Raw genomic sequence first — 286,756 nt, 5'->3', positions numbered from 1 at the left:
ATCCCCTTCTTTCAGATTCTATTCATTAGATTCAGTAAGTGCAGCCTACACTCAAACATTGGAGAATGAGGCCTTACCTTTGAAATAAGAAGGGTTAAAGAATTTATGGACATATTTTTAAATCACAACAGCAAGTTAGTCATTCTTGCTAGCCAAAGCACAATTTTTCCGTTTATAAAAATAAGGGTAACATTCAACTCATCGGGCTTCAAGGGGATTTAAGAGACAATGCATGGAAAGCACCGGACTTTATCTAAGCACTCAGCAAATGCTAACTAATATTGTCCATTCCCTGACTTCCCCTCTTCTCCCAGGCAGACATGACTTTGCTCTCCCTTGGGACTGTCAGTGACCTATGGGACAAAGATGCTTCTGCAGCACCCATCGTCAAGGTCATCAAAAGAATGTGCTCCTGAAAATCACTCGTGACTGTAAACATGTGTAATTAATGCAAGACCAATGCCACCAAAAGTGGTGATGAGCATCTCTCTTCTCCAGCTAATGTAGCACAAGTACCCAACAAGAGCATAAACACAATTTGGGGCAGCCCCGGTGGCACGGCAATTTAGCGCCGCCTGCAGCCCGGGGTGTGATCCTGGAGACCCTGGATCGAGTCCCACATCAGGCTCTCTGCATGGAGCCTGCTTCTCTCTCTGCCTCTCACTCTCTCTCTTTCTCTTACTCTCTTTCTCTGTGTCTCTATGAATAAATAAATAAAATCTTTAAAAAAAATAAAAAAATAAACACAATTTGTAGCTCAGCCCACCTGCCAGCTGGGAAATTATATGATTGATATGTGGTTGAATGGGGGTAGGGAATCTGAATCATTTCACATTTTCACATTGACTGGGAAAAGTTTTGTGTTTTTACATTGCATGTCTTCAAAATCACAGAGTTCACATCCATTTAGAATGTGATAGCGTTGTAGGTGTTTATGAATTTGTTTTTTTCACTAGATGAGTTCATTGAGGACAGAGATTGCAGGTCTCAATAAAGCAGTTCAGTTCTGGAATCTTCAGTTTTCTTTATCTGTAAAATGTGGGTGATACGACCCACTCACAGAAAGTCTGTCCTGGAGCTCAGCAAGCGCTCAAAGGAGACGAAGCCCAGGTGGCCCAACATATGAGGAGTCAAGGGCAAAGGACACAACTAAGGGGCCAAAAGAATGGAGAAACTCTTCAGATGGGGAATCAGAAACTGGGGGCTGGCAAGACCTCAACGTTGTAGCAGGTCATGGGTATGAAAGAGACCAGGAGCCGAAAGGATCCCCTAGAGACAGGGAGGGGCTGGAAATGGAGACCCCGCTTGGTTTGAGCTGGAGGCCATCCATGTCCCAGCTGTTGGCAAGATACAGAGCTGGTCTTCCAAGTCTTGTCATGGCCAAGAAGCCAGAGACCACTAGCAACTATAAAACCTCCTTTGGAACTAGCTGCCTATGCTTTTTTGAGCTTTGGGTCCAGGTGCTGGCTGTGTCTTGGACCCCTCTTACTGGAATGTTCTGCAGGTGCTTCTGTAAAACCCAGCATGTCCCAAAGGGGCCTCCTTAGCCTCACCTCTGCACAAAATTGCCCTCAGGACTGGCTTTGTCCTGTGTTATTTTCCGTAACCAGCTGTTGAACCTCATCTCCCTGCCTCTTTATCCCTCATCCAGCCAGATATCACATCCTGTCCCATCCTTTGGTGCCTTGTCCCCTGATTTGGTCCTCTTTCTGCTTTTCTGGCTGCCTCTCTGGCTCTGGCACCTCCTGCTCCTGCTGCATCCTCCAAAGGGCCCTCCTAGTGGCAGTTTGGAGCACACCCATTCCCCTGCTGTAGGCTGTGGATTTCTTTGGCACACAGCTGAAAACATGTAGAAATCTAGTAGGAAAAGCAGTTCTTGATTCACATGCCACATCATAGATTGGTCTGCACCTAAACTTGAACCATTTTGAACTCTACAGGCCAACTTCTTGGAGCTGCTCTCCTACACCCTCATTGAGCTCCATGCCCTGCCAAAGTCCAGCTGGGATTAACCTTCTCCCCAGGAATGTTCCAAAAATCCACACTCCAAATTCGCCTTCCCTTCCCAGGTCTTGGTAGCCCTTTGAGCCTCCCTAATATAGCTTATCACTACTCTACTGATAAATGGTTATTCACGTATTGATTTATTTCCACTTGACTAGAGATCAAGGACTTCAGCTTACTTAATTACATAAACAAGATAGATGTCAGGTCCAATACTGAAAATATGTAGCCATCCATAGAAATGTCCTATCTGGAGAGAAGCCCTGGTCACTGAACTAATCATCCTTCCTGGTCACACAGCAGAAACTCAATAGGCCCTTAAAAATTTTAAGAAATAATTTATGTACAACTCAATAGCAAAAAAAAAAATCCAAACAATCCCCTTAAAAAATGAGTAGAGGATCTGAATAGACATTTTTACCACTTAAATAAATGAATAAAATCTTTTTATAAAAAGATTTATTTATTTATTTACTTACTTACTAATTTATTTATTCATGAGAGACACACTAGAGAGAGGCAGAGACAGGCAGAGGGAGAAGCAGGCTCCCCCCAGGAGCCTGATGTGGGACTCAGTCCCAGGACCCCAAGATGATGACCTGAGCCAAAGGCAGATGCTCAACTACTGAGCTACCAAGCACCCTAAATAAATAAATAAATATTAAAAAAAAAAAGAAATATCTATGGGCATCCACTGTGCTGGATGATGAGGACACACCAATGATCAAAAACATGCAACATCTCTGATTTCAAGGAATTTGGAGCCACAGCACAGCTAGTAAGAATAAGAAGAGAAAAGCAGTCACAAAATTAAAATAATTAAAATCAGTGACCCGAAGGACAAGCAGGATGCTTCAGAGGGCAGTGGTGAAGATTTAGATGCAGCTGAATGAGCTGGCTGCACAGCTGAAATCTAGGGGGGACAAGGACTCATCCCTGGAAGATCGGGGACAGCATTTCAGGCAGGGAGAGGATGATAACCGAAGGTCTTCAGGTCAGAAGGAGCTGATCTGCTTGGAGGAAGTAAGAGAAGGCCCTTGAGGCGGGGCCCAGGAAGCAGGGAGAAGCATGAGATGAGCAGCAGAAGCTGCGTCTCTCGATCCTGCAAGATTGTCAGCAAGTCTGAGAAGCTACTGGAAATCAAGCTTTCTTTAATTTTTTTTTTTAGAATTTTATTTATTTATTCATGAGAGAGGCAGAGGCACAGACAGAGGGAGAAGCAGGCTCTCTGTGGGAACCCCAATGCGGAACTCGATCCCAGGACCCTGGGCTCATGCCCTGAGCAGATACTCAACCACTGAGCCACCCAGGTGCCCCACTTTAAATGTTTTTGAATAAGCACTTGCCACCCTATGTATGATCTTCCTCATTCCTTGGCTTCCATAGAAGCAACTGACAACTGTCATTTATCTTGATCTGGGCCCAGATCTCATTTAGAAGCTGCCTTAGGCTCTTGAAAATCTGCCCAAGAATTCCAAGGAGGCAGGCAGGAACCTGCTGGAAACCGGCCTGAGGCTCCCTACTGCGGTGACACCAGGCTCTGGGTCCAAACACCCCTGGGGCCACGGGGAATCTGAGGCTGCCAAACCTCCCTGTCCCTTCTTTCTCCACAGGAGGAGGGAAGCCTGATGCCTTTCCATTGTGCAGAGTCTGCCTCCGGGGCTGAAGGGTCCTGGGCTCTTCTCAGAGTGAGGTCGAACCCAGTGAGGCCCTAAGAGCCCAGGGCTCCTCCACACAGAGCCTGTCTCCAGAGAGCATCTTGCTCCACTCCTGCCTTGTTCTAGATGTCCTGCCCCTCTGCACCATGGCCTCCACCCACAGCTCCCTGTGATCTAACCCTGACGCTCCTCCCAGGCTCTCAGAGCCCCATCTCTCTGGTGGGTGATCGTCCATTGGGCCCACAGGGAGTTCTTTTTCCTCTAGACCCCACAGGACTTTGGATTAGCCTGGATGGGAAGAGAGACACTGATGATCGACAGCACCCCAGGAACTGCTGTGCTCTTACACATATTGATTTTCTGAAACTTGAAGTCTCCTTAGTGCCAATTTTTAGAGAGGAAAACTGAGGCTAGGAGAAGGGGAATGACCTACCTGTTCAGGGCCAGGTGGACAGAGCTGACCTCGCCTAAAGCTTCTCCATGCTGCCTGAGTATCATCCTCCTTAGACGTTCAGTTGGTATTTCCAGTGAGAGGTAGTTCCACTTGTCACATGTACTGGGTACCCATGGTGGGCCAGGCCTTATCCCAATCCTTCGGGACATAGGGATGAATAAAGCCATGAACCCCTCAGTGTCCTTGGAGGCCAAAGAAGGAACCTCAACTTCTAAACTCCCCTCCCCCCTCCATCTGGCAGTACAAGGTACTACTCCCAGCATTCCTCCCTGTGGTGGCATCAGGAAAACTCATGGTGTCTATGAGATCCAGAGGCTCCATAACATAATACAAAAATGTCCAGGTTTTAACCAAAAGTCCTTCGTGCCGAGGACCAGCAAGAAACAAGATCTCAAATTGATTGAAAGAAGGTAATTGGTCAATTCTGATGCCATGAAGACAGAGGTTCTAGAATTATCTGAAAAATATTTTTATTTTATTTTATTTATTTATTCATGAGAGGCAGAGAGAGAGAGGCAGAGACTTAGGCAGAGGGAGAAACAGGCTCCCTGTGGGAGTCCGATACGGGACTCCATCCCAGGACCTGGGATCATGACCTGAGCCAAAGGCAGACGCTCAACTGCTGAGCCACCCAGGTCCCCCTATCTGAAAAATATTAGAGCTGAAACCTTACATATACTTCAGCGAGCAACTAAGAACAAGCTTGGAACAAATGAAAAGCAAACTAGAAAGCCTCATCAAAGAAACAGAAAATCTCAGCAAAAAAAAAAAAAAAAGGAAGAGATAAAAGAAGAACCCACTGAAACTTTTAGAATGCAAAATACAATAAATGGAATGAAAAGCCCAGTGGGGGGGAAAAAAAAAAGAAAAGAAAAGCCCAGTGGATGGGCTCAGTAGAAGAACTGAAATATAATCCTAATTCCAGGTGTAGTCCTCCCTGCCCCCTGCAGCGTACCAAGGGCTCATGGACATCTGGGGGCTGGGATGACCATCTCCGTACCCCGAGGGCTCAGCCCTGGCTCTGGCTCAGTGGAGGGGTTCGCTTCGGTGGTTGTGGGCTCTGATTTTGGCTCTGCCCCTCAAGGGGACTTAGAAATCTCCCCCTGTCTCTCCCCTGTCCTTCCACACTCAAGGCCAGCACAGACCCATCGCCCTGGGATGGCATCATGGTCTCCAGGTCAATGCAGCCGCCCCAAGGCACCACTGGGAAGCAGCCGAATCTTGTTTTCCCTCAGTGGCCTCTGTCTCCTAGGAGATCCAGTTGGCAGGGTTGGCGAAAGCCATCGGAGGACAAGTCTAGCCCCTCATTTTCTAGGAAAACTGAGACAAAGGGAAAAAGAACTCAGCCAAGGACCCACTCAAGTGAGGGCCAGTTAGAATGTACTCTTGACCTTCCAGGAAATCTCTCCGCCAACTCACCAAAGGCTTTACATTTTGAGGCAGATTCCTACTTCCTAGAAGCCCAGCCCAGGCTTGGCAGAGGAAGCAAGGGAGGAAAAGAAGCTGCTTTGTTGTCTCTCATTCATTCAACAAATTATTTACCAAGCACCATATTGTCATTGAGGTTTGTAATGGTTTGCTGCAGCTGCGTAACAAACTGCCCTGAAATCGGTGATTGAAACGGCAAGCACTGATGATTGTTCATACGCTGATGGGTGAGCGGGTAGCAGCGATCCTCTGGTCAGGCATCAGCTGAACCTGGCCAGGCTCTCTGGCAGATTCTCTGGAGGCTGGCTGGTATTTCAAGGCCTCCCTCCTACGTCCACGTGTTGGCCTGCTGGTGTGACAGGGCCATGTGTTTTTTTCCAGTAGGCTGGTGTAGGTTCTAAGACAATGGGTGGAAGGGGTCGCGTGAGCCCCTCCTCGGCTGCAAGCTCCACAGCATCACCTCTGCCACATTTTGTTTGCTGCAGAGAGTCATAGGCTGCCCAGAGTCTGGAGGGGAGACGTGGACTCCACCTCTAGATGGTGGAGCCACCAAACCCGGGCCTACAGGGGCACGGAGGCAGAAGGCCTGGACAACGTTGACCCTTTCTGCTGTCGCCCTTGAGGCTGTTCTGAAAAGCTCTGCTTCTATTTCCTTCTGGTTCTTCAGGGCTGTGTGAGCTGCTTTGGTCAATGAAATGGAGTGAGAGGCACATCACTTTTTTTCCGGCCCGAGCCTCTGAGTGTTGCTTTAAGTCCTTGCACTCCGGGGATCTTTGTCACTGCAGCATAACCTAATTTATCCTGACTGACACACTCCTTTGCTACGTACAGAAACGACCCACGGGGTATAGATCGGCGGATTGGAAAGAACAATCGGTGCCGTCGGTGAGTTTACAGTCTTGTGGGGGGGGGGGGCAAAACACAGGAAGCAAGTGAACTCACAAACATGCACACACATGTGTGCACGTGCTTAGGACACATATGAAGGAAAACAGTGGGACTGAAGCGAGAACGGGAGACGATGGGGTTAGGAAGAGGGGAGCCCATGTAGACAACGTGGCTAAAGGGAAGCTCCTCTGGGAAGGAAACATTTCAGGCCAGACACGGAGCATGAACGAGAGGCAGCACAGGCGCGAAGGCAGGGCGCTTCAGGGGAGGGTCACAGGTGAGAGGGCGGAGAGGCCCGGGGGAAAGGGGGGCAGCGGTCAGGGGAGCGCAGGGGGCCGAGGATGAGGCCCAGGAGGCCAGGCCCACAGGGCCCAGAGCTGCTGGGGAGGCGCAGGGCCTCGACCTGGGGCAGCTGGGAGCTGGGGGGTGTGAGGGAGCGCGGGGCCGCAGCCTTTGCCCGGCTTCCTAGTTCCCCCAAGCTGAGGGAGGTCGGGGCCGGGTACAGCCCTTATCTTCGGGGCGTAAGCTCGGAGACCCCGGAGCTCAGGCCAGGCCTCTCCACAGCCCCCGCGAAGAGGAAGTGGGACTTCCTCGCAGTGACCTCAGGGTAACACATAACCTCTCCGCCTACAAGGCAAGGCCCTGGCCCAGCCTCAGGGCTGCAGAGGCAAGTGACAAGGAGCAGCGGCTCCATGCCCTGCTGCCTGGCTGGCCCGAGGGACACGGATGTCCTTGGAAGAGAGCCCAGGCCCGGCCTCTCAGAAGCAAGGTGGCGGCGGCCCCGAAGGGCTGCGAGTGACATGGGGTGGTGGCCGTGAAGACGAGGGCCGGCAAGGCTCACGGGCTGCGAGGGGGCCGGGGACTCCTGGTGTTCCTTCTCCCATCCGGGCTCTGTTTCTGCCCCTGTGACGGCCACTGACTAGTGACAGCGCCCTGGGCCCCGGGGGTGTGGGATGGGGCAGCAAGAAGCAGGGCGGGGGGAGACAGACGAGCCCAGGCGGGCGCCCTGCAGAGGCCTTTCTTCTCAGGTCTACATGGACACCATGTACCACACGTGCACACCCACGTGACATACACATAGCACACACATCCCCACGCACCACATGTGAACACACGTCACGCACAAATGTGCACCACACACATAGCACAGACAGCAAACACATACAGACACACACCACATGTGCGCACGCACACATCATACACACATGCACACCACACATACACATAACATGCAATCCACACCACATGTGAACACACATATGTCACATATGTGCACCACACATAGCACACACCAGACACATGCAGATACATACCACATGTGTGCACACACATATCATACACACATGCACAGCACACACGTGTACCACACATATACATAGCACAGACACCACACACATACCACATATGTACACATGCATGTCACACACACATATGCATCACACATACACACAGAAGACACCCCACACACATACCACATATGCACATGCATCACACACACACACCGACACATACACATAGTATGCACACCACAAAGACACATGTCACACATCACACTGCATAAACACGTACCACACTCACATACACATACTGTGTACACACACACACGTCACACACACACACCATATATACCACCACATGCACCATATATACACACACACGTCATACATATATCATGCTATAAGACACATAGTGCACTCACACCATGTCACACAAACACACTGTGTAGGGCAGCCCGGGTGGCTCAGCGGTTTAGCGCCTGCCTTCAGCCTGGGGTGTGATCCTGGAGACCCCACATCGGGCTCCCCTCATGGAGCCTGCTTCTCCCTCTGCCTGTGTCTCTGCCTCTCTCTCTCTCTCTCTCTCTGTGTCTCTCAAGAATAAATTAATAAAATCTTAAAAAAAAAAACACTGTGTACGCACATATGTCACACACACTATATATACCACATACCCCCACACACACACACACCACACGTGTTACATACATATCATACTATGTGGACACATACCACATTCACACCAAATCACACACATGCCACACACATACACACCACATATGTGGATACCGCATGCACCACACACATCATGCATACGTGTCACACACATACAGATACCATACACACATACTATAGTCTCATCACATCACACTCACACATCACAGATACACACACAACATGCAAGTCACACATAAATATCAGACTATACAGATACATGCCACACTCTCACTGTCACACACACATATACACCATACACATATCACATACACCATATATACATGCACTGCATGCACATGTCACACGTACAGATGCTACACATATAACACATCATGTCACACACACACACACCACTATATATACACACACCACACAAATACAGATGCCCCCACGCCCCATATCACAGTCTGTCTCTCTCTCTCACGCACACACCCCTTCTCTCTGACCTGGGGCTGCACAGGGTAAGTGGGGATCATGGGGCGCCTGCAAGCGTGGGCCACCGGGAGGGAGAGGGAGGTTTCTTACATCTGGTTTCCTTTGTCCTCCAAGGTATTTGCTCTTAAGAACTTTGCTGATGAACCTCCACACAGCTTTCCAGAGTGAAATAAGTCAATCGGAGAAGGACAAACATTATATGGTCTCATTCATTTGGGGACTATAAAAAATAGTAAAAGGGAATAAGGGGAAAGGAGAAAGAATGAGTGGGAAATAGCAGAAAGAGAGACAGAACATGAGAGACTCCTAACTCTGGGAAACGAACTAGGGGTGGTGGAAGGGGAGGAGGGCGGGGGTGGGGGTGACTGGGTGACGGGCACTGAGGGGGGCACTTGATGGGATGAGCACTGGGTGTTATTCTATATGCTGGCAAATTGAACACCAATAAAAAATAAATTCATATAAAAAAAAAAAAAGAACTTTACTGTTGAGCATTCTGCATCAGGTTCTGGGGCTGCCAGGACAACTCACACAACCTGGGGGCTCACAGTTCTGGAGGCCGGAAGAGTAACACAAAGAACAGGCAGGGTCGGGGCCCTCCGGAGGCTCCTGAGAGTCTCCTGGGGCTGCCGGCCACCCCTGCACCCCTTGGCTTGCAGACACATCACTCCATTGTGCGCCCCTGTCTTCACACACCTCTTCCCTGTCTGTTTCAAACCTCCCTCTTCTTCTAAGAACATCCCATATGAGATTTAGGGCCCCACCTCTCATCTAGAAATTCTTAAAGATTTTATTTATTTATTCATGAGAGACACACAGAGAGAGGCAGAGACACAGGCAGAGGGAGAAACGGGCTCCTCACAGGGAGCCCGATGTGGGACTTGATCCCAGGACCCCGGGATCACGACCTGAGCCAAAGCCAGACACCCAACCCTGGAGCCACCCAGGCGTCCCTCTCATCTAGAAATTCTTAATTACACCTATGAAGACCCGCTTCCAGACAAGGTCTCATTCACAGGTTCCTGATGGATGTACCTCTGGGGGTGGGCAACACCCAGGGTCCCCAGGTTTCCCCGACTCCTCGAGGGAGTCTCTGAACATGGGCAGCGTGACCTCGGCTCACTTCTCCAACTGCCCAGCCTTCCTTCCGACAAGAGCTGAACAGTCTGGTCTCCCGTTCACAGGGCCCCAGGGGACACCAAGCAGAAGGGAGAGACGGCCCTCAGCAAACTCAGCTGGGGTAATAGGCATCTCTTGTGCCTCCTCCCCTTGGGTGATGGGGTCCTCCTGCTGGAGGATGGAGGGGTCTGAGTTGTGGCTGCCCCCTGGGGATGGAGGAGGAAACAGAGGCCCAAGAGCAGTCACCTCTAGCCCTGCGGGGAGTCACTGACCAAGCTGAGAGCCTGTCCAGGGCCTTGAGTTCTAGATCTTTGCATCTCCACAGAGAGGGGGGGCGGGGGGACCCCGAAGTGAGGAAGGATTTGCCTGGTTGGAGAAACTGAAAGGAGGTCAGTGTGGCCAGGGGTTGGGGTGGGGCATGGGCGCCGTGGGAGTTTGCAGGCAGGCAGGGAAGTGTCTGGACCCCGCGGGAGAGGAGGAGCCCCTGTTCCAAGACAGGCTTCCTGCCCTGTGATCTGCCCCTGGGCCGACCCTGCCCACCTCCTGGATCCGAGCCCGCTCTCGGCAGAGATGCCAGCAACTTTTTTCATGTTAAGGCACCAAGGGTGGAGGGGACCGTTACGCTTGACCTCTCCAGGGGCCGGGACTTCTGAGCTGGTGTCACCTGTCGGAAACCCCTGTACCCCGTCCTGTCCCTTCTCTCCAACAGACGAGGCAGCTGGATACAGAGAAGGGACTCTGCTTGCCTGAAGTCCCAGTCCCCGGAGGGCCCTATGTGCCCGGGGCTGCCAGAGCAAGCGGTCACCTCTACCTGGAATCCTCCCCAGCCCCAAAGTTCTCCTTTCACAGATGAGCAAGCTGGCACTGCCCACTCACTGAATCTTTCTGGTTTGGAAACAAAACAGCAAAACAGCGTGTTATGTAGACTCTGGTTTTGCTCACGAGCTGCGGTCTCCCGGGACAGAGTTTGCTGGGCCCCTCACAGTTGCTGACTCTGTGCATGCAGTTCCCGTTGGGGCCCCGAGGTCACCGAAAGCCAGAGAACGGGAGAAACGTGGTCAGTCTCTGGGTCGGGGTTGGAATGAGGGTGTCTCTCTCCAGCGCCCCGGGGGAGTGGTCCTTAGCTCCTCATCCTTGATTCCAAAGCCACTTCGATTCCAAGAGTGGCTTCAGCCGGGCTGGTGGTAGGTGCTCTGGGGTCTGGACAAATTGCCTTTGTCCCAGAGTACCCGGGTCCCTGCTGTGTGGCCTCAGGCCGGCTGCCTGCCCTCTCTATTGCTCTGCGTCTTGGGCATGCTCAGCCTGCGGGGCTCAGGATGCACGGAGTGAGGTCCTATCCCTGCCCTCCATGAGAGCTAGTTCCTCCTTCTGCTCCGACCTCAGGGCAGTCCTTTCCCAGAGGTACAAACAGGAACTGAGCCGGCCCGAGTGGCTGTTTAAAAAGAACTCTCCGGCCGAGAGGGTGTGTCTTGTACAATTTGGTTCTCTGCCCCTGGGGCTCTGGGAAACGTTCCAGGCCTGAGCGAGTTTATCAGATTCCTTTCTTTACCCACCCAACCTTGAATTTCATGGAAAACAAAATAGAGAAGGAAAACACACACACACACACACACACACACACACACACACACAAAGTGGCCTAACACTGGGTTCAGTGATGGTGTGGATTTTAACGTCTTTTAAAAGCCGAGTTTCTGCACTTGATCGCCTACTGCACGGGTGCTCCTGGGCCACATGCTTTCATCTCTCTGAGCCTCAGTTTCCTCGCTTCCTGCGTTGGACAAGGGTATCGTAGCGAAGCCTCCGCTGTATGTTCAAGGACATGCGGTCAAATCTGGAGAGCAGCCCTTGACACGAGGCCCGTGACCGTAGAGTGACAGGGATGGCTGGTGTCACGCTGTGCAGCCCTTCCGGCAAAGATGTCCATATTCCCAATCCCGGATTAGCCATCCGTGTGTGATTTTAAATGGCAAAAGGGACTTGGCAGGTGTGATTAAGTTAAGGATCTTGAAACCGCTCGATAGCATCACAAGAGTCCTTGAGACGAGGAGGCAGGGGGCCCGGGCGGGTGGAAGGAGGTGATGTGACCGTGGAAGCAGAGGGAGATAAGGCAGTGAGTGAGTCGTGGGGCCGGGAGCCAAGGAATGTGGGCGGCCCCTGGACGCTGGAAGCGGCAGAGAGCAGATTTTTTTCCCCCTGGAAACTCCAGAAGAAACACAGAGCTGCTGACACCTTGATTTTAGACTTCTGACCTGTAGGACTCTGGGACAATAAACGGGAAGCGCCTTAGGATACTGGGTTAGAGGCAGTTGTTAGAGCAGCCGCAGGACCGTGGTACAAGCCCCAAGGCGACGTCCACGCTGCGTCCCCAGGGCTCCCTGGCTTCTGCCCTTGTCCCTGTTCTGCTCCTCCAGCCCTCTGGTGTATCCTGTGAGCTTCCTGACAGTCCGCGCAGCCCACGCTCTTGGCTACGAGCCGGTGCCCTGGGCTCCCCAGTGGGACGTGCTCTCTGCCACGTGTGGGGCTGTTTACTGCACCGTGGATGTTCCTTTGGCCATTTACTTCTCACATTGGTTGGCAGTTCTGACTCATAATAATAGCTGATAAAACATGCGGAGATGATGGTTTGTTGGGACTTGTCACAAACGCTCCAAGGAAGACTACTCTGCTGGCTGTAGCAAAAGCCAGCGTTCAGGTGGCTTGAGCCGCCTTCCAGAAACTGTTAAGGAGACACACGGGAGAACTGTGGATCTGGAGTCTCCCTGCAGCCTGGGAGGGTCGACGTCCAACCGCATGGGTTCTGAGAGCACGTGGATCTCAGGGGCCACCCCAATGTAGGACTTGGGCGTTTGAAGGGAGCAAAGCAGCGATCGCGGGTGTGTGTGGCACAGAGGCCACGCAGAGGCCACCTCTTCCGGCTATGATGCCATTATTGCTGCCGAGCCGTGGTGGAATTTCAAAGGCCCAAGCATCCTTGGTTACCTGTTTAATTCCCTATGTCCCCCGTTAGACCATCAGGTCCTGGAGATCAGGAGCAGGTCCACCTTCATCTCTAGTCCTCAGCTCCTGGCTGGAGTCACAGGCCTGGCACGCAGTCGGTACCCAAATGGCATCAACAGAATGCAGCTTTTCCTTCCCTGGTTTCCTCTCCTGAGACAGGCAGGGGCAATCCTTTGCATCTCCAGCACTTCACATTTACCAAAAATTGATGACGAAGGCCCAGAAGAAGGAACATTGTGTCTGAGTTCGAGATCTAGTGCAATCTATGGCTTGACCTTCCGGAATCCTCTCCTGCTCAGGCTGGTCTCAGCTGTGGGATGGGGTAATACGGCCTTCGTGGGCTGGACCAGCTTGTCTCCTCCAGGAGCGGCTCTCCACAGAAAGACCCCTTGGTGGCGACTGTACCTGTAGCACCCAACACCGGGCCCGGCACAGACTCAGCGCTGTGAGTATCTGTTGCTTGACCCTGGCAGGGTTTCTCTAGAAGCCATGGGAAAATCATCTGCCTCCTTCTGAAGTACAGTGAGATGATTTGATGAATTTTTGCAGGTAGAGCTTGGCACACATGTGACATGACGTAAGTACCATCTCAGGGGAGCCTGGCTGGCTCAGTCCATAGAGCATATGACGCTTGATATCAGGGTTAAGAGTTTGAGCTCCTCGCTGGGCATAGAGCTCACTTAAAAACACATGAAAAAGGGACCCCTGGGTGACTCAGCGGTTGGGCGCCTGCCTTTGGCTCAGGTCGTGATCCCGGAATCTGGGATCGAGTCCCGCATCAGGCTCCCTGCGAGGAGCCTGCTTCTCCCTCTGCCTTTATCTCTGCCTCTCTCTCTCTCTCAGTCTGTGTCTCTCATGAATAAATAAATAAATCTTAAAAAAAAAAACACATGAGAAAATGCTCGACATCACTGGGTATCAGGAAAACACAAATGAAAACCACAACAAGATCAGAATTGGCTAAAATTAACAACTCCGGAAACAACAGATGTTGGTGAGGATGTGGAGAAAGGGGAACCCTCTTACACTATGGGTGGGAATGCAAATGGGTACAGCCGCTCTAGAGAACAGTGTGGAAATTCCTCAAAAAGTTAGAAATAGGGCAGCCTGGGTGGCTCAGCGATTTAGTGCGGCTTTCAGCCCAGGGCCTGATCCTGGAGACCCGGGATTGAGTCCCACGTCAGGCTCCCTGCATGGAGCCTGCTTCTCCCTCTGCCTGTGTCTCTGCCTCTCTCTCTCTCTTTCTCTGTGTGTGTCTCTCATGAATAAATAAATAAAATTTAAAAAAAGTTAAAAATAGAGCTACCCTGTGGCCCAGCAATTGCACTACAAGGTGTTTATACAAAGGATACAAACATAGTGATTTGCAGGGGCGTCTGCATCCCAATGTTTATAGAAGCAATGTCCACACTAGCCAAACTATGGAAAAAGCCTAGATGTCTATGGACAGATGAGTGGATAAAGATGTGGAATATGTATACAATGGAATATTACTCAGCCCTCAGAAAGGATGACATCTTGCCATTTGCAACAACGTGGATAGTACTCGAGGGTATTAGGCTGAGTGAAATAAGTTGGTCAGATGAAGACAAATACCATAGGATCTCACTCATACATGGAATTTAAGAAACAAAACAGATGAACATAGGGATGGAAAGGAAAAATAAGATGAAAATTGAGAGGGAGGCAAACTGTAAGAGATGCTGGACTCTAGGGGAGGCGGGTGGGGACATGGGGTACCTGGGGGATGGGCATGAAGGAGGGCACGTGATGGGATGAGCACTGGGTGTTCTATACAACTGATGAATCCTTGAACTCTACTTCTGAAGGTATTTTTGTTTTTTTTTAATTAAATTTTTTTTTTAATTTGTATTTATTTATGATAGTCACAGAGAGATAGAGAGAGAGGCAGAGATACAGGCAGAGGGAGAAGCAGGCTCCATGCACCGGGAGCCCGACGTGGGATTCGATCCCGGGTCTCCAGGATCGCGCCCTGGGCCAAAGGCAGGCGCCAAACCGCTGCGCCACCCAGGGATCCCATGTTTTTTTTTAATTAAAAAGAAAAAGTAGGGACACTTGGGTGGCTCAGTCCAGGGTGTGATCCTGGAGACCCCAGATCGAGTCCCACGTCAGGCTCCCTGCATGGAGCCTGCTTTTCCCTCTGCCTGTGTCTCTGCCTCTCTCTCTGTATCTCTCACAAATAAATAAAATCTTAAAAAAAAAACTAATAATAAAATAACAGTTTAAGAAATAAACCAAAAAAAAAAAAATCAATGGATTGCCTTAAAAAAAATAAGTACCATCTCATTTCTTTAGCTTAGGGAATCTTTTCTGGTATTTCAAATCTCAGCTCCAATGGTCATCCTCCCACGGAGCTTTCTTTGGAATCTCCTACTCCTTTCATGTGGCTGTTTTTTCTTCAATTCTGTCAGTGTTTGCTTCCAATATTTAGGAACTCTGATGTTGGGTGCATCAACATTTACAGCTGCTCTATCTTCCTGGTGAATTAAACCATTCGTCATCAGTTTTTTTTTTTTTTAATATTTTATTTATTTGTTCATGAGAGACACACAGAGAGAGGCAGAGACACAGGCAGAGGGAGAAGCAGGCTCCCTGCGGGGAGCCCGATGTGGGCCTTGATCCCAGGACCCCGGGGTCATGACCTGAGCCACCCAGGTGCCCTCATTTGTCATCGGTTTTGACTTAAAGTCTCTCTTAACTGATATTAGCGTGGCCGACTCAGCCCTCCTTCGGTTCCCATTTGCACAGGATGTCTTTTTCCTTCCTTTCGTTATCAGCCCGTGTGTGTCCTCACCACCGAAGTGAGTCTCTTGTGGGCGGCGTGTCATTGGCACCTGTGTGTGTGCGTTTGCTTATTTATGTATTCAGCAAATCTCCGCCTTTTCATAGAGGTGTTAAATCTGTCATGGGCCTGCTTTGATGAGTCCTCTCCTCGAGGAGGGCTGGTGCCTCCTCCTTGGTCCCCGGGAGCCTGCCCCTCCCCAGCACAGCACTCACTGCTCACACTCACTTGGATCTCAGTACTTCGCTGATGCCTGCAGGCTCTTGGACAGCAGGGATTTTGCTCTTTTCTGCCACCTGCATGATGCCTTTAGCAAGCGTTATATACATCTTGGTGAGTGAATTATATGGCTGAGAATGGTAAAGGCGAACGTTTATTGAACACTTGCACCAAGTCAGGTGCTGTGTTAAGCTCTTTACCCATGTTTTTTTTTTTTTTTTTTTTTTTTTTTTTTTTTTAATAAACCATGAGGTAGGGACTAAGTGTATCTCCATTTTGCAGATGGGGGAGTAAAGAAAAATTTCAGACTCACCCACATGGAAATAGCAGACCAGGATTCAAGCCCCAGATGGCCAATCCCAAGCTTGGGTTATTACCCTCTGTCTCCTGCATCCATTAGCGTTAGGTCTTGCTGCATGTGCCAGAAAACCCCAAGCAACAGCGGCCTAAAGAGGAGGGAAGTTATCTCTCTCTCTTTCATGTAAAAGAAGCCCAGGGGTAGGCAGCCCGGGCCAGCAGGACAGTGGAGCAGCCTCCCCAGAAACCCAAGGTTCCGATTTCTCTGCTCCATGCTCACACACAGCTTCAATCTCAAGGCTTCACAGCCTTAGAGAGCTGCTGAAGCTCCAGCTGCAGCATCACCCAAATTCCAGGTCCCCAGTGGGAGGAGGCAGGTCACAAGAAGGCAATTTTCTGGAAATCTCATGCACATTCTTCATTACTGTATGAAAAATTGTCACCAAGTTAGCAGCTTGAAACGCTGTGCACCTGTCACATCACAGTTTCTGTGGGTCAGGACGCAAGGCATGGCTTAGCTGGGTTCTCTGCGTCAGGGTATCATGAGCCCTCAACCCAGGTATTAGCTAGGGCTACCTTCTCTTTACAGGCTCAGCTAGGGAACAACCCACTTCCAAGCTAAGGGGACTTTGTGGAGAGAATTCCAATCCTTTGGCTGTAGGATCAAGGGCCTCGGTGTCTTTCTGGCTGTTGGCTGGAAGCTTCTCTCAGCTCCTAGAAGCCACCTGCAGTTTCTTGTCATGTGGGCTTCCTTCACTGGCCTATTTATTCCACCAAATGAGCAAGGAAGGGAATCCTAGTAAGACAGGCATTACCGCCTTATGTATGCAAATATGTACACATGATCCCACATGCGTAATCAAGGACATCCTGTGGCCTGTGCTGCATTCTACATGTCTAGAAGCCAGTCGAAGTTTCTGCCCTCCTTCAGGGGAAGGGATCACACCCAGATGTGAACCTCAGGATGCAAGGGTCACGGATGCCACCACGACAGTGCATCTACTCCATCCCATACCCACTCGTACAAGCCTCCCGCGGCCTAAAACCTGGTCTCATAGTCACCGAGGTGCAAAGGGAACTGGGAATATAGTTCCTTAACTGCTCAGCAACGTGTCCATTTAAAGACCGGGGTTCTATCACCAAACGGTTGGCTTATTATAAGCATCTAGAAGTCATTTCTAACCTCTCTTCCCATTACTCAGAAGAGAACACGTGAAAGAATTATCGATAGCACATTTGCTCCTTTCCCTCAGCATGCTTTGTCCCTAATAACATGAATTAAAAAAAAAAAAAAAAAAACTAAAACGAATCAATGTGACATCCCTTGTCCTGGGGAAGTTTTTCTGGTGGACTTTGCCAGCCCCTTCTGGCTTCTCTCCCACTCTGCTTTGTTTCAGTTTTATCATACGCCCCATCACGATACTCTCATTTCTTGAGAGTCCGTGGGAGGGGTGGAGTCCTAAGGAAATAATCTGAGGTGCAACAACAGCTCCAGGCGCGAGGAGAGCCACCGGAGTGTTCGCTAGAATGCAAATATTTGCTACAGCCCTGATGACCAGCTATTACGTGCTGAGCAGACAAGATAACGATAAACCACATGTCGGCCTGAGACGCGGTCGTAAAACTCATGTTTGCAAATGTTTATCAAAGTGGGGGAAAAAAAAAAGCTGAGGATACGTTAGGTTTCCAAAGATAACCATATACATAAAACAATGACTTGAATGATCTAAAAATCACATGTTGTAACAACGATCTGAAAGATCGATTACAAAAATGTGAACAGTATTTATCCCTGGGTGATGGGATTTCAGGTGTTGTCCGTTTCCTTCTTTCCACACTTTTGTCTTCTCCAGGTGTTATTTCATGTGAACGTGTTGCTTCTAGAGTCACAGAAAAGGGAAGAGAGGTACAGGTATCCATTGCAATGGCAGGAGACACCGCTTCACCCAGGTTGAATGGCCTGGATGGGGTGTGGTTGAGGTGGTGGCCGGGTTTATGGTCCCCACTCCCTCGATCAAGCTGGAAAGGAATGTTCTTCCCAGAAAACCCTCAACAGTGGAGAAGGTGGGACTCTGAGCTCCTTAGACCAGAATTAGTCTCCCACAGCCCCCCGCGATGATCAGAAGCAGCAGCAGCAATGTCTTGGGGTGGGCGCGGGACCATAGGAGTCCCGTAGAGCCTACGCAGTTCCTCCCACTGGCAACAACACCCTGGGGGACCCCACTGTGCCTCTGCCTCAAGTGGATGCCATCAGATGTCCACCCACTTCCTCTCAGCTGCTGATGGCTTCTTTCCCCAGGACCTGCCGTATCCTAGGCAGGGAGTCCTAGGTGCCACCTGTAACCCATGGCATTATGGGACCTGGTGGGTGATGTCCTGCTCTCTCATCTCTCGGAGAGATGGTGCTGGCCACTCCCCGCAGTCTCTTGGAGAACCTCGGTTGGAGCGAGCCCTGGGTGCCCATTGTGGCAGACGGCTCACACACATACCCAACATCCATCCCCTTCCCTGCCTCAACTTCCCACTCTCTGGGGCTTCCTGAGAGCACTTCCCAAATAAAGTACCTGCAAGTAAGTCCCAACGCTACAGTCTGATTCTGGGAAACTCAACTGGCTCTGCTCTGGCATTTTGAACATCCTCTCTTCCTCCTATGTCTCACCAGATGTGAACTTCAGGATGCAAGGGTCACAGATGCCACCACGACAGTGCATCTACTCCATTCCATACCCACTTGTACAAGCCTCCCATGGCCTAAAACCGGGGTGGGGGGAGCACATCACAGGCAACCACCTTGGCCCACTACTCTTGTCCCACATCTCTGGCTTGGCCTGCCCTAGCGTCTCTGGCTCGTCACACTAGTGCCCCATTTCCCCCTTCCACACACACCCCGGCCCTCATCTTTGTGTCGAGACCTACCAGCACTGGCTTCTCTGGTTTTCCAGAATTGGTGGCCTGTCAGGCCCGGCCCCCCTGCTTGGGCCGGTTCCCTGATTCCAGACATTCTCGCCTTATGTAAGATGCTGCCCTCCACCCATCACCTGCCCCCATACACTCCCTCCAGGTCCTGAGGAGGGATGCTTGCAAGGAGTTTGCTGGAAGCATTCAAGGAGATAATGGGTGGATGAGCCAAGCCCCAGGTCATGGCCCAGCATGTGCCCAGTATGGTGACAAGTGCATGTTGGATTGAGTCTTTTTTTTTTTTTTTTCAAGATTTTTATTTATTTATTCATGAGAGACAGAGAGAGAGAGAGAGAGGCAGAGACACAGGCAGAGGGAGAAGCAGGCTCCGTGCAGGGAGCCCGATGTGGGACTCGATCTTGGGCCCCCAGGATCACTCCCTGAGCCTAAGGCAGATGCTCAACCACTGAGCCACCCAAATGTCCCAACATGTTGGATTGAGTCTTGCTGCTTGCTCAGGACCTGGGACCAGGAGTGTGGTCCCAGAAGGCAGCACAGCCTGGCTTTTGTGAGTGGAGGATTACGACCCCCCATACATTCACAGAAATCATGCCATTGGATGGATTCCCAGTGGTCCCCAAATAGGGTTAAGTTTAACTCAATGGACAGCCAACAATGGGCTTGGAGTGCTCCACGGCACAGCAGCCAGTTTGCTGACAATAACAACAAAGACAACAGTAATCATATCAGTTATTTCTTGACCTTCTAATGGCTTTCCATCTCACTCAAAGGAAAAGCCAAACACCAGTGGCCACAAAGTCATGTGCGCTGGCTTTCTTTTCTTTCCGATCCTGTCTTCTTCCCTCTTGCCTGGCTCCAGCCATGAAACATAAGGTCACGCAGGGGAGAGAGAAATGAGGAAGACAGAGGACAGCCAGCGTATCGTGATTAGGGTTTCTGAGAAAGAGAACACAAAAATGGGAGAAAAATTATTCATGCGCGCATTAGGAAAAGTTTCCTAAAATAAGTATGCAGATTTAACGGGCAAAGTCCCCCCCACCCACTCTGCCCCACCCCACCCCGCCCTCGCCTAGCCCCGCCAACACACACAAAACCTGCAAAATAATCCATGCCAAGATTGAGTTTCTGAACTTTGCTGATAAGGAAAGGACCTTGGAGACATTTAGGTAGAGAAAGCAATTAAGTCGAAGAGGGACAAAGCTAGGCTGACTCTGGATTTTTCTCCAGCACTTTTATTTTTATTTTATTTTATTTTTTCTCCAGCACTTTTAATTGCTAGGAACAATGGCAATGAAATCTGGAAGGGAGGGAGGGAGGCCCAAGCATGTAAAATGCAGCCAAGTCGACTTTCGGAGAGGAAGGCAGCAGACAGACATTTGCAGCCAAGCAAGACGGTAGGAACCAGGGTGTCCGCGAGCTCTCCGCGAGGAAAGAAAATGAGAAGGGGAGAAAACCCAGCTGATAAGGAGGTGCTCCTGTCATCCAAGAGAGACATGGGGAAATGGGCAAGCTGGTCGGGGCACACTGGGGGTGATGGACGTCGAGTCCATTTTGGTGTCAAAGTGGCACAAAGCAAACCCAAGAGTCACGGTTCTGAAATCGAATATGAGTTGTAGCAAACGTACTGGGGAAAACGAGTAAGTGTGACCACCAGCTGGTAGCCACCGAGGAGTGTCGGAAACGCACGCGAGGGCACAGGCTTCCTGTTCGTCGTGACTCATTCATCATCCCTTTATTCGACAAATATTAGTTGAGCACTTGCTATGTGTCAGACCCCATTCTGGTTTCTGGAGATAACGCACGCAGCAGGTGCCCTCGTGCACCTGACGTTCTGCTGGGCATGGAGAGACAGCGATCCCTGCTACTCGCCGAGTGTGGGGTCTTGTTCTGGATCCCTCGGGGAGCTTCAGAACCCGCCAGGTCTGTTCGTGCTTTTAAGTGTCCTCTCTGCCGGAAAGGCTTGTCCCACCTTTCTATTTTGCTTTGTTCACGGCCACTCAACTTTAAATACTCAGTTTAATGAGGAGGGCACTGGATGGGATGAGCACTGGGTGTTACACCATATGTTGGCAAATTGAATTTAAATTTTAAAAATAAGATAAGATAAGATAAGATAAAATAAAATAAAATAAAATAAAATAAAATAAAATAAAATAAAATACTCAGCTTAGGTGTTGCTTCTTCCAGGAAGTCTTTCCTGATCTCACACTCTGGCGAGATTAGGTATCTTTCTAAGGTGCCCCCTTTCAGCCACATCTCCTTCTCCCCTCCCCCGCCGAGAACTTTTGTTACCTTGATTCTTGTCACATTTATCATAATTGGCTTTTATTCAACTCCTGATTCTTCTAGAAGCTGAGCTGTTCAAGGTCCAGACTGTTTTCTATGTCTTTCCAATCTGAACACAGTGCCAGGCCGAAAAAAAATAGATACTAAGTAAGTTTAAGGGATAGAGGGATGGATAAGTGGTTGGATGGATGGGAGGAAGGATGGTGGAGGGCAAGCTGGCCCCCCTTGTGCAGTGTCACCCTCTACGGCCCACACTGCATCTAGAAGCCTAACCACGTCACACGCTCTAGATCTTTCATCTTCTCTCCACGGCCCATTCAATAAAGTCCAAACTCTTCACCAGGACGTGCATGTGCTCTATGATCTCGTGTCTTCCTTCCTCTCTACGCTCACGTCTCAGAGCCACTTGGGCCCCTGACTCGACACCGATTAGAGGTAAGTATCTATATGCTCTAAGATGGAATTACAGCAGAGCCCTTGACGTTGCCTCTTCTCAACTTTATGCTTATCCTGCTCCCCAAGATCTTTCTCTCCTCACTTGGCCCTCTGTTCCCTGGATAGCGTTACATCTTTACACCTCAAACTCTTTAATTTGGTTATGTGCTTACCTACTTGTTCCCTGCACCAGCCTATGAGTTCCTGGAGAAAACGGTTCTCAAACGTATTCAGAGCAGAGTAAGAAACTGCACCAGACAGAGAATAGGTAGGTTCTCGATAAAAGTGTGAAGATGTGATCCTGCGATGGGCACAATAATGCCCCCGAAAGATGTCCGTGTCCAAATCCCCACAGCCTATGACTATGTGACTTTCCCCAGGCAGAAGAGACTTTGCAGATGCAATTAAGTTAAGGATTAAGGATTTCAAGATAAAGAGATTATCCTGGATTATCTGAGTAGGACCAGGTAACCACAAGGGTCCTTCGCAGCTGGGAGTGGGAGCAGGCCGGACTCTGTGACAATGGGAGCAGAGGTCAGAGGGCTGAGGTTTCTGGCTCTGAGGATGGAGGAAGGACCACCCGCCAAAGGAAAGCAGGCAGCCTCCAGAAGGAACCCAGTCCCATTTAGGACCTTGGACCCCTAGAACTGTAAGATCCTACAAACTTCCCAGTCATTTGTTAGAGTGGCCATAGGACACCAATGTAAAAGCAGTGGCTGGCACTTTTGAGGGTCCCCTCTCTGTTTCCACGGTGCACAGCCTGCCATGCCTGTCTCCTGTAGGGCCTCAAGGCTGAGAGAAGTGTGAGGCGACTGTCCCGTGGGCAGCGAGTGGCAGGTGGGGATGGCAACCCAGGCAGCCCGAGCTGCTCCCCTGGACAAAAGGGAGCAAGGGACCTTCACCTCTGTGATTCAGAGATGCTCAAGTTGACTGGTTCCATGTCTAAAATGATCCTAGCTCCTTCCTAATCCCGACCCCAGGGGTGGGAGCTTCCCCTCCCCCTTCACTTCTCTTCTCTTTCCCTCCTTCCCGAGGAGGAAGCCAGGAACCTGGAGCTGTGGCCGCCTGTCCTTGCTGGGAACCAGGCGAGCCTGGAGACAGGTCGGGGAGCCAGTCGGGCTGCACCCACCCCCCCGCCCCTACTGTGGCCCCCCACCCCCATCCCAGTCCTGGCCTCCCACGGAGGAGGGGAATCCTGCGGGTGCCAAGTTGGCCTCGGGCACTGGCCAGGTGGGCTGTGGCTTTTCCCAGAAATCTTCACACTGTGCCAATCTTCTCCTGGAATCCACGCTGGCCACTGTGCCAGACAAGAGTGGAGGTTCTGCTGAGCTGCTGCCAACACCCCCTCCGCAGCCCGAGTCCGAGCCCGGCGTCCTCAGCTCCGGGGAGCACGAGCGGAGCAAGAGGAAGTGTGAAGGGCTCACAAATATGTGGAAAAATATGGTCTCCCCCCTGCCCCCCCCCCAGCTATCAAAGAAACACACCTGGGTCGCCCACCAAATTTGCAAAGTTGCAAATCCTAGTACTCGCTGCACTTGAACGTCCTGGAACACATTTTCTAGATACCAGTTTAGTATGGGTGTATGATATATGGTTTCTTAAAGGATTTGTTATGTGATACATATATATTTTTTTAAACTTCTTACTCTCTGACCCACTAATTGAACATCTCGGGAATCACTGTAAAAAGGGAAGCAAAACCAAAATAGGCACCTGCCTGAGGATTTATGTAGAAGAATCACCATCGCGGTCAAACTTAGAAGAATTGAAAAAGGAACAAAAGAAATGTCGAAAATAAAGGGATCGGTTACATAAATCTTGGTAATCTCAGGTGTCCCGGGGAATGAAGATTTTTATAGGCCTTTTCCAATTTTATTTTATTATTATTTTTATTTTTCTTAAAGAATGAGACCTCAGGAGCCGGGGACAGGGCAGACAGAAGGAGAGGGAGAGAGAGAACCTCAAGCAAGCTCCACCCCCAGTGCAGAGCCCAAGGCTCAATCTCAGGACCCTGAGATCAGGACCTGAGCTGAAATCAAGAGTGAGACTTAACAAAGTGAGCCACCCAGGTGCCCCGTTTTATATAGGATTTTAATAAGTATGAGGAATTTTTCTGATAGAGGATTACCTGAGAATAAAATACAAATGTATATAGACTGTTTAATTTAATAAGGATACACATGCGCGTACACACACACATCTGTGTGCATACAGACACACACATATTTTTAAAAGACTGCACCAGAATGATAAGTGTGGCTATCTTTGTGCTTGGGTTATGGTTTTTATTTTCTTTCTTATCATTATCTGTGTTTTTCAAAATAACATTATACCAATTTTTAAATTCTAATTTTTAATATATATATATTAAATGATATGCTTTGAGCATATATATATCTATTAAATGAAATATAATTAAATATAATATAAATTAAATATAAAATATTTAAAATATAAAAAATATAACATATAAAAATATAAAATATAAAAAATATAAATTAAATTAAATATAAATATATAATATAATATATATATTAAATTATATGCTTTGAGCATATATATATATATATATATATATATATATACTAGTAGGCCTCATGCCCAGTGCAGAGCCCAACATGGGGCTTGAACTCATGATCCTGAGATCAACACCTGAGCTGAGAGCAAGAGTTGGATGCTTAACCGACTGAGCCACCCAGTGCCCCAAAGTCTATGCTCCTTTTATTATTTTGTTAAAGATTTTATTTATTCATGAGAGACACAGCAAGAGAGGCAGAGACATAAGCAGAGGGAGAAGCAAACTCCCTGCAGGGAGCCCTATGTGGGACTCGATCTCAGGACCCCAGGATCATGACCTGAGCCGAAGGCAGATGCTCAACACTGAGCCACCCAGTGCCCCAAAGTCTATGCTACTTTTAAATCAGAATACACAGGTATTATTTTCTTAAGGCATATCAGAGATGCCCTGTCTTGTTCATTCACGACCTACTGTATGGTGAGCACCGGTCAGGTCAGGAGGACGTGAGGCCCTGGGGTGAGTCCCTTGGAGGAGCTCTCTGGTTTTTGTGGGAGGCTGCAGCCGCAAGGGGCCTGGGACACAGAACCTTTCATGAACACCTTTTTTATGATTAAAAAAAAAAAAAAAAAAAGCAGGTCTGTCCACGAGCTGTGCCAATAGCAGCCCATTAAGCAACAGACCTGGGGCGGGTCAGCAGACCTCACCTTGGAACGGGCCTCAAACGTGCCTTCCCAGGAAGGACTCCAGGCCTCTCTGGTGGGCATTTATATTTTTGGAAGCAAAATCCATCAACAACAGGCAAAAGCATTTCCTGCCTCCGCTTTTCAGGGGTCTGGTCCTGACTTTCCGAAACCCAGATCTGATCTCAAGAAACTCCGTCATAGACCCCTCCCTCTCCTACCCCTGCAGCCCTGGGTGTCCCAGCACCAAGCCCTCCTCCTGCCCCCTTTCCTGCAGTGTAGACGGCTCCCTGTTCCTGGAAGGCCTGGCCCTGCTGACGGGGAGGTTGAGAACAGAGGGTAGGAGCCAGAGACCTGAGTCTAAATCCAGCTTCACCACTTGCAAGCTGTACCACCTTTGAGCAAATCACTACCCCCTTAAATCTCTGTTTCTTTGCCTGAAAAATGGGTTAATCCAGTGTTTCTTTCAAGGAAGGGAATTTGTGAGTACTCATCAATTTGAGTAAGTATTTCCTGAGTTCTTACTGTGTGGGGCCCCCCCCCCCCCCCCAATACACAGGAGAGGTTGTGGCCATAATCACACTTGGGAAAAGAAGGAAAAAAAGCCCTGATTTGTGGCTCTTGCCAGTGTCCGTGGTGTGAATCCCCTCACCGTCATCGATCTCAAGCTACCGACAGTTGAGCTGGTTGGCAAGACCCCTGCATATTTAACAGGCCTCTTTCAGGATCTTATGTGCTTCTTCCCACCATTTGTCCCCAGAGGACAAGCTTGGTCCTGGTCTTCATGGTCTCACGGTTTAATGGGAAGAAACCAAGAGCGATTTGTATAATTATTGAATATCTATCTGTCTTACCTCTAGACTAGTGGCTTTGTGGTGGCAGGAACCACTGTTTAACTTTGGAGAAAATGTTTCCTCGCCACATATTCCTCAGTCCTGGGGGATGGTAGGTACCTAATAATACCTGTTAGATGAATGAATACATGTTTTTTTTTTTTTTTTTTTTAAGATTCATGTATTTATTCATGAGAGACACACACAGAGAGAGACAGAGCTATAGGCAGAGGGAGAAGCAGGCTCCTTGCAGGAGCCCGACGCAGGACTCGATCCTGGATCCCGGGATCACGACCTGAGCCTAAGGCAGCCACCCAACCGCTGAGCCACCCGGGCGTCCCAATAAATGTCTTTGATAAAAAACAAGATGTATGAAAGTCAGCTAAATGCACAGATGGGGAGTCATAGGGAATGAGTCTTTCTATAGGTGTCTTCTCTGAGGAAGAGATTTTGAAATTGAAAGAAACAATATATCTCAAGGACATAGCACAGTGTCCATTGCATAGAACGTACCCAACACATAGTACCTAATGTTCCCTTTCTTTGTTCTTTGCAGCCAAATATCATGAACACCACAACCCAAATGGCGCCACTTCCTGTCACAGTCACCTCTGACTTCTTGCTCCCTATTTATGCCAGAGAATGGAGACCCCCCCCACCCCCATAGGGGCTATGCCACAGCTTCCTGGAGGAGCCTGGATCTTTCTCTTACCCATGACCCTGGTAGCTAAGCTGAGGCCTCTGCACATTTTTGCATCCATGTTCTGGAATGTTCCAACATGGAGCTTGGAGTCTTCTCTCCATGAGAAGTGGCCCCGGGAGCCTGTGGACACTGGGAGGAAGGCGATAGGGTTATAGCTGGCTTGTGTGAGGTCACAGGTCTGGTCTAGGCCCAGCCCTGGTTGTGAAGACCTGGCTGGATTCCTGGCCATCACCTTGGGGAAGTCCCCACAACCTTTGGGGATTCGGTTTCCTAATCTGTAGGGGGAGGATTTGACCTAGTAGTGTCTGTGCCTCCTTCCAGCCCTAACATGTTGTGATTCTATCAGTAGACACTCTCCTAAATGTCTTTGATGTCTTCAAACTCTCTGGGCCTCAAGAACAAGCTGTGCCTTGCATGTGGCCACAAAAGAGCCTCTGGCAAGAACACACAGCCTGGATCCCTATGTCCCTGGAGACTCGGTTTGAGGACTAGGGGTGTCCTCCTGACCCTATCACCTCTCTTACTTTCCTCCCCTATTGCTCTTCTTCTTCCCAGTGATCAGCCTTCCTGGGGCACACTGCCTGCTCCAAGTGGCTCAACAGGATCTCAAGCCAACAAGCATGCCCATATACACCCACCTCTTTAAAAAAAAAAAAAAAAAGATTTATTTATTTGAGAGACAGAGAGGAGAGCGAGTGCGCGCAAGTGGGGAGTGCAGAGGGAGAGGGAGAGAGAATCTGGAGCAGACTCCCTGCTGAGTGCAGAGCCTGATGTGGGCTCCATCCCAGGACCCCGAGATCACAACCTGGGCCAAAGTCAGATACTTAATGGACTGAGCCATCCAGATGCCCCCATGCCAATCTTTTCTTACTACCCTGTGTGTAGAAGTCCCATCTCTGCTGGAAAACATCTAGCCATGGGGAGCTCCCTCCCTTTCAGAATGAGGCTTTCCATCGTTGGGATGCTCTGGGAGCGTGGGGTGAGGCAGTGGAGCTGGATAGGCAAAGCGGGGCGCCAACCCCTCCTAAGCACTTTCTGTGTGCCAGCCACTCGGACACAGCTTTCCTGACTTGGAGGCATGGCTAATTACCCTCATTTTAGACCCAAGGAAACTGATGCTCCGGGACACTGAGCCACTTGCTGGGGGACGCACAGCTGGGATGCCCCAGCTACGTCACGTGCTGCCTGGTGCTCCTGACCCCGGGAGGGTGACAGGCCCTGTGCCACGTCCACCCACACACCTCTCATGGACCCGCCAGGTCTCTGGGGACCCCCAGGACAAACTCACACCACTTGTGTTGTCCCGAGACTAAGGGGAAGGGCACCCCCCCATTTATCGGGGACTACTTAGGCACCCCAAATACTCTCAACGGCTCCTCCTTCCATTGTATCATACACCCCTCACTCATCACAGGCCGTAGAGTTAATGGTTCACAAGCATCTGTTGAACTGACAAAGGCATGTCCCCTGCAGATGCAGACACGGAGGCTCCCGGTGGCTGGGCGACCCACAGCAGGGAAGGAGAGCTGCACCCCGAACCCAAGGTCAGTGGGCCCAGGGTGCAAGAGGCAGCGTGTTCTCAAGCACTTGGGATTTGCCCCCAGCCTGAAGTCCCTGGGAGACTGGGGCCAATCAGCTGTGTTTGGAAAAGGCAGGTGCGGAGGCCCCAGGACCCCAGTTACTCATTACCTGTTATTAAATGCTGGTATCGCAAAGCCTCATAAATAGGCCAAGGGGTGCTAAGTCATCTAAAGGCCAAGCCAGACAAACAAGAGCCTTACTGATTAACCATCCCGCTTTCCAGGCCTACCAGCTGCTCCGCCGCCCTGGGGTGGGGGTTGGGGGGTGCGGGGGGGGGGGCGAGGCCAAAACTGCCACCTCCGCCAGAGTGGCCAAGCCTTAAAGGCTGGGCTTGTTTTCAGGCCTGGCTGTCAGGAATCTTGAAAACCAACAGTGGCACCCTCGACTTTGGTGCCAACTTCTGGAGCCTCCGAAAGTCCCTGTTGTGGGCGTTTGTCGGGGAAGGCACCCCTTGAGTCCTGCATCCTCTGACACCCCCACCCCCACCCCCGGGAGAGCCACTGTGGGGAAACTGGCTTTCTCCCACCCTCTCTGAGCATCTGGGGGCTTGGCTGTCTCCCATCCCTGGGGACCCAGGGCCTCGGCCACCACCTCTCCCCTGGCGTTCAGGCTGGATCAGAGTCAGGGGCGCTGGCAAACATCCTCTGGCATCCCCGAGATGAGCCCACCAGTCATCTCAGCTTCAGAGTTTCCACACATCTCATCTGCGGAGAAACAGGAAATGTGGCGGAAAACATCCAGAGAAGCAAGTGACAACTGTAAACAGTTCTGGAGTCTTTCAAAGCCCCCACAGCACTGTCCTGGCGGAGGAGGACTACCTTTGCACTGGGGGCCCCAGGAGAGAATCCCCAGCTCCTGCAGGCTGCCCACCGCCCCTTGGCTCAGGACCCCATGTCACTGTGTCGTCACACCTGTGTCTGGGACTTTGCCTCCCCCTGCCTCCCTCTTATAAGTGTCCCTGTGAAGACACTGCACCCCCTCCCCCGGGATTGCAGGATGAGCTTCACATCTCAATGTCCTTAACTTACTCATATCTGCAAAATCCCCACATAAGCTAACATATTCCCTGGTTCCTGGAGTGAGGACCCGGACATCCCTGGGGAGGAGGCCATCCTCAGCTGACGAGGTCTATGTCCTGAGGCCACCAGGCTTCCTCCCCACTGACCCACAGGGGTGGGCGTCCTGAGCTTTTACTTCCTTGGAGCCGTCCTCAGGGTGACAAGATGCACCTGTCTGTGTCCTGGTGGGAAGGGCTGGGGTGCATCCTCACCCCCTTGGAACCTGATTGAGCTTTGGCTTCTACTGTCAACCATGACTCCTCTCTAGGCCTCGACTACGCTAAGGTCACGAGTGACCTTGGGAAACCTGCCACTGCCTTTCACCATCCCTTCTTCCTCGCACAGAAGGGTCAATGCCGTTCCCTCCCCAAAGCTATCATGAGGATGGGTGGAAATGGTAAACTGTAACTCAGATAACACAGAGGCCCATAAAGGCCTCCTTGCCCTTTGGAACAAGGATAAGATCTCCGGAAAATGCAGCCCCGATTCTGGCACTGTAGGCTTTAAACCCTCCAGGGGCTTCCAGCAGCACTTCCAGGTGCCATCAAGTGCCCCCCGGAGGCCTGCAGGGACTGCACACAGTTCAGCCCCCATCACCCCTCCACCCTCGCCCCAGATTGTCCACACTGGCCGCTCCAGTTGCTTGAACCCACCAACCAGGGCCTCCCTTGTTTTCCTTTCTGTGCCGGAACATGCAACCCCAGCAGTGTGAACCTGGGGTCCCTCCTGCCCTTTAGATCACAGCCCAGGTCCCGTCTCTACAGACAAGCCTGACTCACACGGTGTGATTGGTTCCCCACTTACTCCCCGTCACCGTCACCCACCCTGTTTCTTCTCCTTCACTTGTCACCTTCCGTCTCCTGCTGGGCACCCAGCCGACCACACCTGCCCGCTTCCCTGCCCTGAGGTGTGGCCATGGGACAGCGCCCTCGATGATGGCACGGGCGGGACTGCTGCGCTCTGTTCGCAGTGCTGGCTTGTGAGAACCTCCTGCAGGGTCCTCTCTGCTCCGCCGGGCCCTGTCCGCAAGGCCCGTAGGTCCCAGCCGATGGGGAGGCATGTCACAGGATAGAGCTTGCACCCCCCACCCCCAAATCAGGGAAGACCTGATAAATACCCACGTTGGGTTTCTCTGCGAGTAAGAAATGCACTTTTATCGTGTGACGTGCTGAGATTTGAGAGTTTCCAGTCCATGCTGACACTTTTATTTGTATTTATCAGTTTACTGTCCATCTCGCCACAATGTCCACTCCGGGAGGCTGTCTGGGTCCCTGTGGACACCTCGGCTCCTGGCACCGACTCTGGCACGATGTGGGTGGACGACCAGAGCTTGTGGAACAAATGAATAGACGAGAGAAATAATAAGATTGGCCTGACCTCCCTTTCTACACTCTAGAAAGACCCAAAGTCCACCCCAAGTTTTTGCAAATCCCCAGGCACTTTGGACTCCAGGACTCAGAGTTCAGGCATTTTGTCACCCTTTCTGCCGGGGTCAGTAAGTCTAGGTGTCTTCATGCCATCTTTAGTCGCATCATGACTGGTCACAGGTGGAACCTCACCCTCCTCTGGGCGTCCATGTGTGGGAGCCCACACGCACATGTGTGCACATGCACACGCCGGCCCGGGGTCTCTGTGGGTCCCGGGCACTTGACCGTGGTCTTCGGGAGGCAGAGGACGGCATTCACGGCAATGCACACAGCTTTCATAGGAAGTCAACACCCCGGCTTCAATTTCTAGGGCCCCCCACATCTCCACCCAGACACCTCCCCTGTCATTTCAGCCACATGTTGTTCCAACCACCTGTTAGTTCCCTGGCTTGTCTTTCCTCTTCCTCCTCTTCTCTCTCCCTCCTCGCCATTGTGCTGCTCTTCTAGCCTCTTCTACTCCGTGACCTTGCCACCCCCCCATCCAGGGGAGCGCTCTGTCCCCGCCTTCTGACTCTGGTTAGGCCCACAAGTGCATCCCCCCCAGGTAGGGTGAGGAGAGAGTAATAGTTCTGAGCCCGGGTCACATAAGGCCAGGTGGCGTCTGCCTCTCCCGCCGGGACCCTCGGCTTCTGGAAGCCTAAGCTGACATCCAAGAAGTCCAGATCTCTTGAGGCCACCAGGCTGTGATGAAGCCTGGACCACACGCCGAAGCTGTGCTGGGTGCTCCGGTCACCAGCCCCAGCGGAGGCTGCCTCGGCCACCAAACTGGCCAGTGCAGAGGCCTTTGGATGTTTCCAGCAACCCGATGGTGAGACATTCCGCGGAGTCTCCCCAGCCGAGGCCCAGGCAGCGTGGAGGAGACACAAGCCACCCTTGCTGGGCTCCATCCCAATTCCTGACTCATAGGATTTCCGAGCAAAATAAAATTGGGGGTTTTCACCACCAGGTTTGGGGGTGCTTTGCTCTCCAGGGACATTAGAAACGGGAACAGCTCTTCCCTGCTGTCTCAGAGGGAAGTTTCCCCTCATTTTCTTAAGCCTGGCAGGTCAACCGTTTCTTTTGTTGTTTTCCTCTGCCTTCAGGGTCTCAGATTCCACCCCAAGTGGCTTGTTAAGGTATTTTTTCCTAAACAAAACTTCTCTCTGAGAGGTGTTCTGATGCCAGCAATTAAGATAGCAAAGTGTTTTATCTCTGCCAAGTGTTTGAGTGCTTGGCACATGCATATGCTCCATTAATGTTAGTTTTAAATTCTGTATTCTTTTCTGAACTCCCGGGGAGCTGGAAGGTGAATAAAAGGCTGGGTTAAGGGAGTAACTTTTGGATTCCAGAAATAGGCGTTTGGCTCACGCGGGCCCCAGCGTTTGTAGGAAGCAGGATCCAGCAACAAAAGAGCCCTTATCAGGAAGCTTAAATAGAGACAATTAATACAGAGAAACAGGTACAATGGTGTCTGAAGAGTTGAGAAGACTTGCATGTAGGGTTGCCAGATAAAATACAGGAAGGCTAGTTAAATTTGCATTCCAGATAAACAATGAATATAGTGTGTGTGTGTGTGTGTGTGTGTGTGTGTGTGTGTGCAAGTATATTCCATGCATATTTGGGAAAACTTACTCTTAAAAAAACGATTCGTCATTTATCTGAAATGAAAACTTAACTGGCCATCCAGTATTTTTATTGACTAATCTTGGTAAACTCTCCTCACGGGACTCTTTGCGGCATCCTGGAGCTTAGCAGCATAGAAAGCATCTCTTCCCGGTGTGGGGGACGAGGGCGGAGGGGCTGATACCAGGGTCCAGGGGCTGAGGGTGCCCCCCGCCGCCCCCCCCACCCCGGTGCTGGCACCCTGTTAGGGACCGAGGGGTTGGGGCTGGGACCAGGGAGGGGATACCCAGCCAGCAGCAGGGGCCAAGGAGCCTGGGACATGTAGTTTGCAAGGGTCAGCCCCCTGGGGCAGAGCAGACAAGGGTCCCGGGTCCACACTATAAATAGCATCGTGCTTATCAAAAATCCATCAGACCTCTTCAACCGTTTCTTGAACCCTCCCAATGTTTGTGGCACCATATTAAGCAATTCATAGGCATGTTGTCATCCAGCCCTTGACCAAACTATGAGGAAGGCGCGATTCTTTTCTACATTTTACCGATGAGGACATTGAGAGATTAAGAAATTTGCCCAAACGCCACGCAGGAAGTGTGTGTCAGGGTCAGGTCTTTCCTACATCAGCCAGAGGTGCTTCGGCCCCCTGGGCAGACAGGGAGAAAGGCGGAGGTCAGAGAGCAGCGGGCAGCACCGACGCATCCAGACTGTTGACCTCAAAGGGCCACCCTGATCCGAGGCCACGTGCTCTGGCTAAGGCCTGAACCTGAAAAGCCCTCTCACTCTCGCTCTTCCCAAGGGCATCAGCTGCGTTTGCTCTTTTCTGGCAACACCCAAAACGTACACGTTGGCAGCCACGACGGTAGAAAGCAGCAGAATGGGATAGTTCAGAGCCTGCACCCTGAAACCAGGTGACCCATCCAACTCCTGGCTCTGCCATGGCCTCGCTCCGTAACTTTGGGCAAGCTGCGGAAGCTCCGGGCCTGTTGTTCTTCAGCTATAGGGTGGGGCTGCTGCTGCTGCTGGGGATGATGATCTCAATGATGATGGTGGTGACGATGACGGTGATGCTGATGTCTACATACCCCACCACGCAGACGCGTCATTGCTCTGGACTGCTTCTATGCGTAAGGCCAGCAGCAGCCCTGCCCATTGACGTGACAGTCCAGTGCATGCATCCACGTGAAGCCCCGGTACCTGGCCTGGCCCATAGCCTGCGCCCGATTGATGCAGGCCGCTATGATGTACGTTCCAGAATCAGCTAAGGGCAGGACAGTGTTCTAAGCACCGAGGACACAAAATTAAAAGTCTCTGTGTGCCGAGAGATAGGGAGGTGAGAGGGACCGGGAAGCGCACTATTTTAGAAAGTTGGGGTCTCACGAGGACAGAGGACAGAAGGGACCAGGACTGAGGAGGAGTTGGTCCTCTAGAGATCACAGGAAAGGCACCTGAGGTGGGACGAGCCAGGACAAAAGGCATGGGGGAGAGCAGACCCCCAAGTGGGGGCAATGATGAGATGTGGGGACCACAAGCAGGTCGGAGGGAGATGGAGCAGAAGGGGTAATCGAGACACAAAAGGCTGGAGAGGGACACCTGGGTGGCTCAGCAGTTCAGTGTCTGCCTTCAGCCCAGGGCGTGATCCCAGGGGCCTGGGATCGGGTCCTGCATCGGGCTCCCCGCGGGGAGCCTGCTTCTCCCTCTGCCTGTGTCTCTGCCTCTCTGTGTGTCTCTCATGAATGAATGAATGAATGAATGAATGAATAAATAAGATCAATCTTAAAAACAAACAAGGCCTCATGAAAGACAGCAATGCTGTTTTGTTGTGGGGCCTTGGATAAGTCACCTCGTCTTCCTAGAGCGGAGCTGGTGGCCTGGGCTCTCAGCTCCATGCAAGAGTCGTAACCAGCAAATATGACGGGGGCACTGATGCGGAGGGGACAAAGGGGCTCCGGCGCAGGGCACAGTGTTTCTGGGCATGCCTGAACCCCATCCCCAAGTGCCTGCTGTTCTAGGCTGATCCTCCCACCCCCTCCACGCGAGGCCCCTGTCCGAGGCTCTGCTGACCCGAGTCCTCGGCCTTCGGGAGTCTGTTCCCTCCATCCCACCGGAGGCCCCTCACTCCAGGTCTCGTAGAAGAGCAGAGCGGGCAAGGCCGGTGGGGATCACGTCAGCCAGACTTCTTCTTTTATAAATGAATAAACTGAGGTCGGAGAAGGGACGGGGGTGGGGGGTGGGGGGGTGGGGGGGTCCTGGGGCTCTCCAGGGGGTAGCGAATGATGCGGGGAGGGTTCTCTGATGTACCTGAGCACTTGTCCCTCACATTCTGCTTCAACACGTCCCTTCACCCAAGCTGCCCATCCATCTGGCATCTTTTTAAAAAGATTTTATTTATTTATTTATTTATTTATTTATTTATTTATTTATTTATTTATGAGAGAGGGAGAGCGCGAATAGAGGTGAGGGGCAGAGGGAGGAGCAGGCTCCCCCCTGAGCAGGGACTGGGTGATCGTGACCTGAGCCAAAGGCAGATGCTGCGCCGACTGAGCCACCCAGCCACCCGCCTGCATCCAACATTTTTTATTTTTTTTCCTTTTTTTTAATAATAAATTTGTTTTTTATTGGTGTTCAATTTGCCAACATACAGAATAACACCCAGTGCTCATCCAACATTTTTTAAAGCGATGCTTTTTTCCACTTCTTAAAGCAACGGAGCACACCTGCTCGCCGCCAGGTGCGGGTAGCACAAGCGCTCACACATGTCCCATGAGCAGCTCCCCACGGACCGACGTAGGCAGAAAGGCGAAGGAATGATTCTGCTAGATGGAGCGTGGCGGCTGGGCTGGGGCTCGGGGAGCCTGATGAGGCACAGCACGGGGGTGCAGGGGGGAAGGGGTGATCCCGGGGTCCAGAGGGCTGCTCCGTCCGGCCCGGCCAGGCCAGCGAGCGCAAAAGCAAGAGAGAAGGCAATTGGTGCAGCCAGAGCAAGGCACGCAGAGCCGGGGAGGTGGAGGCAGGGGCTGGAGCTGGGAGGAGGTTTCCAGAGGGGGGTGGGGGGGTCAGATCCAAGGAGGAGCGTAACCAGGGGCGTCACCTGAGCAGCCCTGCTGCCCTGGCACTCCGGTGCAGCTATGCCTAGGTGCCCCGGGCCCCTGCTCCTCCCTGGCCACAATGAGCCCTGCATCGGTCCCCTTTAATAGGAAAGGTCAGCTGGCAAAGGGGAAGCCACGTTGCTGTAACGGGAAGTCTGATTTCCAGGACGTGCCATGCAATCACAGCCCTATTTCTGGAACAGTTCTACGGGTTCCAATGTCTTTTGAAAACTCCAGTGAAACCCCGCAGGCCAGCAGACAATGGGAGGGTTCTTCTCGGCTTTTCTCTCCCCTTGTTCTCGTTGTTCATGGTCTCTCTGTCCCAAAGGCCTGGCTATGGGGAACGTGTAGCCTGCACCCCTGAGTTCAGGGCTTCCAGAAGAATCCCCACCCAGGGGACACAGGCCTGGACGGCTGCCCGGGGACGGGGCCCGGAGGGGGGTCGTGCCTCCCTGACCTCTGGCCATGGGCCCAGAGGTGCAGACACTGACCCCTAGATTCTCGCCAAAACAGGCCAGTCAGGGAAACGGGGTCAGAGCTTCCCACTGCGGTTAAGACCCCAGAGACTCGGGAGCAAGTCTTCTATTTACCCTGACCCCTAGCTTCCACATGCATAAAAGGGATTATTGTTAACACATGTTTCACCACCTCCTAGGGCTCCTCTTGTCAACTGAGAAGATACAGGAGGAAAAAAATACATATTAGTGTTTTAATTATTTTTTTGAAATTTAGGTGACATCCATGTAACGCATAGTCAACATTTTAAAATGTACCACCCAGTGGCATTTAGTACTTTTATTGCTCTGCAACCACCACTTATTTTTTTTTTAAGATTTTATGTATTTATTCATGAGAGGCAGAGACACAGGCAGAGGGAGAAGCAGGCTCCCCATGGGGGGCCTGATGCGGGACTCGATCCCAGGACCCCGGGGTCACGGCCTGAGCCGCAGGCAGACGCTCAGGTGTCCCTGCAACCACCACTTCTATATAGTTCCAGAACCTTCACATTGACCCAGAATCTAACCCTGTGCCCACAAAGCGGAAGCTCCCATGCCCCTCTCCATACCCACCAGCCCTGGCAACTACTTCGCCGCTTTCCGTCTCTACGGATCCACAAATTCTGGCTGTTTCACATAAACAGGATCCTATAATATGGGCCCTTTGTGTGTGGCTTTGTTCACTACATATGATGTTTAAATACGAGGTGCATCCACGTCACAACACTTATCAGGGGACGCCTGGGTGGCTCAGCAGTTTAGCGCCAGCCTTCGGCCCAGGGCGTGATCCTGGGGTCCCGGGATCGAGTCCCACGTCGGGCTCCCTGCATGGAGCCTGCTTCTCCCTCTGCCTGTGTCTCTGCCTCTCTCTCTCTCTGTGTCTCTCATGAATAAATAAATACAATCTTAAAAAAAAAAAAAACACTTATCAGGACATCATTCCTTCTTACAGCTGAAGAATATTCTGTTGCATGATACATCGCAGGGTATGCATGTTCTGCCTGGAGACACCTGGCATGTTTGGACCTCTTGGCTGTCGTGAATAGTGCGGCTAAGAACATTCGCGTACATGTGTTTGAATAGCTGCTCTCAATTATTTGGGGTGTATACCTATGAGTGGGAGGTCGTGGGCCATATGGTAAGTGCATGGAGCTTTCGGAGGACCCGCCAAGCTGGGCCTCAGTCATGCCACATTCCGTTTCCACCTGCAGGGAGACAAGCTTTCCGGTTCCTTGACGTCTCTGCCCACATTTGTCATTTTTTTCTTTTTCTTTCTTTTTTTTTTTTTTTTTTTTTGATTACAGTCATCCAAGTGGGTGTGACGGCGACTCTCATCAAAGTAATGACTAATGACGTTGAGCATCTTTTCATGAGCATGTCGTCCGTTCCCATAACTTCTTTGGAGGGATATCTATTCAAAGCCTTTGATTTTTTTTTTTAATTTTATTTATTCATGAAAGACTCAGAGAGAGAGAGGGGCAGAGACACAGGCAGAGGGAGAAGCAGATTCCATGCAGGGAGCCCGACGTGGGACTCGATCCCGGGACCCCAGGATCGCGCCCTGGGCCGAAGGCAGACGCTCAACCGCTGAGCCCCCCAGACATCCCACTTTTGACTGATTTTAAGTTTTTAAGTGGACTGTTTTTAAGCGGATTACCTTTCTGTTGTTGAGGTGCAGGAGTTCTTTATATATTCTGGAAATCATCAGGGACATGATTTGGAAATAATTTCTCCCATTCTGTAGGGGTTTTTTGTTTTTTTTTTTTTTTTTTTAAAGAATTGATTTTTAGTACTGGTTAGAAATAATTTAAAAGAAAAATGTTCTGTGTTGGTAGCTTCAGCATTGCCTCATCGGCCTCGCTCTTTCCCTCTCCTTTTTTCCCTCCTGTTCATTCTTCCTCCTCCTTCTCTTCCTCGTCCTCCCCCTCCTCCCCCTCTTTCATCTTCCTCTTTTCCTTCTTTTTTTTCCTCTCTCTCTCCCTTACCCCCTCTCTCCACAGAGATAGAGAAATGACTTTAGACTTCAGTAAGAGATGCCAATCATAACTTTCAGAAGTTTTCAACTCCTTCGGGACGCCTGGATGGTTCGCAGAGGAGCATTGCAAACTGTTCCTTTGCAGAATAATGGAGCTGGTCATCCTCCGAGTGGACCTCTGAGCCTGGGGGTGCAGCAAAGCCCTGACGGAGTCTTGGCCAGGAGCAAGCCCCAGCGGTGGGGACCGGGGCCTTACCATCACAGATTCCTGCCATGCAAACCTCTCCGATTCCTCACACACACATGCATCGTGCCCCCCTGGGCCAGGCTCTGCACTCCCTTGTGGAAAGGCAGGGTGGGCCCAGTGATGAGCAGCTCGAGCCCCCGTGGGGGAGACGCCCCCTCCCGCCCAGCCCTGACAGCGGTGGGGCTGCGTGCAGAGCTGGGGCGTGCAGAGTGGCATGCCGCCGGGCTCTGCAGCCCCAAGTCCTGCCCAGTCTGTCTCTGACTCACTGGGTGTTGTGTCCCTGCCAAGTATTTTACTTTGTCAGCTCGAGTTTGCGCACCTGTTCCTGGCTGGGTTTTGCTCCACGGGAACAAGGATGTGAAACACCCTATAAAACATGCATTTTATGTAAATATATGTTTAACCATCACACCAAGTGTTCTTTGGGTGATGGCACTTTAGATTTCCCCACTCACTCTGGTCTGTAGCCTTCGGTGCTCTGCATTTTCCTGAGGATAAAGCCCAGTTCCCCACAAATTCCCAAGACAACAACACGATCCTGCAGCCCCGCTCCCCAGCTCTTGCTCTTGCCTCCCTGTCTCGGTGTCACTGGGCACCTTCCAGCTTTGTGACTGTGCTACACACTCTCTCACCTCAGGGACTTTGCACGTGCTCTTCCCCCTGCCCAGCACCCCCTCCCACCCCTTCCTTGCATGGGTCACCATCCTTGCACCCGATGTCTCATCCAAGTGGCCTTTTCCTCCGGGAAGTCTCCCTTGATCTCTCTAGACAAGCTCAGACCCTGTGCTCCATGGAACTCTGCATTTCTTCTTCTTCTTCTTCTTCTTCTTTTTTTTTTGTTTCAAAATTTAAAACTTCTTTTTTTTTAAATTAATTTAATTTATTTTATTTTTTTTATTGGAGTTCAATTTGCCAACATATAGCATAACACCCAGTGCTCATCCCATCAAGTGCCTCCCTCAGTGCCCATCACCCAGTCACCCTCACCCCCCGCCTCCCTCCCTTTCCACCACCCCTTGTTCGTTTCCCAGAGTTAGGAGTCTCTCATGTTCTGTCTCCCTCTCTGATAGTGAAAGAGAATAAAGGGGAAAAGAGAAAAAATGAGTGGAACTCTGCATTTCTGGAGCCACACGTCACACTGTCTTCTGACGGCTGGCTTGACCATCTGCACCAGAAAAACAAGACGGTTACATCAGGAAAGTAAAGGAATGTCCTCCCACGGCTGCCACGGTGCTCAACACTCAACAAATGCAGATGGATGAATAAATATGGTCCCTACCCCCAGGCTGTCTGGGGACATCTGGATCCCAGGCAGGGTCCAGACTGAAGTCTCATGCACACGGAGGCAGCTGGCGAATGCAGCGTCTGGCCCTCTTCTCAGCTGGATCCCTCCTGCCCATCCTCTGCGCTCAGGCCAGCGTGGCCCGGCCGGCTGGGGGGTCTCAGACGGGCTCAGGGTCAGGATCGCCTGAACGCTGCCCACCCCTCCCCTGATCAGGCCAGGCCACGACGGAGGCACGTAGCCCATCTCCTCTGGCCGCTCCGTGAGGCAGATTCAGTGTTTGCTAAACTCGACCGCCATCCCTTGATCCTGGGTTTCCAGGTCCTGTCGCCCGTGGGCTCCAGAAGGATGTGAGGCCGGGCTCTGAGCTGCACCAGGATGGTACCGTTGTCGTTCTCACGAGGCCGTTGGGAGAACTCAGCGAGAAAGTGCACGATCCGTGCCGGGCAAACGGAAAGGACTTAGGGAGTCTCTATCACTCGAAGCCCATTTTGCAGGTTAAGAAACTAAGGTTCCCAGATATCAGGTCCCCTCCCCACCCCCACCCCAGCTTACAAAGCTAATGAGTCCCAGAGCAGGGCCGGCCGGCCGTGGCGGGAAGGCAGCAGGAGTCCGAGACCTGGAGGGCCGCGGCACAGGCCGGCCATGCGTGCAGGGAGCTCAAGAGAGCTTCTCGGCCTCTCCACGCTCGCTGGGGGTTTTGACCTTGTCCAGCTGGGCCAAGGCTTTTCCTCTTGACCCACATCTCCTGGCTGAGTGCAGAGATACCAGTCTCCTTATCTGGGGGGTGGGGGTGGAACTGAAACGTAATGCCAAGTGGTTTTTTTGTTTTGTTTTGTTTTAAGTTCTGACCTTGTACACGGGTGTGTGTTTTCTCCTGCTGTTTTCATCTGCTCTCTGGGGCCCAACCAAACCCTGATGGAAAAAATTCTGGTGGAAGGGAAGGCAGGTCCGTTGTGCCCTCTGGTGGCCAGCGTCGCGAGGCGCCCGGTCAGCGCTCTAGGCCAAGGTCAGAATGGGTTTCCCAGGACAGGACGTGCCCCACTAGCCCTTGGGGGGTGGGGGCTCATCTTCCAAGTGCTTGAGTCTGGAGCAAAGCTGATAGTGCCTTGGCCCCACGCTCTTGTGGGAAGTCGAGGCTTCTCATTCTCAAGGACCCGGGAACTCAATACCTGGCTTTTGAGGTCCCGCGTACACCCCTTCCTTGCTGGCAAGTGACTGCACCCCCTAGAGTCTCAGCTTCCTAGTTAAATTCTCCTCCAGTGGGGGATTGTGCTTCTTGGAGGGATTGTCGCAGGACTGAATGAGATGAATGGAGGCAAAGCACTGAGCCCGTGTTGACCAGCGTGCGACGGGAAGCGTGGTCGTCGCGAACCATCGCCCACTTTTCCTGGTCTTGTCGCTCTCTGGCTACCTGCCTGTCTCCACCCGGCCCCCTGGGTCTGTGGTCTTCTGATGGCAGAGAACTTGTCTGGCCAAGCCCCAGCCCCCGGGGGCCCTTGGTGAGTATTTATCAATTGAAATGTATGTAAGCCTAAAGTATATTGGTTTTGCCCACTATCCCATGAGGCGGACCAGTTAGGAATCGTTTCCACTTTGCAGAGAAGCTCCATGTCCGGATCCAGGTCTTGGACTCTCGGGGCATGTGGGGGTCCGTGATCCAACCCAGCCCTCTTCATGGGGGTGCCGCCAGGGGGGAGAAAGCTTCCAGCCATCTGCAGGTCTACACCCACCAGACAGAGCGCTCTGTTTTGGATAAAGGTTCAGCAAAGCCAGTCCAAAGGTTAGAAAACATGGAGAGGGAGGAGTTCTCAGATGTCATGAGTAGCCACAGGACGGGGGACCTGGACCTGGGTGGCTCTGCAGACGCCCTCAGGGCACTCTGCTTTCTGCAGCAATAGTTCATACAACTGGTAGGCACCCCTTCTGGAAGGCCTGAGAAAAGATGTTCTCAGGTGATAGCACTCACAGCCCCTGGCTTTGGTCTTCTGTGCTCCAGGAAGCGAACCGGGCACAGGCGGGGAGCTCCCCGGCCCTGTCAAGAGGGAGGCTCACTGCCCTGACACGGGAGGCATGCCTGGGGGTCCTGAGGACACTGTGAGCACCCCAGCCTCTGGCTGCTTTTCTCCGGCTCCCAGCAGCAGCATCCAGGGTGAGGACCATGTCCCTAGGGGCCCACACTGATGTTTCTGGACTTTATTCCCCACCCCCTCATTGTCACCAGATCTTTCTCTAGCTGCACCTGCCATTGGGCTACACCATTGCCCTTTTGTCTGTGCCCTGGCACCTGCCTCTTGCGCCTACTTTCCCTCATTCCTGGTGGACTTCGCAAATTCGTTAAGTGTGTTTCTACCCAATTTGTGCCTCTACTCCAGTGACTTTAGTGTCCCTGTAGAGCTCATATATAGAACCTGCCCCCGTGGGCCTGGACCTCTACTCTCCCCCCACTTCCTCCCTCCACTTTCAGCCTCTCCATCACCTGGTACTGCTCCATCCTAAAGGCCACCTCATGCCTCATTTCTCCCTAAAGTCATCTTGGCCTTGGTCTCAGGGGCACTACACTGCCCCTGGGAACTGTGGCCTCTCTGCTCACTGTTTCTAACCCTCCTTGTGCTGTCCCCCCTCCTAAGACTGTGCCTGCTCACTTCCTGCAATTTCTCATCCAGACCCGCAGCTCCCATGGTCTCTAACCTGGCAGGGTCCATGTCTCTGTGTCCAAGTGGTGGGAGTCTTAGGGCCACAATCCTGCCTTTCTGTGACAAGCTCTGAGCTAACAGAGAGATTGATTTGAGAGCCTGTTGTCACTTGTACTTTGGGTCAGGCTGAATCTGAGGATGTGACTTAGAATTGCAGCAAAAGATCCGGTTGGCTCTTGCTTATCTCACCCAGTTGAACCGACTTTTCTATCCCTGGATGTGGCCTCCTGTCTGCAACAGGCAGGCCAGTCTGGAATAAGCCCCTTAGAGGCCCAGAAACTAGAGATCTTGGGGACCACTGTACTTTCCAGAGCCAACAGGGTGGTGGCATCCTGAGCTCCTTTGTTGCTGTATTCACATGGTGGTGGTGGTGATGGTGATGGTGATGGTGGTGGTGATGGTGGTGATGGCGGTGGTTGTGATGAGAGTGGTGATAGTGGTTGTGGTAGTGGTGGTGATGAAGGTGGTGGTTGTGATGAAGGTGGTGGTGATGATGAAGGTGGTGGTTGTGATGATGGTGGTGGTTGTGATGATGGTGGTGGTTGTGATGATGGTGGTGATGGTGGTGGTGGTGATGAAGGTGGTGGTTGTGATGAAGGTGGTGGTGATGATGAAGGTGGTGGTTGTGATGATGGTGGTGGTTGTGATGATGGTGGTGATGGTGGTGGTGATGAAGGTGGTGGTTGTGGTGATGGTGGTGATAGTGGTGGTGGTGGTGATGAAGATGGTTGTGATGATGGTGGTGATGGTGGTGGTGGTGGTGATGAAGGTGGTGGTGGTGGAGATGAAGGTGGTGGTTGTGATGATGCTGGTGGTGGTGGTGGTGGTGATGGAAAAGGACAATTTCTGTTGTCTTTTCTTACAAGGCCACTAATCTCTTCATGGGCCTCTATCCTCATGACCTGCTCTAAACCGGATCACCTCCCAAAGGCCCCTTGCAAGTAGAATCACACTGGGGGGTTAGGGTTTCAATATATGACTCCAGGGAACACAATTCAGTCCACAGCAGTGGGTCGGAGTTGAACACAGACAGTCTCTGAATCATTCCGTGTCTTCATAGCACGTTAGGTGTGGTGGGTGGCCAGCACTTCTGAGAAGCAGTTTCCTGGGATTCACCCACCCTGTGAGAACCCAGTGTTTCAGCTGAAGGTGACCACGAGGGCTTTACCTTGTTCTACGGGGCTCCAGGGCTTGGGCATGTCCAGGGCGGGCCTTAGAGGGAGCAGAGCCACAAGAGCACTTGAACACATTGGCATCATCCTACAGATGGATATTGTGACGTAGGGGTGTCAGGACCTGAGCCCCGGAGGTGCCTCTACTTGGTAGGTTTTGAGTCAGTGAACAAAGTAGAGGCAGAGGGACGCTTGGGTGGCTCAGTGGTTGAACATCTGCCTTCGGCTCAGGGCGTGATTCCCAGGGTCCTGGGATCTAGGTCCACATCGGGTTCCCTGCATGGAGCCTGCTTCTCTCTCTGCCTGTGTCTCTGCCTCTCTCTGTGTCTCTCATGAATAAATTAAAAAAAAAAAAAAAGTAGAGGCAGAGAGGCAGGTCCTTCCCCAGCAGCACAGAGGGACCCTTGACTCAGTCTAGGTTTCCACCAGCGCACAGGGGTCCCGGGCCTCATACAACCTCTTCTCATGGGAGGGGATGCGATCTAACAAACGGAAGGTTTCTTTAGTGACACGACCTGTAGTGAATCCTGGTGTGAAATAACTAACCGTCTAAGCCACGCCTGAGGACAGCTGGAACGGTCCCCATGGACCTCCCCAGAGGATCCGGGACACCGTCCGCCTCACTGGGTGACCCTGTGGCCTCACAGGACAGGCAGGCTTCCGTGGCACTCACTCGCGGACACGGGGGCAAAGCCACTTTTGAGGCAGACCTCCAAGCACAGGAAATTCGCAGCGATGATGATAAAGGAAGGAAAAGAAAAAAAAAAAAAGTGGCACATGTGCAAAGCATCCATGACTGTTGAATCTGGAGAACGAGCTTCTGGGGTTTGTACACTCGCCATTCGTGCATGTGTTTTAAAACCTTCATGTTTTAAAAGAAGAAGTTAGAACACTTCTTCCCAGGGGCTTCTTTTTAATTCCCTTATCTGGGGATCCTTGGGTGGCACAGCGGTTTAGCGCCTGCCTTTGGCCCAGGGCGCGATCCTGGGGTGCCGGGATCGAGTCCAATGTCGGGCTCCCTACATGGAGCCTGCTTCTCCCTCCTCCTGTGTCTCTGCCTCTCTTTCTGTCTCTCTCTCTCTACGTCTATCATGAATGAATGAATGAATGAATGAATGAATAAATAAATAAATCTTAAAAAAAATAATTCCCTTATCTCTCTGTTGAACAGTGAGGTGTGTGTTTGGAGCAGCCTGAGGGGTGCACCTGGGAGGACCTTCCCAGGGTCCCAGCCACCAAATCCTGGAGGACCTGCATTTGTGGGAGGTGTTGGGGGGATGCATAGCATGGAGGGGGCTGCAGCTCTTGCCTCTGTGTCTGGGCAGGTGCCAGGGGGGTCCTCAAGAAATGTCCTTAGGTCCTCAGGGCTCTCTGTGGAGGGTTTTGACTAATTCCCTCCCCTTCCCTGGCCCCCTTCCCACCTGGAAAGCGGGTGGGGAATGAGCTCCCGGCTGGCTGAGCAATACCGATGGGTCCTGCCTGCATGTGTCACCACCTGGTGGCTGCTTTCCCACATCGCAGCTGGAACCTGAGCTCTCCCAGGAAGGAACTTGCTAGAAGCTGTGTTTCTAATGGGGGGCGGGGGGGGGGGTGGCTGTTAACAGTATTCCCCGCTCCAGAGAGCACAGCAGCCGTGATGGGGTGAGGATAACAGAGTGATGGGGGAATAAGGAAAGGGAATGTTAAGAGTTGGAGAAGCCACTTGGAAAGCAATCAGGGGTGACCAGAGCCCCCAGCAGTGGCTGCAGGAGCCTGGGAAGAGGTGCAAGAAGGAAGGGGAGGGGGCAAAAGAAATCAGCCTGGGTGCCCAGGGAGGGGGGCTCACAGTCTGGCTGGCGTGTCCTTCTCCACGCACGAGCTTGATTTCATAACAGGAAGCATCTATCGGAGGCTTCGGGGGCACGTGTTTCTTAGCCCGCGGTGTGTAACTCATTGAATCCTCAAGCAGGTTTCTAAGGTAGGTACCCCGGCACCCCGGCTTTACCCACAAGGAGCTCAGACACAGAGAGGTTAAGGACCTTGCTCGAACTCACACAGCTAATAAGAAGGCCCTGGAGTCAGGCCACCTGCGTTCCTCTCTGTGCCCTTCTGCTCCGACGCTGCCTTCAGAGGGTCGCCGCAGACAAACTTCCCAAATGAACCTGGGAGACGTCCTCGTGGGGGGCTGCAGAGTGACAGACAGGAGCCCTGGGTCTGCTTGCTTTAGCCCACCTCTAATCCCATCTGGCTTTGCCCACGTGGAAACCCGGCAACCGCTCACCAGCCCCACAGGGCTGCTCGGAGAACTCAGGATTGTGCCCAGGGAGGCCTCGTGCCAACTGTGACGTGCTACGCAGATTGGGAGCTACTACCGCTGACGCCAGTTTTGCATTACAGAACCCCAATCCTGGATTTCTGGATCTGTTCACAACAAGACTTGGGCCGACTCTAGATCAAACTTGGATGCATCCGCAGATGTACCCATTCATCGGGAAAAGAATGAACCCTCATTCGGCCCGCATGGGGCCCTGGCCAAGGCTGTTTCACTCAGCAGGTGCTTGGAGCAGCTGGCACAGAGGTCACACGGCCATTCAACAGAGGGGGCAGCTGAGATTCAGAGAGGCGAGGTGACTCATCACAGTCACACAGCAGCGAGAGGCACAGTGGCATTTGAGAGGCTCATGCTCTGAACCCCTGGGCACTTGGTCGGGGACGACCCTAGACCAAGGAGCCCCCTCAGCAGGTGAGCCACTGGGCCTCTTGCAGGACGGAGAACAACCCCTGACCGGACGACGCAGAAACAGGACGACCATCCCCAAACGATAAAATAACTTTGTTTTAATTCACTTTGATTTGGATCATTGGAAATATTCAACAATAAATAAAACAGAGCAGAGGCCGAGGAAGGCAGGCTCTCGCAAAGGTCATTCAAAAAAGCATCCAGGTTACCGCTCGGCTACAAAACACACACAGGAGCGAGGCCAGAGGGAGAGGGAAGCAAAATTTTAAAACACCAACAATGAACCCAACATGATTGCAAAGAACAAAAAAGTGCTCGAGAAACTTTGGCTTGGACGTGAAGCCGGTGAGGGGCCGGCGCCATGGGGCAGCCGCGTTCGTCCTGGGGGCGGCCCCTCCGGACCCGGGCCCCGGGGTGAAGCGGGCGTCGGGCTCAGGGCTGTCCGCAGGTGGCCACCAAGGCCAGGCCCGTCCTTTGAGGGAAGCACAGCAATGGGGTCAAGGGCAAGGGCAGGGCAGACGTCTGCTGGGCGGAGAGGAAAAGTAGGGGCCAAGAGGATGCGAATGCCCTGAGGCTGGGACAAGAGGACTGTCGCTTCACATGTCTCTGCTCTTCCTCCCTGGTCCCCTGCTCTTCCCCGCAGGGAGGCGTCACGGGGCACCCCACAGGCTGGGACGCTGGTGTCTTCAGGACAGGCCCGAGCGAGGCAGTGGACTCGGTCTCAAACCTGTCAGCCCAGACCACAGGGGACAATGACCGGCCAGTGGCCTGTGGGCACGTTTGCTTCCAACCAGATGCCCATGGTGGACATGATGACGACCCCGAGCTCTCCAGAGGGGCATGGGCGGTGGCCGGTTCCCAATGGCACGAGGCCGGCTTTGGCCGGACGGCGGCCACTCAGGGCTTGTGCCTCCCTGGAGAAAGCGGTTTTGGTCCTACCCACGCGAGGGACGTGAGTTCTTTTCTGTTTCCCATTTTGCGTTGTGTCCAGGCTGCCTTGAAGAGGACCATTACCACAAACATCACAGTCCTAAATATTCCCCGTTGACTCCACTGTACCCTGGACCTGGAGAGGCTCGGTCCTTCTGGCCTCAGCTCTTGCAAGAATCCCACCCGGACCCCCCCCCCCCCCCGCCCCACCTTCTCGTCTGGCTTCCCCGTTTTAAGTCCCATTTTCTTGAATCTGGCTTCTCCCACTAAGCACATGCCCCTAAAAGCATCTCTTTAAGAACTTTCTTTTTTGCCTGATGGCTCTGGGAGCCAGACGCTACAAACCCGCCCTAACAAGGGGGTGAGGACAGGGGCGGAGGGGGACACATGGAACCAGGCCTTGCTTTTGCGGCAGGTGACTCCAGCTCCTGGCTCCCCAGGGCCGGGGAGGGTGCTAAAATCTCTCCCTCCCTCCTCGGCCCTGGTCTTCCTGGCTTCGGGCTCAGCACTGAGAGAGGCAGGGATGCCTCTGCTCCCTGCCCCGGGGTCCAGGACTGGCCTCCAAGGGAGCTCTGTGCTTGAGGAGCAAGCAGGGCCCTAGGCTGGGAGCCCAACACTGGGGTGGGCATTCGGGAGCCTCCTCCGAGTGGGGGGTAGGGGCGGGTGGTTCTCGTTATCCTACCCACAGCCACGAGCTCTGGGGGAAAAACTCTGGTCGGACTCTCAGCCACCCTTACCCCAGGTACGGATGCCAGGGGGCTGAAGCCCATCGGTGCATTCGGGTCAGACCCCTTTGCTAAGCCAACGAACACAAAGACAAATCTGCTGGGGCTGAGCAAAGAGCAAGGATGTCTCCCTCACTGGAGGGATGGGGGAAAGGCAGACACCGGAGCTTGCGGGGGCCACCACGGGCAGCCTGAGGAGCCCGCCTGCACCCGGTCACAGTCCTCGGGGAGGCTGGATGGAAGCCGGCTGGGAAAGCCCACCTCGAGGTGTGTTCAACATGCAGCGATCGTGCTCTATCTTTGCTCAAAGGGTCTGACTTGCGTTGTCCAGCACAACGGGTTCACTTTTGCAAGCCACTTCCCTTCTCCGGGCCTCGCTTTTCTCAAGTGTTACACGGGAAGGCAGGTGGGAAGTCCTCTCAACAGCCTGGACGGCCCAGTGGGGTGGGGAGGGAGAGAGACCCCCCTCCTTACTCTGGGGACCTGTCCTGACTCAGCACAGCCCCGACGCAGGCTGAGCGCTCTGGACCCATCAGCTCTGACTGGACTCGGCTCTTCCAGGACTCGGGGAGGAGCTCGGAGGCCGCTCCGCGCCCACTTCTCTCAGCGGATTCATCAGCCAACCCACAGATGCCTGCTATATAGTCTTTGGGGATTTATGATCAGCTTGCTGACCTCGTAGTGATTTATGAGCCTTTAGGGGTCAAGAGAGTCTAAGTGTTGGAGGATTTTAAAGCTCGAACGGGTTTTTGTTTGCTTGCTGTCGTTTCGTGTTTTTGTAAACCATTGTCTGGGTTCTGAACCTCTGACAATCGAATGAAAGCTACGGCACCGCTCCCCAGGAATATATGCCCATACACACAGGCTTGGGGTAAAACACGGGCATGGCGTGCTCTCTCTGGGGACACTTGAGAACCCCCTGAAACCACCTGTGGCCCCCTGAGCTCCCCAAATGCCTCCCTCTCCGTTTGCAGAGGCAGAGACTGAAGCCAGGGAACAGAACTTGCCGGAGTGCTGCTGCAAGGAGCACAGGAGACGGGCCCCGTGACAGCCGGGACGCCGTCACACCTCCTCGAGGTAGCAGTGGCCTGTTAGGAAATGCTCTCAATAGGAAACGTGGATTTTCTGATTCAGTGTCAGCAACCGGAGCCAACCATCGCTGCCCTGCCTGTGTGACTCCACTCCCCACCTGGCCCCAAGGCCGTCCCGCTGGGTTTTGCAGATTCTTAGCCTGAGAATGATCCCAACCCGCAATGATGGAGAAGGGAGGCAGAGCTGAAGGGAAGGAGGTACAGAGCACTCGGAGAACCTACCAACCTGAAACCCTGGCATTTGCCCACCGGCGAGCCCCCAAGCCCTAGATATGCATCCCCCTCCCAAGTCTGAGGACTCCTACAAACCTTGACTTAAGCCCCCCATGCCCCGGCTGCCAGGTGAAGCAAGAGCAAGCTTAATTAAAACATCAGGACCAGCCACGGAGCCACAAAGTGCACGCAATGTCAGCTGAATTAAAAATAATAATAATAAATCAATAAATAATCATGAGGAGGAATCAGAGCAGCCCAGAAGTGAGAGGATGAGGTATGTCTTCTCCCGCTCCGAGGGTCATGTTCCTGGGATGGCCCCACAAACCCCAGGACACTGTGCAGGTGGCCCGGAGGGACTTGGCCCGGAGGGTGGGCTCCTGGGGCAAAGTGCTGGCTGGTGGAGGTTCTGTGTGTGGCCTTGGAAGGTCACGGGCCCCGAATCCATCAGTCTGTGAACCTAAGAATGACGTGCCGCGGCTGACGCGCCTCTGGACGCCGTTGAGCATCATCCTAGCTTCGGTCCAGCTCCGGCACCGCCTCAGGAAACTAGTGAAGATGTTGCCCAGCTCCAGAGCAAGGGGGTGGCATTGCTGGGGGGGGGGAGGGGGGAGCTCCCCCTTCCCGAGTTAAGGCTTTTGCCTTATTTCAGCCAATGCGCACAGCTCTCCCCCAGACACAAAGGCACGTGGAAGTAGTCAGATCTGCTCTCAGCCATCATTTATGGCCACAAAGATCGATCACTCAAGGGAGCCTCAGCTTGCGAAGAAGACACCTGCTGGAGTCTGAAACACTTGGCCAAGCGTCTGTGAGGACCTTCGGCGCGGGGCACCTCTCCTGGCCGCCACGGAGGAGCTTCGGGAAGACCGCAGAGGCGGTGAGGGAGGGGCCGGGCATCGTGCAGAGGAAGGTGCCTCCTCACCTCCAGCGTCCACGTGGCCCGACGTGGCTCTGTCCCAAGGTCGTCCTCACCCAGCAAGCATCAGAGTCAGAGTCAGCCCCAGACCCCTCTGCCCAGGGCCAGTGTCCTTCACTTTAGAACACGGAGTCTTCGATATCTCCCCCTCTGCCCCCCAAAGCCGAAATGACTTGAGCGTTTGGAGACCGGACCTCCTCCCGCGTCTCCCCACCTGCCCCCCGCTCCAGGACAGCAGTGGCGGTGCAGGGAGGTGTAGGGTGGGGTGTCCCCATCCAAGACCAGTTCTGACACTCGCTCTGCAGACCCAGCGGGGCTCTGGGGCCTTGCTGAGTCGATGCTGCCAAATGTCGGGGTGCGAGGGGGCGCGAGGGGCACCTGAACACGCCCCCGAGGCTGGCCCTCAAAGCCCCCAGCACAGATCGGCTCCAGCCAGAGGCTGGGGCTGGCCACGGAGAGGCGGGCTCCGGTGCTCCTCGGCAGCGTCATCTCCCCTTAAATATCCGGATCTTATTGATGGACGCCAAGGTGGCCGTCACGTTGGACTCAAAGTCTCCATCGTGCACCCCGGTCTTGCGGAAAGCCCCCGCCGATGGATTGTTCTCCCAGTAGTGATGCCAGTTCCCCTTACTGTCTGCCCCGAAGCCGTACAAGTCCACCTGCGGAGGGGGGCGGGTGGGACAAAGCAAAGGTCAGAACCAGACAGCAGGGCTACAGGAAGAAGCTCGAAGAACGGGCGCCCACAGGGAACCCCCGACTGTCAACACCACCTCCAAAGAGCCGCATGAAGCCTTCTCCCCATGAACCCTTCCAGCTCCTTGCTGGGCCTCCCAGGGGCTGAAAGGAGCAAAAGCACGAGAGGTCAAAGTCAAGTCTCCGGCCCAGGGGTGGCCCACAGGGTGCTGGGCAGGAGGGCCCCTTCCCCAGGGCCCGCGGGGAGAGCAGGGTTGAGGGCAGGGCCACCTGCTGCTGGAGCCTACGAGTGCCAAACCTGCTGCTCTGAGCCTCACGTCCCCCAGCTGGCAACTGGGGCCAAGAGGGAATGAGCACATGGAGGCAGGTGGTAGGTGCTGTTCTTTTCCTTCCCTTAGACTAATGTCCATGTGGTCCGGGGGCCTCCAGGGACCAGGACCCTTGCCCACATGTGACAAGCATTTACTGAGCATTTCCTTGATGCCGGGCACTGCGCCACATACGTCAGACTTCCGGGAGGCCTTCGTCGGGGCCCCCTGGGTGGGCGCTGGGGAAATCAGGGATGCGGGAGCCTCGGGGTCTCAGACCTGGAGCTTGTGACTGGCCAGGGGCACCAGTGAGGGACAGGAGCTAACCTCAGGCCTCCCGCAGCACGGAGGGCAGGGCCCAGAAGGAATCTAGGGATCTGCGGGCGCAGGTGACATCTGAACTGGGTCTCGGGACAGGAGTGGAAGATTATCCCCGGGAGGGAATAATCAAGGGCCTTCCAGGGAGAGGAAGTGCTGTCTGGGCAGATCTGGGGGTGGGGCCCCACCCAGGGCCGGGGACAGGAACACCAGCAGGGCCACAGCAGGAGGGAAGAGGAGGGAGTAGCACTACTGAGGGAGCCAGCTGGAGAGAAGGAGGAGATGCAGCTTCTGGGAGAGACACCCAGGGTCTTGATGGCACTGCGGGGCCAGGGTGGGGATGGCTGCATGGGACCAGAAGGCGCGTCTGATCGCGCTGCTGGATGCAGGGCCCGGGAGGAAGTGGGGGGTGGGTGCTGTGGTCCCTCCCGCTCCTCTGGCCAGGGCTGCAGCGAGCACCCACAGCGTCGATGGAGACGCGGGCAGGGCCTGGCAGATGGTCAGGCCAGTCCACGAAGGAAAACACAAAGCACGCTTGGCAATCATGGGTTCTCCACCTCGGGGAAGAGCGGAACCCCTGGGTGCCTGGTCCCCACTTTGGGACATTCTGGTGAACATGGGCCTGGGCATGGTCTGGGTGCTGGGCTTTAGCTCCAGGGACGATTCTTTCTTCTTTCTTTCTTTCTCTTTTTTCTTTTTCTTTCCTCTTTAATGTTATTTACTTATTCATGACACACACAGAGAGAGGCAGAGACACAGGCAGAGGGAGAAGCAGGCTCCATGCAGGGAGCCTGCTGCGAGACTCGATCCCAGGACCCCGGGATCACGCCCTGAGCCAAAGGCAGACGCTCAACCACGGAGCCACCCAGGTGTCCTCCAGGGACAATTCTAATAAGAGGCTGAGATTCAAACCACAGGTCTCCCTATTACGATCGGCTCCGTTACTCTGCCCCCCACGTCTGAGCTTCCACCCACGGGCTCTGACTCTGCCTCGGGAGCCGGCACAGAGGGAGCCAGGACCCTTGCTCCTGAGAACGTGCTCCTCCGAGGACAGCGCTACTCCCTGAAGCCCACTGTGACAGCAGCGCTGCAAGCTCCAGCGCGGGGAGAAGGAATCGGAGCTTCTGGAAGAAGAACTACATTGGAGCCCGCGGCGAGGAAGGAGGAGAGCCTGAAGGCAGGTGCTCTCAGTGACGCTCCTGGAAAGGTGGGAGGGGGAGCCCTCGTACCTCGTCGCAGATGTGCAGCGAGAAGATGACGGAGAGGATGCCGGTGGACGGGTACCGCCCGTGGCCCTGCAGCCAGCTGTCGAAGACGTACTTGATGAAGGCCGGGTGGTAGATGAGGATCTGCGAGGGGAGGACAGAGGCCTTCGTGAGCACTGCACAGGACGCCGAGCACCCGTCAGGTGCCCCCGCTGCTGGGGCCTCGGGGGACAGAGCCGTGAACGGAACCGGGAGCCCTGCACTCGTGGGCCTTACATCTAGTGGGAAGGACGGGCAGTAGCCTAACCCCGGGGCCAAAGGATGCTAAGACACAACTACAGAAACATAGAGAGAAATTAAGCAGAGGAGACAAGAAAGCACTGGAGGGGAGGAGGCTCCCTGAGAAGGAGACTTCCGAGGAACATCTAAATCAGGCCACCGAGATTCCGGGAAATAGCATGAGGTGGGGACGGGATCGCTCCGGTCACACTGCAGGAAACACATGCACCGAGACACCTGTCCTGCCGGCGATGGGCCTGAACGGTCTCCACGCCCCGACATGGCCCCATGTGCTCGCCTTTCCTCTGCTCGTGTGACAGATGAGGAAACCGAGCTCAGAGAGGCTAAGCCGTGGGCCCGGCGTCACACAGCCAGGCTGGCCATGCCGGGAGGTGTGTGGTATCAGACCAGCTGCCGTGAGGACAGCGAAGGGCACTTCTCAAGCAGGAGAGGGTGAGCATGCACGTCTAGGAAGCCTGACCCCAGCCCCCAGGAAGAGACTGGAGCTGAGGACCATGCGGGTGTCTGGTGAACAGTTCATCGCTCAACTCGGCCTCAAGCGACTGCCGTCTGGGAGGCTCCCCCCTCCACCCACTCAGCCCTACAGGGATTCCCATGTGGCTTCTCCCCCAGGCGGTGCACTCCAGTGCGAACAGCAGGTGCTGGGGGCGCAGGGAGCGCTCCAGTTCCAGCCACACCATGAACTGCCTGTGGGGTCCTGAGCACGTTACTTGACCTCTCTGACCCTCATCTCGACATCTAAAAAAGCACAGTGTGTGCAACGGACACGTGTGGTGGACACGTCACGACTTTCATCCTCCGGCCCCTTGCCCAGGTCTTGGCCAACCCCCTTCCGGGGAGGAAGGGCCAGGGAGGCAGGAGGTGAGGTCTGGCTTTGAGAAGCTCACCCCTGTGCAGCTCTGATTCTAAATGCAGCCACATCAGCACCCCTGGAAGGCCGGTTAAAGCCCAGGTTACTGGGCCGTCCCCTCCCTGTAGAGTTTCTGATGCAGTCGAGTCGGTCTGGGGTAGGCCTGAGTATGTGTATCTGCAACAGTATATCCCGGTGACGCCGCTGGTCGGGGGCCCCCACTTGGGAGAGGCTTTGCCAGGGTTTGTCTGTCGAGCCGGGAAGCTGCATGGAGGCCTCCGCCCGCCCAGGGGCCCAAAGGCTCTCTACAGCCGAGTGCTGGCAGAGGGGAGAGGTGGTGCTCTCTGTCACCAAACTGGTGACACAGGACAGGACAAGCTCACAGGACAAGGGACCTCAGCCTCGACTTACCTTATCCTTTTTCACTTTGATCTTTGCAGGAACAGGAACATAGGTGCTGCAGGCAGAGAAAGAGCAGGTGGTTAATATGGGAGGGGGCGGAGGGGACCGAGGGGGCCAGGCCGCAGCGCTTGGGGCTGACCCTGGGGAGGGAGGTAGAGACGCCACTTCCAGCCCTGGCCTGTCCTCCTGCAGCAGTGGCTCATTAAGGACACCAGAGGGCACTCGTGGCTCACTCAAGAATTTTCTATATCTATAAAAAATATGTATATATACATAAAATGTATATACAATATACATATGTATATTGTACATATATGTATATATATAATATATATGCTTTTTTATTGAAGTTCGATTTGCCAACACATAGTATAACACCCAGTGCTCATCCTAAGAATATTTTTTTTTAAATGCCATATTTTCCCCCAGAAAGGTGAAGACCAGGGGACTGGCTCCAAGCAAGCCTGAAGGAGCCTGATGGAGCACAGCTCAAAGGATGAAGGATGAGCCCCACAAAGGCCCCCTCCCATCTGCAACGTTACGTGTGCCCCAAGGTGCAGATGTAAACGCCTTACGTGGGATCTACTGGGGCAATTCATGCTCCCGACCCTGTGGGACGAGGTGGGAGGAGAGGGCAGCTGAGCTCAGGCCTGGCCCGCTCCTCCCCTGCCTGAGCCTGCATCCCTCACTGCCCTTCTGAGGGGGTGGCCCCAGACTCCTGCACCCGAGGCCATCAGGCTTGGCCGGGCCCCGGACCAGGAGGCTGCTGGCCATCTGGACAGTGAATCCGTTTCTTTTCAGGAAGAATAAGGGACCTAGGGCTGAGACCGAGGCCCAGCCTGGCTCCCAAGCTTGGGCAGCATGGTCGGGCGGGCCTCTGTGTCCTCCCAGGGAGGAGGGAGGCGAGAGGCACAAACCGTGGAGGAATGCAAGGAGACGGCATGTGCCCAGTACCCAGTGGGGTGCCTGGAACAGAAGAACCGCTCAGGTGAGCCCCCCACTCTTGGGGCAGCTCACAAGGACTCAGGCCGGGGGCGCTGGGCCTCCCTGCCTGCTTCCAGTGCAATCTGGGGCTATTTTTAGAGCTCCCAAGGTGGAGGGCTGTCAGCCTCGGGATGCACGGCAAAAACAAAGCAGATCTGTCATGTGCAGAGTCCTTTCTGGGGAGGGGGGGTGTCCCTCGTCCCGAGGAGTTTCCAGTAAGCCCTAGAGCCTATTCTGGAGTCGTGAGGAGGGGGGGAAGGTCAAAGCTTTCAGGGTGTTAGCAGCAGAGGAAGGGACCAGGAGTCGCTGCAGGCTGGGTGGCAGCCTGCGGACTGCGGGGCTGGTGCATTCCAGAAGGAAGTCCAGCGGGGGAGGCATCCTGGTGCGGGCACTGCATGGTGGGGGCACGGAGGACCGGTGAGGGCGTGGGAGCTCTCCACCCCGGGGACTCACTGAGAGATGGTGCCTGTGGTGGTGGCACTGACCACCCACTCCAGGTCGGTGGTCTTGAAGGGCACCAGGACCATGCTGACATTCTCCGCCAGCTCCCTGAAGCTCTCGGGGTACACCAGGTGGTGGGTGGTCTTGCTCCCGACGTCCATCTCGAAGCCCGCTGTGGGGGCCTTGTTCATCCTGGGAGGGAAGGACAGCGGGACACGCATCGCATCACGTCGCAAGGGGGCGGCTTCGATGGAGACTATCAGGACACAGCTCAAATGCTCTTGCTGCTTTCCATCTCTCACGCGCTCTGGAGCGAGCCTGACCGTGGCCACTCCTGCTGACCTACTGTGCGCAAGGCCCCGTCCTGGCCAAGAGGCGCGCCTCGTTACACCCGAATGATGACTGCGCCCGGGAGGTATTCTCTGGTCCTATTATATGATGGGAGAGATCTGAACGGCAAGAATTAGTCCCAGGACACGGAGCTGGCAAGTGTGCAGCCTTGTACTCAGGTCTGTCTGACCTGGGACCCGATGCTTTCCCTCCCCCACGGATGTTCCTGCCGCACGCCGGGCACACGGAGGCTCCGAGAAGCCGGGCAAGAGCAGTCTAAGGACATAAACGCAGAGATCGCGGACAGGAGACTATTCTAGAAGGCACCTGGGGAGCAGCGGCCTCACTGCCGACTGAACAGCGTGGAGATTATAAGAAACCCAGGATACACCTCTTCCCGGGGACACTATTCTCCTTGGTGACAGGGAAATGCATTTACGTTAAAAGCACATAGTTTTATTACAGCCTAGGTTGCAAAATGGGGCTGAATTTTAAAGATCAAACAAGGGTCTGCAACTGCCTCTTGCCCTCCCTCCAGGCCTCTCTGTGCAAAGGTCCCGACCCGCTGGCTTCCTCCCGTGTATGGTCTCCCATCAGGGTCCAGAGAGGCACTGCTGGTCTACCTCCTTCCTATGATGGACAGATGGGGAAACTGAGGCCCACAGCGCCCCTGAGCCCCCAAGGTCCGAAGGGGAGTCTAGGCCTGTTAGGACTGGGTTTTGCCCTCCTGGCCCTGAGCCCAGGCGCCTCCCGCGGCTCCGAGGGGCTCCAGGCGCTCACCTGAGCACGAAGTCGTGGCTGTCGATCTGAGGCCCGTACCAGGACTCTCGGAGGTTGCCAGAGTTGCCCACGACAGCGCAGCGCCGGCAGCCCACCGACCTCTTCTCCAGCAGGGGGTCCACGTTCCCGGGCACCACCTGGAACAGCTCCCTGATGGTATCGTTCAAGTTGTTGGGTTGCTTCTCCCGCTGGAGCCTCTGCGGGCGGAGGGTGGAAGGAGAAAGGTCAGCCGGGCTGTGCTGCCTCTGGCCGGGGCCCCTGAGCCCCCTCCCTGGGCCCCCTTCCCCGGTATCTTCCTTTCTGCAAGGCGCCGGAGGCCCCAGGAGGCTCAGCCAGCCACCTCCCCGCCGGTCCAGAAGCCCAGGGCCCACTCCAGGAGATGGGAGAGAGCTCCCTCACTCATTCTGCAAAGGCTTATTGAGCACCTACTATGTGCTAGCTCCTTCATCAGCCGGAGGCAATGACATCGGGTGATAGGAGAAGGGTCAGGTGACTTATGAGCCCACCTCCCTGCTTCTGCTCCCTCCATCCTCCTGCCCCCGCCACTGCTCCCAGGGGACCACTGGGCTCCAGCAAGACCAAAAAACCAGCCCTTTGCTGGATGCACAAGGCCTCCGATGTCTGCCTGGCAAACTGTTTTCATCCTCGAAGGCCTAGCTCCGGACTTCCCACCTCCTCACTCATGGTAAAACCTGGAGACATTTCCTAAGCAGTTATCACCTCTGACCTCATTGCCGTGCCGCAGCGTCTATACCACACCACATCTGTACTGTGGACGAGGAGGATGCTCTGGGGCCCGGGCTGGCTGAACCACAGGTCCCAAATCCCAAACCAGGATTTGAACCCAGGCTTTTAGAAACCCACCTCAAAGTCTCTCCCACAATACTGCCCCCATCTCACACCCTTGGAACCTTGACCTTTCAGAAAGCCCAGTCCCTGGGGTTGGAGGGGCCGGGATGGGGATGGGGGTCAGGGGTGGGGAGGGTGGCTGTGGGGTGAGTCTTACTAGCCTCTCCCAGCCCCCTGCCCAGGGCTGAGTGGCTGAGGAAAGAAAGGAGAGCCTAGGGCCTGCTTTGACCACCGTCCAGGAGATTCGTGATGGGGTCTATGGGGAGATCCAGAAGCAGGCAGCCCCCTGCCGCCGGCCCTGAGATGGAAGGAATCAGGTCTCCGAAGGAGAGGCCCACCAGGAGTTCCAGGTGGCTCCTCTAGTTAAAACCCCCAGCATCTCCTCCGTACGTGTCATGAGAGAGCCACAGGGGACAAGAGCTGGACCACTCACCACCACCCCCCAGGAGGCTTATCATAAATTAAAAAGAGAGAGAGAGAGAAATAACGAGTGTTGGGGGAGGATGTAGAGATCCTGGAACCTCATGCATTGCTGGTGGGCACATCAGATGCTGTGGCCGCCGTGGAAAACACACACAAGTACATCCTCGGAAGGACGGAAAGCGGGGTTCTCGTACGCCCGTGTTCACAGGAGCAGGGTCCGCCGCAGCCAAGAGGCGGAAGCGACCCAGTACCTGTCTACTGGCAGGTGAATGGATAAGACAAGTGCGGAACATCATTCCATCATAAAAAAGGGAATTCCAGGGGCCCCTGGGTTGGCTCTGTCGGTAAAGCATCTGCCTTCGGCTCAGGACACGACCCCCGAGTCCTGGGATGGGGCCCTGTGTTGGGCTCCCTGCTCAGCGGGGAATCTGCTTCTCCCTCTCCCTCTGCGCCTCCCCATCCCCACCCCCAAGCTCCTGATTTCTCTCTCTCTCTCTAACAAATAAATGAATAAAATCCTTAAAAAAGGGGGGGGGGATTCTGATCCATACTACAGCATGGATGGGCCTTGGAAACATGTTTTGTGACAGCAGCCAGACACAGGAGGACAAATGTTGTAGGATTCCACTATATGGGGTCCCCTAGAGGAGTCGAATCCACAGAGGGTAGGCGGCTGCCAGGGCCCGAGGGAGGGCTAAGGGGAGGGAGTTAGGGTTTAATAGGGCAGGGTTTGGGGCGCCCGATGCTGGCTCTAGAGGGTGGTGTTGGTTACACAACCCTGTGAATATCCTTCCTGCCACCGAATCGTACACTTAACAAATGGTCAAGATGGTAAATATTAGGTTATGTACATTTTAACACAATAAAACAGAACAATCCCCAGATTAAACACCTGCTTCCGATAAGATCTCCTGGGCCGGCTCCAAGCTCCCGGGTGGGCAGTCACCCAGGACCTCGTTGACTCAAAGAGCCTGACCCCGGAGGTCTGGACTGAGCCCAAGATCCTGCGCTTCCAACGGGGTCCCTGGGGGCGATGCTGCTGCTGGTGTGGGTAGGGAGGGAGCCACGGCCACGCTGTCCTGCAGGAACCTCCGCGGAGGTCCCCACCCAGGACAGGGCCCTGTGAGCCCAGCACCGTGAGGACACACTCAGGGCTGGGGTCCTCACCCTGCGCCTTTACCTCATGGGAGTCTGGCACTGTCCCTGGGATTAAGGAGGGACACGGCATCCTCTGGCCGGTGCTCAGCAGTATTTACTGAGCACCTAGTACATCGCCGAGGCCCCGGGGTCTGAAGTCTTGAGGGGCGCCCAGGGGACGTGACTGGGGAGCGCGAGCAAAGCAGTGTCTTCGCCCGGCTATTACTGACTCACTCATCTTTAATGGCTCATTTCAGAAAAAAAAACTCAGTTCATTTTATAAGGAAATCTCCCATCCTGACCACAAGTGGAAAGTGAGGATTACTTGGCAGAAGCAAAAAAAAAAAAAAAAAAAAATGCACGAAACAATGAAAACAAGACAACGTTGCTGGGTTCCCGCTCGCGCTGTTGCTCGCCCGGGCAAGCTGTCCACTCTTTGCTGGAAGGAAGACCGGCAGGTGCGGGAGGGACGCGGAACCAAACGGGTCGGATTAAGGTCCTTGCGACTGCAAACACAGCAAGAGAATTGAGAGCGGACTCACTTCCACGCCCTGGGACGCGAGCGTCTTCTCAACGCCGGGCCCTGGCCTCCCCGAGCATGGCTTTGGATCTGCGGTCCTGCCTCGCCGGCAGGGGTGGACACGGGCCCAGCGAGTCTGGGAAGGGCTGCGCCACCGGGCGCCTTTGCATCCACACAGGAACTGGGGTGGGAAAGCCCAGCGGGGGTTCTGCAGCTCTGAATCCTCAACCCCCCACCTGCTCACTGCTGCGGCCGTGCCCCTGCGCCCGGGGAAGGGACGCTCCCATTGCCCTGACTTTTGCAAGTGATGGTAAAAGCATCACCAGGCTGCTAACTCGCGCACGCGAGAGGATGCTGAGAAGTTCAAAAACACCCTCCCCCTCCCTCCCCCTCTCACTCTTGCAGGGGAGCGTCCAAGTATCCCCCTTTGTATACAGTCGGTGCTCTGTAAGTGCCTGCCAACTGGGGGCTGGGGGCTCCATGAGGCTGTCCTGTGACTTAGGGCAGGGCGGGGAAGCAGGTGTGGGGTCCGCTCCACCGGGCTGGGGCCAGGGGGGCACACGTCGCGGGCACCCTCACTCGGGGCACAGACACTGAATGCTTCGTTCACTGCCCCTGCACTTCGCCCGACGGCACGGGGGAGCCGGCGGGTGTGAACTGCGGCACAGACCGTCCAGCCTGGAGGCACAACTTCCGGCCTCCTGACGCCCCTGGAAAGAGGTACCCTTTCCCCCCTCCTACCCTTCCTCTCTTCTCCGCCCAGGGAACCTTGCTCCTCCTTCCAAATCCAGCTTGCCCCGCGGCTCCCGTCTCGGGGGGGGGGCTTCGCAACTCCCAAGGCATCTCAGTCCCTTAGACTCCAGCTCCCCACAGCTCCGGCTCTGACCCGCACCCCCTCCCGGCCTCCCTTCTGGGGTCCAGGGGAAGGGAGGCCAGCGTGCTGGGTCCCAGGCCCGGCTCCTCACAGGTGGCTGAGTGGCCTGTCTTCCCTGGGCTGAGTGTCCCCTCGCACAGATGGCAGGAGCACCCGACTCTAGTCGTCTGGGGCAGAGTGAGTCCAGGGAGTCAGGGCCTCCCTCCCCTGTCACGAGGCACCAGCCACCTTCAGCTGGTTCTCCTCCAGCTGAGCCCCTGGCAGCCGCCCCCACCCCCCAGCCTCTGAGCATCTGAAAGGCAAGGGCTCCACGTTTGGGGTCTGGGGTCCTGGGTCCGGATCTGCCGACGAGATGGTCCCGGCTGTGAGGGGGCCTGCACGCAGCGCTGTGATGCATCCTGGAATGCACAGGGTGATGTTGACCTCACACACCCTGTGCTCCAACCAGAGAACAGGAATACTTGTCCAATACGGGGTCCTGATTCTTTCCTCCAAACACGTGGGCGGGGGGCGCCTGGGTGGCTCAGTCGGTGAAGCGTCTGCCTTCAGCTCGGGCCATGATCCCACACTCCCCAGCATCGAGCTCCACATCGGGGCTCCCGTTCAGCTTCTCCCTCTCCCTCTGCCCCTCCCCCTGCTCCTTCTCTCTCTCTCTCTTTCTCAAATTAAAAAAAAAAAAAAAAAAAAAAAACGACCTGTGGCCTCCGTGTTGTCCAGGAACTTAAGAAGCCGTACAGCCCTGCTCCTTTCTATTGATTTCTACTGGTGAGGGCTCTCTCCCCGCCACCACCCATCCCTTCCAAGTGGCCACGAAGGGCTGAGCTGCAGGGAAGAAGGGGTGCAGCTAAGGGCTGCAGGTGGGGACACGGGAGGGCAATTTGATAACATCCCAACAGTCGCTTAGAAAAACGTTCAGGGGCAGCCCGGGTGGCTCAGCGGTTTAGCACCACCTCCGGCCCAGGGCGTGATCCTGGAGACCTGGGATCGAGTCCCACGTCGGGCTCCCTGCATGGAGCCTGCTTCTCCCTCTGCCTGTGTCTCTGCCTCTGTGTGTGTGTGTGTGTGTGTGTGTGTGTGTGTGTGTGTCTCCCATGAATAAATAAATAAAATCTTTGAAAAAAAAAAGAAAAGAAAAACGTTCAGCCTTGGATAAGCACTGTTTGGGGGGGGGGTGGGCACAGGGAGAAGAAATTCATTCAGACTTGCCCATTCAGCCGGCAAAAATAAATACAAGTAAAAACTAATGCTTGCAAAAAAAAAAAAAAAAAAACTAACGCTTGCAGGGGTGCAGAGAAGCGGGTGGCTGGCGGGGCAGCTGTGACAGCCTCAATCTGAGACTCAGCCAGATGAACAGGTTCCTCAAAAGCAAGACCTAGAAAGTCAGGAGCAAAACCCAGGCACCGTGATGCACGGTGATGCCAAGTCCTAATTCCTGAGCCTTCTAAGGCACAGAGCGTGTCCTGTGAAGACGCAGGTATAGCAAGAAACGGATTTTTTTTTTTTCTTAGACCTTTTTCTCCATCCTGGGCTAAGCCAGCCTGAGAGGTTTAGGAACTGCCCTCCCCGAAGACCTTTGGGAAGGAAGCCGGTGAGTACTGTCCTGCTACCCACTCTAGAAGTTTCTCATCATCACTTCTAGGTACTGAGGGTGAGATCGGGTGGCTGCTTAGAGCAAATCACTTCTCTTAACCGAGTTTTCACTCCTCTATCCCAGTGGTTATGGAGGCAATTCCGCGACCCCTCGTCCCCCCGCCAGGGTCACCTGCCATTATCTGGAGACATTTTGGTTCTTACAGCTGGGAGGTGAGGGGAGGGTGCCAGCGTTTGAGGGGTAGAGACCAGGGATGCTGCTAATACACATCCTACAACGTGCAGGACAGCCCCACACACAGAAGATGACTCCGAGGGTCAAGAGCGCGAGGTTGAAACCCTGCCCTAATCCTGGTCAAGCATGGGCCACTTCAGCAGACACTGGAATCTTCCAGGGGCTGAAGGCCTGGCCTGTTGTGGCCCGTCACCCCAGGAATCGCACCCTGAGGTGCTGCTCAGCACGGCCCTAGTGAACCAAGACTCAGCCCGGGCATTCCGGTTCACTTCTCCTGAGTCACTGTAGACTCTTCTCAGCTGTTCCAAGGACCGTAAGCTCCCAGAGCACAAGAGATGCTTAGAGAATCGTGGACTGGGAAAGCCGGCCTCTTGCAGGAAGGCCCCCCTGGTTTTCTCAGCCTACAGGCAACTCTCTGTACTTCTTAACATGATATATGAAGAACTTCATGAGCCACGACAACGGCCTCATGGCTCGCACCCCACTCCTCGCTCCCATTCCCCTCGCTCCCAGGACGCCCTACCTCTCCAGCAACCACGCAGGCCTTTCTCATGCCTCCAGGCCGATACACAAACCAGCCCTTCTGCCTGGAGACCCCCCGTCTACTCCCCACCTGGACCACCTCTCTGAGTCCCTTATGATGAGCTATGCCACTATCTCCCCCGGGAAGCCCTCTCCGAGAGCCCCGGCCCCAGCCCCAGGGTTGGGTTCTGGGCCTCTGCACCTGCTGTGCCGCTTCCCCAGCAGCACCTATCACCCTGGCGTGTGGCTGTCTGTCTCCTCCCCTCTCACTGCCCCCTGCAACCCCCAAGAAAGGGAAGGTTGCCTTTTCGGTCTCAGTCTATTGGTGTTTGGCATATAGTAGGTGCTCAATAAATCTGAGAGGCATAAATTATGTCTTACTCCCCTCCGCTCCCTTTTGGGGTTCAGCAACCAGAATAACCTCTCAAACCACTAGATCAGATCACAGGACTCCCTTCAGATTCACAGTGGCTTGCTGTCGCACACAGAACAGACCCAATGCCCCACCATGGGTGCTGCCCACTGCCAGGCCCACTGCTCCTCCAATACACCCCAGCAGGGGCCACCCCGGGGCTCCTAGGCTGGGTGCCACCATGACCTGTAGCACATTCTCCGGATCCTCCCACCGCCGATGCCTCCTCTACCTCTGGGTTTTAGTTCAAGTCTTGTCTCCTCAGAGACCTTCCCTGATGGCCCCATGTTCAGAGGTCCCTGACCCCAGCTTCTCTCTATCACAAACCTCATCTGACCTTCCCCAAGGCATTTCCACCTGAGCCTGTCTTCTTGGTTTCTTAACTCTCTCTCTCTGCCGGTTCCATGAGGGTAAGGACCTTGTCTCTTTTTTGCATCTCAACATCTGCAGTGAGTGGAGCCAGTAGCCTCCACAAAGGTAGGTCCAAGCCCCAACTCCCGGAACCTGTGAATGGGACCTTGTGGGAAAGGCACTTTACAGAGACTGTTGAGTTAAGGATCTGAAGATGGGGGGACCTCAGTGACTCAGTGGTTGAGCATCTGTCTGCTTTGGCTCGAGGAGTGATCTCGGGGTCCTGGGATGGAGTCCTGCATCAGGCTCCCTGCAGGGAGCCTGCTTCTCCCTCTGCCTGTGTCTCTGCCTCTTTCTGTGTCCTCATGAATAAATAAATAAAATCTTAAAAAAAAAAAAAAAAGGATCTCGAGATGAGATCACCTAGAATTTAGGGCGCCCTGAACGAAGTAACTGGTGGCCTTGCACAGAAAGGCAGAGAGAGACCAGAGACGCAGAGAGACCCAGAAGAGAGGGTCAGGTGGGGATGGAGGCAGAGCCTGGCGTGATGCGTCTGTTGTTTCAAGGCACCCAGTCTGCGGCAGTCGGCTCCAGCAGACCCCACAAACGAACACGGAGCGCTCTGCACTGATTTACATGTAGCAGATCCTCGATAAATCATTGTTGAACGAATGAATGCAGGCCAATATCCCAAATCTGGCTAAGCGCCCGGCAGGGCCCCAGGTGCAACCCTCCCCGCACTCCGCACGCCCGCCCCGCTGGGCCCCAGCCCCACACCCAGCCCCGGCTCTCACCAGCCACCAGCTGTAGGTGTCCTCCTCCAAGAGCGCGTTCTGGGCGGTCAGCAGCGGCTGCATGGACCGGTTGAACCTCTCATCGAACCAGGCCGAGACCCTCTGCTGCCCGATGCAGTGGGCACAGGTGCAAGGCCTGTGAGTGTATTTCATGAACTTCTTAAAGTTCTCCGAGAGCTCGACAACCATCTGCTTGGGAAACCAGGTGGTGGTCACCATGGTGTGGGAGTAATTCAGGAAGAAGGAGGTGAGGAAGATGAAGAGGACGAGGAGGGTGAGCACTTTGAGAGTCCTCTTTCTCATGGTCACCATCTCTGCTCTCTGGATGGGCGCCTCCCGGGGCTGGCGGGGCTGGAGGAAATCACGCCTGGTAGATGGGGAATTTGGAACAAAATTCCCAGAGACGAAAGGCTTGGTCACAGGGTGAGGCAGGGACTCGCAGGGGGACCTCCAGACCTGCTACAGCCGACCTCACTCCCGCCAGGTGATGGCCACACCGGTACACTGGACATCACCCTGTGGTGGTCAGAGGCTAAGTGGACCCCTCGGGGAGGGGGGCTGACGCTTCTCGCATATAATTGGTCTTTTCAGGAAACAAGCAGGCTGCTTTGTGAGCAGTCCTGAAACATCGGGCAATGTCTCTTGAAGCTTTAATCAAACTTAATAAAATGACTGCCTTTGCCATCCAAAGGGGTTGAGGGGTAATTAATCTTGGTGACAGGGCAAGGACTCTCGGGGGTGAGGGGAGGACCTCGGAGGAAGGGTCACAGTGCAGGATAGAGGGGAGCTGTCTTTGCCACTCTTCCTCCGGAAAAGGGTGATGTGTGATGACGCTTAATTAGAAGCGGTCTTTCCCATGCTGTCACCAGGGATGTGCAGGTAAGCAGCCCGCCCGATGAAGGCACTGAGGGTTGTCTGTCTGCACAGAAAAGGAGGAGGAAAACAGGATGAAATTCTATTAGTTTGCTCTAAAACACCATTTCCCTCTCACCACCTCCTCCAGGATGAGCTCCGTCAGCTTCTGCTCTGGGGTCAGGCCAATGCGGTGGGTGGCAATGGACCATCTCTTTACCCTCTTGGGCCTTGGTGTGTGCGTGTCTATACTGGGATGTCAACACCCATTCTGCAAGGTTGCTAAGGGACAGAGGAGTCGCCCCACCGTCTCTCCCCAGACCAAAACCTGGTACATTTAAGCGTTCAACCGAAGTCTGTGGAATGAGTCAAGCGTGCACGTAGGGTGCAATGCACAGAGATGGCTCAGCACAGGCCAAGGACATGCTACTTTCTTTCTCCGTCACTCCCTTTTGGGGTTTGAATTCCATCAAGGACTGTACGCTTCTGCCCACCTCAGCCCTCAAACTCTGCCAATTAGCCTCGGGCCTCCGGAGTAGGCTTGAGATGGCGCAGGTGCAGGTTCCGGTTTACCAGATGTATGGTCTTGGGAAGTCGGGTCAATCTTCCTCTGTAAAATGGGAAAACAACACCTCCACTTACAAATGGTTATAAAGATAAGACAAGATGCTACATGCCGAGCTTCTGGGATCTATTGGGCAATTGCTAAGCTTTTCCTCTATCAATGCATGAATAAATATTCTTGGGTGATCCACTAAAAACCAGATGTGATGGTAAAAACCATCCATGTACAGCGACTTCCCGCAGCCGTCCTCCCTGCATACTGCCAGCCTGATTGGGGTTCCCTGTTTTGTGCTCAGAATAAACTGAGATTCAAGGAGGTGAAATGACTTGCCCAAGGTCATGGGGAAAGGGGGAAGCAGGACCTGAATCCCAATCCACGGGCCTCTGATTCCCTGTGCCTGGAGGGGCTCTGCTCTGGAAGCGACACCCTGTCTGTCACGGGTCTACAGTAAGAAGAAGATAGAGAAGGGGGGGGTGGGAGGGTATATTTCCATCAAAGAAAGCAAACAGGGACTCCTCAGATGCCTGCCACATGAGCCCCCCGCCCCCCCAGACTGCACTGGCTTTGTGGTGGTCACATCTCTTCACATGAGCATGACGACTCTGGTCTTTGCTCGGAATGTGTCTCTCATCCCCGACCTAATCACTGCCCTGTCAATTCGTTCCCATCCTTGATATGTAGATGTCCATGAGCAGGATCCATTTTTTTTTTTTTCTAGGAAAGTGACAGTTGAAGGGTTATTGATTGCCTTTTGGTAGGAAAGCGGGAGGAGGGGGCAGGGCGCGGGGAGGGGATGCTTAAAAATCACATTAACGTGGCTGGCAGAGATTCCCCGCCCTCTCGGACCTGGGACGGGTATGTGCACTGATTCATCCAATCACACTTCTGAAACCCCTGACTTGCGGGGAGGGCAGAGACTTTATTCTGCTCTGGCTGTTTGGTCTGACATACAAAAGTCAGGCCATTTCAGCAGCTCATGTGGAAGAGGGGACAGCTGAACAGAGCTGAGACAAGTGGTGCTGAATCCCTGATCTAGCCATACCTGCAGCCCACGCGACACCTCAACTTTTCAATAACATGAGATACTAATACATCTCTTTTATTGTGTAAAGCAGATTACTCATAACTGAAAGCAATGTGACTGACCCCAGGCTGACCCCACTGTGCAGAAAGCCCATCCCACCCTGCTAGACTCTTACTCATTCTTCAGGGATCAGCAGGTGCTCCCGTCTGGAGGAAGGCCTGCCCACTCCTGGCAGGAGCAGGGCCCCCTCCTGGCTTCCACAGTATCATGGTTCTGCTCCACCTGCACTGTTTACACTTATCTATCTCCTCCCTGGGCTGGGAGCTCCGTGGGCATAGGAACTCCATCTCAGTCATGGTTGGGCCCCTGTCCCCTGGCGCACGGATGGCATGAAGGAATGAGGAAAGGCAAGGACCAACAGGTCAGAGGAGCGATCTGAGCAGAAAAGCAAAGCCCAAGAGTCAGAAGACTCTGATTCTCAGGCTGTCCCACCCATTCTCTGTGTGACTGTGAACAAGTCACCTGCTCTCTTTGAACCATTTCTTCACCTGGAAAATGGGGGTGATAACACAGGTTTTGTCCACTTTTCTGGGCCATCAACCAGGCAAAGTCTGTCGGATCATCTGGTTCACTCACTACGTTATTTCCTAGGGCCTGGCGATGTGCCAGGCTCTGGGACAGGGGGTTGGGACACATCGTGAAAGAGTCTAAGGTGGGAGCTTCCTAGGCACCTGCAACGCCCTGGTGGCTTTGGGAGAAAGGAGGCCGGTACCCCTGGATCGACGTGAAGGAGAGAAGCAGGCATGTGTGGGGTGGGGTGGAAGCCGTTGACAAGACTAAGTTTGCTCTGAATGACATGGGGACCCGCTGCAGGGTCTGAGCAGAGGAGCGACACATTCTCACTGCATTTGTCTTGGTGACGAGCACGGCCCAGGATGCTCTCACTGACTCTGTACCCTGGTGCCAAGGGCAGAGCCAAGGTCGCTTAAATAGAGCTGCTGAACCACGCGGACCAAATAAAATCCTGAACGAGAGGTCAGGTGCCCGGCGACGCCTGGCTCCATGAGGGAGGTCCTCGTGGTCTACGCTGATGCTGGGGTGGGCTGAGAGGGCAAGGCTGGGCTGCAGAAGCAGGGGAACCCCAACACCCTCCTCCCGTCCACGCAGCACGTCCCAGCAGCCACGTCTCGGAGGCCAGAGCACGTGTTTGGATCCCACCTCCCGGCAGGGGCTTCCGTGCTGGTATCAATTAGTGCTTTCCGAAGCCCTGGCATAAGCTGCAGTGGAAAAGCGAGAACACCCTTCCACCCCCTTCCCTGGCCCCGGGGAAGAAACGAGGAATGCGTGACCTTGCTGTGCTCCAGTAAGCGACGCAGCCTGCGACACACGGGGGAGTGCCAGCCCGGCTCCCGGACATGGGACCTAAAGCCAAGATGCCAAGTGTGCAGTGAGGGAGGCCGGCCACCCCCCCTCCCTGAAAAAAAAAAAACAGGGTGTGGGGAGAACACAGCTCCCCGTCCCACCTGCAGAGTGGCTGTCCTCTGCAGCCACACACTGGGGACAAACCATTCCCTGTTTCTCGTGCTCTGCGGACACTGCACTTGTTACAGATGGAAGGTTCACGGCCAGCCTGCGTGGTGCAAGTCTATGGGTGCCAGTGCCAACGGCACTTGCTCACTTCGCATCTCCGTGCGACACTTTGGTGATTCTCCCAATACTTTTGACTTTTTCATTACTACATTTGCTAAGACGATCTGCGACCGGTGATTATGATGGGCTGAAAGCTCAGATGATGGTTAGCACTCTTCCACAAAGAGGTATTTTCAAATTAAGGTATCTATCTTGATTCTTTTTTTTTTTTTTTAAGATTTCATTCATTTATTCATGAGAGACACAGAGAGAGAGGCAGAGACACAGGCAGAGGGAGAAGCAGGCTCCTTGCAGGGAGCCCGATGTGCGACTCGATCCCGGGACCCCGGGGTCATGCCCTGAGCCGAAGGCAGACACTCAACCACTGAGCCACCCAGGCATCCCTCTATCTTGATTCTTAAAGATATAAAATGCTATTGCACATTGAATAGACTCCTATGGTATACATGCAACTCTTGTCGGCACTGGGAAACCAGGAAATTCATTTGACTCACTGCGTTACCACCGCCACCTTCACCGCGGCGGTCTGGGACCCGGCCCACGCTATCTCCAAGGTACGCCTCTCCTGGAGGAGGCACCAGAGAATGCCAGTGACACACTAGCGGGGTGACCCGCACGGTGTCAAAGCACGTTCGTGCCCTTTCAAGGACCCAGAACGTCAAGATTTCTCTAAAAGTGGGTCCCTAACAAAGATAAACCCGCCTGGCAATGGGGAGACGCTGCTAATGACCAGCCACTGACAGATGAGACGTTTGAAAGGCTTGGAACACCAGGTGGGTGAACAGTACGGGTTTCTGAACGTGTAGTTCACGCCTGTCCGAGTGCACGCTTCTCCCCAGGCTGGGATGCCCTCCTCGGCCTCTGCACGAGGGTTGCTGGTAACATCAGCGCGTCTAATGAAGAGGGGCTGCAACCGTCCTCCGTGTGATCCTCACACCGACGGGGCAAAATGGATAATTATGCTTATTTCTCTGACGTAGGAAACTGCGGCTCAGAGAAGGCAAGTGACTTCTCTAAGGTCACACAGCAAGATGGTGACAGAGCCAGCACTCTGACCCAGGCTTCTGATTCCCTCTTCCAGATCTTTTTTTTTTTTTTTTTTAAGGATTTTATTTATTTGAGACAGAGAGCAAGAGAGAGAGAGAGAGCACAAGCAACAGGGGGAGGGGCACAGGGAGAGGGAGAAGCAGGCTCCCCACTGAGCAGGGAGCCCAATGTGGGATCCCGAGACCATGACCTGAGTCAAAGACAGACAGACACCCAACCGACTGAGCCACCCAGGCTGTCTCTCCTGGATCCTTCTAGGTGCCAATACCTAACATGCTATTTCATTAATAGCTGCTCTCATCTTCATTATCTTGTCATTTTCCTGTCATTCCTTTGGGCTTGAAATCTGTCATCTTAACAATTTCTTGAGGTGGATACTACCCTGTTCACATCCTCCTTCGCTGTGCATTAAGGTATTACATTCATTTGAATTATTGCATTTTTCAGTTCTAGAATTTCCATCTGAGCAAAATTTTTATAAGCGCTAGGTCATTGCAGCTGACATTCCCCATCTTGTCCATCTTCCTGCAAGTATTCATCACAGTTAAAGACGATGTCTGCACTTTGTGACGTTTGGATAACCTGTGGGTCTATTTCTATTGTCTATTTTCTCTCTTTATCTCTCTTGGATCACTTGGTTCTGTCTCCTGGCACGCCTGGTAATGGTGCATACTGTGTGTGCCAAAAGCGCAGAGGCTCCGGAGCGGGCCGTCCTTACTCAGAGGGGAACGCGTGCCTCCTGGCGGGCAGGCAGGGCACAGGCATGTTACTTTGATCCAGGTGGTGACCGGAATGACTGGGGCCACGCTTCAGTGTTCAGTGACTGGTTCTTTCTGGCTTGCCCCCACTTACAGCCCTTCTCAAAGGGTAGCTGGGATGCCCACCAAGGCGCCTCCTCCTTGCATGCTCTCAGCTCCGATTCCTGCCTCCCCTGCACCGTGAGGTTATCAAAAGCTGGGTCTGGCCTCTTCGTCTCTCAGCTGCTATTCGCAGCTCGGTTTCTCAGGCTCTGCTCCCAAGCAGCTGGAATACTGGCAGATGCTTCGGAAGGAAGAAGGGGTGCAGAATCATCCCTTGTTTTCTCTGTGGTTCCCTTTGCTCTAGGTTCTTGGTTGCTTAGATTTGGGCTGACCCTGAGTTCTATTTTTTTTTTTTTAAGATTTTATTTATTTATTTGAGAGAGAGAGACAGAGCACAAGCATGGAGAGGAGCAGAAGGAGAGGGAGAAGCAGACTCTTCGCTGAGCAGGGAGCTGGACACAGGGCTCAATCCCAGGACCCTGAGATCATGACATGAGCTGAAGGCAGATGCTTAACCACCTGAGCCACCTAGCTGCCCCCTGAGTTCTATTTTTAATTTTTATTTAATTTGCTTTATTCCCAGCCATGTGAGATGGCCCCACACCAAGCTGCTGCTCTCTGCTTGCTTCTGGAGCCTCCTACGAGTCAGCACATCCTTCAAGCAGGAAGGCAGCAGGAGTAGCGGGGTCAGCCCATCCATCTCCCTCCTCCCAGGGATCTTCACCTCTCAAGTGCTAGCTGCCTTGGCTGTTCTCTTAATGCCTCCAAAGAGCTGGATTTCTAGCTCATTCAGCTTTAATAGTCCTTGCTAGGAGAAATGGTCCACAAGCCTCTGCCACTGCTGGAAGTGGAGGCCACAGTGCATTTCCTCTGCCTCTCTAGATGCCTGGTGCCTGGCACAGAGTCCTGGGTGTGTTAGGAGCTTGGAAAAATCTGGAGAAGAGGGCGGGGCCCAGAGAAGCCCCAGAGGTGCCATGCAAATCAAATCTCTTCACACCAAGCCAAACGAGCAGATGGTGGGAGGGAAGGCAGCAAATCAACAGGCAGAGGGCCGCAGCTGCAGCCCTTGGTCTGCCACCAGCTCCCCGCCCCCGGCTCCATCTGCTTTCACTTTGCCTCAACACACACATCAGCTTCAGGACACACAGCGAGGACGACTTCCCAGCTCAACCCACCCCGAGAACACGATGAGTAGTTACGGGGATTTAGCATCCATGAGCCTTCCTTCCGATCATTGAAAACCGGGTCCCACTATGTCCTGGCTGCTTCACATGGTGGCCCAGGGTGGCACGGAGTCAGAACAGACTGGTCAAGGGCTCCAGGCTTTCTAGCAAAGAAGATCCATTCTTCCCTGAACTGCTCTCCAGCCCTGGCCTGTTCACCGGACACCTGGAACCCACCTAATCTGCTTCTATGAGGCACCTGCTAGTGGGTCATGGTCAACAGTTGTCGGAAGAGAAAATGGCACAGAGGGACCCGGGTTCAAGTCCCAATTCCTCCCATTTCTGGCTCTGTGCTCATGGGAAAGGTGCTTCATTGCTCTGATACTGGCTCCTGAATCCAAGAAGTGGGACTACTAGGGTCCACATGGAGGGTTGTGGTGGGTTAAAAAGATCTGCACAGAAGCGACCAGCCAATCTTTGGCACAGAGTTGGCCCATTATAATGTCAATTCTCTGTCCTCCCCAAGGTCCAGGCCCTCATTAAAAAAAAAAAAAATCCAACAGAACCCCTGACTTGCCTTCCTAGCAATTATTTAAAAGAACAAATGAGGGGCGTCTAGGTGGTTCTGTCGGTTTAGGGTCTGCCTTCAACTTGGGTCACCATCCCACAGTCCTTGGATGGAGTCCCACATCGGGCTCCCTGCTCAGCGGGGAGTCTGCTTCTCCCTCTGCTTCTGTCCCCCCACCCCCTACCACCTGTGCTCTCCCTCTAGCTCTGCTTTCTCTCAAATACATAAATAAAATTAAAAAAAAAAAAAGAACACATGAAATCAGACATGAAAGAACCACCGAGGGGTGTTATGAAAATGATGATCCCAACTTGCTCCATTACCTGCTTCCATCCCTTGAGGGACTGGACTGCTTCTGGTACTACTGGCCATGACCTCTGAGAGCCTGCAGGTCAAGTGGCCCAAATTCTCTGTGCAAAGGTTAGTGCTCAGCGTATCAACCTTGCCTGCACATGAGCGCATTAGGGCATCCTCCTGTTTCTTGCTGCTTCCAAGGCCTCCTGGGCTGGATAGTTTACTGGAGCGAGGACTCTTCCCTGCCTCCTCTGTGTCCTCTCCTCTACGTTAGGGTCTGAAAGTCTGGAATCCACATTTCCCAGCTTCCCCTGCCCTTAGGGCTCTGGAGCCAATAATCGATGGACAGCCAAAAGGGAGGCAGGGCTGTCCTCTCTCTCACGGCGGTGGAGGCGGTGGCATGGTCAGAGCATCAGACCCAGAACCACCTGCCTCCCTCACCTTCGGGCTGGCTTTTGCACTGGCTTCCTGTAATTTCCTGGCCTCTGGACCTCGGCCTCCAGCAGTAGGACAAGGACTCCCCTCTTGCCACCTTTCCAACAACTTTGCAAGCACCAGATCCCCTGAATCAAATCCTGCTGCTTAAAGTTTCTGCCTCAGTTTCTTTGTCCACAGCATGGGGATAAGAAGGGGACCTACCTCCCTGGGTTGGAGCAAGAAGAACGTGAGGCCGTGGAAGTCAAGTGTGTGGAGCAGAATTCGGCACATCCCAAGTGCTCCCTAAGCATTATTACTGCAGTGGGTTCTGTTTTCTCACATGGAGCCCAACACCTTCACCCTTACCTTTCAGCCCTATTTCTTTTTCTTTCTTTCTTTTTTTTTTTTTCTTAGAATTTATTTATTTATTCATGAGAGACCCAGAAAGAGAAGCAGAGACATAGGCAGAGGGAGAAGCAGGCTCCATGCAGGGAGCCTGATGTGGGACCCAGGACCCCAGAATCACAACCTGAGCCAAAGGTGGACACTCAATCCCTGAGCCACCCAGGGGCCCCTCAGCCCCATTTCTTCTGGCAGATGTAGAGGTTGAGCTCAGAGAGGGGAAATGACTTGTTCACTGACAAGAGATGGGGCGCCAGCGTTGAGAGGAGGCCCAGGCCTCAGATTCCAAGACGTGCCTGGCTCTGTTCACGCAGCTGCCCCTGGCGTGGCTATTTGCACGCTCGCTTCCCATGGAAGGAGTTCAGGAGGCGTCTGAGCCTACACAGAGCAAGAGCCAGCAGAGGCAGAGGTGGAGAGGTCTGGGAGCTGGTCCAGCTGCTGCAGCCAGGGGTGAGGCCCTGCAGAACAATCCGAAGGCCGGGAGTCCCTGGCAGTGTGATCCTGGGGATGGTACGTGGGCCGCCTGAGCCTCGAGTCCCTGGTCTATATAAATACGGGGTCGAAACCACCCTTGCCCCTGAGGTGGCTGTAGGGCTGTAGGTACTCCATTGACAGTAAGTAGGGTGTTCTCTCTGGCAGGCCCTATTCTAAGCAGTAGATCCAGTTGCTGGAGCCCCATGACAGGTACCGGGGATCACCTCCATCTTTCAGAGGCAGGAACAGAGGCCCCATGGAGTTCCCTGCCCGAGACCCTCCGCTGGCAGGTGATGAAGAGGGGTTGCAGGTGAGACAGAGGCCAGAGGGTGGTGTCCAGGGGCCCTCCCTGCTCTGAGCCTGGCATCTGAGCTGCAGGAGAGGTGAGGAGCCCCACTGGCCAGTACTGATGGGACCAGCAGGGGCCCCAGCTCAGGCCCTCCCTGCTTGTCTGGCTCGGTCCCCGGTGGGCTCCCTCCAGCTCAGCTCCACCCACTCTGAGTCAGCCACAAAGCTGGCAGCCGTAACCCCACGCCCCAGCCCAGACCTGGACGCCCTCAGTGCCTCGCTGCTCCCCAGGAGTGGGGGAGGGGGGACAGGCCAGCCATGCTGCAATCGGACCCTGTTCCCAGCCCAAAACATCACCGAAGAGAAACCCAGCCACGGTGAGGTGAGGCCTGAGAGGAGTTCCCCAGGCCGCAGGGTAAATAGGGGTGACAGGCTCCCCTGACACTGCAGAGTGGGGAGCAGCTTCTCTCCTTCCAGAGTAAAAATTGGGTTTCTGATTAACCCAGCCAGCGGGTGTGCTGACCCTGGGGCCTCTCTCCTTCCTGAGCCTCCCAGGGGACAGGGGACGAAGGACACAGCCCCCACACTGGGGTGGCAACCCCGCAATTGGCAGTGACACGGAGCCACCTCAGGACTTTAGGTCAGTCCGCATCTCTGGGCCTCCTCTACAATGAGATGACAATGCCAGCCCGTGCTCACCCCAGACTCAGTTACGAGGAAAAAATTTGGGACGCCCGGGTGGCTCAGCAGCTGAGCGTCTGCCTTTGGCTCAGGGCGTGACCCCCGGTCCTGAGATTGAGTCCCACATCGGGCTCCCTGCAAGGAGCCTGTTTCTCCCTCTGCCTGTGTCTCTACCTCTCTATGTGTCTCTTGTTAATAAATAAATAAAAACTTTAAAAAAGAGAGAGAGAGAGAGAGAGAAATTAATGCATACGTGGTTAGCACGGACGGTCACTTTCCAAACAGACTATAACATGTAGCCTCCATGTTATAAAAATGTCACCTAGAACACTGAATATATATAATATGCATGAGAATCAGTGCTGAGGGTGTGTGGATATACAAAGTGTCCAGAACGATCCTGACCTTCAGGAAACGAGAGCTGTTATCGACATTAATATTGGGGACATCTCACCTCGCCCCGGCATCAGCGTACATCTGAGAAACTAGGAAGCGGGTGTACGCACTGGGGGGTAGGGGCAGGGTTCAGAATGAAGGCGAGGCCTGTGCGAAGCAGAACACTCGTCACGCGCAGTTGCCGTGCACCAGGTGGACACCTCACTGATTTGCACCCCGCCACTCCCTCCACGGATTCCCTCTCCCTTTGATTCTCTTACACGACGATTACGGGGCACCTGCTGTGCAGCAGCCGCTCTGTCAAGCGCTGCACAAAACAACAGTTAGAGAAAGTAGATGACCTTCATCCTTGCCCTCAGGAAACTTAACCTAACAGAGTCGGGGCAGAGGCTGAGATGATTCAGGAATCACACGAAGAATTAAGAAAGGCTGAGACGGATCACATCCATGAGTCAACTCGGCTAGGCCATGGCACCCGGATGCTTGGTCAAACGCTAGTCTAGGTGTGGCCGTGAAGGCATTTTTATAGATGTGGTTGCCATGAAGTAAAGAAGATTATCGGGGATCCCTGGGTGGCGCAGCGGTTTAGTGCCTGCCTTTGGCCCAGGGTGTGATCCTGGAGACCAGGGATCGAGTCCCGCATCCGGCTCCTGGCATGGAGCCTGCTTATCCCCCTGCCTGCGTCTCTGCCTCCCTCTCTCTTTCTATGTCTATCATGAATAAATAAATAAAAATCTTAAAAAAAAAAAAAAAAAGATTATCCTCCAAAATGTGGGTGGGCCTCATCTAATTAGTTGAAGGCCCTAGGTGCAAAGGAAACAGGCTTCCAGGCTTCCTTCCAGGAGAGGGAATTGTGTCTCAGCACCGTAACAGAGAACTCGAATCCTGCCTGAGTCTACAGCCTGCCATCCAGCCCTATGGATTTTGAAGTTGCCAGTCCCACAACACTTAAGCCAATTCCTGAATATGTGTACGCCTATTCTGTAGGGTCCGTTTCCCTCGAGAACCCTGACTGATAACGGCCACCTGCAGTGCCACAGGGAAGTGGGCATGGGCCGCAGCTGGCAAGTGTCCCCAGGAAGTGGTAATGGCCTGAGGTCTGCACGACGGATGGGTCACGGGGCAGAAAAGACGAGCCTCCGGGCCGGCTGCTGGTGCAAAAACGGCAAAAACGGGTGAAGAGTGGGTGAGTCCGAAGGAACTGAAAGACAGAAGGCCAAGCCCAGCAGAACCCCAGAGAGAAAGATGCAAAATGGAGCTGGAGGGCGGGCTGGGCCACACCCTGGGGGCCACAGCAAGCCCCTGGCAGGGTGTGACACGGTGAGGTTTCCAAGTCAGGCTCAGGGAGGTCATGGCCTGCCTGGGCCACGCTGCTGGGACGCAAAGTCAGGGCCCCCAGAAGGGCACCTCCCACGGCACCACCTCTCCTGGCCCTGCTGTCGAGGAGCCCTGAACGTGTGCACCGGAGCCTTCCTGGGGCAGCGGGGGTGTTCAGGTGGGGAGCTGGGCATCTGGGCTTTCCCTCCGTCTTTCCCGCCTTGCTCCGTGTCCCGGGCTGACCTTAGGGCCTGCATCAATGGGCTCCCACCCTGGGGGGCTTGCGGTGGGTGTGGCCCATGGGAACGCAGGTGGGAGACTGGAGAGAAAGGGGACAGAGGCTGGGGGCTCCCGCCCGTCCCTACATACACTGGTCAGTCCCAGGGTCTTAGTGACATCTCTGACCTCATCCTCTCACCTAATTAGCCCTAGGGCTAGAGACACTCACAATTTCCATCCTCAGGGATGGGCTGGTCCCCGTGGTTTCTCTACCCCCCTGCTCAGGCCCACATGGAGCGCACCACCTGCATCCTGCCGAGGAGCACAGGTGGCCCGTGGGCCCCTCCTGTTGCAGGCAGCAGGCCTGGAGGTGTGCCCTGTACCTCTAGGAACAGCCCTGGCAGGCTCCGGCGATTCCCATGAAGAGCTGGTCCGGGCCAGCTGGATGCCCAGAGCCCTGGCTCCCCTCCCACCTCGGGGAGCTGATCTTTCTGGAATCTTCCCAACTGCTGCCCAGGAACTCACCCCTCAGGAGGTTTTCCACTGGGATGGTCTATGGCAGGGACAGAGCCAGAGGCTCCCCCCCTGGGCTCCCCTGGGGGTCCGGGCTCACCACCTTCCAGGTCCCAATAGGAGGCACTCTAATGAGCCCGAGCCCCAGACTCCCCGGGTGACAACCTCCAGCCGCCTCCCTGGCGCTGCCTCCTACGGGCCGTGCAGCTCATGCAGGCGAGCCACCGGGCAAGACCCCTGCAGCCCGTGGCTGCTCCAGGGGGTGACTGTGGCTGACCCCCCACCCACTCCGGAGCCCCTCTCTGCCACGGATTCACCTGCCTCTCCCGTTACTGGCCCTCTGACTCCTGCTAGGCTTCGATATCAAGCTGTCAGAGACAATCCTCGTCGTTTTGCCAGCAGACAAAGGCCCATAGAGTATCTCTAACCAGCTCTGTGGCCACAGGTGGGGGCCCTTCCGTATCTGGGGATGGCTTTGCAGCCTCAACCGCCTCCCCATCTTATCCGTGCAGAGTTGGCCAATCCGGCAGTGTCAGTATCTGGCACGTTCTTGTGCAAGGTGCCCAGGGGATCTTTGGGGCAGGTACCCTTCATTCTGCTCTGAGGGGGGCGAGGTAGCTGGGCTCTGAGAGGAGGCTACACGGCTTCTTAGGGACTAGCCAGGGCGTGCAAGAGGCGGTTCCAGGTCCTATGGGGAAGGTAATACTACCTGTCCCATTCTATAGATGAGGCCCTAGGATACCTTCTCTAGGTCCCCACACCCAGGTGGTACTGAGAGATCGAGAGCCCCCTCCTTGCGCTCGACAATCCTCCTCTCCTTACCCGGGTACCTCTTGCCTGCTTGCTTGCTTGCTGGAGGAGAAAACAAAGATCCCCTGCAGCACCAGTAGTGAGGTTCAGAACATGCAGCTTGGAGAAGTGCCGACAAACATGATTAACCAGGATTAGGGTCATATGAGAAGCAGTGGATATATTTTCATATTTTGAGCCTCACAAAAGGAATTTTAATCCGCAAATCTTCTTATGTGTGTAGATTGAGCAGTGCTAGATGCTAGATTCAGAGTCTGAAGACAACCACCCGACACTCAAGGCATGCAATGTGGTCAGGACTGCATATGCACGTCCAGGCTGACACCTGCTCCCACCTTCCCCCACCAGAAAATAAAGGGGGACATTTCCCCAATTTGGGTGGTGCCGACATCCTGGCAAAGGAAAGACTGTTCAGAGATCTGAGGCCCCACCTCAGCCCTGCCTTAGGGGTCTGTGGCTGGTTCTAAAGGGCTCCCGGGGAAGCGACAGGCTAGAGTCCTGGCTGGTCTGGAGTGAAGGTTTAGAAAGTTGGGGTAAGGTCCTCCCAGCCCCCCGACTTCCAAGGAGAGACTTTTTTTTAACCCTAACCATTTATAGGGGCATCCAGAGACTCCTGAAGGCTCCCTGGTGACATCCAGAATGGGAATTCAGATTGCAGGATAAATGCAGAGGATGACCCGGCGGCAGGAGCCCGGCAACCCCTGGCGTTTGGAGATGGGAAGGAGCCCCAGGCGACAAGCGCGAATCTAGCACAAATGATCCCAGAAACCAAGGGTTGAAGGGGTGTCGTGATGTCCAGTGGGTGACTGGGGTACGGCTGTCCTGGCCTTGCCCCCGGGAACCCCCTCTCGGGAGAAGCAGAGGGCAGCTATCATCAGAAAGAGCCACCTGTTTACCTCCCAGCATGCCTGAGCTCACCCTGGGGAGAGGAGGGACATCGTGCCTCATTGACAAGGGACTTCCGAGCAGCTCACTGGGAGGACCGGGAATGTAGGTGCCTGAAGCAGATGGGCAAGACTCATGTCACAGGCTGGGCTGCTTCAGAGCAGTCGAAACTGGGCAGCCCTGTGTGGCTCAGGGCAGGAAACACAAAAGCCCAGGGCAACTCGGGACAGTGGGGGGCCCAGCGAGGAGGGGCCAGAGGCCAGTGGTGACCCAACACGTGGGGCAAGGGCATGGGAAGTGTCCCCAGAGCTGGGAACAGCCAAGGGGACAGAATGAGATTCTAGTCTTGGCATCCAGAGCTGGGGAGTCCTGGAGAAATCCATGCCCAAGCGTGCGGGGAGAGGGCAGGGACACCTGTCCCCTAACATCCACAGCTGTGTGTCAGCACCCGGCGGGACGCTGCTTCTCCCGGGGGCTCATTCAATCATCACATCAGCTTTGCGAGGGGATGACACTTCATCTTGCACAGCAGCGGCCAAGGGCATGCGCTCAAGGGCGCACAGCGAGGGATCCGGATTCCACCTCGGGTCAAAGCCTGTGCTGCGTGTGCTGTACCTTAAGTGGCGCCGATCCCCTGCGCCGTCGGTATTTGAAAGCAAATAGGGAGATGCTGGGACCTGGGAACGGCCAGCCAGCTCTGTCCCCTCGGCATCACTTCCTGCCCCATGTCGTTAGCCATAATGAAGACAGGCTCATCGTCTAGCACCTACTGGCCATATGGGCTCAGACAGGTTAGAGGACTTGCTCAGGGTCACTCACCTGGTTAACAGCAGACGAATGCATAGTCACCTCAGGCCTAGAGGCCATATGGTAAAGTGCAGAGCCACCGGGGGGTGGGGGTGGGGGGCAGCTCCAAAGGAGCATCAGCTCTGTGACCCTGGACAAGCCCCCTGACCACACTGAGCCATCCCCGGCCCCTTGTGCAAAACCGGAAAAGTCACAGCACTTAGGAGATCCGAGAGGGCAGCAGCAGGGAAGAGCTCTGGCCTCTGCAGGGGTCATCAGCCCATCCGATCCTCCTCTGTATTTTTTTTTTTAAGATTTTATTTATTTATTCATGAGAGACACACAGAGAGAGAGAGAGAGAGAGAGAGAGAGAGGCAGAGACACAGGCAGAGGGAGAAGCAGGCTCCATGCAGGGAGCCTGATGTGGGACTCGATCCCGGGTCCCCAGGATCAGGCCCTGGGCTGAAGGCTACGCTAAACCACTGAGCCACCCGGGCTGTCCCTTCTCTAGCAGGCATTTCCCGTCACTGGCTTCACGCCCAGTCAGCTCTATTCCTGTTAACTTGCTGAATCCATTAATCTGCCCATGTTACGGATGGGAAAATGGAGGCCCGGGGAGGTTAAGCCACTTGGCCCAGGGTCTTACATTTTACAAGTGTAAAGCTCAAAGGTGATCCACACAAGCGCACCCACAAAACCAGAGCATTTCATGCCAAGTATCTGCCCTTCAGGTGGTGGAGCCCATGGTCTCCCCTGGGGGTACGTCCACACCAGCAGGGGGACTATCCCCACTCAACCCCACTCCCCCTGACCCCTGCAAGGTGCACACAATGGCTACTCACCCTCTATCCATGGAGAGGGCAGGGAGAGCTGGAGAGAGCGAAGGAGTGAGCCTTGCTGACCTGCAGGACAGGTGAATGCTCTGGAGGCTGGGGCACCCCTGCTCCAACAGAGCTGGTCCCCCAGTCGACAGTCAACACTGGGAGGCTTCCGCCCACCCCCACCTGCATCTCTGCTGAGCCCTGGGGGCGGGGGACTGCACGGCTTGTCCCTTGTCCCCGGCTCCCCATCAAAGGGCCTCCCACGTGGGGCCCATAGCGCCTTTAGGGCACTTTCTTGTTCTGCCCACTTTGCTTTAAAACAGGTGCCCTTTTACCTCCTACAGCATGGCATGGCGGGGAGGGGTGGGCTTTGGAGAGGCCGGCTGCTATCCCTGGGGTCGCAGAGAGACCAAGGCTAGACAGGGTGGCCTCGGGATGATGCTGGGTGGAGCACAGCATACTCAGGGACCGCGATCCGAGTGCCAGCCCTTACATTTTGCCCACTGGGGGACCTCGCCGAGGCTTCCCTGTCTCTGAGCGTTGTGGGCTGACGCCGGGACCTCCCGAGCATGTGTGCGAGGGATGCTGAGAGGAGCCACTGCTCCCTCCAGCTGTATGGCCCTGGGTGGGACGAGGGACCAGATCTGGAGAGGGGATGTCCCACATGCTTCCTTTCACTGTTTTCTTGGGCCTTCTGGGGTCCTGACCCTTTGCGCCTTCTCCTCCCCTGCCCCAGTGAGTGACCAACAGCGTCCTTTACCAGGGGAGATGCTGGCGGGTAAATTCTGCATCGGTGGCTGTGCGTGTGCATTGTGCACCAGAGCTACGTATCAAACATTGCTATGTCCTGTGAGGAAAAGGAATAATCAAAAACCTAGAACGATGACCCATCGGGATGAGTTCGCCTCCTCTAGGCTGTGCGTTGCTTTGTTACGATTTCAACTGCACTTCTTTAGGATTTTGGCGGAGTTGTTTTGACCTCGGGGTGAGCTGGCTTCCCTCGAGGAGGCTGTGTCGGGATGGGTCAGGATGTCGCCATCGACATCTGTCATCCAGAAGCACTCGGACCCCAGCGGCTGGTGGGGGTCCCGCGTGCTGGGGACGTGGCGGTAAGAGCCTAAGGAGCAGCGGCTACGACACTGTGGACATTTGAACTTTAAATACCAAGAATGGTGAGGAGTCACTGGAAGTTTTGTCCAGGCAGGTCTCCCCTATGCTGACCTAAATCACTCTCCAGAAATCTTGAGACCCTCGCTCCGGCCTTGGCCAGGCCGTTCCCGGGTGGCAGTGGCATTAAACCCCTCAGCAGTCTCCGGTGGAGAAGGACACCTGTTTCGGCCTTGGCGAGGCTCGACCCCGTGGGCAGTGGTACAGGTCGCGTGACAGTCCCCAGGGCACTAACCTTCGGAGCAGCCCGCCTCACTTGGCAACACCCACTGGCTAGGCAGGTGCCCCAGCATCCAGGGACCCAAGCCGGCAGCTTCTACTTAGAAAGGACCAACCAAAAAAAAAACAAAAAAACAAAAAAATGGACCAAATCTGCAGATAAGCAGCTCATAGAAAGGTACACAGACCTTGACTACATTTGGGCTTTCCTCCTTTCATCACCTTCTACCTGGAAGCGTAATCGATCATCGGCTCGGAGCACGTCATTCCTTTACTGGCTTATTAAAAGACATTATTCTATAGACTACTGGGTTGCGAAATATTACTATTATAAATTATCATTCCCGCCGTGAACCTGTGCTAAATTATTGGCAAAGACCATCTCAGTCTCTGAGCGTAATTTGCCTCGAATAAAATGTTCTTGCTAATGCAGATAAGAAGCACACGGTCTTCAGATTCAACTTCCATTCACGAGGCTCACAGAGGACGCCCGGCTGCTCATTTTCTCCCCATCTGACAGGTAGGCCGAGAGAGAGATGAGGCCTTCAGATAAGCCATGACCTGACCCGGCCCCAGGAACCTTCCCTCCTTGCTGTTTCCGGAGCTCAGGATCTGCAACTGTCGTCTTGCTCCAAATTTAGAAGGGGTCGTCACCCTGAGCCCCCTTCACTACGGTCCCTTGTCTACACCCAGGAGCCTCACTGAGTCAGCCGGGATCCTCAAAACAGGCTAGCTTCTCAGTTAGCAAGAGGGGGACTGGATAAACTCAAAGCCCGGACCGTACATGCCCTCCAGACCCTCCACGCCCCTCTCTGCTCATGCCTCTCACTGCCCAACAGTCTCCACCGAGCATAAAATCCGAGGCTCCTGCAGCCTGCAGGATCCTACTAGAGCTGGTCCTTGCCTACTTTGACTCCACTCTCCATGCCTTTTGTTCGCTCACTTGACCTACCAGCCCGTGCCCTCCCGCAAGATGGCAAGCACGGGACCAGTGCCCAGGCTGTGTGCCCTGCCCAGGTGCTCCTCATCACTTAAGTCAGGATGCTGGGTCCCATGTCAGCTCCCAGGAGGGACTATCCCTCCACCCTCTGCATCCCTGAATCACGATGTCTATCACACTCAGCATTTCACCTGCCTGTTTCCCAACGTTATATCCTTATAGACAGCTGAAAAGATTCTCCATGCACCTAGGTCCCTTGAGCTCAGACTCTATTTTGTTCCCTACCGTGTTTCTAGAACAGTGATCTTACATAATCTCGAATAATCACCTGAAAGGTGGGTACTAACCCACCTTACAGGTAGTAAAACTGAAGCTAAATGCCGTTGAGCAATTGCAATTTGCCTGATCTCACGATTCACAGGTGACAGACCTAGGATTCAAATCTAGACATTTTTAGTGCCTCCCTATTGTCGAGAGACACCATTCCATGGGTCTCTTGCATTCCTACGTGTCTTATTTGGCACTAAGAAAGCTGAGACCTTGACTGTATTTTATCTCGATCATTCTCTTTTTTTTTTAAGATTTTATTTATTTATTCATGAGAGACACACACACACACAGAGAGAGAGAGAGAGAGAGAGAGAGAGGCAGAGACACAGGCAGAGGGAGAAGCAGGCTCCACGCAGGGAGCCCGACGTGGGACTTGATCCCGGGACTCCAGGATCACTCCCTAGGCCGAAGGCAGGCGCAAACCACTGAGCAACCCAGGGATCCCAGTCTGGATCATTCTTCAGAGCTGCATCTACAGCCACCGGTTGCAAGGCACGAGGTCACGTCTTCCTCTGGGTCTAAAAGAGGGCTCGTTTACTGTTTGCTACCAAAGGCTGAATTTTATCATCAGCAAAATGCCCTTGCTGATGGAGCGACGTTCTGGTTCCCGCGTCCCCCAGCTGGTGAAGTCCAAGTCTCCAGTGCCACCTGCCCAGGAACACTTCCCTGGTTCCCTCCCCTTCCTGCTCCCCCACCCCCGCCACCCAAATTCATGTGAGACAAGGATGTACTAGAAGGAAGGCAGTAAAAGAAAATTCGATTGGATCAAAGAAGGCCAAGCCAATGACCCTGGGGCAGACATCGCCGAAAGGAGAAAACACGAGAGAGGCGAAACGTTTCTGAACGTCTGCATTTTGGCGACCTTGAGAGTCCGCTCGGCCGTGAACTCTCTGGAGTTCGAGCCAATGAAGCAAGTGGTCAGACTGAACCTGACCTGCCACTGGGAGCACAGACCGCGTCTCGTTTAGTTCAAGGTCTCTGGGACTGTGCCCGCATGGGGACCCGCCTGGTGGGCAGACGGACGGAGGCTGAGCCTGAGCCGATGATGCTGACTCACGGTGGGCCTGCTGGTCGACCCCCACACTACTCACTGGGGGGGTGGCAGGAGGGCCCGGGCTGCCTCCTCCAGGGGGGCTCTTCGGAGTGTTCCTTTTGGGAAACATTCAAGGGGTTCACAGGCCAGTGACCAAGCAGAACTGCTTTCTGATTATTCTTTTTCCAGCTGAATGAGATTCAGTTCATGGAACCCTTCTGGGCCCCAAGGAAAGGGAGACATTCCTCCGCTCCTGGAAATGAATTGCTGGCTCCACCGCCACAAGAACCCAGATCAGGGAGGAGAGGCTGAGAGAGGAGGACTGCTGGAGGCTCTTAACTGAGAGCCTGAGGCAGGACCGTGGAGGTCGCGCCCCCCCCCATCCCTCTGCTGAGAGACCCCCGGGCCTACAAAATCAAAGGGGAGCTGCCTGAAGGCTCTGTCCCAGCGCCTGGCTGCTGCCTGCCTCGGAGACAGAGGCTGGTGGCATTTCAGGATCACAGAGGAACGCAGGGAGGACCATACGTCTCTGCTTTCTCTTCCAGGCAGGGAAACCAAGGCTCAGGGAGGGGATGCGACCCACCCAAGGTTGTGCATGAGTCTGTGGGGGCGCGCAAGCCTAGAACTTGGGGTCCGGAACTCTCCAGACACGTCCCTTCCAGCACACCTTCCAGCACACCTGGCCCATGAATGGCCCCAGCAGGTGCCAGACAGGCATCAGTATCAACACAGAGGGCACAAGTGTCTCCCCCTCACCCCGCCGCCCCCCAGGGCAGGACGAGTGACTACCTCTGCCCCTCCCCCACCTCCACCCCTACCTCCAGCAGGTGCTACTTGCTGGACTTCCCCTTCCCGAGGTCAGTGCAAGGTCAGTGGTACAGCGCCAGCCCCAGTTCTTGCTCTATTTCTGTAGTTCTGGAATCCAGGCTCTGCCCGGCTTGGAAGGACAAGCCTGAAGTAATGGACCAGAGTCCTGGCTTGAGAAAAAAATACAAAGCAAGAATAGGGAACTACTTCGAATGCAGAGGATTAAGGAACAAGACAAGTAGCTTCCTATTCGACACACACCTGCCTTCTGCCCCATTCAGTTCTGTTCCATTTTCCTTGCCACACAGCCAAGACCGCCTGTCTCACCCCTGCAGACACTGGGAGGGTGACAGATGGAGGAGGCAGCAGACTGGTAGCTATGCCGGCCCCAGGGCCTTTGCACATGCCGTGCCCCCTGCCTAGAATGTTCTTACCCTAGAATCCGCATGGCGTGCTCCCTGGCTGTATTCAGGGTTCTGCCCAAATGCCCTCCTTGGAGGGGCCTTCCCCGATCACCCTAAAATAGCGTCACTGCCCCCTTTGCCCAGCTGCATTTCCCACGACAGACTTAATCGCGATTTTGACACTTCACCATGTACAGAACTCCTTTGCTTGTCTGTCTCCCCGCACCAGGTGAGCAGGGACTTTTCACCCGGGTCCCTTACTGCCATGTGCCCCGTGCTGGGAACAACAGTGGTTCTCAACAACATGTGCGGGCCAGAGGCAGGGTGAAAAGTGCTCAGAGCTCAGAAAGCAGAGGTTCGTCTGGGTTTGTGCCTTGTGTGTCTGCGGGGGCGGGGGGAGGTCCTTGGTCGTTCCTGGGCCTCAATGTCCTCATATGGAAAATGGGAGGGTGACAGTGACCACCTCAAAGCAGCCCTGTCCACGGGCGGCCCAGGGCAGTGTCCAGCTCCGGGCAGGTGCCCTCCCAACCCGGGGCCGTGTGCTGGAGGCCTGCCTGCCCCTGAGCGAGCACACCCTCTGGAAGGGAAGACAGGGCTCGGCCTACAGACTTCCTTTGGCTTTTGCAAAAACGACAAAACCAAAAATACTACAAAACCACACGGTGCATTTGTGCAGCCACGGAGGGCGGTGGTGAGGAAGCAGAGTCCTGCCTCCTGGGGTCCTCTGTGGCTGAGGCAGGATGTGGGGCCCACAGCACGTGACGGGGGCACCTGGCTCTGCTGTGGGGCCCACAGGCCCGCTTCCCAGAGGACCAGGAGCCTCGGAGTGACCTCTAGGGAATCGTGGAATGTCAGCCATGGGGGCAGAGGGGCTCATCCCTCACCCCCCATCCACACCCCCCGGAGGTGTGTGTGTGTGGCTCTGGGTTTGTCCTGACCAGACCAGCGTGGAATTGTTTTTATCAAATACCACCCTTCTCGGTTCCCCACCCTGATGGCTTTTCTTTGTCAACTCAGGAGCAGGAGCAACTGTATGACATTTGTTAAGTCATCAAAATCTCACTGCTGCTCTGGTCTGGAAACCACAGCCGAGGATCCCACTGTATGTATGGATGGACAAACTGAGGCTCAGCAAGGGAAGACACTTACCTCCCCCCACCAAAAAAAAAAAAAAAAAAAAAAAATCACACACTAGAGTCTTCCCCCAAGCAGAAATTAGCTAGTTAAACAGCTTTTCCAGGTGAGTGGGGGTGGGAACCCCCTAGCCCAGCTGCTGGATCCCCTCACCCCCTCAAAGACGGTTTGCAAATCAAAGTCACGCCCACTTCCACCCCCACTCCAGAGTTTTCTCTGAGGACTCAGGAGACCAAATCAGGCAGTTCATCTGCGGTCATGTTACTAAGTGGGGCTTGTTCATTCTCAAAGCTTTTTCAGAAACAGGTTCTAGGAAATCTTCTAAAAACAAGAGAGTGGGTTTCAAGGAAGAGAGGAGGAGACGGGCACCCCTAGTGATGGGAGGGAGGGGACGTGAGAAGCAGAGGGACCAGGAGAGAACAGATCCGGTCAGAGCCACAGTGAGGACCTGGAAAAGGCTTGGGGGGGAGAGGGAGAGCCCCTGGCGGGGCCCTAACAGGATGTGGGAGGAGGGCATCGGGGGCCTGCTTGGTGTCAGCACCAGGCTGGACGCCCCCTCCACCCCCCACCCCCCACGCCTTCCTTCCCACCACGAAGTCCAGTGTCGTACATTCTGAATCACAAAGACACAACCACCGTCGAAATAATCTATCTGTACGGTCTGCACAGAAGCGGAATGTTAGACGTGCTTTAGGGTCAGGCACAGAACGCACTCCCCGTGCTGTCTGTGCCGGTGACCTGTTGATGCCCTTGAATATAGCAAAAAGGGAAAAACACTGAGCTAACCAGAACTTTCTGATGATTAGAGGAAACTCTCATTTCCTGAACACTGCCCGGCAGCATGGGGTTTAGAAAGGACAGCCCTCAGGACACCTGGGTGGCTCAGTAGGTTAAGCATCTGCGTTTGGCTCAGGTCATGATGGCAGGGTCCTGGGATCGAGTTCCGAGTCGGGCCCCCTGCTCCGTGGGGAGTCTGCTTCTCCCTCTGTCCCTCCCCCCACTCATGCTCTCTCTCTCTAATAAATAGATAAAATCTAAAAAAAAAAAAAAAAAGGACCACCTTGGAAACATCCTGTATGTCTGGAAAGCCCACTGTGTCCTGGGTCCTGCAGGAGGCACAGCGAGAGACACAATAACCGGGTCACAGGCCTCCCACACTGGGGCGGTGGAGGGACAACCATTCCGATACAGCTGAAGGCAGAGAGAGCAAGCAATTAAAAGCACAGGTTCCGGAGTCACAGAGAGCAGGGTTCAAATCCCAGCTCCGCCACTTACCAGCGGTGCAACCTCGGGGGAGTTCCTTAACCTCTCTGAGACTCAGTTTCTTCATCTGAAAAATTAAAAAAAAAATAATAACTCAGACTCACCGCAGGGAAAAGGCATGAAGGTCTCTCCAGAGAGTGCTGGCAACGTCCTCAGCTCACAGGCACAGAGTGAACGTGAAGTGCTATTTTGATGGCAGAGCCCTGTTGGGCCCCCGGCGTCGGGAGAGGATAGCGGTCGCCTTCAGAGCGCGGGGCCGGCGGCAGGGGAACCCAGTGGCAGGGCTCAGTGCTCCAAACCGTTAAGTGAAAGCATGCACCGCCCTGCCTCCTCTCTGAGACCACTTCCTGCCTCAGATCAAGGCATGGCACGGGGGTTGGCGTGCACTCATCCAGGTGACCTCTTGGGCACCTGGCAGGGTTAGTCACTCTACACACACACCGTTGACGGCAGCCCCAGCCTCCCATTGCAACAGGAAGGAAACTGAGGCTCATGCAGGGTGGCCTGGTGGGGCCACAGGAGTGGTGGGCACAGAACAGAGCTGGAAACCATCCTTCCCCCACAACGGAGGACAGAGGACTTTTCGGGTGCTCCTGCAACGGGCCTGGTGGCGAGTCCCAGATCACATGGAGGTGGGGGTCTGATTCTGGAATATTCTAACTGGCAGGAATCTGACAGCTGGGCATTTTGGGAAGGGAGAGGTGACTTGAATCTGAGATTTAGGGAGGTGTTATTATTGTTTGAGCTTTTTTTTTTTTCTAGATGCTGACACAGGGGCGGGCCCTTCCTAAACAGTCATAGGGATGGAAGAAAACACCCCCACTCTGTCGTGGGATGAATAATAACCCCCCGCTTGCAGCCGATGCAGCCACATGCCTGCCGTCTTGGCTCTTGTCACCTGTGAGGCATGCAAAATGCTTTCCCTCTGGGAGTGGGGACGAAGAGAACTTTCTGTAGCGTTCCAATTTTAGTATGTGCGCTGCCAAGGCAAGCAAGAAGAGAACTTTCTGAATAGTCGAGACCACCTGGGCTCCTTTCTCTCCCCCTCACCTGAGCGCACCTGCTCCCATGGACCTGAGCCCGCTGACCTCTGCACGTCAATAATGGATGACCCAGAGGCCCATGGATGTTAATATTACATAGCGGCCGCCCCAGCCAGCAGGAGGGAGTGGGTGCCTAGGACAGGCTGGCCTGCCTCTTACTCTCCATGGAAGTAACACGAAAGGAGAAATTTTTAAGAAGTATAAGAAGGTTTAATTAAAAGTAATTACTCTCCAGAATAAGCGGCTTGTGTTGCTGGCACCCTCTGTCCCACCACACGCAGGGGAGCTTTGAGGGGAACGTGGTCCTGTGTAACTAATACTGGGTGAGCCTCAAGGCCATTGAGGCAATGGCTGGGGACCACCAGCCTGTCACTCCTGGCTGTGTATCCTTCAGTGAGCAACTTACTGCACCCTGCCTCAGTTTCCTCATCTGTAAAGTAGGGAGAATGATAGTGCCTAGCTCCCCGGTTGCTGAGAAGATTAAGAAGGCCAACATATATGAAGTGTTGAAGGCATGCCTGGCAGGTACTAAGTGCTCTCTAAGGGCTAAGGTGCCATCATCACCATCACTACCACCACCACCAGCAGCTTCAGAATCATCTCCATCTCCATCATCACCATCCTTACCATCCCCATCATCATCATCATCATCCCATCATCACCATCATCATTTATCACCATCACCATCACCACCATCATATCATCATCTCCATTACCATCATCATCACATCACCATCACAATCATTACCATCATCATCGTCATTATCACCATCATCATGTCTTCATCATCATCATCATCATCCCATCATCACCTTCTCCACCACCATCATCATTTCCATCACCATCACCATCATCATCACCATCTCCATCAACATCATCATCATATCATCACCATAATCATCACATCACCATCATTATCATCTATCATCATCATCACCATCACTGTCATCATCACCATCATCATTGTCTGCTCTGGGCCAAGTACCACACATCTTATGGAAAGTCTCATTGCTCCCATTTCCTGGATGAGGAAATCGAGCCTGTGAGAGTCAAAATGCACTTAATTATTTATCATGCCAATAATTAATTATCAGTGACCTGGGAGGAGGCTCAGAACTTGCACATGGTGCCATCCACCCTGACGCTGCTGAGCTTAGCTGAGTTGAGCCACATTAGACTTCAAAAGGAGGGCTGTCCCCATGTCCCTTGATCTTTTTCTCCTTAGTTAGTAGATCCTAAGCAAGGCCAGATGCAAATTAGGAAGAAGAAACGTAGAGTTTGGGGTGTCACCACTGAATCCCAAGAGGTAGCTCTGAGCCTGGTGGTTCTGTCTCTGGCTATTCGAGATAAATACCCAGACTCATGAATAAGTCCCAAAAACGTTCCTGGACATAGGGCAGTAAGAGCAAGTTCTCCTAATGTCCTTCCACACCCAGCCCTGTCATGCAGGGTCATTGTGGTGCTTTATTGGTGGGAGACAGTATTTCTGGGAGGGGATTCGGAGAATCACAACTGCCACTTTGAAGTTTACAACAGCATCTTTGTAAAAAAGAATCTGAGTCTCTTTTGGTCCTGAAGATCGCCCAGTTACCCTGGTGTAGCCACAAAAGGCTGCACGAAAATGAAATCTGCTGAGATTTTGCTGGCAAAATCTTTGGCCTTTTTCTTTAAAAAAAAAAAAAATTCAGTGTAGTTAAGATACAGTGTTACATTAGTTTCAGGTGCACAATGTAGTAATTCAAGAATTCTATAGGTTACCTAGTGCAGCATTATTGACAATAGCCAAATTATGGAAGCAGTCCAAATTGTCCATCAATAAATGAATGGAGAAAGAAGATGTGGGTATAGAAATACAATGGAATACTATTCAGCCATAAAAAGAATGAAATCTTGCCATTTGCAAAACCCTTGTCTTGCAAGGTGGAGCCTGGAGACAGTGACATGCCTTAAGTCTCGGCAGATTAGCAATGCCCAGGGCTCCCCAAATCTGGTTGGCTCCCATTAACTGCCTCCTGGTTCACTGTAGGATTCCAAAAATGTGTTTTCTGAGCACCTGGTCTGTGCCAAGGGATAAGTGCCAAGGACATAAAGATAGATGGAATTGAGGAATCACTGCTGCAGGGAAATGCCCAATCAGTATAATGTGGGACAAGCCCCAGCCAAGCGCTAATAGCGACCTAGCTTTTGTTCAGCACCTCAATGTGACTGTATTTTGGAGATCGGGCCTATGGGGAGGTAACTGAGGTTCGATGAGGTCATAAGGGTAGGGCCCTAATCATCCTTGTAAGAAAAGGAAGAGACACCGAAGAGCCCTCGCAGTGCACCCAGACAAGAAGGGCCCGTGAGGATGCAGCAGAAAGGTGCCTGTCTGCACGCCAGGAAGAGAAGTCTCACGAGACACCAATTTTGATGGCACCCTGATCTTGACTCTAGAATTACAAAAAAATACGCTTCTGTTGTTTAAGTCACCCAGTTGTAGAACTTTGTGGTGGCAGCCCCAAGAGATTCATGCAGGGCTGTAATCATCATCCCCATTTTACAGATGAAGAAGCTGAGCATAAGAAGAAGTACCTTCCGGAAGGCCACACAAATAGTAATAGTCGAGCCCAGTGGTCAGACATAGGCATCTGGCTGCAGGGCCCAGCATTTGATGGCCAATTGTATATGCAAATATTTATTCCCCCACCCGCCCCCTCCCTGTCACTGTGAGAGGATGATTCCTCCCCACTCCATTGATGTTGGCCTTGGCCACGTCTCTTGTTTTTGCCCAGTGAGATGTGAACAGTTAACATGTGTACCATCTCCAAGCAGGAGATGTAAATTGGATAATGTGGTTTTTACATTTATTTATTTATTTATTTATGTATTTATTTATTTATTTATTTATTGTTGTGGAGTCTTCAGTTCTGGCATGAGCATGGCATGTCCTAGATAATGACTACCTGTAGCCCAGGCCTTAGAAAGACCTCAAGGAACATCGCTGGGTTGCAATTGATCCTCAGTCAACTTGTAACGTGAACGGGAAACAAACATTGGTTGTAAGTCACTGAGATTTGGGGATTGTTTGTTATGCAGCAAAGCTGACATATGTAGGGCTCCTTTTGTAATTATCCTACTTCCAACCAATCGTCAATGTGTAAGGATGTCCTGAGTAGGTGCTTGGGACATCTGATGTCTAGCACAAGCTCTGTTATGCACCAGCTGTGTGGCTTTCACTTCTCTGTGCCTCAGTTTCTTCTCTGCAAAATAAGGGTAAAATGACACCTGTACCTTGGAGTTCTTGCAAGAATTCTGCAAGAGATGATATGAAGTTCTCAGCATCGTGCCTAACATAGTAAAGACCCACTGGGACTGGGGTTGCCAAATGGGATGATGGGGTGATGTGTCAAAGTCAAATAAACATGCCTGGGTCAAATCAAGTGCTCCCTTTTCAGCACATCTAAAGGCCAGTGCTCCCCTGGCCAGCCAGTGTGCAGGTCTACGTCCTTACAGGAGGAAGACCAGAGGCTGGTCGTGTTCAGGGAAGCAGCAGGGAGTAGATGAGGGAGGAGGAGGGGGGAGGCACTTGGTCCTGGTGACATGGAAGATGGGCTCTCTGAGGCCCAGAGATGGGAAAGAAGGGTGGTCCCACTTCACAGATGAGACACTGAGGCCCAGGAAGGGGAGTGTCTTCCCCAAGGTCACACAGCTGGTGAACATCAGAACTTGGACCAGAACCTTGGTCTCCAGAGACCAGCTCAGGCATCATTCAGCTGCCTCCCGCTCAGTTAGGAAGAAATGAGACTCATGCTTCATGTTGGCTTGGAAGGCAAATGTCAAGTTTCTCTATCCTCGTGGGCGGATTTACCAAAACTCCACAATTCTACAAAAGCTTTCCTTTGAGTCACTTCAAAACACTCCCTTCCCTTTCCGGGAAACTCAGTCCTATTCACACACGCTGGCTCCTGGACTGGGCAGTGGGCTAATCCGCTGTGAATACAGTTCAGAGCATAAAATAGGAGTTGGCGGTTGCTAGATGTTTGGTTTTTTCTGTTCTGGGGGGGGGGGGTCCCCGCTTGTTGGTCTGCTTCCCCCCAAGCCTTGGAGCAGGCACTATGCAGGGAAAGGCTGCACAGGAAGGAAGGCACTGCTCTCCAGAGCTGCCAGTCAAGAGAATGAGACTGGATGCCTTATGTTAGAGAAGAAACAGACCAGTGCTGGACAGGGAGGGCTTCAGGGAGGAGGCAAGCCTGGCCCTGGATCTAGAAAAGATGGGAAGAACTTGACAAGACAGAAGAAAAAAAGAATTCCAGGGGGACGCCTGGGTGGCTCAGCGGTGGAGCATCTGCCTTCAGCCCAGGGCATGATCCTGGAGTCCCGGGATCGAGTCCCACATTGGGCTCCCTGTATGGAGTCTGCTTCTCCCTCTGCCTGTGTGCCTCTCTCTGTGTCTCTCATGAATAAATAAAAATAAAACCTTAAAAAAATAAGAAAAGGAATTCCAGAGTCTTGTAGGGTAAAGCTTTGAAAGGGAGCAAGGAGGACAGAGGCCTCGAGCTTTTGTGTTCGTTTTTATCTTGCAGGGAGCGGGGCGGAGTTGACAATGAGTCATAGGTAGAGGAGTCCACGGTTTCAACTTTCAGGGAGCGTAACTGAAGCGAGCTTCATGTTTATTCATCTAAAAACTGGGGGAAACTGAGGCCCACCCCACAGACTCCTGGAGGGTAGCAAATGGTGGAAGACACGTGGAGCATCTCTGAGTGGGCACCACAGATGGCCCAGAGCTGCCACGGCCCAACACAGCAGCCACCGTTGGGAGACAACTCCTCCTGGTCTCTTGCACGTCCAGGTGTCTTATGAGCAGAAGCACTGGAAGCTTCTGTTCTGGGCTATCTCTTCAAGGATGTCTGGAGAACGGCAGGAAGAGGTAACGGGTTCCTCTGGAGCAGAGCTCAGATTTGCTTATCGTCCAGTATCATAATGTCTCCCTCCAGGGGGCAAGTTGAGGAGGTTTGCTTGCAGCCCATTATAAAAGCTCACGCATGGTCCCTCATCTGTGAAGCAAAGCCACTGGACTTGGGGAACAAGTGGAAATGATGCAAACATGAAGCTCAGGCTGCCCTGCTGTGCTGTGAGCGAGAAAGCCCTTTGTCTCGGATCCGGGGAACTCGTGTCTTCCTCCAGCATCTGCCATCAGGCTCATGTCTTAGCGAGCGAGTAGAGCAACACCTCAAGATTTCCACAGGTCTCGGACGCCTCGATGGCTCAGTGGTTGAGCATCTGCCCTTGGCCCAGGTCATGATCCCAGGATCCTGGGATCGAGTCCCACATCAGGCTCCCTGCATGGAGCCTGCTTCTCCCTCTGCCTGTGTCTCTGCCTCTCTCTCTCTCTCTCTACTAAATAAATAAAATCTTAAAAAGTCTTAAATAAATAAAAAATAAATAAAATCTTAAAAAAAAAAAAAGGATTTTCACAGGTCTGCACAGCCACTGGTCACACGTGGCAACTTTTTATTAATGTTCAATAAAATGTAGGGATCCCTGGGTGGCGCAGCGGTTTGGCGCCTGCCTTTGGCCCGGGGCGCGATCCTGGAGACCCGGGATCGAATCCCACGTCAGGCTCCCGGTGCATGGAGCCTGCTTCTCCCTCTGCCTGTGTCTCTGCCTCTCTCTCTCTCTGTGTGACTATCATAAATTAAAAAAAAATTTAAAAAATAAGGTTTTAAATGTTCAATAAAATGTAAAATCTAGTTCCTCCACTACCTTAACAAAATTTCTAGTACTTAATGGCCATATGTGGCTGGTGGCTCCTGGACTGGACGGACAGTGCAAACATGGACCATTCCCATCACTGGGAAAGTCGTCTTGGTGAGCCCTGGACTGGTAGGTAAGGGCACAGGGGTTGGGGTTTGATCCTTCCTCCTCCTCCTTACTGGCTGTGAGAATGTGAGCATGTTACTTCCCCTCTTTGAATCCCTCTTTCTCATCTCAAAGACCAGAACAATAGGGCTGGCCACGTGGGTTCTTGTGAGGTTTCCCCAAGATAACGCACACAAAGTATACCTCGCCTGGACCTACGGTGAGGGCTCCCCACGCAAGAGCTGATGTTCTGAGGCATTGAGCAAATGCTAGTTCCCCCTTCGCACCACAGGGAGGGTGGCGGCAGGCAACACGAAGGATGCAACAGAGCAGGAAGGAAGGTGGCATAACACAGAGGGGCCTGGGAAGCCAGGCCCAGAGCTTTGGCCTTATCCCAAAGGCAAGTAGGAGCCCTCGAAGACTGTAGGCAGAGGGAGGCCTCTGCTCCCCCTACCCGAGCTCAGTGTGGTGAGATCGATCACAGCCTTCGGCCCAGAAGACGTGGATGAGATTTTCCCACTGTCGCCCTCGAGACGTGAGGCCCTGAGCCAGAGGTGTCGGACCTCAAAGGCCAGGGCTTACGCCTGGCAGACCGTCCGGCATCCATCAGAGCCACCTCGCGGGGTTATTGAGAGGGTTAAAGTGAGGCAACACATGCAAAGCTCCCAGAACAGTTGCTGGCACATAGTAGGGACACTACGAAAAGAAAATTTGCTACATTTTTCCTCTCCGGAAAGGAAGGCTGGCCTACGGGACAAGCAGGAAACCTGAGTGGCCCAGTAGGGCAAGGGGTTGGTAACCAAGAGCGCCGGGCTTTCCTGAGGTAGCAGATTACTCCCTGTGACCTCTGCAGTCCCTTCACCTGGCAAGGCAGGTTTCAGGTTTTCATTTTCTTAGCTGGGGTCAGGCTACTTGGAAGGCTCCAGGTCCCCGCGGAGCAGATGCTGTTGGCGCCCAGCCTGAACGGCCATCCCCCCTTAGCTGCTGTGGCCGGTGGCTCCAGAGGATCGCCCCGGCTGGACAGGAGCACCTGCCTGGGAGGTGCCCTTGGCATGGCCCCCTTCACCCTGGGCAGCCCCCAGGATGACTGAGGTGCCTGGGATTACACGACACTGGCATCCTTGGCCTGTGTGTGGAGCCAACCCTGTCGTGGGCACGCTTTGTTCTCAGGGTTCCCTTGGGCTCAGCTGAGGCTTGTCCTTGCTCGGCATCTCTCCCCCTGCCCTCCCCTGTCTCCCTCACCCCCTCGCCCCCAGTCCTGGAGCACCTCATTAGTAATCCCCACACACCCGAATGCCTGCCTCAGGCTCTGCTAGGAGGGAACTCAGATCCCTGCAGGAGGCTGGTCTGAGCAGTGACTGCCAGTAAGAGGGAGCCTCGGGCCCAAAATGCTTTCAAGTTCAGAGAATATTTCGAAAGCAAGGAATCTCCCCAGCAACCATCTGGTCCAAACCCTTGGCTTTATAATGAGCAACTGGGAGTCGTCAGTCAGCAAGGACTCGTCGGGGCCCAGAACGTGCCAGGCCCCAGTCTGGATACTGCTGATACACTGGTGAACGAGGCAAAGCCCCTGTCCTCTTGAAGCTTATGCATCAAATCAAACAGCAGACCCTAGTGAATGCTTCTGCGGAGAATGAAAGCGGGAGGCATGACGGTGGACGACAGGACAGGAGCCCTGCGGTGAATACTCGGCTGGGCCTCCGAATGAGTCGGCCTGTCAAGGCAGGGGTGAGGGAAGCAGAGCCCAGGCAGAGGGGAGGGGGGGAGGGAGATCACAGGGCAGAAGCAAGCTGGTCGTCCTCAGTGTCGAGGCCAGTGCAGCACGAGCGTGCCCGGGGTGGGGGTGGGGACAGGTGATTCTACAGGACAAGCTCAGATGGGGAAGTGGGACCCGATCACATCAGCCCAGGAGCACAGTGACCTGTCACCCAACAGATGGGCCAAGGTGACTCCTCCTAGCTCCCCTTCCTCTGGGTTGGCTCTGTCCTTGGGAAACCAGGCGATGCACCTGTTCCCACTGGACCTCTCAGGCCAGGACCATCTCTCACGTCGAGTGTTTCGATACCAGAGGTTAAGCCTCGTGGATAAACCAATTAGAGGACTTTGAGCACCAGCTCCACTTTCCAAACTGCTTCTCTCCATGCCAAGGCGCCCGTCAGTCGCGAGGCCGATCAATATTTCATCGTCCCTCATTTCATCCCACATCAAACGAGACCCGGCTGCAGGAGGCGCAGGGGAGACCTGCCGCAGGTAACCAGAGACGGGCTGAGGCCGAGCGTGGGCTTTCGGAGGGGCTCGCTGCTCTCGGAAGGCAGCTGCACGTCCTGCTGCTTGCTTGCCAGGCAACCCGAAACCACTGCCTGGGAAGCATCAGAGCCTCAGTCTCCTCATCTGGAAAACGGGCACAGCAGTAGCCGTGACACAGTGGAGTGAAGGTGGCTCACGGACCCGGCACGCAGGGCACAGGTGTCTGGCCTTGTCACCGCTGACGGCGTCACGTGCCTGGGCCTGGCTGTCCTCCTCCGCCCAGGGGCACCCACCGTGACTGGGAGCAGCCTGGGGACCCAAGGCGAAATCCCTCATGAGGGAGGAGCAGGGAGTCTGAGGAGGCCTGCCCCCAGCTCTCCCCTCCTAGGTCCTCACTCCACAGTTCTCAATTATAACCGGTGACTTCTTCAAAGAGGATTTTAAGTGATCAACAGAGGTGCTCGTGGCCACAGCAGAGAGAAGGCAAAGGGGGACGTTCTTGCCATCCTCCCTCCTCTGGTCTCCAGCATTACTGTCCCGTGCCCGGATTAAATCCTTTTGAGAGACTTGTACCTTTTGGCAGTGAATACTCATCTCGGGTTTTTGTTTTTGTTTTTTTTTAAGATGTTATTTATTTATGAAAGACACAGTGAGAGAGGCAGAGACACAGGCAAGGGAGAAGCAGGCTCCATGCAGGGAGCCCAATGCAGTACTCGATCACGGGTCTCCAGGATCAGGCCCTGGGCCAAAGACAGACGCTCAACCGCCGAGCCACCCAGGCCTCCCAATCTCGGGGGTTTTAAAAGATCAGCAAACGCATTGTGGGAATTCTCATCAAGCCAAAGCCGGCTAAGGACGGGGAAGCAAGGTTATCCAGGCTCGGGGCTGTCATTAGTGGTACAAGGGGAGGTTAGATAAGCCGGGGATCTCCAAGTCCTGGGGGAAGTGGGGGAGATGCATATAATGGAAACATTGTGGTGCATCGATTAAGGGAGAAGGGTGTCTTAGTGAACAGCTACTACGTGCCCAGCACTTCAGCTGACCTCACACCAGCAGGTTACAAACACTTCATGCAGATTAAGCCACTTCATCTTCCAAACAACCCAGGGGCACTAGCGGCCCAGGGACCACTCGTTTTAGGGACCTAGTGGCACTCCGTATTTAGGCAAGCACAGAGAGGTGAGGTCACCGGTCCAAAGTCACACGGCCAGTAGGTGGCAGCCTCAGTAGCTTGAATCCAGATCCCCAAGCCCTGGGGCTGCTGCTGATGTGACAGGTCAGGGAGTCTCCCCCTTGGCTACAGACCTGGAGAGTTCCACAGGATCACTTCCATTCCTAAGGAGCGCGCCCACTGAGGTGCAGAAAGGTGAGAGGTCCCTCTGCGAGCGGACTCGGAGACTGGACCCCAAGCCTCAGGTCTGCAGGACCCCTGAGGCTGACCAAGCCAAGGAGGGGGTGGGGGTGGAAGAGAAGGAGGGAGAAAAGCCACTGGCCCCGCAAATCCAGAGAAGCAGGTCCATCTCCCCATTCGCCCTTTGCCAAACCAGGTGGGGTATTTGCGTTTTTAATTAAAATTTTCAACGGGCAGGCCGCATCCTACATGCAGCACTGGGTGTAAGAACACCTGCTAAAAAGGATCAGAAGAGAAGGCTGGAGGAGTCTCCTCTGGCTTGGTGTGAAATTCACGTGCGATTCTTGAATATCGGTCTGACGACCAGTGCATAGAAGGGTCCCGATTTGGGGGGAAGAGAAGGGTACAGGGGACTGGTGGCTTCTGTGGAAGTTGGGGGTCTTCACTTGGGGTCCCATTGGGGCTGCCCAGGTCGAGCTGATTGGCTGGACAGGGCTCGCAAATCTCCCCTGAGAGCACACTTTCCAGGGTCAGTGGCAAGAGCAAAGGTCAGAGGGGTGCTTGGGTCCCAATGCCTCTGGCCTTGACCCAGTCCTGGGCCTCTCCCTCCAGCAGTGCCCTCCCTTTCCCCCCAAGCAGCAGCAGCCCTCCCCTCCCCCACAGTGGGGGGCCCACCCCTCCCTCCCCTCTCCTGCTGGGGACTTACACAAAGGAACAGATAGAATGGGCACTGAGGGGGGCACTTGACACTTGGGATGAGCACCGGGTGTTATACTATATGTAGGCAAATCGAACTTCAATAAAAACAAAATATTTATGAAATATAAAATATGAAAATTTATACAAAATATAAATATAAAAAACATATTTATAAAATATAAAATATTTATAAAATATATAAAATATTTTATATTTTATATAAAATATAAAATAATATATATAAAATACATATATAAAATATTATATATAAATATATATTTATATATAAAATATTTTATTTTATATAAAATAAAAACGAGGACACCTGGGTGGCTCAGCGGTTGAGCATCTGCCCTCGGCTCAGGGCGTGACCCCGGGTCCCAGGATCGTGTCCCATATCGGACTCCTTGTGGGGAGCCTGCTTCTCTCTCTGCCTGTGTCTCTGCCTCTCTCTGTGTCTCTCATGAATAAATAAATTGAAAGAAAGAAAGAAAGAAAGAAAGAAAGAAAGAAAGAAAGAAAGAAAGAAAGATAGATTAGGTCCTTGATGACTGCAGCTAAAAAAAAGAAAACGTTAACTTTTCCAAGGTAAGAGCTGGGAAAGCACAGTCTGGCCCTCTATTTTTTTTTTAAGTTTTATTGGAATACAGTGACGCACATTTCTTTCTGTATTGCTTGTGGTGGCTTCTGTGCTACGAGGACAGGCAAGTAGCAGTGACAGAAACGTATGGCTCTCGAAGCCTAAACTACCTACAGTCTGGCCCTCTAAAGAAAAAGGTGTCTGGCTCCCGCTCTAGGGGATCAAATGCCCGGAGCGACAGTGGAAAATAAGGGCGAAGCAGGAAGCGCATGCCAGCCCCCCCCCGCCGCCCGGGCTAATGTTCATAATATGTAAAGAGTGCTCACAAAATAAGGACACACACACGCACATGCTTCATTTCTAAATATGAGGAAAAGCCAAAAAAAGGCAAGCGGACTCAGGAGAAATGCAAGTGACTGATAGACTATAGTGGATCCACTCCACTAATAGTCCAAGTGATACACACGGCAGAGTGATGTCGTTTCTCATATACTGGAATCTCTGGGATTCCAGAACGAACCGCAGGACTGAGTAATCGCTGCTTCTGTGTCTCTCCCAGTGACAACATGCTCCCAGGCAATGGGGCGGGGGGGTGCTTCGTGGTGGTTTCAGGGTCATCGAGCAGCACGGAGTGCCCCAGAGCCACACAGGCTGGCTCTGTCGTGTCGCCAGCATGGTGCACAGAGGGGACACGCCTGCCATGCTGTGGAAGGGAGGCAAATGGCCTGGGGTCAGCAAAGGGGGGGCTGCCTGTGGCTGCCCTGCTCCTTCTGGCGACCTCTCCCTTCCCCTGCGTGTCCCTCCCCTCCCACCCCTGCGTCCCCACTCTGTGGGACAGTCACTACATAGGCAGAAAGGGTGGGGGAGAGTGTCCCAGGAGGCTCCTCAGAAGTCTGCGTTCTCAGGCTGTGACTTTGCAGCAAATGAGTGAGGCTGGAAGGGATGGGGCGGGGGGAGTCCTGCATTCTCGGGGTGCAGGTAGACATGCAGGGTCCAGGCGTGACACGGGTGTGCCTGCTAAGATCCTCGAGGACCCCTGGGTTCCTGGTCACTGTCCTTTCCATCCTGGCGCCGCAGCTAACCCCAGGCCCTGCCTGGGAAGCCCATCTACCTCTCACCATCCAGGCAAACCCTGCTCATGCCTCACAGCCCAGGTGATCCACCTCCCTTCCCCTTCCTCAATGTCTTTTGGGGTGACCCCCCTTCCTCACCCTACCATCTTCTCCAATTTTTGGACCTCTCTATTCTCCTGTCCCACAGGCCTCAGAACAAAAGGTGGGCCTCAGGAGGTGAGCTCCTCACTGCCGTCTTGGAGGGACAACAGCATCCCATGAGATGTGGGCCAGCCAGCCGGCCCTCCCTCCAGAGACCGCACCCTGCACCCTGCCACCTATTTCCGCTTTTGCATCTCACGTTCTTCATTGTCCTCTCTCTTCCAGTCCTGCTCGCTCTGTGTCCATTCTTAAATTCTCCACACTCATTCCTGCCCCGGGGCCTTTGCACCTGCTGAATGCTCGGACTTTTCCCTGTCATTCCCACCCCAGTTTGGAAGGAACCTAAGGCCAAAAATAACCTCCGTTTCTCTAGCATGTTCTTTGGCAATCTGGATCCACCCGCCAGACCACAGTCTCACAATAAATAGCTCTGTGATGTCAGCAGGGCAACAATTACTGAAACGGCCAGCCAGTGTCACAGCTAGGACATCCTGAACTGGCACTGCCTCATAACTCTCGTAATTCCAGGCCCAGGTTCATGTTCGTAGGCCATGAGGCTGACCACAAAGAAGAATGAACATCCCCCACTCAGTCTGGGATGTCCCCGGCAGGCTCTTTTAAGAATGTCGGCTCAAGGGCAAGGACACGTCCTTTCATCAGACTCTGAAGCACTGGGTTGGAGGGACCCTGCAGAAAGAGGCCACAGGTGATCTCGGTACTGTCAGGGCTGACACGGTGAGCTCAGCGAGCCTACAAGCTGCCCACCAACTGCTCTCCCGGCGGCAGCAGGGCCTGGCCAGGACTGCCCACTGGTGGGCCGGCCGCTTCCTGTTGACGGGCAGCCGCTCAGAATGTGCCCTGTGCCAGGCTCCCGGCCAGGCGTTTGCTGAAACCCTTCCAGGGCCATTTCTGGCAGCACAGTGGCTGGCTGGTCCCATGCAGGAGGCTCCGAAACCCCAGCCCGACTCCGGACCCTGCCATCACAAAGCCGTGCGACTTGGAGAGACAGTCCTTACCCCTCTCTGGGGACCCCTCCCCCATCCCTTCAGCTCCGGCCTTGGAGAAAGGTAGCACTGAGGGCCCATGAGGCTGGTGGGCAACAGGCCTCCACGAAGCCACAGAGGATTGTGATCTACATCCCTTGGGTCACCCCTCCCCGGGGTGGGGGGTTGGGAGACCTTTGGCAAGTTCCCAAACTCCGAGCCTCCGTTTCCCAATCTGCTAAATCTTGTGCTACGTCAGAGGGTATGGAGACTGCTGCCTCAGGGGCATGTTTTATCTGTGCCATATGGCAACAGACAAAACTTTAAATTAGCTAAAGCTTTTAAAATATCAGAAAACTGGGATGCCTGGGTGGTTCAGCGATCGAGACCTCCCTTCGGCCCAGGGCGTGATCCTGGGGTCCCGGGAGCCCCATAGGGAGCCTGCTTCTTCCTCTGCCTGTGTCTCTGCCTCTCTCTGTGTCTCTCAGGAATAAATAAATAAGATCTTAAAAAAAAATCAGGAAACTTCCAATAAAAAAAAAAATGTAAGCCTTCGACTTCCTTGGCTAAAGGAGGAGAAGATCTGGGAGCCCGGAGGCTCACATTCCCCCAAGGGCTAAGCAAGAGCCAAAGGGGAACCTGGTCCGCCGGCCAGTCCGTCACAGACCCCACTACTCCCTACTGCTCACCCAGGCCCCCTTACCCGTCTGTACTCCCCACACAGCCCCTGTGGGCCCAGGAGACTGCGGACCCCTGAACCCCTGTGCCCTGGCTTCCCGTGACTTTCCTGGCATCCACCCGCCACTAGATGCTGCCCTGCCATCCCCTGGGGTAGCGAGCCGAGGGGAGGGCTGGCAGCTTGAGGACGGCTCTGTGAAGGGAGAGGCCCTGTGTGTGCCAGGATCCCGATCCCCGGGGCCGCAGAAAGATGAGAGCTCCTGAAATGTAGGGAGCAGCCGCCGGGCCATGCGGAGCTCCTGCCGCCGCCTCGGCCTCTGTAATGACCTGCAGCCTGTAATCAAGCCCCATGAGAAACCTTAGGAAGGAGGGTTTTTTTTCCCCGGGGCAATTTCCTGATCATAGAATTTGAGGGTTGGAAGGGACTTTAAAATGGCATCTAGACCAACCCATCATTACTGTCTTGCTGTCTGCCCAGCACTGCTGGGAGCTGAAAAATATAAGATGCAGCAAAAGCAGCCCCACCCCGGAGTCCTCCCCAGCTGCAGAGGCCCGGAAAGTAAACAGGTAATGACAACGCAGGATTACCAGGGCTCCGGTCCCCAACAGCTATCGGGTACTCGGCTCTGGCGGCTGGGGGGGGGGGGGGGGGGGGGGGGGGGGGTGGGGGGGGACAAGCACTGCCACGTAAGTAATCTCTCCTAATTCTCAAGAAAACTCTCCCAGGAGGTGCTGGTTTGCAAGTGAGGACTCATAGGCTCAGAGAGGCTGAGGCCCTTGGGGGAGGTTGCACAGCCCGTAGGGTGCTCGAGCAGACTTTGATCCCAGCGATGTCAGACTCCAGAACCTGATTTGTAAGCGGCACCTTATCCTGCTCTTCTGGAAGGGCAGCATGGGGAGCAGAAAGGGGAGGCCTGGGACCAGAGCCTGCGGAAGGGGCAAATGTCTACACTTCTCTTGAAGGACAAGCAGAAGAGAGAGCAAGGCTGGGGTGAGTGAGCGGCCAGGTTGAGGGCAGGGCAGGCACAGAAGTCCGGGGCCTCGTTAGCAATCCAAGAAATGCAAATGCAAACAGGATGAAGCATCACTTGATACCTATTAGCCCGGCAAAAAATAGCAGGTCGCCGCGATGCCAAGTGTCTGTGGGGCGTGTGTAGACACAGAACCTCCTGCTGGGCTAACGGGAAGGTAGACTTGTCCGCCGTTCTAGGGACCAGTGGCAGTACCGGGGCACGTTACACATAGGCAGCCTCTGTGCCTCAGCAGTAATGGACTAGGGTGAACATCAGAGCTGCCCAAAGTATCCAGGAGAGTATGAAGCACATTCCAGAATGTTCTTATCTACGTGAGAGGAAGAAAAATTCTGGTTCACAGATATTAAAAAAAAAATGAGGGAAATGTTTCTGTTATAATGTCAAGGTGGCAGGAGCCAGGATACACCTAGGATGATCACAGAGCCACCTTGTAGGATGGCCTTGGGGGGTGTCCGGGATTGGATGCTGGGCACACATTACGAACTCGATAGATGATGACAGGCAGGGACTGTTATGTCTAACAATCATGCTTTGGGACCTGCGAGGAGGTCCCCCATTCACCACCCCCCCATTCAATACACATCACCTGCTATGTGCCAGGGAAGGAACGAGCCGGGTGTTAGGGCTGCAGCAGGGAGCGAACAGATGAAGCAGCTTACATCTCCTAGGGGCTGCAGAGAGTCAGCAAAGAAGGAAATGCATTCCTGGTCCGACGTGCAGAGGTCAGCGCCAAGAAGAACGAAGAATGAAGAGGAGGGCCCAGCAGGGGCACCGGGCACAGGGCTGGGGGCAGGGAGAGGTGTCATTCTGTGCATTATACTTCGGTGCACTCCATCTCGCTGGAGGCAGACCTCTTCCAGCATCACAGAACCTTCAGTATCCTGACCCTTTTGTCTTCCCAGTGCTGCCGGTCGTCCCAGCTTCAAGAGGGCACTGACCCTAGACCACTAAGGTGCCTTCCCTGGGAATCGGGAGCTCACAGATTCAGATCCCACTTCACGGACAACACGAACCCCCCACTCCCCAAGGACGAGGCCTTGCTCCCGTCGGCTCTGCTGGACCACAGCCTTTCTGTCTAGAACCAAAGTGCCTTCGTGTGGGGCATCGAAGACCTCAAACGTTCTCTTGCTTCCCATCTTCCCCTCCAAAATCCAGACCCCCCCCCCCCAGGGATCTCTATTCCAGGAAAAGGTTTGACCTGCAGGCCTGTGCCCAAAGGGGTCAATCACCATGTTACTGTTAAGAGCCAGAGAGCTCCTAGGAGCCCCACCTTAAGGAGAGCATTAAGAGCAGCCTGGTAGGTTCAAATACCCTTTCTGTGATGGAAAAGTCTCCATCGTTAACAAGGCTCATGAAGAATTCAAAACGACAGGAGGAAACATCTGCTATACTGCTGAATTGGGGAGGAGGGGCGGGGAAACACAAAAGAAACAATACCAGGACCAGAATCACAGTCTTAACAAAACAGGGTACAAAGGTGCAGAGAAAGGAAATACCCTAAAAAACGCTAAAAAGGGTACATTCTGGGACGGTTTTGTTTGTTTTGATTTGTTTTGTTTCTTCCTCCGGGGCCGTTAAACTTTTCCCCAAGTCCAGGATTTTCTTCAGGAGTCATGGCTACTCTCCCTGGTTGTAAAACAAGACTACCGAAACCCAAAACAGAACAAACCCACCCCTAGACAAATCATGGCACGTTTAAGATCGTCTCTAGCGACCCCAGTGCTGGGCTGGTGTCTCCCCAGGACCTTGCCCTAGCCAGCTCCCAAGGGAAAGCCTCCCAGGATTTGGGATTTCATTTCCAGAGGCTCAGGCCCAAAGCAAAGAAGGAAAAAGAGGCAGCAATAAAGAATACCTGCCGGGGCAGGAGGTAAGGGATGTGTGACCAGGCAGATCCAGCAACATTTTACAAATTAAAAAAATAGAAACTACCAACGGCTCCGGGGAATGAGGGCTTGGAAGGACCGCCCTGGACCCCAGGCTCCCGGGGGGCCCCCCTCAGCCCCAGAGTCGCCGACTGTGAAGTCTGTGGGGTGGAAGCACTGTCGGGAACGCAGACAGGCTCTCCCTGGACTTTGAAAACTCACTGTGGTTGCATCTCCTCCCACCCTCCCGCTGGAGACGTATCACAATGTCACGGATTGTATGTCACAGCTCAGAGAGGTCATCCCACCTGCCAGGGCCACACAGCTGGTCAGGGACAGAGCAGGAAACGGGACTCTGGCCTCCTGATGCGACCCTGCAGTGCTCCACCCCCTGGCACAGCTGGCCCAGGAGCCACATGCTGGCATCCCGAAGCCTGGGTTCAAGTCCGCCCCGGAGACCCTGGGTCTTGCCAGTTAGCCTCTCAGGAGATCAGGTTTGCTTTGCAAATTGGGGGCTCCGCCGGGACCAGCATAGACGCCCTGCCGGGGAAAATGGGCCTTAGAGCATAGACACCAGGATGGAATCTCAGGAGGAGAGCTGGCCCTGCTGAGACACTTGGCAAAATGTTTCCACGCTGCTTTTTGGCCTAATAGAGCCGGTTTCTGGCCAACTGTGCTCAATGCCTAATTCCAAACAGATGGGTCTGTGCCCTGCCCCCACTGGTCTGCTGTGGCCTCCTTGCTCCAGGGGCCTCGGGTGAGATGGGGTGTGGGGGAGCAGCTTTCTGAGGACCTGCTGGGTCTTCCCAACCCCACGGAGGCAGAGACTGGGAGTCTAGACCTGCATTAGCCAAGGGATTAACAAACTCCATCCTCCTCTGTCACAGCACTAGGTAGGGCCAAGGTGCCTGAGTCTGATTCTGGCTCCGCCAAATCGTTGCTGGGACCACGGGGCAAGTATCTTCCCATCTCTGTGCCTTTGCCTCCTCTGAGAAGCAGGCACGGTTGTGCTGAAATAAAGCTGCGTTTGCAGGGCACTTGACGGGATGAGCACTGGGTGTTATGCTAAATGTTGGCAAATTGAACTCCAATAATGAATAAATAAATAAATACATACATACATAAATATAAAAGCAAAAAATGAAATGAAATGAAATGAAATGAAATAAATGAAATGAAATAAAATAATAAAATAAAATAAATAAATAAATAAAATAAAATAAAATAAAATAAAATAAAATAAAATAAAATAAAATAAAATAAATAAAAAATAAAGCTGCATTTCAATCAGCCAGAGTGTATGCCAAGCGCTCAGAAGAGGCGTCCCACAGGGCCAGGGGGATCGGCCCAGCCAGTCACATCTCCTGCCCTGTGTGCGAAGCGCAGGCCACTCTCATGGGATTCCCACGACCCCCCGCCCCAGGCCTGCAGTGGGGTCAGCACTCTCCCCACGTAACGGATTTCAGATCGCTCGCTCCCAAAATACCTGTGTTTAACGAGGGCTGGACAAGTTGTCATCATCCCAGTTGCTGAGGTGAAAATCGGAAACACAAAGAAATTAAGACCTGGTCCAAGGTCACCCAGCCTGGAAGCGGTGCAGCCAGGACACAAACCCCGGCGGACCCCCTGGCACAGAGCACCTAACCACCACGCAACACCACCTCCTGCAGTGGACATCACCTTCTGCAGGGGAGTGCATCCTGCTGCTTCTCTCAAAGGTAGTGCTGAGCCGAAGGCCGGCTGCACCCCGGGCTGTCTGCACTCTGGCAAAGCCCCTGAGCTGAGGATCCTTTCTTGCTGCAGACAGAACAACTCTCCCCAGCCCTGGAGTCTCCCAGACCCCGAACACCCTCACCCCTGCTGCTCACTCTCCCATCATCCCCTCGCCAGCCAGCACCCCAGCGTCTGGGCTCCTGTGGATTATTCTCTTTCAGGAGGAAGATGACAGAGGCACCTGGGTGGCTCAGTGGTTGAGCATCTGCCTTCGGCTCAAGGCGTGATCCCCGGGTCCTGGGATTGAGTCCTGCATCGGGCTCCCCGAAGGGAGCCTGCTTCTCCCTCCCCCTGTGTCTCTCATGAATAAATAAATAAATAAAATCTTAAAAAAAAAAAAAGGAGGAAGAAGACAGAGACGATGAAGACTTTAAGGGTTCCCACACCCAGAGCCAGCTAATCCATGTGGCCTTCTTTTTTTTTTTTTTTAATTCATCTATTTATTCATGAGAGACACACAGAGAGGGAGGCAGAGACACAGGCAGAGGGAGAAGCAGGCTCCATGCACGGAGCCGGATGTGGGACTCGATCCCGGATCCTGGGATCACGCCCTGAGCCAAAGGCAGACGCTCAACCACTGAGCCACCCAAGTGCCCCTCCACATGGCCTTCTCATTCAAGGGTCATCTCTAATCATAGAGTTTGCTTCAACCAGCTAATCTCTTCCCTTTTCACCCAGACATCTGTCTCCATAGAAAAAGGCCTCCACGGAGGGGCCAGGGCCTCACTGCTGTGGGTTCCCGAGATAGGATTACATGGCAGAGAGAAACGGAGAGAGAGCACCGGGACTTTGGGGCAACAGGGAAACCACTATAAACCCTGCCAATTATAGGGCTGAACAATAAAACGGAGCTGCCGCGGCCTCCAGGGTGGAAAGCCCGACGTGGTGTCTTGGACTTGCACCACTGCCCGGGATGAGGTCAGAGTGGTGGCTCACGGGGGGGTCACTCTGCAGCTGAGTGTCCTGGGTGGGACGTGCTGCAGCTGCCTGGTGCAGAGCAGGGGAGGCAGCTTCAGGAAGCAGGGACAAGAGGCCACATTTGCTGAGAACCAAGGGCGGGGTGACGGCTGGACACGCAGGTACATCGCTGTACTCGATTCTCAGGACACCTCAGGCAAGGCGGGCCTTGCAGCCCCAGGAGCCAGATGAGAAAACAGAGGGTCAGAGAGGCAAGTGGACCTGCCCCAGCCCCCCGAGTACTGATTCTTGAACCCAGATGGGGCTGATCCCAGGACACCCCCCAAGCCATGCCGACTAAGTGCATGTGTGCACCGTCACCCTGAGAAGACGGGGCTCTTTATTTTTTTAGCAAAGGAGGAGGTGAGAGGTTGTTTTACTCTAGATGGAAGGAGGGACCTGGCTTCTGTTTATTGATAGGTCAAAAGTCAAAGAAAGGATTTGAGTCTGTAGGTAAAGCACTGGATGAGGAAGTCAATCACCCTGCTTTTTTTTTTTTTTTAAGATTTTTATTTATTTATTCATGAGAGACACAGAGAGAGAGGCAGAGACACAGGCAGAGGGAGAAGCAGGCTACACGCAGGGAGCCCGATGTGGGACTCGATCCCAGGACCCCAGGATCACGGCCTGAGCCAAAGGCAGACACTCAACCACTGACCCACCCAGGTGTCCCATATCTTGCCTCTACTACGAGGGGCGCCTGGGTGGCTCAGTTGGTTAATAAAAGCATCTGCCTTCGGCTCAGGTCATGATCTCAGAGTCCTGGGATCGAGCCCCAAGGTCAGACTCCCTGCTCAGCTGGGGCCCTGCTTCTCCCTCTGCCTCTGCCCCTCGCTCGTGCACGCTCTCTCTCTCTCGCTCCCCTCTCTTAAATGAATTAAATCTTTAAGAAAAAATCTTGCCTCTACTGTGGCAAATGCTGTGTGATCTCGAGTGGATGACTCCGGTTCTCTGTGCTGGAGAAAGGGGGTTGGAGTGGTAGCTTGCTTGATCCACATGCTTCCCTCAGCTCCGGATCCTATCTATTGCACATCAGCTTGGTGCGGGGGTGGGGGGTGGGGGTGGGGTTACCAGCAAAGACCCCGGCGTCGGATTGCTAGGTTCAAGTCCTGATTCTGCCTCCCCACCCCCACACCCCTGCATTACGGAGCTCAGGCAAGTCACTTTTCTGTGACTCAGTCTGCCCTGTATCAAATGAGGGTAATGACACCCAGGGCAGAGGCTGCTAGGCCAATTAGGTGAGATAATGTGAGCGGAGCACAGGGGGCTGTGCCTCTGTGTGTGTCAGGACTCAAGCCAGGGCCACACAGAGCTCAGCACAATCTGATGTAGGAAGGAAACCGCTAGCCTACTGCGGCGGGGGTGGGGTGGGGTGGTGGTGGTCTCACATTGTAATGGCTTCTTCTGGGGGACCCACAGCAAACAGGACCCTCACCCCAGCTCCGGGGACAGGTCAATCCAGGTCGGCCCTGGTCAAGGCTGGGTGCTTAGAAATCTGGGTTTGTCCACTGGCTTCCAGAAGGGAGGCATTCCCAGGATGTCAGCGTCTAGAGGGCCGAGCCACACCCTCCCAGGGTGACCTCCAGGGGACTGCACCCATCCCCACTTAGAGCTCTTTAAACTCACTCCAGAAATGGTATACCTGGAGGAGGTGATTTAGTCTCTTGCCCCGGGGTGGGGGTGGCCCAGCTTAGGTGTCTGCAAGGAAGGGACGGGTCTAGCCCAGATGACCAGGCTCAGGAGCTGTGGAAAGGTCATTCCCAGGTCCCCTGACCCGTTCCCATACCCTGGCTGCCTGCCTGTGCCCTATGCCCCAGGCCGGGCACCGTGCCGGTCACCCCGGGCTCAAAGCTGAGTGCAGCACTACCTGTAGTCCCCAGGAGGCCCTGCCTAGTGAGGGGTCATGTGAATTAGCAGATGGTGCATGAAAGGGCTAATCCAGCTCTTTCCCTCTACACCTACATGGAGTCAGGACCAAAGGTCAGGAAAGCACAGCCCATGGCTCAGACCTGGCCTGCCTCCTATTTTTGTAAACAAAGATTTAGGGGAACACACCTCGGCCAATTCACTTAAGCATTGCCTGTGGCTGTGTGTGCATCCGGCCTGCCAAGACCAAAAATGTTTAGGCTCAAGTTTGCGGCCCCGCAAGCAGGCAGCCACCTGAGTCCTGCTAGCGCATAAGGCCTTCTCAGTCCACTGTGGTGAGATGAGAACATTCCACCGGGACAGGGGAAGTGGCGGGGGCCTGGACTACAGCAGATGGGGCGTCAGCGACAGCTGCCCAAGGAGGTGGCCCTACTGCTGAGGTGGTAAGGGCTGGGCAGACAGACGCACCTGCTGGGTGAAGAATTAGGGGTGGGCCCTCTGGGCAGAGGGACGGCACGCATCAGGACACAAGGACTGTGCAAGTGCTGAGCTGGTCCTTCCTACGGTGCAGGCGGGCAGGCGGTGCAGGACAGCTGATGCTCAGGAACCAGGTGCCAAGGCCTGTGGGGCAAATCCGGTCCCCATCCTGACAGCAGAGCAGCCACTGAAGGACCTGCTGGCCCTGTAGCCGTAATGCAGGTGACACACACAGAGTTCAGGCCACTGTTTCAGAGGTGTACCCAGTGCTTGCACCTCGCAATTTAGCATCTAGCAGAGGAATCTGACAGGCCAATGCCAGGCAGGATGTGCTGAAGGCCTGGGAGGGGTACAGAGAGAATGTGAGCAGGGATCTGAGGGAGAAGGACACGGGGTCCATTTGGGAAGAGGACGAAAAGGGTCCCAGAGGAGAGCCAGCATTTGTGGAGGGACCTAGGAGCTCAGATGTGGGGGGTGGGGGTTGTTTAGAAAAAAGGTAAGAGGTCATGAAACTCTGGACCAGCAGGCTGTCCCACTTGGCGGGTAGAAAACTGAAAGGCCAAGCTAACAGGGAGACAGAGGGGCAGGCTGATTAACTTGCATCTGAAGTTGGGGACAGGAGGCTAGAGAGGCCTATGAGGGATGTCATGGGGCACCCAGAGGAGGGGGCCAGGCCCAGTGATGGGTGCAGGCATGGTTTCCTAGAGGAGGTGGTGTTATGACTTGAGGAGCTTTAGGGAATTAGCTGTAGGATGTCACTGGGGTCCATTGAGAGGCACAGTGTCACTCTTGGCGATGCCGGTCACCCAAAGGCCAAGGAGGCCACTGCAATGCCAGGCCTTTCTCCTTCCCCCCTGACCATCTGCCAGCTCCTCACTTGCTCTGCAGGGGCCCCCCGGGGGTCTGCTGCTCAGATTCCCCAGGTACGCTCCTGCCCCCTTAGGGTTTGGTGATGGCCGTCCCCCAGGTACCACGTGGACAGGGCTCTCACCTCCTCCATGCCTCCTGAGAGTTGCCAGCCCTAGCCACCCTCCACTGGCAGCTCTGACCCTCTCCCAGCATGTCTCACTCTCCTACAAATGCTAGACTCCATTTGCTAACTTTGGAGTTTATCAGAAGACCCCCCCACAGGATGTACATTTCACAAGGGATTGCTTGTTAGTTTGCTGAGGCATCCCCAGCTCTCCGAAGCCCTCCTGGCACGAAGAAGTATTCCGTCAATACTTGTTAACTGAATTAATGAATAAGCCAGAGTGGGGAGCCACAGTCTGCACCAGATGCAGGTGGAAGAGGAGCCAGCGCTTGAGTGTGAAATCTCCCAGATTCCTTCACGCAGGCCCCATGCTATGATATAATCTGAGCCAAACTTTTATCTTTTTGTTTTTTTTTTTTTTTAACTTCTGTGTATTTTCAAAGGCTGAGAGGATGCATGTGCCTCTGTTAAGCTCAGACTACGAGCTTCCAGACAAAAGTATTTCAGGACAAGACTCCCAGCGTGAGATGTGCCCCTGATGGAGCACAGCACTGCCCATCAGGTGCAGCTGGGAGTTTAAGGAAATCCCTGGGACCAGGCACTGTGGGCTCCTTCTTTGATTTTGGCTCTGCCCAATGGCCAGATGTTCTCAATCGGGTGGCTAAATGAAGATGGTCACGTCACCAGCAAACAGAGGAAGAGAAAAGGAGGAGCGGAGTCAAAAGTTGGGACCAAGGCTTTGATCTGGTTTCTAGGGAAGCAAAGAGGAGGGAAGCAGTCTGTTGGCCCCCCGGGACCTGCACAGCTGACCTCTCATCTGGGTCTCACACTTTCGGTTCTGCTCTATAAACCACTCCCTGCACATGACCTTGGCTGTATTCAGAGGGTCCCTCGCCCTGGTAAGGGGACAGAAATGCTGCCTTAAGAAATGGCTGCGTTAGAAATTCAGATTGTTAGAAATGATGTGAAATGGGTGACTTTTACTGTCATGACCTTAAAAAGTACTTTATTGGCATTAGTCTACGTACAGTATGTTATATATAGGACATATACACACAATTGTATGCATATTTGCATGTAATATATATACATATACACACATATAGAGCGTGCATACGCACACGTGTGCACAGATATATAGCACGCAGAGCATTTAATATGCGCCCGGCACTGTTCTAAGTGTGCTATATGTATCCACTCTTTTAATCCCCACAGTAATCCTATGATGTGGATCCCATTATCCCATTTTATAGACGATGGAAGGGAGGCACAGAACAGTTAAATACCTTGTCTCAGGTCCCTCAATTAGTTGCAGGTGGACCTGGGACGTGAGCCCCTGTCCCCCGAGGCAGCCTGCTCGAAAAGCCAATTCTCAACCACTGCACCTACACTTCTGAAATTATGTTCCCGGGACTCCTGAGGGTCACGGAGGCCCTTGCAAGGAGTTCATGATGCAAACCATTTTCATACTAATACTAAGACATCATTTCCTTTGCCCCTGTCTTACAAATGTCCAGGGGAGCCTCCCAGAGGCAAGCGACAAGGGATTTCAGCACAGATTGAATGCAGAAGCAGACAGGAGAACCCAGCTGTTTTCGTTTAAGCCAGACATTGGAGAGATTTGTAAAAACGGTACCAGTCTTTTCACTAATGTTCTCTTTAGGCATGAAGTTGTTTCTCGTTATACGTATGTCACCATGTCATTGGTTTATTATTATTATTTTCCAAGGAAGGAACAAATCTGAAAAGCACTTCTCAATTTTAATAATTGACAAGACACATGTTAACAGGAGAGGGCCCCCATAAGGAAAAGCTACTTGGGATCATCAGTAATGTTTAAGACTGAACATAAGCAGCTCGAGAACCACTGCAGGACACCAGCTATGCTGCTCCACGCCACGTCCCGCAGGGTCTTGGGAAGGGCACACTTGGCAATTTGGACAGGACTCCATCTCCTGCCCGTGCAGGACTGACCATACTGCAGTATGCAGAGCATCCCGGGCCCCTGCCTGCAAAATGCCTGAAGACTCCCCAGGTGCATGACAGCTGATAGGATTCTCCCCACTGTGCATGTGTGTTCATTTGTGTTCGTGTGTGTGTGTGTGTGTGTGTGTGTGTGTGGCCGAGAAGCACAGCTCTGAGAGGGTATCTTCCCTTCACTCCCTCCCTCATTCCCCTATCCATTCACCCAAACCACCTAGGAACTAATTAGGAGCTGGGTAGGAGCTGGCGCAGCTGCTGTAAATTAATTTGTCGTTCTTGACTATTTTTATTTCGGAGGGATGACTTCAGAGCCCTAGCTCTCTGGGTTCCCACGGGATGTTGGAATTCTGGGAGCCCCCGAGTTTCCACAGAAGGTGGGTGTTCTGCGCCTCTCATGGTCCAATGGCACCGAGTTCCAAGGAGACCCATGGAGCCTTCGAACTCCAGAGTTCTGCAAAGTCCCTGAAACCTATCGGGTCCAGGACCCAGAGCAAAGGATCCCCAGATGTTGCAGCCACCCAGCATGTCAGCATCCCTGTTCATGCTGCAGGAGTGCATTTTTCCCTGTGAATTACCAACAGTGCAGTTTTACAGATGAACATGAGGGGCACCTCTGGCTCCAGTCCCACCTGCACAATCCCAGAGAATCCTCCCTCCCCCATCACGGCACACGCTGCTCCCAAGAAAGGAAGGGCCTGAGGACCAACTCCCTCTCCCGACAGAAGCAGGTTTCTCTGTGCCAAATTCTCGTCCCTTCACGAGCGTCCCTATCTCTCCCCCATTCCTCGTGGACCTGGACGCAGGGCCCAGCTGAACACAGACCCCCTTGTCAACACCAGACCGCACTGCTGGGTCTCTCCCCCAGTCCCAGCAGGGATGGTCTTGCAGCTCTCGTGTCCAGTCTGCCTTCCTCTCTCTGTTCCAGAACAAAGTCACAACTAGTAACAGGGCAGCAAGCACATCTTCGGGAATCTCTCTCCTGCAAACTTATCTCAAGAACACAGTTCAAATGAAGGAAAATGCTAAAAGGATAAATATGTTCAACGAAGTGCTGTTTATGACGATGATGCTATATCTATGCAACACAGGCTATAACATGCCCAGTGACACAAACGGTGAGGTCACTCGGGTACTACCACTCGGTGAAGCATTACACAGCCACAGAATGCGACGATCTTTCATGTCACCGCCAGAAGCACTCTCTGAGAGACCCCAAGTCCATCCAGGTACTGAGGACACAAATGGGGAAGGACATGGCTCCTGCCTTCAGGGAGGTTCCAGTTGAGTGACTGTCCATCTGCTGTTCCTTTAAAGTGCAGAGAGCCAATTCCATTCTATTCAACCAACAGAAAACAAATCCATGCCTCCTGCCCCAAAAGCCTTCCCTCCCTTCTCTTTTTCTGCTGGCTGATCCCTCGACACAGAGGGTATTTTCAGCACCTATGAGGAAGTGTTCACATGGAGGCCATTGAGCAATATGGTGACATGGCCCTGGGACGGTACTATGCAAGACAGAGCTTCCCAAGTGGATTTGAGACAGGCAGGCTCTGGTTCCCTTCCACTTCCTTCTTCCTCCTCCCCGTTATCCAGATCAGAAAGGGCACCTGGCCATTTGGGCAGGTGTGCTGGCTTGACCTAACCTGAGGCAGGCATGTCATCAACGGCAGCTATTCCAGCAAGCATAGAGGCAGAGCTATGAGCAACACAGAAATAGTGGCTAGTCCCAAAGTTATATAGGACCATGAGCTCCCAGATGTGGGATTCCCCCATTTCCAGTTCTCCAGAAGCTGGAGGCAGATCACAAGAAGCGACTGACTGGTCAATGCCCCCAGGGAACAGAAGAAGAGGGAAATAATCCCCCAGGGGGCCCAGGCCTGCAAATAGCTGGACGTCATGCTTATCAACCCAGCCGCCACCGGGGCTGGGTCTGTGTGGCCGAGACAAGGAGTCAACTGTGCCCGCCTGCATATACCCATTCTCGGCCCTGCAGATGCAGATGTACCTGGCACAGGCAGGTGACCCAGGTGAAGAGTGAATCACACTCCTGCTCCCCAAGGAGCTGCCAGTCTAACGGGGAAAACACACACAGGCACTGCACGACAGGCAGTGCGGTCGAGACACACACAGGGGTGCCCTGGGGTCTGGGGGGAGGTCAGCAGACAAGTTGCAGGGAAGGATTCCCAGAAGAGGCGACACTTGAGCTGAGTGTTGGAGAGGGAGGATTTCAACAGGAAGGTACAATGAGAAGGGTGTTCTGGGTGGAGGGATGAGCACGTGCAAACCACACGCTCCGTGTCCCGGAGACATGAAAGTTCCTTCGTTTAGAATGAATGTTCTCTGTGGTAAGCACAGGCTAGATCTAGACCTACAGCTGCACCTCTACAGCCACATCTGTAGCTCAAGTACCTGACAATGAGCTTTTTTGGCTGTGATAGAAGTAAGCCCCTGACATTAAACTTTGGATTGCCAAAACATTCACTTTAAAGACATCTATCTCGCTCTCTCTGGCTAGATGGGTGCTGGGGATTAAGGAGGACACCTGTTGTGCTGAGCACCGGGTGTTGAACGTAAGTGATGAATCACTGAGTTCGACTCCAGAAACCAATATGGTGCTAAGTAAAACTTAGGAATTTAAATTAAATTAAAACTTTAAATAAATAAATACACAAATAAGTAAAAATAAAGACATCTATCTCAAAGACCTGCATCGCCCGCTACACAACTAGATGAACAAGCAGGTCGCCCCACCCACCTAGATCCCCTCTTGGAAAGCCAATGGTGACTCTAACGGACAGTTTGAGTGACCCCGCTTTTCCCTTCCCACCCCCTCACTCCTGCTTTTAGGTTTTGAATTCACCAATCGAGAGTAAACCTGCAAAAACCTGGCACCCCAGCCCTCGACCCCAACAAAGGCAGTACCCCAGTCCCCTCATGGGCAATGCCCCGGGGGCTGACCACAAAGAGGAGGCCCAGGGGAGTGTCTCTGGCAGTCAGAGGGTTAGGACATCCCCCCCACCCCCGCCAGAACAGTACCTGATGCACAGCGTCCAGAAGGGCCCCAAGCATTTTTACATATATTAACACATTTGATCCTCACAACACCGCTATGGGGCTACACTACTGTCTCATCTATTGGGTCCATTTTGCAGATGAAGAAACGCAGATCAAGAAAGGTTCAGTGGCTGGCCCAACGTGGTACCGCAGGCCACAGAAGTGTGATTTGAACTCAGGCCTTCTGTCTTAACAGTTTACACGCTTGACACTACTCTTAAAATTACTGTGTGGTTCGCAGAAGGTGAGGTGAGGCTGGAGAACGGAGATAAGGCCGGGGTCCTGGGTGGGGGCCCAGGTCAAAGCGAAGCTTGTCCGTCCTATTGTGGAATTTGGACTCTGTCCCAGGGCTGGAGGGGACATGGACACCGAAAAGAGGAAGGACATGACTGGATGCCCTTTGAGAACAAAGGTTATTGGTACATATCCAAGTGCTTATCATCCAGGCATGACTGGAATAAAAATAAGTCATTCACAGCCGACTCAATCTGTGGGCTTGGCCTCCAGAAGCACAAAGGAAATTTCCATGCTTCTGGTGTCTGGTGGTACCACTGCACCCCCCAACTTCTTGTGGCACAAGTGGTGTCAAGGCCTCCAAGGCCTGGCCACCGTGGTTACCCCAGAGTGTCCGTCCTCCCATGAAAGGTGTGTCTCGGCTGCAGCCAAGACACCTGCCCTGAGCCGAGCCGGTGGAGAGGGAAGCTGCGTGCACAATAGCTCACCCATGGCCCAGCAGCGTGGGTCAGCTACGAATAACACGGGTGACATGTCGGCACTGATGACAGGCCAGGCACCAGGCCGGCTTGGTGCACAGCGTCTCACCCCGCCAGGCCCTCACCGGGAGCTGGGGCTATCTTCCTTACAGATGGGGATCCGGGTGACAGAGCTGGAAAGACACAGGTGGAGGAGCCTCCAGGCCCGTCTCAGGCCTAGATTTCTTCGGGTGAACCCTCAGAACTTGCACATCCCTGTGGGGTCCATGTCACCAACAGGTGGGACCGGCCCCATCTTACCAGGGGAACGAGGCTCAGCAGGTTAAGGACCCACGGGGACAAGTGGAGTCACAGTGAGCTTGTGGTGAGGCTTGTTGCTTGTTGCCTTTCCCCCTTCCAGCCCTGGCTGTCCACCAGGGCTGGATCTTTGAGCCCCCAGGGAGGGCACTCACTGCTGCCACCTGCCCCGGTCTCAGGTGTGGGTGCTAATGATGCAACATGCCTGCAAAGCCTTCTGGGACCACGGTGGAGAGCATGTGCTCTGAAATCCAGAGAGTCTGTAGGTCCCCAGCTCTGTTTTACAAATGAGCTGACAGGTCCAGGAGTGGGTAGGGATCAATGAGACCTGCTGGTGGTGGGAGAAGGCCAACCACATGGCTTGAAGGCCCACCGCCGCCACTTACTGACAGCTGTGCATCTGTGGCTAAGGTACTTAACCAGTCTGGGCTGATTTCCATCACCGGTGAAACAAGCAGAATGACAGCGGCCAGCTCCCAGGATGGCTGTGGGGGGTTAAATGTGTCAATGCTTGGGGCTCTTAGAAGAGCAAGTGACCCACGGGGAGACCTTCTGAGGGTTGGCAAACACTCTGCCAGCACTTACACCCCGGGAAGTTCAGGTGATTCCTCTGAACACAGTCCCAGAAGTGGGATCGTAAGTTAGATCCCTTGCATAATGGCCAGGAAAGTGCCTTTCTGCACTTAAGTGCCGGCATCACTTAAGAAGAAAAAAAGTCGGGATGCCTGGGTGGCTCAGCGGTTGAGTGCCTCCCTTTGGCCCAGGGCATGATCCTGGGGTCCCAGGATCGAGTCCCACATTGGGCTCCCTGCATGGACCCTGCTTCTCCCTCTGCCTGTGTCTCTGCCTCTCTGTGTGTCCCTCATGAATAAATAAATAAAATGTTTAAAAAAAAAAAAAAAGGAAGAAAAAAGTCTTTAGCTCTAATTGATTAGCCCAAGAACAAGGGCCTGAAGCATCTAGAAGGTAAGTCCCCCCTACCACAGCCCCCAGGATCCCCACCATCAGCCTTTCTGCTAAGTCTCCATCCAGCCTCCTGCTGCAAGGAGCCCCTCGTGCCCCGTGACCCCTGCGGCCCAGGTACCCCAGGAGAGAGAGCATTCTCGCCCACCCCCAGGAGGCCTGGCCCACCCCTGGCTGCACCCCCCCTTAGCTCGGGCTTGCCTTCCATTCTCAATTCATACCTGGTATCCTGACTTCTTCAAGAGAACTCCCAAATTGTATTAGCCTCAGGCCTCCCCAAACTCAGAACTGCAGCTGTGCCTATCACTGTGCTGTTAATGTGCCTATTTCTCCCACTGAATCCTTAATATCTCGAGGACAGAGCTCTGAGGTCTTACTGTTTTATCCCGGGTGCTTGGCACAGGGCCCGTGACCCACGGGTGTCTGCTGCCCGAACGAACAAACGAATGGATGGATGAGAAGGACAGAAAGAAAAACGGCCTCCCTGCCCGCAACAGTTGCTCTTTTCTTAAAGGTTATCAGCAACAGAATCCCACCCACATCTCGCTGCTGCCCATTTTCATATCCGTGACCACCAAGCTTGCCTCTTATCTGGTCAGAATGCCTTGGCCTCTGGTTCGCCTCTGGACCAGCTGATAACATTTAATTTTTTTTTTCTTTTTGGAGGAAATACTTGAGTTCTGAGAGAGAGTGCCCATGTGTGTGACTCTCCAGGCCTGAAAAGATGCACCAGAGACGCCAGTCCTGGCTTTCCAGGGTGAAGGCCCGCGGCCCCTCGGGGAGAGTAATGAGTCCCCCACCTGTCCTCTGATCACCAGCCGGGGCTCCTCGTCGTCGTTGTCACTGTGTGCTCTCTCCCCCGGCACACTACACTGTGCTCTAACCCGCCACCCCCCACCCAGTCCCGCCTGTCCCCACCCTACCGCACCTCTACTTACATCCCTGCTTACCATTGATCTTTCCCTCTTCCCCGTCCCTCAGCTGGCACCTGAGCTCCCTGGGTCTCTGTCGGCCCGGGACAGTGCCTGGCACATAGAATGAGCTCGGAAATAGTTGTTGATGCACGAAGACACTGGCATTTATCAAGTTCACATCCTACAAACACTCCGCTGGGAGCCAGGGATCCAAATGTGTTTTAAGTTAAAGCCTCTGCGCAGAAGCAGCTCAGCTGGAGATAACACCCCGCTCCAAGGGAGGAAATGCCCTCTCCCTGGGGGGAGGCCCACTTCTGCATTCATGCCCTCAACCTGATCAAGAGCTTTGCAATCAGGACGCCTGGGGGGGGGGGGGGGGCTCAGTGGTTGAGCGTCTGCCTTCAGCTCAGGGCCTGATCCTGGGGTCCTGGGATCGAGTCCCGCATCAGGTTCCCTGCAGGGAGCCTGCTTCTCCCTCTGCCTGTGTCTCTGCCTCTCTCTCTGTGTCTCTCATAAATAAACTAGATTTTTAAAAAAAGGGAGGGGGCTTTGCAAGCACAGGACAGCAGCCACCACCATCCCTCCCCTCCATGGTAATGCTCATGCACACACGTGGCCCTGCACAGATGTGCGGCCCTGCAATGCCACATGCATCTCTGCACAGCCTCGGACTCCATCAGACATGCAGACTGTAAGCACCTCCCAGGAGTGAAGGAACGGGGTGTCCACCAACACACCGTCGCCTTCCTCAGTGGTCTCAGGTCCATGGGGACAAACACTTCCCTCACCCTCCCCTCAGTTCAGGTTTTCTGGCCCAGGAGTGTCACCCCAGCCAATCCAATCAAATGCCAACAGACAAACAGGCACTCATTGTAACCTTGCCACATTTACTAGTTGCACAACTTTGCACAAGTTATTTATCTCTTCAGAGTCTTGTTTCCTCATGTGTTCTTGGGCCACCAAGTTGTTAGGAGCTGCAACAATAAGCGAAGGGTCTGGAACAGGGCCTGGACCATAGTTTAATAAATGTGTTGGCCTGCTGTATTGGCAGTGGGCCTGGGGGACTGGTCAGCATCTCTGAGACAGACGTGGGTTTCAAGAATGCTGTAGCCTCACCCAGGTGCACTCGTGGTGGTTTTAACATATACATAGTTTGATTTAGAAATGATCTAGATGACGTGCCCATATATGCACATTCACACACATGTATGATGTGTATGCACATATATGTGGATGCGTACACACAGGTCTATGACTATGCATGAGTATATGTGCACACACGTGTGCACATGCACACAAACACACACACCCTGCCTCCCGGGTCTATGTGCTCGGAGGGCCTAGAGGCCACGCTATCTCAGTAGCAACAGACATACCCTATGACCAGATGGTATTTCTAGATACCACTCTCCACTGAAAAGAGCCAGAGCTCCTTGACAAACTGCTGACTCCGTCATTAACCAAGTGATAAAGCCAACATCGCAGTCAAGGGACAGAGCAGCCCTCACCCTCCAAACACGAGGCACGGGAGACACGATGTGAGTGCTGCGGGATGCCTGGCAGGAGCATCCGATCTAAATCTACTCACCAGGGAGCATCAGACAAACGGCGACTATGGGACACTCTGAAAAGTAATTGGCTTAAACGCGTCAAAACCATTAATGTCACGAAACACAAGACTAAGGAAGTTTTCCAAGAAGGCCGCGTGCCAAATGGATTTTCTTTTGCGAGGAAGGACTTCATGGGGGAGCGGGGGAGGAGCACTTGGTAAAATCAGAACAAGGTCTGAGGCTCAGGTCGGTAGCAAATCAATGCTAAGTTTCTGACCTGGTTGCACTGAGGTTATAAGAATCCTCTGATTTCAGGAACAAACAGAGAGAGGAAAGGATAGAACGAATCCAGTAAAATGTTACCCCTTCAGGAATCCGAAGGAAAGGTATCCAGGAATTTTTTTGGCTCGTCTTGCAACTTATCTGTAAATTTGCAATTATATCAAAATCAAGCAATTGGGGGAAAAATGTAATTGGGAAGCATACTCTGGGTTCATGTGCTGAGAGAATGTGACTTTAGCACTTAGCACGATAATTTAAAGCTATTATGATAATTGTTATTATGACCAGACAGTGCACGTAGCACATCATCAGCTTGAGATGGACAGAGGATGTTATCACTGTTAATGTCACCATCACCACCACCACTGTGGTGCCTGATGGGCTTGATACTAAGTACTAAAAAAAAATACCTTTTCTTATTATTACTTCTAATTACTTCATATCGGCATTAAGCTCCACTGTTTGAAGTCCAGTTATGGAAACACCTGTTTCAAGTGCTTCCAGCACTCACCTGCAACCATGAAGAGCTTAAAAACCAACCAAGAGAAGAGAGGAGGGGCCCATTTCAGATCCAGATGTATAGATACGCATTGATTCAATCCTTTTCCGTCATCTGAATCTCTTTGTTCTTGCTACTTCCTGGGTAACCCAAAGTCGGGAAAGTCCAGCTCTTAAAGACAGAACCTGGGGTCTTTGCCTATAGGCCTCCCGGCCACCTAGGGATCCTTCTCTGCTCCCTCTTGGAACTCACCCATAAATGCTGTGCAGCTCAGCGACTGGCCCTCTTATTCTGCACCGCACACCACCTTATTCAACAAATAGAACCTCCTATTATGCCCCAAGTCCTGACCCATCCAAGATGGCGGCACTATTGCCAAATCCAAGCTTCTCCCCATGGGTCTGTGGTATAGAACTGGCTGTGCTCAGCTCGGTTCTGAGACGCGATAAGGTCCCAATCATCATTACTTTGTCTAACACGTTCTTTGAAGGTAAATCCATGGTCCCATCCCTATCATCTTCTGTCTCCATCATTGCTCATTCTTCCAAGACTCACAGGCACCATATCTTTAGCTCATTTTCTTCCTCTCTTGGTTTCTTATCTCTCTTCAACCCCTGTGGACACTATAGTCATTGCTTCTTCCCCTTTCATCTGACCTTCCTACGACCATGGAAAAGCTCATATTTGTATCAACCTATTTGTATACGTAAAACTGATAAATCCTAATGTCCAAGTGGTTTAGTGTTTACATGGACTCATACACAGTGACCACAGGTTGGCTGTCCAAAGACATTTTAGAAGCAATTCTGGTTTTACAGGTAAGAAGGTAGATAAATAGATAGATGTCCTCACCAACAGTCATATATAACAGCTACACACACACACACACACACATACATGTACCAACCTTCCTTCTTCCACGGTGGTTGCAATTATATCCAAGCTCAGTTAGACACCGGCGGAGCAAAGGGAGACATCCCCGAGTGACCACAGTTTTCCCAAGCCAGCTTTCCTCGCTGATGGAAGCATTCTCAGTGTGCACTGTCCACAATGGTAGCCACGAGTCACACGTGGCTATTGAGCACTTGAAACGTGGTGAGTGTGATTGAGGGCTGAATTCTTAATTTTGATTAATCTTAATGAATTAAAATTTAAATAGCCACACTTGCAGGGGCTCCGCATGTGGACAGCTTCTCTCTAGACCAGGGGCTGGCACCCTTTTTCCATGAAGGACCAGACCGTAAATATTTTAGACTCTCAGGCCACACGGCCTCTGTCACCACTGCTATTGTCATGTGACAGCACCACAGACATATCTGAAGGAAGGAATGGGACTGGGTACCGAGAAAGCTTAATTTATAAGAAATGACCAGGCTAGTTTTGTCCTATGGGCCCTAGTTGTTTGCTGACACGCACACCAGTACAGGTCACTCCAGACCTTGGGGATGGCAGGTACTGGCCATATGAGGCCGTTCCTAATCCAGTTTACACAGAAGGCTTTCCTTTTAGGAAAAAAAGGCTGCTTTATATTCTAATGGTTCTGCATTTTTCCCTAAAGGTAGAAAGCTTTACCTCTTAATGGAATATCCCCAGGAGAACAGGCCAAACGACAAAGAGACCACAAGACACAGGGAAACATCTCTCCTCCCCTACTCAAGTTAATCTATGGAAGAAACCAGAAGAGACAATACCTCTTACTGGTGCAGGGGTGGGGGTGGGGTGGGGGGGTGGCAAGGGTAGGCATTTACCTCAGTAGGCTGAGGGACTGTCCATCTCCGGTCCTCAAATGAAACTGCCCTGGCCACAGAGCTCCAAGCATTTGCTCGCCACAGCCCCTGGCAATGATGATTACTCCTATTGGCATTTCCAGGTCAGAAAGGTTGAGTCTGAAAATGGTCCCGGCTGCAAGGGAAGAGGAGAAAAGCTCAAGTCAGTTTTGACATTTAGCTCCTCCACCGTCTTTTGAAGATGACTCGAGACAATTCAAAGGCATTTCCCCATCGCTCCACTCTCTCACCCAATGATTTATACAAATGGTTTTGTTTTGTTTTGTTTTGTTTTAAATAGAACTTATCCTGTGCCATGCACACAGCCAAGTGCCAGAGACAGAAAGGTGAGGAGACCGTTGTTCAAACCCCTGGGAAGCTCAGCTGGTGGAGAAAGCAGACAGATACACAAATAACTCAGGGCAATGCGGTACAAGCATGTGAGGGATGTATTTGGGGAGCTAAGGGAGAAATGACCAACTCAGTATGAGAAAAGCAGGTGGGTTGTTAGTTGGTCTTTGCTCAAGTGAGATGCTGTTTGGCAAAGAAAAAAGGGAAGGGAAGGGAAGGGGAGGGGAGGGGAGGGGAGGGGAGGGAAGGGAAGGGAAGGGAAGGGAAGGGAAGGGAAGGGAAGGGAAGGGAGAGAGACAGAAAGAAAAAATAAAAGAGAAGAAGAAAGAAAGAAAGAAAGAAAGAAAGAAAGAAAGAAAGAAAGAAAGAAAGAAAGAAAGAAAGAAAAAGGAAGGAAGGGAGGGAGGAAGGGAGGGAGGGAGGGAGGGAGGGAGGGAGGGAGGGAGGGAGGAAGAAGATGTGGGGAAAGTGTCTCTGAGGAAGCAGATCTGGGAAAAATGAATGTGTGAGGTCGGGGTGAGGATGCACCAGGCTGAGGCCCGGTGGGAGGCTTGGGAAGGCCTCCCCTGAGAGTAAGAACCCTCAGTCTTGACTTCTGTGTCTCAAGCACCGAGAGATGAACAGGCCACACATTTTCTCACTGAGTCCCTGATGAAGGGGGGTCCTCTATGATTATCCCCATTTTATGGATGGGCAGCGGGGCCTGGAGAGCTATGAGCTCTTTGACTTGATGACAAAGGCAGTAAGTGGTAGAGCACAGTCCCCAACAGGACGCCCCATGATGCGTGAGAACTCCAGTGGCACAGTCCTCATCTTTGCCACTGGGACAGGTGCGCTGAGCAACGGCCCCCACCTGCCCGGGCCCCCCGGTACACATGCTCCTTGGGGGCAGCTCTGCTCCTCCTCCCCACATAAATTGAGGTCCATTTCGCCACACTCTGGATCTGCACTTGGCCATGTAACCTTGCTTTGGCCAATGGGCCAGTAACAAAAGACACAAATAAAAGCTTAAACGGTGCTTATGCACAGAACACATCCCTTTCTGGCCGCGGCGAGGCCACATTACCCCACCTGAGCTGGTCACTAGAGGCCCCAGGCATCCCAGCTCAGCCGGGCCCCCAAGTCCATGGACCACCCCAGTGAGTCCCAGCCACGCTGCCCAAACCACAAGAAATGGCCAATCAACCCACAGAATCAGGAGAAATGACCGTTTGTTGTTTAAGGCACTAAGGCTTGGAGCTGTTCCTTATGCAGAGAAAGCTCACTGCTACAATCACCAGGTCACCTTTACGCTGCCAGCAATGGCGATGACACATAATAAACTTGCAGCTTGGAAAGAAAGATCCCGGGTCAGTGACGTGGAGGGCCAGACGTGCGGCGGGCGGCGGTGGCACCGAGAGAGATGGAAGATCACGAGCTACGCTAGACGTAAAGTCAACAGGATCCAGTTACACAATGACCCAAGATTGGTCTAGAGGCGCCCGGTGCTGACAATAAATAGATTCTATTTGGGGTGCGCTGAGGGGGAGGGATGTTTGCACGGAAGACACACGCAGTGGCCTGAGCCAGGGCACTCAGGGTTTAGCGTCACAGAAAATACGAGCTCCCAGAATGAAACTTTCTGGTCTCAGCCATTAGAAACAACAAATACCCACCATTTGCTTCGACGTGGATGGAACTGGAGGGTATTATGCTGAGTGAAGTAAGTCAACCGGACAAGGACAAACATGATATGGTCTCATTCGTTTGGGGAATATGAAAAATAGTGAAAGGGAATAAAGGGGAAAGGAGAAAAAATAAGTGGGAAATAGCAGAAAGGGAGACAGAACATGAAAGACTCCTAACTCTGGGAAACGAACTAGGGGTGGTGGAAGGGGAGGAGGGCAGGGGGTGGGGGTGACTGGGTGACGGGCACTGAGGGGGGCACTTGACGGGATGAGCACTGGGTGTTATTCTGTATGTTGGCAAATTGAACACCAATAAAAAATAAATTTATTTAAAAAAAAAGAAACTTTCTAGTCCTTGTTGTTTGAAAGGAGAGCTGAGATGGGGGGGTTCATTGCCCCGGCCTCCTGACGAGACCTGCCACCGCCACCTCCTCTGATGCCTGTCCCTGCCCGCAGCAGCCCGCAGAGGGACCTTCCTCCCTCGTGTCACCAGCTCACACCTCCCGCCGTGTACTGCTACTCACTGCTATTTCACCACCAATGGCCCTTCCCGGGGAAGGGGCAGCTGACCATCTGGACAAGGCCAGGCACTGGCACCGCCCAGGGCTCCCCGCACTCCCAGAGAGCATGTGCCCCAGCCTGATTAACGCCACGGGGGTGCCAGGGGTGCCCGTCCCACACGCCACTCTTGCCACGCGGGAGAAAGTGAGTTCCCGTTCCTTGAGTGAGAGAATGAACAAAACCATTCATTCCTGGGTCACACGTCCAAGATGTTTTTTTTTTGTTTTTTGTTTTTTGTTTTTAACATACTCCCGCACTCAAAGCTGGGTTAGCCACCTTACATCCGGGTACCTGTGGCTTCCCATGCTTATCTTCACCCCTTTGCACTGGATTCCCAACCCCGACTGGCACGTTGGCAACTGTGGCACTTTTATAAACTAGAACCGTTCCCCAGGTGTCCCCCACCTTCCAGGCCCTCGGTGTCTCAGCTCCTAACACAGCACAGGGATGCTACGTACACAGAGAAGGTCACTATCCCACTCTGAACCTGTTCATCCCCAGGTGCAACCTAAATATCTACTGAGACTCTCTTTGCCTTCTGCTTTTTTTTTTTATTTGTTTTTTATCGAAGTTCGATTTGCCAACATGTAGTGTAACACCCAGTGCTCATCCCATCAAGCGCCCTCCTCAGTGCTTGTCGCCCAGTTACCCCAACCCCACCCACCTGCCCTTCTGCAGCCCTTTGTTCATCTCCCAGAGTTAGGAGTCTCTCGCGGTTTGTCTCCCTCTCTAATTGTTCCCACTCAGTTCCCTCCTTTCCCTTATAATCCCTTTCACTATCTCTTATATTCCCCATATGAGTGAAACCATATGATGATTGTCCTTCTCCGTGCCTTTTGCTTTTCTTAACACGCAGCCCCGAAACCTCTTCTGGAATGCCACGTCGTGGCTCTCTTCCCATGCTTTGCCACCCTGCATCTCCCCATGCCCACCTGCCTCCCTACCCCTCCTCTCCCAGGCCATTTGCTCCTTTGCTTCTATCCATACAACCTGCAACCACCAGGTACTGGCCCAGGCCCTTGGTTGCCAACCGCTGGGCTCAACCCGGGACACTCAGGAGCGAGAAACATATCCTCCAACATCTATCTGCCACATAGGAGATGAGGGCCCATAAATCATTCCTTCTTTGGCCCTAATAGAACATCACCATGGGCCGGCCCCCACCCTATAGCACCATCACGCACTAGACCATGATCGATCTCATGAGAGATTCTGTTCTCCGATTTTTGTTTCTTTGGGGAGCAGAGCAGGGGACCAGAAGTGAAATTCTACATCACTCCCAGAGGAGGACAGCCAGTTGGCTTAATAAATCACAGCTTTTTCCTCCACGTGAAAAATGATAATCTGGATAATTGTGAACGCTGAGCCCAGCTGAACAACAGCTTTCAGATGCCCGTGGTCATGTCATATTCCAAAACGGGGTGCCCTGCCGCCAGGTGTGCCGACCCGGGGAGGCTGGTCAGGCCAGGCTGCGTGACTACACACAAATGGCCCTTCTCGGCGTCTTAGTTTGCTCCTTGGTAACACGGACGCGGTTCCTGCTTCAACTACTTCGCAAGACTATACTGAAAAGCAAGTGGATAAAAACCAACGTGAAATAGTAAAGTGAAACTAGTAGTAGGAATTGTGGCAGATACACTTTGAAGGGCTTAAGGGCACTTTCCCAAACCAAGCCCCGTGTTCTCAAAAGCTCTGCTAGTCTCCACGGTGATGTGACATCAACTGTTATGTGTGTCATTTTGCGGACGAGTAAGTGGAGGCCAGAAGAGGGTAAGCAACTCTCCAAAAGTCAGAGCCGTGGCCAGAGCCCGAATGATACACCGAGGCCCACGTGGACGAGCACGGCGCTCGCGGAGCCTCTGTGCACCCTGCAAGTTCCCTGCTCCTCCCTGGCAGGGGCCACAGCACACTGTCGGGCTCTGCAGGTGAGGAGGGGTGGGGGGCACACAAGCCAGCAGCAGCCTCGCCACCCTGCACCCCAGGGGCAGCCGGTCAGCACACAAGTGGGCGGTTTTTCAGTCTGAACTCCTGTCCAGAACACACTGACCACGGAGACAGAGGTCAACATGGAGACTGTCTGGCCGATCCGTCTGCAGAGGGACAGGTGCCCCAGATGTAGGCAGGTGCAGGGGCAGATCAGAAGCCGACGGGGAGGCAACCCAGAAACGCCTGGAGTAGGAGCTGGGATGCCCGGAGCAGGGGTGCTGGCTGGGCTCCCTGATGGGAGCAGGGTGCAGGGCGGGGGAGCCAGGGGGGCCAGGGGCTGACTCGAGGGTGGAGGAGCTGGCCGGCCCCTTCCTGATGCTGCTGCACCTCCCTGCTCGTGGCCCCGGAGCGCTGATATGAGACGCTCGGAACCAGGCGGGAAGCACATGTACTTGTTGGCGGGAAAGCTGCCTCCCATGTGTACCCTACCGCTCTGGAAGGGCTTCACCTGGGGGCAGTCCTCAGAGTAAGCGGGTTTCTGAACCCAGACGCTAGGTGCTTCTCCAGGGGAGGCGTTATCACTGCCAAGAGCGAATGGACGAGTGTGGACAATGAGGCCGGCACCGGGCTCAGCATCTCGTGGGCATGAGTTCACTCAGTCTTCACAGCCGTCCCTGGGGAAAGCGGGGGGAGCAAGCTGACCTCCATTTCACAGGTGTGCAAGCTGAGGCTCTGAAAGGCCGCGAGGCGGGAAACCAGCAGAGGCGCAGCTCAAAGCCAGGGCCTCCTCCTACACAGGCCCTTCTCACCTTCTAGCCCATCAGGGCTCTAGAGGGTTGTCCCCCCCACTTCACTCTAGAAGGTTGTCCCCCCCCCCCCCTTCACACCCCACCAATCCTCGAGCAGGGGGGCGGTGCGGCTCGCTGGCTCACCCCTGCTCTGGGTTCCATAACATCATCTGTGGCTCCCAGCTCTCTCCAAGACGCTTCAACTTTGGGTTGCCCACAAGGAGCACAATCAGCTCGAAGATCCTAGAGAGATGAAGGCACAGGTGCTCCTCCCAGCACCAACACGGCGGTGATCACTCCCACGTGCACCAGCTGGGGGGCTCAGGCTGTTCCCTGCCTGCCTCTACCTGCCGGGGCTCCCCAAGTGCACCAGCCCGGGGGCTCAGGCCACTCCCTCCCTGCCTCCACCTGCCGGGGTTCCTCCAACGTGGGGCTGCTTGAACCTCTCCAAAGTGCAGGAAAGCAAACCTTGTCCACACCTCATTACTGAAAGAATGCAGGTCACTCAGGACCCCCAAACGTCTCTTACAGCCCCTTCCTGCAAGCACATGACAGGGAGATGCCCCAGTTCCCTCTTGGGGTTCCTCTGTGGGGTCCCACGGGCACTGGCCCTCTCTACCCTCACCGCCACTGTTACCAGGTCCCACTGTCTTCGAGCTGGTCTGCTCTCTGGGGCTCTCCTCCATCCTCTCCTGTTATTTCTCTCAACCACGGGCCAGAAAGCTGGGCGGTGCTACCGCAGGGCACAGGTGGGGAGACTGAGGCTGGGACACGGAAGCCCCACAGCTGCCCCAGAACCCCCAGGGTTCTCCAGGTGTTGGCTGTCCATCCCCTGTCTCCTGCCCCCAGGCCTCTTGGACAGGAGACGCCTCCTCCCTCCCCTCCCCTGCTGGGACCACTGAACCTGGGGACAGGCTTCCTCTGTGCCACCCAGAGCCACAACACCTGTGTCTGTTTTGCAGGCCGGCACAGCCTCAGTCGGGAGGCCTAACTCCAGATTTTGGAACACAATTTTGTGAGTGCAGGGGAAGAAGGAAGGGAAGAGAACTTGCTGACCATGGACACCTTGAGCCGGAGGACGGGCCTGGCCATCACATAAAGCCTGTCCGTGTGGAAGGTGACCCGGAGTGCCACCAATTACCGTCCTATTTATATCCTTTTGAAATATGGCTAGGGAAGTGGGGGGAGGGGGGGCTTTGTTCTTTTGGCCTCTTATCTGATTCTCGGGAACAAAGTGAAGGGAGGTGGAAGGAGGCTGGTGGAGGGGCCCCTGGTGTGGGCGGTAAGAAGACCAGACCCACTGGCCCCAGGAACCTTCTGGCACATGGGCACGTTGGAGCGAGCCCTGCTGGTGCAGGATGAGGGTTACAGCTCCCCTGCTCCCCGACTCGACCCAGGAGTCTGGGGGGACCTGGGGTCAAACACCCAATTCAACAAACTTCAGTTTTCCCAACTGTCAAAACACCGATAAGCAGAATGACCACGGAGGCGTGTTCACGAGGTTGCAGGAGTTCAACCCGTCCAGAACATGGTATTTCCTGGGCAGGAACTCAGGAAGGATAACAGGGCAGACAGCCGCCAGACTCACAAAACCCAACCCCGACGTGTGTGCTCGGAGGGAGGTCCCCAGGAGCCCACGGGCGCGGGTGGTCTGGGAGGCCGTGGCGTGCGGGGTGAGGGGGACACCCGGAGCCGGGCGACCTGGCTGCTGGCCCCCGGGAGGGCAGGGGACGCCCACTCTCTAGGACACCCTGAGCGTCCCAGGTCGGGCAGCAACCCAGCGGGCAGGGCAGGACTTGGCAGCTGCCAACTGCGGGCTGGCTGCTGGCCCTGGCTCCGGCGGCCGGCAGGCCGAGGAGCTGCACGGGGCGGGCTTCGAGCTGAGCCGGCTGCTGGAGCTGTGACACAGGGGACAGAGAATATCCAAAACGTGTCGTCTGACCCATCCTCACCTGCCGCTAGGGCCCAGCGGCCACACCACAGCCCCAACCACTCTCTCGGCCTCGAGTTCAGAGTGGCACCCTCCCACCTCCTCCGGGAAGCCCTCCAGGGAAGCAGCTCTCCGGGCCTTCCTCATCCACGGAGGCGTCCGGAGGACAAAGGGCCGCTGTGTGGGCCACGGAGCTCGCGATCACCGGCAGCGCGCCAGCGGACACAGAGTAACCGCGTGGGAGGGTGGACGCGAGGAACCAGTTCCTGGGAGCCTGGGCCAGGCGTTTCTGAACTTGAACGATGACGACGGTGACGATGGGTTGGTCCCAAGGACCAACTCGTGTAGGGCTTCCTGAGTATACCCGGCGGGAGCTTAGGAATTCTTTCTCACATTCTACAGATAAGGAAAATTGGGGGCACAGAGAGGTACAGCGACTTGCTCAAGGTCACACAGCCAAGAAGCAGCAGAGCTGGTATTTTTTTATTGAGCCAATCAATGAATGACTCAGGAGATGAATAATTGAAATCTTGGACTCGGAAAGGTTGAACAAGGGCATCGCTAAGCCTCTGTGCAAACGCTCGGATTTTACGATTCTCGTTTCGTGCTCTGTAAACGTGCAACCCCTGTCATTTGTTATCATTCAATCTACTCACACACACCACCACCCCCCATACCCCTCCGGTAACGGTGACAGCTTATGACACCACCGCTCAGGCTCAGAGAGAAGAGAGGCCTCCTTTACGTCAATCCCAGGGGCAGAGTCCCAGTGACGCACACATATTCCAGTATCCAAAACGGGTGTCTGGCACAGTGTAGACATCGGTTCAGGTTTTCTAATCCCGGAGGGCGAGGATCGGTGTTGCATCGTTCGCTTTGCTCCCAGTCACAGGCAGAGACAGGAAAACAACGGCAGATCTGTGGGAACCAGTGCTTCCAACCACCACCCCAAAAGGCGCGTCTTTCTTTTAAAATTTCTAGTAGGTGGTGGTGTGTGATCTCGCCGGCCTCTAAACTCCCCCGTTTTGGGATCCCTGGGTGATGCAGCAGTTTAGCGCCTGCCTTTGGCCCAGGGCGCGATCCTGGAGACCCAGGATCGAATCCCACATCGGGCTCCCGGTGCATGGAGCCTGCTTCTCCCTCTGCCTATGTCTCTGCCTCTCTCTCTCTCTCTCTGTGTGACTATCATAAATAAATAAAAAAATTTAAAAAAAAATAAACTCCCCCCTTTTTTCTTTCCTTTTTTTTTTTTTTTTTTTTTTTGCCAGACAGCTGAGGTTTGAAATTTCAGATTTTGCTTTAGGAACAACCAGGGATGCCCCCACCCCCCTTCCCAGCAAGAACGTTCTTGTTTGCGCAGCTCACAGGTCTCCCAAGCAACCGGGTCTTTCTTCATCACACTCTCCACCAGGTGGTAGGATTAACAGTGTTTTCGAGGCAGGAGAACAACAAACAGACCTTTCTCGCCATTGTGAAGATGTCATTAAAAGGCAATTTTCCAATGTTGCAAGAGCAACTTTTATTAATCATTTTACTCGGGCCAGGGCGGCTCGAGAGGCACCTGCCTTGGGAGCTGGGTGGGTTCACGCACCTGGTGATGAACTTTTTACTGAGCTTTTCTGCTCGGGGTCCTGCCTCCTCGGTGGGCTCCCAGTCCTTCCTGGGCCCTCAGAGACTACCACGATTACCTGCTCAGTAAACCCCTCCAAGCAGCCCCAACTGGGGAATCAGGGAAAAGGCCTGGAGCACCCTCCCCACCCCCATCCATTGGGAAAGAGCATGTGGAGAAAACTCAGGGCCTCCCCCCAAAGACCAGGCCACAGAGCCAGAGCCGGGTCCATTTGCCAGGCCCTCTGAGTGAGACAGCACGCAGCGCGCCCTGGGCTTGGGGACAGGTAGCTGCTGTGATGTGTTCCCCACGTGCACCTCTTAGGGAGGCTGCCCCGCCCTCCCCGGTCCCCCTGATGCAGGCAAATGGGATGATCCCGGGAATGACCCAGCATGGTGCCTGAGATTTGGGGCTTTGGGCAGAAACCGAGGCAGTCTGCAATTCTGGCTCTGCCACTCTCTGGCTCTGTGACTTTGGGCAACTGGCTTAACTTCTCTGAGACTCAGTTTCCACATCTGTAAAACGAGAACAGGGAACATGTACAAGCGGTGACTATAGGGCTGTTACAGACACTAGGAGAGTAATACTAAGGGAAGGGTCAAGGCTGCCGACAGCACGTGCATCCTGGCCCCACCGACGGGAGCGACATCCTTTGACCCCCTTCTCAGGGACACAGGGCACATGACAGTCTCTCTGCGCTCTGACGGCGAATCAGCCACTGCCCCTCCCCAGGTGTGGTCCTGGAGGCCCAGGATCGAGTCCCACGTCGGGCTCCCTGCAGGGAACCTGCTTCTCCCTCTGCTTGTCTGCCTCTCTCTCTCTCTCTGTCTCTCATGAACAAATAAAATCTTAAAAAAAAACATCCTGTTCATGCCTTTGTCCTTGGACTTAGACTCCGTGTACCAGCTGCCTTCCTCCCCTTGACCACCAGATTATTTATGTGCACAATAACAGCATGGTGGGGAAATCACCCAACTAAATGTCCCAGTTATTTGTCGACAGCTTCCTTCTGGGGGGTCCACTGGGATCTGGCTCCCTGGACCCCGCCCGCAGAACCTTACCTGGGCCCCTCTCCCAGGAACCACTCACACCCTAACCCCACCCCGGGGATGGAGCACCCTGGCTTCCTAAACCCCAAGCTGGTTCTCAGCCAGGTTGGCTTCTGGCTCCGGTTCACCGGTCCCTACCCTACACGATCGATCTCTAAGTGGTAGCCGTGGCTGTTGTCTTATATCCTGTGCTGTGATGCCGTCTTGCGCTGTGTTGCATTATCACCACGACAAAGCCTGGGCTCCTTAAGTTGACTCTCGAAGATCTCATTAGGATCTCAGTGTGGGTTCCCTTGCCACCGTTTTCAGACTCCCCCAACCAGTTGTGGGGGAGCAGAGGGTGAGGTGAAGACAGCTAGACCCTCGCAGGGTGAGGATGGAGGGTCAGAGGCCTGGATCTGCCTTCTCCACAAGCACAGGCCCTTGTGTGGACCAGTTCACCCCACTCAACTGGACAGCTCGAGCTGGAGAGGTGGGTGCTGGGAGGGGTGAGCTGAGGGAGATGTGCGGCGGGGCAGCTAGGCCATGGGAAGCATGGCAATGTCGGGTGCGCGGAAGGAAGATCCGCGTGCAGAGACCGTGTGGCCTTGGATAAGTCACTTCCTCTGCAACGTGGGGCTGGACCCTCCTCCCGGGACGACACCTCCTACAGCTGGAGCAGAGTCCAAACAGGGTCAGGGCTGCAGACGCCAATGGCTGTGGGCGCAGAGGTCGGGAGGCTTGAGCAGGGGTTTGAGCTCTCAGACCGCTGGCGCTGGTGGCTCTCGGAGGCAATTATAGCAACAGCGCAGTAAAGAAAGGGAGGGGGGATCGCAGCCCTCGTTACTGGGCCAAGCGAATCGGGGGGTTTATTTTGGGCTCCCGTCTAGTCTTCCAAGGAAAGAGGTTTTCTTTTCTTTCCCTTTTCTTCTCTTTCTGCTGAGCCTTTTATTTCTGAAAAGGTAAATGCCCAATTAGATGGATTTTCGTCTTTCATGTGGAGTTGTTTTAGGCTCTTTGAGCATGAAACAATATTTTGGAGTCATTTCACCCTCTCAGAGAAGAAGCTGGGTTTGCTTTGGTTGTGGTTTTTCTTTTTTCTTTTTTTTTCTTCTTTTTGTTTTTGTTTTTTGTTTTTTTGTGGGTTTTTTTTTTTTTTTTTGGTTGGGTTTTTCTCAAGAGCCCTCTGCTAAGTAAATATTCATGAAGGGGATTTTTAGCCACTCTGCTCCGTTAGTTCAACGTGGATTCAAATGGATTTTCTTTCTTTCTTTTTTTTTAATGTAGCAAAGTTGATGACAATGATATCTATTTGGGTTTCAATTCTTTGAAGGTAGCTGGTGAAGGACGGAATTTCTTTGCATACCCACAGGTGGACCTATACCAAAAGTCATCTGCAACGCCCCCCGCCCCACTTTTTAATTCCACCAATAATGTAGAATGAATGTTCTTTCCTTCAACTTCCCTGAATTACTGCAATTTTTAATTTGTATTTTATATTCTCTCAAGGGCTCCAGAGTCAGACCTGGTTAGATAAATTTTCCATATTTTAGAGGAGGAAAAAATATACAGACACATACGTACACACACACAGACACACACAGAGTCAGAAGAAATGGTCCAAACATCCCCAGATGTTTTTGGAAGAAAACAACTTTTAAGACAAAAATATTGGAACAGGGGCACCTGGGTGGCTCAGTCGGTGAAGCATCTGCCTTTGGCTCAGGTCATGATCTCAGGATCCTGGGATCGAGTCCTGCTTCAGGCTCCCTGTTCAGCAGGGAGTCTGCTTCTCCATCTGTCCCTCCCCCCGTTTATATGCTCACTCTCTCTCTCTCTCTCTCATAAATAAGTAAATAAATAAAAGCTTAAAAATATTGAACAGAATTATCTGAGTATGGAAGAGGCTCTAAGGACACAGGGAAGCACAACCACCCCTAGCAGCACACATCTGAGCCTTGGTCCTCTTGGGAATAAAAGCTGATATCTGTTGAAGGACTTGTTTATTTTTCACATCAGCTGTACTGAGTATCATCCCCATGACAAAAGAGGAAACTGAGACCCAGGAAAGGTAAATAATGTGATCCCTGAGGAACAAGGGAAAGCCTCAGACCCTCGAAGCCTTAATACTGAGGCTGTTCTGTTTCTCAAAGACGCTATTGAAAACATAAACGTCTTTTTTTTTTTTTTTTTAAGATTTTTAGGGATGCCTGGGTGGCTCAGCGGTTGAGCATCTGCCTTCGGCTCGGGGCACGATCCTAGAGTCCTGGGGTGGAGTCCTACATCGGGCTTCCCACAGAAATCTGCTTCTCCCTCTGCCTATGCTTCTGCCTCTCTCTCATGAAAATAAATAAATTAAATCTTTTAAAAATAAAGATTTTAAAATTTTTATTTGAGAAAGAGCAAATGCACTATGGGGTGGGGGTGGGGCAGAGGGAGAAGCAGACTCCCTGCTGAGCAGGAACCCTAACACGAGGCTGGATCCCAAGACCCTGAGATCATGACCTGAGCCAAAGGCAGATGCTTCACCGACTGAGCCACCCAGGCATCCCGAAAACATAAAGTTCTTAGTAATATCTTACTCTTGATTCTTGTGTCTTACTAGGACAACCGAGCACAATGGTTAAAACTTGGGCTGCCACCAGCGACAGGGACATGGCTCCCTTCCTGCCTCCAGGTCTGTCCTTTGTGGATCCTGTGACCTCACAGGCCCCTGGCTGCTGCAACATCAAAGGAGATGACAAGTGAGTGCAAGATCACCCTCCCGGTCTGTCCAGGCCCTGAGAGGCTCCGACAAGGAACTCCCTGACCTCTGGCCGCTGGGCGAGCTCAGCTCTCAGGGACACCAGGGTCGTGAAAAGCAGGCAGGACGGGGCATTATCCTTCTGGTTCTTTCCTGTCCCTATTGCCACACTCCTGGGTTCCCTCACCCATCCGTCCATCTGCCTCTTGGGGGGCAGGGATAGGAGGGGGATGGTGGGGGGTGGTAACTGGGCTCAGGTCCTCTTCATCCCTGCTGGACTTCTCTAAACACCGCTCCCCACTCTATACACATTCCCTTTATTAAACTCTCTGCTCCGTTCGCGAGGGCATGTTTCCTACTGGCACCCGGATGGATCTGATGTTTAAAACACTTGCCACTGTTCTGGGCATACCCTAAATGCTTATTAAAAAGTAGAAACTACCGTATTTATTATCAATAAGGCAGGTTCATGGCCTCATCCTGCACAAAACGCTCCCGGGCAGAGTGGGAGTTCCAAAGTGCCATCCACCTGCTGAAGGGATGGGAGACTCTTAAGAAGCTCAGTGATGCACCCAAGGTCCTCGGCCAGGAGCCGGTGAAATAGGATGGGGACCAGGAGCGGGGAGTTCTGAGTCCCGGGCCAGTGGTTGCCCTGCCTGGACCCACCTGACTCAGTAGGAATTACCCTGACGCCAGAGGCCTGTCTCTGACACTCGTCCCACGGTAAACCGTGACAGACCCAGTCTCCTCCGGGTGCCTTTGACATTGACACAGGTCACACCGGTTGCTGAGCCAGTCCGGCCACACCTGGGAGGGGCTCAGGGCCAGCAGCACCTTCACGGTACACTCCCTCCTCCCCCAGCGATCCCTGCTCCTGGTAATTCCCAGTGTCGTGCCCTAGGGATAGAGAAATTCAGTTTTACGCAATCCGCAGGAATGAGAAAAGCAAGCTGTTGCTCTCACCCGCTGATTCGGCCTCCCTCCTTCCAGTGGGAGTTACTAACAGACCATTTAACATTAACACCAGCCTTGCACATCAAGTGTTTTTCCGTGAGCTTTCTAGAACTTTCTGCCTTTCAGTCAACTCTTCCGTTTCCCACATGCTCTGTTTGGATACCTTGCCTCCAGCCATCAGCACTTCCCGATCTAACCCTCCTGCTCAGGTTCTTACTTGCAGCCCCCCCCCCCCACCACACAGTCTTGTGCAGGTGCAAGGACCGCAACCCCTCACCTTGCGTCCAGAGATAATCACCCACCTGCCCTTCAGCCCAGCCCCCCAAGTGCAGGCAGGGCTTGCCCGAGCTCACACCATCCTGTGCCTGAAAACCTGGGCGCGGTGCGCACCCCCCTCCCACACCCCAAGCTGCCTGCCAGGCTTTTAACCCCGTCTCCCTGTCTCCCCACGGAGGCAGCCATTCAAATCTGAGATCAAGTAGAAGGACAAGGACTAAAGATAAAGCACTGAGTTTTATTTTCCTAAAGGGAAAGCAAAGCAGCTACCCTATCTCACATGCTATCACTGCAACGCCCGTAACCCTTGGAAGATCACAATTCTGGAGCCCGCGCTCGGGCTGAGCAGCAATAAATCCCCCCAGAGCAAGCCAGGGATCGGCACATGCCACAGGACTGGGGCCAAATCCCTGACACCACCCCTCCCCAGATCCCAGTTTCCTCGCTCCTGCACCATGCAGAACAGAGCTACGCCTGGGCTCTTACTTTACTTTCTTTTTCTTGGGCGCGCAGGGTGCACAGCACACTAGCACCAGCTCTCTGCATTCTAGAATATACCTTTGCTTCCCCGCAGCCTGATCCCCCTAGTTATTCAGGCCTGGTCTCCTCAGTGACTCCTTCGGTGGGTCTCACAAGGCAGAGGAATCCATTCCCTTCTCGGTTCCGGCCCTCCCGCAGCACACGCGTGTGTCCCTGTGCAACCCACACCGCAACTCTTCATGCACCCAGGCACCCCCGCACCACACTGTGACCTCTGGGGGTGGGTGGGAGCAGGGAAAGGAAGCAGGATCGATCTCATGTTCTTCCAACCCTATTATTTCCAGCATCTTGCGTGGTGACTAGAACATAGTTGAGTTCCTAATAAATGTTGGTGCAGCCGAAATCAAAACAACGCGACCCACAACAAGACCCCAGAAACAATAAAGCCCCAGGCTTCCCGAGGAACGCTGGTTTCAAATAAGGAAATGGAGACTTCGGTGTATGGCAAAGAACACAGATGTGGGGAAGGGCAAACAGAGGACTCACCTATTTGGAGTTTAGGAGAGCAGGGAGTGTTCTAGGTCAGCTCTGTCACCCAGCCTTCTGTGATTTCCATCCCCCCTCCCTAGGCCTCAGTTTTGTTTTTTTTTTTTCATTAATATGAAAGATTGAACAAAATGATTTCTATGAATATTCTCAGCTTCTGGAGTGGGAGCAGAATTGGTTCTGGTGAAGTCACCACGGTTCTTACTGGCCATACTGGGAGTCTCCACAAATGTCACCTGGGCTCTGCCCACCTTCAGACCCAGCGCCTGAGACTTCTGGGGTCTGAAACCTCTCAATGTCCAGTGCGGAGAATTGCTGGCGAATGACTTCACCAAGTGGGCGTGGGCTCTGAGAGTCTGGAGCAGGCTCTATGAGTAAGGGAAGGGGCGGGGGTGGGGGGGCGTCACTGCCCGGATGGCCCTGTCATCTGACATGCCAGGACTTTCTGGAAGGTTCTGAGGATTGACCTGGAGCAAAAGCAGGAAGGGTGCAGGCTGTCTTCATGAAGAAGGGTTTTAACGGCCCCAAGGCCATGTCAGCGGAACTCCGAGCCTCTCATTTTGCAGAGAGTGAAACTGAGACCAGAGCCTGGAACAGTGTGGGTGCCAAGTTACCAAGCAATTGAGCGCTGGCCCTGGGAGAAGAACAGGCTTCCTCTGGGGCCCAAGGTTGGGCGCGTGTGCCCAAATTAGAGCAGAGAGCTCTCAGATCCTCTGGTCTGTAAGGAGGGGGGTGTATGAAGTTTCCACGTGTTCCACAACTGAACAAAGTGCCTGTGAGCCTTATTCTAGACTTTTCTGTGACCTGGCCAGCAATTCCACTGGCCAGTGGTGTTCGTCCTTGGTGCATACAGGCTTTACTGGGAAGCAGGATAAGGAGATGACTGGTGGATATATATATATGTATCTGAGACCTGCCTGGCACAAAGCCACACACACACCCGGGGCTCCAGGAAAGGATTGCTCACCGCCAGGCCCACAGATGGATCCCCCCCACCATACCTAGGGGACAGCTCCAGACAGCCAATATGTGCAGGTCCCCACCTTCAGCAGGGGTGCTGGTAAGCCCGGCTGGGGGGGGTGGGGGATGCCCAGCCTGTGCCGTGAAGTGCCAACACAGCCCTGAGGTCAGCAAGAAGGCTGCTCAGAAGGCAGCTTCCGCAACTGGGGCAGAGCCTGGAGGAGCAGAATCCACGCCCCCTAAAGAAACCCTCTGCCATCACTTCTGGCAACACTTCCTGTTTTTGTTCTCAGGGCAGCGTTCAAGAGGAGGCCTGGGGCCTGCTAACCCCAGGAGGTGAGGGGAAGACCCTGCTTCTGCCCAGGCCCTGGCCGTGTCCCCACCCTACAGCCTGCACAGCAAACACTGGGGTAGCAGAACGCAGGGGCCGCACAGTCCCAGGCTTGCGGGGCTATTCAAAGGCGGAAGAGGAAGGAGCCCCCTCCCCTTTCTGTTATTTATCTATTCCGCAAAAATATTTTTCTTTCTAAGATTCCTTCTCCCGGCTCCGAAGTCACAGGTGGTCACAGGTGAACGCGTATATCCCCACGTGCACGCACATTCGCACAATCATACGTGATGCTCCGCGCAGCACATCTGTAAGGGAACAGTCATGACCCCATTTCACAGACAGAGAAACTGAGATTCGGGGAGTTCAAGGCTCACGCCTGAACCTCACAGAAAGAGGGGATGGAAGACCTCCGGGCCCCCTGGGCGAGCGCGGGGGAGGCGGGAATGGGGAACTCCAATGGGTCTTTTCAGCCAACCACGGGATTTCAGAAACAGGCCGCGCCAGGGTGTTTGGGGCAGGAAGGGGAGGTGCAGGGGGCACCTTGAGGGAGCCGCCCCACCCCCACCCCCACCCCCACCCTGTGGCCCGGGCCCCTTCCCCACCTCGGGGCCGGGCGGCAGGTCCCAGCGCGGCCGGCAGGGGGCAGTGCACCTTGCCTTTTGCGAGCGTCCCGCGCGCCCTTACGCAGCTCGGGGGAAAGAACACCAGGCGGCTCCGCCCTCGGCTTCTAAGAACAGCTCCGCTTCGAACCCGGCACGTAGTAGGTGCTCAAGGCACGGCCGGGAGCCTAAAGGGCCGGACTGGGTGGATGAACGCGGATCGTGTAGTGGAAATGGGGAGGAGGAGGAGGGGGAGGCAAGGGGCCTCCCCGGCCCCGCCAGCGCATTTCCACCGGGGGGTGGGGGGGGGCTTTGCAAACAGCCTTTCCCCCTACTGTGTGTTAGGCTCGGGGACAAGCTCGCTCCCTGCGCATCTCCTTCTCCCCGCGCCCGTCCCCAGCACACACACTCGGCCTCAGAGCGCGCGGGGGGGGGGGCGCTCGCTGTGTCCCCTGGGGACCATCTGGGCCCAAATCCGCGGGGCCTCCTGGAGGTGGGCACGCGAACGCCGGGCGGGACGCCTGCAGCCCTCCTGCGCCCCGAGGCCGTCTCCCGCTGCGGGACACGCAGCCCCCCTCCCCGCGCGCCCCGGAGACGCAGTGACCCGCCCAGCCCCCACGGCTCGCGCACTTTGGGGCGCGCACGTGTCCACCCGCCGCGCTCCCCGGCGAGCCCCGCGATGGCCGGCTGGTGGGACCCGGGGCCCCAGCGGCGGAGCGCACCCCGGCGCCGCCGGGACGCCCTGCACCCCTCCCTGCACCCCCCGGGGCGGCGGGCCGCGCGGGGCATGGAGCAGCCGGCCCCGGCGCAGCCTCAACCCCCATCTCAAGTTGAGCCGCGCTGCCTCCCGCAAGGTCACGCTCAAACACACTCGCGCGGCGAAAGGAGGAGCTCAAAGTTGCGCCGCGGTCCCGACTCGGAACGCAGCCGTGGCCCCTGCGCGCGCCGCCCGCCGCCGCTGCGCCCCCCAGGGAGCGGCCCGTGCCCGCGCGGGTCACACACCCCGGCGACGCGGGCAAGTTGCTAACTTTTGTCCGATCGCCCCGCTGCGGGCGGCGCCTAACGGGCTCGGGCGGGCTCCGGGGTTCCGCCACCCGCGCCGCGCTCCCGGCGCCCGCCCCATCCCTCCCTGCCCACCGCGCCGCGTCCCGGGCGCCAACTTCTGCGCCGTCCCCGGGGGCGCCGCCACCTCCCGGAGGTGCTCCTCGCGCTCGCTGGGGCGGGAGGGGCTCGAGGCAACCCCGTCCCGCCGCCGCCGGACCGGATCGCGGGCAGCCCGGGCGCGCGCCCCCCGCGCCCCCCGCGGCCCCCCGCGCCCCCCGCGCCCCCCGCGCCCCCGCGCCCCCCGCGCCCCCCGCGCCCCCGCGCCCCCCGCGCCCCCCGCGCCCCCCGCGCCCCCCGCGCCCCCCGCGCCCCCCGCGCCCCCCGCGCCCCCGCGCCCCCGCGCCCCCCGCGCCCCCCGCGCCCCCGCCAGCCGCCCCGAGCGGGGACCCCTCCTACCGCGGCCCCGCCGGCCGCTTCGCCCTCTGGCGGCCCCGACCCGGGAGGCTCCAGCCTGGCGCCGGTGCAATGTCACTGGGGCCACTCCGGGGAGCGCTGCCCCGGCCCCGCCGCGGGTCTTGGGATCACAGCCTCCTCCTGCACCTCCGCCCTCTCCGGCGACCCGGGTGACGCCGTGGCCGGGGCCGGGCCGGGCCGGGTCTCCCTGCGGGTGTCTTCCTGCAGGCGCCCGGGGAGGAGGGCGGGGGGGGGGCTTCGGTCCCACTTGCGCCGTCCCCCGTTCCTAGACCCCTCCCGACCGCTTCCGCCCCCGGCCGCGGGCAGGTCCCCGCTGGGCTCGGGGGACTCACTCGCAAACTGCCCGAGCCCCAACTCCGCGCACCGGGCTGCGCGCTCGCTCACCGCATCTGGAGTTTCCGCGGCTCGCGGCACCGGCAGGGGGGCGGCTCCGAGGAGAACGGGCGGGGGGTCCCGGGCACTCGCCCCCTCCCCGGCTCGCATCGCCGCGTCCTCCCCCCTCCTCCTCCTCCTCGTCCTCCCCTACCTCCGCCCTCCGGTCTTTGTCTTTGCAAAGTGTCGAAACTGTCTGGCATAGTGGAGCTCCGCCGGCGCAGGCTGGGGCCGGGGAGGCGGGGAGGCGGGGTGAGGATGGGAGCGGCCTCGGGAGCACCTTCCCCCGGGGGGAGCGGGAGGGGCCGCTTCCCTGGCCGGCCGGGGCCCGGAGCGGGGCGCGCCGGAGCGGGGCGGGCGCCTCGGCGGCGCGCGGCCCTCCCCTTCCTCCGCCCAGCGCCCGCCCCCCGCGCGCGCTCCCCACCCCGCGCCCCCCGCGCCCCCGCCGCCCGCTCCCGGCTCGGCTTTCCGCTCGCTCGGGGCTTCCTGCGGGCTCCGGAGCCACGTGCACGGGAGGCCGAGCCGGGGAGCCGCGGGAGGCGCCGCGGGGACCGGGTCGCCGCCCACGAGCCCGCAGGACCGGAGCAGGCCCCCAGCCCCACCCCGAGCCCGCAGGACCGGCGCGCGCCCCCCCGTCCCCGTCCCCACCCCGAGAAGCCGCGGGGATGCCCCGAGGAGCCCGAGGTGGGCGCGCGCCGCAGCGAGAAGGGGCCGATCCCTGCGGGTGACCGGGCAGAGCCATCGACCTCCTCCTGAGGGCGCGGGACTCGAGGTGGGACTCGGGGAGGAGCGCGGCGGGGCCGGGGCCCCCGGGAGGCCCGACCCCGCCCTGGGTCGCCTGCGGCCGCCGGTTCTTTTCCTCCCAGATGCGGAGGCTGCGCCGCGGTGCCGAGCAGGGCCAGCGCCAGGCGGCGGGACTCCACGCAGGGCCCGCGCCCTGGGCGGCCTGGGGCGGGGGGCCTCGGGGACCGGCTCCCTTTGGGGCTCAGGTTTGCGGGGGGGGGGGGTGGGGAGGGGAAGGTTGCCCTTTCTCCTTTATGGGGAAGTGGAGGCATGGAAGACAGAATGCCAGGCTTGGAGGCCAAAATGCTGGGCACAAGGTTTAAGAGGCATTAGCAAAACGGGACTGCACAGCTTTTATCCCCTTGCGGGGACTGCACCCTCTTTTGAAACTTCTTTGAGCTGATGCTAACAAGGAGGAGGCACAGTGTGGCCTAGGGGGCACGTAATTCTTGTAGCTTCCACCGCTTCCCTTGGAGAGGGTCAGCCTTTTGCGGTGGAAAAGGGGGTAGCTCCCAGCACATCGTTCATTAGAGGGAGGCTGTGGTGTGTGCTCCAGACCAGGGCCCTCTGGATGGGACTTCCTGCTTCGGATCCTGCCTTGCCCTCATTGGATGTGTGACCTCAGGCTGGTTAGAGAATCCAGGCTTAGGTAGCCCCGTGCCTCAGTTTCCTCTTCCGTGGAAATGGGCCTAAAAACTGTCTAGCCCATCGGGTTTTGTAATAATCAAGTATATTCGTACATGTTGAACCCTTAAAACTATGCTGGCCATATAGGAGGTGCCCAGTGAAAGTCCTGTTTAGATGATGGGCCTCCACCTGCAGAAAGGAGGTGGCCTGCCCCAGGGATTGGGTGAAGGCTGGTCCAGGAGACTTCGCAGCCTTTGGGAGAGGAAACGGGAGCTTTTCAGAGCAGAGAGAGGTAGAGAAGGAGCAGACTGGAAAAGAGGAGGAGAGAGTGAGAGAATGCACCACTAGAAAATAAACTACTTAGGGATTAGAACTGTACCGTCGTATCCTAGCAGAGCCTGGAGAGAAGACCAGACTGGGCAAGTAAGTGGCCCCCGATCATCCAGCTGTTTGTTCCACTTTGCAGCCAAGAACCAAAGTCAGCTCTTAATTTCAGCCTCGGGTTCTTGGCAGTTCCCCCAGGTGACTCCACAGTGAGATGGGAATTCCTAATTAAGTGACTCTGTGGTGAAACATGCATAAATCATCACCTTATCTATAAAAAGATGTGCATCAGATGCACCTTTTCCTAGTCTCGCTGGGTTAACCTGGCAAGGCCTTTTCTGGCCCACATACTTTTTGTTTCGGTGTATTTCTTACCAGGTAACAGAGAGGGCCTCTCCCACCCCCCACCCCACCCCCACCCCTCGCTCCTGTTTGTTCTAGTTGTTCTAGTTGTTCTAGTGTTGTGATATGCCGCACAGACAGCACTTCTGAGGCCCCTGGACCTTTCCCAGGAGCCCACATCCGGGCCTGTGTGTCAGGGGTGTGTGTGAGGGCATCCCTCATTGTCACCCTGAGTGTGTCTCCCGGCGGCGTGCCCTGCCCAGGAATAGCAGCCACAGTCATTACTGGGAGTGTCTGCACAGTAAATCCCCCCAGGGAGCCCTGACATTGATTTAATGCTCACACCCCCCCACCCCCACCCCCACGTGTTCAGAGCTACTGCAAAGCTCTGGGTAATAATGGTGAAGGTAATTGATTTCGTCCTCCCCCCACCCCCTTTCTTCACACAACAGAATGGAAGGAGCCTAATGGGCCCTGATGCCATCTGGGTGATTGGGCAGAAAAGGCTGCCTGGCTCGTCAGTGGGGAGTTCAGAGCTGCTGCGCGCGTGGCAGTTGGTTTGGAGCAGTGCTTTACTTACCATGGTTTGGGGGACCCGGCTTTCCCTAGAGAAAGAGAAGTAACCGAGGGGTGTAATGACAGAAGCTGGAGGAGAGAGACAGCCAGTCTTTCTGGCTCTGGCTCCAGCCCCGTGTCTCTCCTTCCCTGAGAGAGAAGCCCGCCCTTCCTCTCCCTCCTCTTGCCCCGTCTCTGCTCTGTTCTCTCCCTGCCCACAGTCTTCTTCTGTTAAGTCCTGGGGGCTGCCGTCTGATTTTCCTGGTATTCGCAGCCTCGGCCCCTCTATGTCCCGACAACTGTCAAAACACTCCCTCCAGTTTCACTTTCCACTACTCATCTATTCTGGGTTTTAGTTTTTCCAGAAAGAGGAATCGGATTGGCAGGCCTGGCTGGGTCACGGGTCAGCAATCCAACCGTGAATGGGCTGCCCGGGCAGCATGTACCCACCCCAAGAGTGAACATGTGGAAGGAGAGCTGTACACTTTGCATCACAGGGAATGCAGGATGCATGACCCTTCAACCCCCTTCCAACCCTGGGAGTCTTCGGGGCCTTTGAGCCAGCAGACCTAACACAGAATCACACACTCTACACTAACATATGTTACACCCAATATCCATGTGAAGGCAGCTGCTTAATCTTGTCCAATCATGACCATCCTAATCTCTTTGCCAGATTTTGGCTCGGGAAACTGTAGGTTTAATCTCTGTTTGGGTCAACAAGATAAAGAGAGAAAGATACTTGTGTCTATTAGGAAAGGAGGCCTCAAGAGTCCTGGGAAGCTTCTCTTTATTTCCAACTGTACGTGAACATGAAAGTATTTTGATCTCAGTTACTCAGTTCCCTCTGAAAGACATCTTATGCCCATGAGGGGAGCCAAATTGAAGCTTAGAAGACCCAGAGCCTTGATCACACCATCCCTGAAAGCTTAATTCTAGACTTTCTGTTGTATTCATCAGTGCAGTTCTTTTGTTTAAGCCACGTTAGGTCATGGTGCTGTTACTTGCCGCAGATGCAAGTAACTGATAGACCTATAGCCAGATTAGTTTTTTTTCCAAAGCTGCAAGGCATTCCCAAGCTCAAAATCCTTAAAATAGCAGCGGTTCCCATTGTCTAAGGATACAAGTCCAAACTTCTGAGTCTAGCAGTGGAGGTCCTTCTTGATGTGGTCCCAACGTGGATTTCTCCTTCATTTTCTCCCATTATTTCTCTTAATGAGCCCTGTGTACCGGATACGATTCAGTCCAGAAGCTCTGGTTAAATGACATGTTGTTATGTCCTTGGAATCAATATGGGTCTCCATCTTCCTGGGCCGGTGAAGATGTCACTAACAGCCATCATGGGGCTCCCCAACCCCTGCAGTAAATAAAGATCTTGAGATCTCGTGTGAGGCCTGGTGTGCAAGAACTCTGATTCCTAGCAGTCCTCACTGTTTCCGCAGAGCCTTTGCTGTTCTAGGCTGCAGGATGGACCCATAAAGGACGACTGTTGCTCCTAAGCTTTTGTCCTTGGATCCAGCCCTCCTGGATGTGTTCGTTTCCTGGTGCTGCTGTAACAAATCACCACAAACTGGGTGGCCCCTCAAAACAGCAGAACTTCATTTTTCCGCAACGCAGGAGGCCAGAAGTCTGAAATCACGGTGCCACCAGGTTTAGCTCCCTTGGGGAGCCCTGAGAGAGGATCCGTCCCGTACCTCTCTCCCAGCCTCTGGTGGCTCCTGGCAGTCCTTGGCCTTCTTCGGCTTGTAGAGGATCCCTTGGGTCTCTGCTGCTTCTTCACGTGGCTGTCTGTGTGTGTATACGTGTCTGTGTGTGTTCTCCTCCTCTGCCCAGAACAACAGTCATTGGATACTTAGGGCCGACCCTGATCCACCAGACACTGTGCTAAGTACTGGGGTCATGGAGGTGGACACAACACAGTCCCCACCCTCCAGGAGCCCACAGGTTGGCAGCGGGGACTGAAGTCCCGGTCATTTCAGCACACTGGGGCAGTGTTGTGATAGGCCAGCAGCTGGGCACTTAGAGGGTGTTGGTTTGCAGGCTCAGGAGCATTTGGGGTAAAATCCAAAACTGGCCCAACTCACAGAAGACAGGGAGAGACGGACAAAAGAGATGGTGAGTGGCAGGTTTAATAAGCGAGAGAACTTATAAGTCTTATCTTGGGTGCCTCAAGATGAGTAGATCTCTGAACCTGCCTTCTAGACTCTTAAAAGTTTATAGAGAGGCCTTAATGAGATCCCGTCCTATACACTGTCCAGGAGGTCTCAGCGACCCTTGGCTTTTTCAAGGCTGTGTCCCTGAAAACGGCTCCCACTGTGGGAACAGGGTGCGGGAGAGGTGGTGTGTGTATTCCAAGGACAAGGGAGGGGGTGAAGATCCTCCACCTGCCCCGGGCCAGCTCTCCTTTCAGCTGGCGGTCACGTCCTCTCGATGACCTCCTCCACCAGGGGTAGCTCCTGGGGACAGGTGGCCCGGGATCTCAGGATGAGCTAGGTGAGAGCAGGGGGGCGTGTGCGGTGTGTGCAGGACGCATGAGCTCATCCAGTTCACCCACAGCCTCGCAAGTCTGGGCTTCGCTCTGAGAGCTGTTAGGAGCTCGGGGACTTCACGTTTGAGCAGAGGCGATGGGGGGACATGTGGACCCTCACATGCTGGCCAGGCCACTCAGGCACCCTTGTGAGGCAGCGGGGGAAGGGGGGTGTCCAGACTGGAGGCAGTGATCCTAACAATAATTCAGGTGTCAGGGGTCTGACCTGAGGAAGGCGCAGAAGCCTGGGCAGAGGCAGATGCGTTTCAGAGGAGAAGAAACCAGCAGAACCCACCCACGTGGGTCAGGGGTGGTGAGAGGAGGGGAACACCCCGATCCCCATCTCCTCCTCCTTCCTCGCCCAGAGCTACAAGTTTAACACCCACAGACACACCCGGATGGGCACGAGGCATCTGAAGAGGCAACAGCCATCTCTCATGGCAAGACGAGCGTTGGCACGATTGGGTTAAAAGCTAGAAAAATCTCGGATCCCCGAAGGCAGCTCTGAGCAGTGGATTCAGCACTTGGCAGCATCTTCCCCTCGGATCCCTGGCTTTGTGGGACGAAACATGCAGCAATACTCAGTCCTCTTTCTTGAAGGTACCAAAGTGAGATTTGTTTTACGTGGAACCCCAGGGCGATGGCAACGAACGCTGGGTGGATGGTGGCCATCTCCAAACACAGAACCTCAGGAAGGAGAAAGTACCCTTGGCCCACATCACATTTCACTTTTTTTTTTTTTTTTTTGCGGGACATTTGGTTGCAGTTTGTTCTAGTTCCTGATCCTTGCACAACAATACATCCCCCAGGGGTCCCAGGGGCACCTGAGTGGCCCAGTTGGTTAAGCATCTGCCTTAGGCTCAGGTCATGATCCTGGGGTCCTGGGATTGGGCTCCCTGCTCGGTGGGGAGTCTGCTTCCCATTCACCCTCTGCCCCTCCCCCTTACTTGTGTTCTCTTTCGCTTTCTCTCTCTCTAATAAATAAGTACATATTTTTTTTTTTAATCCCCAAAAACGAGAGGCATGAGACAGTAGCTGTTGCATATGATCAAGGATTCTGGGGCTCAGGAATTTGGATAGAACCTCCCAGGGCTTATCTTCTGGCCCACATGTCAGGGAAGCTGCAGTTAAGTTCAGTGGCCGAGGCTGGGGTCCTATGAGGCTTCTTCCCTCCTAGGTGTAGGGATGGGGATGGGTTGACTTGAAGACTACACTCCCCGGGCTCTGTCCACCGGAGCATGTCCAGGTGGCTTAGGCTGCTTGAGGCAGAGGCTGGATTTTGAGATGGCGCATCCCACCCAGGAGGACCAAGTGGAAGCCACATGCCCTTCATGACCTGGCTCCTAAAGTGACGTAGCGTCGTCCTCATGTTCTATTCTGTGAGCACTCACAAGTCTGTCCAGACAAGGGAGTGGATGGAGTGACCGAAGAGTGTCAGGCCACAGGTAGTTGTGTGTTTAGGACTGGGCTACAGGACTAGATTCCCAGGAAAGCGTGGTGGTGGAGACCAAGCGTGAGTGAGAGATCACGTGGGGATTTTTTTTTTTTAAGATTTTATTTATGCATTCATGAAAGAAGCAGAGAGAGAGGCAGAGACGGAGGAGCAGGCTCCCTGCGGGGAGCCCAATGCAGAACTCGATCCCGGGACCCCCAGATCACGACCTGAGCCAAAGGCAGACGCTCAACCGCTGAGCCACCCAGGCATTCCTACATGAGGATGTCGTGGAAAATGAAGAGGAACAAGGTTGGAACCCTGAGGACGTGGTAATTGTCAGTAAATGGTTATAGAAGAAATCAGTCAAGAACATGACCTTCTACATAGCCTGCCAGGTAGGCCTGTGGCTCTTCATTCTGGCCCCAAGCAGAAGAAGGAACGCAGCGACGTCGCCAGTTACCTCCTGGGGCCAGACTAGGAACCCTTGGAGTCCACTTCTCCAACTTCAGCGTGTGCAAGGATGACTCCAGGAGGCTTATTCTAAGCACAGAGTCCTGCATCCCACTGCCAAGGGAGTCACAATTCACTAGCCCCGCATCAGGGTCCAGGACTCTGCGGTTTTGAACAACTTCCTTTTGTAACACAGCTGCAGGGGCTGGGTGGACACATCCTACTCGGCCCTTCAACCATAAATCCCGACAGGGCCATGGTCAAAGTCTCTCTGATAAGGTGTTCTAACCCCAAGGCCTGGCTCTGCCACTGTGTAGCCGCCTGACTTGTCAGTGGCTGTGAGCATCCTTTTTCTGACCTCTGCTTTCTTGTCTTGAGGAGGTTGAGTTAGAGCGAGGTTTTCAAACTATGCTCCGTCAGACCCGAGGGGACTGCACATGGGTACCCACGTCCATTAATCCATTTGGCAAGTATGTATTGAGTGCGTGGATCCTGGAGATATTCTAGTCTCCATGATTAATTATCATTATGGAAGTTACTTGCAAAGAGAACCACACGAAGGGGTGAGAGAGGGAGCTGACAAAGTCGGCTTCAGTTGTGCGTGCGCTTCCACTTGAGTTGACGTTTGGACAGAGTGTTCCCAGGATGGAAACCACGGGCTTAGATAATCTTAAGGGTCCTTGCAACCGAAGCCTTTCACTCTACGAAGTCTTCCAAGGATTTCGCTTCTGAGCGAAGTCGAAACAAGCAGAATGCAATTGCTGCATTTGAGATATGTCAAGGAGCCCAAGGTTAACACTTTGCTTCTTGAAAAGAAATTGCGGGCTCTTTAGGGATGGAAGATGGTCTGTATCATGGTTTTCTGACATTTAAGAACCAGCGCCTTCACCTGGGGAATTAAAGGAAAGAGCACAGGCGGCGAAGCCCAAGGGCAGCCCCACCTGCTTGCTGGAGGGAGGCCTAGGGCTCCGGACCCATGTGCCTGCCCATGACTTAGACTTTCTGAGCCTTCCAGGTTTTGTTTTGTTTTGTTTTTTTGAATAAAGATTTTATTTATTTATTCATGAGAGACACAGAAAGAGGCAGAGACACAGGCAGAGGGAGGAGAAGCAGGCTCCATGGATCAGGCCCTGAGCCAAAGGTAGACACTCAACCACTGATCCTCCCAGGCGTCCCCTTTCCAGGTTTTGTCTGCAGAATGGGCCGATGGTACCTACCTCTCAGAGTCGTTTTAAGGGGGAAAGATTACATATGAAAAGTTATTAGCTCAGTGCCAGGTACTTAGTAAGCATTCAATAAATGATGGCCATTATTAATTTAAGTATCTTTCTTATGCATGGTATACTTGTCGACATTCCTGCAAATGTTTTATAGATGAGAATGGAAAAGTACTCCGTGTGGGAGTTGCCAAATATCAGGGCTCCGCCAGGCCAAGGGCATCTCTCTGAGGAAAGAAAGCCTTATAATTGCCTCTTTTTGAAACTACGTGCCCATGGTGCTGGTCTTACAATTTTCCGATTGCCTCCGCCCCTCCCCTCTCCACCCCCAACCCCCCCCACACACAAAGGAGAACAAGTTACTTTTGCTCAGCAGAAACCAAGCCTATATCCAAATTCGGGGTAGGGTTAGAAGGTTTCCATATTTAAAAGGAATAAAGATGACGGCCTTATATGGTGCTGAGAAATGGCAAAGAAACCCTGAAATAATTTCTTTTTTTTTTTTACTCGAATAGGCTAACATCCCTTGAGATGGAACCTGCAAGCATCTTTTTGTTTTCTTCTCCCTTGATCATTAAAATCGTGAGGAGGACAGCCCGGGTGGCTCAACCAGTTTAGCGCCGCCTTCAGCCCAGGGCCTGATCCTGGAGACCTGGGATCGAGTCCCACATCGGACTCCCTGCATGGAACCTGTTTCTCCCTTTGCCTATGTCTCTGCCTCTCTCTGTCTCTGTCTCTGTGTCTCTCATGAATAAATAAATAAAAATCTTAAAAAAAAAAAAAAAAGCTTAAAACCGTGGGGAGACCGCACACAGGCAGGAGTACCTCTAACACTTCGTGCTGTTTGTGGGGTGCGGCTGCACGTCTGAGCTTGGGCTGAACCCGTGGCTGCGGCTTCCTTACATCTAAAATGAGGATAAAGACACACTTCACTCACTAGGATGTTGGAAAGGTTAAAGACAGTGGCTCACAAAGCCACGCACGTAGTAAGCGCACAGTTAGCTATTACTGTTTTCGTGTGTATTGATTTACTAGACATTCTGGTGTTAAGCTATATATTTTGAACTGCAGACTCATAAAATATGAATTAATGTTAGATGCTTGCATTTAATGATCTGCCTTTAATGATTCTGGAGGCAGCTGAATCTATCTCGATGTCGTGTTGGGAGCTCTAGCCTCAGTTTTAAGAGATGTGACATCTGCTACTGATTTGGGGTGTCAGGCAAAATCCTGTAAGTCGTCGGGGTGCCTTAGGACTGTCATCTATGACCAGACACGGAAGAAGGCGGAATTGCATCAGGCCACAAAATAGCCTACTGGCAAAGAATCCTGTTGTCGGGGGAAGAATTTGGGATTTCACCTATGTAAGTCAGGCGGTAGTGTCGGTAGCAGTTAGGATGAGATTTGACAGCAGAAAACCCAACATCGCACTGGCTTAATCAGGCAGGAGCCAATCTTTCCTTTCTCTGAGTCCTGGTACACAAGGTTGGCGTGGCATTCTACAGGGTTAGGGACCCAGGCTCCATCCAGACAGTTGTTTCACAGTAGGGCGCACCATCCATCCCCAAGTGACTCCCTGGTCTGGGTTGGCTGCTTGGGCTCCAGCCATCAACTCTTCATCCCAGTCATTCAGAAGGAGATAAGAACATGCCCTTTACCTTTAAGGACATTCTCCTACAGATTTGCCCACACCACTTCCTCTTACATCTCATTCCCAAGGCCACTCCCAGCCACCTAGCTGCAAGGGACACTGGTAAGGGTAGTCCTTATCCCAGGAATATGGGATACGGGCTGTGGGAAATGGGTATCTGGGGGCAAGTAGCAATCCTTGCTGCCAGGTTAAGAAGGGGTTAGATCACTGGGCCTAGATGCAGAGGCAGGAGTGCAGAAGCTGATCCCAGGTGCACAGTGTGGCCTTGGAGCTGCGTGTTGCCATAGTAACAAGAAAAAGCCTGAATCAGGGCCAACTGTCTTGAAGGAAAAAAAAAATTGTCCTTGCCCCTCAGACCTTGTGTTCTGGCCAGAAATCTCTGGTCGATAAGTTCGTGAGGTTAGGTCGGTACTTGCTTGTGAAGTTGAAACAACTTGTTTATTCTCCTAGCCTGACCCCTCTCCACCCAGCAGGCAAAGTTTAGAATGGGTTTTACCGAGTGAAGGGAAAGTAAATCCCAAAAGTAACGTCGGTGGGGAAGTCGGCATATGTTTGGTATTTGAAATATGGGGTGTAAGAAAAAGAAAAAGAAAATGTTTTGATAGCGTCCGATTAGCCTGATGACGCCCATTTGAAACGTCACTGAGAGGTGGTGTAATCCAGACTTGTGAATTTTCATTGGAAAAGACTTAAAAAAAAAATGAGAAAGTTAACCACGTTTGATTGTTTAGAAGAACCCACAAGTCTTCAAACTTGGTTGTAAGTGGAGTGATCCGGTCAGTCGGTATTTTAAACACCTTTTGTCACAGCCCTTTAAACAAGGGAGGGGATTTAATGAATCCAGCTGTTAGCTGGACCAGTTGTTTGAAGTTATTTAGGGTCCTTTAAACACTGAACAAGAGACTCCTTGAAAGTAATTGCTAAACGATAGTCTAGGTTAAAAGAGATTTGTAAGTTGAATTCAGAGACCTCAGGAAAAGTGTGTGTGTGTTTTTTTGTTTTTTTTTTTTTTTAGTTTATTTAAGTAATCTCTACACCCAACATGGGGCTGGAACTCATGACCTCGAGATCGAGAGCCACGTATTCTTCTGACTGAGCCAGCCAGGTGCCCCAAAAGTAGATTTTTTTTTTTAGTGATTTTCGTATTAAAACATTTTTCAATGTGCAAAAGCCTCACGACATAAATAATATAAAAGTAAAAATTCACAATGCCAATCTTAGCTTTTTCCCTATTTTTACTTATTCATATACAAAATAAGAGGACTCTGGGGATACTTTTTTTTTTCCCCCTTTTGTAGTGGAACCCTTTTCTGTTTGTTTATTGCTTCACAGTAAATCTTGTGCGGAACCCCCTATTGGCCTTTGCTTTGAGAAATGGCTCTTCCCCATTCCAAGTACTTTAGGAGACTCCCAGCCACGGGACCCCTGCTTCCTCACTTACAAGGTGGCAGGGGTCCCACCCTGGGGCCCACCATGCAGGCCACTTCCTGAAGCGACCATTCTTTATTCCTTTCCCCCTAGAGCACTGCACTAGACCTTACCTTCCTGCTTCTGGCTTTTCAGTATAGTGGTAAAAAACATTGATTCAGAAACCAGATTGTGTGTGTTCACATCAAGGCTCCGATGCTACCTAGCTGTGTGACCTTGGGTTTGTTATGTAACCTCTCTGAATCTCAGTTTTTCTGAGCTATAAAATCAGCACCATCATAGTGTCCACTTTAGTATTTAGTATTTTTATAAATATTAAGTACGTTAATACGCGTAAAGTTCTTGAATAGTGACAGACAGTAGATACTCAATACATGTTTATTATTAGTAGTAGCTAGTTGTTGAGTTTTCCTTGCATTTACGTAGAAGGAACCCATTCTTTTCCACCAAATGCCTTTTGCCCTCCTTATTTTTTAACTGTGGACTATTTCTGTTCCTGACAAGCAACATTTTCCGGTGGAGACAACCCTGGTATAAAAAATAAATATAACCCCAGTGCAGGGGAAGGGGGCCCTTGGACCTCCTTTACCTGCTACAGCAGCGTTAAGATCCCCTCCGTGGATCGTGGACACAGCTTGAGATCCACCAGCTCCAGTCGCATCAAGGGCTCCTCGGTCTGTGTGCTCTGGTGTTTTTTTCTCAGGTTACACCTGCAGTGCTGGCCCTAAGGGTTATGTGCAGAGTAATGACCTCAAACTCTGGACAGGTGTGCAAACAAGGTCTGTGATGTTTACGAGAGGCTCTTCTTGGTAAGACAAAGGAATAAACTCGTGATTTTATACTATATTCAATAAGGGTCCATTGAGAAAGGAGAAAGGGTGAGGAGCAGGGAAGAGGAGGAGGAAGGACAGGAGGGGGAGGAGAGGGAAGAGCAGAAGGGGGGGAGGAGGAGGAGGAGAAGGGAGGAATAGGAGTAGGGGAGGAGAGAAGAGCAGGAGAGGAAGAAAGGGAGAGGGAAGAGCAGAAAGGGGGAGGAGGAGGAGGAAGAGAGGGAGGAGGAGAGGGAGGAGCAGGAGAGAGGAGGAGGGGAAGGAGAACACCAACACCACCATGGGGTCAGGACTACCTGGACACCCCACTGACCCATTCACTGTGCTGTTGTGTGATCTCCTCCGTCATCTGCAAGATGTGACAGCTCATCGGCAGGGCACGCAGATCTCCTGCACTGCCCGTGGCTGCCTGTCTGTCCCCAGTCCTGCTCCTTCTCCCCTCCTCGTCGTAATTTGTTTCCTACGTACCAGAGCCCTGTTGTGTCCTGTGTATCTTATGCTCTCTCTTGCCTCCGCATTTTTGCCTACTGCTTCCTGGCATCTTGTCCAGCCGGCGCTGACTGCTTGGCCCGCAGCCTCAGGTGGTGCACTGTCTGCCCAGACACAGCCCCTGGCTCTCCCAGGCGTGTTCTTGAACCCCTTCCCCTAGTGTCCAGGGTACCTTACACATAACCTCACTCTTGCACTCAACAGGCCTGTGTCTTCTTGCAGGCCGGGTGCGTGTCACTCCATCGTTCTGTGCTCCCCTCACCTAGTCGCTGACCCAGAGCTGGTGAACTTGAACATTTACTAAATGTGGTCTTCCCCAGACCACGCTCTCCTTCTCGGATGCCCCCTCTCCAGTGCCTGGCTGTTAGGGCGTAATCCCAGCTGGAAGTTGGTTGTTGGGCGGGAGAGGGGGCCCTAGTTCACTTTGTGCATTTTATTTATTTATTTATTTATTTATTTATTTATTTATTTATTTATTCATGAGAGCCACAGAGAGAGGCAGAGACACAGGCAGAGGGAGAAGCAGGCTCCATGCAGGCAGCCTGATGCGAGACTCGACCCCAGGACCCCAGGATCACACCCTGAGCTGAAGGCAGATCCTTAACCCCTGAGCCACCCAGGCGTCTGAATTAAACAGAACGATAAACCTATCCTCTTTCTATCTGCATCCCTCTCGATCCAAGACTATGCCCTTAAACGATGCGATCTCCACCGAACAGCGGGGTTGTCGCCATCCCATACGAGGCCATCTGAGCTTCCCCAGGAAGCAGAAATGCATTCCTCGGAATCTGTAGGTGCCAGGGTTGGGTGTCAAAATGATGTCATTCCAATACACATGAGCAACAAGTCTGGTCCTGTGATACCAGGACGAAAGAAAACATGTCAGTGCCACTCTCTGGGGACAGGGTGACAACGTCCAAATAAACTTACAGCAAATGCTGTAAGTTTTAGCTCGGACTAAAGGAAGAATATTAGGACTTCTGTAGAAACGAGACCCTGGGCAGGGAGAGGGTGCACGGGTGCCTGGCTCGCATCCTCACCCCCCTGCCACCTGACACCCTGATTATGTCTCAGCCTGACCGCCCTCCCCCCCCCACACTCCACCGGGAACCCACGGAGGACGGCAGAAGCTCTGAGTTTCTCCCACTTCCGTTCTTCTAGGAAGATGACAAAAGAAATCTTACCTTGTTCGTTTATGTGATGGTTTAATACGATGTGAAGTGTTTTATGGTCAGGTGACTGGCAATGTCTCGAGAAAGAATTTTAAAAACCCAGACTAGGGACGCCTGGGTGGCTCAGCAGTTGAGCGTCTGCCTTTGGCTCACGGCGTAATCCCAGGGTCCTGGGATCAAGTCCTGCATCCGTCTCCCCGCAGGGAGCCTGCTTCTCCCTCTGCCCTATGTCTCTGCCTCTCTCTGTGTCTCTCCAGCATAAATAAATAAAATATATTAAAAAAAAAAAAAACCCAGACTGAACACGCATGTATCCAGAATTTTCTGGGGAAGTTGAGGTGGCTGCGTGCAAACGTCTGCTGGGCACCCACCATGTGCCCAATCCACTGTGGCCCAGCAGACAGCCAAGCAAACACAGGAGCTCCCATCCAGATGTGCTCGTTTCCTCCGGGAGCCTAGGTGTTACGGCATCCAGCCCTCCCACAGCGGCCCAGACAACTGGGCAGCTGCCGCCCTACAATCCGGGAGCCACCAAGCCCTCAGGAGGACCCCCTATAAGTTGCCAGGGATGCATCCAGCCCCGCAGTCCCATCCTGAGCCCCGGAGCTGGGGTGTCTGCAGGAATACCTTGTCCCCAGGACTGGGCTGCATCGTGGGGCGACCAGTGAACCAGATTCCAGTCTGTGCTCTGATCCCATAGCTGACTCTGCAACCCTGTACAAGTCACTGAACCTCTCTGAGCTTCCCTTTCTCTTCCGTAAAATACAGGGAACTCACCACAACCACACAGGCCTCTTGTGAAGATTAATTAGGGCCTGGTTTATGTAAATCTTAAGGCCATTTATATATGATCTATGACCATCCCTGACCCGCAACGGTGCTGGATTCACATTAGCGCCCGGGAGGCATCAGGGGGGGGCGGTCAGGGGTCTCTTTAGAAAACAGGGGCTCAAAAAAAAAAAAAAAGAAAAGAAAACAGGGGCTCAGAACTGGTCAAGTCCTTTATTAATTCAAACCTTTCATTTTGTTGCTAAAGAAACTGTGGCCCAGAGAAGCTCACTAACTTCCTCAGAGTCCTGCAAACAGGCAAAGTCCAGGGAGAGTCCTGCGTTGACTTGTATGTTTAACAAGCGAATAAATAATACCTACGAGGTATCAGACACTGTGCTAGGCGTTTGAGAAATGATCAGTACACTTGATATTTGCAGAAACCCCATGACAGAGGAATCATTGTCGTCTGCCCTTTCCAGATGAGGAAACAGAAAGTTCAATGCTTTGCCCAGTGACAGGCTTGTAACTAAGCGAAGAGGGATGCAAACCCGGGCCGTCGGCCGCAGTCGGCCGTCCAGTCTGTGCACTGAACCACCACTGCACTGCTGTCAGTTGCTGAAATGCTCAGGATGCTTCTTTACTATCCACCTATGGCCAGTGGCACCCCCTCTCTCCCTCTCTGTCCTGCTCTGACTCCTCCTTCCTCCTGCCTTTTAGCTATCCTAATTAATAATAATGAGAGGGAAATTACTTCCTCTTAGAATCCCACTGAGCAAAAGCTGAGGAAAAGCTTCCTTGCGGATCCCTGGGTGGTGCAGCTGTTTGGCGCCTGCCTTTGGCCCAGGGCGGATCCTGGAGACCTGGGATCAAATCCCACGTCGGGCTCCCTGCATGGAGCCTGCTTCTCCCTCTGCCTGTGTCTCTCCCTCTCTCTCTCTCTCCCTGTGTGACTATCATAAATAAATAAAAATTTAAAAAATTTAAAAAAAAAAAAAGCTTCTTTGCTATTATTGTACCAGAGAGAAGGATTCCAAAGAAGCTGGAGAGAGAAAGGGCGAGGCAGGCGGGACGGGTAGGGGAACACACTGGAGGGTGTGAACCCCAGGGGCTCTACTTGGTATCGCCCTATCACAGCAAGGGTCCCCAAGAGGCACATAAAGTACTGCACCGGGGACTAGGGGGTAGTAGGTGGGAAGGGAGAAGGGAGGGAGCAGGTTCCTGGGCTCCTACTCCCCACCCATCCTAGATCTGTCCTCCTGGGTCCTTCACTCTCCAGCACATCCCAGGCCCCAGATGCTGGTCATGCCCAGGCTCCAGGAATCACACCTGAGGAGCAGCAGAACCATCTCCCTTCCCCCCGGGGGTGGGAGTGGGAGGAGCCTGTCAGGGTGGGAGGGGCTGGAGCCCTGCAGATGGGGTGAGAGGAAGTCACCAAGGTCAAGGTGGGACCACCCCGGGAGGGGGTTGCCCAGCAGAGCTGTTGAGTCATCTTGAAGTCCAGATCCCCCCGCCTCCTCCCCGGGAGCTCCCACCTTATCTCGTTTTCCTCGTTCCTAGTTTATCCTTGGGCTAATTGTCTCTGTAATTTGGGGGCAGGTCTCTTTCTATCGCCTTTCCATTTATTAAATGGGATATTATGAAGATCAGATCAGCTAATGACCAGGGAGGGAACGCGTCCAAGATTACACAATGGGCTGGTGGTAAGGCCAAAAGAAATATCCAGCTTTTGCGGTGACATCGGGGTCCTTTTCAAGCAAGGCTCTCGGGGAAGAAAGGCTTAACCCCCTCCAGGCCAGCCAAGGAGAGGTAGCCTCGGGCAGGCTTCAGAGGAGTGGGCTGCCAAGGGCTGTGTGTCCCCTCACTCAGGGCCACGCAGCCCCGGAAATGGAAACTCTTGCAGAGACAAGAAAGTGGATGGGGTGACGGGGTGACGGGCACTGAGGGGGGCACTTGGGATGAGCACTGGGTGTTATACTATATATTGGCAAATTGAACTCCAATAAAAAAATTTACCAAAAAAAAAAAAAGAGAGAGAGAGAAGACAAAAAAGAACCTTATTAGGAATGAAAAGAGAAGCAATGGACAGATCTGCAGATTTTTTAAGCCATAAAACACCATGCCATACTGGGGGGAAAAAAAAAAAGAGAGAAAGTGAATTCTTATTCCCTGACTTCTCAGTAGTCAAAAAAAAAAAAAAAAAGACTTTATTCTCAATTTATAAGCAATGCCCCTGCCTCAAGATGGCATCAGTAGCTGACAAATACTCTCTTCTTTACCTGATCCTGACACAGGTCCATGAGGCACTGAAGGTATTGGATAATTTTGATAAAACATGAGATAAAAATAATGATCATGGAGCACCTGGGGGGCTCAGTCGGTGAAGCATCTGCCTTCAGCTCAGGTCATGATCCTGGAGTCCGGGGATGGAGCCCTGCATCGGGCTCCCTGCTGGGCCGGGAGCCTGCTTCTCCCTCTGCTCCATCTCTCTCTCTCTCTCTCTCTCTCTCTCTCATTCTCTTTCTCTTTTGCTCACTCTCTTTCTCAAATAAAGACATAAAATTTAAAAAAAAAAAAAAACACCATCGTTTATGAAGCACCTCTTAGGTACCAGAAACTGCGCTAGATGCTGTATACCCAGTAGAATTGCTCACATATGTTATGTGTTCCTTGCCATTCTGGGCACTGCTCAAGGCAGGGGAAGGTGTGTGCAACTCACGCAGCCCCTGGGGCGGCCCTGGGAGACCGGTACTGGTGTGAATCTTCTCTGTTTCACAGATGAGAAAAACGAGGCTCGGAGAAGTTAAGTAACTCACCGCATGGCACACAGCTGTGACGGGATTGAGATCAGGGTCCAGGCCTAGCGTGCATGCTGCACACTTCTGCTCGCTACTAGTTAACACTCAGCACGACTCATATTTGCCTCCCCAACCCCCAACCCAGCAGCTGCCAAACTGCAAACTTGCCCACGGGACAAAGTGCCAAGTCTTGGTGGAAAGTGCATGCCAGCCGACCTCCCCACACCCTACAGACCCCTTCCCACCCTATGCCCCTCTGCAGGTGCAGGGGGAAATTGCCCTGCAAACCCTGATCGACATTTCTAGTTCTGTGACCTTGACCACGTGCCCTTCACCTCTGGATGTCCGTGTCCTTATCCACAGACTGAGGGAAAGAAGTTCTTCCTCCGTGAGGGTCTTATGAAGAATGCTAATCATTGTGTGGGACACACGTCCGTGCCAGAACATAGAGGAGCCAGGGATGGCCCACCCTCTTCCCTTCCGCCTTCTGCACTTCTGAACCTCAGCCCAGATTAGTTTGCAACATGAGCAGGTGCCTCCCAGCCCCTGTGTCCCTCCCACACTTTGCAGGAGCCTCTGGAGTGAGCACGCTGTGTTATATTTATCACAGTATGTGTCTCTCCTCCTCCGGGGTCATGGGAGGGGGAAGCTTCTGGGCTCACCTCTTCCTAACTGCCCCAGCGCCGCTCAGGGTGGCTGATGAGTACCGGTGGCTAAATGGCCTGTTGCGTAAGCGAGCAAACAAGGCAAGTGTATTTTGGGGTGCAGAACAGGTGTGCCATAGTGACTCGTCAACTTGGGATCTGACTTGCTTAGACCTGTGTGTGCCTGGCCGGGTCTCCAGGCGAACGCGAGGGACAGGGATGATCCTTTTGCTTTTCTGGGTTCAGCTCAGTCCAGCCGGCCTTTCGCTAGCACCCACAAGGAGCCCCAAGCGGGGAGAGGCAACGGCCTGCCTCTCAGGAGGAGTGCACAGCTCTGCCCTAATTTCTGGGCTCATCAGGCCAGTTCTGTCAAAGCCCCGCACAAATCAGCCACTCGAGAAGCATTTTTAATGAGCACACGTTTGTCCGCATCCTTTGCCCAGGCTCACAACACAGGAGAAAAAGGAAGCAGGCGGGCTCCAAGAGAAAAGACATTTGAGGTGCTTATGTTCTCTATTCCCTCTCTCTCTCTCTCCCCCTCTCTCTCTTTCTCTCTCTCTTTTTCTCTCTCTCTCTATCTCTCTCATCCACACATGCACATACACTCATGCTACATTTTCCAGGTTTAAGAGGAAGCAATCTCAAGTAGCATGGAAACAGTGGGCCTGCCCCTCCTTCCAGCAGGGGTTTAAAATAGTTTTATGACTGCTTCACCCGGGTTTGCAATGGAACATTTCACACCACTGGGAGGGACAAGCCCAAGCTCCCCCCACAACCGCCCCCCCGCCCTGCCGAGGAGGCGGCCAGCAGAGGACGAGCAGGGCCCTGGGGCTCTCCAGATGGAGTCCACGCTGCCGTGTCCCCACAGCGGGCCTGTGGTTCTATTCATCAGCCTACAGAGGCATCCACCTCAATTAGCGTTATGCGCAGGCTAAGCAGGGCCAGGCCCCAACGGGAGGTGTCACGCCACCTCCACGGTGACCCAGGGTTCACAGCCCATCCCATGTAACCTGATTTAGCACAAACCCTTCACCCCTCACAGGTGAAGAAGGACACATCCTTCAAGTGTGAATTTGTGCTGCCAAGTGGCAGAGTGGAGCCCCCTGCCCATAATCACCCTTCACAGGAGGAGCAGGAGGGTGAAGCCAGACGAGGCCTGTGGATGGCCCATGGTGGAGAGACACGGCAAAGGGACATTTGCCCTTTCTGCAGGGAACGACTTTTGCAGAGTGCACTGACCTTCAGGGTAATGCTCGGTGACCTTGTACGCGCCGGGCACCTGCACACACTTCTGTGCCCCCACCACCCATTCTCGGCATTCTTGTAAACATCTCGTTCCCCTCCACCAGGACATACGTTACCCCTAGTTCCCAATTGACACGGATGAAAAAGGACCCTTGAAATGGAGCACGCCCTTGGAAAAGAGACATTACCTAGGAAATCGCCCCAATTTATTACTACATTTGCTGCGATTTTTTTTCCACCAGGCATGTACTGAATATCGTCATCAATAACACGATGACCACTATAAAGAATTTGAGAACCGCCTTACCACGGGAAATTGCTTTGCCAAGCAGTTATAAAGACGTGGCACCATCCTGTAGCCCCCTCCCCAGCTACCCTTGTCCTAATTTTCGCTTTTTGAGAGACTCCCCCAGAGATCGCCAAACCGGTGGGTCGGTTCTACTCCAAATCATGCCGCTAACAAGTCACCCGGCGCTGGGCAAGTCGGTCTGCCTCCTGGAGCCTGAGACTCCGCATCTGTGATGTTTGCTTTTTCTTTGTGCTTTAAAGATGAAGACTCTTCTATCCCCAAGACCACTTGGGCCTGGCTCCCACCAAATCCTCAGATACATCTAGGATGTTGCTCACCTACATGGAGTCTCTATGCAATTAGGGAGAGGTGCACCTGCTGGGCGGGTGCAGCCCCATAGCTCAGGGAACAAGGGTGATCTCTCGGTGAAATGAAAATTCCCACTTGCTTTGGACAGATGCAGTCTTGCCCCAAGGAACTCACTTGGCCAAACGAGGGTGGGTTGGATTTCAGCCTCTGCTCATCTCCTTTGTGCAGTGCACAATCTGCAGAACTGTATGTGGTGGCAGCCTAACAGGTCTCTGCTATGTCCACCCAGGCCTTTTTCACTCCTGACCTAGTTGACTTCAGCCTCACTGATGGGGCCTCCAGCATGGATCTCCCCCACTCTGAGCCGTTGAGTGGATCCTTGGCATTTGAGGATTTTCCTTTCTTCATTTTGACTCTTGTCAGATCAATTTGGAAGGTTCACAGTAAAATGATTAGTTTAGAGCAGTGGCACTCAACTCAGCCATAGCCACTCATTAGCCTTGTGACCCTGGTCCAGTTCTTTGTATTTTCCAAGCCTCCATTTTTTTCATTTGTAAAACAGGACAATGATGGGTGTCTCATTGGGTTTATTCATTGGGAAGAGTCAACAGGGTGACTTGGGAAGGCCACTGGACATATAGTATACACTCAAGGGGGTTGTGTCCCAGGACTGTTCTCTGATCCAGGTCACCATACTTTTCTCAGATTCTTTTCAAAATATATAAAATTTAAAAATATAAAATTTATCCTTGTTCTGTGGGCCATAAAACATTGGCCAATTGGTAGATTTGGCCCGTAGGTCACTAACTGTTGCATTAAGTGTATGAAGAGTCATTTATCTTTTCATTTTTTTAGTTATACTTCTTTGAATTTTATGCAGAAAAGTATGATTGTGTGTGTGTGTGTGTGTTTTAAAAATTGGAAGATCCATGACATTTTTGGGGAGATCCATCCTTCAATGACTTACTTTGCAAAATAGAAGCCCCCTTTCATGAAGTGTCTGCAAGTGGCAGGCCTGCCATCCAATATTTACATATATTTAATTTAATCTCCAGAGGTTGGGATCATCTCCATTTTATACATGAGGCCAAGGAAATTCAGAGTGAGTAAGTAATTGACCCAAAGTCACCCAGCAAATAAGAAGCAGTCAGATCCTCTCTTGGCTCTGGCTGCCCCAAGAGCCCAGGGTTTCCAGCACTGTCCTCTCATGACCTCTACCTTCCCATCTGACCTCTTGGGTCCCGTCCTGGGCCCTGAGCTGCCAGCTTTCTCCAGCCCTAACCCCATCATAGACAGGGGAGGAAGCTCTGCTTAGTACTACTTGCATGTATTCTGAGCCAGGTGCCTCTTGTCTCCTAGCAGTCTCTAAGTCCAGCAAAGTCAGAAAAGAAGGTCTGAAAAGGAACTTTGTTAAGTCTGGAAAATCCTCAAAGAACAGAAGACAGTAAGGACTCAGCCAGTGTTGGATCCTGGAATCGCCTAGAGAACTGGAGGTGGAGCCCTGCTGTCTTATCTCTGAGAGAGGCCAGGAGCCAAGGCCACCATGGGGGGGCCCTGGAGACCTGGAGGGAGAGACATCTGGGTGGCTGTGTAAACGTCAGTGTGCACTAGGATCAAGGCACGTCAGAAATTCAAATAAACCAATGACAATGGAAGCAAGAGGAGCAGTTTTACATAATATATGTCAGAAACGGTAACGAGATAAGTACATCACCAGAAATGTAATACTGATCTCATTGGGGGAGTGGAACATTTTGTCTTGCCAAAGGTTCTGAGGTCAGCCGTTGGCTGATAAGCAAAGCAGTTACGAGCTTTTCTGATCAGATGATGTGTTTTGAAAAGTTTGGAGCTAGCTGTCTGTGGTCAGATCAGGAGGCTGAGCCTCATTGTGACGACTCCAGTTAGCCTTATTGCTAGTAGTTAAAAATTCTTCTTGAGCATCTGAAATGATCCCCCCAGACAGATGTTTCCCAAACTGTTACATGCACACAGATCCCCCGAGGGGCTTGTGAAAAATGTAGATTCTAATCCAGCAGGTCTGGGGTGGGGCCTGAGACTCTGCATTTCTAACCAGCTCTCAGGGGCTGCATCTCCAAGTAGCAAGGCTCCATGCCCCACATCCTACATGCACAGCTGGCCCTGACTTTGAGGGACCTCCACGACTCACGGAGAGTCCCTTGGTGAATTTGTAGCTGAATCATAACAGGAAGAGCCACCACACTAGGGATCAGGACACAGAAGTCCAAATTCGGTCGATACCTTGTCTGTAATGGGGTCTTTGGCAAAGTACTCTAGCTCTGAGAATCCTATTTCATCACCTATGAAGTCAAGAAAATAAATATCCCACAGACAGGCTGGAAGCAGTAAACGAGATAATGTATGTAAAGCCACTCAGCACACGCGTACATGTATCTGAGTCTGAGGTTATTTGCACGTTCAGCCCTCCCTCCAGGATCCCTCGGGGCACCTCTGGAGGCCACAGGCCAGGGCCCTGAGTGTGCCTGTGATGGAGTGTCAGCTCCATGCATCAGAGTTCGGAAAAGCAGATTTTTTTCCAGCATCTGTTCTCACGCTGTCCCCAGCCTGGATGGTCCTCTTTTCCCTTCTTCCTCTCATGACCCTCCCCATCCTCCTTGCTGTCACCAACTCCCTACTTGTTTGCCCCGCCCCTGCTCTGTTTGAAGGTCCCCACCTGTCAATGTGGGACCTTTCTATGACCCTCCTGCTGCCCATCCCCTCGGGGAGCTAGAACTAAGACCCACCAGCCAACCAGGCCCCTGGGGTAGACAGAGAGGAAACTGCCATGGGATTCTTACCCCTGACCTTGAATGGTCCTTCACACAGCTTGGCTCACTTGTGCTTTCCCACTGCCTCCTGACCCGGTTCATCTTACCTCAAGTACAAGCTCCTCTCACTGTCCCCCCAAAAGCTGCCATGTGTAGCAGGAGAGACCTTGACCATTTGCTAGGAGATCAGGGCTAAGTTATCAGTCTTGATGACACCACAAGCACCAGCCACAAAAGAAAGCAGAGACATTGGACCTCTTCCAAATGCAAAACTTCTGTGCATGGGAGGAAATTATTCACAAAGTGAAAAGACATCACACAGGATGGGGGAGATATTTACAACCACATATCTGATAAGGGTCTAACATCCAAAATACGGAAAGAGTTTTTACAATGCAAAACACAAAAGAAGACAAACAACTCAATTAGAAAATAAGCAAAGGATATGAATAGTGCATGAAAAGGTGCTCAGTGTTATCAGGCAAGTCAAAATCACAGTGGAGGGATGCCTGGGTGGCTTAGCAGTTGAGCATCTGCCTTTGGCTCAAGTGGTGATCCCAGGGTCCCAGGATCGAGTCCCTGGGCTCCCTGAATAACTAAATAAAATCTTTAAAAAACCCAAAAACAATAAACAAAATCACAGTGGAATACCACTTCATACCTGATGGAATACCTACCACTCAGGATGATGATAAAAATGTAGGAAGAGGAAAGTAGCAGGTGTTGGCATGGATGTGAAGAATCTGGAACCCTCAGACATTGCTGCTGGGAATGGAAGATGGCTTGGCCGTTGTGGAAAACAGTTTGGGAGATCCTCAAAGAGTTAAATGTGGAATTGGTATAGGACCCAGCAATTCCGCTCTCAGGCATATGCCCCAAACCAATTCTCCTACATGAATATGGATAGTAGCCTTATTACAAGAACCAAATGGTAGAAACCACTCAGATATCTGCCAGCGGATGAATGGATAACACATATTGGCTGAGGCACACAATGGAGTATCAGTCGGCCACCTGCTACAACATGGATGAATCTTAAAACCAGTAAGTGAAAGTTTGATTCCATTTATAAGACACACCTAGAACAGGTAAATCCATACCTACAGAACCCAGACTGGTAGTTGCCAGGAACAAGGGAAGGTATAAGTAACCGCTTACTGGGTAAGAGATTTTAGTTTGGATGATAAAGATGTTTTGGGGCTAGTCAGAGGTGGTGGTTGTGTAACGTTGTGAATATAGTAAATGTCACTGAATTGTACATTTTAAGTAAAATTGTTACTTTTTATATTATGCGAATTTCACCTCAATGGAAAAAAAGTATTAGAAGAACTAAAATAAACTAATAAATGTTCTGTCTTCCAAAAAAAAAAAAAAAAACACAAAAAAACAAAACCTAGATCGTCTACGTGACTCTTGGAAAGTCCCCTGTACCTGAAAGTACCGGAGCTCTCTGTTCTGTAGAATGGGAAGGATGTTGGCTTCCCAAGTGAACTACTTTGACAATCAGATGAGAATGCATCTAATATTAATGAATGTGGGATTTTAAAATTATTTTTATTTTTTAAAAAAGATTTTATTTGTTTATTCATGAGAGACACAGAGAGAGAGGCAGAGACATAGGAGGAGGGAGAAGCAGGCTCCCCTCAGGGGGAGGATGCAGGACTCGATCCCAGGATCTCGGGATCACGCCCTGAGCCGAAGACAGATGCTCAACCCCTGAGCAACGCAGGTGCCCTGAATGTGAGATGTTTTAAAATAAGAAAATGAAAAGATGTCCCATGCATGTCTCATTTCAGTCTGAAGTCCACCCTTGACTTTTCCTCCTTTTCCTCTCTTATACAATCTGTCCTGCTGGCCACCTCACATGAAGCCACTCAGTCACTCCTTCCCTGACATCTGTTCATTCAGTCCTCCCCAACTGGATGTCTTATCTCTTTATCATAAACCCCAAGAAGGAGGAGCCCATGTCCATATTTACCCCTCTCGGCTCCTCAGTGCCTGGCCCGTCCCCAACCAGCTGCCACTGTGCAGTGCTTCTAGGAAGCTGGCTTGTAGGCTAAGCACTTTACCCACTTGGTATTTTATTAAATGCTTGCGGCAGTTCTACGAGGTAAGTATGACATACCCATTTTGCAGACGAGAAGGCAGGTGCAGGAGGAGGGTGGCATCTCCATGGGGACACAGCTGGTGGGTGACAGGGCAGGGATGTGTGTGAAGATCTGTTCTGACTGGACCAGGGTGCTTGGTCCCTAGACCACATCCCATTGAAAAGACTTGCTGGACTGAGTTGGATTTGCTTCACGATTGGGTGTCAACTTTGAGAGAATGTTGGTAGGAAAGGAACATGGTGGGCTGGCCGTCAAAAGGCATTCCTCTGATGGCCCGGAGACTCGTCCTCTGTCCACACCTTGCTATTTTTCTCCCTGGGCCTTGGTTTTCCCATCTGTTCAGTGGGAGGGCTGGATTGGCCCTTCAGTTACCGTAATGCTCTGAGCTCCCCTGAAAGACTCATGACCCCAGAATGAGAACCTCAGGCTTCCCTGGTTTCCCTAGGAGCACCTCCTATTTTCCTCCAAGGAGGAGCTGTTAGAGTAGAGTGTCATTTCACTGTTGGAGAAATGAGATCTTCCTTGGGTTGACTTACAGGACTAACAGGTTATCAGACAGGAAGAGTACGACAAGATCTCCTCTATGGAAAGTGGAGGGGGGGGTTGCAGTGTGTCTGCCTCCATGCTCTGCCCCACACACCCCAGAGCACTGGATGGGGCACTCTGTTGCCAGCTTTCCAGGACTTCTCTTGGAGACACTCATCACTCAGCTCATGGCTAAATCCTTCCCCAGGAACTGCCCTTGCTTGAAGGGCTCTGACTCCCCCAAGGTCACATTCCTACCTCCAGGTTGCCTGCACCCAATGCCCAGCCTGTGTGGGGACACAAAGCCAGACCCCTGCACCCTGACTCTGCTTCCCACCTCGGGGCCACCCAGTGTGGAGCTCCCAGAGGAGAGGGCTCAGCCAAGGCCTCTGCTGGGACCACGCTACAGTCCACCTCCTCCACCTGCCCCATCCTGCTTCCTTCCTATCCATCCAGTGGACGGGGCCTCTTCCTGGTGTACCTCCTGCACCCCATCCATTCCCAGGGACCCTGAATTGGGACAGTGGAATTATGGTTGTTTGTTTTTTCAGAGGAGAAACAGAGGGGCCGAGGGGACTTGCTCCAAGTCCCAGCCTGTGAGGCCACTGTCCATGAGGGGCAGGGCTGCCGGCTAATTTAGGGGAGAAGGGGGTCTGAGGTCTGTCTGCATGGCTGCCTGTCCCTCCATAGGCAGCCTGGTTTACTCTCCTGGTGCAGCAGCCCTGCTCTTACCGGTGCTCAAGCCTAATATCCTTGACTCTCTTCTTTCCTGCTTTTTCCATCTGTCCTGCCTGCAGAAACAGTGTCAAGTTCTGGTGCATGGAGATGCTAGTCCAGGGGGCTGACCTGGCGCGGCCTCAAATGTCACCAAAGCCCCCTCTACCTCCCTCGGCCTCCAGGAGGCTGACAGCAAGGGTTGGTATTCGCTGCTATTATAACCGAGTATGGACAGGGGAGGCCTCTGGCATGTCCTGAGCACCTGCCACATGACACACGTCAGGGCACGTGAGCTGGGCCATCATCCCGGGGGGCGGGGACTATGTGTTCATGTGACAGCTGAGACAGCTGTGGCTCAGAGGGGTGAGGTGACCCTCCCAAACTAACTTTTAAGAAGACCCAGATTTTGCAGAATCCCTTATCCGTGGCAGTTTGCGGCAGCACCAGCTGCATGATGGTGCTGGGGTGGGGGTGGGGCAGGGGCACAATGGGGAGACATGGCTCTAGAGTGGGTTGTCGGGGGTGCAGGAGGGCTTCCTTGTCCCCACCTCCTTCTGCTGACCCCCTGTAACGAGTCTCCTCCCAGGCTGCCCTCGGCTGCAGCCAGGAAGTGGGGATGAGGGGAGAGGGCTAATCCCTCCTGGGCTCATGGGCATTTTTGCTGAGACACAACCCCTGCAGTTGTGACCATTGGGTGACAGAGCAATTGGAACACAGGGGAAAATGTGGCATGCGGGCGATCCGAAAGTTGAGAAGCAGAGGAAACCAGGAAATCAGCAGGAGAGTGTTTGACCCCATGCAGGGGACATGATGTGATGGGACAGGAAGTCGGCCTTGTGCCTTTCCAAACAAACTGGGTAAACATAACTTTGTTTTTTATCAAAAAGTGACAAAAGACAGAGAAGAAATGCGTGCCAACTTGTAGAGACGTGTACCACCCCAGGGATGGCTGGCATGTGTCCCCTCCCCTCGTCCACTCACATTCTGACTCTGTCTACACTGCACTGGACACGGGACTGGGAGGGCTCGCTTTTGCACATTATTTAGTTGGTGGCTTTCAAAGGTCTCTGTCCACTGAAATCATCTGGGGGCTGACCCCCAGGCCCTACCCTGGACCAACTCAGCCTGCATCTGAGCGCTGGTGTTTTGTTTGCTCCCCACGGGGGGTCTGCAGTGCAGCCGGACTTCGAGACCCGCTGGTTTCGTATCAGTTGACTTTGACAAAAGCTTCCAAGGACAGATTTTCTTCTTCTCATTTTGAGACGTCTGTCTGCATCAAGCGCTGATGCTCTCGAGGCCTGGCTTGCCTGTGGAGGTGGGTTCAGGGCGTGTGGAGGACACTGGGAGGCACAGTGGCCGAGTGGCTGGAGAGGCGGAGTCACCTCGGGGCCAGCAGCCAGCTGGGCAAGGTCACGGCAAGCACCAGGCAGGCCCAGAGCTCCTGCACGAGCCCCCAGCGGGCAACCTGCTAGCTGCCGGGGACAGGGAGAGGGATGCAAGCTTGGCTTCTGCTTGAGGAGACCTTGGGTCACTTGCTTCACATCCTCGCTCCTGGATTGTACTGGGGAATTGGCTAGAAGTACAAATTGCTGCCCCCCTCCCCCCGGCCCCAAGCTACTGACTCAGAATCCTGGGCTGGAGGGTGCAGCAAGCTGTGATTTGACAGGCTTCGGGGGGGATGCTGAGGCCTACTCCAGTCTGAGAGCTACTAGGCGAGGTCTTTGACCTGGGTTGTAGGACACGAGCCTCCAGAGCATCAGTTTCTTTATCCATAGGATGAGGTGACGAATCCATATTCCATAGGATGAAAGAAGAGCATGGGTATAGGCTTGCAGAATTACCTGGACAGCAGTAACTACAACAACAACACATTTAGTATGTTTTTTTGTTTTTTTGTTTTTGCCACCTGCCTCCTTGCTACCTGCTTTATCTAGATAATCTGAGTTAATGCCCGCATGAGGGCTACTGTTGGCCTCCTTGTGCAGGTGAGGAAGTGAGGTACAGAGGCCCAAGGGCACCGCCCAGAGCACTCCAGGGCCGGGGCTCTGCACTGACCCCCTCCCTCCCACCGCAGCACCTGGGTCCACTGGAGAAAGGCGAGACTGAGCCATAAGCACAACCCACGAGAGGGTAAGGTACTGAATCTCCCAGACGACCACCTCCCCTCTCCTGGTAAGACGGAGAAAGAGGGAACAGGATTTCTATCCCATCTACAGGACCCCTTTATCTGGAAGACCAGAGTCTTGGAACAAGACCAAGTGAGAGAGGGAAATGCGAGAAGCGGCCTGGAAGGGGGAGCTGAAGGTCTGGCGCATCTCCATCCCTGGACGAAAAATGTGGAAGATTTATGTAAAAATATATCAGTGCTGTGCCCCGACAGCAACCAGAACAAACAAGCTGATGAAAGGCTCCTCAGAGCATGGGAACTGCACCAGCAGAGAGGCAGCTGAGACCTGAGGATGAGCTGGGGTGCGGAGATAGACAGATGGGGGTGGGGTGGGGCGGGGACTTCCCCTCTGCCCCTTGCTGCTGTGCAACCCTGCGCCGGTGCCCTGGCCTCTCTGAGCCTCAGGGCCTCAACTCCGCAGTGTGTGAAGTGTTTTTCAGCTGTTGTCGTACTGAATTCTTATAATTACTGGGATACAAGCTCCACTTGCAACCACAGCCTGGCTCAACCATCACTGGGGTATGTACATGCATGCGTGTGTGTGTGTGTGCCCATGTGTACGTGCGTGCGCTCGCATGTGCATCCTATGTGCGTGTGTTCCAATTGGCGCAGCCGGTGGTGGCATTTGGGAGGGAGAATTAGAGGTAATGCATCCTCACCACCCCAGTTTCTATATGGGGGAATGACATGCAGAGGAAACATTTTGTAGCATCTCCATGAGCAGGACAAGAATGCAGACTTTGTGCTATTTTTTTTTTTTGCCCAAGTTAAGGGCAAGAGAAAAGGAGCCAGACAGGTTCAGATCTCATGCTTCCACGTCCTAGCTGTGGGATCGTGGGCAAACGACTGACCTTCTCTGTGCTTCACCTAGTTAGCAGAGCATAGCAGTGCCTAACGAGTGTGGTGGTTGCCAGTCTAACCGCTGCATTTACACACCCAGGGACAGACACTGCCAATGCGTAGGGACATGTAGAATGCATCTGCCGACCCAAGCACATGAGGATGGCGCACCATGGCCACGGACTTGTTAAAGCAGAGTTTTTGGAGTCAGGCTGACGCAGGTTCAAGGTCCAGTTGTGCAATCTTGGTCTAGACCTCTGTCTGACCCCCCAGTTCCCTCACCTGTGAGCCTCCCTGATTTATGAGCGCTTGAGATGAGCAAAAGGCAAGCTACCTGTCAAGCCCCGACGCAGTTAATTAGCCAGTGCTTCTTGCTGCTACTTGGCTCATTGCAGAGAAGTCCGTGGCTTGTCATGGCCATTCTGATGGATGCATGTGGCTTTCCTGCAGGCAAGGGCACCTTAGCATCATTTTTGTTCCTTTTGTGTGTGCATGTATGTGTGTTGCTTTTCGATTTGACGTATATATTTAAAACCCATAAAGCATAACAATGATTGCTTTGTGTGGTCCTCATTCACTTCTGTTTGCCCTCATCAGTGTCCTCACACCTCCGTGTTTCTCCCCGGGACCTTTTGCCTCTTGTCCCCACTTGTCCAAAGAACGGTCATTGTTTGGTGTTTCTTTCTCTTCTGGCTTGCCTGAAAAAATATCACTTTTATTTTTCAAAAGTGATTTCAGGGGCTCCCGAGTGGCACAGTCGGTTAAGCATCCACTCTTGGTTTCAGCTCACATCATGATTTCAGGGTCTGGAGATTGAGTTCCATGTGGGGCTCTGTGCTCAGCATGGAGTCTGCTTGAGAGTCTCTCTCCCTCTGCCCCTCCTCCCTGTTCATTCTCTCTCTCTCTTTCAAATAAATAAATAAATAAATAAATAAATAAATAAATAAGAAAAAGTTCATTTCCACTGCCTATGTAGAATTCTAGTTGGCATTTTCTTCTGCAATTTGAGGATGTCATTCCATTTTCTCCTGGCTTGCGTCATTTTTGTTGAAAAGTCAGCTGTCAGCCATACTGCTGTTCCTTTGAAAGAAATGTTTGTCCTTCCTTCCTTGCTTCCTTCCTTGCTTGCTTCCTTCCTTCTTTCCATTCATTCTTCTATTTTCCCTCCCTTCTTCCCTTCCTTCTTTTTTTAAATAATAAAGTATCACAAACATACAGAAAATGCATTCAACATGTGTATGTCCATAGGACTCAATGAACTCTCGCAGATTGCATGAACCCTCACACCTCCACAGAATCTGCAAACAGGTAAAGAGGAAGAGTGTAGTCAGCTCATGGTTACTTACTTCTCCCAGAAGATTTCCTGTCATGTCATTTCCACTAACGATGGCCCAACACCCACTTCTAATGGCACCGCTGCAGATTAGTCTTTCCTATTTCTGGATTTCATAGAGATGCAATCACACATGCTAATGCCTGCCCTTGTCTCTGGCTTCCTTCTCAACACGATGTTGGTGAGATTCATTCATGCCGTCATGTGTAGTCATAGAGGCTGTATTCTCAGTGTTGTGTAATATTGCATGGGGGTGGGGGGAGATGCCACAGTTAATTTACTTGTTCATTCTATAGTGGTTGAGATCTGAGTGATTCTCATCCATGAACAGTGTTTCTCCAGGTATTCTGGGACATATCTGGGCAAACACATCCAGGGGCGGAATTGCTAGTCAGAGGGTAGGCATGTATTCAGTTTTTGTAGATCTTGCCCCACAGACTTAGTGGTCCAGCTGTTCCATAACACCTGGACACTTAGTAACTTTGCCTTTTGTACTGTAGCTATTCTGGAGGGTGCTGCACCTTGTTTTGAGCTCAGCATTGGTGCACTTAGTGAACTGCTAACAGACTATTATAGAGAGGTGAGGACATAAACAGAGGCAGAAAGGAAGCACCTAATAGTTCTCAATCTTGAGGTCAGATTGAGCAGTATTATCATTTCCATTTTACAGATGAATAAAATGAGGCCCAGAATGCTGAAGTGACTTGCTGCAGGTCACAGAGCTAGTCGAAGGCAGAAATTGTATTTGACGGAGATTTATCTGACTTCTAGTTCCTGGACATACAAGGATGGACACCTGGCTTTTCCCTTCTGCTTCTGGGGCACCTGAATTCTCCTGCCTGCTTTCACGATCTTGTCTCCAGACCTCCCTTTTCCACATAACATTATCAGGGAAAGTGAGAAAGTAACTGGAATGTGGGCTTCTATTTCTTCTTATTCTGATTCGAAGACCAGTAGACTAAGGCTTAGAGAGGTGAAGTGACTTCCCTGGGTTCTGGAAGCTAACAGGTGGCCGAGTAGACCCCTGGCCTGACAAGCTGCCTGCCACCCCACCTCATTGCCTCTGTGACCTCCAGGGCAGTGCTGAAAAAAGAAGACACATTTCTATTTTGTTTTCTTGGCATGAAACTGTGTTTGTGTCATGTCATAAGGTGAAAACTGTTTCCAAATGGTGTATGTGTGCACATGAGTACATGCATATGCACACGTGTGCTCATACAGGCTCACGGGAAAGGGCTTCAATGCCCCTGTCCTGAGGGTAAATAGCGTAAATATCGAAGAATAAAAGTTTTCTTTGCTCAGGGTGCTGCCTGAATTCTGGGAATATGAGGAAATGTGTTTTATAGTTTAGTCTTGGATCCTGGATAGGACCCAGAGGCAGAGGCACCTGGCTTGGGATGGGTCACATCTGTTCAGCAAACATTTATTGAGCACCTAATATTCACCAGACATTGAGCTGGGTGCAGGGGTGTGAAACATCAATAATTGTACTGACCATTCTTCATGAAGAGTGCTCCAATTGTACACACACAAGGTGGAGACACTGTGAGGACAGGGTCTTGCCTTTCCTGTCCCCATTGTGTCCCTTGTACCTGGTACAGTTTCAGGCCAGTAGGTCCTCCTGGACACATCATATCATGAGCGTGAGGGTGGGACTGACTCTACTCAGGAAATCACGGGGGTAGAAGTGTAGCTAATATTAGAAGCTGGGTACCTATGCACTTACTCATTCATTGTTTTTCATTCTTCATCTCAAGTGTTAACTGAGCCATTTGCTCTTGTGATGGTCATAGTACAGGAGGAAGGAAGGAAGGATGAGTAACAGCTAACTTGCAACATACTTGGAACGTGGTGCACCAGGGTCAAAACTGGGCTCCAGAAGAGGAAGGGCCAGATAGAGCAAGGGAGGACACAGGGTTTCCCAGAGATGGTAGCACTTGAACTGGCCTTTAAGGGCAAATGGAAATTTCCAGAAGTTCAAGGGGGATGGAGTGAGGATGTTAGCAAGACTGTGGGGCCATTACAAGGCAACTTCCCAAATCTTGAAGACCCGGATCGTAGTAGAACTGACACTACTTTACAGTGCAGCCATGTGTATGAATGTGCTTTACAAACTGTGAAGCACCCTGTGAATGATGCCTGGGAAGACTAAGCAAAGGAGCAGTAACTTGTATGTTGGTACATTTTGGCACTATAAGTCCATGGGAGGTGTTGGCTTTGGGTGGACACATTAATACTTTTGATGCCATTGTTGTACACAGAATGGTCAATCATACTTTCAACTAGTGTACTTGGGAGCAAGGAGGCCTTCGAGACTCCATAATAATTGGGTTTTATACTCATTCTTTTACTGACTTATTCATTCATTCATAAGTAGCAGTGGATCTCTTTCTTCATAAGAACTTCATGGAGACTTCATACTTAGGCCAACCAAAGTAGAGTTACTTTGGTGGAAGTTAGAAGGGGAAACCTGGCCAGGACCCCACCTACTTTATCTACCTGGAGTCTCACGGCAGCCTCCTTGGTTCTTCAGGAATTCCAAGGAGTACAGTTGGAAAATGTCCCCTGGAATGTAGATCTAAAGAGAGCAAGTGATTTGTCTATTAAATGAGCGAGACTCTTTCCATGAAAGCCCTCAGGAAACCAAGCCTCACAACAGGCAAGGATAGAAACTGTAGGCTTGAGAGGCCAATGGAGGCCCTCCACTCCTCACTGAGGATGGCAGACTGCCCTGGACGCTTGCTCCTTGACCCCTGCCCCACTCAGATACAGTTGGCGGAAAGGGTGCAGCCACAGGGAGCAGGGCAATGAGACTTTTAAACCTTTAACCTTGCTCTTGATCTGTAATAATCACAAAATCTTGAGAAGAAGCATATTTGCCTCTCTGAGGCTCAATGTTCTCATCTGGAAAATGGAAGTATATTGAGAGGATTCAATAAAACAATGAGTGTCAAGCACAGATCCCATGGCTGGTGCAGAGCTGGTATTTGATGAAGTGGGTCTTTGGTAAATGTGATTTCTTTCCTACTTATCACACCACAATTTTCACTGGAGATATTTTCACTTGACCCTGCAGTTTCGGACTGGTCAAAAAAAAAAAAAAAGTAGTCATAGGCATCTCTGTGGCCACAGAGCAACATTCTTCTTTCTCAAATCATCAAACTCTAAAACAAACCAAAATGACTCTGGCTGCTGTCCTTCTCTCCTGCCTCCAGATACTGTGAGGGGAGGGTTCCAAAGCACCTGAAACAAGAATAAGAAGATGGGCCAGGAACAAGCATTAGGAAGGCTGCCAGCAAACCCATTGCCCTTTCAGCTGGAACTGTGTTCTGGAACAACGAGTGGGCCTAGAGAACAATGCATACCATTTTTTTACTGGTAAAGAACTAGTAGAGCAGGAGCGGAAGGTTTTAGAAATTCTAGAGAGACTCTGGGTTAACAATTTGGTTTTGTCCTGCTCGTGACCTATAGCTGAGAACCTCCTCTGAGCTAGCGCTGGTCTTGACTTGGGGACTCTGAGCTAGATTTAGAACCATGTTGTCCAAAGGAAGCAGGGATTGCCTGCTAAAGATGTTGGCACCGCAGCCCAGAAGCCCTGGTGGCAAGGTCTGAGGACATTTAGAAAAGCTGTGTGGAATTTAGAGTCACTTCTGATGGGTGAGACAGACGGGGAGGGACCTCCCAGGCCTCAGGGAAGCTCCCTGTGGAGTGATGCCAAGCTGAGTCTTGAAGGTCAGAGAGGAGCTGGCAAGTGAAGTGTGAGCCTGTGCCGAGTGTGGGCAGGGAGTTGAGAAGAGGAAGAGCAGAGGTGGAGACAGGCAGTTCAGCATCGCCTTGCGCAGGGGTGGTGGGGAGATGGGTCCGGAAGTGGAGGGGCAGCCACATCACAGCAGGTCTTGGAAGCTCTAGTGGCCCTTTATTTTTTGGCTCTTGGGAGCCGTGGGAAGGCTTTGGCAGGGGCATGATGACACCTGACATGCATTTTGGAATGAACACCATGGAGATCGTGGAGAATGTGCTTCCAAGGGCAAACCAGGGGCAAGGCATTTGCTGAGGGGATGTCAGGAAGAGGCTGAGAGAGAGGAGAGGGGGAGTTGGGTCCTCCCAGGAGCAGTAGGAATGGACCCATAGAGCTGGGCAAGAGTGGGAGGGTTCATTTCATTTGGGCGGAATGAGGGAGGCATGGGGCAGACACTGGCAGGTCTCTGCCTGCGTGGTCCAGGGAACACAGGGCCATTCTTTGAAGGACACAGAAGGTGGGAGCAGGTGCATGGTGATGTGTCCTATCTGGTCTTCAAACCCCTCTTGACTTGGATGGAAGCACTGAAATGAAATCCCAGAGGGTTGGCTTCACCCAGCATGTGTTTCAGACTGTTTAGAAACATCAACTCCCAGTGTGTCAGACTTGACCCTCAGAGACCATCGTAACGAAAGAATCAAGAAGAGGGTCTTCACATGTTCAGAAGTTGCACCTCATAGACTAGCCCCCAGAGTCATGTCTGTCGCTTCATTCCTTGTGACAATGGGCTTGCTACTCAACAAACCCTCCTGTTTCATCATTTGTAAAATTAGGAGGCTCCCCCGAGTCAGCAGGCTGGTCATGAAGATTAGACAAGATGGCGAACGCAACGTGTTTAAGGCTGTGGTGGGCTCCTCTGAGCTCAAGAAAGATTTCTTTTTCTAATTAACTCTTGTGTGATTAGATGTCTCCCCCACTTCTCACTGGGGAAACCCAGAGGGAAAAGGAAGTGGCTTTTTCAAAGTCAAATAGCCACTCTGTGGAAGAGTGAGCTCTCACTCTTAGGCTATCCTGCTCCCAATGCTAGTTCCTACCCCTTGGTGTGGGGCCCCTTTGTCTACCCTTCCTGGCACCAGGTTCCTTCTTCCTGACCTTAAGTGTTGAAAGGGCCCCAGAGCAGCTCAGTGGACCGAGGAAAATCCTCAGGTGGCTTCCAGGATTTGTGCAGTCAAGTTTCTTCATGGAAATTCAGAGCAATGACTGCAAGCCAACAACACACACAACTGGCCTGGCCAAGAGGCTGTTGAGGTGGTGTAGGGCCTGGCTTTACAAGACCCTTCTACAAACATGGCCACTCAATGAAAGAAGAAGCTGTGTTTAATTGCTTGTCTTATCCACACAGTGGTAATGACCACTTCCGTCCATGTTCCCTCATTAGTCAACACACTTCAGGGGTTTGGTTCTGATTCAGCCAGTTTAGCTAGTGTTTCTTGAGCATCTACCTTGAGTGGAAGGAGCATTAGGTGCTTTCCCATGTTTGTCCTCACTGAGACCTCACGACGGGGTGATGGCCATTTTAGAGTTGAGGGACTTGGAGCTGCAGAATAGTTTTAGAGCTGAGAGAACACGTGGCATGGCCAGGATGGGAAAGCAACTGCTTTGGTTCTGTGTCTGGTGTCCTTTCCACCACCAGAAAGGTCCCTTCACAGCAGAACTGACCATTCAAGCTCGGTTCATTTTACCCCAAGCAGGCAAACCTTTCAGCACAGTGACACGATTGACACATTGAATTGGGGTCCGACTGGTTGTGCCTGGGCAAACACAGAAATGTTGATGACCTCATTTGTCCCAGGACCCGTAGGGAACTGCATCTCGAGGCAAGGGCCAAAACGCCCCCTGCCTGCATCCAAACCTTCAGGGATGTGCCAGTTGGGGTCTCCAGGAGGGCAAGAGAAGAAGACAAGGGCGAGACGAATTAGGATATATTATGGTGAGTCGTTAGCAGATGCCAAGTCCTGTGGGGCAACAACGTTCAGTGGGTTCCATGGGCCTGAGCTGGATTTGGATCCCACTTCTGACACCTTCTAAGTGAGTGAGTTCTGACACCTGTGTTAGCTTACTATCACCCAGCCTCTGCTTTCACTTCTTTTTTTTTTTTTTAAAGATTTTATTTATATATTCATGAGACACACACAGAGAGAGAAGCAGAGACACAGGAAGAGGGAGAAGCAGGCTCCATGCAGGGAGCCCGATGTGGAACTCGATTCCTGAACTCCAGCATCACGCCCTGGGCTGAAGGCAGATGCTCAACCACTGAGCCACCCAGGTGTCCCTCTGCTTCCACTTCTGAACAAACCTTTCAGAGATCATGGTGAGGATTAGAAATAACACCTCCACTGGAAACCATATTCATGCTCAACTCCCAACCTCAGACACCAGGCACAGAGCTCTGTGGGTTGAAAGCATGGATTACTGAGCCAGACTGCTTGGGGTCAGGTCGAGGCAGTAACCTTGAAGCGCTTCATTTGATGGAAGTCTCACTGTTTGTTTGTTTGTGTGTTTGTTTATTTATTTATTTATAAAATTTAATTTACTTATTAAAGAGAAAGAGAGAGAATGAATGGAGGGGGGAGGGAGAAACAGGCTCCACGCTCATAGGCTCAATCCCAGGACCCTGGGATCATGACCTGAGCCAAAGGCAGATGCTTCACCGACTGAGCCACCTGGTGTCCTTCTAAATCTCAGGGTTTTTACCTAAAGATAGAGAGAGTAACACACATGCTCAGTAACCAAGAATTAAATGCAAAATGCAGCTCAGCCTGAGAGCAGAAGCTGAGACACCTGGTAGAAGGAGGTGCAGTATGAGGTGGTTCAGAATTTTAAGACTGGAATGGAGTCCTATTCACCAAAACACCAGCGTCACAGAGATCTGGCTTAATTCCTGGTGCACAAGGGGTTGCTGTGAAAGCAAGAATTTGTGCACGAGGGGCACCTGGGTGGCTCAGTCGGTGAAGCATCTGCCTTTGGCTCGGGTCATGGTCCTGGGGTCCTGGGATCGAGCCCCACGTCAGGCTCTCTGCTCAGCAGAGCGTCTTCTCCTTCTTCCTCTTCCTCTGTCCATCCCTTCACTTGTGCTCCTTCTCTCTCTCTCTCTCTCTCTCTCTCTCTTTCTCTCTGTCAAATAAACAAATAAAACCTTAAAAAAATAAAGAATTTGTGAAAGAGAAAACACTTCAACTGTGGGAAGCTCAATGCACGTGAGGTAAGGTCAGAGCTCATGGTCGCGACCCTGGGCACTGCTGCGTATCCTGCAGCACTGTGTCGGTGTCTCCTGGTCTCGAAGACCGTCCTGGCCCATAGGGAAGCCACGTTACCCCGGAGCTGGGCTCAGCGTGTGGCACACAGATGGGGTTCCTGGGTGTTTGTGGAGTTGCGTTAAGTGTCTGGCAGGGGGGCTGATTTCCTAAGACTCTGGGCCCTGCACACTTGACGCAGAGTGCGACTCTAGTGCATTGTAGCTGCTGCTGCTTGTGCTAATGATATGCACACGTAGATGCTGCCTTGACAACTGTAGCACTTCTCCAATGTTCACCAATATTATTATCTGCCAAGGGAACCCCCAGTGCCATCTACCCTGTCCTGGGACAGCAAAGAAAAAAACGTTATCTGTTTATAATATATTTAATCTGGATTTTTTTTTTTTTTTTTTTTTTTTATGATAGTCACAGAGAGAGAGAGAGAGAGGCAGAGACACAGGCGGAGGGAGAAGCAGGCTCCATGCACCGGGAGCCTGATATGGGATTCGATCCCGGGTCTCCAGGATCGCGCCCTGGGCCAAAGGCAGGTGCCAAACCACTGCGCCACCCAGGGATCCCCTTAATCTGGATTTTAAAAAATATTTCATTTTTCTACTCATGAGAGACACACAGAGAGAGGCAAAGACACAGGCAGAGGGAGAAGAAGGTCCCCCACAGGGAGCCCAATGTGGACTCGATCCCAGGACCCCGAGATCGCGCCCTGAACTGAAGGCAGATGCTCAACCGCTGAGCCACCCAGGTGTCCCTCATCTAGAACTTTTAATATGCAGCTTTCCATGCTTTTAAGAAGATGTGGAAATTAAACCATCTCCACAAAATTTTTTTCCTCTGACTCTCTGATTTTTTCCCTTTTTTTCTGCATTGGCAGGACACCCTTCAGGGCAACCTGAAAGCAAACTATGTTCCCCTTGAGTGGTCATTTTGAGATCAGCACCTTTCCTGGGAGAAAAGATGAGAAGGAGGGGTTGGTTCTGCAAGACTTTCACCCCCACAGAGACGCCCTTGACCATCAACAGCGTCGGGTCTGGGGCCTGGCGTACAGCCTCGGCCACACTCGGCCCCTGTCCTGTGCCCTCTTCGTGGTGGCTCTGACCCAGACCAAGTCTCTTCCTCTAAATATTCTAGCTTTGAAGGTGCAGGTCCCTGGGGCATGCTGCCCTTGGCTATCTGATCTTGTTCTAGGCCATTCCTTCTGTCAGAGACTTTCTCTCCCACAGGTCCACTCACACACCGACGCAGACACTGAGCAGGGCATGTCTTATCCTGGCTCCCAGGGACCCACCCTCTGGTCCCCGATCAGAGCATCTGACCCCCCAGCACACTGTGTCCCCCTATGGTGGTCCCTTGGGCTGCTGTCACCCTCGGCATCAAATCCACGTCCTCGCTGTGGTTTCCAAGGTGCTGAGTGCTCTCCCCTCCACCTCCTCTAAGGGGCTCTTCTCCCTCTCTTGCCTAGGTCAAGGGGACCTCTGCTGCCCCTCAGGGCTGCCAAGCCCCTTCCAGCCTCAGAGGCTCGGAGACACTCTTCCCTCCAACCCCAGACACTCCCTTGTCTCAACTTTCAGCCACTTCAGCTTCTGTAGTGTCATCTCCTCCCCTGGGGACCTTCCCCGACAACCCCTTAAATGTGGCCCCTGGAGCCCTTCGCCCAGCCACCCCACCCAAGCCTTGGTTTATTTGGCTCCCGGAGCATCTTACTTTCTGCACCTGCCCTTTGTGTTTTATCTGTTTGCGAGCTTACCGGGGGCAGGAAGGCCTGCCCCTTGTGTCCTCATGCTGCCTCAGTTGGCAGGGCAGGGCCGGGCTCCCCATGCTCTTTTAGGGACATGGTTTGGAGAGGGCCCGTGTGCCCCACTCCGTGTTCCCCTTGTGCCAGGGATGGCATGCTTCCTCCGCCCGCCCAGCCTGCACCTCTACCCCGCTGGAAGCAGGGACTGGCCGAGGGAGTCAGCCAGCCCGGGTGCTGTGGGGAGGAAGCTCTGCTTTTCTCCAGAGTTGCTGAACGGATAACCCATAGGATCTCCTTACCATTACTTAGGGGGATGTGCCCAAGGAGGGGCTCCCGAGAGCAAAGCCAAGCCAAGAGGTGGTGAGAATCTTGCCCCAGGGCCTTTGAACTGGCTTTTCTCTCAGCTAACTCTCCTGGGTCCCCCGAACCTGGATCTCTACCTTAGGGCCAGGGAACTCCCTCTTTGTTTTAGGCCAGTGGGAGTTGGGACGAGGTCCCCTGCAGCGGGGAGGGTGCTGAGTAGCTTCAGCTCAAATGCTTCCTCCTGGGGCAGCCCTCCTGCTCCTCCTGGAGGGCCAGCTTCGCTGTTCCTCCTCTCTTGTCCTGCGCACTGCGTTTCTCTCCACGAGGGCCCTCGTGTCGTGTTGTCATGGATTATCCGCCTCTCCGATTCCCCCACCAATTTGGCCATTCCTTGAGGGCAGGACCCTAGGCGAGTTCTTAGACACTCTGTACTGAAACAAACAGGTGAGCATTTGTTGAATAAACTGTTGGATGAACAAAACAGCTTGCGTGGCCTTCGCCTGGGCGACGTTCACGTAGGTGTTCACGTGTTTCCAGACGCATCTGACCTGGGTGCCTTTGGCCTCTGCAGACCCCTCGGATGCTGACGTCTTGACGTCTTTCCATGTGCATGTGTGACTTCTCGAATGGCCCACCCAGGGCGGGCCGAAGGGGGTCCGGGGGCTGCTTTAGCCTGTATCTGACACCCGCCTGTGTCGCTCAGGGAAGTGGCATCTCAGATTGAGTGCAGCAAACTGAACCCGGCAGCGAATTAGAAATGCCTTTGGATTAAAAAACAATACCTTTTATTTCAAACACAGAGAGGCAAAGAGTTTATGCCTTTTAAAAAAAAATTTATTAAAAATGATAAATGAAAATTTCTTTTTTTTAAAAAAAAAGAAAATTTCCTTTTTTTTATAAATTTATTTTTTACTGGTGTTCAATTTGCCAACATATAGGATAACACCCAGTGCTCATCCTGTCAAGAGTTTATGCTTTTAACCACTGTTTCATATGCTGAATCGGATTTGATTTTCTCAGTGTGGAATGGAAGGAAAACGAGGTGGGGAAGGACGTAGTGCTATTTGCCCACCTGGTCAAAGTGCTCATGGGTGAAGGGTGTTTGGGGGTGGGTGGGTGGGAGGAGAATAGTACCAACTGGAGATTCAGGAGGTGCTTCAAGCCCCTAAGTCACAGGTCAGGGAGCAAGCAGAGCAACGGGAGAGGCGCTCTGGGTTTGACGGCAGAGTGATGGGCAGCTTCTGGCATGGAAGCCGCCGGGGCAGGTGCATTTTCCCAGGGATCTGTGTGCAGAGACCCGCATCTCCGGGACCAGACATCTCAGTGCCTGGCCCGGCCCAGCAGGGGCACGAGAACATCAACAGCCTCCAGCAGAGCTTGAAATTCAGTCTTGCCCCACTAGCAGCTCTCAGAGTGGGGGCGTCCTGTACTCCCTGCCGAATTGTGCCTCAGAGGGAGGAAGGTGAGAAGCACCATCATCTGTCCCTTCTCTCCTGGGGAGGGAGCGTCGCCCTCCGCCCCCGGGCCTCCATCCCCAGTGGCCCTGTGCCTAGAAAATCTAAAGCGTGGTTTCTAAGACTCCCAGACAGACCACGGGTGCAGGGGCTGGTGGAAAGGCTCTAGGACCCCCGCACTGGGATCTGAAGACTGGGACCCCTGTGGGCTCTGTCGCCTGCCTTATGCGTTCTTGGAAAAGTCATGAGACCCTTTGACCCTGGTCAGTGAAAGGTGCACTGGCGACTTGGGTGACCTCCAAGACCCCTCCCAGGACTTATCCCTCCACATCCTGATGTCATCCTGCCCTGTGGGATTTCTCTCTATCCTGAACGACCTGTATAAAAAAATTAAAAGTGTTTGTCAGCCATCGGGAGATGCAACTCCCGATTAGCTAAACTTGTAGCAAGAGGAACTGGCTGGTCCGGCCTGTCTCTGGGGGCACCTCTGACCTGTTCAACTATAAACATGGTGAGCACTGGCCTGGGTCTGTCCCCAGTCCCAGGGACTGTGGCCTGACTCACCCACATTAGCTCCCAGACCTGCTAACCTAACTGGTTCCTTAGCAGCCACCAATTGCTTGTTCCAAATCCTTACTGGCCACTGCGGTTGTGGGCTGGAGCCCCGGTGGACTGGACTTACCAACACCTCCGTAGCTGGTGGAATCCCGCCTCCAACCCTGCTTCATCGCTAGCCACAGTCTCCACATCCTTTTCCAGCACACATCATGCTCATTCAAGCATCTGACCTTGCACCCACTGGTCTCTTGGCTTGGGACACACTTTCTCCTCTTCTGTGGTCGACGAACTCCTACTCATCCCTCAAGGGCCAACTCAAATATCCCCTTCTCTCAGAGGCCCTTTCTGATTTTTCCAGGCACAGTGAATACGATTGACTTATATTTTTTCCAGCACCCTTGCCGATAGCCATCCCTCTCTCTCACCTGCCACCCCGTTGAACCTCTCCCCATCTCCAGATGATCCCTAATCTCTGGCAGTATTTACTGAAAAGAGCTCGACATTGAGGTAAAAATAGGCTCAAAAAAAAAAAAAAAAAACAATTGGTCACCTCCCCCTTCAAGAGCAATAAGCAAAATAGGTGGTCGCAACACGGTACAGCCATGGCTTTGGTAGAGGAAATTTCCAGAGTCAGCAGGAGCGCAGAACACCGGACTCACCAGCTGCAAATGCATGCTTAAACATCCCCAGTCTCCCCACTGGACTTGAGCTCCCGAGCCGAGGGGCCTGGCTAATCCTCTTAGCACCCCAGGTCTTGTCAGCCGGTGAGGACACTCAGGCTCTCAAGTGTTCTACAAGACGGAGTTGCCAAAGACCACACACAGCAGCCCAGGCAATCAGTCAAAGGAAATGGTTTCTCTTCATAACTACGGGGCTCCAAATTCAATTACCAAAGATTAGTGTTACAGGTATTTGATATCTCTTTTTTTTTAAGGTTTTATTTATTTATTCATTAGAGACACAGAGGGAGAGAGGCAGAGACACAGGCAGAGGGAGAAGCAGGCTCCACGCAGGGAGCCCGACGTGGGACTCGATCCTGGGACTCCAGGATCACGCCCTGGGCCGAAGGCAGGCATCAAACGGCTGAGTCACCCAGGGATCCCCTGATATTTGACTCTTGATACAGTTTTGTCGCTGTGCTTGTTGAGTTATTATGGTTGGTGATGTACACTTCTTATGCAATCGGTTGGTTGGTGTCACTCCTCCTCACCAATGGGACTGAGGCGCGTCGTTTTACTGTTCGAGTTTCTCCCCTGTGTCTGTCCCAGTGCTCGTCACAGAACCTTGCACGTAGCAGGTCTTCCCAAGCACTTGCCAGGTGACAGATGGAAGGAAAGGGGTGCTCAGGGTTGGGGCACCGGTTGCCTGCACCTACCTGCCTTGTGCTCCGCTCACGTGTTCCGCTCACGCACAGCAGCCACGGACTGGAACAAGCTGATGGCGGTGACACAGACTTCTTCAGCTTCTTGACAAACACTCAAGCCATGGGCCATGAGGGCAAAAGTAGGGGTAGGGTTGAGGTAGGGGTAGGGTCCCCACTGAGGCTAATTTTCACCTTACTTGAGGCGATGCCACTCGTGCGCAGGGTTTAGAGTCAAATCGTTTGTATCCAGGTGCTCTCAGTATATACATAGAAACAATGCACCGATGCATGTTTCTGTAATTTATTTCTACTAACTAGACATAGAGGATTTGCATCTGCTGGAAAAAATATGAATTATCTGTTTTCTTAAATTATAGATGGTGTATTTATAACAAGCACATGTAAATCGTCAGTGCACGCCATAAATATATAATTTTGTCTGCTAACATCGAGGGCTGTGTGCTGTGTGCCGAGCTCTGTGCCAGGCACTTTATGTTCCTTATTTCATTTCATCTCCATAGTTACCCACGAAGCAGGTACGATGCAGTGGTTTTTAACTTGCTCTTTTTTTAAACAGAGCCCTTAAAATGCAAAACAAAAAAAAATTTCTTTATTTGAGAAAGTGTGTGTGTGTGCAAGACAGAGGGAGCATGAGAAGGAGGGCAAGAAGGGGGAGGGTCAGAGAGGAGAGGGAGAAGCAGACTCCTCGCTGAGCAGGGAGCCTGATGTGGGGCTGGATCCCAGGACCCCGAGATCATGACCTGAGCCAAAGGCAGGTGCTTCACTGACTGAGCCACCCAGGTCTCTAAACAGAACCTTTCTTTTTATTTTTTTATTTTTTTTTTTTTTTTTTAATTTTTATTTATTTATTATAGTCACACACACACACACAGAGAGAGAGAGGCAGAGACACAGGCAGAGGGAAAAGCAGGCTCCATGCACCGGGAACCCGATGTGGGACTTGATCCTGGGTCCCCAGGATCAGGCCCTGGGCCAAAGGCAGGCGCCAAACCGCTGGGCCACCCAGGGATCCCGACCCTTTCTTTTTTTAAAAAAATAAAGTAGTGCATGAAAACTCCAAAACACAGAACAGATGGAGGTTTGCTCCACAGTTGTCGCGGACCTGGTGACCTTCTCAGCCTTCCTACCGGCCTGAGCACACCCCCTCCGTGTGCAAGAGGCAGACACAAGGGTACTGGCCTTGTGTAAGCTCCCCACTTACCAGCTGCATGATTTGGGGTCAGTGGCTTAGATCTCAGAGTCCCAGCTTCCTTACCTCTAATATCTCCAGAAAGTTCCTTGTAAGAATTAAGTGAGATAATATATTTAAAAAAAAAAAAAAAACAAAAAACCCAACCCCAACTCATTGCCTGGCATAGAGTAGGTGCTAATCTTGGGTTGAGGGTTTCTAGAAGTAGACCCTGGCATAGTTCACATGGAAGCGGTGTCTTTGGAAGTGTTTGCACCAAATCACTGGTGTGGTTGTAAGGAGGAAGGTTTGGGGAGAGGAAGAGGTCAAGCAAGGCTGTGAGCTTATAAGGCAAAATCCCACAGAGGGTGACCTTTGCTCAACCCCACTGGGGAGTTGTGGGGACAGGGCAGGTCAGAACTTCAGAGTTGTCCTATCCAGGGGCCAAGCAAGCTGGGGCTATTGAAATTCCTGCGTCAATCAACTGGAGGCTGCTCTTAGGCCACCACCCCCTCCCTGCACTCATGGCAAAGTGGGCTCCTGCTGCCTAAGGGCGGCCCTTTAATGACTGACAAAGGGGCGGTTGGGAGCAAAAATGCCTAGAGGCCAGACTCTTTGAAATGGCAAAGCTTCCCCAGGGGTGTGGGCGGGGAACCCTCGGGTGAGCAGTGGTGGCTGCAGACTCCTAATCTGTGGTGGTCGGTAAGAGACCCTGGCGCAGGTCAGAAGAGGGTTTCTTTCATCACCTGTTCCTTGGCTGGACCAAGTCAAAGGGCACAGTCCAATCAGCCCATGCAGCCCTCGGGCCTTCCCCTTAGTGCCTGGAATTTCTCTTCTTTTTTTTCTTCTTTTTTTTTTAAGATTTTATTTATTTATTCATGAAAGACACAGAGAGAGAGGTAGAGACATAGGCAGAGGGAGAGGCAGCACTCGATCCCAGGAACCCGGGATCATGACCTGAGCCGAAGGCAGATGGTCAACCAGTGAGCCCCCCAGGTGCCCTGGTGTCTGGAATTTCTTTCCCAGACAGCCTCCCCCTGCGCAGAGATGGAAAGCCTTGTGTTCCTGCAGAACCGAGCTCCTCAGGGTACTGGAGACACACCTGTGCCTTCAGCTCCAGCTTAGAACCAGGAGGGGGCACATTTTTAAAGCAGGTGCACCCAGAGGACAGCGCTGGAACCACCCTGGAGAGCCATGCCCCCCGAGACAAGGCCTCCCCGAGGACTACTCCGCGCTGGGTCCTTATGTAACTCCCAGCACCATGGGACAACTTGCCCTTCTTGTTCCCATTGTCTACGCGGAGACCTTGAGGCTCAGAGAGGTTTTGTAACTTACCCGAAGTCTCAGAGCCTCTCAGAGCCAGAACAGGAGTTCCAGGGCTGATCCTTCGGACTTCGCTTCACCGTTCTGCCCTTCAATTAACCTAAGAGATCCGGGAGCCCGGAGGGAGACTTTAACACTGCTAATTGGAAGGAGGCTGCAGCGCTATTGCCCAACCTGGAGAATGCACTCTGGGATCTCCAGGTGCTGCCCTGGACCTTGTCCAGCTGCCACGCCTGGAAGCAAATGAAACTTCAGGGAGGGACAGTCTCCTTTGTCCACTGAATTAACTTATGTCAACGTATTTCCCACTAAATTCCAAGCTGTGGTATAGAAACTCTAATTAACACTCAGAAGCAAGGACGAGTCCAATGGGAATGTTCCAAGAACATGTGCAGATAAGCTTGTCCTCCAAACCCATCCCTAATACTAATGAGCCCCTCACATTCTCCAAGGGGCTCGTCTGCTAATTTGGACCCCGGTGACGAGCTCTGTCTCTGCCTAGGCTCAGCGATCAAGGACACGCATCTTTTCATCTCCATCATTAGTGTCACGCCAATGGCCAAAGGGGACCTCACAACCGTCAGTGGCTCCCTGTGCACCAGGTGCAAGTCCTTCACAAAGTGACTCTGCTAGCTCCCTCCTGCTCGACTCCGACGTGATGGGATTAGTTCTGGGGGCCGCCAGCCCCCCTCCCCGCCCCCGTGGATGGCACTGCCACAGTCTAGGCAGTGCCCTTGACCTCAGATGGAAATGCACATTCTGGAGGCTGGTGCACAGCGACGGGGACTCACTTCACGGGCATTTGGGGTTGGCAGTGGGGAAGCCAAAGATCTCTTTCCAGCCGTACGTCAGTTTTCGCTGTGGGATTTGTTGCTGGTTCTCTGTACCTCAGTTTCCATAGCTGTAAAATGGGGACTTAATCCTCACAATGACCTTTTCTCATGGATGAACTAAATGAGTTAAGGCCTATAAAATGCTTAGGAGAGGGCCTGACACATGTAAGTGTGAAAAAAATAAAGATAATATCACCGTTGTTGTTGAGATTTCCCCACCTCTGCCTGTGATTCCATCTCCCCCTGAGCCTCCTGCAGGGACTGTGCCCCCTACACCTACACACCCGGGCGTATGAAGAGTCTCAGCTCTCGGGCCATGGTGGTCACCTCAGTGGTCTCCGGTGTCATCTGTTGCCTATTTTATAATGCACTCTTGCCCTCTGGCCACTGCGATATCTTTAAAAAATAAATCTAATAATGTCACTCCTGTTACTTAGAGTTTCATCCCAGGTCCTCACCTGCTGGTTAGACCTACCTCCGACTACCTCTCCCCCGCTCATTTGTAACCGTATTTCCTTTGGTTCATGATTCTGCAGTAATCCGTGCCCCTTGCCGACCCTAGACACACACAAGCATGCCGCTGTCTCGGGATCTTTGCATTTGTCTCCCCCTCCTCCTAGAACCTTCTTCACTCAGTTTGTTCAGCTCTCAGTTGAAAGCTTACTTCATGAGAGAGGCCTAATGACCTGTGACCACAGGAGGGGGCAGGGTGACGAGGAGATTCAAAACCATGGCTTAAGGGAGCAGCGAAAGAGCCGGGACAATTTAACCCAGGGAACAGGCAACTGGGGGTGGCGAGAGGGACGAAAATGGAATCGTTCAGCTTTTTGGTGGCTGTCATGTGGAAAAAGAGCAGATTGGCTTTGGATGAAGGATGAAGGATGAAGGACTGAAAGCCACAGGGGGACACACCTTTCAGCGGCACCTCAGGAAGAACAGTCTTCTGCCTCAGTTTATAAATTGATGTCATAACCTGAGGACACGGAGAAATAGGGAAAGGGGTAGGCCACTCCAGATGGGTAGGTGGCAGGTTTAATAAAACAAATGAGGCTCATGTTGGGCAGCTACTAGATGAAGAGGTCTCCCCACCCACCTCCCAGAGTCGTCTTAAAAGTTTATAGAGAGACCTTAACAGGTTTCAGCCACGTGTACCATCCAGATGGTGTCCACAACACCTCATGTCTTATGGCCGTGTCCTTGGAACAGAGCCCACTGTGGGAACAGAGGGCAGAGCGGACCTTCCAATGACAGGGAAGAGGGAGGAGCCTCTGATTGCCCAGGGCCAGTGTGCAGGTCAGCCTTCTCAAGGACTTCCCGACACCCCTTCAGAACTGTCCAGAGCTGGGTGAGCAATCTCAGGAGCTTTGCATATGGAGACTAAAGGGCCCCTAGGCAAGAGAATCCAGTCATTTCAACTGGAGCGGGGTGGTAGTGTTGACTTCAGAAAAATTCTAAATGGGAGCTTCTAATTTTCCTGTCCTTGTTCCTGGCTGTTATGTCTCTAGAAGCCCCGGGTGAGAACATAAATGACTTTGGAGGGGAGCAGGTTCATTAGCCCACGATCAGACATCTCATCTTTGCTCGCTACTGAGACCAGGGGAGTGTGAATGCAGACTCCTTTGTTGTCTAAAACACTCGGTCCTTCTACACTCATTAAACTGAAGTAGAAAAATTTGGCTTCAGGGTTTTGGGAACATTTCATGACACAGAAAAAATTCTGATGTAGGGTGTCATGTTGACCAGTCCTCCTCTGCCATGAGCTCCCTGGTGTTTTGCACAGAGGTTTATCCTGGCACAAGAAATTGTGTGGATGTGCTTGGCTTCTCCAATAAATGAGTTTCTTACATATAGAGTTCAGGTCTTATTTATTTCTGTATCTCTAGCTGAGTTTAGTATGCACAGGGTGGGGGTAGGGAGAAGCTGGGGTAAAAGGAACCACCCAGCCCAGGTCAACAGGACATGGACTCTCATGGACTCAAATCACTCTTGCCAAAATAGGTTCTTAACCAATCTTTTCTTATCTTCCACTGGACCTTGAATCCTTCCAAATGCAGAATTCAGAGTAGTGGGACAGGTTTTTCTTCATTTCTCTTACAAATTCTGCAGATGCATGTCTTTGTGTGAGCTTTTTGTATCCTTGCTTTGGTGTCCTGTTCAAGATATCCAGTATCTTCCTGGAACAGCGTTCAAACTAAAGCAAGAAGAAACTCATTGCGACAGCCTCCTGAGTATAGGGTATGGCATGTGCTAGGTGCTGGATATGGAGCAGGGCTGGAAAGGGGAATGAGGCAAGAGTTATGCTCTGAAGTTGTGCCTAGTAGTCTGGTGGGACAGAGAGAGAGAGGGAAAAGGAGAGGTTTAGTCAGTCAACATTAACTGGGTGTCTGCAAGATGTCAGGCATGATGCTAGGTTTTCTGCATGCTCAGGTGATGAAAACTGTGTCAGGGACACATTCCCTGACATTAGGGATAACATCTTGGGGACCAGGAGTGTGGGGGAGAGTAGGCAAGCTGAGGTCAGAAAGGTAATGTGGGAGTGGGGAGCAGATCATTTATCCTCCCATAAATGATTGTTAGGACTTTGGGGTACCCGGTGGTTTAGTGGTTGGGTGTTTGCCTTTGGCTCAGGTCATGATCCCAGGGTCCTGGGATTGGGTCCGGCATCAGGCTCCCCACAGGCATCCTGCTTCTCCCTTTGCCTATGTCTCTGTCTCTCTGTATGTGTCTCTCATGAATAAATAAATTTAAAAAATTTTTTAAAAAAGGACTTTGGCTTTAACTTTCATAGAGAGCTATTGGAGGTTTAAAGGTATAACATGATCTGATTTGTATTTCAAAAACATCAGTGGCAGCTGTCCTGAGGGAGAATAGGACAGAAACAGTGATGTCAGTCTGGTGGCTACTGAAATAATGCAGTGGAGCAGTAGGCAAGCAATAGAGATGGTGGGAAGTGGTTAGCTTCAGGAGGGATTTGCAGGTAGAGACAATGTTTGGTGATGGATTCAATGTGGAGGATGACTTCAGGACTTTGGGCTGAGATCCCAAAAGAACTCAAATTACTATTAACTGAGATGGGGACAAGTATGAGAGGAGAAAGTTTGGAAAGGGGCTGGGAATTAGGAACTGGTTGATAAGTAGAGTTTGAGATGCCTATAAGACCTTCCAGTGGAGATGTATGAGTTCAGGATGGAAGTCAGGGTTCTGTACAGTAAAGCATGGGGAGTCATCAAGGCATAGGTGGTATTTAAGCCATGAGTCTTGGGATGCTGACTTAACAAGTGCATGTTGAAAGGGAAGAGATCTGAGGAGTAGACTCGAAGTCACCCTGTTGTTGGTTGTTGGTCAGCATGGGGACAGATGAGCAAAGGAGAAGCAGAGGTCAACGGGAACATAGCAACCCAAAGTGGTGCTGTGGTCCAGATATTTGTGTCCCCCACTCAAGCTTACATGTTGAAATCCTAACCTCAATGTAATGGCAATAGGAGATAGTCCTTTGGGAGGTGTTTAGGTCATAAGAGTGGAGATCTCATGAATGGGATTCATGTTCTAACAAAATGCACTCCAGAGATCCTAGCTCCCTCCACCATGAGAGGCCGCTGTGAGAAGGCACTGGCAGCTCTGAATCAGGGCGAGGGCCCTCTACCCAATGCGACCATGTTGACACCTTGCTCTTGGACTTCTCAGCTTCTGGAACTGTGAGACATAAATGTCTGTTGTTTAAAAGCTACCCTGTCTGTGGTATTTTGTCATAAGAGCCCAGATTGACTAAGACCAGTGGTTCCTAGAAGCCAACTGAATAGAGAGAGTGTCACCAAGGAAGCAGTGATTAGCATCCAATGAGGTTGTTAGATTGAAATAGAACAAGACTGCGGAACGGCAGTTGGGTAGAGCAATGTGCAGGCCACCGATGCCATGACAATGGTTCTTTGGTGAATTGGTGGAGAGGAAATTCTGACAGATTGGAGGTAAGTAGAGAATGGGAAACAGGTGAATATAGATAATTATTTGCAAGTGAGGGGAGGGAAATGTGTGGTTAAGGGAGAATATTTGAAAGATAAAATACAATAGGTCATAGTTGCCTGCTAGTTAAATGCTTCCATAGAAAGGGAAAAATTGATAATGCAAGAAAGATAAGAATGGTGGTGAGCATGAATGAGATGGGGCAGGAAGAATGGCCTTGGATAAGGAAATAGACAATCTCAGTAGTAATAGGACAGAAGTACAGGAGGAGGTGGGTAGGTAGATACGGAGATGAGATGATGTGACGTTTCTCTTCTTTTTTTTTTAAATTTATTTATGATAGTCACAGAGAGAGAGAGAGAGAGAGGCAGAGACACAGGCGGAGGGAGAAGCAGGCTCCATGCACTGGGAGCCCGACGCGGGATTCAATCCCGGGTCTCCAGGATCGCGCCCTGGGCCAAAGGCAGGCGCCAAACCGCTGCACCACCCAGGGATCCCTGACGTTTCTCTTCTAATTGCTTCATTTTCTCAGCAAAGTAGCACGACGAGGGTAAGAGTGGAGAGGATGTTTGGAAGTTTGAGGAATTGACATGATCTAGGAAACTGGGAGATGAATTGATGGGGGATTTCTACACAGTCATAATGACTCACCTGAGAATCACCTTTGGGTTTTCCTCCAGTGAAAGACAGCTGCCTGGGTTCAGGGGGACAGTGGAAGTGATGAGGGTTTAACCAGGACTGGGGTTATTCCAGGTAAGTTACAGTGATAGGAAAAAAAGGTTGAGAAGATAGGGGTTAATGAAAGAGAGAACTACAATGACGTTTTGTGAAGTGCCGGTTCGGTTGGAGGGAAGTAGGAGCATGAAAGGGGTGAGGGGCAATAAAGTATTGGTAGAATCAGTGGGTTGCAGGTTGTGTTGGGGCCAAAGAACTGTTGGAGTTAGTGTACTATAGAGAATGAACTGGAAATAAAAAGTGGTGCATGAGAGTGGGATGCTGATGGGCCATAGTCATGGGTGATGACAATGTCTAGGAGTTTGTTGCTGAGATGGGAGAGGAAGTCGCATTCAGAGGCGTGGCCACTGCCCAGGGAGAGGTGATAGTGGCTTGGATTGAAATGGTGAAGAAAAGATGGGGAGACGCATATGGTAATGCACAGGCCGATGTGATCATGATGGTCCGTGTTGCATAGGGGTTACCGGACCGTGACTCTGGAGTAGATCACCTGGGGTGATCCACTCTTGACTCCATTATTTACCAGCTCAGCAATCTTAGGTAAAGGATTTCCAAATGCGGTGTAGGTTAGTATAGCACCTACACTCTGCCCTTGATACAAGGATTACACGAATTTATACCAGTAAAGCACATGGCATTTCGTAAAATGTCAATAACTGTTAATATTATATAACTCCTTGGACCCCAGCAGAGATTGTACACAGAGGTACTTGCTCTAAGAGCCTCTGGAGGATTTTAAGTAAGAAAATAGCATGATAGATTTAGGTTTTATAAAGGTCATTCCTTTAACTACGGGGAGAAGGCTTTATTTTGAATTTTTAATAACATTAAGGAAAGGCTCAAGATTTTGATATTTATGAAGTGGGGCAAGCATTGTAAAGTATACAGAAACAAAGACCTGTAGGAAGGTCCTCGCCGTGGTACTGAGGAGTCTTCAGGATTTACCCCTCTTCCTGGAAGCTGAGGCTCTAACTCCCGCAGGTTCTCAGCTTTAGGCATAGAATTTCTGGAGCTAAACCTCACATCTTGCCTCAGAGGATGCCTTTCCTCAGAGATGTGTCCCCCACTCCCATCTCAACCCTTTCCTTGGCGATACCCCTATTCATCCTTTAAAAGTCACAACTCACCTGTGAAGATTTCTCTGGTGTCCAAAGCCTGAGTGATTGCCGACTGCCCCTCTTTGTTAGGACCTCTGACCTGGTCATATGACCCTAATGTCTATAGAAGAATATCCCATAAGATTTAAGATTTGTTTCTTTCAGTGATAAAGTTGACCTTTAAAAACTCACTGGCTAGGGATCCCTGGGTGGTGCAGCGGTTTGGTGCCTGCCTTTGGCCCAGGGCGCAATCCTGGAGACCCGGGATCGAATCCCACGTCGGGCTCCCGGGGCATGGAGCCTGCTTCTCCCTCTGCCTGTGTCTCTGCCTCTCTCTCTCTCCCTCTCTCTCTGTGTGACTATCATAAAAAAATAAAAATTTATTAAAAAAAAATACTCACTGGCTATTCTACTCTCTAGACTTGGAGGAGTCAAGTCACCATCTTTGTTCAGGGGCCAAGCCATTACTTTGGTTTCTTTGGGTGCATCTGCCTGATGGTCTTTTGGAGATCACGGGAGGAAAGAGCATGGGGATCTTCTGGGAGAATGACTTTGTTCAGTCCCTGGAGGATGGAGGACAGTCAGTGGTACAATGACAGGGCCCCTCCCTCTAGAAACCTCTATCATTTTCCTCACAGAGGCCTGAGGTTCTGTTTCACAGATGGATGTCTTGATGTTTTCCTCTCATGAGTAAAGTTGGAAATAGTTCATGGTGATTGCTGGCTCTTGCTCTCAATATCTGTGGGCATCTTTTCTCAAAAAGGAAAAAAAAGCGCATCACATTATTTCAACAAAATAAAGGGAACATGCAGCGTTGATGAAGATTTTGAGACTTTCAGTAAAATCTTGTGTCAACTTGCTGCCTGTGTCTCCTAGAGAGGAAGAAGGGTGCCACGCGCTGCCTCCTCAGTGGAATGCAGTGATTGGGATTGGGCTTCCCTAGGTCCGCGCTCCAAAAACCACTTGCAAGCAGATGCCCACTGTAGGCAAGACTCTTGGGGTCTTTCCTCCTTAAAGCAGAGGTGTTGGGACATGTCGGGGGCTCCGTGGTTGAGCATCTGCCTTTGGCTCAGGTTGTGACCCCAGCGTCCTGGGATCTAGTCCCACATGCAACACCTCTCAGGGAGCCTGCTTCTCCCTCTGCCTGTGTCTCTGCCTCTCTCTCTCTCTCTCTGTGTCTCATGAATAAATGAACAAAATCTTTTAAAAATATTTTTTAAAAAACCCAGAGACCTTGATGGCTTTAGATTTACTAGAACTTTTGAAACCAAAGGACCTTCCTTAAGCAGAGGACTGAACCAGTAGGGACATGGAGCGCTGTTCTGAGAGAGGATAAAAGGCTTCTGGGGGACAAGCTTCAGGGGGACCCTGAGGCACTTCCTCCTTCATTCTTTCTTTTTTCCCCATTCTCATAAATAATTTGATTCATAGTAAAAGACACACAACATCAAGGTTGCCATCCTCACTATTCTTAAGTGCACAGCTCAGTGGCTTTATGTGCATTCACATGGCTGGGCAGCTATCCCCGGTGGCCACCTCCAGGACTCTTGTCATCTTGCAGAACCAAAACTCTGTCCGGATGCACTGTGCATCCCCCCCATCCCCTGCCCCTGGCCGCCACCATCCTAGTTTCTTTCTGAATCTGACCACTCATGAAGTGGAATCATAGAGTCCTTTCGGGCCTGGCTTATTTCAGCTGGCCGAATGTCCTCAGGGTCATTGCTTACCATGTGTCAGAGCTCCTCTCCTCTTTGGGGCTGAATAATGCTCCACCATACGTGAGCCCCACATTCTGTCCTCCTGCGCAGCTGTCCACGGACACTTGCATTGCTTCCACCTTTTGGTGACTATGCAGCTCTTGCTGCTGCTGTAAATATGGGTGTTCTTCACTCTTATTTTAAAAGAAGAAAAAAGAGGCCTTGCTTCTAGAGAGGGACACTGACTTTGGCAAGTGTCTGAACTGTCCCCAGAGAATGACTCCCCGTGCAGGGATGGGTGGCTCTGAATGGCCTGCAGGTGATTCTGGGGGCTTGCTGCCTCAGGGGGCCTGTGTGTGTTTGGGGTGAGGAGTTCTGGAGAGCAGGACCTCCCCAAAAGCTATAATAATACTGTGATTTTCCCATAACAAAGCATGACATCCTGCAAAAAGGGAACTTCTCCCCCTGCATGTGGAGGAGCTGCTGCCCCCGCCCCCCACCAGGGCGTCAGTGGGCGTCCTGGGGCATCACACTCTGTGCCAAGTGGCAGAGAAGGGTGCCCGCGGTGGCTCGAGCAGGATCCAGATTGAAGATGGTGGGTGAGCCAGACAACACCACACAAGTGTTGGTGTCCTGGCTCCAGGGCAGCTTACTCCTTGTCTGGCCGTCAGAGACCTTACCTGTAGAACAGGGATGAGGATGGCAGGAGCCAGCTCACCGGTGGTTGCCGGGAGGACTGTGACCACCTACCCAAAGCTTGGATATCACCTCACAAAAGATTTACCGTCATTATTATTAGGATTATTTCTTGCTTTTTTTGAGAGACTATAGAAACCACACCTGACTGTGTCCTTTCGACAGGTTATTAGACATATTCTAGGAGGTGAGCAGAAAAGTGTGTTGGTTTTTCATGAAAGACTTAGAATTATGGGATGGCTACATAAACCCTAAGCAGAGGACTGAACCAGTAGGGACATGGAACGCTGTTCCAGGCAGTAAACCTACTGCAAGGCCATGAAGGGGGGACATTTTCTACTCATCTATAAGCTCATCTCTCCTCCTTGGCAATGGCCCCTTGAAGCTGGGAGCTGGGTCTTATTCACCCTGCACCCTTCCTGCCCAGTACAGATCTGCCGCAGAATGGATCCCAGCCACGCCAAAGGGCGTCTGGGCCTGGGCCCTCCCCTAAATGCTGATCCTAAATGATTTTGACCTTGCTATAAAGCAGCAAGCCCTGCAGTAACCAGCAGGGATTTTTCCTGAGAGAAGCTTCCCAGATGCAGGCACTCGGAGGGCTGAACAAATACACCTCCATTGAAGGCTGGAGATTTGGGGCCACAGGGAGAATTTGGTAAAGTTGCTGGGGATTTTGAAGCTTTCTGGGGATCAAATCATCCAATGGGGATTCTTGGCGACCAGCGTATCTGGAGCGGGGCCTAGATCCCGAACATCCTATCAGGAAGGAGCTTTGCAAACACCTGTCCCATTCATTCCGAGCTCAGGGATTTCTGTGTCTCCACTTAGAGAATCAGGGCTGCTTTCCAGCCAGGTTGCTCCTGACACCTGTGTGTTTCCCCAGCAGTGAGGATGGGCAGTTTTTGTTCTGGCAAGCCAAGGGGCGTGGGTGCCCTGTGTGGAAAGTCAGATTTTCCCGAGGCCTGGCTCACTATCCGGCACCATGTGCCCCCTCTGCCCACCATGCATAGCATGCTGGGAAGCACACAGGTCTTAAGGTTTCCGATACCAGCTTTGCTATCATCACAAGTCAATTAACCTCTCTAAACCTTATTCCTCATCTGAAAGGAATGGACCCCAAGTGGACCAAGGACCCAGGCAGCGCCATTCCCATCTTTTTCTCACCACCCAGGACTGCAAGACGGGCCCCACCACATCAGCAGCTCTTTTACCCTCTTCCTTGACTCGACCTGCTCCTGAGGCTTGCACACTTTTCCATCTCCCCTCAGAGAAATCTTCCTGAGACTTGAAGTCCCAACCCCTTTGTGAAGCCTTCATACCCGCCCAGCTTGAGCAGAATCATGGCTCCCTTCTTTGTGGCCCTAGGTTCCGTTGCGAATCCCACAGGAGGGCATTTTTCCTGGAGTGCCCAGCACCTGGCATTGTCTGTGTTGCTAGCATTTCTCGAGTTGAGGCATTTTTGACTACAATCCAGCCCAGTGGTACGACAGGGTTCTCTAGCTCATTAGATTTTTGCACACCCATGTAGGTGCACAAATGCAATTTAACATTTAATTTAATTCGACATTTCCATTATTACCAAAACAGATCTTATAAATGTCAAACACTCACCATTCCTGCTGATGAGAGGCCATCGCTATCATCTGTAGGAATTGCAGACACCGAGCCTGTGACATCATGGACCTTTGTTGGTGGCTTAGCAGAACACACCATCATTATGTGCCCCTCGTCAAAGCAAATTTCCTGTCTGTTTTGTTCCCTGATATCACAGAAATGTGATTTATAACAAAAGAGGCTCTTTTCAGAATTTGGATGCAACCCCAGAATTGAGGACAAAGGATAAGCCTGACCCCTCACATTCAAAAGAGAAGTGTGAGTCCATCCATGGGGGGAAGAAGGACCCGTCCAGCAACCTAGCGATTTATGGGGGAGGGTCAGTGGGTGAGAGAGCTGGGCTCCAGGAAACCATGTGTAGAGACAAGGGAGGCGTGTGTTAAGGACAGGAGGGAGGCAGCTGACCATCCAGACAGATGCTTGGGAAGCTCAGTGGCTTGCAGAGTACAAGAACTCACAAGTTCCATTTTCTTACTTCTGGTGTCCAAGTCAGCCCTGATGGATGGCACTGGTGTGGGATGGACGTTTAACTATTATCTGAGACCATAATTATTCCTGAAAGTGACCTTAGAGCTACTGGCTCTACCTGAGATGGAATTCAGGGGTGGGGAAAGGAGGGATGATAGACTATGTCTGAGGCAGGCTATATGGTAATTGTACCCTACCAAATTTAGCTGTTCAATAAGCAGAGTAATTACCCAAAAAGGTGACCATCTGAGACCATGCCCCCAGAGTGGTTCTCTCTATACTTCCAACCTTAGACTCTGGGTTACTCAATCTTCCAGCGTATTTCTATATGGCGTGCATCATTTTGCAAAGTATGCGAAGTTTTTGGCTCTATCCTAAACTATGACTACAGTGCCCACTGTTGCTACCGGCCGCCTTAGGCTCCGAGGATGCCCAGATGAAATGGATTGTCCCAGTGAGCTCAGGCCAGCATGGGAGAAATATGATCCAACAGTGGCAGAAGCACCTGGGCAACAGAGTGTTTTGAGACAAGTCCTGAACCAAACCTAGAACCGGCAGGAAAAGTATTTTTCTAAGCTGATTCCCCTTCAACAAGTAGGAATTGTCAGGGAAGAGAACAGAGTGCATGCGCTGACTTGGAGGCAGGGAAGTCGCAGAGTTTTGGGGGGAAGAGGAACTGCGCCATATGGCTGGGACCGGAAGTGCAAGGGGAAGAAATGAGAAGGTATAGGATGGTGGGTTGTCCCTAGATGCCATGTCTTCCCTTAGGGCTTGCTCCAGATCGCCTTCTGGTGGAGGTTTGGAGGTCGGTTAGTCCCACCTACTCTAGACAGGACTAGGGAGGTGCTTGGCATGCGAGATGGCTTTGCTGATCAAGTGCTAGCAGCCCCGTGGAGACCAGCTGGTGTGGGCTGGGGAGAAGAGCAAGGATGCTAACCTAGAGCTTGGGAAAGTAGACGGGCTGCAGCTGCGTCCATCCCAAGGGAGACAGGACTGAGCTACTCATGGCATGGGATGGATGGGGTCCACAAGCAGGCACTACTGATCCCATTCAGAGGACAAGAGGGGTTTTTCAGAGTATAGGAAATGTATTCATGGGCTCAAAATTAAGTAAAATCATTTAATTCTTACTCCTGTGGCCTTTGAACAGGAGCAGGTGAGGAAGTGGTCCAAAGAGGCAGAAGAGCATAGGACTGGAAGGAAAACTAAATATAATTTCATCCGCATGAGCAGGAGCTGATTCGTCAGTGAACCCACACATTTAACTGAGAAACTTCCTTGTGTTTAAGAATAAAGTAGAGGAGACTTGTGCATGTGAAACTGGACCCCGTCTTTGGTTATTTCCATTGGTGACTCAACCTTTCCAATTCTCTATGATTTGACGATTATTTTCCTGTTATCAGATTTCTATCCTAATAAAGAATGGCAATATGGCCTGTGCAGTCCTAGTGTGAATGTGTTACCTGCACACATCGGTCATCTCTCTCCCTGATAGTCTTCAAATGATCCTGAATTGTAAAATCTCAATGATACTCCCTTGACCCCACAAAAAAGTTTTTTTTTTTTTTCCCCTTCTTCTTCTAGAAAGTTGCGCATTCAGAAATGAGCTTCGATAGCAGCCAGCCGGGTGTCAAGAGGGGAAAATCCACTGTTCATTTTGCTATTCATTACTTTTTAATCTCAGTATACTTGCACCTCTAATTGGCATCATAAAATGTCTCTGGAGAGAGAGAAGCCCAAAACACTTAATAGCTATAATGGTCCTGGATAAAAATAATGAGCTGAAAAAAAAAAAAAAAGCCCCGAGTTTAAAAAATATGTTTTTCCTTAAATGGTAAAATCCATTAGAAATAAATGGAAAGGAGCTCACATTCAATGCACACTTTTTCTGGGCCAGATGAATTGCATGGTTCACTCTCAAAATAATTGTCAAAGCAGGATTCTAAAGCAGATAATATTTGTAAAAGGGCCAAATCGAAGCTTGAGACATTTTAGTGGCATGCCCAGGGTTAAGCTGCTGTAATGCAGACCTGTGTGTCTCCATGGCAAATGCTCTTTCCATGACCTGGATTGATTCCAGGCAGGGCCGTGGTGACATGGCAGGTTTCTGGTTTGTGGGTTTAGCTGCAGTGGAAAAATTTAGGATGAATGCAAGGAAGAACTTCCTGATTATTAAATGGTGGGATGGATACAAAAACCATAGGTGGCTTTTCTTATGATTTTGGTTATGTCTGTAGGGGCTTTTGCTAGAGCCAGTTCCTTATACCATGGTTTGTGCCCTTACAGTGTGGTACCAGGGGAACCATATTATACTAGTTACTAATTATGGGTTAGGCATCGTCATATTAGATATTTTCCGAGATGACTCTGTTCTTACAGACTCTATGAAGTAGGTGTTATAATTTCCATTTACATAATAAGGAGCTTGAATCTCAGAGACACCAGCAGACTTGCTCAAGATCAGCTCATTTGAATACCCACTGCCTGCCCTGAGAATTTGTATCCTTTGTAGTCAGGAGGGTCTGACTATGCACTTTTCTCCCACGATGACAGAAGGACGAATGGAATGAGCTCACCAGTTGTCCCTCAGACCTTTGCTTTCTAAGACCAAGATGGCATCAGTTCAATGACAGTTTCCAAATACTAAGACGATGTCAGGAGATGAGACGTAGACCTATTTACCAAGGCAGACCTGGGTGAGATGCTGGTGTTGGGAATGAGGGTTCAAGGAAGGACCTTCTGATTTGTTTGCATCCAAGGATGACACCTACAGCCTTCTCATGGGACGTGTCCTCTTCAGTAGGTCAGAAGGGTGTTCATTACCTTGGTGCTGGCCCAAGGTGGGTGTACAACAGAAGCCTCCCTTCCCACCTCCTGGACTCACCAGTCCTATCGGGTCCTAGTTAATCATTTCTCTTTTCCCTAGTCCTCTGCCACCAGGATCTCTCTACTGGAATTCGTCCTCCATTCTGCTGCCAGGCTAATCTCTCTCTCTATATATATATAAAAGAATAAGAAATATATGCATATTTCTTATTTAATAAGTGCATCCTCATTCTGGAAAAGCTGGAAGATACAAAAAAATTATCTCAGAGGAAAACCAAAATTAGATTTTAGTCTACCTCCTTCTAATGTTCATGATGTGAACATTTTCTATGATATCTGGAATTAAATATCAGTTGTTACTAGGGCTGCTGGTGTCCAATGAGATAAACACCAGAGGACAGAGCCAACATTTTTCCTCCCACGTCCCCTACCCAGAGGGAATTGGGACCTGAGACATTAAAGTTAAGTGTCTTCCCACATGTCCTGCCTGAGAGTCCCTAAATCAGGTGGAGAAAGACTATTATTTGTTCAAACTATTTTCTTGAATTCATCCATGCAAGAAAATTGTATTTCCCTCTGATAGAAGATTTAGCAATCTAGTTTGTTTTGGCCAATAAAAATGTAAGTAGAAGTGGTGTGCACCAACTCTATGGAATGGTGTAAGATGTTTGCCTCTTATCAGTGGGGTTTGTCCTGAATAGGGGCTTCATTCCTTAGTTCTGGAATGAAGATGTGTGGAGCACAGGTGTACTCCATTTGCAGCTTGACGTGAACATAACTCGTGAGCAGGAAATAAATCTTTGCTGTTGTACTCCACCAAAATTTGGGGAGAGTGATTGTTCCCTTAGCCCAAGCCTACGCTGATTGCTGCACTTCTGTTGTGTCATGCAAGATGGACACACATGCTCTGGGCAGCACATGTGGCTCAAGGAGACATGGTAGTTGCGAGGATGCAATGGTTGGGCGTGTTCTTGTTAAAGTGGAAATCAGGGGACAACCAAGAGGATGAGATACATTATTGACAATGTGAGCTATCATTTATCTAGGGCTTGTTGTGGGCCAGGAACCCTGCTGAATGAGATTTCAGGCATGAAGTCATCAGATCTCTCCTCAAGTTCTAGAAGGCAGATGTCCATTCTTTGCCACATTTTTGATGAGGACCCTGAGGGTAGGGAAGTTAGTAACTTCCACACTCACTAGAGAGTGACAGACAGAGTAGAGGTGTGATTCAGACACAGGCTTCTCACACCGGCTCTGCCCATGCCAACTCATAGGGTGGACTCCTGACCAGGTTACCCCCATAGCTGCCCATTCAAAGGTGGCTCCCAACTGAGACTGACTGGGGAAGGACGTGATGGTGGCGAGGTTTGTTACAGCACATGGCTCCACTGGTAGACCAGAAAGCACTGACCTTCCTTCTTTCATTCTAAGGGAAATCCCTCTAAGAAATGTATAGTGGGTTTGTGACAGCTGCGTAAGTGCAGATCTGTTCGAGGTGAGGCTGGAACATGCAGAAATTTGAATTATATATAATCATATCCTCGAGATTTTTTCCTGAATTTAAAAGGAAAGCAACTCTTATTAATTCTAATTAGCTGGAGTGCAGCTGGAAGGAATCCAACTGGATCTAGCGTAGGCAAGAGGGACAATTACTGAGATGATCCTGGGGTAGTTCCCGGAACCAGGAGACGGGAACACGGTGGGGCCTCACGAATGTTGGACGCCAGAGCCTGAAACACAGCAGGAATCTTTCTAGCCTGCTCCTGGCTCTGTTTCTCTTTGGGAAATTGTTCTTTCTTCTCTCTTTCAACCTCCTCCAGCTGCCGTCAGTTCTCAAGCTCCCATACCTTCTGTTTCAGCCACCTGGAGAGAGACGGCTTAGTTTCATTTCCAAAACGCTGGGGAAGGACTTTGATTTGGTGCATTTTACCCAAGTGTCCACATCGATCAACTGTAGCCTGGACTGTGGTCATGCTACCCTGACAAAGGAGCTTTTGTGCTACTGGATCGATTACATGGGAGGTTCCAGAAGAAGGTCTCAGGGGCAGAGGAGGCAACCCCAGAAAGTCGCGGTACACATGCGAGCTAGAAGAAATGTGGACAGAACACAAAATTGTAATGAACGTGGAGAACATAAAGGATCCTGCCTCTCAGAGGCAACCAGCTGAACTATCCTAAGTATAGTTCTCTTTTATATTTTTTCAAATTTTTGTCAAATACGTGTTCTACTACCTCGCTGAAACCGGTCACATAGACTAAGTGAGAGCAAAGTTAAGAGAAACAGATTCTAGGTCTTAGGTGGAAGATGATACAAAGAGATGTTTAAGGTCAAATAATACTCAGCTTCTATGAGTTCATGGGTTTTTCCAATTAAAGCCCCAAGCCCAAAGCAAAACTCAGAAATTCAGAACCTTGTGCATGAATTTAAAAGTTGTGATGCATATACTTACACCAAAGAATCTCTTTAACACGCTAAACTTAACATACCACCCCCCTGGTCAACATTTTGTGACCTCTGGAATAAAACCCAAACCCTGACACAGCACACACGGTCTTCTAACAGCTGGCCTCTGCCCTTTGCCCTGCCTCCATCTGAAACTTCGAGGTGGATTCTTCACTGGTTCATTTATTTACTTACTCATTCATCACACATTTACTAAGACACACACTGGAGGTACAGAAATGAGCAACACACCCTCTTTTTGCTCCGGGAGCTTACAACCTAGCAGCACAGGAGAATGAGTAATCCAGAAAGATCTACAGGACGGTAAAAGCTATGATAAAGAGAAACCCCAAATGCCTGCAGTACAACCTTTTACAACCTTGTGGACTTTTTTTTTTTAAAGATTTTGTTTATTTATTCATGATAGACAGAGAGAGAGAAGAGAGAGAGAGAGAGACAGAGACAGAGACAGAGACAAGACAGAGACACAGGCAGAGGGAGAAGCAGGCTCCATGCCGGGAGCCCGACATGGGACTCGATCCCAGGACTCCAGGATCACACCCTGAGCCGAAGGCAGATGCTTAACTGCTCAGCCACCGAGGCATCGCCTTGTAGGTTTTTATAGGGCAAAAGTGGGGAAAGCCAGGTTGCAACTCAATTTGGGTCACAGAACCAAGAGCGGCTAAACTCCAGCCTCTTCCTATTCCATTTTTTTTTTCTAGGAAATCAGCACCTGAGACGTTATACCACCTCCACTGGGGCTCTTGGCTCCTCTTTGCTGCTCGTTACTTTAGACTCCTCTGGCTCCAGAAGAGAAAGTGGCATAGAAGGAGTAGAGCCTCCGTCTCATGGCCCCTTCCGCCCTCCTACCCTCCTGCACCTGTTCCAGCTCATGCTGGCCATGGCATGGCGCCCACTCCCCATTTCTTCCGACCCTTCTGCTCCGTGTTCCTCGCCCACTAAACATCACTAGGTTTAACGAGATGGGCCTGTCTGCAAATGCTTCTGGGCCATTATGCGATTGTCAAACTGACATTTCACTTTTCCAGCTGTTGAGTTACCTTCTGCGGGTGTAATTGCAAAAAGGATCTTTTTTTTTTTCCTTTTGGGTCCACTGCTTATTTAATAATGGAGCCACAATAGGAAAATGGGTCTAGTCAGTGAAATTAATTCTGGAGAGCGCTTAATACCTCTGTCGAGAGGTGTCTGCACCCAGGCCGCCCTGACTGTGGCAGAGAAAAGAGGCTCCTGATCCTCAGGACGGGCTGGGCAATCAGGTCGGGAGTCGGGCGGGTCCCTGGCATCTGGCATCGGGTGTGAGTGTATCTGTGTGTGTGTGTGCACATGTGCATGCCTGTCTGGATGTGTGCTCTTCTGCGTATCCGTGTGCGTGTGCAGATATGTTTACATAGATACTCGTGGGACTGAGGATGTGCGTGCGTGGAGGTAGTTGTGCATCACAGATGCTTTAGGCTGAGAAGAATTCATTCATCCATACGTTTATTCATCAACAGCAAAGCATATTGGATTCTGATGCTGTGCCAGGTTCTGAGCTACCCCTGGGGATTTCAAAACAAGTAAGGTAGAGATTTCTACCCTCAAGCGGTACGCAGAGTCAAGAGCAAGGTTTCTCAACCTTGTCACGATTGGCATTTTGGACGAGTTAATTCTTTGTTGGGGGGTGGGGGTGTTTTGAGCATGTATCAGATGTTTAGTAGCCTTCTTGGCCTCACCCAGTAGGTGCTCGTTATCAACCCCCAACTCCCAGCTGAGACCATGAAAAATGTCCCCTGGCCAATGTCAAATGTCAGCTAGGAGGCACAATCACCCCCGGCTGAGAAGCCCTGTTCTAAAAAATGTTGAAGCAGGTGCTTTTGCCAGCGTAAAGGGAGTGCTAGGATTGAGTTTACGCTGATGCTTTGGAGCAGAGGAGAGCATGAGGTGCTCTGTTCTTGTCCATGAGGGGGTGAGGAAGCATGAGGGGGAGCATAGGCAGGTGATCCCCGGTGACTTTGACTTCCTGGCATGCCATGCTCAGCACTCAGACTCTTCCCAGAAGGCTGCGCTGGGTGCTCAGGGTGCGGAGAGCCTGCGTACAAACCCAGATCCCAGTTAGCTCACTACTTGGTGCAAAGTGCGGGGACGATCTCATGAATGAGTGGAAGAACCACCTCTGGGGGGGAGTCTAGGGTGGGGGTACAGAGCACAGGGGATACAGAGCCCACCGCAACATCACTGGGGTCCTGGGAGAGGGAAAAAGGGAGTAAGATCGGGGAGGGGATCCTGAAATGGATTCGGATATGGATGACTTCTTGGGAAGGCGAGGGCTGCTTGGGACCATCCTCTGGGCAGTTTTTTTCCAGAAAGCCGACTCTCCAAACACACCCTCCCATTTGTCACAGACAAGTGGACAACACATGGTTCCTAGCAGGTGGCCGTGAACTCGAAGGAGGGCTGCGTAAATCCCAGCCCTCCCATCCAGCCCAGGTCTGGTGGGGAATCTCCACTTCCTGACGAGCCCTGAGATAAACTCGCACAGCGACGGCCCCCTGGGGAGCCACCACACCTGCCCTCCATCCTGTTTCAGGCTCTCTGTCTGCTTCACAACCTGTTTCTGCCATTAGGGCTGAGAGAGCCTTTCCCCTTTGCTTTGGTGACTCCTCTTTCTGAATGCTCTGGCGATGATGTCACTCCACGAAAGGTTGGTTCTCAGGGCCTGCGAGCAGCAAGGCCACCAATGGAGGGCAGGGGGCAAGTGTGACCCTTGAGTCCTGGAAGGGGGATGGATGGGTCCTCATGAAGGAACTTCTTAGGGAGAATGGACTAGACTTTCTCTGTTTTCGCCCTCATTTTTATGACATAGAGATGTCAAGTTCCCAAAAGAAGATGGAGTAAGGATCACTCCCTGTGCCCCTTATTGCGAATGGGTTCCTGTCTAACTCAAGTATAGCACTTAGGTTTTATATATGGTAGGTGGATAGGGTGGGTGACAGTGGATTGCTCAAGGAGATCCTTGGCCTGGATGAGAGGTTCCCATTTCCCCTGTGGGGGCGCCATGGACACTGTCAGCCCGTCCCCTGGTGGGGGCGGAACTGCCCCCTTTGGAGCTTCTGAGAGCCATACAGCTCACTTGGGCCTGAGCAAGGATGGGGAGACCCCACAGGCCTGAGAGAGCTGAGCTACGCATGGGGAGACCACATGGCTTCATGTCTGTGCCTCCCCCCAGGGACCAACACCATCGGGCATACCCCGGGTGCTCAGATAACACTGCCCTAAACGGAACAAGCTCCTCTAGTCCAACCCACGCCACTAACTCCCTCTGTGATTTGGGGAACACCCCACCGCTCCCATCTGTGAAGTGGGGACCTTAATATCGACCTTGGAGTATTTTAAAGATTCAAACTTTAAAAGGACACACAGACGAAAGAAGGAAAGGGTAGGAAGCTGCCTCTCTGTTGCCACTTCTCGAATATTCCAAATGTGAATTTAGAGGCTCAAAGTGCCAGTTTTCCCACGGGCATTGTTCAATTCTAATAGTGAGCTGTGCTGTACAAACATACATTATCCCTCTGGGGCTCAGCAAAGCTATTTGCATCTTGAGTGAAAAAAAGAAAATGTAGCTTGTAAATATTTTAATTTTTCCTAAACTGGCTTTTGTGTCAATAAAGTTTGTTCAGAACTTCCCGGGATGACGGGACTCAGAGACAATGCTTGGAGAGAGGGCAAGAGGTCATGGAGCAGAACTTTGTCCTCTTCAGGTCAGAGGTTGCCGACCTCTGGTTCTCCATCCCTGGCCTCCCTGCCTCTGGGGATCTTTCTCAGGGACCAGGTCCCTCTCTTTTCACCCACCTGGGCAGAGGTAAGGCACAGGCCATGGGATGAACCCTCTGAGGTCTCTAATTTAGAATCTTGGGACTGGCTGCTCTCATTCTCCATCCCTACCAGGCCCTTGGCAGTTCCCCATTTACTCATTTATTCATATATTTAGTTAATGAATTTTTTTTAGGTGCCTATTCTGTACCAGGCTTTGTTCTAGTAGGTAGGGTCCATTAGTGAACAGAACAGTTGAATAATAAATGTCTGTGCAACAAAAGCACATATTGGTGACAGGCCATCCTGGAGAGTCCTTCATTCTCCATTATTTCTTTGCAGCTGGGGCCATGTATCCTCTCCTGTGCAAACCCAGCTCCCTCCCTTCTAGTCCCCCCACAGAACCAGCGGAAAGCTCCTTCTCAAAACACTGATCTGACCCCACCAGGCCTTGCAGCCCATATTCCAACAGCGCCCTGTGGAGGCTGGTACAGAGTCTGCATTCCTGGCTTGCCATTCAAGGTCAACCGTCACTGGATCTCCGGGTCTGTCCTGGTGTCTCCTCAGTCCTGGTTCCCTCCTCTACATTCCCATGACACCTTGATGTGTCTCTGTTACTGGGTCCCTCTTCCTGCAGCGACACAAGGACTCCCAACCGCTGATCTCTAAAGGGGGCTTCAGGACTGATACCAGTATCTTTGGTGACTCCTGGAGGCAGAGATCTACTAACCCAGCTGCTGGGCTGCGGGAGGGTCGCTGGGGTCCTGGTACTACATCAAGGGCCAGGTTTGCTAGTAGGAAATAACTAATACAGTGGGGTCAGGAGGCAGCATGACCTAATATGTAGACCAGATCCCACTGCTAACTAGCTCTGGAGTGACTGTGAATAAGCCACTTCAATCCCTTCATCTGGGAAGAGGGACTGATGATCCCCACCTGGAATGGATTTCAGGGACATGGAATCCAGTGACTTTTCCAGAGGGTGGGCAAAAGGGCTCAGTTTCTTCCTCTCCACGATGGAAAACTCAGTAGAGTTTTGGGGATGAATAGAGCTAATATGTAGTCTTTAGCTCATGGAAGGTGCTCTATGAACAAGAATTACTATTGCATAATTTTGTGTGTTGGCTTGGTGAGCATTTCACATTTTGCCATTTGTCTGAGCCTCCATAAGCCACAGGATCCTTTAGGAGAGTCCTTAGCACTTCTTTTGGGGTCTCCCCAACGGGTTCGGCATTCACAAGAGCTACCCTGATTGTGTCTGAAGTAACAGGACAAGTCTTGTTACTTATTTACTACAAGCCACCCTGGGTCTGAGCTAGGACTAGTTCTATTCATGCCTATCTTCTTCCATTCTGCAAATTTTGGGTGGAGGGATGGATTTCTTTTCCTGGCTGCGTCTAAACCACCACTTGGCACCTAGAATTTGCTCCATCCGAGCTCATTAGGTCAACACACTCATTCTCAAGTTCCATTTCCATCTGAATTCGGCTGTGACTCACACCCGCCAGGGCTCTCTGGTAGACTTTGCATGCCCGTGTGTGGGTTTGGCGGTCACGACCACCCGCAGGTCAGATGTTCTTAGCCCTCATCTGATGGAGGAGGAAATGCATCTGAGGAGAAAGGCTCCTTCCACCAGGCCCTGCTCTTCCAGAGAGGAGGCAGGGCAGACAGGAGTGGTGGCAACCTGTGGGACAGGGCATCTCTGGTGCCTGCATCTCTACCCCGGCCCCTGCCCTTGGTCTGCAAGCCAGGAACACACAGGAGGCTGGATCAGGAGCCAAGTTGAGTATATTTTCTGGGTAGGAATGATTTGGGTCTCTTCATTTCTGTAACCGAATAAATTGCATTGGTTTTCTCACCCTGGTGATCACGGTTTTCATTTTTTCTTTGAAAATGCTTCTGGAGCAGTAGCCACTTGAGAAGATTTATTGCTAAAACGAAAACTCCAAGAAGGTGAAATTAGAAACAGTCTGTTGGGGTGGAATGTCATTTCTTGTTGGGGAGCAGGTCTGCTGCTGGGGAATGCCGTGGCTTGGGGGTGGAAATGAGGGAAGGGGTGAGGGGGAGACCCCAGCTCCAATGACCAGTGACTGGCAGAGTTGTGAGGCTTTCTCGGCATCCCCCCCTCCCCTGCACACACACACAAGAAGGTTACATGTTGTCCTACCCCTGTCCTCAGGCTTTTGTCTTGAGAGAGAATGGAAGACTCGTACAAAGCCAGCAGCTGTCTGGAAATAGATATGTGATATGATCCCGAAAAGAGAGACACTGGTTGGCCTTTAGGAGAAAGGGAGGAGGCATGAGCAGAGAGGAGCTTCTGGAAAGTGGACAGGTGGATTGGTAAGTAGGAGACAAGGATGGGCGATAGGCTCTGGAACCAAGCTGTCCTCTGGGAGTGCTCTCCACTCCTGCCCAGAGGCATGGCCTCAGGAATGTCACTTGCTTGGTCAAGCCTCTGTTGACACACCTATAAAATGGGGAGCCCATATGGCACCAAATCACCAAGTTATTATGAGGACTCAGGAAGATTCTGTTATGGCAAGTGTTCAAAAAATATTCACTGTTCTTTTAAGTGAACTAAGATATCTAAGAAAGGTTGACGAGATTTAAGAATGTTCTAGTCCAGAATGGCTTGTCATCTGCATGTAGTCCCATGATGACTATTTTAAGGAAAGTTTACTATGTATCTCAAATTCTGGGAGGTCATAGGAGGATGTTAGGAGGAAAGACTTATGTCTGCTTGAAAGGTGGGAGGATGTAGTATTATATTTTTGAAAAGTACTCTGAATGGACACAAAATAGGGCCCAAATCATGCCATTTAGTAAGAGTGTCATTGAAATGTGGCCAGAAGCGGCCTTTGCCAGCCTTTAATCCAACCTGTGTCTTGCTTTCTGGCTACAGTTGAGGAAACTTCCCCAGAGATGCTGTGTGGACACAAAGCCAGCGAGTGGTCAGCTCAGGACCAGGCCCTTGGCGTCTACCCCTCCCGGAGTTTGGAGAGTGGGGAAGCTCTTCTAACCCCCTAATTACAAACATCAGGGAAATGAAAGGATACTACTGGCTGGAAACCACAAGTGAATCTGGCTCCTGGTGTCTGTCGCCCCTGGGTAATTAGTGACATGCATTCAGGTACCGAACAAGAGAAAGACAAACAGAAATCTTTTTTTTTTTCTTTTTATGTGAAGGTCTTTCCTGCTCCAACTCTTGAATTTGGTCCTGAGTCATCCGCAGGGGGCTTCTGAGGGGAGACGTTTCAGTGGTCACACTGGAGAGAGATGGGGCAGGGGGTGGGGAGGTGATGCTGTCCTGCCCCCATGAGAGGGCCAGTGTCTGGGGTGGGTTCCAGGGAGGCATCCTGGGGTGGAGCCCCCCACCCCCTACATAAGCAGAGCCCCATATTTCACCCCCACTTCCCCACAGGGAACTTGGTGGCCCTGCCATCAGTGTGTGCAGAGGGCGGTCCACCTGAGCCCTGAGGCCCACGTTCCCGGGCACCAGCTGGGGAAGGTAAGGACAGTTGCACCGGGGACAGCTCTGCGGCTCCCAGCAAAGTGTTCTCTTGGCCACCCTTCCCTCTCCCTGGTCTGGATGAGGCCCTACTTTCCTATTTAATTTCCTATTCTCACCCCCTCTGAGCCTTTGTTTTGCCTTTAGAAGTGACACTTGTCACAACAGCAGGCCTGTGGCTTTGGGCTCCTGTGACGGAAAACACAGTGGTCCTTTCCAAACACCAAGGTAGCAGTCACAAAGTCACTCAAAAGGGACAAATGTGTGATTAGAGCATGTGAGGCTTTATAGGAAGAAAACCCAGAGCAACAAAGCAAGGATGGCTGGAGTCCTTGAGTAAAAAGATGAGTGCTTTGATATGTAAATTAAATTAACCAAATGAAAATAAATTTAAAAAATATATACACACACATCTATAAAATATTACCAAGTACATCAAAGCACCCACACGTAGCATGTGTGAACCAGATAAGATGGGCCAGATCATAAATAACCGAAATGTTGATGGTATTTATTATACCTGAAAATCCAAAAAAAAAAAAAAAAAAAAATCAGTCACACAATTACTATCCATTTAGCGCCCCCTGTCTCCTGGGGATAGCTGGGGAGCTTCCTTTTCTGAGGCCTGGAGGAGACGTGCTTAAGTGTTGTTTTGTGGAAATTTGCATTCTTTTTTGTTGGTGGTGGTGGTGAACATCTATCTTTTATTTATTTATTTATTTTTTATTTATTTAAAAAATTTTTTATTGGAGTTCGATTTGCCAACATATAGCATAACACCCAGTGCTCATCCCGCCACGTGCCCCCCTCAGTGCCCATCACTCAGTCACCCCAACCCCCCACCCACCTCCCCTTCCACAAACATCATATGGTCTCATTCATTTGGAGAATATAAAAATTAGTGAAAGGGAATAAAGGGAAAGGAGAGAAACTGAGTGAAAATATCAGTGAGGGTGACAAAACATGAGAGACGCCTAACTCTGGGAAAGGAAATTTGCATTCTTGACGGGTTTTTTTTTTCCAGCTCTCCAGCAAGGCTGCATTCCTAACTTCTTTGATGCAATTGTGGGACTGGCCTTGGTCAAGGACATGTGAGCAGGGGGCGCTGCGCCCCAACTGGGTGGAAGGATCCCGTGCAAGGCGTCATGTTTCCTTCCCACGGCCAGTCCTGGGTGACAGTGGCTGCTCCACGCGCCTGGCCCTGGTGTGGAGACGGGGTGGAGCTCCAGGCCCACCCTCGAGGGACATGTGGCATAAGAGAGAAGCAAAGCGTGGGAGTTTTGAACTACCAAGGCTGTGCATTGTTACACAACACCATCTCGTCTGTTCTGAGGGACACACGGGTACCAGTCTGCTGGGTTGTGTGTCTGGCTCTTGATCACGTCTTTATTGGCCTTGAGGATTGTCTCTCTCCTTCCCTCTCTCCCAGGAACAATCCCAGTGGGCCTTAAGGCACTTCTGCTACTTTTCCCCCCTGTCCCCATCCTAGAAGCTGAGGGGAAGGCTGACCCTAAGCCCGGGGTGTGTCATTTCCTTACCAAAGTCATTGCAAATATCTCTACTCTGATCCTGCCAGCCCAGACCTCAATCCCTGCATTGTCCCCGTTGCCAGTTTTATAGGTATTGTAAGCGTTGCAAGGGTATCCGTGGCAATACACTTGACCTCCAGCATTGTTGAAAACAGAGAAAGGGCCTAGATTATAATTTCCTCGCATAGGAGGTTGAGTTTGTAAAGGGATTTCTGTGGTTTCTTCGTGGAGACATGAATTTTCCAGGGACGTGTTGTGTTTCCATAGTCAAGTGTATTCATGCATCTTTTTCACCTTTAAGGTTGCTCTGGTTGAGTCTGGGACCCAGAGAGTTAGCACCACCAGCTCCAGAAGGGTTAGGCCAACACTGGGGACTTTTTATTTTTTTTAAAGGTTTTATTTATTTCTTTCATGAGAGACACACACAGAGAGGCAGAGACACAGAGGGAGAAGCAGGCTCCTGCAGGGAGCCTAATGTGGGACTCGATCCCAGGACCCCAGGATCACGATCTGAGCCGAAGGCAGATGCTCAACTGCTAAGCCACCCAGGCGTCCCAACACTGGGCACATTTAATGTGAGGGCACCATTGGTTCCAGAGACACTGTCCTGGTTAGGATCCCCCTGAAAGCAGAAGGAGCTGGGACAGGGACATATATTTATGGGGTTTATTTGGAAGGTGATCACAAGGAGCCCTCAAGGAGTGAGGACCCAGGGAGAAGGAGACAGGTCAGAAGGAAAAGCCACTGTGAGAAGTGTCAGGAGGTTGCAGCTGTGGGAAAAGGGGCTTCATTCCTCCAGGACCTTTTGAGAAGCAAAAGAATCATCAGTGGGGAGGGCAGGACGCTCTTGGCTGCCACCCAGCCCCTTCCTTGATGGGCCTCTCAGGGCTACTCACATGTCCTGCACACTGGCCAGGCGAGTGTCCGCAGAGGAGGGGCTGCAGCTACCAAGTGGGGACTCTGTGCATGGGCCAGGTGACTGTCCCCGGAGGAGGGGTGCAGCTCCCAAGTGGGGACTCCCTGTGTAAGCTCAAGGCCAGATTCTGTTACACGGAGTGAACCGTCGGCAAGGCTGGGCTTGACAGTTGGGGTGACAGCCGCATCTGCCACAAGCTGGGTCACGATTTGCAACAAAAACGTATATGCCCAGTATTTATTTCAACACCATCTTCCCCGAAAGGCGGGCTCCCTGCCAGCCTTGCCACTGCCGTGGGTGAATGTGCATGAAGCCGTGGTGCCTGTCCTCTAGAAGGTGGCAAGTCATCAGATCCCCACGGCTCTCCACGCCAGGGACCTGGGGACCACGCCATGTGGCAGGCTCATGGTGCACCGTTTCCCTGGCATCGTGGTCCCTCTGCGCTGCAGCCCCCTGGGCCCCACGCCAGCTCCCCGTTTCATCTGGGCCTGGGTGGCCTTACTCCCGCACGACCCCTGCAGGGCGCGCCCTGCCCCACACAGGCCCCGAGCGCCCGGCTGGCGAGGGATGCGGTGTCCCCTCTGCTCCGGAGCCCAGGCCCCCGGGCGCCCCCAAATGGCACGCGATCGCCCCGCGTGCGCTTGAGCCGCGCAGAGGAGTGATGGGGATTGCCGCCGGCGGGGCTGCTGCTGTGCTCTCGTTTCTCTTTGCAATATGCCATCTGCAGGAGAGAAATTGATTTTTAAAATAAACAGGTTTTGTGTAAAATGTATACATATGGATGGTGCCGTTATTAGGCTTTGCAAATGGCTTTCTCCCCCCTGAGAGCGGTCTCTGCTGCTGAGATGCGGAGGCTCATGACCGGGGTTCCACATGAGGGGTGCCAAGCCCCCTTCAAACTTCCTGGGCTCCTCCACCTCAGGGAGGGCAGAGCTCTGGATGACCGGCCTCCTGGAGAGCCATCGAATGGGGCTTTTCTAGGAAGGGAGAGGGCTGCGGGTGCTTTTCTGCCCTGGGGTGAAGGCGGGAGTAACGTCAGATGTGCCTCTGGGGGTGTGCACTTGTGCTGCAAATAGCAGACAGTGCCCGGAACCCACCTGGTTGACCTGATCACAACTGCAACGTGGTCATCAGTGTGTCAGCCGCTCGCAAAAGTGGAGTGGATGGAGCTCTAAGTCACCCCCCGTGATGTTAGTTTTATGTGTCCTCTCGGCGAGGCCATAGGCCCCGGGTATGTAGCTGAACCCGTCTAGGTGTTGCTGTCAAGGTATTTTGCATGTGAGGTTAACACCTCCAATCAGTTGACCTGAAGTGAAAGACAACACTGTGGATAGTGTGGGTGGGCCTCATCCAATCAGTCGAAGGCTGTAAGGGCAAAACCAGGTTTCCCAAGGAGAAACACATCTGCCTCAAGACTGCAGGCAACTCAACCCTTGGCTGAGTTTCCAGCCTGCAGGCCTGTCCTGCAGATCTCAGACGTGCCAGCCTCTGCAACTGGGAGCCACTTTCTTTTTTTTTTTTAATATAAATTTATTTTTTATTGATGTTCAATTTGCCAACATACAGAATAACACCCAGTGCTCATCCCGTCAAGTGCCCCCCTCAGTGCCCGTCACCCAGTCACCTCCCCTTCCACACCCCCTAGTTCATTTCCCAGAGTCAGGAGTCTCTCATGTCCTGTCTGAGAGCCATTTTCTTTACAAAATCTTTACATTTATATATGTATATACATATGTGCATACATCTAGGTATATCTCAGTCTCCATGTATATTCGTACCGTTCTCTATCACATCTCTATCATTCATATCAATCTCCCTCTATTCTCTTTCTCTGGAGAACTTTGATTGATACGACACAAGAACCCTTGCCCTTGTATATTCTCCTACTCCTTGAATTTGGGTGGTGCCTGGGGCCAGGATGATACATCACTCTTAGGATTATGGCACACGGCTTTTGCAGACGTAATTAGGGCTCCAGATTAGATGACTTCATCATAGGGAGATTACTGGGTGGGCCTGACTTAACCCCACGAGCTCTTTAGATCTTAGTCTGAAGGTCAGACACAGGAAGTCTGAGATTTGAGAAGGATTTGGTGTACCATTGCTGGCTTGAAGAAGGAAGGGAGTCACATGGCGAGGGCGGGGGGTGGCCTCTTGAAGATGAGAACAACCCCTGGCTGACAGCTGGCAAGAGAGTGGGACCTTAGTCCTACAAATGTGAGGTTCTGGGTTCCACCTCCAAGACGGAATTTAGAAGCAGATTTTCCCCCAGGTCCCCTAGATAAGCATTCAGTCTGACCGACACCCTCACCTTAGCCTTGTGATGCCCTGAGCAGAGAACCCAGGCGCACTGGGCCTATTGTGACCTACAGAACTGTGACCTCATTCATGGGCGTTGGTCTAAGCTCCGAGGTTGTGGTTATTCATCACACAGCAACAGAAAGCTAATACCAGAGCCGATGCCATCTTGGGCTGCCTCAGTAGAAGCAGGCACCAAATCCAGAGTGATGAGAGCCACCTGGGAATGTGGTTTCAGCTCCTGGGGCCACGGTTTTGGAGGGTCACGTCCAGATTAGAGAGTGAAGAGGAAGGGCACGGTTGGAAAGCATGTTCTGGGACAGACCGGCTGGGGCATGGTGACCGTTAATGGTTGAGAGGGAGGTACTCAGGGGCACGTCCACTGGCTCTCTACATACGTACACATGCGGAATGATGAAGTGCAGGAGCCACTCCAGCTTGTGTGTCTGGACAAACAGCAGCCAGGAGGAAGATATCTCTGGGCCAGAGCATAATATAGCAAGTTTCTTCACGCCTGACCCAAAGGCAACCCTTGATTACGCAGGACCGTAGCCCTTATAAAGTGGCCCCACGTACTTCTGGAAGCTTCTGGGAATCTCACAAACCATTCTGTTGCCCATATGTTGCCATTGTTTGGGAGTCTCTAGACAAATGTCCTCTGACTGTGGAATCTATGCCCACGAGGCACTGCCATTTCTGGGGTGCCAACATTCTCACTGTGGTGGAGTGGACCGAGGGATGGACGGATCTTCATGCCCCCTTCCTCTCTGAATCTCCTCTCTCCTCGCATCCTTCCCCCTCTTCATCTCCTTCTTTCATGGGTAGGCGGCACTGCAGTATGTTGTCTCCTTACCCTCCAACCTTGTACAATGTCTGCCTTAAACAATTAAGCTCAAATCAATACAGACGCTGAGCCCCGGCCACCATTGTTGAGTCTCACATGTATCGGGCATGTGCTAAGCAGGTGACCTGCATCGTTGGATCAAATCCACAGTACTCCTTTGAAGTGGGCATTATCATTTACAGATGAGCAAATGAGTCATGTGCAATTCAGTGTGTGCAAGGCAGTGTGGAGGAAGAGAAGAAAAGATTTAATGCATGGTTGACTGCTCTCGAAGACACATAACCCAAAGAGAGTTAAAAAAAATCCCAATGTGGCAAGGGAGGCTCTAAGGACAGGGACCACATGCCTTCAGCACATCTCCTGCTGTTCCCTCTCCATCCTACCTCCTCTCTGTTTTCTCCTTACAGACCCTATGGGTCTTGAAACTTTGACTGCTAGAGCCCGAAGAAACCTCCAGCACCCACCCCGCCCCCTGCAGATACTTTTGGGAACACAATTGGCTTTCTATCCAGTTTTATTTAGTCCCCATAAAGCTTTTGGAAAGAGGGGGCCAACAGAAATTACCAAATGATTGAAACAGTCATTCTGGCATCCAGTGGCCAAGCATGACACCCGACCCATTAAGAAGTGCTCTGAGGCAGAGGAAAAGGCTGGGCCAGAGGCCGGAGGTCCATGCCTAATGCTTCCCAAGGTGGAAGCATGACAGGTCATTTCATGTTTATAAAAGGGGCCTGGTACTCTGTTTCCGTGGGCTGGCTGGAGGATTGGAGACATGGTATTGGTATGTGGTTAGTTTTCACATAACCAGTGTCCCTGTCACGGTCATTGTGTTACTAGTTTTCACTGAGTCTTGCTCTTCTGGAAAATCTCAGGGAACCAAAGCTCAATGGTAAGTTAAGGAAACCATGATCATGGTGTAACATTTCCCCCCATTTCCAGCAAACACCCCATTGAGGGTGAACTGACTCTGAGCAGAAAGAAAAAGCAGCCTTCGTCCTTGCCTGGTGGGTTCTTTTTCCACACAGCAGACAGACAAACGAAATTAGTAATTAGCATCGGACACCTCCGCGCTGCCGAGGATGGCTTTCAATTAGCAGGCAGCTGCTACACCCCTCATTGGCTAATGTCACTGTTTCTGCATTTTGCTGAGTGATAATTGCAGTATGTACTGATGCATATTTTTAACTATCCCCCCTCTTTTTTTTTTCAAATGGAAAGAATGTCATTCTCTTTCTACAATAGCTCAGCTGCAGTATTGTTGCCCCTATAAAGAAAAAAAAAAAAACAACCTGGGACAATTCTACTCTAACAGGTGGCTGCATGAAACCCCAGGCTCTCAGTAATGCTGTTGTGTGTTTGGAACCAGTTTTAGCAGCGTGCGGCGTGTGTGTGTGTGTGTGTGTGTGTGTGTGTAGGGGATGGTATTTGCGAGGGCACAAATATTCCAGGGGTAGCAGTTGTAAATTGTTCACAGTGAAGCGTTCCCCAAATATTCTTCTAGGCTCCTCTTATTGTGGAGATCATAAGCTATAAGGGAATGTCCACAAAGTAGGCAGCTTGGACTTAGGAAACCTACCTATTTTTGTTTTTATTGTATTTTATGTTTTAAAAACATACTTTATATTTTTATTTTATTTTATAAACATTTTGTTTATGTTTTATTTATATTTTATATTTTATATTTTATTTTAAACTATTTACCTGGGGATATTTTGAGTTTGCAAAAACGTTGCAAATATACTGAAGTGTGCTCCCTTGTGCTCTTCACCCAGCTGTCCCTAAGGTACATACGCCTATGGTACCTGCTACGGAGGTATATGTAACTATAGTGCAATTATCAGAACTAACAAATTAATACAGGTGCAGTGAAAATGACTGAAAATGTCATTCAGATGTTACCTGTTTTTCCACTCATGTCCTTTTGCTGCTCTGGGAGCCAATGCAGAAGCCTGCATAGTGTTTAGTTGTCTTAGCTCTTTAGGCCCTTCTGATCTGAGACAGGTTCCTAAGTTTTTCCTTTCGTGTCCTGGACAGTTCTGAAGAATTCGAAGGGGGCATTCTGTAGAATGTCCCTCCATTTAAATTCCTCTGATTACCTTGGGGTTGTAGATTTTGAGGAAGCTATCACAGAGGGGAAGTGTCCTTCAGGCTGCACGGTATCAGGGGAATGTGATATCGACATTCGCACCGGCGATGGGGACTTTGGTCGGAATGCTGTCTGCCAGTTTTTTCCAACATCAAGATATGATACCCCCTTCCCATATCTTACTCTTTGGAAATACATCACTCAATAAAGCCCTGAATCAAGGGGAGAGGAACTAAGTCAGGAAGGGGCAGGTGATACATCATTTGGAATTCTTCTGGAGCAAAAATTTGGGGAGCACGGGTTTTTTCTTTTTAAGATTTTATTTATTCATTCATGAGAGACACAGAGAGAGAGAGAGAGGCAGAGACACAGGCAGAGGGAGAAGCAGGCTCCATGCAAGGAGCCTGATGTGGGGCTCGATCCCTGGTCTCCAGGATCACGCCCTGGGCTGAAGGCGGTGCTAAACCGCTGAGCCACCCAGGCTGCCGGGGAGTGTGGGTTTAAGGGCAGATCTGTCACTGTGTGATCTTGGTCCACCGACTCAAGCTCTCCTAGCCTCAGATTTGCCTTCCATGAAAGGAGAGGCTGCGCAAGGCCCTCTGAAGGGTTAGCTCCAGCTCCACCACTGGCTACCAATAAGGCCTTAGAACAATTTCTTCAACTCCATAACCTTCAGCTGTCCTGTCTATAAAATGGAGTGGTCGGGACACTGAGAGAACAGCCGGAAGGTATTTAGCACAGAGCTTGTGTGTGGGGACACGCAATGAATTTCAGCTATTATTTTGAGCAGATGGAGGCTCAGTAACAGGCTAGTCAAATTTACTCAATAATGGTATCAAAAGGGTTCATAGAATTATTTCCCTGCCACATGCCTGAAAAACTGTTTCCCATCCTTTCCAGCTTTGTTGAAACATGAGACCTATAGGAGCAGCTTGAGCACTTTGCACACATCCAGCCTTGCCATTTAGTCGTTCACGATTATAGTTTTGGTGAAGAAAATAGAGCCCACATTGAATGTCGGGTGGAAAACAGCTCTGGCTCAGCTCTCCCACTATGTAGTGAGCCATCTAACAATTGTGCCTCAGTTTCCCTGTTAAAATAAGCATGACCACTGCATCTCCTAGCACCATGATCACCATATGGCAAACAGCCAGTTCCTCAGCTATGTGGCTGGCTTACCCGCCATAAATTGCTGGTTGTAAAAGAATAGATGGGCATACTTAACTCTTAAGGTGCTAACCACTAAGTTAAGCGATTACCTCTTAAGAGGCATAAAGTGTCATGACATCCAAAGTGAGTAGCAGAGATTATAGTAGTGGTTTGATTTCAGGTGATAGAATCAGTGTCCATACTAGCAATAACAAATGGAGGTTTTAAAAGGTGATTAGCATTTCCTTGTAAAAATTAAATAAATGTACAAGGGTGGAGATGGGTAAGGAAGCTCATTATGTAGGTATATATTATGTAGGTATATCATTTGGTATTGGTAAAGTGGTGGTAAAACTGGTGTATTCTTTTTTTAAAATTTTAATTCCAGGGCAACCCTGGTGGCTTAGCGGTTTAGCACCGCTTGTAGCCCGGGGTGTGATCCTGGGGACTCGGGATCGAGTCCCATGTTGGGCTCCCTGCGTGGAGCCTGCTTCTCCCTCTGCCTGTGTCTCTGCCTCTCTCTCTCTGTCTCTGTGAGTAAATAAATAAAATCTTTTAAAAAAATGAAAAAATAAAAATTTTAATTCTTCGTTAACGTACAGTGTTCTATTAGATTCAGGTGTACACCGTAGTGATTCAACTCTTCCCTACATTCATTCTATGCATGCTCATCACGACAAGTGCACTCCTTAATCTCCATCACCTATTTTCTCCATCCCCCACACACCTCCGCTCTGGTGACCATCAATTTGTTCTCTACAGTTAAGAGTTTTTTTTTTTTTTTTGGTTATCTCTCTCCTTTTTTTCTTTGTTCACTATTTTATTTCTTGGATCTCATATATGAGTGAAATCATATGGTATTTGTCTTTCTCTGACTGACTTATTTCACATAGCGTTATACTCTCTGGATCCATACGTGTTGCTGCAAATGACAAGATTTTATTCTTTTTTCATGGCCGAATAATATTTCATTACTATTTCAATATTATTTCATAATATTTCATTATATATATATCGCATCTTCTTTGTCCATTCATCTATTGATGGGCATTTGGGTTGCTTCCATAGTTTGACTACTGTAAGAAAAGATGCTGCAATAAACATAGGATGCATATATCCCTTCAAATTAATATTTTCAAATTCTTTGGGTAAATATCCAGTAGTGAGATTACTGGATCTTAGGGTAGTTCTATTTTTAATTTTTTGAGGAATATCCATGCTGTCTTCCACTGGCTAAAACTGGTGCACTCTTACACAACAGTGTGTTGTATGACTGAGCTCTGTTTAGAAAAAAAAATGCACACATACAGAAGTCAAGAGACTGTTCATAGACTTTGATCTGGTGAGTCTGTTCATGGGGCTCAAATCTGAAATAGTTTAACTGGAGAAAATAGCAACATGTATGGAAACTTTTATTGTTGCCTTCTAGATAGCTATGAGAAAAAAAGGACATAATCTAGTGGGAATGGGTAAAAACTGCTATTCCATAAATCACTCAGTAACAAGATGCTAATTACAAGAAGTGGAGCGACATATGAAGTACTTAAGATACATTGTTTAGTGAAAATAATAGTAAGAACGTGACACACACGACACATTGGAACTATGGAAATACAGGAGCACGTGGACAGATTCTAGAAAGAAAGGTGCAAAAGTGAAAACATGCTCCTGTGACAAGAAAAAAGTAATTAGGTAAGAGTTAAACAAACATTCTTTGATTTTAGGTGTTCAAGCAAATCTTTCAAGTTAAGAAAAACAGACAGAGGTGCTCAAATTTCTCAAAGGTTTGAAATAAGTATCCAAGGGTTCCCATGAACACCTTCTGTTGCACGTAAATACTCTCCTAGCCTCTCTTTTCCTTTATGTGCCCCTTAAAGCTCCTAAATAAAATTAATATAGTCAACAGAACCATTTTTAAAGGATGATGAGAAACAATCTCAGGACTCTATATAAGGAGGGAAAGAAAGAGCTTTTTTCTCTTCATTCTTCAGTGGCTTGTTAGAGTCTTTCTGAGCTTGCGTTATTGAAACCCGAGGGTGACAGGCATTAAGGTGAATCTATTGCTGAGCCTGGGTCTTTAATGAGTGCATTGATCAGAGAAGAGACGCAAGAAAGCACAGTCCGGTGGCACCTGAATGAATATAAATTTAGCCCCGACTGAAGATCTTCCACAGTCGGCCTGTTCCCTGCTGACAGTGTGAGCAGGAGGAGAGAAAAGCAATTTTGGTCTTCAGTCTTGATTCTCTTCACGCAGTTGGCAGTTTTTAAGAAGAACAAGTTATGACTATTTTACCTCTAAAAGCAACGGGAACTTGTCAAAGATTCCCTCCCTGGAAGTGACAATCGAGAATGACTCTACTCCGTACCAAATCAATCCGTTTGCCTGGAGGACGAAGTACTTTTAAGCCATTAGATTCGTCCAGAAATTGGATGGGCTGCCTCAGCAGTGAATGAGTGCCCCGTCACCTGAAGAATGCCAAAGAGGGGGCTGGCAAGATGCTTCAGAGGGGCTCGGGCACGGAAGGAAGACGTGGGGAGTGGAGAAGGGCTTGATACTGGGTCACCTTTTGGATTAATCAAGCCTTGGCCTCCTATCCTTCTAGAAAACCAGCCAGTGGAATGATAAGGATCACAGGGTTTGGGAACCAGACAGATGGAGTTTTGGACTCTGGCTTTGCTATTTATTGTACAACGTTGGACTATTCCTTGTTCTGGTTTGTATATTCCTCAGTCTCTGTGTTAGTCAAGTGGGGATTCGAACGTGACCTACCTCACAGGTTTGTCATGAGTTGTTAGATAATGCGTGAATATAAACGTGTTCACCACAGTGGCCAGAGTGTAATATGTTCTCAATAAATGTTATCATGATTATGATTATTCAGTGATTTTGCAATGCATTCAGTGATCGTACAGCGAACCTTTCTTAGCAGTTTGGTCTTTTTGCCCATGTAATCTCACCTAAACTTCTGATACGGGGTGAATTATGTCCCCCAAATTCCTGAGTTGAAGGCCTAACCTCCAGGACCTCAAGATGTGACTGTGTCTGGAGACCGAGCCTTTCAAGAGAAAAATTAAAGTAAAATGAGGTCTTGAGGGTGAGATGTAATCCAAGGTGAGTGATGTCCTCATAAGAAGAGATTAGGGGTCATCAAGACAGTGTGGTACTGGCACAAAAAACAGGCACAGAGATCAATGGAACAGAATAGAGAGAATCCAGAAGCAGACCCTCAACTTTATGGTCAACTAATATTCGACAAAGCAGGAAAGACTATCCACTGGAGAAAAGACAGTCTCTTCAATAAAAGGTGCTGGGAAAATTGGACATCCACATGCAGAAGAATGAAACTAGACCACTCTCTTACACCGTACACAAAGATAAACTCAAAATGGATGAAAGATCTAAATGTGAGACAAGAGTCCATCAAAATTTTAGAGGAGAACACAGGCAACACCCTTTTTGAACTTGGCCACAGCAGCTTCTTGCAAGATACATCCATGAAGGCAAGATAAAACAAAAAATGAACTATTGGGACTTCATCAAGATCAGAAGCTTCTGTACAGCAAAAGAAACAGTCAACAAAACTAAAAGACAACCTACAGAATGGGAGAGGATATTTGCAATGAGATAAAGGGCTAGTATCCAAGATCTATAAAGAATTTATTAAACTCAACAGCAAAGAAACAAACAATCCAATCTTGAAATGGGCCAAAGAGTGGGTGGTGGGCACTTAGGGGGGCACTTGATGGAATGAGCACTGGGTGTTGTTCTGTATGTTGGCAAATTGAACACCAATAAAAAATAAATTTATTATTAAAAAAAAAAGAAATGGGCCAAAGACATGAACAGAAATCTCACAGAGGAAGACATAGACATGGCCAACATGCACATGAGAAAATGCTCTGCATCACTGGCCATCAGGGAAATACAAATCAAAACCACAATGAGATACCACCTCACACCAGTGAGAATGGGGAAAATTAACAAAGCAGGAAACCACAAATGTTGGAGAGGATATGGAGAAAGGGGAACCCTCTTACACTGTTGGTGGGAATGTGAACTGGTGCAGCCACTCTGGAAAACTGTGTGGAGGTTCCTCAAAGAGTTAAAAATAGACCTGCCCTACGACCCAGCAATTGCACTGCTGGGGATTTACCCCAAAGATACAGATGCAGTGAAACGCCGGGACACCTGCACCCCGATGTTTCTAGCAGCAATGGCCACAATAGCCAAACTGTGGAAGGAGCCTCGGTGTCCATCGAAAGATGAATGGATAGAGAAGATGTGGTCTATGTGTACAATGGAATATTACTCAGCCATTAGAAACGACAAATACCCACCATTTGCTTCGACGTGGATGGAACTGGAGGGTATTATGCTGAGTGAAATAAGTCAATCGGAAAAGGACAAACATTATATGGTCTCATTCATTTGGGGAATATAAAAATTAGTGAAAGGGAATAAAGGGAAAGGAGAGAAAACGAGTGAAAATAATCAGTGAGGGTGACAGAACACGAGAGACACCTAACTCTGGGAAATGAACAGGGGTAATGGAAAGGGAGGTGGGCGGGGGATTTGGGTGACTGGGTGATGGGCACTGAGGGGGACACTTGGCGGGATGAGCACTGGGTGTTATGCTCTATGTTGGCAAATAGAACTCCAATAAAAAAAAAAAAAATCCCAAGATTCCGGGATCATGACCTGAGCTGAAGGCAGACATTTAGCCGACGGAGCCACTCAGGCACCTGGAAAATTGAATTTAAACTTAAAACATAAATAAAAAAACTAAATAAATAAATAAATAAATAAATAAATAAAGTAAACAATAAACAAAAAATATTTTGTTACAGTTAAAAAAAAAAAAAGAAGAGATTAGGGGGCAGCCCCGGTGGTTCATGGTTTAGCGCTGCCTTCAGCCCAGGACCTGATCCTGGAGACCTGGGATCAAGTCCCACATCAGGCTCCCTGCATGGAGCCTGCTTCTTCTCCCTCTGCCCTGTGTCTCTGCCTCTCTCTCCTTCTGTATCTTTCATGAATAAATAAATAAAATCTTTTTTTAAAAAAAGAAGAGATTAGGACACAGACACACGTGGCGGGTAGAGCTTGTGAAGATGGAAGGGGAAGACGGCCATCTACAAGCTAAGGAGAGAGACCCCAGGAGAAACCAACATGCATGACACCTTGCTCTTGGACTTCTACCCTCTAGAATTGTGGTAAAATTAATGTCTATTGTTGAAGCCACCCACCCTCTGGCACTCTGTCATGGCACACGTGGCAAATAAATACACTCTCCACCACCCTGGAAGGTATGGATGATTACCTTCATTTTCCAGAAGACAGTGAGGTTCACAGAGGGGCAGTGACATCTTCAAGGTTACACAGCTCCTTGAGCAGCTGTTGTTTTTAGAGTGTCACATGTGAGGTGATGAGTCCGGTATGTAGCACATACTAGAAGCTCAATAAAAGTGAAGGCCTCCCTCATGACTGAGCGGAGACTCACGCTGCCTCCATGACTCCCCTTCTTCCTGCCATCACCCCGTCTTCCATCCTGCTCTGAAGTGCTCTCTTGCTCACCTGCTGCCCCGACGTGTTAAGACTACCGACTTCTCTATCTCCCCTTTCTCTCCCTCTAGACTTTGGCACATCAGCACCTTTTTGATTTCTGCAGCCTCTTCAGAAGTATTTTTGACACAAACAATAGTCCTGGTTTTTGCCTTTTCAAGAGGCATCAGCACAATCGGAGCAGACACTGGTGACTCATTTTGATCATTGCCTTAAAGCAATTCTCTCTGTGAGCCCGGACCTGACAGGCCTCACTGTGCTGTGAAATCTTATACTATTTTTATGCCTTTTAATCTATCTTTTAACAGCCTCCTTGTTTAGAACTCCAGGCCCTGGATTCACAGAAAGCACGTTTTCCAGGGCAGGGAGAACAAACTTGGCCTGTCTTAATCAAAGGCTCAGGGAGCCCCAGTCTGGGGTCCTTATCCAATCCTCAGCTTTTCTAGTATGTTCCCCCACAGCTTCCTTTAAAATGGCCTCAGCGGGGACTCCCTGCCTGCTTGGTTGGGCTGCTGGCTGCCTTCTTCTATCTTAATAACTGCTAAGATTCTCTAAGGCAGGAGGACGTCAAAATGTTTCTAAAGAGCTTGAGTTGCTCAACTGAGTCACTGTGATTGAAAGGTCATCATGAAAGTGGTATGTCAGGGCAAATTTCAGGAATGGGGTCAGTCATTCCCTTTGGGAGGCCTCCCAGATACCTTTAGGCCAGGGAGAGCTGTGGGATTTTCCCTGGGTTTCTTGCAAACTTGGTACATCTCTTTGTTTTGTGTTCCACTTAATGTAACAAGTACTTGTGCAGGATTGATGGATGCGTGCCATTGTATTCACATTGATGTCTTTCTATCGGACTATAGAGTGAGTCCCTGTGTCTTATTAGGAGTTTGAGGTGGGGACACAGTACTCTGACCCTAAGTCTCTCTTCTGCCCTCTGAAGATCCACACCAAGAGAATTGCATATGGAAGAATAATAGCCTAGTGGAAGATAGATCAATTTTATTCTTAGAATAGGTGTGCAAGCAATTTGTATCCTTTATTGCCAGATCACTGGGAGAATTGAGCTGAAGAAAGGGATGGGGACCCCCTAGTACTCTACTCTAGAAACAAAATGCTTTATCCAGGCCTCAAGATGGGCCCTGAGACCTTAACACCACCAGCAGAATGGATGAAGGTTCAACAAGACCCCACAGGACAATCCTATCCAAAATGGCTACTACATAGGAGAGAATATGAAGAAGAGACAAGTCTTGGATCTGGGACCTGATGGACTTGTGATTGTGGCCTATCAGCTGAGAATTAATGTCTCCCAGTGATTTGAGAGGTTGTCAGGAAAAGGAGGAAAACCTCCTTTTCCATATGGGAAGAGTGGGAAGAGTTAGTTCTTCTTCCCAAATATAGTAGGAATAGGAAAAAATTAGGCCAAGAATATACAAGGGCTCAAAACCCATCACAGACACCACAGCTGGATGGATCCTCCAAGGGCATCAGGTCCCTTAATAGGATGTACCCACAATTTTTGGTTAAACCAATAAACAATGTTGATAGACTTATGATTATCAGTCCTCACCAGGCAGAGTAGTATACAATAAGGTAGACTACAACTTTTTTTTTAAACCTGGAGTTAGTAATTGCCTTGGTTTTCCATTTTTTATTTTCTGTGTACTTATTGCTTTCTTTTTCACTGTTCTCACCTTCTGTCATAAGCCTGACAGTAGTTCTCCAAAAACTTAAATATAGTTATACACTCTTAATTTTGTTTTTTTATTTACTGGAAACCCATTTCCTATATCACTACAGCTTTTTCTTTCAATCTGAATGGATCACTTTCTCAAGCTGGCACACAATGACCATTCTGGGACTTCCATTTGATGGTTTTACTCTCCTGAGTTGAATTCTCTGTCCCTTGGATTCTGGTCTTCTTTTTCTATTTTTTAAATTTTATCTTACTGAGTGCCTCTTCCAGTATTATTTCTAGGAAAGGACATGTAGAGGGACATTTTAACTTAATAATAATAATAATAATAATAATTTTTTGTCTTGGTGAAAAATTTGTCTTGGCAAGCCTGAAGTTGTTTTCATTTTATTTCAAAGTTGATTGATAATATTTTCTAGGTTGGGAAACATACTGTGGGCTGACTCAACCAACAGCCATTTCATCCTCCTTTTGCTATGCTTTCCCTATAAATCAGTATGTGGAAAATTAAAAATACATTGCACAAATTTCCAGCCATGATGCAATAACTGGTATTGGATTATCTCTCCTGCTGCAAACAAGCATAAACATGGAAAAGATATAAAATAACTGCTCTCAGGCAGTGGGTAATCAGCAATGCAACCCCTGAGAGAAAAGAAATTCACAAGGTGCATCCCATGATCATCCAGCTTTATGCCTTGAACATTCTCTTGACTGTGCCACAATGAAATGGAATCTAACTCTAGAGTATGTGGCTCTACTGAGTTAAAGAAATAGAGATCAGAGTCCAGAGCTTGAGGCAGATGGAAGCCCTAGGGTGGGGTTTTGGAGTGGAGAAGCCTGTGTAGGAAAGGAGCCTGTAAGTTGATGTAGGAGACTCCAAGACCTGTGGCTGAGGTTTGGCTGTATGTATGCTGGGCAAGCCCCCCAAGCCTTATCACCAAGCAGCTGTTATGGCATTGAGAACAGAGCAGAGCTACTAGAGGTCAAGCAATGCTAGAGAAATTGGAGTTCTTGCCTGCAGAGCAGAGAAATCCCCTTAAGCCCCCTAGCATCTAGCTGAGACATCAGAAGGATCATGCTTTAAGAGTTAGGACCATGCCATGGACCTGCCATGTTTGAGTCCCACCAAGTTAGACAGGCTTGGAAAATAACTTGAGCTTTCCACAGATCTGAATGAACAAGTCTTTGCCAGTTCAAATGATCAATCAAGAATTGAATGGTTTGCCATTTTAGAGGGTGACAACTGAAGCCAGGCTTTCTACAATGTCCTTTTCACAATGTTCACTATTCAATAAAGTTTTCACTTAGACATACAGAAAAACAGGAAAATGTAAGCATAGCAAAAAAAAAAAAAAAAGAAGAAGAAGAAGGAAGGCAGTTCATAGAGTCCAAATCCAAGACAGTGCACCTGTTACACTTGGCAAAGACTTTAAAATGATCCTAGTAAATATGTTCACATAGAGGAAAATTTGATTTTAATGAGTGAGAAGGCAAAAAGTTTTACCAGAAAAATGTAAACTATGAAGAACTGAATGGCAATTCTAGACCTGAAAAGAATTCATTGAAGCGAAAAGTTCACTGAATAGATTTAATAGCAGATCAGGGCAGGGGAAAGAATCCGTGAACTTGAAGATAGATTAATTTTGACTCACCCAGTGGAAGGACACAGAGAAAGAGAGTGAATGCTTAGGGCTCTGGTCGTCTGCGTGTGGGCAAGTGTGCAGGCACCTGCATGACTATGTGGAAGCAGATGGGGCACATGGGGCATCAGGCAGGTGGAGCCCATCTCTGTATACAGACCCCACTCCAAGCCCAACCTCCAGCCTTGTTCTTATTTCACAGGTACACGGTGCTTCATGTGCGGCACCTTTTGGGGGTTCTACGGGGTAATTTGACTCATTTCTTGGTGTTCTACTCCACTGCTGGCATATCTGTTTTTCTGCTATTCATCTCAATTTCTCCTCTATAACCTGAAGTTAGCAATAATCTTCCTTCACAGGAGCCCTGGAAGGATTAAGTGAGGTGGAGCTGGTAAGGGGCCTGGCAGGTGGCATAGTGCTCGGCACACAGATCACTGGTGCTAAATGGTGTCTACTTGTGCTCTCTCCCACCTTCCCACCCTGTCTTTCTCTTCCTTCTCTCTTCTCCTCCTGAGCATTATGCATTCCTATGTTTCAGCCACCTCAGGCTGCTTTGGGGACAGCGGTTTTGTAATTACTGCAGCATGGTGTATAATGTCTGTGGCAAATTTATTTCCTCTCATCTTTCTTGTAAGTGTTACTGATGCAGAATGAATGCCTCAAATCACTTGGAGGCAGACAGAGACAGAATGAGACAGAAAACCCGCCAGTGATAAGGCTGCATCGGGAGGCCTGTATATATATTTTTTGAAGGATTCTCTACTTTGTCTTAAACTGTGTGGCCACTGAGAGTCACACCTGGGGAGATGACTCTCTGGCCCTCTCCTGGAGGCTGCTTTCTGGCCAATAGGCCTGGCTCTAAGCTCAGAGGGAAGATGGGGGGCAGGGGGGTTACAGCCTGACCTTAGTCAGCACAATGGTCTTTGTGCCCGTAGTGCGTCAGAGGTGAAGAGGACTTAGGATGATCTAGGCCAGCCCTTCCCAGGGATGGAAGCTACGATCCAGACCAGGGTGTGCAGCTGATTTCTGGGACTGGTCCCGGAAATCTTCTTCTTCTTTCCAGTCCACCAGGTTCAAAAAAACATCCATTCCTCTTCCCTCTCCTTCCTGCTTCCGTCCATGACAGTCTTGAGCACACAGCCAGTTGGTGCTGATTCTGTTTTTATTTTTAATTAACTAACACAACAAATATGTGTAGTACACTTCCTGGTCCCTGGAATGGGACCAGGCACTAGAGACACAGAGTCCCTCCCTGCAAAGTGTCCCTAGGTAGCCAGGAAGATAGACACTGAACGGGCTCTTTCCATTCTGTGTGGCTGGTGGTGGAACACAGGGCAGTTTGCGGACAGCAGAGAAAATGGCCCTCAAGCCTGCTTGGGGGTGAGGATGGGGGTCTTTGTGAGTTTCTGGGTGAAGAGCTGCTCGAACTGAATTTTCAAAAGAGGAGGATACAGAACTCATCAAAGAAGAATCAAAGATGAGGAGATAGAAGGAGCTGATCCAGGTGGGGAAAGAACCTGGGGTTGATGGTGGAACTCAGATTTGAACTCAAGTCGGCTTGGGTCCAAGTGGTGAGCTAGTGTTTTACTTGGTGCAAGATACAGCCGGACAGCTCACACTTCAAGTCCCAAGCCCCTTGCCCCTTACGAGTGCACACGTGCAAAGACCAGACACAAGCACAAAACCAGATGACTCTCCCAGCAGCAACGTGGGCTGTGTCATAGGTTGTTCACGCAGAGCCCAGGGTCCACGCTTCCTGCCTCCCCATTGCTGGGTTTCCTCAGGGAGATCATGCCGGGGTGATGACCGGGGCAGTGGCATCCAGAGCGCAGGGCTTCCAGAGCTTGCAAAGTACTTACACACACCTGACATCCTCTCCAGGAAATCACACACAGGCCAATCACAGCCTCTTGGGTGGACACGCACCCGGAGCCAGGCGATGGGCAAAGCTCTTTATAGCTCATGTTCCCATTGACCGAATCCTCGGGGCATGCTCCAAACCAGTGGGTTTTTGCCACTTATTTTTACTCATTTTTAAGATGAGGAAATTGAGGCTCAGGAAGTCTCAGAAATCTTCCTGAGGTCACACAGCTGGCAAACTGCAACCAAGATGTAAAGCCAGCTCTGTCTGACTCCAGAGTCCTGATCCTGCAGAGTCCTGACTCATGCACCATCACGGGGGCGTGGGCATTCTCTTTAGAAATCCCAAACCAGTTCTCCAGCTTTGATCTATGACCCCAAAGAAAAGAAAACAAACTTTTTGTCCCCAGGATTTCATAGGGATGAGTGGAAAACCCCAGAGGCAGGCTTAAAAAATATATCTTCTTCATAATAGCCCGGAGATACCTGGCTCCGAGGCGAATCAGATGGTCACTATCTGAGGCTTTGTTTGCCACCGGAGGCTGTGACACAAGCCACTGCGGCCATACTTGGAGCCATCGGTGAAGGGGTGCCCATCGAGCCAATGGGAATTGCACTGAGCTGGGCTCTGCTCAGTCCCTATCCATGGAGACTGCTGCTTTAGAGATCTCTGATGATGGAACAGACTGATGATGGAACAGACTGAGCAAGCGAGTCCCCCGTCGCCGGGTGTGTTCAAGCATCGGCAAAGGGAGTTTTCTAGGGAAACTGTGCAGGAAGTGGCTGGGCGGGTAAAGCGAAGCCCAGGGGGAGGAAGAGACTGTCCAAAGGGCTTGCAGTGCTTTGAGGTCAGGGCCAGGGTTAGGTGTCTATGTGCAGAGTCCTAGCGGCATCAGGATCGTGGAGAGAGAGGTAGATGCGAGGATGCTTAGGGCCTGAAGGGCGCCAGGAAGAGCCACCAAGAACCCTCACTGTTGTACCCGGTATGATCCAGCCCAGGGTTTAGGGTGCGTAGGGTGGACATGGCTAGGCCGCAGGCCCTGAGATGCCCTTCTGCAGGCTGGGCTGCAGAAGCTTCAAGCATTTGCCTTAGAAAACCTGCATCTGGGGACAACAAACCCTGAGCCTAGAAGCGCATGGACACAAGGACCCCAGCTCCCTCTGTCTGCTTCTCCTCTGGGATTGCACAAGATTCTGGAATCTGCCACTGGGGTTGGCCTTGACTGTTGGACAGGGCAGCGATAAGAGGTGCATTCCTGGGGGGGAGGAACACGCACGGCCTGTCCGGCCTGGGTGGAGGGCACTGCCAGACAGGGGACTCAGATATGAACCAGGCCTTGCACGCACAGCAAGGCTCAGCAGGTAAGTGGATAAAGACACCTCCGCATCCATGTGGAGTGGGGGCGAAGATTGGCCGGACTAAACTCCAGGGAAGGAAGGGCCGTTCTGAAGGGTCAGGAGTTGTAACCAGATTTCTCCACTTTGTTGCAGTGATATACATATATATATTTTTTTTAACAGTCACTTTGGCTAACAGCAAATAGGATTCCTTTTTGGAAAACATTTCCCTACCCGGGGAGGGGGTGGAGTTGGAGACCATACATTATGATGCTTCCCCTACCCCTGCAGAGGGTGGGCTCATACCTGAAGCTAGCCCTATGGGGTCATGACTCAGGGCCACATCTTAGAGAGTCAGACGGCATCCAAGTCAGCCAACAAGGAGCAGATCAGCAATAGTCAGTCACATTCAGTCTCGAAGCATTCGCCTGCCACCCCTGAGCTGGTCTGGGCTGCACGAAACAGAAAATGCACCTCCCAGCTGGCTTGAAAAGTAGGAAGTGTATTGGCTCAAAATCACTGAAGAGTCCAGGCATAGATCATGATTATTGGGGTTTGGCTTGTGGCAAGCTTGACTCATATTAATTAAGAATATGGGATTTTAATCTTTTATACGAATAACCACTGTTTCATTCATAGATAGTCTCTGATTCCGAGTTCTCCTTCTCACAGCTCTCCATCTGCCTTGCACGTGAACACACACACACTCACACACACACACCCGTGTGCCTGCACATTCTTCATTTATGTGGCATCCAGTGAAGCAGAAGGTAGCTTCTTGCTGTTCAGTCCATAAACACTCATCAAGTGCCAGATACGTGGTGGTCATTGTTCCAAACCCCAGGGAATGGAGGTGGACAAAGTAGACAAAAGCAGTACCCACGGGGGCTCATTTTCTAGTCTAGCACCTTTCTCTCCTTGGTACTATTCTGCTCATCTTTGGAGACCCACCTTGGAAACCGCATCATTAGTGCATGCAGCGTGCACACAGTCATCCATTCCACCAGCATTTCTCGAATATCTAGCGTGCGAGCCACCCAACTTTGAGGAGGCACGAGAAAGGATCCTTTACCCCAAGGAGCTCACAGTGTGGACAAGAAGAGGTGATCGGTAAACAGGCTGTGATCATGGTGCAGGGCAGAGGGTTCAGGAGCACAGAAAGGCTCCTCATGTGGATTGAGGGTGAGGGGGCCTGCAGAGGGGGGCTCCCTGGGAGAGGAATGGTGGAGAGGCGTCCGGGCCTGGGCGATGGTGCATCTCTGCTCCCATTCCACGGCAGCCCTCTCCAGCCTTGTCCGGCTCCTCTTCCCAACTGTGAGCTGCGAGCTCTTGAGACCGTGTCTCTATTGTGATGCCTGGAACAGGTAGGAGCTCTCCATGTATTTGTTCCACGACTTTAAGTGAAGGATGAGGATGCAAACACGCCTCGCAGAGACCTTCTCTGGTGCTACTAGCTACAGTCTCGTCCGGGAAAGGACAGGGCAGGGTTGTCTCTGGGACTCTGGCCCTTGCTTCAGGGCTTCAACTCAACTAGGAACTCAATGTAGACCTTTGCATTATGGAATCAGTGGGCAATCAATGACTAAATTAAAGAGGGATAAATATATGAATGGATTTTGTTCCCCTCCCGCTTGCAATTGCCGATCTGATCCTCCTCCGCAGCTTTCACCCTCCTCTTTGTGGGGAAAACTCTTCAACCCAGGGCTGCCATGTACAGTGGTTCAATCTGCACATTGTACAAGGCTGTCAGTTCCCAAGGGGGCACCACTCACATTGGAGACATGCAGGAATTTCTATGAGGGTATATGCAGGGGTAGAGCTTGTAGGTCTCACCATGGAGTCCTAGAGCAATGGAGAGGGGACTCTGTATACTCAGCCGGATACATGCTTGGGCCACATCCTGTTGTTGTTGTTGTTGTTTTTAAGATTTTGTTTATTTATGCATGAGAAATAGAGAGAGAGAGAGAGAGAGAGAGAGAGAGAGAGAGAGGCAGAGACACAGGCAGAGGGAGAAGCAGGCTCCATGCAGGGAGCCAGATGTGGGACTCGATCTAGGGACTCCAGGATCACTCCCTGGGCCGAAGGCAGGTGCCAAACTGTCGAGCCACCCAGGGATCCCCACATCCTGTTTTGACCACATTCTGGGATTCCCTTGAGGTCCCTGCTCTCACCGAGGCCCAGATCTCACCCTTGTCTATCACTGGTGCTGACAGGGTGACCTCATCAGGGAGGCAGTGGGAGATGCTGCAAGTAGGGCTGCAGTGGGTGTGATCTGATGTGTCTGCTACAGCCTTGTCAGCTGCCTCCAATGCCCTTCGGGTCTCCTCCTCCCCTCCCAGAGCTGGGCTGAAGCCAGAGAGGGTCTTTTCTACTGATAAGAACCCTGGGCAAACACGGTCCCAGCCCTTGCAGCTTTACACGTGAATCATGTTTGGGGTTACCCGCTATGGCCCGAAAGGGCATCTACTCACATTCCCGCTTTGCCCCAAGGCCAGCGTGTGCCATCATATGCTAACTTCCCAAAACGTATTTTAAAAAACGGCTGCCTTGAAAACACATTTAGTGCCAACCAGTGAAGATCTGTGTCAGTCTCAAGGAGCTGATCTGAGAGGGAGACAAAACATGAGAGACTCCTAACTCTGGGAAACGAACAAGGGGTAGTGGAAGGGGAGGTGGGTGGGAGGATGGGGTGACTGGGTGATGGGCACTGAGGGGGCACTTGACAGGATGAGCACTGGGTGTCATGCTATATGTTGGCAAATTGAATTCATATATATATATATATTTTTTTTTTATTAAAAAAAGGAGCTGATCTCAAGGAACTAACCATCTGCAGCCCCTTTCTGGGATCCTGCATGGAATTAAGAAAGATCACACAGAGCACCTGTTGGGGCCAGTGGCATTGCCAAGGTCACCCCAGCTTTATCCCCCATGGTGGCTCCTGGTGTGTGTGTGTGCGTGTGTGTGTGTGTGACCCTGTTCTATACAAGACCACGCAGTTAGAAAGTGGTCGAGTGGGAACCAGGGGATCAAGGGGTGATGGCTGAGGTCAGTGACAAGCTGCCTGCCACAGTTACCCTCATAAGGACAATGGTCACGGTTTCACCACAGAAAAGTCCCCACCAACCCCCACTTATCCCAGGAAGAGCTGCTCAGGAACCTGCTACCTCCGACATTCAGCAATCCTGCCTCACCTGGAATCACCCCAACTGCTTGCTGGCTGCTTGCAGGTAGGGGCTGCCAACTCTACCTGCAGACCCCCCAGAAAGCCTCCCACATCCGGGACCCGGCTGGAAGGGAGTGCTTGTCGATCTGAGAGTGGCTCCATATTTCCAGTGCTTCCTCTGTAAAACGACTCCGTTTCCAGCACGTTATCCCCGATGAAATAGAAATGCAAACAGGTGGGTTCCCCTCTGCAGGTTTATGAATAAACAGCCTGCATTCAGTAGGATTTTATATGTACTTACTGATTTCATTCACAAAAAAAAACTCCTAGGAAGTAGGACTATGATGCAGGTCTGATCATCTTCATCATCACCATCTGATACGTATATGAACTAAGATACAGACGGGCTGATGAACTTGCCCCGAATCACACAGCTGGGATGTGAATCCAGGCAGTCTGGCCCCAAATTCTGTACTTTTACCATCCCTGCAACGCGCTTCTAACGTCGAGGAGGGGTCTTTGTTCACATTTCTGAGATCAAGGGGGACTGGTGGCATTTTTTTGAGTAGGCAAATAAGTGATGTGAGAAAAAAAATCAGGCTCCGATGGTTTGCTGGGCATTCCCGAGGTGGTCAAGGTGGGGACCATGGGGAGGGGCGGCCTGCACACTGAGCCCAGGCAGGTGTCTCTGGACCAGACAGTGGTGGTTGGAATGGAAACAAGTGTTAGCTTCGACAGACCTCACGAGGTCACCTCTCCAGGCCTGAGCCTTTTATTCCAGCCCTAGTTCTTACAGGCCGGTTGGGGAGACACCTTGCATAGGAGGCGGAGATGCTGGGTGCCAGGTGGAGGGAGGGAATGTCACTTCCCTGGAGGCTCTCAACAACCAGAGACAGAGCCAGGTCTCAGGAAGGCTGGATGGCACTCGCTTGTGGACACGGAGGGGTGGTAGGTGGATGTCACCCCAGCATGAAGCTGGGATCCCAGGAGCCCGCCCCCCTGCCTGAAGTGTTAGAACAGCCCGTATTTTGTGCCACCCGTGGTTCATCCTGCTAGATCCCGAAAGGGACACGCTCATTAGAGTCTGAGAGGCACATGCGTGCACTGCATCCCTTTGTCCTCAGGACACAGTGAGCCAGAGTTGTCATCTCCATTTTGCAGCCGTGGTTCAGGATGTTAGGTGATTCGCCCAAGGTGACGCAGCAGGTGGGTTGACAAGCCGGCTCGTGGCCCGCAAGGCTACAGTAGAAAGCCAGCACAAGCCGCCTCCATCACCCCAGCACCTCGCAGGAATCTAAGCAAGACAATGGAACCCTATGCACCTGTCTGTTGTCTTAAAAAAGAAATTAAGGGATAAGCGTGGAGGATCAGAATGTTCTGGAACATGGAGGCAAACCCTAACACGGCCTTCCCGCTCTTCCGAGAGGTCACATTAAAGCTTGTCTGTCCTGCTTCCAGGCTCTTTGAGGCACCGGCTCGTGCTGACCAGCTGCCCTCGAGTTTTTGATGACGACAGGATTATGAGCATCCAAAGTCTGTCGTTGGCCATTGATGGGTAGAGTGGAATCTGAAATGTGTGGAAAATGACTTTTCTCCTGGGTGAAGGTGATGTCTCTCTTCTGAGTGTCTCGGGGCCCCGCGGGATGTTATCTGCAGAGAACAGAAGAAATAGCACTGGCCAGGTCATCAGTCTTCAGCTAATTTATTTCAAAGAGTGTCCCCACCCTTGATGACCTCCGATGGGGGTCACTCCGCGGAAAAGGCTGGGGAGTCCACTTTACCAAAGATACAGAAGTGCAGGGAAATGCACTGTTATTCAATGCGTGTTTGTGTGTTTGCACCGTCTGTGTGCACGTTTGCGTGTGTGTGCACACGTGTATTTGCACGCGTGCATGGATGTACGCCCGTGTGCTGGTCCAGCACTCCTGGGGTCTAAAGGAGAAGCAGATCAAGACAATTCCTTAGAAACAGCCACTCCCAAGGACTTAGAGAAGCGGCCCTGCTTTGGGAAGCCCTGAGCATCAGACTGTGGAGCAAAATGTTATATTATGGTCTTAGAAAGAGATGGGAAAGAAAGAATTATTGTAAGGAAGCAGGGAACGTAACCCCGGCTCTGTCCCCAGCCTGCTGTGTGATACCAGAAAACCCACTGCCCTCTCTGAGCTTTATTTTCCACACGCAGAAAGCTGTGAGACCCAAACTCCTTACTGAGGCCTGAGCGGATGCTGGGGTGTCTGGCCCTTCTTCGGAACCAGGCTACTTGTCTCCCAGCTGCTGGGAGGGCCGGCAGCTTGCGGCTCTCCGGAAATTAACGGAGTCCCGTCAGCCGTGGTCACGCTCCCTGCCCTGGGATCAGCTGGCCGCTGGTAACTGCTCGACGCAGGGTATCAGCCCTGGCCCCCGTGGCCTTGAGACACGACCACTTTGCAGGTGCATCCCAGCTCCAGACCCCCCTAGGGGCCAGTTGTGGCCTCTTGTGATTTAGGCCTCGCTCCTAAAATCCTGTTTCCCTGGCAGCTGTGATCCCAGTAATCCTCCTGCGTGCTAATCCCCATCTCAGCGTTTGTCTCTCAGCGAATGCAGACTAGGGCCCAGGGATCTGCCCCTCTGTGATGTATCCCCTCCCTCTCCCCTCGCTCTCCACTCCAGCCATGCAGGCTTCTACTCGTGACACTTACCAAGCCTGTCCCAGCCTCAGGGCCTTTGCATGTTCTTTCGGTAGGAAAACGCTTCCTTCCACTGTTGTTGTTGGTTTCTTACCATTCACATCTCAGCTAAATGGTCATCTTCTCAGCGAGGCCTCCCGGACCACCCAGGCTAGAGCATCTCCTGCAGTTACTCCCTCATACATCACTCTGTTTTATTTTTTTCAAGGCCTTTATACTCGCTGACATTATGTTTATTAAATATTCAATTGTGCCACAGTAACTTCTTGCAAGATACATCCATGAAGGCAAGAGAAACAAAAGCAAAAATGAACTATTGGGACTTCCTCAAGATAAGAAGCTTCTGCACAGCGAAGGATACAGTCAACAAAACTAAAAGACAACCTACAGAATGGGAGAAGATATTTGCAGATGACCTATCAGATAAAGGGCTAGTTTCCAAGATCTATAAAGAACTTATTAAACTCAGCAGCAAAGAAACAAACAATCCAATCACGAAATGGGCAAAAGACATGAACAGAAATTTCACCAAAGAAGACACGGACATGGCCAACACGCACATGAGAAAATGCTCTACATCACTTGCCATCAGGGAAATACAAATCAAAACCACAATGAGATCCCACCTCACACCAGTGAGAATGGGGAAAATTAACAAGGCAGGAAGCCACAAAATGGAGAGGATGTGGAGAAAAAGGGAACCCTCTTACACTGTTGGTGGGAATGTGAACTGGTGCAGCCACTCTGGAAAACTGTGTGGAGGTTCCTCAAAGAGTTAAAAACAGACCTGCCCTACGACCCAGCAATTGCACTGCTGGGGATTTACCCCAAAGATACAGATGCAGTGAAACGCTGGGACCCCTGCACCCCGATGTTTCTAGCAGCAATGTCCACAATAGCCAAACTGTGGAAGGAGCCTCGGTGTCCATCGAAAGATGATGGATGAAGAAGCTGTGGTCTATGTATACAATGGAATATTCCTCAGCCATTAGAAACGACAAATACCCCCCATTTGCTTCGACATGGATGGAACTGGAGGGTATTATGCTGAGTGAAGTAAGTCAATCGGAGAAGGACAAACATTATATGGTCTCATTCATTTGGGGAATATAAAAATTAGTGAAAGGGAATAAAGGGAAAGGAGAGAAAATTAGTGAAAATATCAGTGAGGGTGACAGAACATGAGAGACACCTAACTCTGGGCTTGTGTCTCTGCCTCTCTGTGTGTGTCTCTCATGAATAAATATTTTTTAAGAAAGAGGTGGTCCTTCCCAGACCCCCTTGTTACAGAATGTGCTGACGGAGGAGCCCACCTGTTAGTATTTTACCAACTTGCTATTTTGATACACGTATTGCAATATAATTGGCATCTCCCTAATCCTGCACATTTTATCCTATGGGAAAGGGTCTACAAGGGGTTCCAGACAGTGGAGGGGGTCCGTGGCACACAAAGAGGCCTCAAGCCTCTGGATGAAATGGTTTCTGAGGTGTCTTTTATCTTTGACCTTTACAGGTTGGCTGTAGTTTTTGGTCATGAGTGTGACAGCATCAGAGGCAAGAAAATGAGCTCCTCGGAGGTTCTGGGACCCAAGAACAGAGAGCAGAGCTTGCAAAAAAAAAAAAAAATACCCAGGCCATGCTTTGCATTTCTCCGTCACTGCATGGTCTTGGTGGAGGGGAGGGCAAAGGCTGGCGTGGGGAGGGCTCAGGACTTTGACATCCTCCAGAGGAGGACCATTGAATTCTATATTAGAGCCCTGAGTGCACAGCTGGCCAGTGAATGTCCACAACACGAGTGGACACGTCAAGGATGGTCCATTTGATGGGCCGACGTTGGCAGAGCTCCAGTTCAGGAAAAACCCCACAGTGGACAACTTGTCTGCTCTCTGAAAAGCTTCTGCACATATTCCAGGTGCAAGTCAAGGCTCTTCAGACACAGAATTACTCTCTATGGAGCCTAATCACTGTGGGCCATTCCGGGGTCCTGGGGTTCCCTGGACCCAGCAGCTGTGGTTCATTCAAGCCAGAGATGAATAATCTGTCCTCCGAGCTGGAGGGAGCCATTGGCTCATGCTTGATCCCCCAGCTTCCCTGCAGCAGGGATGGGTCTCTCCATGGACACATTAATGCAAATTTTGTTGGGACACCTGGGTGGCTCAGCAGTTGAGCATCTGCCTTTGGCTCAGGCCATGATCCCGGGGTCCTGGGATTGAGTCCCACATCGGGCACCCTGCAAGGAGCCTGCTCCTCCCTCTGCCTGTGTCTCTGCCTCTCTCTGTATGTCTCTCATGAATAAACAAATAAAATCTTAAAAAAAAAAAAGAATGGAGATTATGTCAAAGCCACCTAGACCAAGCTGGCATTATTATCCTGCTACAGAACAGATTAGATGAGTCTCAAGACCTATGCCCATCTCCCCAGAGCTCATCGTTCACCCTGAGATCGTTTGAGGACAATTGATGTTAAGCTTCAAAGTGGAGCTGAGCAGTTTTGAATAAGAGTCAGACACCGTTGCCCTTGGGGATGCACATGAACCCACCTTGCAAGGCCTTGTGTCCTGAGTGTGCCTGCGTGGCTGACGCTGCCCCCATAGAGCTTCCCGCTGGGCTTGCAGCGAGCTGCCTCCAGCTGGTTAGGACCCCACTACCGTCTCCCTGCGCTCAGCTTCGTCATGTGAGATGGGCAGAAAGAATCCCTGGTTCTTTCCTCCTCACAGGGTCCTGAGGGGCTGGAAGGGGACCGTGACCGTGACCTCCCACGTGAAGTTAAAGAGCTGCGGATGTGGAGCGATGATTTCATCAGCGCTTCTCAAGGATCTGGGCTCATGAGCTCTGGAGTAACAGGAGAGCAGCATTGCGGTTTCCGCAGCAGCCACCACCGCCCTGGGCAGAGCCAGTTGGATGGTGTCCTCGGGCCGCGGCTGTCACCATGCCCATTTTACAGAAAGTGAACCCAAGGTTCCGAAAATTAGTTCGGGTGCCCAAATGCCCACATTCTGATTGGAAATCGGCAAAGGCAGGGCTTAACCTCTGGAATTCTCCTGGTCTAACTGCTCCAAAAGGAGTCGTGCAGATGGGGACAACTATTTGGGGTTTGCTCCAGTTCTTGGATTATTCTGGTGTAAGAAAGAAACATCAACCCTGATGTCAAGGGCCTGGGATTGAGTCCCCAGGTGAGGGCAGGAGGGCTGTCATGGCTCTGGAGGATTCTCTTCTCTCATTCTGGTTTTCTTTTTCTTCCGTCTTTTCTTCTTTCTTTCTTTCTTTCTTTCTTTCTTTCTTTCTTTCTTCTTTCTTTCTTCTTTCTTTCTTTCTTTCTTTCTTTCTTCTTTCTTTCTTCTTTCTTTCTTTCTTCTTTCTTTCTTTCTTTCTTCTTTCTTTCTTTCTTTCTTCTTTCTTTCTTTCTTTCTTTCTTCTTTCTTTCTTTCTTTCTTCTTTCTTCTTTCTTTCTTTCTTTCTTTCTTTCTTTCTTTCTTTCTTCTTTCTTTCTTTCTTTGTTTCTTCTTTCTTTCTTTCTTCTTTCTTTCTTTCTTTTTCTTTCTTTCTTCTTTCTTTCTTTCTTCTTTCTTTTTCTTCTTTCTTTCTTTCTTTCTTTCTTCTTCTTTCTTCCGTTCGTTCTTTCTTCTCTTTCTTCTTTTTCTTTCTCTTTCTGTTTTTTTTTTTTTATCTCTAAAAAGGATAATAGTACATGACCTTCATGCAACTGATTATCAAGGGACATAACAAATGTGAAATTGCTCGGGTCATAGGAGATGCCCAATAATTATTTTTGACTTGCTCAGTGGTACCTGGCTGGCAAGTGTTGGTACTGGAAATCAATCCTGTGGAATCAGACTGCTCGCCCTGACGCCGTCCTGAGGCCTCCCCTCCGACTGGACGAAGCCAGTGTAAGGTGCGGACAGTAGTGTGGCGGGTTGGAGAACCAGCACCCCATCAATGTCCATTTACCTTCTAGGGGGAGAGCGCAGCGATCACAGAAACAGTCCCCAGGGCCGGGTTCCCTGGGTCCTACCTCAGCTCCATTGCTACCTCGTGCAAAATCTTGGACAAGAGCCTCATTTCCCTGAGCAGTGAGAGAAGGACAATAAGAACATTCTCCATCTGAGGGCTTCTGCAAGTGGATGCAAGGTAAAGTGGTGGAACAGGAATTGGATTATTTTAAGTGCATGACAAGCATCGGCTTTTATGATAAAACCTTTCCACCGCTTTCTACCCGTGTCCTCGTTATGAGTACACACGTTCCAGATCTTCGACCACACTGTGATCCGGGAGGATAGAGGAGATGTTTTATTCACCAGTGCCTCCCTGCAGCCCACAGCCTGACACTCAGCACAGTTGGCTTGGGGTGTTCGTTAGAAATAGGTTAATTTGAATATATGCATGGCCAGGGATGCTCTGGGTGGTGTTATCTCCGTGGTACAAGAAGTTCAGAGGACCTATGCATTAATAACAGCCTGTCTAAGCAACTCACTTACACAACAGGCTCCGGTGCAACAGACACATGCCAAGCTGCTGGGTGTGAGCAGGCACGGGGGCTCGGTGGAGAAGCTGACCCAGTGCCCTTTTCAATCATTTTTAGCTCTGACACAGAAGCATTTGTTATTCGTCCTTCCATTCATTCGATCACCCACAGTGGGGTGCGTCCATTTCTATTTCTTTCCTCGAGAGAGAGAGGCAAAGCTGCACATCTAATTACTCCTTCCTTTCTTCCTCTCCCAAAGCAGAGAACCTCAGTCTGGTGGGCATGGAACGCAGGAGCATCCGCCTCCAGGAGAAGCAAAACTGCACACCATGTCCCCTCTCCACTTTTCAGTAGCTTCTTGCACTTTAACCCCCAAGTGTTTCTCTAAAGCACCGCTGAACCTCCTGCACCCGTGCTGCCTAAGTGAGCACGCACACTGCCTTCACGGAGGCACTTCCTCTCCCTGCCCCATCACCTGCACTCTGGCCTCTTCTAATCCACCCTCCATCCTGTGGACAGACCCACTTTCCAAAATGTGACCAGTTCTCTTTCCTGCTGCAGATGCTTCGGTGGCTTCTCCCGGCTGCGTGCCAGGCCTTGTAAAGAAAGCACCGAGCACACGATTGTGACCATTGCCACCAGGCGTCTGCGAGACTTTGAGCGTGGACACAGGGAGGGGAGGCGGGAAAGCAGGCCGCCTCGGGCATTGGCATGTGAGATGAGTGCTGGCGATGAATTCCCAGGCTCTGCGGGCACACCAGGGAGTGGAAAGAGCATGCGCTGCGAGGGGATGGGCATATCGTCGCCCTGGAAGATGGTCTCTTGCTTATTTGTGGCATCTGTCTCCCCACTGTTTCCAGAGCTCCCGGGGGGCAGAGGCCTTGTCTTACTTTCTGCATCCCCAGTGTTTAGTTCATGCGATGAATATTGTTGGGAGCAGCTAACTAAATGAACAAACAGACTGCCTCTTGCTCTTTCACATCTTTGCGATGTACATGCAACTCTCCTCCCTCCCTGGGTGGTGCCTTCCCTGCTCAGAGATAAGCTGAGCCCCTTCTTCTTCTCCCCTGGTCCACGACCCATTTGTTCTGAGGCAGCTACCAGAATTCAGGGGGAGAGCATCTGTGGGTGAGTACAGAGGCCTGCAAATGCCGCTGCTTGAACACGAGATGCTCACCCTCCCTGTCCCACCTGCCTCGCAAAGAGAACGTGAGAGTGTTCCGTGAAGCAGCAGGTGTGTGTGTGTGCAAATGTGTGTGTGCACGGTGTGTGCCTCTGTGATGTGTGGCATGTGTGGTGTGGTGTGATGTGTGTGGGGTGTGTGCTTGTGATGTGTGGTGTGTACGCGTATGTACTGTATGGTGTGGATGCGTATGTATTGTATGGTGTGTGGTATGTGTGTGTGCATGTTATATTGTGTGTGTGGTTATATTGCACCCACTGGATTGAGGCTGGGGGTTCTAATTATCCACATTGTCATTTATTGCTGTGGGGTCACTTGACCTCTCAGATCCTCAGATCCTTTATCAATAAAATGGCCACGAATGTCCTCTTAGAAAGGTTGTAAGGATCAGAGATACTGCATTTAAAGCACCTGGAATCAAAGGTTCTGATAAATTCTGAGCTCACTTGCTGCAATTCTCAGGGATCCACCCCATCCCGAAGAAGGGTGCTGCAGGCATCATGGTCGAGCCCGTCGGTCAGACCTGTCCAGGGAATTTTCGAGCCAACACAAGGGACCAGAGCTAAGGGCTATCGATCCAGCAACGTCCTAGCAAAGATAGATTATCCATCCTGATTTCTTCGTTGCAGGCCTTGGGGAGGGCCTAGCAGAATTTGGCCTTAATAGTAAGTCACAGTGAGTCGTTGAATCCACTTGTCTTCACTGGGTCCTGTGTCTGGAGTCATCCGTCTAGCGCTGAGGTTTCTATAGCTGAAGACGTGAAGGAGCCCACAGAGGCCTGGAAGGTCCTCTCTGTTTAAACACACACTTCCCTCCAGCCCGACTAGCATCCTGGGGAAGAATAAAAGTCAAAATAGCCTGCTCTCTATTGTGTGTCTATTATGTCCCAGATGTTGGAGCAGACATGGGCCATGGGCTGCTTGGAGGCACTGGTTCTCAGCAGAGGGTGATTTCCACCCCATCTCCCTGGGGAAATTTGTCAACATCTGGAGACTTTTTATTGACATAAACCACATAACCTGGGTGGCTCAGTCATCTAAGCATCTGCCTTTGGCTCAGGTCGTGATCTCAGAATCCTGGGATAGGGTCTCTCATCGGGGCCTCCTGCTCAGTGGGGAGCCTGCTTCTTCCTTTCCCTCCACCCCTCCTCCCCTCTCAACCTCTCTCTTTCTCAAATAAATAGGATCTTTAAAGCAACAACAACACATAATCATCTTAATAAATACAGAACAAAAGTATTTAACCAAATCCCAAAACCTTTCATTATAAAAACACTCAACAAACTAGAAATAGAGCTTTTTCAACCTGATAAAAGATATCTACAAAAACCCCACAGCTAATATCATACTTAATGGTGAAAGGTTGAGAGCTTTCCCCTTAAGATCAGAACAAGACAAGGATGTCTGTTTGCACCACTTCTATTCAACATAGTATTAGAGGTTCTAGTAAGGATAATGAAAGAAAGAAAGAAAGAAAGAAAGAAAGAAAGAAAGAAAGAAGAGAGGAAGGAAGGAAAGAAAGAAAGAATATCTACATTATAAAGGAAGATAGAAAACCATCTCTATTGACAGATGGCATGATCTTGTATATAAAAGTCCTAATTAATCTACTAAAAAACTGTAAGCACTAATAAATGACTTTAGATTTGTATAATAGATTAATATTAAAGATTCATTGTACAGGTATCCCTCGCTTTTCAAAAGTTCGCATTACACCACTTTGTTTTTATGGAAGACCTACATTGGCACTGGTTTTGGTAATGGGGAGAAACCTGAAGAGGATTTTTACTTTTGCACAAAGGTCCCAAGCCATTATGGAGGCCCCATCCCCCTAACAGTAAGAGCTGCGCCCCCAGCGCCTTCCCCAGGAAGTACACTCAGCATCTCAGGGTCAAGCCCCAAGCTTCTACCTGTGTCTGTGAGCATCTGTGCTTCAGCTTCATTTACTTTGTGTATCCATTAGCAAGAGGTGGCCTAAGGGATCAGAAAAACCCAAGAGAGGTTATTTTTTCAGTCTGGGAATGCTCAAAAGGTTTTCTGTATAAATTAATGGTAATCGCTTCTCTGCTTTACACCATTTCAGCTTACTGAAGGTTTTCATGGGAACCCTCTGTTTTCAAATAGTGAGGAAAACTGCATTTCTCTGCACTAGTGATGAGCATTCCAGAAACGAAATTAAGAAAGTAATATCACTTACAATAGCACCAAAAAAGAATAAACGACCTAGGGATAAATTTGACAAAAGCAGCATAAAACTTATGCCCTGAAAACTACAAAACATTCTTGAAAGGAGTTAAAGAAAATCTTAATAAATGAAAAGGTGATCTATGTTCATGAATCAGAAGACTTAATACCGTAAACATGGCTGTACACCTCAGATCGATCTATACGTTCAGCACAATCCCAGCTGACTTTACTGCAGAAATTGATAATCTAAAGCTAAAATTTATATGGAAATTAGAAGGGTCCAATACAGCCCAAGTAAAGTAGAAAAAAGAGAAGCTAAAAGACAACCTACAGAATGGGAGAAGATATTTGCAAATGACCTATCAGATAAAGGGCTAGTATCCAAGATCTATAAATAACTTAGTAAACTCAACAGCAAAGAAACAAACAATCCAATCATGAAATGGGCAAAAGACATGAAGAGAAATCTCACAGAGGAAGACATAGACATGGCCAACACGCACATGAGAAAATGCTCTGCATCACTCGCCATCAAGGAAATACAAATCAAAACCACAATGAGATCCCACCTCACACCAGTGAGAATGGGGAAAATTAACAAGGCAGGAAACCACAAATGTTGGAGAGGATGCGGAGAAAGGGGAACCCTCTTGCACTGTTGGTGGGAATGTGAACTGGTGCAGCCACTCTGGAAAACTGTGTGGAGGTTCCTCAAAGAGTTAAAAATAGACCTGCCCTACGACCCAGCAATTGCACTGCTGGGGATTTACCCCAGAGATACAGATGCAGTGAAACGCCGGGACACCTGCACCCCGATGTTTCTAGCAGCAATGGCCACAATAGCCAAACTGTGGAAGGAGCCTCGGTGTCCATCGAAAGATGAATGGGGATCCCTGGGTGGCGCAGCGGTTTGGCGCCTGCCTTTGGCCCAGGGCGCGATCCTGGAGACCCGGATCGAATCCCACGTCGGGCTCCTGGTGCATGGAGCCTGCTTCTCCCTCTGCCTGTGTCTCTGCCTCTCTCTCTCTCTCTCTGTGACTATCATAAGTAAATAAAAATTAAAAAAAAAAGAAAGATGAATGGACAAAGAAGATGTGGTCTATGTATACAATGGAATATTCCTCAGCCATTAGAAACGACAAATACCCCCCATTTGCTTCGACGTGGATGGAACTGGAGGGTATTATGCTGAGTGAAATAAGTCAATCGGAGAAGAACAAACGTTATATGGTCTCATTCATTTGGGGAATATACATAATAGTGAAAGGGAATAAAGGGGAAAGGAGAAAAAATGAGTGGGAAATATCAGAAAGGGAGACAGAACATGGAAGACTCCAAACTATGGGAAATGAACTAGGGGTGGTGGAAGGGGAGGAGGGCGGGGGGTGGGGGTGACTGGGTGGCGGGCACTGAGGGGGGCACTTGACAGGATGAGCACTGGGTGTTATTCTGTATGTTGGCAAATTGAACATCAATAAAAATAAATTTATTATTTAAAAAAAGATTCAAAAATAATTAAAAAATAGAAAAAATAATCTAAAATAATTAGGTTTTATAAAACCTATTTAAAAAAAAGAGAGAGAGAGAAGCAAAGTTAGATAATTCACATTTCCGGATTTCAAATGTTGCTGCTCTTGAAAGATATATTGGGGTTCATGAAAATTTTCAAGAGTTTCTTTGAGCAAACACTGATTCAGATTGGGTGGCACCAAACCAAAGGTGGTTGGATGGGAGGTAGGGGAGAGGTTTTGTTTTGTTTTGTTTTGTTTTGTTTTGTTTTGCTTTGTTTTGTTTTGTTTTGTTTTTTAGAGGGAGAGGTTTTTATAGACGAGACATGGAAGAAAAGAAAGCAAATTAGTTTACTGGCAATAGCTTGAGCACCTGCCTGGCTTGGGAAAGCCTAGTTGAGAGTGATTGCTTGTTCTTCAGTTACATTGTCTTGATCTTAAGTGCACTGGTTCTGGCATAGGTTTGGGTTTGCATATGTAGGCCACCAAGGCATTCGAGACACCTCAGCCTACTGGGCTTCCTCTTGTCTAATCAACACAACAGACCTGCAGAATTTAAGACAGTGAGGTAACTGGCCAAAGGATAGACATGGAAAACCATGGATAGAAGTGAGAGTCTACAGTTAAATCTCACGTTTGCGGTCAACTGATTTTCAACAAGGGTTCTAAGACCATTCAGTGAAGAAAGAATATTCTTTTCAACAAGAGATGCTGGGGTGAGTGGCTGTTCACATGCAAATGGAGGAAGCTGTACCCCTTCTTCACATCCTATACAAGAATTGTCTCAAAATAGATGATAGGCTTAAATGTAAGTGGTGGAACTCTAAAAGTCTTAGACTGAAATATAGGAGTAAATCTTCATGACCTGAACTTAGGTACAGCTTTCTTAGGTATGAAACCAAAAGCATTTTGACTTCCTCAAAATTAAAAACGTTGGTGATTGTAGAATATAATTAAGAAAGTGAAGACATCCTATGGAATGGAAGAACAGATTTGCAAGTTGTGTATCTTCTAAAGTACTTAGTATCTAGAATATATAAAGAACTCTTACAAGTCAATAATAAAAAGACAACTGCCTATTGGAAATGGGCAAAGGATCTGAATAGATATTTCTCCAAACGAGATATGCAAATGGCCAAGAAGCACATGAAAAGATGTCGACATCCTTCATCACTAGGGAAATATAAGGCAAGACCTCTATGAGATACTTTTTCACATCCACTCAGATCAAGATAATAGAGAATGCGTACAATGACAGATGTTGGCCAAGATAAGGAGAAATTGGAATCGTTGTACTTGGCTGGTGCATGCAGCCACTGTGGAAAACAGTGTGGTAGTTCCTCAAAAGGTAAAACAGAGTTACCACAGGACTCAGCAATCCCACTCCCAGTATACACTTCAGAGGAATGAATTTTGTGTCCACATGAAACCCTGTTCTCGAATGTTTATAACAGCCTTCTTCATAATAGTCAAAATGTAAAAGTCTCTTAAATGTCCATCAACTGGTGATGGGTCAATAAAATACGGTGCATCCATGCTATGGAATTTATTTAGATATGAAAAGGAATGGGGTGCTGACCCGTCCTACAACTGTGTGCATCGTACGTGCATGGAGGACCCTTGAAGACACTGCTGGGTGACAAAGCCAGTCACCAAGGACCACATAGTATATGAGTCAATTCTTGTGAATTGTCCAGAATGGGCAAATAAATAAGGACAGGAAATAGACCAGCAGTTGCCTAGGGTGTGTGTGTGTGTGTGGCAGGGGAGAGGGGGAAGGGTGGGTGGGGGGTGCAGTGATAGCTTAGAGCATACCAGGTTACTTTTAGGGGTGACAAAAATGTTCTAAATTTGATCGTGGTGATGATTGCACAACTCCTAATACACTAAATTCTGCTGCATCATATACTTCACATGGATCACGTGTATGATATAAAAATTGTCTCAGTAAAGCTGTCAAAACTAAAATTCAGCATCTCGATTTTAGGGCACATCCAGGGTGGGCATCTGGGGACCGGGGCTCTGGGTTAAGGGCCACTGTGGCAATGACATCTCTGGGTTGTCCTTGTGTGTCCTGTCTCACTGAGATCAGCCTCCTGAATTCATTTATGGTCAAATTCAGGTTTTTTTCTGAAAGGCTGGGGCTTCAATACTTATTCTGTGTGCAAAGCATGGCGTTTTGCACCCAGTGATGGGGTTTGGAGCAACATAAAATTGCAGCTTTGAGTTCAGCTCAGCTCTGTGGAAGCTCATGTCATTGGCTTCTATGGGATTTGATCACTTCTTCTGGAAGTCAGGAGAAAAAAGTTACAGTTTCCAGCAAGTTTGAGAGGGTTCAATAGGTGGGGCTTTCTAGATGGAGTCCGTTGCTTCTATAAATATTGGGGTGCAGGTGTTCCTTCATTTCACTACATCTGTATCTTTGGGGTAAATACCCACTAGTGCAATTGCTGGGTCATAGGGGAGCTTTATTTTTAACTTTCTGAGGAATTTCTATACTGTTTTCCAGAGTGGCTGCACCAGTTTGCATCCTCACCAATGGTGTAAGAGGGTTCCCCTTTCTCTGCCTCCTCACCAACATCTATCATTTCCTTGACTTGTAAAACTATGGAAAGAGCCCAGATTCTCAGGTATTCATTGACAGACCAATAGATAAAGAAGATGTGGTCTATATACATAATGGAATATTACTCAGCCATCAAAAAATTGAAATCTTACCATTTGCAATGATGTGGATGGAACTAGATGGTATTACAGTAAGCAAAATTAGTCAATCAAAGAAAGACATTCATCATATCATCTCACTCTTATGTGGAATTTAAGAAACAAAACAGAGGATCACAAGGGAAGGGAGGGAAAAACAAAGTAAGATGAAATCAGAGAAGGAAACAAACCATAAGAGACTCTTACTTATAGGAAACAAACTGAGGGTCACTGAGGGGTGGTGGGTGGGGGATGGGGTAACTAGGGGATGGGTATGAAGGAGGTCACGTGATGTAATGATGCAACTGATGAATCCCTGGACCCTACCTCTGACACTAATAATACACTATATGTTAATTAATTGAATTTATTTTATTTTATTTTATTTTTAAATATTTTATTTATTTATTCATGAGAGACAGAGAGAGGCAGAGACACAGGCAGAGGGAGAAGCAGGCTCCATGCAGGGAGCTCGATGTGGGACTCGATCCTGGGACTCCAAGATCACGCCCTGGGCCAAAGGCAGGAGCTAATCCACTGAGCCACCCAGGGATCCCAATTAATTGAATTTAAATAAAATTTAAAAGATAGAGTCTGGTGTCTGGTCCAGAGTGAGCGCCTAGTACTTTTCTCCTCATCCTTCTCCAAAATAGTGGAAATGCTGGCACAAATCTGGAGAGATCATATTGAACACTGAAACAAGCTCATCTATTCTCTTATAATAGTGATAATAATGAAAAAAAAAACAGCCTCTTTTCGAGGTCTTTCTTGTTTTCCAGAAGGTTTGCACGTCTAACTCACTCAGCACTGGCTCAGTCCCTTGCCAGGAGCCTGAGATGAGAAGGCAGGAGGTGGCAGGGGCCTTTGGAGGACTTTCGCGACAGCTGAGCAGGCCTGAGCCAGCCCAAGGCCTTGGTGCTGGCTGGACTTAGCCCAGGCGGAGCTCCACGTCCTCATTTTGCTCCCCGACCTCCCGCTAAGTCCAGGCTGCCTCCCCGTCTTCCTTGGCATATCCTTCTGGCTGGAATACACAGCTCTGGTAAGTCCAATTGATGCTCAGTGTCCTTGGGAGGTCAAGGAACCTAGGGCCCAAGTGTCATCTGTCCAGTGATGGAAGCCAGATGCTGTGGAGGAGGCAGGCCAAAGGGAAGGCAAGTTCAGGGGAAGGGCCAGGAGCCCAGATCCCTCCTCCATCCCTGGGTGGCAGGCGGAGGAAATGCTCTCAGCCCTGTTTGGACCCGCTGCATCTCCATCACTTCCTTTAGGTCTGCATTCTGAGGGGGACCCTCAGTTAGTGCTAAGCACCTACTGCATGCATCCCAGCTGTGCCCCGGAAGGGGCAGGCAGAGGGAAAGGACTAGGGGATCTACATATCCCCTATCTTGTTGCCCCTTATCTTGCTGCAGTTTGGGGGTCAGTGGTGGTCCATGGGCCCCACTGAGGAATACTTTTCTCAGCCATCACTGCCCCCATACACGAAGCAGCAGGATGTTGTGGTGACAGCTTATGGCACCTCTCATGTATTAGGTTCTGCTACATGTCAGATACTGACCTAGTGTTTTCTATACATGATCTTATTTATTCCTCCAGCCAAAGAAATATTTTTGTTTGTTTGTTTGTTTGTTTGTTTTGCAAAGAGGAAATTGAGGTTCTATGGGGCAAGTGACCTGTTAGCTAGCCACACATCAAGTCGGTGTGATCACATAGCTTATGATCCTTATTTTGTCTTTTGCCCATGGTAGCTGCTAATTGTCTCATGGTGACGAGGACAGGTCCTCTGCGTGGAGTAGGGTCGAAGGGTCAGCTTAGTAGCTCAAGTCCTGGAGGCTGAACTCAGGCCCTCAGGGTTAACCAGGGCAGGGAGAAGGGAGCGGTGGGCAGTCATAGGAGTCAGTGTAGCTGGGGACCCAGGGCCTGTTCTGCGAGGTCTGTGCCAGCCTTCCCTTTGTCCAGCATCTGGTGTGGCATGAGCGAGCTGAGGGTCGCTCTGAAGGTCATTAAAGGAGAGCAAGAGCAGGTGTAGGGGCTGCCCATGATGGAAGCATGAATAAGGAAGGGTTCTTGGGGGGAGAAGGCAAGTAAGAGGAACCTAAATATTCATGTTTGTTTACCAGGAAGACAGAGATAAATAAGGTGTGGAAATTATTATAGTTGTTCATTCAAATATTGCTGGATCTCTGCTCTCTGGCTGCATTCCCAGACTTCCTTTGGCCAATGGGATGTAAGCTGAATGGAAAGTTTCAGAGCTTGAGTTGGTCTCACAACAGCTTCAGGTGTCTGTTTCCTCATCTGTAAAGTAGGGCATTCATATTGCATTTGAAGGGGTCCAACATAAGAAAAATTCAGCACCTCTTTCAGACACACACACATTTTGTGTGCATGCATATGTGTGTGTGTGTGTGTGTGTGTACACATGTGAACGCTGATTATTCCTGGTCTGCATGTGCTCTTCCTCCTGCTGCTATGCTTGTGGAAGCACAACCTGAGAGGAAGCTTCTATCGGCTTAGGCTGCAGACCGATGACAATGAGCAGGTGTTCCCCACCCCGCTTCCTGAGATAACTGTGAATATGCAGAACGAGACTTAGGGGATGTTTGTTGCTGCAGCAAAACCTCGCTCACCCTGACTGATATATACAGGCATCATTCACCACCAGCGGCAAGAACAGCACAAGCAGGTGCTATTTCTCAAGCTGCTTGAGAAATAGCATCTTGTATCGGGTGAACCCTAAGAGTTGAGTATGGCTGCTATATAAAGTATGATACAGAAGCTAAGAGAGGATGGGCAAGCTAAATCCTGAAGGCTCTCCTGAGCTTTATACAGGAGCCACTAAGAGTTGCTTTTTTTTAAATAATAAATTTATTTTTTATTAGTGTTCAATTTACCAACATACAGAATAACACCCAGTGCTCATCCTGTCAAAAAAAGAATACTAACTGTAATGTGGAGAATGGGTTGGAGGGAGATCCATTTTGATGCTGTGACACCAGGAAGGAGCCTGTTTGACTAGTACAGGTGAAAGATGAGGTGGGCCTAGGTAGACCATGGCATGGGGTGGGGAGAGAGAATTCATCCCAGAGGAATCTGTAAAATGTGATGGTGGCTGAGCCTGGGATGAGGGAAGAGAGGGCAGTCTCATCCCAGAGCTCTGCTCTTCCCTCCTCTTGGCTCATTGCCTTTTGATCAACGTTTTTGTATTTGTCATCTGTTTTGATCCTCAAAATTGTCTTCAAAATTCAGCTGGGCAAATAATATTTCCACTTGACAGATGAAGAAACTGAGTCTCGGAGAAGTGGTGAGATGGCTGCTTAAAAATCCAAGGGTTTGAACTCAGGTCTCCTGCTAGCCGATCTGGTCTCCTTTCTCCAAATCTCCATGACCCCACTTGCTTGGATGTTTCAAGGGTGGAAGTATCTGTATGGGGGCAGGGGTGGGGAGCACTTAGGTAAGAGGAAACTAATAGTAGGTGGAGCTGTTGCTTTCCAGCCATACTTACCCAGCTGATTTATCTGTGAGTGTTCAAGCATATGCTACATACATAAAAAGCAATATGCTCGAAGGAAACCCCATATACCCAGTCTGGATTTATAAGACTCAAATGAGTGATTTTTATTCCATTGTTAAGGGCTTTTTTTTTCTTCTTGCTCTATCAAACTATTCCTTATAGGGTTTCTTAAAAGAGCAATCTCAGTCTCCCACGATGCTTTTAAAATGCAATTTATTGCACATATTTTATTAGCATTCCACTGCTTAGGAATGCAGCCCATGATCAAAATGACACACATCCACTCCTAGAGTTATGCCCGCTTGGGATGTCATTAGTTTGGTATTTCCAGTTGTGTTCATGGTTGTTTCGGACAGGGTTACAGGAAGCCCAGTCAATTGTGTGTTTTAAAATGGCTTAATTTCTCCAAGTCAGACTCTGGGTAAAATATTCTGTGGAACTTCATGGGCAGAGAGAAAGGGTGGGCTTTTGAGAGATGGCAGCCGGGAGCAGCAGCTCCTGCTACTGTTCTTGACATCAAGCACGAAGCCAACACTGAGACCCAGGCCTTCTCTGAATCTCACTCTCCTCTTCTGTGAGGTGAGAAGGATGGGAGAGGCCAGTGGCTTGGCAGTTCAGTATTGATTCCTTTAATTATTGGTTTGTTTGCTTAATCTTTTTCAGCTGCTGACAAATCTCCCCAAAACAAAGTATTATGCAGAAGCCCAAAATGTAAATCAAATAAAAGCAAGCAGCTCTTGGAGTCCTGCCTCCTGGTCATTGTATTCCCATCGGAGACCTTGTGAAAGTGAGCTATGGGGGATTTTTAGGGTGAGATGATCACTCAGGTAGGTTCTAGTTTGGGGTATGCCTGGAAGGTTCTCCAATCTACTTCAGCTACTCACTAGCTCTGAGAGCTTGAGTTGGTCTCACAACAGCTTCAGGTGTCTGTCTCCTCATCTGTAAAGTAGGGCATTCATATTGCATTTGAAGGGGTCCAACATAAGAAAAATTCAGCACCTCGTTCAGACACACACACATTTTGTGTGCATGCATATGTGTGTGTGTGTGTGTGTGTGTGTGTGTGTGTGTACATGTGAATGCTGATTATTCCTGAGCACTAAATCCATGCTTGGACTCACAAAAGCATTTTCATTATATTAACTCATTTCATTCTTTCAACACTATGAACAAGGTACTTCTATTCCCCCTCAGTTTACAGATGCAGAAACTGCAATCTCAGACAAAGTGAGTAACTTGCTCAAGGTCAAAAAGCTAGTAAGTGGTAGAGAAGGACCTGGAAGTTTTGTACATATATTTGGTGCAGATCTTGTCTGAAAACCCAGTCCAATCTTTTACTAACCAGGAAATTCAATCTTACACTTGCTGTTCCTAAAGTCTGACACGGTGGCTGGCTAATGTAGTGGGCAGGTTTTAGAGTGGCCCCTGGGACCCCTGCCTGCTGATTTTTCACTCCCAGGTGGCCAGGACTCATGGCTTCCTTCGAATGATGGAAAGGTGACAGGATGCATGTGATTACATGACACAAGATTTTAGCTCCTGTCCTGCTGGAGTCTCCCTCTCACTGGCTTGATGAAGCAAGCAACTCTATGGGATGCCCACAAGGCAAGGAACTGAGGGCATCTGAGGGTGGTCTTGGGTTCCAGCTGACAGCTAGGGAGAAACTGAGGGCTGTGTCCCACCGCTGCTAAGAGCCTAAAGCCAATAACCATGTGAGCTTGGATGTTGGTCCTTCCCCAGTTTGGTCTCCAGATGAGAACACAGTCCTGACCAACCCCTTGTTGACAAAGGATCCAGGTAAGCTGCATCTGGACTCCTGATCTGCAGATGCCGTGAAAGAATAAGGATGTGCTGTGTTAAGCTGATCAGTTTGCGGTGATCTTATTACATAGCAATAGATAATGAACACAGTTAAGTTTTTTGTGTTTTGCCTTTTTGTTTTCATAATAGTAGCTATTATCCAAAACATCCTTCTATCAAGCTAGCTGTTTTTCTAGGCAATGATTAAAGATGCAAAACATTAAGAAAAAATTAGAGACAATGGATTTTCAGAAGGGATATTACTTGATGTCCTGAATTCAGGTGGGGCATGCCCAGTGCCTTCAGACCTCTCTTGCAAGCATTGGCTTCCCGCTATCTCATGGACGCAGCCTCTTCCCAGCCCCTCGCTGCCTATGTCCAGCTGAAAAGGCTGTGACAGAGGAGAATGCACGCTCTACAGCATGGGTGCTTTCCTGCTGGTCCATAATCGTCCCTCTCCTGTGGGCTGTGGCACTAATTTCTTTGAGGACCACCCCCATTCTCTGCTCCTGTAAATTACGTGGGTTCTAGGAGGAGTCAGCACAAAATCCTCATCATGCTGCATGTCCTATTTTCCCAGCCAAAGGACAGGTTCAGTGATGAACACATGATGTGAGCATGCCATGGGATTCATTTCCAGAACTCCCACAGGGCCTTCTAGGAAAGTGACATCTGCTCTTTCCAGAAGGACCACTGGCCTCTGTGAGGTTCCTGTCAGTGTAGGTAGGGTCTTGGCATTTCCCCCCAACTTTGCAGATGAGGACATTAAAACATACAGAGAAATTTAGTAATTTACTTCAAGTTTCCAGCTGGTAGTTACGGAGCTGACATTTGAGCTCAGGTCTCTTTGGTTCTAAAGCCAGCTCGGAGCTACTGCTGGCAACACTGACGGTAACAAAACTGTCTAGTCATTGCTGGGATTACTCAGCAGAAGACATAAATAGTACCTACTGGGCACCGCTAAGTGTTCACGATGGCGGAGGTAGAGGGCTGAGACAGCACAGGCTCCCTGGGGGCCTCCTGTCTAGTGGCGAAGATGCAGAGTCACATGGAAAAAAATTAGTGTTAAATAGGGACCTTTGGAGTTACCTAGAGGCCCACCTCCTCATTCTACAGGAAACTGAGGCTCTGAAGGAGCTGCCTAAGACCTGCAGATGGTGGGCCCCAGAAGGGTCACGTTATAACCGGCTGGGTTAAGACTCAGGCTACCAAGTGTAAGAAGACTTTCAAAGTCGGGGCACCTGGGTGGCTCAGTCGGTTAAGTGCCTTCAGCTCAGGTCATGATCTTGAGGTCCTGAGATCAAGCCTTGCGCTGGGCTCCCTGCTCAGCAAGGAGTCTGCTTCTCCTACCCCCTCCTCCTGCTCATACTCTCTGTCTTTCTCAAACAAATAAATCTTTAAGAATGAATGAATGAATGAAGGCTTTCAAACTCAGATGCAGCTGTGCCCCTTCCTGTTTTCTCCCCTAGGCCTCTCACTCCTGCCTCATGCCAGTCCTGGCCTGCCTACCAGCCAGGCCTCTGACCTCAGGATTATTCCACCAGAAAGCCTGTCTTGGTGCCTTCCTACAGCATGTTGGACTTGTCCGCTGTTTATTCCTTTTTATAATTTTTCCCCAATAAGCTTTTATAGGAATTTTATCAGGGGAGCTACCTTCTGCCTTCTGAGGTTTTAAAATCAGCTCCCCACCAGCTCAGAAGCTCTAGGACAGGGGGCTCTACCTACCTGATTGTCTGGGGCATAGCTTCTTGCAGATCATATTTTAATCTATCTGAGACCAGGGATTTTAAGACTTAACCTATTTTCGGAGACATTAAACTGCTTGTGTTCTTTAAAGCCTGTCATAGACTCAGTGAACTAGAGTAAGGATGAGGGGCTCAATGCCTCAAATGAGCCCCTTTTGCAGATGGGACAACTGAGCACAGACCATGAAACACAGCCTTCTGCCTCCCAACCTGTTCTTCTCTCCTGGATCCTACTCAACCCTAGAATCATGACCCTTCCCCATTGTGCTTTATACCATAAGCAAATCCCTTTCTGTTGGGTCAATCGGGAATCCTCTGTGTGGTGGGATTGGAGTAAGGGCAGGATGGATAGATTTATTCTGCACACAGCCACTTCTATGAAACAAAGTTTATGCTCACCTTCCATTTTGACAACCTTGGAGCTTTATAAGAAAGAAGGGGCACAGAAATACATAAATGACTCTACTTTTTTTTTTTTTTTTTTTGGACTCTGTCTTGCTTTCATTATTTTCCTTCCCTTGGGGACTGTGTGGTTTTGTGTCACCAGGGGGTCTGAGCCTGCGGAAGAAAGCACAGCCAGGACCCTTTCAGATCCTCAGGCCCAGCCACACAACGGTGCCTGGGCAGGGCACAGGCCGCTTTGCTCTCAGCCGTGCCTCAGTGGCCCCTACCTTAGATTTGTAGGATGACTCCAAAATAAACAAAGGGAAGCATTACATGTGTTCTTAGGAGATACATTTTCATAAGTCAGGAAAATCAAATAATTTGTACAAATATTTGGTGAAGGACTCATTCCTATCTTTAGAAGTGAAAGAAGTAAAAAATCAGAGATGTTTGGTGATTTTTACTCTAAACTATCCAAATATTATCTATGTACTCCAGTTGAGAAGGGGAGAGGTACATAGATGTCCCTTCCTCTAGCTTCATGATTACCATGTAGGGTGCAATGGGTGTTAGAAGTAAGAACAGTCTCTCCCAATGGAACGTTCTGGTTGATGTGGTAACAAGTGAAGGAGAGGGAATTCAAAGCCAAGAAAGCAGAGATGAGAGCATTTGTCCATAGAGAGACATGCAATTTCTAGAACATTCATGTCAATTAATTGTTTACTAAGAAATGTCACATGTCCTCCATCTGGTCATCCTTAAACAGAAATTAGCATTGCTGTCTCCCTATATTGCAGATGAGAAACCCGAGGCTCATGTGAGTGTGGGAGCTCCCATAGCTAGCAAGTAGTGGAGTGAGCCTGCAGACATGCACCACAGAACCGAACAGAGCTCAACCTTCCCAATAAGGGATGTGAGCTCCCCTTCGGTATCCATTTCCTTCCTCTCTGCTTATCAAACCTCGATTTTGTTCAGCGTGGCAAGGTACCCAGCTTCAGGCACTGAATCCTGATTGACTGAAACTAATTATGATCATTCTATTAATCATACTTGGTGTTCCCCTTTTTCTAACCTCCCTTTCAGATGGAAGGGCTCTTTGGTAATGGATGCAATAGCTGGACTGACAGCAGCCATTTTGTAAGCATGAAGCAACTGGTGAGAATGGCAGAGAAAACAACTAGCAAGAGTTTTGGTCTCTCCTATCACGGCCAAGAAGCTCTCTACCTCCAGGCCTCTCATGCCCACCCCCTGAAAAAAAAACCCTATTTTAAAAAAAGATTTATTTCTTTATTTTAGAGAGAGAGAGAAAAAAAAAAGAGAGAGAGAGAAAGAGGGAGCACTAGGAGGGGGAAGGGCAGAGGGAGAGGGAGAGAGTCTCAAGCAGACTTTGCACTGACATGGAGCTTGATGTGGGGCTCCATCCCACGAACCTAGATCACACCAAAGTCAAAACGAAGAGTTGGACATTCAACAAATTGCACCTCCCAGGTGCCTCCAAACCTCTATATTTTCAAGCCACCATTAGCCTAGTTTTCTACTATTTGTCTGTGAACATATTCCTAACTAACACAACCTTCTAAAAATGAGGATGGTGGTTGTATGGATTCAACAGTGTCTATGTGAGAAGAGCGTAGAGCTCGCACTCAGCACTCAACAATGGTGGCCATTATTATCTTACTGTGTGGCTCTGACTGAAGTCTGAGAAGCTTTTCCCACTTCTTGGGCATATGACATTCTCCATGAGTCTCTTCCAGTCAGTTTATCCCAAGCCAATTGGCTCTCAGCATTTTTATTTATTTATTTGGAAAGAGAGAGTGCCCATGTGCATGAGTAGGGTAGGGGGAAGAGAGAAAGACAGAGAGAGATAGAGAGAATCTCAAGCAGACTTCATGCCCAGTACAGAGCCCATGACAGGGGTTCCATCCCATGACACTGAGATCATGGCTTGAGTCGAAATCAAGAGTCGGATGTTTAACCAACTGAGTCACCCAGACACCCCAGCCCTCAGCGTTTGAACTCATCTCTTTCTTTTTATTTTTATTTTTTTATTGGAGTTCAATTTTCCAACACATAGTATAACACCCAGTGCTCATCCCATCAAGTGCCAAAGGAGGAAAGACTATCCACTGGAAAAAGGACAGTCTCTTCAATAAATGGTGCTGGGAAAATTGGACAGCCACATGCAGAAGAATGAAACTGGACCATTCCCTTACACCATACACAAAGATAAACTCAAAATGGATTAATGAGCTCATCTCTTTCTTGTCTGACATGTGCCATCTTGTCAGCCATCCCAAAGGCCCTGCCAGATGAGGGTGGGAATGTTCTAGAGAGTTTCCCAGAGAATGTATAATGGATGCCTCCTTCTTTCACAGCCCACCCTGGTGCCTCTGAAAGGGCTGCTCCTGGTGAATCTCAGACCCAGGATCCATTTCTAGAGTGAAATGGATGTCAACCCAGGCTTTGTCCTTTGGGTGTGGAGGAGAAGTAAGGAAGCAGGGCCTCACGTGGGCAGATCTAGACAGAGCTCTCCACTTTGGTACCACCAGCTAGAACACTAGTTGGTAATTTGTTCCTCCAAATGTCTGATAACTGCTTGTTTCTGAAACCTCATTTGTACTCCAGACGTGTTTACTGTATGATTGAGGAAATGAAGGAATGAATCTTTGACTGCTTTTTCAATTATCCATAAAAATCTCCCCACAGAACCTTCAGAATCTTTTCACACACACCGTGCCCAGATTCCACCTCATTATCCTCTTCCTTAAACTGCAGGCATTGGAAGAGAATGTTCTTCCTGGGGCTATAACATTGCACAGGTTAGTACAGTGGCCAATTAGGAACAGGAGTGGTAACCGTAAGTGTAACAGCTTCATTAACGGGCCCCGCTGCACTAAAATTTCTAAATATTGAGCCATTGTGAACAAATAGAAACAGCTATCTCTGCCACGTACATATCACCCCTTATATGAAGAAATCAACTAGTCCTTCGAGGATCTTTGGGGTGTATAAAAGCACAAAAAATAGCAGAGAATCAGAAAGGTAAAAAGAGAAAAAGAAGCCAGACTAGAGAGAGACCGAACAGTTTCTACAGTTGTACCTGACTAATGGTGTCACTGCCTCCCTAATGAGAAGAGATTTGGGTGAAGAAAAATAAAATTGCAAAAGACATTACGTGCTAAATTATGCTACAGGATTCAAGTTAACTATGTATGCTTTATTTTTTGGTACAGCTAATTCAATCTCAACTCGCCTTTTGATGTCTTTATAAAACCCTGTGTAAAGGGAGCCTCTAGGTGGTAGATATGAATTGATTAATCTGACACTGAATGATGCCTTCAACATTTTACTGCCTGTCTTGGGAGAACCAGCTAATAAATCCATGCTACCCAAAAGTGCCTGAGCAAGGTGTCTTCAGGCAGGGGTATACTGCACTATGCCGACCGTCTCCACTTTTTCTGTTGGGCCACATGCAGAGCACAGTGGTTGGGAAGTGGGATAAAGCTCAATCCTTGTTTTCAATGAGATTACAATTTGGGAGGGTGAGGCAGACAGGCATCCTAGCATTAGCCGCATGACATTAATATTAGGGAAACTTTGTGCCTGACTCTGGGTCAAGCAGGAGATGATGACAGTTTCGAAAATCCCCATAGAGAGTGGGAAATATCAGAAAGGGAGACAGAACATGAAAGACTCCTAACTCTGGGAAACGAACTAGGGGTGGTGGAAGGGGAGGTGGGCGGGGGGTGACTGGGTGATGGGCACTGAGGTGGACACTTGACAGGATGAGCACTGGGTGTTACTCTATATGTTGGCAAATTGAACACCAATAAAAAATAAATTTAAATCAAAAAAAAAAAAGAAAAAAGAAAATCCCCATAGAGTTGGGGCCTTTTCAATGGAGTCTGGAAGGAACGCTAGTGGAATGACAGTGGGGCATAGTGGGGGCCGCTCTGTAGTCTTTGAGGGAGAATGAGCCTGTCAAGGTAGTAGTTTACCAGGGTGTCAAGTGCATGGAACATCATAGGTGGGACGTTAGAGGTTGTGCCCTTGGAGAGTTGAGTTTTCTTGGAGTGCAGGAGAATGATAGAAGGTGGTGGCTGATGAGGTTAGAAGTGGGGGTTTATACTGGCTCCTGAAAGGTCCTGTATGGCTCACCAAGGGACCTTCCCTTGCTTCTAAAGGCTGTCAGTTATGACAGCAACATGGCAAGATTTATATTTGGATCATGGGGGTTGGAGTGGAATGAGAAGACCGGGGAGGCAGTGACTCTCTGATTGCCTCAGGGTTGAAGAGCTTGTGGTCTGTGACATGGGGCTCTGATTCTCTAGGGTTGCCAATCTGGTAGGTGGGATCAAGAAGATCTTTTCTGTTTTAGCCTTATGGGAAAGGTTGGGCAACAGCCTCTACTGCAGGGTGCTGTTCAGCTGGTCACTCTTCGACAACGTGTACAATGTGAGTGCAGCTCTGTGCCAGGAGCCTCAGTTCGGATCCTTGAGAAAGGGCAAGGGAAAACCAAAGCTCAGGGGTCACAGGTGGGAATAAAGAGCCATGGCATAAATCAGGGCTTCTGACCTTGATGCTCCATGCTCTTTCCATAGATAGACATGGCTTGTTAAGTTTTTCTTTCCTTCTTTCTCTCTTTCTCCTTCCCTCCCTCTCCCCCTCCATTTTTTTTTCATTCATTCATCACACATTTCCTTTTTTTTTAATAATAAATTTATTTTTAATTGGTGTTCAATTTACCAACATACAGAATAACACCCAGGGCTCATCCCGTCAAGTGCCCCCCTCAGTGCCCATCACCCAGTCACCCCCACCCCCCCGCCCTCCTCCCCTTCCACCACCCCTAGTTCATTTCCCAGAGTTAGCACACATTTCCTGAACAACATGAGCCCCTACTTCAGTCCCCTAGGGTATCAAATACCTGATGTAAATCTTCTAGGCTCTGAGTTGAGTTCAGCAAACATTTCTTGGGCAGCTTCTATGTACCTGGCACTGTATAAGCCCTGGGGATCCCATGATTGATGAGGTTTTGGTCCTGCTCCCCGGATCTCTGTCTAATGCAAGAAATAGATGTACAAACCAGAAATTACAGTACACTGAGATGTGTGTTAAAATGAGCTGTGCGCATACCCCCTGGGGACTTCGTTTCCCCCATATAGTAAAGTAGATCATTTATTTCCACACTATTTCCAGCTCTGACACCCCCTATGTGCTGTGCTGTCAGAACAAAGCGTCAGAACAAGCTGGGCCAGGTTGGCTAGCCTGCATTAATGCCCAGGTCGGGCACTCCCATTCTTCACCATCTGCCTTTCAGAATTTCTCATTAAATAAGGGGGAAAAACTGTGAAAAGTCTATATTTTAGGTCTCGAAGCCATATGAAATAGTAATGGACCCCGCACAGAAAATTTCATTTGGAATTATGGAGTTCTCTGTATCCACGTATCAAAGGATGCTCGGTACCTCACAGGAGTGAAAAATAAAACATTTCAGGAGAGGTGGTGAATATTTACATGAGATAGTAAAAGTTTGATTCGCTCATAAAGGAATTTGAGGAAGAGGAAATTTAAAAGTATTGACATATGCACAGGAAAAAATAAAATAAACATTAAGGACATGATATGGAATGATGTAGCGGGTGTCTCTGGGAGGGGGAGTTGTACCTGGTATTTATTTCCTTTTCCATATTTTTATGTATCTTGCAAAAATTCTGCAATGAACATGCATTGCCTATATTTTTAGAAGGTACAAATTACTTTTTAAAAAAACTCTTGGTGATTTGAGGATTGAATTCTGTTACTGGGCTTCCATCTGCCCAGACCTTTCCTGGAGGGGATTCTGAATTACCTACGTGTGAAGCTCTTTTGTTTCTATAGTGAATCTTAAATAGGTTTGAAATAAATTTATGAGCTGCTCTCCGAAGTAGGCAGAGATACTCTTACCTGTGCCAGGTGAGCGGAGGGGCTGAAATGCCAGGCTTCTGTAGAAGAGCCTGTACCTAGGCTAGTGGTGTGACCCTTCATGGGGACTCTGCATCTGCTTGAACAAAATAGGCCGGAAGTCCACCCACACCTGCTATCACAGATCATAACAATGAACAACTACAAACGTCTATTCCTTCCCAGTGCTTTCTCCACGCCCCCCTCTCTTCTGTGACCCTCACGTGTTAACTTATTTTGATGATGGTCAGCAGAACGCACCAAGGGATCAGGTTAGGTCTAGTCATTTCAATTCTCTGGGCTCAGTTCTTTATTCTGTAAAAGACACACACTGCTTGTGCTCTGTGATGAGTTCATCAGAGGCTAAAGCTTAATGTGGGTGAACCGAACTCATTCACAGACTCATTCGTTCACACCTAAAACATTGCCCTATATTTAATCTAATCCTCATTTTAAAGAGCATCTGATACTCTTTTTCGGGGGTGGTGGTGACCTGCAGTTCCCCATTTCATGGTGATCCTGCAGATTCCCCTGACAGATGTCTCCCAAGCCCAATCCATCAGAAACTTCTGGAAAGATCTGCAGATGAGGGTCTCTTCGTCTGGGACCTCAGATGTATGTATGTGGCTTGCCAATCCAGTGTCTGAGAAGCAGGCACAGAAGGCTGGCGATGCTGAGCTAGGGAAAGAGGAGCCGGGGCCTTGGCACTGGGGGGCCAGGAGGGCTTGCACGTCCGTCCTCCATCCCTGGAGCCCTCGGGGCATTTGGTTTTGAGTTCTGACCCCTGTAACCACAAAGAACTATTTTATGATGTGAAATGAAAGCTGGAAGGAAAGACATCAAAGTAGTAGTATTGAAGACAAGGTGATTTTTATTTCCTCCTCCTCCTCCTTCTCCTCCTCCTCCTTCTTTTATTTTCTTCTTTCTTTGCATTTTAAAAGGTGTTTAATAAAGATCATGTTCTGCTTTTATGGTCAGAAGAAATAAAATGTCAATGCTTTCAGGAAGGCATTATGAGCGCTGCCTTAGGCACTACCATGCCTTGGTACTGCCAGCACCAAAGGAGAGGAAATCGGGTCTTTGCTCCCTGGTTGGGTGCTGCCCTGGCTTTGGGACGCTGGTATGGCTCTTTCTCCCTCCCAGTCCCACTTAGAGACTTGAGCTCTGCCCATTGCGTTCTCAAACCCCACTTGACTGTCTTCCACAGCCACGTCTATACTGCCCTCCCACTTAGAACTAATCGGGTGCCTTGTGTTTGACCTGTTTGTGCCTCTCTTGCCTGAAAGCTCCCGGGGTCCCCAGCCCAGGGCCTGGGCCATCAGAAGCCATCAGCCCCCTGTTTATTGAATGTAGGAGGGGCAGACGCCGCAGTCTGGCTCACATGCCACCCTTCCAACCACCTTTCCACGTGCCTTCTCTTGTACAGGCTGGAAAGTTAACTCTTTTTTTCCCAGCTTCCTGTGAAGCTAGGAGGGACCAGGCAACACAGCTCTCACCAGTCAGATGTCGGCAAAGCTGCTGGGAAAGTTTGCATTCCCAGGTAAAAAGAGCAAAACCTTAAGAGGAGGAAAAATAAAACATTTCAAGAGAGGTGGTGAATATTGACATGAGATAGTAAAAGTTTGATTCACTCATAAAAGAATTTGAGGAAGAGGAAATTTGCCCCTCTGCTCTGCCCTTGCCTCTCTGCCAGTGTAGCTGACATTCGCCTGCAGTGCACCTGCGGCTGTCATCTTGCATCCATGAGACCCCCAGTACAAGGAGGAGAGCCAGCACACTGGGATGGCAGGGCACTCATGGAGGAGACTGGGTCCCAGCTGGCCTCACCGAGAGCTCATCCTGGCCTCTGCTGCCTACCACTGGGCTTCTGGTGTTGGGAGAGACAGAAATCCTATTTGTTTTCACCACTGTGGTCAGATTTCTGTTAGCAGGCAGCACATCTCCTATCTGATGCTGTGAATGGATGAGGGACCCTAAGTGAACAGATGGAGTTGCAGACAGGGCATTGCGAGGGCATCAGCACTGAGTCTGGTCCAATGTCCCAGGTCAAAGCCAACATTCCTGGTGTCCCTGGACTCACTCCATGACAAGACCAGCTGGGGCTTCCTGTCAGTTCAGTATCTGACCTTTGGTCTACAAGAAGTTTCTGTTTCCATGTCAGCAAAAAGGATGCTAAGGGTAAATTTTGATATCACCCTTATTGATGAATGAAACGTTGGTACCCCGAATTGTAGAAAGGAGTCACATTCACTTGATCAAGATCATCCTGACTGTAGCAGTGAGGAACCTGTAACCCAGAGGGGGAACACTTACTTGGGGTCACACAGCAACTCCTAGTGGAGAGAAGCAGGGGTCCTGATGTTCCAACACCAAAGGCCCTCTGTCCCCAACCCTGCTGTAACGGTCCACTAGTAGTCAAGAGGGGCCGAGAATGAATTAAGGAAATGAAGAGCTTACCAACAAGATAATCTTTAGCTTTACCAAAGACGAGTCTTTGTACCTCTGTCAGTCCCTCTAGGGATGGGAGGAAAGAAAGATAGTCGCAAAGGATCTTGAGGGTTTCCTAAGTGCTGCCCTACTGCATATTTCACTTGGTCCTCATGCGGTCAGGTGCACGGCTGAAGTGAATTAGCTCTCCTCCCTCACAGGTGGAGAAATCAGCGCTCGGAAGGCCACTGATCCAGGATCCCTTGTCACTGAGCCATCCTGCTGGGAAGAGCCCTGAGAAAGGTGTCATAAGTCCTAGGATCTAACACAGGAATGACGGGCAGACCAAATGGCTTTTGAATGATGGTATATTCTGAAAAGTGCATGGCCAGAGGTGGACCTGGGTGGCTCAGTTGTTTGAGTGTCCAATTTTGGTTTAGGCTCAGGTCATGATCTCAGGGTCATGGTATCCAGCCCCGTGTCGGGCTCCGTGCTAGATGCAGCATCTGCTTGAGATTCTCTCCCCTCCCTCTGCCCTTCAAGCTCTGCCTCTCTCAATCTCTTTCTCTCTCTCAAAAAAAGTGTATGATTAGATGTTTTTAAATCAAAATCTTCAGGGCACCTGGGTGGCTCAGTGGTTGGGTGTCTGCCTTTGGCTTAGGTCATGATTCTGGATCCTGGGATCGAGTCCCACATGGGGTTCCCCACAGGGAACCTGTTTCTCCCTCTGCCTATGTCTCTGCCTCTCTCTCTCTGTCTCATGAATACATAAATAAAACCTTAAAAAATTAAAATCAAAATCTTACCGTCTTCAGTCATGGTTTATTTCAGAGTGGCTCTGTCTTCATCTCCAGTTGAACCTGCTGGACTTGAGCTCTGCTCTTCTGTTGTTCCTGATATTTGTCCACCTCCTCCTTCTTTCCTCTCTCACCAAGGATAATATACTAACAGCCACTTGTTTAAGGGAAACTACAAAAACTCGAATCCTTTTGCTAAAATGCACAGAACGTTTTATGAACTCCTCAAAGGCCAGGCCAAGGTGTGCTTGTGTCTAAATCTGAAGCTACAGAGGCTGAAGAGGGAGAAACAGATGATGTCAATTGGGTGCTGGCGACACCCATAGGGGTTCACCACGATTTGCCACGACATCTCCATGATGTTATGAATCTGCCACAATGTGCTGGGCACGTAGCACGTATTCACTTCCTTCCCTGCTTAAATAATTAGTGCGGAAATAAAATAAGCATTGCTCTATTGGGAAGTTGCCTTTCTTTTTCTCCAGATGGCCACCACATGATCCAGCATACCCCGAGACACTTGATACAGATGCAACATATTCCCTTTCTTGTCTGTCTAATCCTCACATTTCCTGGACATCGCCAGGGTTATTGATTCTCGGACCGGTGCAAATGTTGATGAGATGTGTCATACTCTAAGGAAATGTCATTTGGAGGAAACAAATCAATATGGCTGATTAATCACATTACAGAGAAACCCAGGATAGCGTGCTGGGATAACTGGGTGTCGAGAATGGGTGACCACAGGGAGGCGATGCCGTGGGGAGAGTCCCAGGCTTCTTCTTTCTGTGCCACTATTTGCGGGGACCTCTCCACTCTCTTCAGGTGATAGAAACAGGAGTAGTAGGTATGGCAACAGGACAAGTAACAATGACGACGACGATGATGATGATGATGTCAATTGAACCTTATAGAGGTGACTTGTGAACTATTCGAAATGAGGTTTTTTGTTTTGTTTTGTTTTGTTCTTAAAGCCCTACACACAGGGCACTGCTAGACCACTCTTGCATGGAAATGAATGTTAGCTCTTATGACTCTGGTTATGGAAAACTCTCCAACAAGAGGAAAGAGCAGGTGCTTTGAAGAATAGTTCAATGTGATATGGGAACACTTTTGTCCCTGGAGCATGAGCAAGGCAGCACTTGGCAAAGAGCACTGGGCTTGGAAACTTCTTGTCTATAAAGCCAGACCTAGGCTCTGTTCACCTTTGCTCCCTTGGGCTGTCTCCTTAGTACTTGTGTGTTGCCTTTGAGTTGTCCTCTTATGGTCAGGGGAAGCTCTTCTTTTCTCCAAGGACATGCAGAAGACATGTTGACATTACAGTTATCTAAAGGCCCGGGAGCCAAGGAGTATTTTGTATCGAATGGACAGAGGGCAAATAGCATTGAAATATACCTTCATTCCACCCTTGGTCAAGAGGCCACTGAGAGCAATGACAATTTGACTGTCACTGCCACAGGGGCAGGAACCATGCAAGAAAGGCTCCATAAATATTTATGGAAGAAGTGAAGGGAGGAAGGAGCCATGGAGTGAAGGAACCTCAGGTGGTTGGGACAGGACATGACTGAGACCCCCAGTCCCTTTAATTAACTATGTGACCTTGGCCAAGTCTCCTCCCTACTCAGAATGCTGCCACTTTGGAATTGGCTCTGAGCCATAAAAATAACCAAAGTAGATGTGATGAATAAGCTCATTTTCTGTTCCAGGTACAAATGTCCCCAATGTGATCTCACAATAATATCTACATTTTTCACCTTACGTGGCCTCCAGTATTGACAAAACTTGATGTGGGGAGAGGGACCACACCAGTACTGACAAAAGTTGATGTGGCAAAAGGGCCTTTTTTCTTTTTCTTTTCAAGAAACATTCTAGGCCTAGGGGTGTCCCAATCTTCCCTGATTATCTTCCTCTGTAAGGAACATCAGTGAAAGGCCTCAGACCAAAGCTATTCCAGTTTGGGGAAGCAGAACGTAAATAAGAGTGGGACACAAGCGTGGGGTCCCTCGAGCTGAGTGCCCTGGGAATGTGAGGAAATCCCACTTGGTCTAAGGATCTGAGAGTAGATCATGAGAAGTCAGGGCCTGGTCTGATCCAGATCCTTCTGGCTCTGGAGCCCCTAGTATGTGCCCAGTCTGGAAACCCAAAAGGCGCACACATTTTCGGGGAGGTGGAGGGTGAGCTGCCCCCTGCAGCCAGAGAGCACCCAGCATCCTGGTTGCAGGATGGAAGCGAAGCTGCCTGGGCTTTGGCTAGGACACATCCAAGGTCCAATCCTAGCCCTCAGCCCCTTAATGACTCAGAGATCCTGAGCACCCCATGTGGCCCATGTGAGCCTCTGCTCTCTCCTTTGTGAAGCGGGATTTAAAAAAAAAAAAAAAAGTGCTTAACCAGAGCAGCTGTAGGCTTGGGCAGGATAAAGTGGGAACGGTTCTTGGCAAGACCACCTGCAAAGAGTCAGAACTAACAGTCGCTCCTCTTCTAATGAAGCCCCCTGCCTGTGCTAGAAGTTAGGGTTAGGCGGTCGGATGCCAGAGGAGCGACGTGGGAGCTGGACGTCACCTCGTCTGTTAGCAGATGAGAGGACCGAAGTCCAGCAGGGGTGCCACTCGCTCTAGCTCACATTGCTCCTTAGGGCCGGAGTCTGGACGGCACCACCTCGCTGCTGGCTCAGCCCGCTGCCCCTCCCGCCTCTCCTGCTAGTACTGCCCAGTGTCCCCACCTGCTCCTCAGGACCTGCCTGCACCTTCCTGAAGGACCCAGCCCCCTCCCAGGGCTGTGATGTCCCTCTATTTAGAGTTTTTCTATCCCACCTGAGGGCAAGCTCTGTGGGGTGAGGGACCACACCTGCTGATGCCTGCTGCGCCCCCAGAGCCCAGCGCAGTGCCTGGTGCACAGTGAGGGCTTTTTGCTTTTTTTTTTTTTTTGTATATACACGTGAGTGTGCATATGCGTGCATAAAGGCCTGTGTGCGTGAATGAATAAATAACACTTTGGGGCATGCTTCAGGCCAGCAAGAAAGGTAAGATTAGGAAGCAGGGAGGATCAGGAAATAAGGAAGAGCGGAACGGAGACGGAGGAAGGATAGGGAAGCTTCCTTGGGACTGGCGTGCCTGGCCGAGGAGGCTGCGGTTGGTACTGAAGAGAGCAGGGTCCCGGGCAGGGGCCCAGCCAAAGCAGAGGATATCATCTTGACAACGTCTTTGCTTCGCTGTTGAGAAACCCTTTACGTTGCTCCAGCATGATGTCTGTGGGCCAGAGTCCAGGAACTGCCGAGTGGGACAGAGAAGTACATCCAGTTGTGGTGGGATCGGCAGGGAGACGGAGCGAAGCCCAGGGTGTGGCCAGACCAGCAGTGGGACCCCCGACCCACCGGCGCAAAGGTCAGGGAAGCGCGTCAGAAGAGGGACACTGAGCTCAGTGTGGAAGGGGGCTGGAATCCTCTTTTTTTTTTTTTTTAAGATTTTATTTATTCATGAGAGACACAGAGAGAGAGAGAGGCCGAGATGCAAGCAGAGGGGAGCCCGACGTGGGCCTCGATCCTGGGACTACAGGATCACGCCCTGGGCTGAAGGCAGATGTTCAACCGCTGAGCCACCCAGGCTGCCCTGGAACCCTCTTTATACAGAAGAAGGGACCCAGACTCAGGCTGGCTCAGGGCACAGAGCGGCCAGCGTGCTGCTCATGCCGCGGTCACCCCACGGAGCCCAAGTGGCCCGGGCTGTGCTGTTTCTGCTCCGTCCCAGGAAGCCCACCCTGCTTTCCCCGCACGGCATGAGCGCTCCGAGCGAGCGTGGTGGGGTACTGGTCTTTCGAGCCTTGGGAGCCGGACAGCTCCTGGATGCAATCTTGCCTACGCAAGCACCAGCTGTATACCTGCACATGACTTTGGCTCTCTGCACTCGGTGTTTTCATTTGCTTGCAAAAACACAAGTCCTGGCAGGTTTTTTCATGTGCAATGAGCTAACACACGGGAGTGCTATCATTGTGGCTGTTGTTGTTATTTTGGCTTTATTATAATTTTATACTCTCTGTGCTTATGCCTCAGGCAAGTGTTGGACGCTTCTCCGTGCGCGGTGCGTACTTGCAGCTTTTTATTTCTCAGTTTGCAGAGCAGAACCTGAACAGATGAGGTTCCCTCTCTGTGAGGCCTCAGTGAGGCCGTCTGAGTTGCCATCCTCGCCAGCTTTGTGCCTGGGAGGCACCAGCTTCCAGCAGGACGGTGTCGTGGGGCCCCGGGCCCCGTGAATCCACACCAGCTGGTGATTATCAGCAGGAAGCATGTCCTCATTTTCAGCAGGAAGCCTGAAGCAGGACCCAGGCCTGGCCTGTCGGCTTGTGCATTGATATGGCAGGTCGCATCTTCCACCTCCTAGCCACCCCACTGCACCCGGAAGCCTCCCGGACACGTGCTCTGGCCAGGGGCCAGAGTACCTGGAGTCTGAGGCTGGAGGAAGAGGAGCTGGGGAACTGGGGGTGTCTGGGCAGCCTATGCAAACTCAGATGGGCCTCAGCGGAAGGGGAACTGGCAGGGAATGGGGTAAGGAGTGCTGAAAACCTGTGGAGTTTTCTCTCACACGCTTTATTGGAAGCCAAGGTACTGCCACCTGGGCGCAAAGCTGTGCAGGTCCCGTTTCTTCCCCGAGTCGTGGCTTTTTATCTATGAAAAGGAAACTCCGCCAGAGCTGTTGCAATGTACGTGCTTGCAAATGATGTTCATGAGTGCAATTCGTGAGCTCCCGGGTCCAGTGCAACAGGGGTGGGCAGTGAACAGGAGTGACACTCATCATGTCCCATCCCAGCCTCCTGAATCCATGTCGGCAAAGATAACCACAGGGCAACAATTCTCTGTGCCTCGGTTTATCCATCTACAAAACAGGGGGAGTGACATCCCCTTCCACAGGCCCTGAAGAATGCCACAGCATGCACAATCCTTCTAGCACATTCTCTGATGTCTGAAAGGTACTTAGTTACTGCTTCTCTCACTCTGCGTCTCTAACTAAGCCTTGGTTTTCCTCATTTATCAAATAGTGAAATTGAATTATAAGGCAAATGGAATAAAGAAAGTCACTTTTTCTTACACCTGATTTTATCAAGATGGTGAAGTCCGGAAGAGCTCTCGTTTGGCTTCTGCAAGGTTCCCTGGGGGCTGATCTCCAATGGGGACTGGGATGATGTGAGTGATAGCTAACACTCCTGGAGCACTTTCTAGAATCCAGGCCTCATGCTCTCAGTGTGATACCCAACTTGCTTCTATAAAGGTGAGGCAAGGTAGGTGTTTGATCCATCCATCCATCCATCCATCCATCCATCCATCCATCCATCCATCCATCCATCCATCCATCCATCCATCCATCCATCCATCCATCCATCCATCCATCCATCCATCCATCCATCCATCCATCCATCCATCCATCCATCCATCCATCCATCCATCCATCCATCCATCCATCCATCCATCCATCCATCCATCCATCCATCCATCCATCCATCCATCCATCCATCCATCCATCCATCCATCCATCCATCCATCCATCCATCCATCCATCCATCCATCCATCCATCCATCCATCCATCCATCCATCCATCCATCCATCCATCCATCCATCCATCCATCCATCCATCCATCCATCCATCCATCCATCCATCCATCCATCCATCCATCCATCCATCCATCCATCCATCCATCCATCCATCCATCCATCCATCCATCCATCCATCCATCCATCCATCCATCCATCCATCCATCCATCCATCCATCCATCCATCCATCCATCCATCCATCCTCCTTCATCTTGAACCTAGTCTCTGGGGCATCAAATAAAGAGAGGAATTCCGTGAATGCCAAGCAAAGGAGCTTCTGTGAGAAATGTTGAAGGTGGCAGCATTTTATTTCATGGAGGTAGCAAATGCATGCAAAGAGAAGGCTCAGTTCTGTTTCTCTTTTTATCTAATTTTTCTATCTATCTATCTATCTATCTATCTATCTATCTATCTATCTATCATCTATCATCTTCATCATCATCATCATCTACCTACCCATCCACATCCATCCATCCATCCATCCATCCATCTATCCATCCACATTTCTAGTCTGCCATCTCTCTTAAAATTTAATTTCAGGAATGAGATGGTTAACAGAGCATTAACATATCTATTTGAATTTTAAAATAAAGTCAGACTTTCCCGTCAGATAGTAAGTCGGATGTGGCTGATAGGTTTGACAATGAGGACTAGCTTTGCCAATTAGGCTACATGGCAGGTATTTTCCATAAATTAAATGAGTTAAATCAGAACCCCTAAGGTTTTGACAGGTTAGATTTAACGCACTTGTATGATATTCTGGAATTTACACTGTCCAATTTGGTAGCCACTAGCCTCATGTGGTTACGGAGCACCTGAAATACAGGTAGTCCCAAGTTGAGATGTACTTGAGTATAAAATACACACCGAATTTCAAGACTTGGTGTAGAAAAAGGAATGTAAAGCATTTCATTAATGTTCTTTCTACTGACTACATGTTTACATGACAATATTTTGAACATACTGAGTTAAAGAAAATATATTGTTAAGATTAATTTCACCTGCTTCTCTTTTAATCGTAGGACCCAGAAAATCTTAAATGGCATATGAGGTTTTTCTTACATTTCTATTGGGGGCAGAGCTGCTTCAGAAAATACATGCCTTGGAATTATGTTAATATAAAACAAAATTTTAGATGTCTATCTAAAATGTCAAAATAGTACATGGTTTTCAAATTCTCTTAGAATGTACACAAGTTAAAAACTTAAAAAAAAATTTTTTTTAGCAAGTGGGCACATTTTGACCGAGAGAAAGAAGTCAGTTTCTTGCCCAATTTGGGGACTGTGTGAGAATTCCGTAATGGCCACAGAAGATTCACTTGCAACCTATAGAGTCTTGATTAACACGGGGATATTGACCATAACAAAGTTACTGCAAAGGTGAGGAGAAGGCTTTTCCTTGGAGAGCACCTCTTCCAGGTGTGTTCTGGGACCCTCCAGCATTTGCCGACTGGTACCATTTCCAATTCCTAACTTGCTGAGCGGCCTTGAAAAGTCCCTTCCCCTCTAAATCAGTTAGTTGATCTGTAGAAGGGTAACATTAAGCCCCACCAATCGACAGGACCCCCTAAGGACCCTCCCAGTAGTGACCGTCCTGGGGCTTTTGGGAGGGTTGATTTGTCCACACACCATTTGCCTAGAACAGAATGTGGCACATGGCATTGAACCATGTTGCTCTTTCATGAGATCCTATCAAGTCTGTGAAGGTACAACTGTCCCATTTTACAGACAATGGTGTTGAGCTCAGCGTCAGGGAGATGCACATCCACCCAGCATGTTAATCCCCAAACCAGTCAAACTTCAAGCCCAGGACCAAAGATTCCACCCCTACACGATCTTTTTCATATTATTATTAATATAGTAAAATACACACAACATAAAATTTGCCATTTTTACCATTTCTAATGTGCAGTTCAGTGGCAGTAAGTACACTTGTACTGCTGTGCAACCATCGCCGCCATCCATCTCCAGAACTTTCTGTCCTGTTCAACTAAAACTTTGCCCCCATTAAACAATAAAGCCCCATATACCTTCTCCCCCAGCCTCTGGCAACCACCATTCTACTCTGTCTCTGTGAGCCTGGCAACTCCAAGTACCTCATGTAAGTGAAATTTATAATGTGTCTTTTTGTGTTTGCTTCCTTCACTTAGCATTCTGTCTTCAAGCTTCATCCACGGTGTAGCAGGTGTCAGAATTTCCTTCCTTCTAAGGCTGATTAATATTCCACTGTATGGATGGACCACATTTTGTTTATCCATTTATTTGTTGATGGACACTCGGGTTGTTTCCACCTTCTGGCTACTGTGAATAATGCTGCTATGAACATGGGTGTGCAGATATCTGTTTAAGTCCTTGCTTTTGGCTCTTTTGTATATAAGCCCAGAAATGGAATTTCTGGATCATAAGGCAATTCTCTGTTTAAGTCTTTGAGGAACTGCCACAGTATTTTCCACAAGAGCTATGCCATTTTACTTTGCCATAATATTTTCCACAAGAGCTGTGCCATTTTGCTTTCCTACCAGGAACACACAAGGGTTCTCATTTCTTCCCATCCTCAACAACACTTGTTCACAGACTCCTTTTAAAACTCAGCCAAGGGCCTATCTATGAGTGCAGAGTAGAAGCTCAACAAACTGGCTGCCCAGCAAGTGATGGATCATTATGGCCACCGAAAGAGCCTGTCAGCCCCTGTGGTGGCCCATCTAGGCCACTGGGATAACTGGAATCCGTGTGTAACCATCAAGACAGCAAAGTCCTGAATTTTCAGACCCATTTATGAGGTCAAATAAATACCTGCCTCTTTGGTTCACATATAGAGGCTTTGGTCCTTCCTCCAGAAAGCCTTAGAAGCAGAGAATCATAGCTTCAAAGGCAACTTGGAAATTCATGACCCTTCCCCAAAGCCTTCCCTTTGTGCTATGGCATCTTTACTTATCCAGGAGACCAGGGCAAAAGTTTTTAGAGTCACCATGTCTATTTTGCTTACCTTCTGCACCCAATCCATTGACAACCCATCATTTCCATCTTAAGGGGCTCCCAAGGGTGGTGTGGTTTCTAACCTCCTCCCCTGGCTGCCTGACCCAGGCCACCTTTATTCCTCACCAGCTTTTAGCAACCACTCATAACTGTCTCCCTAATTCAGCCCTTCCCCTACCAAGCTAGAGGCTAGAGATTCCCCTAAATTCTTGGGCAGCTTACAGCAGCTGTCTACTCAGACCCTCCTCAGCTGCCCATGGCATTGAGGTAAATGCCAGAGGAAGCCCTTACCGTGGCCCACAGGCATATAGGGTCTTGTCTTGACCTGACAACTTCCCATAAATCAGCTTCCAATGCTCTCTCTCTTGCCCTCCTCTAGGACCTTTGCAGTGGCTGTTCCCCCCTACAGGAATGGCCTTTTCTGGTTTGGCTCCTCTAGCAATTCTGCTTGAATGTCCCTGGTGGTGAGGACTTCCCAACCTCCCTCTATAAACTAGCACCCCCCTGCCCTGTTCTCTAGCTCTGGTCACCTTACCCTTGAGCTCGGTTCCTGGAGCCCTTGTAACAACCACGAGCTAGGTGACTTAAGAGGAAAGACATTTATTCTCTCAGAGTTCTGGAGGCTAGAAGTCCAAAATAAAGGTGTCAGCAGGGGGTTTTCCTACAAAGGGGAGGATCCTTGCTCTCCTCTCCCAGCCTCTGGTGGCCTCTGACATTCCTTGGTTTGTGGCCGCACCACCGTAGGCTTTGCCTCCCTGTCCATGTGGCCTCCTCCTCTGTGCCACCGTGTGTCCTCTTCTGTTTCACATAAGGATATGCTCCTTAGAATTGGGGTTCACTTTAATAGAGTAAGACTTCATCTTGACTCTTACCTTAATAACATCTCTAAAGACCCTATTTCCAAATAAGGTTACACCACAGGTTCCGAGTGGATATGGATTTTGGGGGCACATTTGCAACCACCACATTTTTTTTACTTACACTTTAGGGTTATCTAATAGACTCTCCTATTTCAGCATTTGTTTTCTGATTCCCTCTATAAGAATACAAGCTCCAGGGCTGCCTGGGTGGCTCAGTCGATTAAGCATCTGCCTTCAGCTCGGGTTGTGATCTCAGAGTCCTGGGATCAAGCCCTGCATCGGGCTTCTTGCTCAATGGAGAGTCTGCTTCTCCCTCTCCCTCTGCTCCTCCCTCTTCTTGTTCTCTCTCTCAAATAAATAAAATCTTATATTTAAAAAAAGAATGTAAGCTCCCGAACTACAGGGATTTGAATCTGGTTGTCACTGCTACTGCTCCCAGTGGGTCATGGCACATTATTGGGGCTCGGTAATCATGCGCAGGCTGGAAGATGGAGTGCCAGTGCCCCTCAGGGGCTGCCTCTGTGTCTGTGAGGGTCTCACTGGTGTCATCAGTGCCCTGTCAGCCTGAGGATTTCCTCAGGCCCTGGAGACAGAGCCCCTGTCCCTGTGGGCATGGTCCCTGGAGAGCAGCTGAGAGAGAACCCCCCGGGGCCACTCCCCCAGCCAGCCCAGCCCAGCTGACTCAGCTTCAGGCAGCACTCCTTCTGCACAGCAGTTTTCAAATGAATGATTTTCTCTATGTTTGTTTGTTCTGATTAAAAAGGGAAAGCATGGGGTGGATGGACCAGGTGGGTGGACAATTATTAATGCCTTTTGCTGTATTATAGGATTTGTTACTTGTTTTTACATCATTTTTGGAGTTGAAAGGAGCAAAACAAATCACATGAAAAAGTAATGCATGCTTATCGAGAAGAAGAAGCCAAAGACTAAATAGTGAAATATGAAAAAGGAAAAAAAAAGTCATCTATTATCCCACGACCCACAGACAACCATCCTTGGCTTATTCTCTAACAGCTTTCTATGCAGTAGGAGTCCTGGTGGAAATCCTACCCTATATTCAATTTTAAATTATGTCCTCTTTCCCTTGAAATTAGACCAGGACCGTTTTCCATATCATTAGAAACTAGCAACACTTACATGGTCGTGTGTAGGGCTTCTACTGCTGCGGGGCCAGGCCAAGTGTTTGACCCGATTCACTCCCATTGTCACAGCCGCACGCCGTGGGGTAGAGAGTGGGGTGTGGAGGGATGGGCTCTGGGCCAGCAGGACCTGGGTGTCCATCCCTGAGCTATGTGATTTGGGGCAAGGTAGGTGTGTTCCTGGGGCTGCAGTAACAAGAGAGCACAAACGGTGGCTTAGGACCACAGGCTCATTCTCCTAGCTCTGGCCAGAAGTCCAAAATCGAGGTGTGGGCAGGGCCATGTGTCTTAGCAGGCTCTCAGGGGAGAATCCTTCCTCATCCCTTCCAACGTCTAGTGGCAGCTGGCAATCCCTGGTTTCTAGTTGCAGTGGCCCACTGGATGCCCCCATCTTCACACAGAAGATGTGTTTGTGTCTCTGGGCCTTCACCTGGCCTCTTGTAGGACACCAGTCACTGAGTGTAGGGCTCACCTAATGAGATCATCTTAATCACAGTAATCTATCATTTCAACTAATCATATCTGCAAATACTTTCTTAATTAAGTCGCGTTTTGAGGTTCTGGCTGGACATGAATTTTGGGGGGACGCTATTTAACCCCCCTCTCATGGCTCTCCCTCCTCATCTGTCAGCAGCAGGGACTAGTGCGATATTAGATGAGGATATACATGAGTACCCAAGGCTTAGAATAGTGCCAACATGCTGCATCTTCTGGGGCTGTGGTTGCCATCACAATGGAGCTGTTCCTCCATCATTCGACCAGTCCAACAAGGAAGTCGTGCCTCAGAAATGCTACAGGATGCTTGGCACCCTTCAACCCAGGATGACACAGCTGGCAAAGCTGGGGTTGCTGCAGAAACTCTGGGAAGGCTGTCGTGGGTTGTGTCCCCCTGAAACCCCCAACAGAGTTACATCTGCAGAGAGGCACATGGCCCAGAGTTAAAGATTATTGGGGAAAACCCCAGGAGGGAAATCAGGATAAGGTGATGAAAATGTAGCCCAGGGAAAAGAATCGAGAGAGCTCCTTGGTCATCATAGCCAAAAGGTGTATGACCTCTGTCCTCGCTAACAAAGATAAGCATCACTACACACGTTGCTAAAATGTTCTGCAGACCTGGATTGGGGAAGGAAGTGACCACCCAACCACAATCTTGATGAAACCAGACGAACCGGCGCCAGAAACAAGTCAATCCTGAAGTTTTCCCAATCCCTGACTAATCAGAAGAACTCATGGCCCTGAACCCTTTACCCTTGATTTCTGCCCTTAAAAACTCTTACTTGCAAGCCATTAGGGAGTTCAGGACTTTGAGCGTTAGTTCCCTGTTCTCTTGGGTGGCTCCACACTGAAAAACACCTTGTCTTTCTTTACTGCAAAAGCCCTGTATCAGCTTTTTATTGGCTTAGAGTGGATGAATGTTTGATTACACCCCTACAAATTGATATGTTGAAATCTAACCCCGAATGTGTTGGTGCTAGATGGTGGGGCCTTTGGGAGGTGGTCAGGTCATGAAGGTGGAGCCCTCGTTAATGAGATTGGAGCCCTTATAAAAGAGACCCCAGAGAGCCCCCTGTTTCATCTGTCCTGTGAGGACACAGTGAGAAGACAGCTGTCTATGCACCAGGAAGGGGGCGTCGCGAGACAGAGTCTGCTGGCACAGTGATCTTGGATTTTCAGCCTCTCAGACCATGAGAAACAATTTTCTGTTGTTTATGAGCCACTCGGTGTAAGTCAGAGGCATTGCCTTTTTAGGAGATAGTATCAGAGAGCAATCAAGAGGAAAGACTTTCGTGCCAGTCAGGGCTTAAGACGCTTGACTGTAGCCACCAGCTGTGTGGCCCTGAGTGAGTCACTGAAAGTCTCTCAGGTTCCCTTTCAAGCTCTGACACCAGGCCTGGCCATGTCCACCTCACAGGGCAGTTGTGATGCCAAAGCAGATTGACGCAGAGTTCCTAGCCCACTAGGAAGCCCCTAGAAAGCCCACAGAAGATGACAGCTGTTTCTCTGCTGAAGTCAAATCCCATCTCCTGATTTGACGTGTCCATTTGTCTGCTTAAAAAATACCCCTCATTGGTTTTCTTTTTACGGAAGTCATATATGTTCGTTATAGAATAGTTAAGAGCATATAGATAAGCAAGGAAGGGGTGTTAGTCATCTGTAAAGTCATCATCCAGAAATAAAACCTACTAACTACCCTTGGAGTATTGCATATGTATGTATGTAAATATATACACACATAAAACATACATTTTAATGGGATATTGCTGTCTTATATTCTGTGAACACTGTTTTCATGGGAATATATATTTTTTTCACCGCATGAAGCAGTTGTATGGTAGGCTACTGACCACATTCTTATTTCTTTTTTTTAAATAATAAATTTATTTTTTATTGGTGTTCAATTTGGCAACATACAGAATAACACCCAGTGCTCATCCCGCCAAGTGCCCCCCTCAGTGCCGTCACCCATTCACCCCCACCCCCCGCCCTCCTCCCCTTCCACCACCCCTAGTTCATTTCCCAGAGTTAAGAGTCTTTATGTTCTGTCTCCCTTTCTGATATTTCCTACCTATTTCTTCTCCCTTCCCTTCTATTCCCTTTCACTATTATTTATATTCCCCAAATGAATGAGAACATATAATGTTTGTCTCCGATTGACTTACTTCACTCAGCATAATACCCTCCAGTTCCATCCACGTTGAAGCAGATGGGGGGTATTTGTCATTTCTAACGGCTGAGTAATATTCCATTGTATACATAAACCACATCTTCTTTATCCATTCATCTTTCGATGGACACCAAGGCTCCTTCCACAGTTTGGCTATTGTGGACATTGCTGCTAGAAACATCGGGGTGCAGGTGTCCCAGCATTTCATTGCATCTGTATCTTTGGGGTAAATCCCCAACAGTGCAATTGCTGGGTCATAGAGCAGATCCTTATTTCAACAGCACCTGGTTTAGTATCTCATGCATGGTTCATTTCCATTAATGTGCCCATCTCCACATTAGTGGCCTGGGTCTGTGATACAGCGTGAGGAGGCCTCTTCTCCATCCAGCCTAGTGGCCACACAGGAGAACAGGAATGTCGTCAAGGATATGCTTGTAAAGGTTGTCATGGTTCCTGGAGCATCTCCATGTGGGTCCTCATCCCTGTGGGTCCTTGCTCTGCCCATTTGGGGTTCCCTTTCATAGGTCAGGGAACTGAAGTCTCTTTTTTTTTGAGTTCACATAGGTAGCATTTTTATTAAAATAATTATATTTTCTGAAACAAAAGATGAGAAGCGTAGCATTATTATATATTTCTGCAAATCTTTTTAATGTCCAACTTAATGAAGATAGTTGAATCTGTTTTACTGAAGCATATGAAAAATAGCCTGCTTCAGAGACATTATTGGAAAGGGAGAAGTGTTTTCATATTGGAAAACGAGAAACTGGGAAACTGAAGTTTCTGAGAAGCCAAAAAAGCACCCAAGAAAGTTGATGTCAATGGCTGGATCTGAATTCAGAGCTTCAGTTTCCCAGTAGAGTCCTACCTTATGGGTATGGGGGCCAAGTGATAGTGTGCCTCTCTTAATTCTCTTTCTCTTCTTGAATATTTTTTTTATTTATTTGAAAGAGAAAAAGAGAAAGAGAGAGAGAATAGGAGCAGAAGGAGAGGGGTAGAAAGAGAAGCAGACTTCTGTTGAGCAGGGAGCCTGACGCAGGGCTCCATCCCAGGACCCTGGAATCATGACCTGAGCTGAAGGCAGATGCTCAACCAACTGAGCCACCCAGGCGCCCCCTCTCTTAACTCTTAACTGCGGCTGGCTCCTCTGTCCCTACATCCATCCAAGGGAATAAAGGCATGAAGCCTCATCGTGCTTTTGGGGATCCCATCATCTTCCACTCATAGGAGAATATGAACGTTTGGAGCAATACCTAGAGAAGATTCTTCTTAACCCTCCTGGGGGCCACAACATGCAGATTTCAATTACAATAGTTATTTTTTTAAATTTTCATATTATTGTTTACTTTCATGTCTTACTTCTTAAAAAGCAAGAATTTTTTCTTACATATGTTTTTACTGAAGTTCTATTTGTCAGCATCTAGTATAACACCCGTGCTCATCCCATCAAGTGCCCTCCTCAGTGGCCGTCACCCAATTACCCTGTCCCCCCCACCCATCGCCCCTTCCCCAACCCTTTGTTTCCCAGAGTTAGGAGTCTCTCATGGTTTGCGTCCCTCTCTAATTTCTCCCCCAATCATCATATGGTTTCACTCATAGGTGGAATATAAGAAATAGTGAAAGGGATTTTAAGGGGAAGGAGGGGAACTCAGTGGGAACAATTACAATAGTTCTTTTGCTGTCTGTCCCCTTTGTTAATCTCTTGAGTTTCCAAGGTGGGACTTTTGTTTTCTTGCACCCTAAATGTGCCTACCACAGAGGGATACAGTAAGAGCCAGACTTGTTGAATCTAGTGAATGGGGGCGGATGAATGGTGGGATCTTGGGCAATAGCTGCCTGCCTGACTAGCACCTTGTAGCCATTGGATATCAAAGATACGTGATACTTATAGGACAGTCTACAGATTACAAAGGGTTTGCTTGAATCCATCATCCCGTAAGGCAAGTTGAGTTTCAATTCCAAAGATGTGGTCTCTCAATAAGAATGATTTTTTTTCTCTGTATTCACTTTCTCCTCAATTTTATACATGACTGGTGGCATCCTAGGTCGTACTGTGAATTCTTATTTTTAAATACGAATTTGATGGGAGCACCTTGGTGCTTCTTCACATTAGTTGTTTTTTTTTGGCAAGTTTCAAGAGTTTTGGAAAGTGCTTATTTCTGTTCTTTGCTCGTTTATATTTTGTGGTCTCAATATACTACTATTTTTCTTACCAGTTTTCATAAGCACAGTGCAGAGTAAAAAATGTAGTCACTGTAGGCCATAGTTGTGACAATTTTTCCTCCAAACTCACTGCTGTTTTAATTGTAGCTCAGGGTTTATTTTCATAAAGTATAGCATTTTTACATGGCCTTTTCCACTTATATCTCTTGAATATTTTCATTTGAGAGATTTCTTCAAACACTTTAAAGTGTCTTCCCTGTTAAAGAGACTTGGTAAAAAGGTAATCTAATTTAGCACACATACGTTGTTATGTTTTAAATTCTCACAGTTTACTTTTTATCCGGAGATTGTTTTGATGCTGGTTATGAAGTGAGGTTCCAAGCTCATTTTTCCTCCCAAATATTATCCATCTTTCAATTACACTTACTGGTTTATCTTTGCCATCTGTGTACACACACACACACACACACACACACACACACACACACACACACACACATAGAATCCTTTGTTTCATTTTACAGATAAGAACATTGGGACATAGAGAAGTAAATTAACAATTTTGAAGTCAACCGGTTAGTTAGTGGAAGATCTAAGAGGAAAGTTCATTTCTGTGGATTCCCAATTCAGGGCTGTTGCATCTGTCTTACAATGCACCATCCTTATTTCCTTAGACACCATGATTTATGAGATCACTTATTTCCACCATCCCTAGAGCTGCATTATCCAATTGGGTAACTACCAATTACATGTAGCTATTGTGGCTAGTCCCAAATGAGATACATGGCAAACATCAAACACACTGGATTTTATTCTTACTTTACTTTACTTTTAAACATGCCAGATTATAAAGACTCGGTGCAAAAAACAAGAATGTAAATATCCCAATACTCTTTATATTGATTACCCATTGAAATGATATTAGATATTTTGGATTGAACAAAATGTAGCACTGACATGAATTCACCTACTTTAAGTCTAATGTGACTATTAAGACAATAAAAATCACATACACATAGGCTTGTAAATATGTTCCTACTAGGCAGTGTTGGAAACTAGATTCTCAATTCTATGTGGGATTGTGGTTGTTTTGTTTTGCTTTCTCAGCATTTGATCTTAGCAATTAATGCTGTTCCCAGTAATAATAGATGCTCACTAAACATTGGTTAAATGAATGAATGTGAATATGTGAAGGCACAATGACAACCACGCTCCCTTTTGAAAGGATCTGGCTTTCAAACATCATGTTGGCCAAGTTGCTTTTTCTCCTTCAAGCTTGAAGGGATTGGTTAGGCCACATGATAACCATCAAAAAGAGTCCCTTAGTCACTAGGAATGGATAGGGAACAGTCCAGGAGGGGACATGAATTGAAGCCACATGGGCCATCTCTTTGAGAACCCTAAAGTTTCAAGAGCAAAATAAGCCTGTAGTTCAAATGGCACCTTGACTGATCACAGACAAATCTTAGGTTTCCACTTAGGTCAATGCCTCTCCTTCTCTCTCTCTCTCTCTCTCTCTCTCTCTCTCTCTCTCTCCTCTCTTTCTCTCACTCCAAAGCTGGTATCACTCTGCATTCCAGCCCTTCTCCTCAGCTTCTCTCCCTCTCTCTTTTTTTAAAAAAGATTTTATTTATTTATTCACAGAGACACAGGCAGAGGGAGAAGCAGGCTCCCTGTGGGAATCCCGATGCAGGACTCAATCCCAGGACCCCAGGATCATGCCCTGAGCCAAAGGCAGCTCAACCACTTAGCCACCCAGATGCCCCTCCTCAGCCTCTCTTTAAGCAAGTCCTGTACAACTGCATGTTCTTCTTCAGCCCCCCACCACACATGAAGGCTGACAGTACGGTGTTTGGGGTGCAGGCTCAGGAGATGGAGGACCCAGATGAATCTTATAATTTATTTGAATGAATCTTATCCTTTATCAGCTTTTCAATCATGAGAAAGTTTCTCTACCTCTCTCTGCCTCTTCTTCATATATGGAATCAGCACTCTGCATAGTAATTCTATAGTGTTTAGGACACTCTTGGACACAGCCCGTACTTCATAGATATTAGTTAACTCTTCCTGTTAGAAGATAGTAGAGCCACCTAGAACACATTCTAATCTATAAGCCACACTCACCTTTTTGTTTATCTTTTATCTTCTCTGGGTCCCTTGAGCCACAACAGAGCATTTCATTTTCTGTAGATCCCCCTAAATTCCCGGTTGGCACCAGGAAAGTCTAGTGAAGATAAGAAGCACATGACCACATGTCACCAGACAGGAAGCAGAGTTTGGCTGTGTGGGGGTGACTGAAAAGGCCCATAGGGGAGGAGCAGACTTGAGATGTTGCTAAAGCTCTGCTGCTAACTCACCTACCTGGCATTTCCTCTCTGGAAATCGGTTTCCTTATCTCTAAAAAGAAAGGTGTTGAACCTGGTAAGTGTTTCTCAAAGTGTTTTCTGTAAAACTTGGGTCCAATCAGATGGTCCTTGAAAAATGACTTGTTTTAGTTTGGGTACCCCCCTCAAAGCTCTGAGAAAAGGTTTTGGTGACAAGAGGATTAATCAGGAGTTGATCCCAAGAAGGACAACAAGGGCGAAGAAGTTGGATGAAGGAAATGGGAAAGCCACAGATGATGAACTATGGAGTGAACTTCCAGTGTAAGGAAGAGGGGCTCCATCTTCCTGGGATCCCTTGAAAGGCCAAAGACAACACCCCATGGATTGTCCTACCAAGGCATGAAGAATCTGGGATATTTAACATCCGACTCTTGCACATTATTGTTTGAGGATTGTTCCCAGAAGTGTTGACTCTGCTCAGCTGAGAAAAGTCTCAAGCAAAGAGAAAGAAGCTTCTTGAGGTCAGAAGCTTGTGGATCATACACAGATTGTCCATTGAGGCCCAGGTCACTCCAGGGGGACCACAGGGACATGCCCTTTCCATCTCCCTCATGGAGAGGTGGATATGCAGCTTTGGGGGGGAGTCAAGGAGAGGGATAAAGACCTTGAAGTTGGTCAAAACCTTGTTACTCTGTGGCCATGTGACTCAGAGCAAGTTTCTGTTGTGTTAAACATCAGCTCCATAAGCATAAGAGGGTGGAAGTAAGGACTAAAAAGGACAAAAAACATACAGAACCCTCTTCCCAGTGCCCCACATGAGTTAAACACTCAATAAATATTACATATTTTATTTTATCATTATTTTACCAAAGACTGTGCATTATTCCACAGGAAAGAAATTGGCATAACTGGGTTGAACACCACGTCCCCAATGTGCTTATCCACAGATACTTTCTTTTTAAAAAAGATTGATGGATTGATTGATTGATGAGAGAGAGAGAGAGAGCCTGAGTTCAGGGAGGGGCAGAGGGAGAGGGAGAAACAGAGTTCTTGCTTAGCAGGTAGCCCAGCTCTGGGCTTGATCCCAAGACCCTGGGATCATGGCCTGAGCCAAAGGCAGATGCTTAACCAACTGAGCCACCCAGGAACCCTCCACAGGTCCTTTTTTATGCTGCATGAGATGAGGCCTCAATTTCTTCCTGGTCTCTAAAGTATGGAGAGGATCCCTCCACCCCTGACAGGATACTAACCCAGCAATAAACCCAGAAATGGTGTTGGCTGGAAATTTGCTAATTTCTGGGGGAATCTCTCTGATGCCTTTTCATGAGAACACAGTCGTGCAGAGAACCCTAAGTGGGCATACCTCTCTGGCCATGCCAGCAGCTACACCTGGTTTGGCCAAGGCACATTGAGTCACGCTGTGCCATCATTGAGAGAGAAGCCTGTCCTTCTACCTGAATTTCTCTGTTTTGTTTTTGTTTTTTCTTTTCTTTTCCAAGGGCATAGATTAAAATCAGGCAGTTTGGGTTTGTTTGTTGGTTTATGGTTATAATTAGAGAACACCTACCTGTAATGAGACTCGCTCTTACGTGTGTCAGTAAAGGCTCTAAATCCATCAGTGTGGCCAACATATACTAATTGCAGGACCGAAGGTAAGTCTCCTAATTTTGTGAGTCTTGCTGAATGAGAGCAATACCATGTACCTCTCTGAAGTCATTTGAGAGCCAAATAAGACAATAAGGCTCAAACACTTCAATCCTCCATTGTAAACTCTAAAGTTCCAAAGTAAATAAATAATTAAAATACTGGATCCACAAACAGTTTGCCCACGTGTCCAGAAAAACATGAAAGAGGTTGGCAGGAGAATGTGAGAGAGAGCCTTTTGAAGTCTTCTGGGTATATTGTTAGTTTTATTTGTGCTTTTTTAAAAGATTTATTTATTTATTTTAGAGACAGAGAGGGAGCAGCACGAGGGGCAGAGGGAGAAGGAGTCTCAAGCAGACTCCCCGCTGAGTGCAGAGCCCAACATAGAGCTCGATTTCACAACCTTGAGATTACGATCTGAGCCAAAGACAAGGGTCAGATGCTCAACCACCTGTGCCACTCAGACACTGAATATTGTGACCTTAAAAATGTATAGTGTGGAATGGGGGTTGCCAGAGGCATGGACTGAGGAAGAACAGGATGTTAGTGGTCAACGGGTATGGAGTGTCGGGGGTTCCAGTTTGGGAGGATGAAAGGGTTCTGGAGATAGATGGTGGTGATGGTTGCAACAACCTGAAAGTACTTAATGCCACTGAACTTCACATTGAAAAGTGGTTAAAATGGTATATTATGTTATGTATGTTTTATCACAATTTTAAAAATACAATTTGCATTTCAAAAAAGAAGCACATACAGTGTGGAATATCTACTATGTCCCTCCAGAGGGTAGGGAGTCAATAGCGACCCAAGACCCACAGGACCCCTGGTGGGGCTAGGCTCACCTTCTAGTGGGAAAGACAGGCCCTTGGAGGGAGCTTTATGATCCAGAAGAGAGGTGTTTAAATCCCAGACTCCTGGGGCTGTGGATGCAAGGAGAAGGGATTCTGGGAAGGATGTTTGTCTGGAAATGCTTCCTGGGCAGCGGCAGGGTCAGAGGGATGGATCTGGTTCTGACAGAGGGCAAAGCAGGTGTGGAAGCCAAGGCAGGACAGGGACCCCAGGGCACAGGCCTGAGCCAGAGACAGGTCCAGGGTGGTGGGCAGTGTGGAGGGCAGATGGTGACAAATAAGGGGTGAGGATCTGGAGGATGGGGCTGGAAAGACAGAAGCTCCAAGATGAGGAGGCCCATGAATCATTTCCCCCAGAGGCACTGGGAAGCTTGGGTAGGATTGAGGAAAGGGAATGACACATTCAAATGAGCCTTTCTGACAACTCACTGTGGCAGAGGCGGGAAG

General features: G+C 51.0%; 2 protein-coding genes and 1 long non-coding RNA gene across 9 annotated transcripts; 1 reads left to right on the top strand and 2 right to left on the bottom strand.

The window, feature by feature from the left end:
• Nucleotides 1–46,093: 46,093 nt before the first annotated feature.
• Nucleotides 46,094–141,977, bottom strand: ST3GAL1 (ST3 beta-galactoside alpha-2,3-sialyltransferase 1). Of its 6 annotated transcripts, XM_041769656.1 has the most exons (11): nucleotides 141,719–141,854; nucleotides 123,050–123,203; nucleotides 87,487–87,541; nucleotides 65,552–65,667; nucleotides 65,267–65,269; nucleotides 64,206–65,124; nucleotides 56,499–56,695; nucleotides 55,401–55,580; nucleotides 53,973–54,018; nucleotides 52,436–52,555; nucleotides 46,094–50,546 (listed from the first exon to the last, which is right to left on the bottom strand). In XM_041769656.1, the coding sequence occupies exons 6-11, from the start codon at nucleotides 64,515–64,517 to the stop codon at nucleotides 50,373–50,375; spliced, it is 1,029 nt and encodes a 342-aa protein (XP_041625590.1). In that variant the 5' UTR covers nucleotides 64,518–65,124; nucleotides 65,267–65,269; nucleotides 65,552–65,667; nucleotides 87,487–87,541; nucleotides 123,050–123,203; nucleotides 141,719–141,854; the 3' UTR covers nucleotides 46,094–50,372. The 6 variants fall into 6 exon arrangements, with proteins under 6 accessions (XP_041625590.1, XP_041625592.1, XP_041625589.1 ...); XM_041769658.1 differs by lacking the exons at nucleotides 65,267–65,269; nucleotides 141,719–141,854 and adding an exon at nucleotides 141,861–141,977; XM_041769655.1 differs by lacking the exon at nucleotides 65,267–65,269.
• On the top strand, nucleotides 139,349–152,320 carry LOC121499123 (basic proline-rich protein-like). 2 transcript variants are annotated; one of them, XM_041769654.1, is made up of 2 exons: nucleotides 139,349–140,831; nucleotides 150,482–152,320. In XM_041769654.1, exons 1-2 carry the CDS (start codon nucleotides 139,674–139,676, stop codon nucleotides 150,494–150,496), a joined length of 1,173 nt encoding a protein of 390 aa, XP_041625588.1. In that variant the 5' UTR covers nucleotides 139,349–139,673; the 3' UTR covers nucleotides 150,497–152,320. The 2 variants fall into 2 exon arrangements, 1 of the variants encoding a protein (XP_041625588.1); XR_005990014.1 differs by lacking the exon at nucleotides 139,349–140,831 and adding an exon at nucleotides 142,116–142,478.
• On the bottom strand, nucleotides 148,918–153,960 carry LOC121499125. Its single transcript, XR_005990015.1, has 2 exons — nucleotides 153,635–153,960; nucleotides 148,918–149,638 (listed from the first exon to the last, which is right to left on the bottom strand). It is a non-coding gene; the product is annotated as an uncharacterized LOC121499125 (long non-coding RNA).
• Nucleotides 153,961–286,756: the final 132,796 nt, after the last annotated feature.

The sequence above is a fragment of the Vulpes lagopus genome, chromosome 9 (genome assembly GCF_018345385.1).
Source record: "Vulpes lagopus strain Blue_001 chromosome 9, ASM1834538v1, whole genome shotgun sequence".
NCBI classification, from domain to species: domain Eukaryota; kingdom Metazoa; phylum Chordata; class Mammalia; order Carnivora; family Canidae; genus Vulpes; species Vulpes lagopus.
This window is presented reverse-complemented; position numbering and strand designations above follow the sequence as displayed.

What these genes read in the sequence shown, in the direction of transcription:
- ST3GAL1 (XM_041769658.1), bottom strand. Translation starts at nt 64,517, where the DNA reads ATGGTGACCATGAGAAAGAGGACTCTCAAAGTGCTCACCCTCCTCGTC. An exon ending in TCAAAGTGAAAAAGGATAAG is followed by an intron (nt 52,556 to 53,972) that starts GTAAGTCGAGGC and finishes CTCCCCTCGCAG; the next exon opens with ATCCTCATCTACCACCCGGC. An exon ending in CGCTGCACATCTGCGACGAG is followed by an intron (nt 50,547 to 52,435) that starts GTACGAGGGCTC and finishes CCCCCTCCGCAG; the next exon opens with GTGGACTTGTACGGCTTCGG.
- LOC121499123 (XM_041769654.1), top strand. Translation starts at nt 139,674, where the DNA reads ATGGGTCTTTTCAGCCAACCACGGGATTTCAGAAACAGGCCGCGCCAG.